Source organism: Pempheris klunzingeri, chromosome 22, assembly GCF_042242105.1.
Source record: "Pempheris klunzingeri isolate RE-2024b chromosome 22, fPemKlu1.hap1, whole genome shotgun sequence".
NCBI classification, from domain to species: Eukaryota; Metazoa; Chordata; class Actinopteri; order Acropomatiformes; family Pempheridae; genus Pempheris; species Pempheris klunzingeri.
This window is the reverse complement of record NC_092033.1, coordinates 10,074,087-10,362,444: the sequence shown is the minus strand read 5'-3', so window position 1 is coordinate 10,362,444 and position 288,358 is coordinate 10,074,087. Positions and strand designations below refer to the sequence as shown.

At 41.5% G+C, this 288,358-nt stretch overlaps 4 protein-coding genes across 4 annotated transcripts in view; 2 read left to right on the top strand and 2 right to left on the bottom strand.

The window, feature by feature from the left end:
* Window positions 1–100,822: 100,822 nt before the first annotated feature.
* Window positions 100,823–267,169, bottom strand: snd1 (staphylococcal nuclease and tudor domain containing 1). The gene is made up of 24 exons (XM_070853545.1): window positions 266,980–267,169; window positions 264,362–264,511; window positions 263,605–263,725; window positions 262,524–262,605; window positions 257,988–258,148; window positions 256,336–256,427; window positions 255,518–255,676; window positions 255,306–255,412; window positions 254,657–254,747; window positions 249,292–249,396; window positions 239,593–239,694; window positions 231,958–232,058; window positions 229,474–229,584; window positions 227,520–227,592; window positions 223,825–223,966; window positions 213,597–213,706; window positions 162,105–162,293; window positions 139,443–139,584; window positions 124,928–125,051; window positions 123,142–123,211; window positions 120,780–120,893; window positions 116,941–117,144; window positions 103,740–103,784; window positions 100,823–101,811 (listed from the first exon to the last, which is right to left on the bottom strand). The coding sequence occupies exons 1-24, from the start codon at window positions 267,055–267,057 to the stop codon at window positions 101,746–101,748; spliced, it is 2,739 nt and encodes a 912-aa protein (XP_070709646.1). The 5' UTR covers window positions 267,058–267,169; the 3' UTR covers window positions 100,823–101,745.
* LOC139221622 (leucine-rich repeat-containing protein 4-like) lies at window positions 188,507–191,371 on the top strand. Its single transcript, XM_070853544.1, has 2 exons — window positions 188,507–190,405; window positions 191,219–191,371. Exons 1-2 carry the CDS (start codon window positions 188,507–188,509, stop codon window positions 191,369–191,371), a joined length of 2,052 nt encoding a protein of 683 aa, XP_070709645.1.
* Window positions 267,170–272,442: 5,273 nt separating the features above from the next.
* Window positions 272,443–275,525, top strand: pax4 (paired box 4). The gene is made up of 10 exons (XM_070854156.1): window positions 272,443–272,525; window positions 272,701–272,831; window positions 272,947–273,162; window positions 273,260–273,350; window positions 273,635–273,775; window positions 273,866–273,948; window positions 274,036–274,105; window positions 274,314–274,372; window positions 274,657–274,771; window positions 275,166–275,525. Exons 1-10 carry the CDS (start codon window positions 272,495–272,497, stop codon window positions 275,480–275,482), a joined length of 1,254 nt encoding a protein of 417 aa, XP_070710257.1. The 5' UTR covers window positions 272,443–272,494; the 3' UTR covers window positions 275,483–275,525.
* A 4,196-nt stretch (window positions 275,526–279,721) lies between these two features.
* The window catches only part of LOC139221888 (hepatocyte growth factor-like), an 18,005-nt gene continuing 9,368 nt past the window's right edge, over window positions 279,722–288,358 (bottom strand). Inside the window, exons 8-18 of the mRNA XM_070853834.1 lie at window positions 286,582–286,753; window positions 286,253–286,386; window positions 284,932–285,025; window positions 283,621–283,760; window positions 282,471–282,503; window positions 282,123–282,231; window positions 281,947–282,021; window positions 280,674–280,811; window positions 280,430–280,536; window positions 280,181–280,314; window positions 279,722–279,931 (exon numbers count right to left, since the gene is read on the bottom strand). Of these exons, the coding sequence (XP_070709935.1) occupies window positions 279,755–279,931; window positions 280,181–280,314; window positions 280,430–280,536; window positions 280,674–280,811; window positions 281,947–282,021; window positions 282,123–282,231; window positions 282,471–282,503; window positions 283,621–283,760; window positions 284,932–285,025; window positions 286,253–286,386; window positions 286,582–286,753 (1,313 nt within the window). The 3' untranslated portion in view covers window positions 279,722–279,754. The remainder of the gene's footprint in view (window positions 279,932–280,180; window positions 280,315–280,429; window positions 280,537–280,673; window positions 280,812–281,946; window positions 282,022–282,122; window positions 282,232–282,470; window positions 282,504–283,620; window positions 283,761–284,931; window positions 285,026–286,252; window positions 286,387–286,581; window positions 286,754–288,358) is intronic.

The following is a 288,358-nucleotide window of genomic DNA, read 5'->3' as shown; positions in this document are numbered from 1 at the left end:
TTCTGCGTTGCCTTACTCTTTCTCTGTCTTTACACCCACACGTATACTTACATGCACACCCTTAATGCACATACATTAATTCACTTCAGACTTTATCCCTGTAGCCCCTCATGCAGCAGTGCAGAACATTCATCTACATTGATCAAGGCAGTCTATCTGCACCACTGTTCGCCCTTCCCCTCTCATGCTGCTTAATGAACTTGCTGGGGCTTAATGCAGCTGAACAGACCCCTATTCTCATACCAATGAGCCACTGCAGGCCCCTCCGCCATCAACTTTTGATGTAGTTACCCCCAGATATGTGCAGGTAGAGTCCTTCAGGCCGAGGATTCAGGGTCTTAAGGCGGCATGATTGGCAGACGAATTTAAAGCCACTCATTAAGTCCACATCAACGTGATTGGGACAGTTTAGCTCCGCTCCATTCTGTGGGATTCAGCAGACCTCCGTGAAGGGAATACTTGATATGTGACTAAACTATTTTATCTCCACCTTTCTCTAGCTCATTGTCTTTTTTCTGAAATAGGGGTGTCCTGACAGGACATGGATGACACTGGCTCCTGCATTTGTGCTCCTATCTCAGACTAACGCATTCACCTGTGCACTTGCGAAACATTAATGCAAAATGTTAAGACCAGCAGGGGTGAGCGATGTGATGCTATATTATATATTGCGGGACTATAGCTGAAACAACTTTTGTTGCATAAGTCATTTATCGTGCAAAAACGCTCAATATCCACCTGTTACAGAAAATAAGTATCCTGAATGTGTGACCTTGGGCTCTGGGTCTTTTTGGGCTCTGGGACATTTCTTTTTCTATTTTCTGGCATTTTATGACAAAACAATGAATCTATTAATCAAAGATGAAAAAGATTTTGTTAATTACAACCTTTCCTGAGATGCTTAAGATTTGTCAACTGGTAGTAATTGTCATGCCATTTAATATCTGTGGTTTTATCAGGTCATCGCGAAAGAAATATCACAACTCATTAAGCACGGCTGCTTTATGGTAATACTTGATTTTGACCTAATGATGGGGGAAATGGAGACAAAGTGATGAGACTGCTGTTTTTGTAAGTTTTGTTTGTACTTTCCATGGAACTTCCCATGAAATTATCAGAACATTCTTGGGAAAATATTATGAATTCATGGACTCGTTACCCGAGTTACTCGATTGAGAGGAATCTTCATCACTATGATAGTTTGTTCTTACCTTTAATTCATCTAAATTAGCTGAAACAGCTGTTTTAATGTGATTACTTTATCTAAGGGCTCAGGCGAGCTTAATCAGCTGACGACCCTCAACTGTCATTCAGTTGTCTGCTGAGGTTGGCCAGGACTGCCTCCAAGATAGTGAGGGGGTGTAACACAATATACTTTATATTGCTCTTGTAATATTAAATAACATAAACAGAGACAGAATATTTTATCAGTATTACCCATCCTTAAAGCATAGCTGTCTTACCTGAATCAAATGCCAATAATCTTCACCCACATAAGTTGAAGCCAGCAGGGGGCAATGTGTCTAATTGTGGAATGTGAATGAGACCCAAAGCACCTCATCACTAAACCACTGACATAATTGCAACACTTCTCTATTGCTCCCAAGGCAGTGGCAGTGACCATTCACTTTAGTTATGCAGTTGTCAGACCTCTTTATGTGTGGCCTTACCTAAGCATTCGTTATCTCTGACATATTGCAATTAGCTGTGTCTACCGTGATGATATTGATGATGCATGCAGATGGAGAAGGCTGCGCTTCTCCGTCGCTCATCCACCTGCACACACAACCAGATTGTACACGTGCACACACATGCACCAGGACACAAATAACACACACAAACTGTGCTGTCATTCTGTGGGCAGTAACTGCACTGGATGATGGGTCTTTCTTTCTCCCACTGTCTGCCTTTCCATTTATATCTCCCTGCAAGACCACCTCATCCATCCATCTTTGACTTCTCTCCTCTCTGTCTTCTATCCTGTCACTTTCTTTTCTCAGCCAACATGCAATAAGTCCAGCAGTGGTGTCAGTGAAATGAGAAAGCAATTTATAACTTTGGCAAATTAAATTGTGTACATGTGTGTATGTGTGTGCACATGCTTCTGGTTGTGTGGCATGTGTGTGTGTTTGAGCAAATGGGGGGTAAAGTTAAAAGAGAGGGAGATTCATGCGGTTCCTTTTCCATTATCGCCTCATTACAAAACTCTGGGGTTCTCCGAGTGCACGGATGAACTGCAGCGAGTATTTCATTTGAAAATGGAACTAATACCCTGACTTAGACTACAAATTACTCTGCAGATTCCCATCACTGCTGCCTAGCAGCCAGATTTAAGCCAGTGAACTCTGGCCTGTTGGACAAGTTCGCACTCCTGTCTTGGTTCAAGATGCACATTTAACACTTTGCAGGAAAAAGTAGACAACCTCCTAACAATGTACCAGCCCTGTCAGGATACAACTCTATAGATATACTTTTGTAGATAGACCTCTGCTTCATTTTTGTAATGCAGTAGTCCCATTAAGATGATTTTTAGTGCAAGATAGTCAAGTTAAGTTATGTTTCTATCCAACTGTATCTCGAGTGATGAGCCAAAAATTGCAAATCACTCTCACTTACTCATTAAGTAAATCACAAGTTACAATAACTTACTTGTGTGGGCAAATCGTGAATTTGTATATAATATTCTTGACAGCATTGCAGGCATTACAGGCATTGCTGTCAGTATTATGGTGATTTTTATGCTTTTCATGTGTATTTATTTGATCATTTATGTTTAACCCTTTTTAAAGCTGAAATTAGGAACAACATGTTCCATTTGTTGCAGTTGGCAGCCAGATATATTATGCCTGATAAGGATCCAGTTTTCCCCACTGGGATCATTAGGGTTTAATCTCAACTAATACAGCCGTTTAGAACCAAGGAATTTAGTCCTTAACCATTTCATCGCATGTCTTTCATTTGTAGTAGACAGTGTTGAATAAACACAGTGAAGGAATGACCAACCAAAAAATACTCAACAATTTTACAATGTGCTAAAGAAAAGAGTGCAAACAGTGCTGCATATTTTCTCCTTAAACATAAGGAGAAAGTCTTCCTCCATCTCAGGTGCTCTTGCTCACACCCAAACTAATTTTACCACCTAGACTGCCTTCTTTGTTCCTTTACACGCTCCACTGGAAGCAGCAGGAGGACCAGAACGTAGGAGGTAGAGTGGGAGAAACACAAGGAATAACACTGAAGACAGTGAGTTAAAGTGCATGACTGCAAGAGAGAGCAAGAGGGAGATAACTGCAAGATGAAGACAACTGAAAGGGGTGCTAGAGACAGACAGACAGAAAGAGAAAGTGATGGAAAGGTGTATAGCTAGCAGAGTGGAGCAAAGATAAGGAGCTAGACAAGATAGTGAGGTTGTGAGGAAGAGGGAGAAAAGCAGGGAGGTATAAGGCAAAGGAAAGGCAAGGAAAAAAATGGAATGAGGAAGGGAGGGGCGAGAGGGAACAACAGTGAAATTCTGATTGGGTCAGAGACTTTTGACACGGAGGGGGGTTGGCTGTGGGGAGTTAGCAGGTGATTTATAGGTAGGTGGCCGGGCGCTCACAGTCAAGAAGCCTTATTCATTCCTCCTCTAATCTAGCTCACACCAGCCAGACGTGCTTAAGGTAATGGGCACAGCTAGGTGTCTGCAAGGCCACCGGCACCGACTCAGCCAGGCGAGACCACTGCATATCGAGGAAAGGGGAGGAGGAATGAGAGCCAGGTGAGAAAAAAAATGTAACAAATCCACATAAGAGCACATGGTTCGAGATTGTTTTCAAAAGTGGCCAAAATGCACAACATATTTTATATGATGCACATATACAAATATCTCATCACAGTTCTTTAAAGGTATTCTGATGTATGTATAAAATGTGTTTTGTGCAGTAGGGAGGTAACAGCTGGAAAGGAGATCACAGAGGTGATCAAGGAGAATGGCTCAGGAGAGAGCGAACCAATTTGAAGAATGGGGGTTGAGATAGAGGAAGAGGAGGGAGAGGGAGTGATGGCAGACAGGAGAGAGAAATTGAAGGAGGATAGATAATCAGAGTCAGAGGAGGAGTCATGGTAGGAGAAAAAGGTTGTTTCGGAGATGAATGCAGTGAGAGGGGGATTTGCAGTTAGAGATGCATGCAGAGTGTAGAAAGGATTTCAGTGGCCTAACTCTGCAGCTGAGATCTCGTAAGTGATGATTCTCTGGCTTTTTTATTTGAGCATTTCACTTCAGTTCGGCGTGTATCGGTTCACCTGATTAAAGAGGTTGGCAAAAGATGTCCCCCTGTTTTTCCTCTTTTGTTCTCATGTCTTTCCCTTTTCCATCTTGCTCTCCATTTGTCCTCTTGTTTGTTTGATTTGCTTCCTGCCAGAAGGAGAAACAATATTCTGGATGAGCCCAGTGCTGATAAATTGATGCCAGCGGTCGCCCTGTAGCGCAGACTCTTGTTCAGAGTGGCAGATCATTTTGTGCCACAGAGGGAGAGAGATATGTTGGCTGCCTGTCCGTCCTTGCTTGTGGCATCTGTGATTGCAACTGCGAACCATTTGCATCGATCCACTTCTGAGAAGGTCTGGCATCTGGCGAGTTACATTGTCCAAATACTGCTGTAGAGACATACCACACATGCTATATAGGCATGGTGTATGTACAATAGAGTACAATATACACTCTTTCACAATCCATTTTATGACAAAAACTTTCCTAAAACCAATTATTTTTTGATATTGCCATGAACCCAGCACTTTTTTTGTTTTTAACAGGCTGTGGGAGACAATAATGGATATGCAATTTAGGGCTCACAGTCAGAGATGAAGCTTGGTATTTCGATTACTTTGATTTCAAAAGGCCAGAACAATACCACTGTCTGAATATTATTTATTGCACAGCAGTGCTCATTATACAGATTCTCAAGTGAAAAATAACAGTCTTTTCACTACAATGGAGCCGACACTAAATTTGCGCCCCTATTGTCGTCTTAATTATGCTTTAACACAATTAACAACTAGAGATTTCATTATCATGTTGCCGCTGTGTAGACAAATTATTGCGCTTAATCATTTGTAACTGTGTGTGTTTCATATTTTACAGTCTACGACTTACACATTTGATGAATCATGTGTGGAAACACATTTAGGAATTTGCATTTGGACCGTGAGTCTAATTTGTGAATATCTTGCAAATTGCCATACAGACTTTTGTCTGAGCTCAGTAATACATGGAGTTCGTACATCGTTTAATCCAAATGTATTCTTTTCAAATTTTGATGACGGATAGTTGAATTCTATAATATTTCACAGTAATGTAATCTGGAGCAAATCCCCATGATGGAAATATAAGTTGATTGTTCAGAAAAGAACTAACACTTAAATTGTCAGCTGTGTAAGCTTTGCTCTCTCTAGACTGAGTGTGGTTAGGAAGACTGTAGAAAAGCGATTTTTTTCATTGTCTCTGTTGCCAAAAACCTGGCAGTATTTTGAAGGGCTTCCTGCCTTTGTTTCATGCATTATTAAAAGCACATCTCATTGAGTATTATCCCTTAGGGTCCACTTATAAGGCTCTACATCTTTAAGTATTACCAAAGAAGCAATTAGGAATTTGCTTAAAAAAGGGTAGGGTTAGGGGTTAAGGGGTTATCTTGCATGCCAATTCTTTCTAACACAGCTGTATCACTCTCCTGCCCCAAAAAGAACTGTTTAGGAAACCTAGATACACGTTACTGAGATATTACTTAACATTTTCAGTGTCAGTACTTCAGTTCAGTACAGACCATGGTAAGTCTAACTTTGGATGATCAGACTACTTGAAGCATCCCCAAAAAGTCCAGTGAATTAAACAACAAAATATGTTGTTTGTCCATGTCCTCTAGAACAACACACAGAAGTATTTTATGCTCTGACACTATCCCTATTGGCAAGATGTATGTGCCTTCCAAAACGTACAAATCAGTGTTGAAAAATTAATCAGTTTATGCCATGACGACGCTGATGGCCATTGGAAAGGGGAAATGAACCTCCATGTGCAGACTTCATCTCTTTGTAACAACATTACTTTACTCTCCCCTGTGCTCCAGTCATAAATACTACAACTGGTATATGGCTTTGTCACTTGAATGTTAACATGTGTTTTGAGGCACCTTTTGAAATTACTGATGTTGTCGGATCTTCTCGGGGGGACAGTGTCTGCGTCCCCACAGCCTCTTAGTTTTTCACCTTGTACGTACCTTGTTTTAGTTCCTGCATTTAACCATCAAGCACTTCAAGCTATGAGCATCCAGCCACTGAGCATATGCCTTCTTTAGCCTCAAAATGCTGCAAAATGAAACCCATCGCACCAAAGGACCTGAGGCAGTATTCATCAAGTCAATCACTTCAGCATGATAAATAAAAAAAAAAAAAAAGGAGGATAGGAACGTGTACTGAAGCATCACACTGTGTTTAAGGTTGATGCTGAAGTTATAGTTTTTGTCGGTCTGTCGCAGTGCTTTTGACAGTTTAAAACTCCAGCTATAGTCAAAGTCTTGAGACAATGAGACATGAGTTGTTGAGGCTACGTGGCAGTTCATGTGAGAGTCATCAGAGTCCCGTGCATTAAGGTGTGGATTGGCATGAAACCAACTGGGAAGAGAGAGCAAGACAGCAATCCCAGTTGATGATAATTGGCATTGCAGCCTCCCATCTTCTGTTCAGGAGGGGTTCTTCTACGCTGATGTAGATGGCTCCCTTTGTCTATTGCTTTGACTATTTGCTTATTAATGGAGAATATTTTTTAGGGTGGATGAAATTCGGTCTTCGTGGGTGTTCCCGCTGAGAATAGCCCTGCATTTAAAAAAAAAAGAAAGAAAAACGAATCATTGTCATGCCAGTATTTATCTAAATGGATATCCCAGGAATGCATTGACTGACAATCATTTAATGTGTGTTCAAGCTAAAGTATCGGCCTTTAATGGGAAAGCTACATGCTCACCTTATGTACACACATAGTGACAAGTGTCAAGTATGACTGACATAATTGAAGGAACACAAAAAACCTTTTATGTAGCTTATGTTTAATGCATATAGGATATGTGTCCATGTCCATCAAATGTAAGCCTAGCTCATATCTCATCTTGAGAGCGATCGCTGTTGCTCTGAAGGGATGAACTTTAATAGTCCACTTTAATAGTTGTCCATACATCTCTGAACATCTTTAATATCTTTAATCAAATGGAAGTTTGTCATTTCTGGAACGATGGTAACCGCTGTTTGCTTAACACAGTTGAGCAACTGTGCTGTTATCTAAGTGTCAGACTACTCCTTTTCCCATTAGCCTCACACGTCAATACCTCTCACCAATTGTTTCTAAATTAGCTTTTTAAATCTCATCTGTGCTCTTTGTCTGATTTATTAGTTGAAGAAAAGCTTGGTTGTGAGGAAAAAAAACTGTTGTGTAAGCCGTGCAATGAAGGTAATGAATCTGAGATATGTTTCTGTAAATGATAAACTTCAGAGGATTTGATTATTAGTGAGCAACCCGCAGAGCAAAAGCTGACAAACTAGACAAAAGCAAAGATGCATTAGGTTTATATCTCTGCTGAGAGGATTTTGTACCTATTTTCTCATTTTTCTGCTTCATTACGAGAGGCTGATTTTCTGTACTGCCGTGAAAAAAGAGAGCCTTGATGCAGGTGGGGCTTTGTTTGATAGTGAGCCATGAAGCTCAAAGAAGTAATTTCAAAACTTTTTTACTCGGCATCCTTATCATAGGAAGACAAGGGAAGCAACGGTGGGTAGGAGAACAGGGAGGAAACTATATAAGATTAGTCGTTCTTTAATACACTTGGGTGGTGGAATGGGTATCGTCGACTTCAGGGTCATGTCATTTGTTCTACACACAGAGGACAATGTCACCTCTTCAAGGAAGTGAAAAGATTAGAAATGACCCACGGGTTCCTCTAAAAATAATATATGTGTTACAGCATGTACTTTAGAAATAATTGCGGGTACTATGAAAGATATGCTGCAGAAAGAGCTTGTTATTCAGCATGTTTAGAAGTAAATTACCAACATTCAGATACCTTGAATTTACATTTATATATTGCATTTACTGGCAGGCCGGTCTCCTCGGTTTTAATCAGCAAACAATTCAACAATCTTAATTTAAATATTTATATGATTTACATCCTGGCTAGCAGGCACTGGCTTATTTTTATCCAGAGCATCTCCTCTCATCCTCTTCTCCACAATTAGATGAACAAGTAAAATGTATTTACTGTATAAGCATCTCTTTCTGGGTCACAGATAAAAAATGATGGTGGGCAATTAAACAAGACACGATTTTAGGATTACTGCTTCTTCAACATAAAACTGTTGAATATGACCATAAAAAGATTTCAACAGAGAAATGGAGCAATAGAGAGTGTTTCAGGTCTGGCTGAGCCGATGTTCCACATTTAGGAGAAATTATACAATTTAATTAATTTGATTAATCTTGTTAATTTTTACCTTAAGGCTCTTTATCTGCTGGCTGCAAAGCTGAATCTGACATCAGACTTATCAGGTATGTCATTAAAGAGATCATTTTGGAGGAAAATGATTAATCATGGAAATTACAAGAAAAGGGTATAGATGAAGATGTAGTGTGAATGAACGGGAGACTGTGTGTTATAGAAAGAGACAGAGAATCTGTCAGTATTGTGCTTTGACATTGACATGGTATGACCTCATTATTTGAGAAAAACAGGCAAATAAATGTTTTGCTCATGACAACATACCTTTGGCTATTGTGTTCGTAATAGAATGTTGCAATAGCCCAAAGAAACTATTTTATTCTCATATCAATTGTAAGGTTATTAAATGGATGGCAATCACTTCAGTGAAAGCGAAAATCATCAAAACCCTGTTTCATTGATCATCATCATTATCCATGTCACCATCAGTCTCCACCTTATCCTCAACCCCATCATCATCATTATCAGTGATGACACCAGCAGACCAACAGGTCAATGAGAGATGGAGGCAGAATTGGTCCAGAAGACCAGACAGGCGCCTTAATCCCTCCCTCTTTTCTTCTGACCCGCGTCATATGGTTAAGGCCTCCAGAAGGTCGGCTCAGCTGCCCGTGCCTCTGACAGGCCACTGTACAGTTCACCCGCTGGATGTGAGGGATGAGCGAGCCTTGGCACGGGGGCAGGTAAACAGAATCGACTTTCAACTTACTGCTCAGAGTCTTGTCTTCTCCCACAATCCTCTTGATGATCTTGCCCCTCACCAGTTTGACTGATGTGTCATGTGCCTCACCAGTTTTCTTGTTCACTTGTGCTTCAGCCACACGGGCCTTTGAGGTCTAAGTGATCATAACACACATCTGCTTGCTGTTGTTTTGTTGTTTTCAGGTACTGGGGCTGCCGATTATTTTTAACACAAAAATATCACAACATATATTCCCAGAGCCCAAAGTTATGGCTTCAAATGTCAACTTTTTCCCTCCACTTTCAAACATCCTTAACCAGGAAAATTAAAACGTAAAACAAGTGCACGGGCATGTGCTGAATATCTATTATCATTCAGGCAGTTTAAGAGTTATTTCACTGTTAGAGGCTTCTTCACAGCTGTTCCCAGGCAAGAAAAGGAATAAGTGATAACACAGTACAAACATTACAAATACTCTCTGGTCCTGTATTTGTGAGCTTGAATGCTTTAGGTGCTTATAACGGTCCATAAATAAAAATAATAGACTACACAGAATATACAATACACCATGCTGTCTTTTGTTAAGATTATATTGCAAACATGTACAATGGGGAGAGTTTGCTCAGAGAGCAAACTTCCATCAAGGCCAAACATTTCACCAACTTACTCTTACAGGGAAGACAGTATTCTTACTGCAACACGTCAGTCACTTTCAACAGTTTTCTTTACCCCGCTTACACACTGCTACATCATGGATTGTGACCTAACAGATTCTGTCACCTATAGCAGCACAGCAAAGCAGCGCATTCTTTTTTTTTTCAATAGATTAAACAATTCTGCCCCCATCTGTCATGGACATGTTGGCTGCTGTTGTCACTATTGCTGATGTTGGGTGGGAGAGGACGAGGTGGAGATTGATGATCAGATGGACGACAATGATGATTTGTGAAATGGGTTTTAATGACTTTTATTTTCAATTAGCATTGTTATCAGATTGACATCTATATCATTCAGAGTGATTGTCATCCTAATGAATAATCTTGCAGTTGATATGAGAATAAACTAGTTTCATTTGGCTCTTGCAGGAAACTATTATGGAACACAATCGCAAAAGTTGTATTATTATGAGCCTAAAAGAGGTTGCATCATATCAATGGTCTTCATTTCGTCATTTGATTCCTGGTATCAAAATTATATGAAAAAGTGGATTCATTGTCTTTGTATGTTGTTTGGTTCAGGAGTTATAATAATCACTGTTTTTGCCTCTTGTGTCGATGTCAATTCAAGATGGCCACCAAATGAACCCCATGGGCCATGAGTTGACTTTGGCAACACGAAAAATTCATAACAAGACACCATTAGGTTCTTAAAAAAACAGGTTACAAAAAAATGCCATGCAGGTACATGGGAACCTATTTCTCCTTCTAGCCTATGAGGTCTACTGGGTCTACATCTACAAGGTCTACATTGCTAAGAGTTGCATGGTGCAGTGTTGCACCATGTCCTATTTTCAGACACATAGTGAGTATTATTATTATCACAGCCATGGCATCCTTCACAACCCAAGGGGCTCTCATTTTGTCACAGGTACACAGCACATTCCATTACCTCCCTCAGCGCTGGCACAAACACACCATCCCATAGAGCACGCTGGAGGTGCGTTAGCCTGGCTGAGTGTAACCTAGCCGGCCCGCTATCGCTCGTCTCATCCGTTACACTCTGCTCCCATTCAATCAGAGCCCCATGCCTCAGAGGAGCTGCAGATAAAATTCTCATTATCTTAGCTCACAGAATTAAAGGGACCAGGACCGAGGGGGCACACACATACGCATACAAACACACACACTCAATCTCCCAAGAACGCAAATCTCACACAAAGAAGTACAGTAGACTGTTATCTCACTCGTGCACACACATACACGCACATGCTCCAAACAGGGACTTCTAACTCATGTCGAGTCTCTTATCCTAATTTGTGCACCAAGGGAGGCTTTATTGCAGGAACAGTTTGTTTCCATCTCAGTGCTCTCTTAAGGAAAGTCTGCTTCAAATAGATTGTAACAAAGATCTCTGCAGTGGTGTACTTTCAGGGCTGTTTGTGTTTCTCTCTGTGTGTGTGTTTGTGTGTAAGACCATTATCCAAATTTGTGTCCGCAGCAGTTTTCACTGTGACGCTATACTCCGCTGTGAGCAAGTAATTTTGTGCTCCCTATCACCACCCATAAAACTATGTGGTTGCCAGAGTCTGTGAGACAGCATGTGTGTGCGAATGAAATCCAGCTAACATTTTTCATTTTAGTTCATATGGGTCAGAGCATCTCTGTAAGGGAAAGTTAGTGATTTGAGATGTTGTGTTTGCACAGATATCACCAGTGTTTGAGATCAAATATCTGTATCAGTATCTGTTCCGGAGAGCCTGCGTGTGCCCCACAGAGCAAGCATGAGTTCCACACGTGTGCAAGTGTATCAGCTATAGTGTGTGTGAGTGAACATCGCCATGGGAAATTTCTTCAGCACATGGAAACCCCATTGTTTATTCATGCTTTCTAAATTGAAGTGTGCATCCCTGTATTCTCCAGGCTGTGCTCTCTTGTGTATAACAGACAGTGAAGGGGGGAGAGAGAGAGAGAGGCAAAGGAGGGGAGAGATGGAGAGCCCTCTTGAATCAGATTTCCTTTCTTAAAGGGCTACTCAAGTAACTGGTATTCAATGGAGAAGAAGATAATGAGAGTCATTTGTCCATATTAAAGGTGATTCAGAGAGGTTCTCTCAATTCCAAATAAGAATCCAATCCAGACTTGGACTCAGAGCTGCTGCTCCTTAGTTTCTTAGATGCCCTCTAAAGCTCCAGGTATTGGATTGACACATACCTCAATAGCAATCTGAGTTAGATTGTGCATCGGAGTGCTTTCTCTCATGACCCCTCTTTCCAGAATGTTACGCGATATTGACTGTTTCCATTTACAATCGTATCGATGCCTTGCCTTCCATTGTCTCTACCCCACGTCATCTCTGAATTGTCAATATTCATGCTGCGCCAAGCCCTTGATTTCAAGCCGGGCTTTTTTCCACTTGAATGTTCAATCAATTGTTGATGGCTGCACTCATCAGTGGTTCAGCAATAGAGCTTTCACAAGGTGTTAGGTGATGAAAATGTTCATCGGAATACCATAATATGATTAGGGTTATAAACATCGCTTGGTGTGACAGGGAGGCAAACTTGCCTCATTCAGTGCGTAGAATGCAAATCAGATGCTTATGATGAATGCCTTTGTTACCGTAGCCGACGTGTGAATTGAATAAATCAGCATCAGCGTAATTTAAAAGCATTGCTTTCACCCGGGGATGCCAAGGGCTCTAAAATATTTGTACCACACTATCTGCTGAAGGCACAGCAAGGACAAATGGCTCTCTTTGGCAAGGCACCCTTAAACCCTCCTCACATCCTCCCATTCCTGTATTCATTAAAACAGAAGTAGGTCACCTACAAAATGGCTGCCATTTGGCCACCCTCTCCGTCCCCTTCCTGTCAGCATATGTTTCTCTCAGGCCTCAGCCAACAAGAGGCTCCTGAATAATACACTCAAACAAAGCACTCTAAAGACAGACAGGCAGGAGATTTATTGCCCATATTTGAGGCTCTTTTCAATATGCACTCCTCAGCCAGTTTTCTTTTACGCCGCCTTTAATTACCTGTCTTAATGGGATCCTTGTAAGAGTGGCAGGATGTCTTCACTAATGTCTGCTTTAGAACGGAGGGATAATTACACAGCCCTGAAATTAGCAAAGATGCGTCTCAAATCCGGGGGAGGGGCAGGGCAAGTATTGTGTTGCTGGACAGCAAATTCGTTGCTTTTGATTAGTTAATATTGCCATTGCTCTGTTCTATGGTGTGATTGCTTGTGGATCTGTGCAATTATGTATGTATGCCTGTGTGTTGTGTTTGTGAGTGCTACTGAGGATCTGTTGTGGCACTTTCTTAGTTCCTCTCAAGCAATAACCTAAATTCAGGCTCCAAGTAACAGAATCATGGGCACCCTGCCCCTCCTGTTCATGTTTGTTTGATTATTATTTACGTTGAATTGATATTTACCATTTTGACCCTGTTACCATGTGCTTCCACCATCATATAACCACCCACACATGGACAACAAAGATATGCCTGGGAAGTATGGTGTAGTTATTTCATGCCACAATATGGACTTTTTCTCATTCCTCACATGCAGTCTATCTGATCAGTGTGAGCTCATACTCCCATACATCTCTCTTATAAACTGTCTATTTTTGATGCAATAAGAGTCAAAACCGTGGTCCACACCCCCAAAGGGAAGTCTGCAGCACAGCAGCAGGGCTCTGGCAGCACACAGGAAGACAGAATCAGCCTGTTGCACTCATCCTGACACATTTTGGTTCTGTCATGACTGTGACAAGCCCCAAATCCCCGGTGCCAGCGTGATCGGACCATGGCAGGCCTGACCTCTGTCCGACTGCTCTTCCCACTGACTGGCTGACTGACTGACTGACAGACTGCCCGCCCACCCTCTTAAACGCACTTTACCTTTCACCACATTCACCAACACAGCATGCAGAAATACAAGGTGCGTATACATAAATGCATATTGTTTTCAGCTTCCGTTCATTCCGCTGTCTTTTCTACATTAGATTAAATGCAAATAAGGCATGGCGAGTTTAGATATATTAAAAAAATCTCTATGACCCCCATGAAAATATTTACACATACAGTAATACAAAATCAGGCATAAGAATGTTGATTCGTTTCATTGCGAGTAATTTCTCTTCAAGTCTCACCCTTGGAAAAAGCATCTCATCTGCTCGTGCATAATCACCCTGTCCTCTCTGCATATGCTCTACATTAACGCAGAGATTTAACATAACCAGCCGGCCTGCAGACAGGTGCCATGTTCCTCCTGCAGCATGAATATGTATAAGAAACTGTTGTGGCACTCAAACAATTTGCATAAAAGATGATGGCCGCATAACGTAAGCATGATTTGCAATGCATAGGGAGCATATGAAGGTTGCGCGCTTCATCGCTCCTCAACACATCCTCAACCATTCTCTCACTTTCCTATATTCTGTCTTTTACATGCTTTCTTATCCCTATTGCTCCCCTTTTCTGCCTTCCTCACCAACCCGTTAATAGTGACACAATAGATTGACAGGAAATGTAGTTTTGAGTTGCATTGTTTCTTACATTGTCGATGTGTTGCATGTTGCATTCAGTTTCATGGCTCTCCTGGTGGAAGGAGGTGTGTTTTTTGTTTTTTTCCTCCAAGCTATTCTTAAAGGAAGTAGTTCATAAATAAAGAGAGGATCACTTGGAGCCTTCACTGGGGCCGCTGGTAGGACATCTGGTAATTCACAATAAATTGGAGGCTGAAGAAAGCCAGCTGCCCTGCAGGGGATGGAGATTTGTGCGTGAAAAAGAATGAATGGGAAAGCATGCGTACATCTGTATACGTGTGTGTGTGTGTGTGTGTATGGGGGGGGGGGGGGGGGGGGGGGGCTGACTAGAAGTCCTCACTGGTCCTTTGGGGAAGCGCCTGATCCGAGCCCCACCATATCAGAAGTGGATGCACACTGAGGTGGAAGTGCGTGTGAGTGTCTCAGTTTGCTGGGGTTTGATTTCTACTTTAGATGTATTGATTCTGTCAGTGCTCCAGAGGCACGTAGAGGCTTACTAGGATCACACCTCAGCTTTACAAAATAATCGCCTGTACCTGTAGCCTTTGTTTGGTGGCGTCAGCAACTGTGAAACCCCCTGTTGAATGTCTACACAAAGGTACCCATATACAAGTCAACACCAAGTCTTAGAACTTTACCTAGACTACATCTTAAGTCGACAATAAATTAGATAAATCTTACACTTCTGTTGTGCAGATAAAGGAGTGAAATGAAGGGTGAGTGTAGTATACAGTACACAACTATTAAATAATATAGCTACAAATGGATCAGTAACTTTATTTCCTTTTTTCCTATTCCGCTATTCTTTATTATCATATTGCATTTTGCATTATATATGCTCACTAATGGCTTCACTATCAATAAATAAATGCATAACTGCATTTACAATTAGTTACAATTACAATTCTGAGCGCACGTTATTGGTTGAGAGACATTCCACTGGTGCTACGATAACGGTATAGTACTGATACCTGATGACATGAGCTATCACTCCCCATTGTTTACATTTAACTCTTTAACTCTTTAGGCTTGCCACATATATATAAGATAATTTCTTCAGCATTACTACCTGCAGATAACGGGTTTATTTCCTGCACTTTTTTCCAATCCCGATAATTGTCACCTCCTTCCTGTACTGATAACTGTCAGTTGTGAGTACCAAGCAGATAATTGACAATCTGATAGTTGATGGATGATGAATGATGGATAAATCTTAACAGAGGAGAACAAGCCAAAGGCACAGGAAGAATATGAGCCTTTTAAAAGCCACTTCTAAAGTAAGCCTGTTAATAGACATGCAACAATATCAGAGTTGGACTTGAATGAACCTGAACACTTTCAGATGAATGTCAACAGTAAGCTGTAGGGCTGCAGGGACACAAAGGGATGTTGCTAAGCACCAGGGAGCTGTTTTTCTCAGCAGAGAACGTAAATTGTTAAAGGAAATCCAAACCTCTTGCCTTTCCCTGGGTAAATGCACAATTCTGGTGGAAAGTAAGTGAGTAGAAGAAAATTTACTCCAGAATTGTACAATAATACTGTAAGTATTTAGATTTTATGCTACTTCCTACTTCCAATGGAGCCATTGTACTTTTTACTCCACTACATTCAGCCACAGGACTAGACTACCTAACTGTGTATCAAGTATTTAAAATGAGCTCCAATAGCTTCATTTGGGAGACTAAAAGCCTGCTATATGATATTGGCACTGCTGGAGTATGTCTGTAAGTCATTACAGTAGGAGATCTCAAAGTATAGACTCTTTTTCTTAACATTTAAAGATGCAGCATCAGTGGATACTAATATTATAGAACAGGACTCAGATGCAGTATGTCAGCAGTCAGAACAAATGTTTTAGCTATATTAATCCATTAGCAGCAAGGGGTTCCTTCTATCCTGACACAGCAAATCATTTGTTAATAAGAAAATATGTCAAATCATTGCCTACTTCTGGACTGTGGCCAGAAGGTTTTCTGTGGTTCTCCTCAGCAGCAGATGAGCTCCCTGTGGGAAACTAATTTAGAGCTCACACAGTACGTAGACGGTCTCCCACCAGGCTGTCTATATTATTGGGTGTGTTTTCTCTCCCTCTCTTTTCGCTCTCATCCTTCAGCAGTCTCCAGTCTGTTTCATTCTTCTTTTGGTTTTTGTCTTCCTTTGCCACTGTTCTCGTCACGGTATGTTGCGTTCTCTTCATCTTTATAGAATAAGTATTTTCAAAGCTACACTTATCAACACTATTTTCTCCCCTTTGTCAAACTACAGTATTTATGTCTTACTTCACTCGTCTCTTCCCTTCTGTATGTCTCTCTTCATCTCTCTGCTTCTTATTTTTCCGTCCTGCAGTAGCTCCACCCACCATCTTTCTCCTCATTCCTCTCACTTACTCAATAAGCAGCTTGGGTTTTTAAACTCTAGGCTATGGCAATAGCACACTGCCCATCTGTCACGCCAGAGAGTTGCCATGAAATGGCCAACTCCTCAGCATCGCCGTGTGATCTTCTTATATGCTGTGAGCATGGCACTCACCCATCTCCCTCTGGGAAGGGTGGAAAAAAAAAATTCCCCTCCTCACCCTGTAAGGCAAAGAGAGACTGTCAGATTTAGACTGAGCAGTGAAGAGATGGGCTTTCTCATCCTCTCAGGCTCATACTAGAGGGCACAGCTTAAGGGGAGCAGGCAGCCCATGGCTATGGAATTATAAGAAAGACATCCAGCACATCAGGTTAAGTCTTTGGCATAGGATTATGGGTAAACAGGAAGTGTCCCTTTACCACAGCAACCAGTGTGCAGTTTCATTTCCCATCTGGCAGGCAAACTGAATAAACCCAACTCTAACCCATAAAGAACTGCACCATACATAAATAATCTCAAAGCACACCCAGATACACATTCAGACTCACAAACATCCATCTCAGTCCAAGATGTTCGCAAATCTCACTGCAGATAAACCACTAGGTTTGTCCCTATTTGAATAAATCTGACATGCTATCCTATCCTCCCTCAACTGACAATTTACGGTTTATGACTTTAAAGTTTACTTCAACTCTCTGCACAGATCGCAAACAAAACATGATTGCCTTCTCGTTGCACGAGTGGAGTAATTCTGTTGTTTTTTGTGCATGCGGGGAGAATGATTGAGAATCAAATTTGTGCACTGATTTTTTTTCAGGCGAATACAGTGCCAATACAATTCCCGGTTGGAGTTCTGCGCTATTTAGACAAGATGATTATTCGGTTCCTACTTGTCCTAGTTGCTTTCATTGAATTTCAGCAGGCACCTGGAAAAGAATGGAAACACGCTTGTATGATAGGAGAATGACACAGAAATGTTGGTGAGACATATCAGAATGATCAGCAATGTGTCAATCAATAAATACAACAAAAGGTAATTGCTTATTTGAGGCATGGAGAGTTCCCAGAGTTCAGAGTTGGCACATTTGCAAGTTCCCACTTTCCATTGTCTGCAACCATACTCAGTGGCTTATTCAGGAGCCTAATAGAGTTTAAATTGTTTGTCCAGAGAAAATAGATATAAACACATTCAGTTAGCTCTGAATCATGTTCAAATGGCATTATATGCAGTAGTTTAGGGAGCGCAGTAAAATGGAACACTGGTAATGTGGCTTCAGCAAAATTTACATTTCGCTTTAGAATACTAGCAGCACACAAATATCCATAGTGTTTAATAATTTCTTTCAAGCTGATATTTACACAAGGTCAGTAGTATCCTAGCTCCGTGCTTTGGATGCTATTGACCTTTAAATCAGTTTAAACTGTACATTGAATTCTACCATTAGGTACATTGAAAATCTGCCCTGGAGATGCAAGTCTTCATCCGGTGGCTGCTCCATAATTTATAACACTTGTCTTTCCGTGAACCGTGGCCGCATCTGATGTGTAATCTAGGGAGGATCGATGCCTGACAGTCGAAGTTGGGACAGAATACCTGTCCTGTCTAACCTCAAATGTCCAGTGGGAAATACAGAGGAGACATTTTGAAACTGCAAATAAAATTTGTTGGCACCTTAATCAAAATGTCAGCTCATTCCTCTCTGTCTCTCTGTCCTTCTATCCTTCACTCTAATTCTCTGTAATAAAATTCTCTGCAATAAAGTTGGGCATACAGTAAGTGATGCTTAGGATGCACATGTGAGAGCCAGACACAAGTATTAGTAGAAATGCCTGTGTTTTATACCACAGCCATGCTGTTAAAATTGGCATAAAAGTTGCTTGTAGGTTTTTTTATATATGTTTCGGGCAACATACTTTCAGTTTAAAGTTGAAGAGGTGAACCACTCAAGGGCAGATGTATGCATACAGTATGGTGCCAGGCTATCAGTTTTAAAGATGGTAGTTCTACTTCAGACATACAGTACAAACCTTGAGCAAGTGGTATGCCCAGAGGACACACTTCTATGTGTGTATTCACACTTGAAAAGGAAAGAAAATATAACTAGGCCATTGGAATTTCTTACCCTAGCCCTTCTGTGGCGTTTTCCCCTGTGACATAATTTGGTTCTTATGAAATACAAAGGGCTTGTGTGCCTCCACCCTTTGTTAGCATTGTTCAAAAGCAAAGTTTATCAGGTGGACCGGCAAGTTTGGGGAATTGAAGCACTGCTTCCACAGCTTCCAAACTCATGAAGAAAGCTGTACCTTGAAGCTATAGCCCATACTGTCAGCCTATTTGCTTTGTAGACACATTCATATGTTAATCCATATTTGCCTTTGTTTTTTTTTTTCTACCTGTGCAAATGTGTGCAGATGCCCAGTTTGAGTGATTTTCAAAGGAAAATTTTGGAAAGTGCCCAGAGAAGTTTTTCACTGCAATCCACTCCAATCAAACAGAGCTTTGTGTAGAAATATGCCACGAGTTGGGACAGTTAGTGTACTGTAAACCTTCCAAGCCTGGCAATGGTTGGCAAGGTAATTTGTGCTGCCTTGGAAGACTACAGGGTGCACAATTGGAGAGATAATATTGAAAAATGTACTACAAACCAAAATATGCCTGGCATCTTTTATTTACCCCTTTTTCCTGAGATACATCATCTAATTAGATGATATTTTTGACTATATTAAGCACTTACATAACAAAGACTAAACCTGTGGTGTTTTTACTGTCTGCCTAGCAGTTTTGTCTGCTTCATCAATTGAAAAAAAGAATACCGAAAGAGCTATCCAACATAATCCATACTTTAACTGCTGCTTAGTCAAGAGTAAGCCGCGCCTTTGCCATACATGCTGTCTTTTCGATACTATAACAGATGACAATGCTTTGAGAAAGATTTTCCATCTCGAAAGGCCCATAATGCTCCCTGCCATGTCTCTGTTTCAGCCATTGTTGGCAGAGGGCTTGCACTGATAGCTGCAGGCCACACCACAGTACAGCCATAATCTCCACAGTTGCCTGATCAGGCCCATGTTGAAACACACCCCGTTCTAAGAAGCCACTCACCCATTGCCAATTGTCTGCCCTGGATGCAGAGCTTCTAAAGTGATGGAAATGAGAGGAGCCTAGCCAGTACAGTGCTACATATGTCTCCTTCCTAATAGCAGAAACAGTGAATTATTATGAAATTAAGCAACTGTAACAGCCATGTGGATCAGTCAGGGTTATGTGATACCAGATCCAGGTAATAAGCTCTGTATCGCAGTTGATTCTGATCCAGCAAATTGGAGTCAGTGAATCTCATGACTGTCTTCATTTGTTTCTGGATTAATTCATTGGTTTATGTGTAGTATTCTGTAGGATTATTTTCATTTTTCTCTTCTTTTAATTGACAGTACACAGTTTAGAGTCAGACAGTAAGTCTGGAAAGAGAAAAAATGGTGACATGCATCAAAGGTCCCTGTCCGTGTGCAATACCCAGGACAGTGCGGTATGTGTGGTATGTGTCTTAGCCTCTAGGCCACAGTGATATCCTGCATTTCTTCATTAGTTTATTTAGTCTCTTCTGTTATTCAGTCACTACCGTTGTCTCCAAGCAATGCCGCCTCTTAACCTTATCTTTTACCTTCCACCTTCCACCTGTCGCACAGGGGGGTAACTGACCATCCCTTGTCTTACACATGTGCCCCTCACTCTACAGTACCTCCTCTCCCTCTAGTCTCTTTTGTTCAGCGTGCTCTCCAGTCCTGCTTCCTACTTCCTCACCTCCCTTCCCTACCTATCCCTCTCTACCTCTCTCCTGCCTGCCATGCTTGGATAGCTACTTGTGTTCCCATGGGGTGGTCCATCAGCCTGTGCTGCTGAGCCCTGACTGGGCATCAGTGCCTGGATTCCTCACTATTAGAGTTCAGGTATCATCTGTTAGCACTTCAGAGCTAGAGTCTCCCTTCTTAGTCTCACAGCCACGGTTCCAGTAAATCAATAAGGAGGCTAGTAGAGACTAGCATTTGTGCAACAAACCCATCCAACAAAGCCTTTCTTAGCTTGATTTGTAAGAGAAACTACCAACACAGTGTGTTACAATACATCAGCCACCATACCATGCTCCTGACCCTGTGCTAAAACCTTTCAGGGTTGCCAATACTTATAACCTTGCTGTATTAAAACAGCAGTGCAGGTGGAAATTCCAAATAAGCAGTGTTGTGGAAAGGTCTTAATCAAAAGCTGCCCTTCCTCAGACCTTGTCTGGTACCTTGCACTTTTCCCACAGTGCTCATACCCATCCTGCTGTGCCCAGCTCCCCTTGACCTACTAAATCCACAGAGGCAGCACTAACACAGATCTGAAGGACTCTTGGATGCCTTTCACACTATTTGGCTGGATTAAGCTGACCTGAATTGCATCAACTTTGCACTTTTTGTTTAGGAGAAAATTTTTGCTATTTCTTAACGGCTAAACGTGTGTCGTTGATTTGTCAAATTAATTATTTTATTTGGACATTTTCAAATGTATAGACACAAAATGCCTTCAGGTCTATCATATTTTGAAAACATTCTTTAACTCAGATTAACCAGAACATCCAAGACTCATCTCCGTGTGATGATTCAAGTTGTTCCCTGGTTGATTACTACATGCGTGTGTTTTCTGGAAAACATTCAAAGTTGTTCCTAAAATGTATTCAAATTTAAGTAAATGAATTAAACCTCTGTCATTTTGGTTAAACCACCACATTCCACACATTACACATTAGTCTCTTCTTATTATGGGAATATAGCAACAAAACAGATCACTTAAAAAAAAAACAAGGGAAATGATGCCAAGAAATGCCTTCTTTGCTCTGTACTCTCCTCTCGCCATTCTGAAAAATTATACTTCATGCATGATAAGATCCAGCAAATGATATTATGTTTGTATATCATCTGTTTCTAGCCTGTGCTGAGATCATAATGACAGATAGCTCCTTAGGAATGCCAAGGCGCTCTGCTCGCCTATTCTCCAGGCTAAGGGATTTTTCTAACAGATTCATCTGCGGGTGTCAGTTTGTTGGCATTGATTGGGCCTAACGGGCTTTATGTGGAGATAGAAGTTTGTTTGGTAAAATTGCAAATCCGGGCTGACAGTTTATGTTTACTGCTTGGTGAGGAAGAGTGTGAAGTAGTTTCCTAGGGGAAATGGAAACAAGAAGAAATCACGGAGAGTGTAATTTTTTTCAAAATCATTTACATCATTTTGACTGCACAAAACATTAATACGTCTCAAAAATTAGATTCTGCCCAATAATGATACTCCACATCATTCAAGAGCCTTGTAATAATGCATTTATCTATTCACATTCCAGTTTAGCCTACTGAGATGAAAATGCTTCTTCTTCAAAATTATCAGTGCATATCATCTCACCTGACCTAACGTGCAGAGCTCAGCTCAATTAAGGGTGCATCCCATTTACCACATTAACCACATAGCATACCTCCCTGCTTATGAGAGGTCATTAAAACATTCACCTTCACAGGTCAATTAAGATTTTAAAGCCCTGTAAGAATGCTGAAGGCTGGTCTCTGCAGGCTCACCACTTACTTGCCCTGGGTTCCACATGTGCAGGCATGCACGCACACACACACCACACACACCACACACACACACACACACACACACACACACACACACACTAAGACAGCAATACTGGTCTTACTGGGATCAAACCACCATTCTAGCCCCCAATGGGAGGCTGTCCATTAGGCGAACAGGTTGATCTCATTAATACGGCTGGGATCAATGAAGTGTACGATTGGTGGCTCTAATGACTTGACTTCTCATCTGCAATGCAGTAAATGATGGCAGATCTGATTTAAAGGTACAGGCTGCAGAAAATTTAGATTGACTCCCTCACACTGACAGTGTGAAAAATGTTAGCAGGGCTCCCTCGCCTTCAAACATCTCTTCCATAATTCACTCAAACACTGTGTTGCAATGTATTTTTTATTTTTATTGCATTTTTTAATAATCACTAACACTGATGAATGGCCTCCCATAAACATATTTAAGATTATGAGAAAATCATTGGATGTATTACAATTTTTTTTGGACGACTTACAGTGCCGGGTTATCTTCTCGACAGTAATGCAGGCGTGCATTTTTCATCTCCCTCCACAAAGCCAAATAATAACCATCACAGGATAATAAGCAGCTTTACAAGTCTTCTGTCTAGTGTGATATTAAAATTCTCAATATTAGCAGGATGCAGGACTCTAGGTGTATGCACATGTGGGCATAGGAACTATTGTGTGTTTATTCACATTCATGCCTCCTGTGATTGTTTTTGTGCACTTGTATCAGAACATGTCTATATAGCAGTAGATTTAAAACCAACCAGCATTATTTACTTTCTTTCTTTTGTCCGTCTGTCCTACATATGCCAAGCTGGCTTGTATAAGCCTGTGTGTGAGCATAAATGTTTTCAGTCCAGCCAAGTTGTGACACCAGAGAATCCATCATGCTTCTTTGTTTGTTTTGAGCGACTGGACACCGACTAATCAATCACCCCTACCTGTGTTGTCTAACCTTGGTGCAATTGCCATACTTCCCATGGGAGCCTTTAATTGATCTGAGGGGATCAAACCGATATTTTGACAGCGCCCCTAAAGGTCAAAAGCCATGAGCTTTGATCCCTAACAACAAATGCAGATCTTGCAGGGTGTTGGGCAAGGTTCATGATTAAACCAATGATGCAATGTTGGTCACACATGAAGAATCAAACCCTATTGGTTGATATGAACTTGATGTAGGACGATTCTACAAGACCCTAAATTCAGTGCCACTGTTTCTTTATGATATTTCTAAAATTTTCGCTTTCTGCAATATTTGTGAATGGCAACTATGGGGAATTTTAGATTAGGGAAAGGTCATCGTTATGGCAGCCCAAATATTTTGTTAAGTCTAGAAAAAGATCTGGTTGAAGAAAAAGGCACCGTTTAATTGCAGGTTTGTGATACGATGCAAACTCCATATCTTTATTTTCTTTACTTTTCATATTACTACATAGAAGGCACACTACTGCCAGGGACGGAATTGTCCTACATGGATGAAATACCGAGATACTTGGCAAGATTAATCATGTGCAGGTTGTGTCGCTTTATGTTTGACACAAATTAGACTGACTGAAAAAAATCACCTTGAACTCAGTTTTAAGTAAGTTTTTCTTTCCAATTCACTGAGCATCTTATTTTTTAATGAGTCATTTTCAAGATGAAGGTGAAATTTTTTTTTTTTTTTTGAAATGAGACATTTTTTGTTGTGTCTCCTCCTACTCTTCTTTGAGCTCTCTTTCACAATTTCGATTCCTGTCCAATGGGCCTGACAAGCCCTGAAAAGAGACCCCGCTAATCTCTCCTCTAGTGTCAACTCCCTCCTCTGTTCTCCTTCTGAAAAGATGCTGTTTATCTGACCAAAGCCCTTCGCAGTGCCATTTGCGCTGTGGGGTGCTTATCGACCATGAGATAATTCAAAAAGCCCCTCAGCCAGCTTCTTGTTCATTAAAAGTTTCCTCAGACTCGTCTTCAAAAGTGCATCCATCTGTCTGGTAGGAGAGACGATTGAGGGGAATGTGAAAAGCGATGTGTGTATGGGGAGGGGGTGTGGACATTATCTCTCTATCTGAGTCCTTGTGTTGTTCCCTTTGATTTAATTTCCTTTAACGCTCCTCCTCTCGTCCTGTTCGGATCCCTGATGGATTGGGTCTAGGCCCTTGGTTTAAGATTTGTTTGCCTCCTGCTTGACTTGGCTCGTTATTTGATCGGCTTTGTTAACTCTGATCAAATAACGATGATGGATGTTAAAAGGGTGTCTGTGACCTACATAGGCAGTTCCACCACTAATTTGCTGTGGTAGACCTGACCAGTTTTCACAGTCAAAACTTTTACTCTAAGGATGGTCTTTTGCATTAATTTCACTTTGATTCACTGTGTTACATTTGATTCCAGTGAGCCAAGACATCAAAGTGAACTAAACATTGGCTCTGAATTTAACAAGAAGTTCCAGTCCAGTGACTCAGTGAACTTTGAAAGGCTGTTTTTTTACGACCTTGTATTACTGCTGAATTCTAATCCCAAACTGATACTTGTAGACACCAGTAAAACAAACACAGATTGAGTAGCTCCCAAGCTGACAGTACTTCAGACCACCACTTCAGATTAGCTCTTAGGATTGCTCAAGAATGAAAAAAACCAAGGAGAGGAGATTTATGCTTTTCCTGTGGCCATCTGTTTAATTTATCAATAAAGCTGTCAGGCCTCCACTAACCTGGGCGGGTGTGCCCTGGCATTAATCAACACACCAGCATCAATCTGTGGGTCCAGAGCTGCCGGCCGGCACTCCATTACATTGACCGTAGCAAGGTTGTCCCTTAGCCAAAGTTTGATGACTGATGCCTATCTAGCTGAACAAGACACAATGAGGGAAACACTCAAGGGCTACCCAAGACTGTATCCATTGAAGGAGGAGGGCATAACAGAGAGTAGAAAGCATGTTTGAATGGAGGGGCATCCTCCCTTGGTCCACTGTGTTCTCTCTCCTGTTAACAAGCAGGTAATTATGGATAGTGGTTTGGGCCATCCGTCAGGGGCAGGCAGCGGGCAGATTGATACCAGCAGAGCCCCATCCTGTTTTCATCCCCCTTGCTTTTAAGATCCTCAGGACGTGATTTGGGAAATGGCAAGCTCCGGCCCACTCATCCATCAATTTCCTGTTGCTTCCCCAGTGGAGAGAACCAGCATATCCATCCCTCTGTGCCAAAAGGCTCTGGGAGAAGTGGAGGATATAGTTAAAATGTGAAAAGTGGGAAAGACAGAAATGCACAGTGATAGAATGTGCAGCACAGTCTTTGTGAAGGATTGAGGGCACAAAAGGGGACAGTTACAGTACAGAGACAGAAGAGGATGCTGCTGGTGATGATGATGAAGCTGATGATGATGCAAGGGGAGAGGGGGAGGTGAATCCTGACTTGGACTTAATTAGAAGATAATAACCAGTTGCAATTTACTTTACTTAATTACTTGAAGTACAGTAGCACGATAATGGCTTCCTCTATCTTCCATGAGTGGATTTGGCCCAAGTTGACAGCCTTCCAGTTGGTTAAGTAATTGAAATAATGTCCAAGGCTCTCCTTTTAAACAATAATTGGGCTGTCACATGGGTGTAGACAGTGAGATGTAATGCAACAGCCAGTGTCAAGTTAATGTTTGTATGACAGGATAAGCTTCTTACCTGCCAAAGCGTTCATGTGAAAAACAATTAAGTCTCAGTGAGTCAGGAAACAAACACAGCTTTGGCACAGTTTTCAATTAACAGAAAGTAAATGAAACATTGTCCATCTGCTTATTACTGCCTTAACACTTCTGCTTTGAAGCTCCACTGTCTCCAAGGCAACAGGTTGCAGTGGAGCCTCACCATGGAGCCTAGAGGGACACAAGGAAGTGCAGGCTGATGAATAAACTGCCCTTGAAAGCCGGCATGTTTGTGGATTATCAACCACAATCATTTGCAGAGTTTGATTTATTTTCTGATTCAAAGTGATTTTCACTTTTGATTAGATATTTGTTTACCTCATTTATTCAACACCTTCATTCCAGAGTATTAATTTCCTCGTCAAATAATGCAGATGTTGGGACAACATTGTTTACTGGCATGGCTTGTGAGCTCAGTGTGAGCCTTGGCATTCTCTCACATTTCACGCCTTTGTTGAATGTCCTTTTTGTCCTTGTCAGTGTTGCTCGATTGATGACCAAGACAATTATAAGCCAGTCAATCACTAGCTCGTACATGAAACCCATCTGAGAAGCTCCTGAGATCTATCTCATGAATATTGTATGTGCATTTCTGTCACCATGTTAAAGCTCCTTTGCACAAATATTACCATGGGTGAATTGTTTTGACACCGGCCTGTCATATGTCTCACTGTAATTTTTTTTTCTCTTTTTGACATCTCTTTCATTCTGGAATCTCTCCTCAAGCAAGAAAGCTGGGGGAGGAGGATGAGCAAATGAGAGACAGTAAGGAAGATGGACTCTGCTTTTCCACTCCATGAATCACCAGTGGGGAAAGGAGGTGAAATACTGATGGCATGACGAAAATTTAATTAATCGCAATATCTGGAGCTCCATAAACGAGTATTGGATTTTCAATTTAGGGCAGAAGTCCGTGGCTGATAGACAGGAATGCATTGCAGCTCAAGCCGAAGCCCAGTTTCTCTGCAAGTGCTGGCAGGTATCGATCAGTTACCATTTACATATGCCCTTAACTTTGCCAGCCATCAAAACAAGTCAACAACACAGCACTGACATTGGAGAGGGAGAAGAAGCCAAAATCTGTGGATGTCACAACAGCCTCCGCATGTCTTGTTAACATCACACTCGTTTTCACAGTTTTCTCTTTCTGTGTGGGGCCCTCCTCTGCCAAGTAGATTTAATGTACAAGCTCTATAAACTTAACTAAGCCCAAACAGAAGTGTTGGAATGCACCCAGGGGAGTCATGTCCAATTTTGTACTTCATAGCCAGTAAGCTTTGCAGATAAGGCTGTATTCAGAATATCTAATCATCTGTCAAGAAATGACTTTGTACTTCATGAAAACAACAAGCTGTAATAAGAAACGCACGCAAAATCAAGACAAATACAACATGGTGTAATCCGAAGAAATATGGCAATAGTTTGAGTGTCCATAGAAAAACACTGTCAGTGTTTTCTCAATCTGTTTGGTTTAATGAAACAGTTTTACTGTAGTCTTTTTTAATAATTGTATGTATAGCATTTTGTAGTTTAGGAAATACAGTGTAAAACCCTGTGGAAAAAATGAAAATTCCATCAATCAAGCACAGTAGACACACATATTTTCACCGTCTTCCCTCCCAAAAGTTGACCATCGATTCATATGGAGTCCTCATTGCAGTGGCCAGCTCACCTGTCAAAGAGCTAAGTGGAACTGAAGGCCTCTTGTGTTTTTATTTGATTATAGTTGAGGTTATTTCCCACTGGCTAGTCTCCTTGCACTTGTCAAACACTTCATGAAATCTGCATTTAGAGTGGAACTCAGAAGTATCTTTGCTGATGACAACAATCCTTATTCCATGAACACAGCAGTCCTCCTAATGGCCACCAAATAATTCACACTCCTCCGGGTATAGGAAGTGCTCGGTATACGAGTACATTTGCAGCAATGATGAGGCATGACAGGACAGTTCAAAGCAGGAATCGTGTCAGGGGGCTCTAGCGCACAGTGGCTATGGCCTGTGATGACGCTGCTCATGTGCACTGATTTTATTTTTACTCCTCATGGTAGGGGACTGAAGCAGAGATATTTCCGGAAATGTGACCACGACCTCAGTGTGTGGAGTCATTTTCCCAGGGGCATGTGGTGATGAGTCTTGCATTGGTACAAATGACTGGACAGTAAATGCAACATTTCCCCTAAAAATCTGAACAAATTGCTGTTGAATTGCTGTCAATTCTCTCCTGGGCTGCTTTTGTGGGGATGCCACTCACAGCTGGTGACTCACTTTTCAGATGTCAGTAGCTGGACGAAATGCCATCATGAATTTGGGTACAGTCTTTTGCTCTTTAGAAGTGTCGCCCCTCATGCTGCGGAGTCCTTCCCTGCAAACTTTTCCCCCAGTTTGTTCCTTTTATAGCATATGACTCTGATTATGCAAGAGTGCTGCAGAATCGGTCAACAAGATAGCAGAGCTGATTGGCATGCTTTATGGCTTTCATAACCTCACAAAGTTGAATGAAAAATAATGATGTGTCGCATTATAGAGTGCTTACAGTATTGCGTGTCTATCAGCTCCACTCGCCTGATTAATGAAAACCTCATGCACACTTGGGGGATGTATGCATAGCAGCCATTTTGTAGCACAGCACTTAGTGCACGGTTATGCAAATTCATCATGGTCCCTACAATGAAATTACAACTTTATGTTATTTAAGCTCTCCTAATCAATAAAGGAGACACCGTTTTCTTTTACGATGCAGCCGTACTCACCCATGCAAAACTGACTCTTAGCCACATATTTTCAGCCCTCCTGTGAACCTCCCATTGTAAAATGGCTGTCATTCATTTTCATTAACTGCTATAAATGAGGCTGACATCTGCTGTATTAAAAATGTAATTATCAGAATACATAAATATGTAATTGCTGCCACCTGCATAATTGATGTGCACTAATGCACAATGTTGAAGGTATAAACCTCCACTTAGCAGGCGCATGCCACCTGAACAATAGGTGGGCTCCTGAGTGATAATTGAACCCACAGACGATTCCCAGGCCTGGGAAAATGTTAATCACAGAAGATGGATCCTTCATTAGCCGGCTCATCCATAAAAGTACCATTCATATCTGTGAAGTGGGGAGAAACTGAGGTAAAGAGAGAGGCGGCAAGAGACATTCCAAATGTAAGAAGAGGTGAGGGATAGCCCCTAACGCTTCCCCGAGCACGCATTCCTGCTGGGGTTTGGGAGAGAGAGATGACCTCAAAAGCACACTGAGGAAGTGAAACACCAAATCAGGCATGCACCGAGGGAAAAATCTAATTATATTTGAGTCATCTTTATGGTGATTAATATGTTAGCTAATGCATGATACATGACATTGCAACCAAAGGACAGCCAGCTTGTACTGGAGAGATGTGTCTCTGTATCTAAATGCAACTAAGAAGCGGGTCACATAGTCTATCCGGTTCTCAATTAATCATGGCTTGCATTAAACTAATATCAGCCCGTGTGCTTGATGGTTGCGCTGGTAAGCATTTCTGAGGCTTTTGTAGAAATCTGCAAGGAGCCCTAGCCATGAATGTATGCATGCAGGCAGGATATTATCATTGGTTGAGGAGAAGGGCATGGAAGCCTTAGAAATTCCAGCTTATCCTAAGCCGGCCATTCCTGAAAACACGGTCGTACATAAGTGTATTCACGCAACATAAATAAACACAACACAACACAATACAAACACACACTGCCACAACCACTTAGAGGCTTTTCATTGAAGAGATAAGAGGATGTGTTCTATGTGTAAAGCTTGTAGTTAATGTCACCTATGATGATGTGACATAATGAAGGTGTTTTTTATGATAATAATAATTGTACACATATGCCCAGAACTTTGAGTGGTTTGCTGCATAGTATAAGTGTGAACCTGTTGACTTTATATTCCTGCAAAACATTTTTATATAATATGAGTTCCTAATGACGAATAGTAAGACTTTTGAGATAAAAGGTGCACTGTGTCTGTATGGAAACAAGATCTGGTTTAATTTTAGCATAGCAATTAAATTATGCTATCGCCTGCTGTTGATAAATGCTTTGTAGCTTAGTTTCAACTGCGTATCGACCTTAGTCTGAGGACAGACCTACATAGGCTGGGATCTCACAGGCTGCCTCCAGAAACACCATAGCCAATCAGGGACCTTAGTCATGACCCATCCCCCTGTGATCTCATCCGCCCAATCAGAGCAGCCAGTCAGGGGGCCACTGAGCTGTGGCATGTCGGACCGCATTACCCAAAATTCCCTGTGTATCCCCAAGGCTCTGCTGTGTTGGGAGCGTGTGGTGTCGTCTGAGGCCTGTCTGCTAGGAAGCCTCATTTTTCATCTGGTGTTCTCTCTTTCTCTCCCCCTTCCATTCTCCTCTCTCTCCCTCTCTCTCTCTTTCTTACATGACCTCTCAGCCTGCGTCTCACTTGCTAAATTTGGCATATATCCCTTTTGTGTATGCATTTGTGTCCCTGTTTATGTGTTTGTCTGTGGCCTGTTGTCCTTTTGCTTTCCCCTACAGTACCTTTCTCCTTTTCCATCTAACCCCCCACGGGAAGCCATCAGTGGGGCTTGTGCACATGTGCTGTTGCTCTGAGTAATTGAACATCACTTTGAAATAAACATAACCACACACACACATACACTGACCCCTCCCTCCATTTCCCAATTATCTCTGTGTCTTAATTAGACCCTCATACTGTGTGGAGACGCTCCCTGGTGACAGTGTGTAAGTCTGCGACAGAGTGTATGTTTGCAGGAGTAGCTTCCCTGGTCTAATTCAGCTGTAGTTGTCCTCGCTTGCCATGGGATGTTCTGTCAGGCTGACTAATTACCAAATGGTACGTGTGTGTGTATGTGTGTGCTCTTCTCTATATTTGTGCATGTGCTGTGCAATAATGCACTTCATGCACCTATTCTGTATCAGTGAGCTCTGCTCTCACTGTATCGATCACTGTCCTGTCAACACAGCCAGTCAACTTGGCCACAGTCGATGATTTCTTATTTTTTAGGAATTAATGCATGGAAGAACGTGTGTGTGTGAGGGTGTGTATGCGTCAGTGAAATACAAGCTTTGTAGTACAAATGTGTGTGTATGTCCCTTTGTAGTATTGGTCTTCAGATACAGCACTTCTCCAGGCAGCTGATTGACAGCAAGTCGCCTCTGTGGCAGAAAATCCATGGCCTTCTACCCTCACCTTTACTCTGACTGCTGTCTCTCTGCTGCTGATTTATTGTGATGCTAATTTGATTTTGCCCCCCTGGCCTCTCACTACCTCTTCTATCACCTTCAGGAGGCTTGGATAAGGCTCCTTAGGCTGTTATAATTTTACAGGGCAGCCTCGGAGCTTTTTGGAATGTTTTTGTTGTGTTGATTCTAAACTCAACTGCATTAGGTTTGAAATTGAATTATTTCTTTGAAGTTGAAGTGAATTTGAGGGGGCTAATATTACAATTGCTGGCCTTTTATACACGGTAACCCAGTTTTAAGGGACCAAAAATAATAAGAGGAATAACCATTAAGTTAAATAATGACATATTTTTGCCATTTTATGACTTTAATGGACAAACAAAAGTAGAGAGATGGCAGGATTCAAGGGGAAAGATACAAGGACAGTTTCAGTCCATGATGTGTACTTTAACCCCAAGGCCAGCAGGGTGCCCCAAAGTCACCATATTTAATTTTGGTGGCTAATCCTTAGCTGAGGTCTGCGACTCCTAGACGACGGCAGATAATTGGCATCTTGCTTGGCTGCTGCAGGGCCAGCATTGTTGCCATTTTCTCTTATTGTGTTAAATTTAGACTTAAGCAAATGAAACACATGCCCAGCTGGTCTAAGGTCAGGAGAATTACTTGGCTAGCCTACACTCTGCTGGCTATTCTTCTGATTCACCCTAAATACTTGTTTTGGCATTTACTTAGGATCATTTATCTGCTTGTTGTCCCTGCAATGGGAGACATATATAAAAATGTCACTTGTCCCACGCTCTTAATCCAATATGGATGTGAACACCCTCAAAGCTGAAATCAGCAGTTTAAGCTCATAGTCACTGTTTCATTTCAAATCCAGTGTGCTGGAGTAAAGCCAAAGTAATGAAAAGAAGAAAAATGCTTCAGTGTCCAAATACTTTCAGACTACAGTGTATATCTGAGGAACACATCAGGAAATAACAAGAAATGGATTGTATTGTTGGTGGGCTGCAAAATCACTTTGCAGTGGTTGCTCTTGTGTTTGGAGGGGTTCTGTTTTTGAGGTCACATGCAACAAATAATATATAAAACTCCCAGCGTTAGAAATTTCCTCTTTGCCCTCCATGCACCACCAGTTTGTTACATCATGTAGCTCAAATGAAAAATCCCACTGGGTGATATACCTGCCTGATGTTCCTATATGATATTATTCATATCTGTCCACATTTGTATTCTGTGCCATCTGAGCCATGCTAGCATTGCCGTCTTCAGATAAGGGCATCTATGATGGGGGGCGGGCATTTAAGAGGCAACTACAGGGTTCCTCCTCTTCCTCTCCATCACCCAGTATCTCTCTCAATCTTTCTCCAACTCTCTTTGTCAGTCTTCCAGTGGTTTGATGGGTGTAGCTGACAGATGACAATCTCATTTCCATTCAGGCGTGGTTCCCTGCTATCTGGGGGCTAAGCCATGCAATAGCTATAAGTGTCACATTAAATCCCAGCCAGGGAGATGGGAATGGCAGAGTGACAGAGAAGCCATTCACAACCGCCATTATCTATGTCTCTGTGGGTGACACCCACAGATAGAAATGTGCAGCTGTAGTGTGCCTGTGCGGAAGCTAAGACATGTTTAGGTAGCCATGATCTTTACAATGTCCCAGAGCAGTCTCTTGCCCGACACTGACCGGGATTCACAACTTTTAAGTGATGTGAGTCTTACACTTGACAGCAGCGGTGATGGTGACAGCTGTGATGATGGCAATGATAACGATGGTCATACCAATAGTGATCAATGATGATGATGATTACAGTCAAAATAATTATGATGATTAATGTGATAACGATGGCAATGAGAGTAACGGTGAAACGGTGATGATCAATGTTGGTGGCCATGCTGGGAAAGATGATGATAATGCATGCACATGTTAATTATGATAGATTTGTAAAAATTGCCCAAACTATCAAGGGAATGAAAATTAATTTGAATGTGTGCAATGTTAGTCCATTATATTAACAGCTTGGTGAAATTCAGACAAAGAGGAGCCTCCAAGAACAATCAACTTTGGGGTAGACTATGATTAAACCCACCAACTCCTAGAAGTCAGTGTTGGGCTCCTTACTCAAAATATGTAGTATAATACTCATTACTTCTTAATAATAGTAATAATGGTGCTTTTGAAAAGAGCTATTTTTTGCTGTCTGGCTATGCAAGACTAACGTCAGGGCCAATCAATGCGCTGCAGCATTAAACCAGCTGTTTTTTTCAGCTTATGAATCCCTAAAAGTTTGGTTACAGGCTAGATAAAAAGCACAGCTGTGGGGGGACGTGGCTGGGATGGTGTCTGCGGGGTCAGGAGCATTGTGAGTCACTCGGACATCGGCAGCTCTTTAGTGCACTCTCTCCTCACCTTCACTCTCATCATTTCCAGCCGCTGAATGTAAGCGTTTGCATTTTCAAAGCAAGTTTGCTAAATTGCTGCTCGTTGGTGTGCACTGTGCATGTGTAACCATGATGTAAATGAATAAAAGATTTCCTTCTATGCTTCTTCTTCCTTTTCTGGTTTACTGGCAGATTAGGTGCCAACAAATGAAAGGTTGTAATAGGTTCTTTTTTTTGGAAGCTAAGTGTAATATTATTACTAATTAAACTACTTGTTTAATATTATTTCCGTAACGCTTTACTAATAAGGCATTACTGCCCAAAACTGCAGGTAGTACGTATGGAAATTAGGGTCCCATTGCTCATCCACTTATAGACGGCAAACATTACGTTTCAGACCTCTAATAGACTCCATTATAGCCAAAGGGATAAATAGCACGACACTTTCGTTGTCTGGCACCCATACAGTCAAAGACCAAAAGCTCCTTCTTCTCCCCAAATTAGCCAGCCCAAAAGAACAATACCGGCACCTGGAAAAGGGCAGCAAAAACTTCACATGCCAGTCGAAGACAATTACCCCAAGAAGAATGCTCTCCTCTGCATCTAGCTGATGAGATTTTGGTGAGGTGCAAAAAGAAGAAGTGGAGGGGAAAGAAAAAAATCCCAGTCCAATTACTGTGAACCTGAGGAGATTTGGAAGCCCTCTCAATAGTGTGTGAGGGGTCGTTTGAATGGAACGGTGGCAGAAAAGGGGAAAATGAATTATCGATTCTAATTACACAGGCCTGCGATTCTCTGCTCTCTGTGTGACAGGCCTCTTTTCAGTTCTGTCATTGTATACCCTGTTTATGGGAAAGGCTGAGACATTAACATTGTGCACTGATTGTAGTTGTTAAGTGACTGAAGTTGTTAACATTGATTATTTGGTTAGTGTTTGAGTTGCATGATGGTTCATGGTTTTAGGGTTAAGTTACAAAGCAGTCCTTAAATTTTTTTGTGCCACATTATCAAATACTATCACTTTTCACAGTTAAACACCACTGTCATAGTGCATTCGGCACTTCATCCTTGTTAAGAGCACAGCATTTCTGCAAATAACTGGTTAAAGCTGTAATGCCAGTTTGAGTATCACTGTTGCGAGTTTTACAGCTGAGCTCAGCTGTGTCTGCCTTGCGTAGGTTATTAGCATATGTATAGAACATATTTGCATGCAGTGCCTTTCAAAAAGTTCACCAACAAAGTGCAGGGAACTCTACCTGGGTTTGTGTTATATAATCCTCAGGCTGAATGTGAAAGCAAGAGATTTAAACAGTCATCAACAGGTTTCACTTCCATGGTATTTTTTTTTAGACGTATGAAAACTTACAAAGTTTTCTTTTGTTTTTTAAAAGCAGAAAACAAATGCAAAATATCAACTTTCCTAAATGGCTTAGTTTGAATTACTTTTTGGGTACAAATTATAGCTGTAATTTGTGCTCGCCGGCTTTATTACTGCCTTCATAATATTGTACTTTTCCCACTGGTCTCGAAACTGGATTTAAAACATGCACACACACGTGTGTGTCCATGTGCATGGACACACGTGCTTTGCATCATGGATACTTGAGGTTGGGGTGGGCATGAGGCGTCTGATGGAAACAGGACACACTTGTTCAGAATACTGATGAGATGCAGTGCGGATTCCTTAGATGTGCAAGTCAGACACACATAAATGGTCAGCTGCACATATACACAACTTCCACTTTTGTGAGCCTGTCATGACTTGCTGTGTCTTGCATTTATCACTAATGCACTTTGACACAAGTTCATTGTGTCATATGAATGCCAACTAAACTCAGAATTCCTGGAGCAGTAGTCTCCTCTACTGAGATAGCAGACAAAAAGGCAGTTTTACTTCCTCTCTTCACCGTGGTGTGATAGGGCTTTCACTGCTGAAGTCTTCTCAGATGTCTTTTGAATGGGGGTGGTAATATTTTACAAGCCAATAGAAGTTATCCTCACCAGATATATTATTTCTAAATGCTGATAATATTTTCAGCTACAGAGAGCAGTGTTTTAGACCAGATGAATAATGTAAAGCCGTTAATAATATCTTGTGGTGATGTATACGTGTTTTCACGAGTTCAGTAAATCACAGGCCTCTTTTTCTTCCTTACAAATGGAAAAGATGTAGCTATGTTTCTGTGTTTGCTACATGACCACACTTCACATCCCCATGTGACACTATTTGGAAGAAACAACTGTAAAAGATACATTGAGATAAATGAAGGCATTGCTTAGTATGCATCCATAAGTGATTTATATTCCTCTTGCCACATTCAGTGTCTTTGATATAGTCTTTGTTGGTATTTATTAAACCACACAGGAACTTTTTCAAGAAGCCAGATACATTTTTAGGAATTCAGGAACTTGCTCTTGTATCTTTTGGAGAAACCCAGCAGTAAAAAAAAGTCCCTGCTCTGGCGTATGTGCCGTCTGATGGTCCCAGAACTATTGAAGTGTAATTTGCTGTCCTGAATAACACCAAATGGTCAAACACAGATATTGGTGCTACAATTTCTACAGCACTCATTCCCACAGTACACAAGTGCCAATACTATTGATATGAATAGGAGGCCTACAATTTCCTTATAGATGTGTTTCTAGGTGATTTACTGCTCTGCTCATTCTTGCTGTCCTGACAATAGATGTAATGATTTTGTCACAGGTGCACAATTGTGAGCATGTGTTCCTGTGTACTGTGTGTGTGTTTGTATGAGCGTTCGTTTCTGTGTCTGCTCTTTGACTGTGTGTGATTCTAGTCGGTGCATGTAGGGAATCATAAAACATGTGCAGCTGTAAGCAACTAAAACAAAGAGCCATAATGGAGGCCACCCTGCAATGATAAGGGACAAAATTGTGTGTGTGTGTGTGTGTGTGTGTGTGTGTGTGTGTGTGTTTGGGGGTGCATGATGGGATAGTGTGGATAAGATCTAATTTCTATTTCTTGGCAGAGCATTGGTGGAGATTGAGCAGAGCGAGCAGTGTGGGGATGTTGCAAGGGGGTGGTCAGGATGCAAGCACACTCCCAAACGTACATTTACTGTACCCACTGATTCATTACATCAAATACAGTACAGTGTAATCCTAGTGTGAGGAAGAGGAGCGAGGAACAGAAGAAGGAGGTAAGAGGAGATATGACTGAGGAAAGCAGCCGCCTCTGTGTCTCTGTGATGCCCCTTTGAAATGGGAAAAGAAGATGATACTCTAAAAGCATTTAAGAAATATTGAATATCAGCAGTATGGGCTTCATATTGTCAGATTGAATGTTCCTGTATTATTGCATTTTCCGTCTCTCTTCCATCCGTCCATCTGTCCTCACATATCAATTCCCTTAAGAAATGTGCAGAAGGGGGGCATATGAAAAGAAATCAAACATCCCCTGTGCCAGTACACTTACATGAACAGATTTACTAGTTTCATGACCCCCACCCCCCACCCCTCACCACCTACTGCCTGCTCTCTCTCTCTGTCTCTCTCAATCTTTCCATCTATCTCTCACCCCCTTCCCCTTCTCTCCCCCAAAATTCAATCTTGTATTTGCTAGTGATGGAGGGGAGCTCGGCAGTTTTATGCCAGACGCAGTAGAATATATTAAACTGCAGGAAAAATATAAATAAATAAAGTGGGGGATCTATCTGTCCCAGTTTCTCTTCATTGAATGAGGATGATTTGGTCGAGTATGCTGTTTCATTTACTTATTTATTTTTTTCTTTCCACTGAATGCATTCTAGTGTTCAGTACAGTTTGTAGCTCAATATTGATATTGACTGCCCGAGGCTTGTGTGGAAGGTGATGACGGGGAAAAAAGAGAGGATTCACTATGTTGTCAAGTAAGACAGAAACTTTAAGTTATGTAACCTAATCTGTGCTTCTTTGGAAACAGAATAAGGCGTCTTGATATAGGAGTTGTTTTGGGTGTGGCAGACTAAGTAAGTTCCCACAACATCAGGTCAGTCAGTGGCAGACTGCAGTCAACCGCTATGACCTGGTCATTTTTAGACAGATATCTTCCAATGCCTTTTGTAAAAGGGGAAATGTTGGTGAAGCATCTCAGAATTCCTGGAGTTGCATTAAATTTAATAGACATAAACATCCTCTGACTTGCTGTAACTAGGGCTGTAACTAATGCTTATTTTTATTATTTGTCCAGATTAATCAATCAAATGTTTATAAAATGGTAGAACAGTGCCCATTACAATTTCCTAGAGCGTAAATAGCATGTTTTTGTTTGTCAGACCAGCAGCTGAAGCCCCCAAAATATCGAGTTTATAATTAAATAAAACAGAGAAGAGCAGCAAGAAACTGAAACCAGTCAATGTTTTCCTGTCTCTTAATACTGGATTTTTTTTCTTTCTGCCACAAATCCCATGAAAAAAACGAAACCAACAATGAATCGATCTTACTAACAAGTGATTTCCTGTGAAGCCAAAGCCCGATAAGGCACACTCCTCTAGTTTTTCTGAAAAACTATTAAAAAGACATCAGTGATCATCACTGATTCTGTGGCAGACATATCTCTTTTTTTATGGTGAACGTGGAGAATGTAGTTTATTGTGAGTCAGTCCCATACACGCCATCCTGCTGCCCTAAATACTCTTTAAAGCTTCAAATCCTCGACTGAAAATAATCTCCAACAAAGGCACTGTTTACTCTACTGTTTAAGTAACATTTGCTTAATGTTACGTAAACAGTCGCATTAATGAAAATATATATTTGTGACCTGATTCTTAAGATTTATGTCCTCAGTAGGAAATAATGGGCTTTTGACTGAGTGCCACCGATGGGGTAATGAAGTTGGACAGTAATGAGAAATCAACTAAGACATTGTTGGCTTTGATCTGTTGATTGGATTTGTTGACAGTAAAGAAAATAGAATATTGCCAGCCTTGAAGTGATTGATTATCAGAATCGAAGTATGGTACTCTAACGCACAGCCATATCAATGTGTGTGGTGTTAACCTATCTTGCCAAAGCACACAGTCTCAACTAGCTAAACTAGCCCATGACATGGCCAAACCTCTGATGAGAGGGCTTTCAACCCTGACTGTTGCAGTGAAGTTAGGAAAAGATCACCTTGACTCGAGAGCATAGCAGGAAGCTTGTGTGCATGTGTGTGTGTCTGTATGTGTTTGAGGCTTTCAGAGAATTTTGTTGGCACAATACGATGCTCCTCTCACTCGTTATTTGAATAGCGGGAAGTAAGGCATGAATGAACAGGTCACTTTTGCGTGGGCTGCTGTCTCTCTGGCAACAAAATACTGAGCTTTAACGAATCTCTTGCTGCGGATTGGACCAGCGGATGCAGTGATGAAGAGATGAAAAGAGGAGGAGGGAGAGCAGAGGAGGAAGAGATTGAATAAGGGTGTGAAAGGCAGGCAGCAAGAGGAGATGAAAAGAAGCTTGTGAAGCAAGAGAAGCCTCTGAAAATCAGGTACAGGTGTCTGAAATGTGTTACAGAGGATAGAGAGAGCATGTGAAAGAAAGAAAGAAAGGAAGAAAGCAAGGAAAGCAAGATGGAAAGCCCAAACAAACAAACACTGAAAACCACAAACTTGGCTGACAGAGTTGATTGATGGAGACGAGCTAGAGGGAGGTGGGCAGTGGTTATTGAGGGAGAGTGCTGCCAATAACCACCCGTGGGTCCGTTGTGTCAAGTCCATATCCACAGCCAGCAAGGCAGCAACTGTAATAGGAATTCCCTATTGACCGGTAGATGGTAGACAGGTGGGAGGCCAGAGATCTATTCTCCTAGCCCTGGTGGGAGGAGAACACCAGCTGACAGCGGCTGCATTTATCAGATTTTCCCATCTTGCTTTCCCCATTTCCTCTTTTCTTATGCTCTTCCTCCTTGTCATCCCCTTTCCTTGTGTCCCTTCCTTTCTCACCCGACATTCCATTCCTTCTCTCCATTTCACCACAGAGATGCAGCTATGCTGAGAGTCTGTGATCAAAAGCTCATGTGTCTTTTGCTGCTGCCTTGACATCGCTGCAAAATGGATGAAGCAGCAAGACGTCAGACTATAGCTGGCGGTTGTTTTGATTCTGGTGAAGAGTTGAGAGTGTCATGGGTATCTACAAAGGGTGTCACAGCTCTGAAAAATGCTTCAGAGTTTGATTTACCTCCTTTCCTGGAATCCAAACCTTTTTTTGCACTGCATCCACCTAAATGTTTCCTGATTTCCTCAAATCAATTGTCAGTCAAATGTCGATGTATGCCCACTCACTCGCTTCCTCTCTGCTTCACACAAAAACACACCTTTCTGTGTGTGTACACACACACACACACACACACACGCAACTTCTTGTCATCCATCTTTCACTTTTGGAGGATGCTTAAAAGTCCACCCAATTTCTGACACCCTGAACAGGGAAATACGTTACCTCCAGTGTCAACTCTCCCTGTTGCCGTGGCACCCAGATGCAGCCTAGCGATCGCTGATGGACGCCCTGGCAGTATCATGGCTGACATGACAAGACAAGAGACAAGTGACGGGTGACACTCTGACACCCAAGTCTCACGCCAGCGATGACAGCGCCTCATGGATGATAACATACTCTCATAGACTTCCTTTACACACCATGACACATACACAAATATACATTTTTAAAAAAGATTTTACATCATATGTGTCACTCACATACTACCCACACCAATACAGAGCCCATTTCTGTCAGTGGAGTAGTCTCTGATGCTCATATGCACAAGTTATCTCCCTCTCATACACTCAGACACACACGCACATAGACACACACACACACACACACTCACGCAAACACCATCCCATCTCCCAAATCCGTCTTTTCCACGGCTCATTTCCTCGCTCCTCTCCTCTAAAAATGACAGTGGCAGATATTTCCACTCACTCGGAAGGAAAAAGAGCAGATATATCTAGTTGAGTCACAAAATTGGGTTCAAATTATATTGCTCTGTCAAGGCAGCCTTGACTTCTTCTTACCAGACCTGACATTTGGAGTGTATCCGCAGGATACCAATTTTGCTCTCATCCTCCCATTCAACATTGGGTTGAGTCACTTTGTTATGTATTTTGGATGCACTCATGGCCTATTAGATATTGTTTTATTGGCAGGATGTTTTGTTTGAGCAAATACTAGTCTGGTTCACACCTTTCCTCAGGTCATAGGTAGTACATTTGATAGACAGGACATTTCTGCATTTCCGCTTTTAAGATTTTAAAATTGATTCTCTTTTTTTTCAGAAATGCTGAAAGGCTAAAACATGATCGGAAGACGAGATTTTAAACCGTCAGGTAAGCAAGAGTAACAAAATACCACCACACAGCTATGGACTGTCAGCGCCACATGCTCCAGCTGTTTGTAGTGTAGTGAAGATACTCAGCTAATATAATACTCAGCTTTGTCTTGGCTGACACTTTTGGAACATTTTGATTACAAAGGAATCAGAATATAAAAATTCATAAAAGTTTAAAATATATACATTTTAGAATATGCAGCATGTGTTTAAGGAAGTAATATATGCCAATCACCAATATCATAGAGTACTTTTGGCTGTTTCTGCAATGAAGAGGAGAGCAAGAATGAGTATCGCTGACACAGACGACTGAATAGAAATATCCCAAAATATCAGACTCTCTCTGGTGGGTTAACAGTTGTGGTTTATTGCTGTCTGCAGTTGTTCACAGACATTTAACTCTAAAGCCATTGTAAAATATTCTGCCTGCCAACCTGCAGGGCTGCACCCTACCAACTTTTTACCAACTTCCTTCCAGTTTAAACTGCTAAAAGCTCTTTTCCTAAGCTAAGATTAGCGGCAGTGACACTCCTGAGCCGAGGTGACAACACCTAAAGGAAGGAGCCTTAGAGAGACAGGCTAGCTGAGAAATAGCAGATCCCCTCCTCAGGATAGGTAGGCCAATGATATTTTTTGCAGTTTGAGTTCAAGGAGGAATAGGTGACATTACAGCACGGATTCCTGATTTACCCTAACTACTAATAACTTGCTGTTATTATTTTCATATGGTGGTGCTCCACCTGGTTTAAATTATAAAGATTGTTTTTTAATGTCAACTGCACATGGCAAATTTGATTCCTGAACTTAATTGATAAACCTTGAAAGACAAAATGGACAAACACACGGCTACACATACACACAGAAAAAAGCTTAAATTTTCCAAGGACAAAAAAGAAAAAGCTGCTGAAGTGGTGAAAACCACCTTATATAAAATCCCCTGGCTTTCACTTGGTATTGAGAGGATGCAGGGACTGACTGTACAACACCGCAGCTGTAGGTTAAACCATACAAGCTTCTCTTTTGATCGTGGATCTGCTCCACATAAAAACAAACGTAGAGTTAAGAAGGTAAAGGGTTTAAACCATTCTTCACACTATTAGTTTCAAATACAGATAGAGAGACAGTGTCTAAGAGGCACAGAACAGAATACTGCTTGTGACTTGTGTAGCACTTCTCAAAAATCTCAACCATGTAAAGTGTTTTGTGGCTCAGCGAACCTCTCTGTTGCACTGCCTTTCGTGACCTTTTCACATTCTTGAGGTTAAAGCATCAAACACATGATGTAAAATTTAAACAGCTCTATTTGCCTTTGAACATTATTCTATTTTTGCATCCCGTCGAGATGACAATGTTTCGCCTGTCCGACACAGTTGTGCCTTTGAACTCTCTCTGGGACTGACTCCAGCTGAGGAGAAACTGCTGAGTGGTCGAGACCAGTAAACACTGTGTGTGTTTGTGTGTGATGTGTGACAGCAGAGGAGGCTGTTGGACAGCAAGGACGTGGCATAATGACAGCTCCATTAGTAGCCCTCCTGGGGCTCTATAGGGGCCCTCTGATCAATCTGGCCCCTGCTTGGCCCTTGGCCTTGCTGCATCTGTGGCCCTCAACTCACCGCTGTGCACATGCACCGTATTGGCAAGCGTTATTGATACAAGGGCAAAGACATGCACGCACAAGGATACAGAAGCATTATGCATGCATAGACACACACTTCAAGGCACCTGTGTGTGCAGATGTAGTGGGTGTAATGAATATCACTATATACATTTTCATGGTAATTATCATGTGCAAATACAGACCTTTAACTGCACACACACACTCCTATGCAAACATCTGCACACATAGAAATATTCACAACCATATACAGCAAAGCATTCCCAGCTGGCTGAACTTGTATGCCAGGTTATTCACTCTGTTGCACACCGCACATTCACACCTTTTACAGCTGTCAGTATAAGGAATTGTAGATGATTCATTTGCGTTGTAGATGACTCACTTGCAGGGCTGTTGTTGAAGGGAGCTTGCGTGGGATTCACTTTTTAATATATTTTTTGTTGTATGAATTGTAGTAACCAATCATCAGGTGCTGTTGCCTTTGTGAGTGATTTTATTACTCTATTAATCTATCCTATGTGTCTGTCTTTGTTTGAATTACATTATGTAACAAGTAATGTATCATAAATTAGGCTGATAATTACCAGTAGTGGAGTATTAGTACTATTACTGTTGGGCAGTTTAAGCTGTAATAATGCATAACTACTAAGCTGTCAAATAAGTGGAGTGGATTACTTCATCTATTCATTTTCTGGTGCTTATCTGGGGCCTGGTCATAGTGACATCAGGCTAAACGAGGTAGTCTACGCGTCCCTCTCTCCAACAGCATATTCTAACTCCTCATCCCAAAGCCTTCCCAAGCCAGATGAGATGCATAATCTCTGCAGCATATCCTGAGTCTGCCCCGGCTTCTCTTACCCGTTGGATGTGTTCAGAAAACCTCCAAAAGAAATTTCTAAAGATTCTAGAAAGCAACAAGAGATGATCTACTGGCTTGTTTTGACCCCAGATTTGCCAAGCTACACTGCACGATGATAACAAGGTCAATATGTACAGGTCAGAGGTCAGCTGGATCAATAATCATGTGGTTTTCTTTCCCTGTCTGGTTGTCACCCTTTCTCTGTGTTTGGCAGATTGATCTCCAGCAAATGTGAAGTTGTTGTCAACTACTGTGCCCATCAAATTGCCTGTTAGAGCTATTTGTCTTGTTTATACAAGTCAACAGGGGACACTTGCTTGAATTGCTTGAGTTCTAACATCTCCTGCGGTGGACAGTTGTTTGCCGATGTCTTTGTATTGATCATTCCTGCACTAGGAATGGTCAGTGCATGTGAATGATACTACTGAGTCAATGAATAAACAGAAATCCTGCAGTGTACTAGCTGGAAAGGTATAATGCTCTCAGCAGGTATATGCATGATGAATTTACCACACACCCAAAACCTGGCTGCAGAGCTGTTTGCGCACTGTGGGCTTACTCCCTCATCACATTTGCTTCCGCCATTGCCACGTCTGTCCCAGGTTATGGGGCTAATTCCTCACGTCTCCTCCTATATCTCCAATCTCCTTCCCTGGGTGTTAAATTATGGATGAAACTTACCTGACAAGGCGCAGAGTTACATAAGCCTCCCTCCGTCCTCTCACCTGGATCCCAGCGGCTTCATTATTCTGTGTGAGGATCATTTGGCTATGAGTAAGCCCAGCCCCGCCACATGGGACATGACATTAATATTTATTAGAAAGGCTTTTTGGATAGAGGAGGTACTGGGGAAAAGAGAAGAATAGATGGGCATGAAAAGAGAGAAAGAGAAAGAACATGTGTGCTACAGAGAAAGAGAAATTCTGTGTGTGTGTGTGTGTGTGTGTGTGTGTGTGTCTGTGTGTGTGTGTGTGTGTGTGTGTGTGTGTGTGTGTGTGTGTACGTGTACGTTCGTGCGCCGCATGTGCAGGCAATTGTGAAAGGTTCAGGCCACAGCCAAAGGTTGTGAGAGCTGGACAGACCTGACGTATAGAGGACGATGCAGCCATCTGTTTCAGGCAATGGCGAATAACAGTTTTTTTTTTTTTTTATTCTTAATTTTTTTTATTTTTTAGGGAGAAAGCTAATAGTGTGTGTTTTATCCCCAGGCTAACAGCATGTTGGGTTATTTATTCATAATTTAATACACTGGGCCAAGAGTGTACCCTATTTTTTTTCTGCAGAGGCTGGCACTCTGTTGGCTTTTCTCCTTGAACTGAGCATATGGAATAATGAAATTTGGTGTCACAAGATTTAAAAATAAAGTTTTGTTAAATGAGAATAAAATCAAATGAAATATGAGAGAAAATCCAGCTGACTTTCCCTCTTATATGACTCCCTTGTAGAATGAGCATTATAATACTATAAATCTTCTTTTGGCTATAAATTATTTAACCTAGCTCGTAATGACTGCCTCCATCTCCTTTATATATTATCTTAAAGATGTATGAGTCCCATTACTTGAAATGTATATTTGTGTGATTTTCATTTTAAGATCATGGAAGCTCTGCCCAGGGATTTCGTCTTCTTCCTCATGTCTGAGCAGGGGTTTTCAGTGAGGTCTTGGATGACAAGTTGTCATTGACAATCACTTTTGTATCTCTCACCCCTGCTTCTTAGTGATTCATAATCACCTCATGTTGGGAGGCATAATCATATGTTTAACCGCAATGGCATTGAGTCTTGCCAGTGTGTTTGCAGTGTCTCCAGACCGTGTAATCCCATTTGTTGTTTGGGCCTATTGGCTCTCCAGCCAGCACATGTTCAAAGCAGGCCTCCTTTTTGGCCTGTTGGGCTCTCCCTTTGCACTAACAAGATTCAATTACACTGCACAGAGAGCATGATGACATTTGAGTATGTTGGTTAGGAGCTCCTGCTGTGACTGCATTACAACCAGGTGCATGTGTAATGTGATGTATTTGCTACCGTAACCTTCAAACCTACAGAGAATTATCACCCAACTCTCTGCAGTGCCCCTCAGCAGAGTTTAGCATCTTTCAGCTCTCTGTTTTCTCTTTTTATTTCATGCTCATTATTCTCATAGCTTCATTTTCAGCCAGAGCAGACAGCTGTTTTCAGCAAAAAAAATTCTAAAACATCTGCATGCTATCTGTCCACCCTCAAAAAGCAAAGTTTGCGAGGTTGCTAGTGAACATAGTGGTTTAAGTTTAATTTTTTTTAGTTTTAATCTTGTTAACTAAATTGATTTTTTTTGCTTGACTTCAGTTCTCATCAATTATAATCTTGCTTAGCAAATTTTAAAACACCACATTTCCCGTCTTGGATCACAAAGCCTCTGAACACACTATAAATGCAAGTGATGATTCATTGGACAGCCAAAGGAGAGCACGGCAGGACAGCTTTTAAATTAAGTCTCTGAACTGAACTCTGGCAGCAGTATTGAACCGAATCTAGGGTTCACCTAAAATTTATACGACACATCTGACCCCACTGGTGTAATATTTATATCAAAACAACATTAATTATTCAAGACATAAACTACTGGATGTGAGTTTTACCAGCATCATGGAATAATTCTGTTGAAAATGTATATGTATTGTATGTAAACAGACAGAAGCTAATTTGTAAAAGCAACGTGGATTGAAAAAGACAATTTTTAAAGTGTTTACAAAAAGAGAGAATTGGTCATTAGGATTTATTTTGTCATACACAGAAGCATTCATCCTCACTCACAGATGCTGAGGCATATGGCCGACCCAAGCAACAGCCATCTTTTCTCAAGAGTGATGTGTTTCCTCTCTCCCAGCTGCTTGGCATAGCACTCTCCCTAAAACTGCGCTCAGAGATGACAACAAATCAACACTGAATCGGCTCTTACGGAGCGACCCTTGTCGCGCAGCCTTCAAGGAGAGTGCTGAAAAGTCATTTTACCACTTTGCCTGTAATCTCAGGTCCATTTAGGCTCACCTTTTAGATTCTGACACTCAAAACAGTTGATTACATTTCAAAAGTTTATTTTTTTCTCTATTTATGTTTTTAGCCCTTATGAGTCACAGAATGTAGCAAACAGTAAGCACTCAGTTTTGTGTATACTGATGCGTGACCTAGAGTTTTGCAGGGTGATTTGCTTGATAATTAGTCGAATATCTACCTGTCAGATCTGTCTTCCAGCACACAGACTTGGCCTTCTACAGAAATATCATTAGTATCCACCTTGCAGCTGTTCTTTCTTTTTTGAGCGACACTTGTAGATGTGATTAAGTCTGTTAACTAATAATGTTCTACAACGTGTTCTGCATTAACAAGGGAGAAATAGTGAAGACTCATAGGCACAGCACTGTATATATCTCCTGTCTGTAGCCGAGAACTTCACACATTTATTTTTTAACATTACATTTAGTTTATTTTTTATATAGTAAAGAAAGTTTACTGTTGACTATTCAGACTATGCAATTATCAAATAATGTTTCTAAGGGAGAGAGAAAAAATTAAATATTTCATTTTTAAGCATCAAAACACAACCTGGCTTTTCTCAGAAGTTTGCTGCTACAGTCTTACTTGGTCTGGTACGACCAGTAGTTTATGGGGCTTAATCTAACCATAAAGGATGAAATCTCTGACTGATCTGCTTCACACTTGGCTGTTGTATGTTTGGGGACCCAAGGAGGTGCAGTGTCGCGTGTGAAGTTGTTTGAATGTGAAATGTTAAAAATATCATTACAAGAAAACATTTAGCTGATCTTGATCTCTCCATGATGGCGGCCTCTCGACCTCAGATGCGTGAGCATATCTTGAGAACTGTTCATCCGATCAACGTCACGTGTTGCTGAGGACTCGAGGGAGTGCAGTGTCGAGTGTGAAGTCAATTGGATGAGCAGGTCTCAACAACACTGCAAGTATCAGTACCAGGAGCCAAAACAGGCACTGCACTAGTGAAAGTAAACTGAGTAATTTTACTTAGATTTCATACCTGAGTTACCGCTATGTTACAATATATTTCAATATGTCGCACATTTCAATGGTTTAATCACAAGAAGTAAACATATATTTTTTACTTAAATGTTCGTCTGCCACACTGTTATATGTAGTAACATTAGCATAAGTAAAGTAAAGAAGAGCAATTAAGTCAGCAAAGTTTTTGATATCAGTGACAGAAATATCTGCCTTAACTTTGCCAATATTGGCACAATAAGCCACTGATCATACCAACCCAAGTGAGACTTTAGCAGCAAAACCTGTGGGTGTATTGACTTGAGAAATTGTGTGATTTAAAGCTCCTGAGCTCACCATTAATTTGTGAGGAGAGGCATGTGTTGTGTCTTATTTTGAAAGTTACATAGCCTTGCTTTAAAATACATTTTAGCATAATTTCACACAATGTTTTCAACCCATAGAGTTGCATATGAAAGTTGGTAAATAATTCATATGCTCAATGCTTTAATAGTTCTATAATATGTAAAAGAGCTGTACCACCTTGGGGTCTAACCCATATGTATGCAATATGATAAAGAGAAATGAATATGAATTTAACACGTACCTGACAGATTGAGGTTAGACCTTAAGCTATGGCTGAACTAAACTGTTGTGCAAAACTTGCAGTTCAATTACTTATATAGAATGACACTGTCACAGATGAAAATAGGATTGCCGAGACATGTTTACATTGCCAAATAGACACTGCTGTGCAACATGTTCATATTATCTGCTGCCTATTGAACGAAATCCCCGGAGCAAGTGGGGAGTAAATGCAATATGCAACACCTTTGCCAGGTTGAGACGAATGCAAATGCAACACAGTGCGTTGGTTCAAAGGTTCTGAGCTGATACTTGGTGGCTTGTGTCAGTGCACCTTCCAAGGCCTTTGTTGCACGTATGTCAAGCTAGTCTCTGGAAAACTCCATCCCCTGCAGCCACCAGCCTGGAGGCCTGTAACACTCAGAGTCTCATTAAAAAGATATAGTAGATTCATGCCAAAGGGGTTAAGGGAGCACTCTCTCCACTTTAGGACTATAAACCTCCAGCTCTTCCCTGTGACCGCTCTGCCGATACATGAAGGTAGCCTTGGGACATTTGTGCCAAGGTTTGACTATGGTTACCTCCTAAAACACTGGCAAAGACTGACTAAGGGATTGTGAGGAACCTCAAGTTCAAAAGAACTACAGTTATATGAAGGGATGCAAAAGAAATAAATGTGTTTGTGATCAAGTCGGCCTCTGGTGAGTGTGAGCAGAGCTTAAAAGGAAACGTTATTTCTCCAAAGGGACTCCAACAATCCTCTGAAATAAAATTAAAGTGCACACACACACACACACACACACACACACACACAAAGTGAAACAGAGTGACACAACCCATGACCAGATATGCACTGTGCTCAAACACAAACACACAGCCTTTGTTCATACTCATTCATTCTCACTAAGTGGTAATTTATGGCTTTTTATTCAAGCTACTCATCATAACACCTGTAGGTTTATTATGCAGGTTCTTTCCTGTGTAACTATAGACTATATCCTGTGCAGAAGTGTGTACCTATTTATACTGAGGATAAATTAACTGGTAATTACTGTCATTTTCCTGCAGCAGCATTTGGCAAAAATGTATAGAAACTGACTGCCACTTTGGAGGCAATAGTCTAATGAACAATTTTACTTAGGAGAAAGAGCAACAGTAAAAGGATTACCTGAATGGACATGATGTAAATCTGTCTGCCTTCTATCTTTTTTTCTATTAAGGTTGTTTTCATTTCAAACAACTGACCATGAAAGCTTTATGAAAGCATTATATACTCCACTGTGCCAAAGCCAAAAAAAGCACTTTATTGTTGTTCATCAGCATGTAGATGAGAGGTAAATGTATTCATCTCCTACCGAGGAGAAGCCTGATCTGTATTCATATCCTCATTTGCATATTTCCCAATGATCTCTCTTCATCTACGCTCTCTCTCGCTCTCGCTCTGTTTGTTTTATCATAGAGAACTGACAGTGAATTTACTTTTTCCTCATTTTTTCCTATTTAAAATGTAAGTTTGATATCCCCGGGGCACGGAGTTCCTTTGATAAAATACATGTTAATTAAAGTGGTAACATTTGTTAATATGGAGAGTTGTCACAGTTCTAACCTATAATTTCAGTATGCATCCCATATGTGCACAAGTTCAATCAGGTGCTTGTCAAATTGAAAATGTAGCACAAAAGCCAACTGATTGATTTGCATCTTTAGGTCTGATTTACATCTTATCAGTGATATATTTCCTTTATGTTTTCATTTTAAATATTGAAGGAGAGTAAACCATTTCTGCTCAATAGATACATTTACTGACCACCTTTTCTCCAGTTCCACAACAGCCCTCCTCTTTTCACTTGGAGGTACAGCAGAGCCTTTTTATACATTAATCTGGGCTTCTTATCTCCATTATTTTACTTTTAGTAAATGTATGCACTTTGGTGACACTACAAAACTCCGACAGCTCCCACATCTGTGAATTTTTTTAACATATCTGAGCCATTGCATCCACATCAAAGATTTCCACTGTGCCTGATAATGGGAACTTTACTATACATTATTCAAGACTTGCTCCTATATATATTCACCAATCTAGAGTCAATTGAGCTGCAAGCCTGTACAATTGCAGTGATGTTCCCAGTCGGCCAAATGAAAGAAATACATGCAATCGGAGACAAACTGCAGAGAAAAATGATACAATTTGATGAGAATCTATTGCATGAAATTTTATTCAGAAGAATTTTTTTTAAAATGGCTTTTCTTAAACTAAAGGCCATGAAATGTTTTACTTTCCAAAGCCGTTGAAGTTTCAGTGATGAAGTCAAGAATGGCTTTCATTATTTGTCCTTGAAGACATTTATCAACTGTAAATGTATTTCTTTGGAGGAACATTCACTTCAGTGTATAATGCAAGTTACATTTCATGTATCATATTTATATTTAATATTGCGGAGCAGAGGCCTTCACACACAGCATCTATTCCTTTTGGGAAGATGAATTTAATATTCTAATACCTTGGAAAATCAACAAAACACAATTCATTCCTATTCAATTTGAAGATATTCTATAAAATTAGTGCCAATAAAAACAACTTAATAGGTTTAACATTGACCAATCGTGTTTTTGTACAATTTGTAGCAAGGAAGAGGAAGACCAGTTCCATTTGCTTTTCTTCTGTCCAAATGTTGCAAGTTTGTGGACCAATATTCTAAATTGGGTATGGCCACTTGACATTTATTTTAAACTTAGTTTTAAACACCGTATGATTGGGATTTTGGGTGAAAACTGTCCCCATTAAATAAATATGATCACTCTATTACGTGAAATGTTCATATTCAAAGCTTGAGCTAACTTGAATCTATATTTTCCTGAAAAATCCACTGCTAAGCCAATTTCTTTCGGAACAAATAATTGCTTCAAACTATTACTGAGTCGCACAACACAATACGAAATGGGGAAAAAATGTTCTAGTGAAGAGTGGGATTAGATTGAGCTATCATATGTATATTTCAGTTTCTAAATGTATTGGTGTTGTCAATCAGTTACTGAAGGGATCTCCTATATCATTTTATTTTGTCTTTAATTATTCAATAATAAAAAAGAAGAAAAAGGTACAACATGGTCTGGATGAAATTGTCGCTCATGGTTCTGTTTTTCATGACTGATGAGACTCTACTGCACTTTAAATGAAAAGTCCCAACCTTAAAAAGATCCACTGATCGTAGTTTGTTCCCATTTTGCACCCTCTGCCTCACACTTGAAGTTGTTGTGTATGTGCGCTCCACTTCCCAGCATAAATCAATATACTTTGAGCCAAATGTCAACATTGGTTAGAGAGAAAGCAACGCGCTCAGGAGACAAAAATACAGAGAAGGCGCATTGATTCATTATATAAGGTGGTTTGTGACATTATACAGTGTATCTCTGGTCAAAAGTGTAAGCCTCTAAAAGGGCATTCCAATTCATTTACCAGCGCGACAAGAAAAGTTTGGGGCATTTTGTTTTGTGTGTTTCATAGATCATATATCCCATCCATGTATTCATTACTAAGCGGGTCTTTTTAACCTATAAGCTTCAGACTTAACAGATATGAGGGGCTGGGTTATCGATTGCTTAGTATTCAGCAGTCTTCATTAGAGCAGTGCTTACTAGTGGCAGCGTGTTTTGTTTGATCAGTCATTAACAAGTAATCATTAATGTGTCTGAACATTTCCCTTTTATCTTTTGGGCACACTTATCCGGGGAGGCTTTTAATAATTTGAAGCCGGCAAGGTTGAAGAATATGCGCTTTTTGTGATCAAAACGTTTTATCTTCCACCCTTGTCCACTGAGTGCGTTCTTGCTGTACAGATCTTGAGCAGATTGAGATAGAGCAAGTCACTGAAAAGGTGTTGAGAATCAAACATTACTTAAGTTCGGAGTGGAAAAGATGGATGGTCTTTGTGTCTCTTATCAGCAGAGAATGAAATCTTTGTAATACGCCATCAGATTTTTTTAAATGTTACTTCTAAGCCAGAGAATTGATTTGTATCATAACCCTTTTCTTCTTTGTTGTACACAGGGTATAACAGATCAGTTATGCATGGTTTCAGCTCCATATGTGTTGAACGCTCTTCTGAATTAATCAGTTTGCATACGTATGAGGTGAGGCAGACAGAGAGAAAGACGTGGGGATAATTAATTGGATCTCAGTTGTAGTTGACATTGACACACAGTAACGCTCAGCATTAGTAATGTGATGTTTTACATCTGTTGTAGGATCATGTATGCATTATTGCATGTTGACTACATCTACCCCACCTTAATTGGCTTGTGTCTCAAAATGACAGCATCTGGAGCATCGTGTTACATTAAATGAATTCACAAATGGCTTCTTTTAATGATTTTTCTCTCAGGCATTTTCTGTCTTCTTTCCCCTGTTTCATTCTTCTCTCCAAACATTTTCTTTCCTCTGCAATCCCTCTTTCTCTCTTGCAGCTCTTCACCCCCCCCCCCCCCCCCCCCCCACACACACCGAATTTCATCATCCTTCTTCTTCCTATCTCCAGATATTTACATCCCACTTACATCCCCATTTACTTTCCTGCTTTCTTCATCACATCTTTCTCCAATTTTAGAAAAGCACGGGCAGTCTAAGGGAGCAAAAGCTGCAGCCAGAGCCTCTGTGATTGATAAATCCTTCCTTGCCAGTGACAGGGGGCTCCTCAGCTCCAATCACAGTACAAATTGGCTAAAATGCTTGCTGGAGTTTATGCACAGCCACAGTTAGTTGGCTGCTCTCTGGTTTGATAAAAACCAGAAATAGTCAGAAGTTAAGAATAGAATGAAAACACTGCAAACCTGAGCCAGTAATGACAAAGGTTTTATACTTGTCAACTTAAAAACTGTGACACAGAACCCCATTCAATAAAAGCTAACTTGTGACTGCATGGTTAAGTAGGGTTAGGTTTGAATGTTGAGAAGTGTTTGTAATGTAGTGGTTGATAGAGCATCATTAATAAGGCTGCAGCAACGCAAAAACCCCACGCTTTCCATAGTGAGTGAGCATGTACCAGAACAATTGCTACGCATCCATAAACTGGCATGTTAACAGAAAGCCCTCTGCTTTGCCACACAATGACAGGCTTTATGGGAAATTTAATAAGCCCCTATCTGTGTATTGCCCACATGACTTATTGTTGCCAATAGAAAAATATCCATTTGGCCTCTGACATCTTCAGAATTATGAGCCCTCACTATTTATGAGCCCATCCCTAATCTTTACCCCACATCCTGCATTGCCACCCACCCAACTCACATCCTGACTTACTGCATCTGTGTTCCCGAACCCTTTTTTTCCTTCCTCATCTCCTCCCATATGCTGTAAAGGCCAAACATAAGCATCAGCCATTGTGTCAGTTAAGCCGAGGGCCTCAAAGTGGGGTGCCTCTGATCTGGATCTGCTTTAGAGAGGTGGTTAATAATATCTTTGACAATAGTCTCTAGCAACAGGGCCTGGCATGACCTCCTCTACTGATCGGTGTTGTAGGAGGGCAGGGTTGGGGCGGGGTGAAGCAGGCACAAGCATGGGCAGGAAAGCAGCATTTACATACATGTTTGCCAAGAGCTGATATTTAATTATCAGCCTGCCAAGATGGTGGGATCAGTTTGCATGTTGTTCCATTTCTGATCATTGCCATCTCATGAGACTGCTGCCTTGCAGGAAGGGCCAAGGATATTGGCAACAGACTACTGCAGCAGGCAAGAGTTAATGGTGTGCACATGTGTACCAACAGTGAATTTGTAGCAGTTATATAATTATGAATCATACCAGACTTTCAGTTCTATTCCATTATTGGAGCATGGTCTTTATTTTCCTCCTCCTATGTGTCATCACCCATTTTGTCCCTCAGTCCTGAAGAAGTAACAAAAATGGTCTTTGGTGTTCTGAAAACACTTTCGCAAGCTCTATATAATTGTCTGGTTATCAAATCAGGTCTCATTGTTTAAATGTGACAGCAGCAGGTTTGAGCTGCTGCCTTCAGGGCGGAGTCTCTTTGGATGAAAATATACACGCTCATACACACGCTCCTCACTCTTCCCTCCGTCTCACTCTGCTTCTTTTCTTGTGCAATGACGCACGGAGCAAAGTGCCAAGAATAGAACAGATCAGTTGCATTCTCGCACAGTTTTTTCCAGGATTAATGGACTCAATTGGGCAAAAACAAATAGTTATTTATTTTAGGTTAGTAAACTAGCTTGGTTTTTGTACATCTCACACTACAATTGGGCACAGGCTCACAAAAGACCATGAACTCACTGACTTCAGTGGCAGTCATTGAAAAAGCAATCTGATTCATGGTTGGAAAGCAAAATGATGATAAACAACTCAAGGTCTCGTGTCATTTAGTGCTAAATGCTCCCTTAACTACAAGCTAAACTGTTTTCTGAATTAGTGGTATTCATTACCAAGATATACGTAATCAAGCTAGGCCTTGTACTCTTTAAACAGGCTACTTTACATGTTTATTTTCTCTATAAATTCCCACAAAGACATCTGAATTGATGCCCAACCGCTGAACAGCCGGGGTTGTAGCTTGGATTAGATCGATGCAGCTGTATGTTACACTGGGCCATGGGGAAAGCTGAGCATAGAATAAAAATGACTCCCCTCTTTCCCCACTCCCAAAGATGACCACTGACACATCAGATGGAGTCCAAACAGAACTGATTTATTTGTCAATCAGGTAGATTATGCATCAGGGTGAGAATGGCCAAAACAATAAAACAATCTGTGGTAATGCCACTTAACTTACTTGTCCTTTACAAAATAAAACAAAAGAAAATGCAGGGATCTCCCTAGCATTACCAGAACACCAGGCCTTTGACCACTATCACTACCAAGACTAGTTTTTAGTCTGCATTCACAACATCAGCGTCATTTTAAAGTGGCCACCATCACCATCAAAGTATCCAGGCCAATCAGGAGCCACTACCTGCAGGTCAGCACACTAAAATACCATAGAGTAGAGTGAACAGCACCGCCCCCAGGCAGGGAGAGAACACAGCGTAGAAATAAGCCACATTCAAAATATACATTATAACCAAGAGTCATAACACTGTATAACATGTAGAGCCTATAATTCAACTTCTATTAATTAACAGCTCGTAAATTGGTATATTTCTTTGATGGAATAAAACACTTACCAATGATTGACTAGAGCAAACAAACTTCACGTCTTTCTTTTATCTTCCCATCCAAGGGCATAATTTCTACTGGGTATTGGGGTGTCTCCCTCACTTTTTAAAATCTGATATTACCCAGCATGGTTTATTCACTACAACTTTTTTTTTTACTTTCTTGCTGTCAAAATGCAGATGATAAGAGAGGGGAGTTATTAGGAATGGTGGTGTGTTTATCTATGTTGCCATCAGCTCATAAGCAATAAGCTTTATGAGAAGCGTGCATTGTGGTGCTTGGATTTTGCCTCTCAGGCCTCTCCCAGGACTTGGCTGTCTCCTCTGGTTAGTGGAGGTTATTTGGGCCATATGCAGCCTGAGAGAAGGACTGCAGGTACCATGCAGGGCTGGACAAGCATACTGCAACATCCTCTGCACATTGTTTATTTGATTTCCAAGATCATAAAGGACAGTGTTGCTTTCGGTAACTACGCAAATACAAAACCTCTTATGTGTCCTCACTTTGTCATTTAGCTGTTCAGCAATGTCCAAATGTTTTTAAAGCATAAGCTAATGCATTTTGGAAACACATAGAGTCAGGCTCCATAATCAAGTAATAAAATACCTCCAACATGATAAAATGGAAGAGCACTGAAAATAGTTGTTGGATTAGAAGGGTCAGGAGGATAAGGGGGTGGATTTCATTACACCAAGGGGAGTATTGGGAGAGTTTTTTTCTTCATCCAGTCACATTAGTGATTCCCCAAAGTCAAAGTGAGAAATTCAATTAAAGTCATTTTAATTTAGCAATTAAATGGAAGCAGAACTGGATGTAATTTGACAGACAAGTAAAAGTTCAGCCTAGAGCCGAGTGCATGACATTCAGGACTAGCAGACTCAAACTCGATGGGGTGCAAATGTAGTTTGACATGAAAATGCGAGGTGGCTGGGGAGTTGTCCATATTAAACACCATTTATCTAGACTGATCATGAAGCGGAATCTGTTTCATAAATTTCCCATGACCTCTAATTTATTTTTTGTGACTGAAATGTAGTATCTTTCAGTGGAAAGATACATGTAACATGCAATGTCTTTTACATAGACACATGATTTGCTTTTAATTATGTTGGATAATTCAAAAACGGTACTGTTTTCCTCCATTTCATTTTCCTACTTTACCAGTAACTTCCTCCTTTTTTAGTTTTTAAAGTCGGCAGAACTAAATGTGTTCATCCAGACACAACATCACACCTGTGCTTTTCACAGAGTAATGAGATGTCTTTCATGCTTGGCACGAACATCTAAAAATTGCAGTTTTTGAAATGGAGTGTGGTATTGCACCATCTCTGTTAATAACGGTAGCTTTCTCGATCAAAGTACATGAAAACACACAGCATAAAGAAATGGATTAAATGTCGACATGTTTTGTTTGGGCCATCTCTACACTGGCAGCATATATTATTTGCCTTTGAACTTGTGAAGAACACCCGATGCTTCTTTTTAAAAGGGTAATTCAACAATAAATCACATGGAGTAGATTACTGCAGCTAGACTGCTTTCTGTGAATTTGATTTTTCGAGCAAGTGACATTTGTGGCTGCACCCCACTGAGTTATGTCATAGCGAATGTTTTACCTTTGACATTACTAATTGGGGTGTGGACAGAAGCATAACATACTTGAAAGTTTTCAAACCTTAGAGAGCAGAGCATGAGCTGTAGTTTTCCTGAAGTAATTAATTTATACAATTTATACATATCTTTATTCATGGTTAGCATCACACTCTAACAATCACATTTCTCTTGGTGTGGAATAATGCATACTCATGTTGTCAGTGTGATGGCGGTAGAAACAATTAGAAACTTCTGTTTAAATCCATTGGTATCGATTTGAATCGAATTCTACTGCTTATTATAATTATTATATATATACAAAACCTCTTTGTTTTTTGTGTTGCAATGTGTGTCTGTTTCTTTGCACTCATGCCTCATGATGTTTGTCCATCTCCACATCTCCTGTATATGTGTCATCTGCTGTCTTGTGATGTTTCTGTTATTTCTCCTGCACAAGCGTGAGTAGGCAGATCTGACGAGGCCGGACAGAGCTGGCAGCTAGCCCGTGTATCTTAGTTAAAGGGCAGTGTGTGCATAATGCTGGCGCGGCGGAGTATCAGGGTCTATAATCTCTTCTGGAGCAGTGTCATCATGGCGGGGTCAGAGTCCCCTCTCCCCGGAATGGAGGGAGAGGGAGAGTGGAGTGAAGCTGACAGTCTGGACACCGTAGGCCATGCTCAGTGGAGCTGCTGGCCAGCTAGGCACAAGGACAAATGACATATTGCAGCACACATTAGCATTTTTAGTCTGGCATAGTATTCAGTGTTAGAGTTAGGAAATTATGCAAATTTGCCATATGCATGTGATTGGTGCAATAGAATTAACATATTAGCTTTACATTAGGGTAGACTTTCTCAAAGTCCGCGCTGACAAACCCTTTTCACAGTGACAGACAATGAATCAATGAATTTCTGCTATTTGCAAAGTCTTACGTGGGCCTATTGTGAAAACTAAACCGTCGCACTGCATAGGGTTGCATTGAACAGGCTACTGTTACACAGCTTACTCTAGCAGCTTGCTCTCTCACTTAGCTCAGCGCAACCAAGAAAGTGTTCTGGAAATAGAACTACAACAACTGCAGATGTTCTAACAGTGTCGAGAAACCAGCCCCAGGTTGCCATATTTGTGTTTTCTCCTCTTCAGATGATTGCCCCAATAAGCTGATGGTGCACTCTACCAGGCAGGGGGAAATGTACACATAGGCAGGCATCAACAGACGCTGCCTGCTCATGTACTCCGAAAAACTCCCCTTTTTGCAAGTCAACAATTTAATCCGTTGCTACTAGAGCTGCTTGTTTTTATTCTTACTCATACTCATCTCTCTCCTCCTTGAGAGAGCTTGCTTCTTAAAATATTCATCCCTTTTTCCCTCTTACTTCTCAACTAACTTTTTGTCAGGAGAACAATTTTTAGAGCTTTTTTCTCTGTCTTTACAGCTCTCTCTTTCGCTCTCTCCCTTTCTCCCTCTCTTCCATGTGGACTGTTTTGTTTGCCCCTCCAGACTTCAGCTTTCTGTTGTTCTTATCTGGGTCAGTCTGCGAGTGGAGTTTCTCCTTAGCTTTTTCTTTATTTATTTTTTCCCCCAAAACAAAAGAGGGCTACATCTATTCTTAGCACTACACCAGTTACAGGGGTTGTCCTCCTTTCATTGTGCTAGGTGACATGAATATTGCAAACAAGAGGACTTACTGTGTGGGAAATGAATTAGTGCTATTTTTCCACATGAAAAGGGCTTGTCAGTCTCTGTTACACATGTGCACCTGATTTTCTCGCTCTCCTTTTTGTCTCCTGTTCTCTCTTTCCCTTTTTCTTCAACCTCAGCATTACAAAATGAATGATGAATGTTTTATTACATTATTTTCCTGTTCCCATAGTTGCCAGGAGGTATACGCATTTCGACAGTGCCTTTGTGACATTCCCCCGGGGTTCTACAGAGGATTGAAGCATAGCAGAGAAGATTAACGCTTGCATGTTTTGTATTATTCCTCTAAATCCTGGAAGGTGAATGTGGAAGGTCACCATTGTATACTGTATAATATAAAGTATGCCTGCCATTGTCAAGGATTAAAGCCTGACCAATGGAATTATATTGGCTGCTATAGTGTAACATGCTATGTGGTGTCTTAAACACAGAGACCAAAGCTATGAGGTTATGTCACAACATGATATGCAAGTCAGTTTTTTTAGTGGTGCTATTTTTCATACATTCAAAGCTATAACTGCTTCACTGAAGTGTTAATTTCGTAGAGTTAAGGCGTAATGGAATTTCAATCATGGAAATTGGAAACTGATTTAAAAACTGTCCTATAATCATGCCTCGTAATAACCTAAACCATTGCAGATGTCTGATTGCCTTAATGAAAGGTCAAACTTCAAGGTCAAACAATTTTAGATTAATTCCACTCTATTTCAGTGTTTCACCTGTACTGTAGTTGATCAAAAGCAACTTTCATCCAACGCCTCAGCACAGCACCTAAACCTGAGGTGACGTTGTCCGATTGATTGTGCTTATCTGGGGTTTTTTTTTTTTTTTTTTTTTTACTCGAACATCTCCTCCCTTATTGCCTGATTGCTTCGCCTCAGTTGATAGGTTCTGCGTACGTCAATATTTTAGTCAGAGATTAATTTCACTGCCGAATCTAGGCATTGGAAAGCTCTCAGCAATCAGATAACATTTATAAAGCCATGCTTGACCCTGAACGTGGAGGATGAAGGGGGAGAGACAGAGGGCAGCAGAGTTAGGGGGGAACGTTATTGAGTCTCGAAGCTCATCACATTCACCTCAGACTTTTTCAAGCTAATGGGATCCTCATCCTCCAGTTTGACAGAATGACCCGCATGTCCATGTTAACTTATTACAGCCACATTTCCAACCTGTCTGGCTCTAAAGTTCTTGTCGAGCACCTACCCCCAATGGTTCCTATTTTTTACCTCTGTTTCCTACCTATAAGCACGATGTTGACTTCCCTCGTTTTCAGGGAACATACGGACAACATCACGTTAATCCTTTGCTAAGACTGCACGGTCAATCATATTAAATCCTAATGCTTTCAAGGTGACCCTGGGCATGGATTCACTGGGCATATGGTCCTGTTTTAAGCCTTGAAACAGCAACGTGCTGCAGAAGAGGGGGAAGGACTTTTATCTTTTCATTAATTTTACATGCAACATAATTTATGAACAGAGAGCCGAAGATCATTGTGAACAACTTTTTCCATTCTCTTTATCCCTCCAACTGATTGTGAAAACAGTACTTCTAGTCCAGGGCCTCGACTCCCTGTGATTTTGCCTTGTACACTTCTTTTGTTAATTGTTTTTCCCAAATGAAGTAGCAGTTGGATTAACTACAAGATCACACAATGTGTTTGGTTTGCCAAAAAAAATAGTCAGCCAGTAAATGAACTCACCCTTCCAGCCACCATCAGCCTCAATTAGTTTGCATTGAAATTGACATTTTCCTCAATTATGGCTGTATTTCTCAACCTGGAGTTGAGTAAATGGGATTTGAAAGAGGCCTATTATGGCAAGAGAGTGCATATCCAAACAGGCAAGCAAAATATACCCCTATGACTGCTCTTTGACTCATTTATTGTGGCTACGAAGTGACGCTGGTGCACTTAACCCAACAAAAATGCTATATGGCACTGCTATGAAATATTGATTGCGGGGGCACCTATACATCATCTAGTTTCATTATTGACAATTTTGTTCAAGGAGAGTTGTCCATATTTGTGGATTGTAATGCCCAGTATGGGGTCTTTATTCCGTCGTGGTGTGGATGATTGAGGTGTTTTTCTGTACACAGTGTAGCTGAAGCCCAGGGTGTCTCTATTGGCTGTGACTAAAATGATATGGTGTTGCAGAACGCACTGTACCGTTGCTGTATTTATTGATTACCAAACGTGATTTATACTCATTCTGCCTTATATAATCGTTAGGAGACACTTGAACATTCACAGCCTTTCAGGTCAGTAAATTAGCTCTCCCGGCAGGAGCCAGCAAGCTGCAAAACGAGCTTGGTGTGATTCTCCTTTCACAATAGATCAATGTTAGTGTTGGTGAAAAAGAATTGTGTTCGAAGGGCACATTGTATATGTTACAATTCTTCCATTGCGTACAAAAATGAACATTGTTGTAATTCACACAGGCTTTGCCCTTATACAAGGGTTATAGCCTTAGCCATTTGATGTCATCTGTGCACCTAAGATTTGCATCTAATAGACATGCTTAACCAACTGGAGAGTGCTTATTTAACACTATGGGCGCTGCGCCTATAAAAAAGCACTCTACAGATCCAGATAGAGATAAAGAAATGCTTCTTAGTAACCACATTTCTGTCAAACAGAGAAATTAGCTCTGTCTCTGTTGTGCAGCAGGCAGCACTGCAGGCACACTGTGACATCTCCAACAACATGAGCAGATATGGACAGTGGCGAATCAATAGTCAGTTGAACACATCAGAATGCTGTCCCACTTATAAATCAATCGATGGCCTACAAAAGGCCATCACAGAGAGCTTCGACTGTATAACAATTCCCAGGCAACTCTCAGTAGACTGGCTAATCAATCAGATTCCAGCAGATGAGACTATTGAGATGACGGCATTTTTTTGTCCCAACAAATCACATTCTAGGGATTGAGTTGAGAGTCTCAAAAATGCATTATTCCAAACTATTGATGCACAGCTGACAACGAGGCCAGAGGTTACGATTTCAAACCATCTGCCGTCATACAGGACCGTCGCTGGTGTATTGATCTGTTTTGGTGGGCTGCCGGTTGTTAAATGTGAAATCCTACTGATGATAATGGAATGGACTTGACATAGCTGGAAAAATAATGCTTACTTACTGTCAGATTGTACTCCAGAAAAACTCTTTTATTATATTTAGTCTGAAGCATAATCCTGTTTATCTGATTTTCTCAACTCACTTTCCCTAAATGTCAATCACTCTTTACCCAACTGATTTGCACGATGAAATCAGTTCTTGCTGAGCACAAAGCTCTTGATGATTTATTTCTTCAAAATCATTATCTCCTCTTCCTTATCTGAAGATAAGGCAAAGTAAAATTATCCAATTTCACTACAGTATGGTCGGGTGGGGAGAAAGAATTTCTTCACATTTCGACACTTTATGTGTCAATGAACTTTTAGTCCAAGAATGTTGATAATGTAGTGGGCCCGTTGTTGGTACCAAAAAGTAAATCTGTTGAGGATGAATGGTTGACTGACACTACTCTGATAACTAGGAAATTAAACAGCACTTATTAAATGTTAAATGTCATTAATTAGTTTCAGCTGTGAGCTGTAAGAGCTGTCTCCAGAACTAGTGCAGGGGGATACAACATAAATGCATGATAGAGGACAATTAAAATGGCTTCATCCACACATTGCCTGGTAATTCTTCAAAAATGGATCAGGAATTATTGCATCGGTGTACTGAAGTTCAGTCTGAAGGATTCTCATGAGACCTTTTAATCATGTCCACACACACAGACTAATAGAATAATCTACACTGGCAAGTAGATGACTGATTGGGCTTCCAATCTCTCCATCAGTCTTTAACAGCAGCACATAACTCTCAATCTCATACACACTGCCTAAATTGAGGATATGCATGTCCATGATGCATTAGACAACCATTAATGATTACTGACCCACAGTGATTTAGATCACTGAAGGAGTGATGACTCATCACACTGTGATATGATTGATTCACTATAGTTGCATTTAGATCAGTGTATTGTTTAGCACTTAGCCTATACACACCAGTTGATATATTTAAATGCAATGTAATTAACTTAAGAAATGTGAAGTAAGTAGGTTAGTGGCAGCAGAGTAAGGAAGTCTTTTTAAAATGTACTTAAGGATTTATCATCCATGTGTGACTGTAAACTCAGAACTGATCATGGATTGAAACTGGTGCCATTAGTCGTTTCTTACTGATATTATCATTGTATAGTTTTGCACTCCACGGTGTTATTTATGCTCCTGGAGTTTAGTCAAAATTGCCATCACACTGAGAAGCCAATAATGCCCTGTGGTTGTAGCAAACTACAGCAATAGAAAACAGAATGCTTTAGAATCACACAGTTGGCAGGGAACCCACTACCACTATGACTGGGCCACCGCTGCTCGCCTCTCACTCTGAAACGTCTAAGATTGATGTGTTCATTTAACATTAGCCTCCAGCACCACAAAGAGGATAAGCACCTGGGCTCTAAAAATACCTCCTTTTCAGATTATGTGAGGAAGAGAAAATCAGATGAGTGAAATTACACTCTAAATGGAACCCCATTCATATTACACTGTGCTCCTTGCCAGCGATCCACTGTGTTCACAGTAACGCCTCGCTTGCTACTGAAATATTGATATTCATATGGAAATGCTACCCTTTATTAACATAATAACATAAACAAATTGGGGATTTGATTTGGGTCCAAGGAGAGAGGCGGTGGGGCACTTTTGGCAAGCTTACTAGTCAACAGCTGTGCGTCTCAACCCAGTATGATGTGTGCTTATACAGCTTCAGTTGGGAAGCTTTTCTGTACTTTTGTCTATAAGAGAATATGGATGTGTGTGTGTGTGTGTTGGTGGTTTCTCGTGGGGATGAGTGGAGTGTAATTATATAGCTATAAGCTTGTTGTCATAGTAACAGTGCCAGGCAGGGCTTACTCTATTTTTTCTTTTATAGTCTAAGAAAAACAGCTTCTGGGAATCAAAAGCCAACAATTAACTGAGCTGCGTCAGCCATTTAAGGCTTTTCAAAATTGCATATTAATGAAAATAGTATCACGGGGGTAAAAAATGGCCACTGTTCAAGATGGTCCCTTTTTCTGCAAAGGATTTGCATTTATGCAGATAATCCTTCTCTAACAACAGTTTATTTACATTAAAAACGTGTGCGTGTGTCTACACAGATGCATGTGATTTTGGAACATACATCAGTTTCACTGCTATTCAAAGTGTACAAGTGGCTACTATTTTGCTCAATAACCCTCAATTCCACTCACTCCACTAGAGATGAGGCAGCTGGTAAAGGTCACACACTTAAAATAGATCCTACCTAGTATAGGCAAATGGCAGTACAAGGGGAAAAAATGGTATAACAAGTCTAGTGTCGGTCCTTCAAGCAGCATGTTTTTATCTTTTTATGGAGATATTATTCAGCAGCCATGTCCCCTCTCATCACTCAGTGCTGCTCTCCATGTAAGTGAGATGGAAAGAATGGGGATGTGGTCAGTCAGTCATGTCTAAGAAGACCTTGGAGTACCAGAGAGCTTTTCCGCCAGGACTTTACAGCACAAAGCTGACAGATTGGTTCGCCCAGCAGTCAAGTTCAGGCAAAAAAAGCAAGACACCATGACCACACCTGGGACATTAAATCACATTGGAATATCATTAGGTTGATTCCTCTTGGGGACGGGCACTAATAGGTCCATTTCACAGTAAAACAACTTTGAGGAAAAGTATATCACATCATGGTAAAATCAGAGTGAACTGCAAGAACATACCATGTGGATCCCTGGGAAAAAAAAAAAAACATTGAAATGTAATCCCACTGAAGATGCACTCCAGGAGCACCATATGTAGAGGATGTGACTGCATGTCTGTATATGGAAATTGCATGATGAATGTGTAGTCCCAGTGAAACTGGGAATACATTAGAATAGAGCAGTTAGGTTTCAGAGTAGTAGTCCTTACAATATTTTTCATTAATGGTTTATCTGTCAATTATTTTCTTGATAAATAATGGTTTTCTGTAAAAATTTGAAATTCAGAAATATGTTTATAATGTATCAGAGCCCTTTGTGATGTCTTCACATTGCTTGTTTTCTCCGACCAACAGTCCAAAACCCAAGGATACTAAGTTTGTTTGATTAAAAAGCCAACAAATTGATTGTCTGATATTCGACTGAATAGTGATTGTGTGTCCTAGTGCAAGTTACCAGTTTGTTATATCAGGAAATATCTGTAAAATTTTAATCACCAAAAAATAGCAGACTAGTTTTGAGTTTTCAAAGGGAGACGATTTCTTTGTTGTTCATGTGAAATGACACCATTGACTTTGTAGTCAAGCCACCCTGCAGCTTCCTGTGTGTTCCCATCACTCTTGCATATGATCATTCGGCAGCCATCAAACAGGCAGCAACAGACGCAATTCCATCTGCCTGAAGTGAAGGACAAATCACAGGGGTGTGTTTGATTCATGTGCCCTCTGGTGAGAGAAGCCCCTGCCGTTCCACCGTTTATCCTGAAATCTTTTCTGTGTCGTGAGCTCCTGGGGTACTACTGCTGTTTCTGCACTCAGCGGTCCCAGTGGCATCTAATGGAAGGAAGACAAGCAAGTGATCAGATTTGTTAATTAGGCTGATTTTAGCATGTTCGTTCTAATCCTTGAGAACGCCATGCTGCACGCTCCAACCAACAGCTAAATGACCTGTGCGGAGGTATTAATTGAAATCTCTAAGTTATACATCTTAATTAACCCCCACCTCACCGTGCACCACCACCAAATAGAACCTTCTTCCTGATAAGATTGAATTTATAACTGAAAACTCATCTTTTATACTGTGAGTGTGCATGTTTTCCAATTAATTGAGAAATGTTTTAGAGAGAAGCCGCACCAAAAGTAATAAATGGAACAGCAAGGAAGGGTTTACTCTATCCTCCTGGATTATAATGAAATGACTACAATACAGGTACAAAAAAAGTAATTTGGCTAATACAATGATGTAGCTTTTAATCTGTCTGATTACTTTCTAATAAAGCATAAAACAGACTCCCTCTATCACAAAATGCAAAACGTACTTTGTATTCAGTGCCTTGTCTAAACCAAATAAAGGTGTGGTTGCCAAAAAAGAAGTTCCTCAGCATGAATATACACTACTCACAAAAAGTTAGGGATATTCGACTTTCAGGTGAAATTTATGGAAAATGGAAAAAGTGAATGCTACAGTGATATTATATCATGAAAGTAGGGCATTTAAGTAGAAGCATGCAATGGTCATTTCTTCATTTTAAACAATTTATTGAAAGAAAATCTAACAACAGTGGTAGGTATACCACAACAAAAAATTTTCGGTGTCTCAATAAATTGGGATGTGGCCAAAGGACGTCCACTCCTCTCCTTTCTGTGATTCTTCCAGTCTCTGTATCACTGTTACAACCTCCTGATGACACTCTGTGACCCTCTAAGCTCAGTGAACACCTCCGTCTGAGGACTTCCTGTTTGAAGCCTCGCAATGGCCAGGTGCTGCTGATCAATTGTTAGGTGTCGTCTTGGTCTCATGATGTCAGAATGTGAACAGCAGGATGAGGAGGACTGTTTAAAATACCAATTCTAACTGAAGCAGGAAATGTATTGGTGGATTCATGGATCAAACCTGTTGTGAATTATGCTGTTAAGCTTCTTGTTAGAGAACAGCAACTGGTGCAAAAAGTACTGAGACACTGAACAGTTGGACATGTGCATTCAAAGGTTTAGAGAAGGTCACATTAAGTTCACCTGGAAAGGTTAGAATGCATTTTAGGTTCATCCTGAAATTTCACCTGAAAGCCGACTATCCCTAACTTTTTGTGAGTAGTGTATGTTGAAGACATCACTTATGCACATAAATCACTTCATATATTCCTGTTGTCTACACATAATCATTGTAGTAGTGCACTGAATAGTGGAACACCTTCAAAAGTGACTGAGTTGGAGACATTTACCAAAACTGAATTAATTACTGTAGTTAGGAATTAGCAAAGCAGGAGCCAGATCGTTGCAGATTTGGATGATAATCAAAGGATCGAAGAGATTAAGAACTCTCTAACCTAACCTAATTATTCCTGACACAAACAAGCTAGAGGAGGACATAAATTTTGCGAAAAGAACAACAGAATTATGCTGTGCGATTGCAAATGAGATGTTTCCTCATGCAGCTGTGTGGACAGGTCAAGGCCCCTGTCAAAACAGAATGCAAGGACTGGTATTCAAGCTGACAATATGAGGTCCTCTTGACATTTGTGATGGATCTGTGTTGTTCCCTGAATGTTTAATCACTCACCCTCAGTGTGGCACAAAGTATGTGGATAATGGTCTTCCATATTATTGAAGCCTCTGTAGTTACATATCAAAAGATTAATTCAGGTGTTGTGCTTGAAAACGATTACAGTTGAAAGGAAATGGCATTGTGGGGCTGAATGAGAAGCATCACATGAGTCTTTTGTTTTTTTGTACTGGTCACAAGTATACCACTGCAGGTTATTTCTTTATATTAGGCACACAATAACAAAGCATCCGTACGGCAACATACAATATGAAGAACAACAATTACTTATGTGGGTGACAAAAAAGTTGTGAGGTAAAAGTAAATGTGTTTTGCAGAATGGACTAAGCCTCTAGACACACACAGTAAAAAAAAAAAGAAATACTACTGCGGGCAAAGCACGGAAGCATAAACAAAATATTTCCGTATTAAAACTCTTTTACCCACAATACAAATAAATGTTAAGTAACAACAACAACAACAACAGAGTGAATGTCTTACGCTCCTTGAGTTTGGCTTTAGTTTCCTTGATTCTCCATTTACTTAGTGGAGGAGATACTGGTTCTTTATTCACCTCATTATAAGCAAAAGTAAAAGTATTGTCAGCATAATGTAGTTTAAGTATGAAAAAATGAAAGCCTAAGCAAGTGTGATACTATTACTATGTATGCTATATGTAATTAGTAACTCAGATGTCAAAGACATGTAGTGAAGCAATGAGTAAAATATCTTTCTCTACATTGTATTGAAGGGCAGCATGGTGGTTCACTGCTGCCTCACAACAAGGTTAGTGGTTGAGCCTGGGGCCTGTCTGTGTGGAGTTTCCCCGTGCTTGCGTGGGCTTTCTCTCTGCATTCCAGCTTCCTCCCACAGTCCAAAGACATGCAGGTCAGGTTAACTGGTGCCCATAGGTGAGATTGTGGTGCTCCCGGAGGTTTCTCTTTTCCCACTGGGTTTTTTGAGTTTTTCCTTCCCGAAGAAGGAGGGTCATAAAGGGCAGGTGATGCCTCGGACAGATCCATCGGACTGATCCACTGGCCTCATCGACTGCTGGACTCTTTATTAGATTGTTTGTTCGCTTACACTTGTTTATTTCAGTGAACTTTGTAAAGCACTATGAGACACTCTGTTGTGATATTGGGCTATACAAATAAAATTGAATTGAATTGAATTGAATTGAATTGAATAGATTGTGAACGTGAATGGTTGTCTGTCTCTATGTGTTGGCCCTGCAATTGACTGGCGACCAGTCCAGGGTGTCCGCCGCCTCTCGTCAGCTGGAATTGGCTCCAGCCGCCCCGCGACCCTGAAGGATAAGTGGTATAGACGATGGATGGATGGATGGGCATTGTATTGAAGTAGAAAGATGGAGTGGCATGAAATTGACATACTCAAATGAAGTACAAGTACCTCAAATGTGTACTTAAGGACTGTAGTTGAGTAAATGCACTCAGTTACATTCAACTACTGACCTTACTACATGTGCCAGATTTAGACAGACAGCCATTCATCTTTGGGCAAAAACAAAGCAAAGCAATAACATCAAATCACATTTAACAAGATACAGCAACCTTTTAAAAACATATGTAAAACGGGGACTTTTTCATATGGGGCAATAATGTTACAGATGACAAATGGCAGTGATGGTGAACCACTTCTGTAATGTGGGTGCAAACTTAGAAAAGGTGTAGCAGGGTTTTTGCTGGAGTGCATCATTCCTGCTCATGTGTCCTTGAGCAAGACACTGAATCTCTACCAGGGTTGGTTTTGTATAGCTGAGGCTACTCTCTAGAATCCCTGTGCAGGGACAAAGTGGAAAGAGACTTTCAGTGTAGGATCAATAAACTATCACTTTATTTTTATGAAAGTTGCCCTGGGCTTTAACACAGGCAACTTGTTTTCAGCGTCACTTGTAATGGAATGTTTGCTTGGTCGCTCACATTTCTCTCTTGTGTAATAGTAGTATGCATGGTAAACGCCCCAAATGCTTTAATCAATTTCCTCCCTATTGTTGTAGACCTTTTGCTTAAGGACTGCAACACACTCTTGTCAGTCAGAGTTTAAGAAGTACATAATTGTGAAAGATGTAGAAAGGTGGAGTGAAGTTTTAGAGGACATATAAGACTGTATCTTTAAAAAGAAATCTCTTCTTGGGTATGGTAACAGATTTCCAAAGGTAAAGTATGAAACAACAGCCATGACAAGACTCTTTGATGTCAGGCCACTTTCAGCCCACAGAGAACAGTATAGGAATTGATTTTCTGACTGTACAACCATAAATGCAGGACAGGATAACTTTTTTTTGTTTATTTTGCATTAGCTTACAATGAACAGTCAAATCTATAAGTAAACTGTTATGTTAAACAATACTACTTGCTGCTTCTAGGTACAGTTTCAATTAATAGTCATTATACATTTTATGTATTTTGACATAGAAATGTGCCCCAATTAATGCATGAACAAGCTAAATTGTGTGAAATGACCTTATTAGCTTAAGGCAGTAAGGTTTAAAGGAGACATACTATGCTCATTTTCAAGTTCAAGTTCATTTTCTTAAACAGCAAAACAACATAAAACACAACAAAACTTACAGCTTCAAAGTCTGAGGTGAGGTTATGGACAGTCGGTATAAATTCATCTTTGAGCTTACACCATAAAGAGGTGAAATCATGCTCCTTCTGGTGGACCACCATGGGACCTTATTTCAGAAACAATCTGTACGGTTGTCAACAGCGAAAGACAAAGAATTTGTTGATCCTCTTTGAATTACACCATGAATCACACATATGGTGTTTGTCAGTTTAAAAGACAATTTTACAAGATGCTGGATAAAACACATTGGGTAAAATAAGATCAAATTTGTTCATGGGAGCTCAGTTAGCTAGCTAGCAAGCAGGAGACGTATATAGTCCAAGACGAGACATTGTAGCTCATTGAGGGACTGGACTGCGCACAAAGTGCCCTTGTTTCATTTTTGTGAGTCATACCTCTAAGATTCTGCCTGGTAGAAAGCTTTTATTATTCTGGATAGGTCTAATTATCGCTTAGTCACACCTGAAGTCGAAATAGATGGCGGTCGTGACCAACATATTTCAAAGAAAAAGAATAATTATGTTTGCTGAAGATACAAAGCAGAGAATAATAGGTATCTCTATTTATCTTTGGGCTGCTTTGCCTTGTGTATTTGGGCAACAGTGTGTACAAACTGAGGTAGATGTGTGATAGTGTGTCAGTGTCCCTGACTTTTATGCTTGTTTTCAAATCTCTACGATTTTTTTGTGTGAGTCCTTTTATCAGCCTGCAACTTAAGTTCAATAAATTGGCCGACTTCCTTGTGTAGGGATAGGCTTTGATCACAGGCGTTATTCTACACGTATGGAGGGGTACACATATGCGCATGGTTGAGTGTGTTGATTTGTGTGTGTTGAAACGAGGACTCCTTGTCCCCTCAGCGGATTGTCGCTCCTGCTTAGACTCCATTTGAGCTCAATCCAATGCGAGCAGTGCTGGCCCATTCTGCAGCCTCAGTTCCTCTGGTAAATGGCTGGCTGAGTGGCGGTAATTGCCTCCCGCCCTGCCAGTTCACGCTTGGAGCAGCCACACAGAATGTATCGCTGAGATTCGAACCATAGCTCCCGTTGGATTACATTGAGCAAGGTGGGGTGTCCTGACTGCCACCCCATACCTTGCCCTAGCCTCTGAGGCTTAGTACCCTAATATGTGGAGACACAGGGCTGCAGACATCAGGCAAGGTCATTTTCCAATGAGACGCAGAGTTAGGAGAGAGATGTTTACATATTTAAACAGAAAGGTCATTAGCAGGAGACATAAAGAAGCTCCGACAAATGAAGTCAAGCCCAGTTAATGTTCCATTCTTGGAAAGAGGAGGAGGTAGCTAAAAGAAGATGAAAAAATAAATGGAAAATTGCTCTTACTGTATATCTCAATTCCCTCAGTAAGAATGGAGCTTCTGAACCAGAGTAGGCATCTTGAGAATGAAGCAAATAAACAGAAGTATATAGCATATATACACAGCATTTTTCTTTCATATGCCTCAAACTGCCAGCATATCTCAAACAGCCCTCAGGCAACAACTCATTTGATTTTCAACCAATTTTCCACTCACAATATATGATGGTGTGATGGTTCTTTCTTGCAATTCTAGCTTAGACATCTGTTTGTATGGATGAACAGATGGGGGAGAATACTCAGGAGGGTCTTGGCTATTGAGAAATATGCTTGCGTGACTTCCTATCCCCCCAACACTTTTGCTTTCTCAGTACATCTTGCCCTGGAGGACACAAGTGCTTAACTGGCACATGCGACTATCTCACCTACAGTGTTACATGGTAACACACACACACACACTCTCATATATGCATATGCATACGTGGTTATACGCATGGACACACATACAAAGGCTGCAGGCTAAACTCACATGCTAGCTGGTGGCACACGGTCACGTGTGGGTCAAAGATGTGTGAAAGCACACGTGCATATGTCACTGTGATTTCTTAATTCATGCAAAGAGTCCAAATTATGTGTGTTTGTGTGGGTGTGAGACAGAGGGGAAGGACAAGATTGGGTGACCATGTGTCCCATTTTGTGCAGGACTGCACACCATTTTTATCTCTTATCCCACGTCTCTTGCTGCATTTTTATTGGCTCTAGTTTTCAAAAGTCAAATCACTGCTGGACAGATGCTTTTATCCAGTGGGTGTGAATAAAGCTTGGAGGGCTTTCATCAACAACTTTACTGTAATTCTCATAGGCCCTGTTCAGACCTGGCATTAACATGCATCTTTTGTGATCCAGTCACAAGTGGACAGCTAAGTACAAGTGTGAATGTCCCCAGAATGCACTGAGGGTGCATTGAGAGCCAGTCAGATTCAGAGGTGGTGGGGGCCAGCCATGAGCACATTATTTTAGTAGTGAGTATGTGTATGTGACCTGGGCCACAGTGAAGGGATGCTTTTTGGAGGATTTTTCACATACTGTTTTCTCATTGTTTATCATATCATCATAATGTTCATCATCATTATTATTGTATCTTGATACAAGTTACATACAATACACTAAGTTTTAGACCACCTCTTAGCATTGGTAACTCATTGTCCTAGACAAACACACTCTTTGTCCCACTTTTGGTTTGCTGCTATCTGGTCACCATATGACTAGAAGGTGTGACCAGAGAGAGGAACAACCTCAGTGCACCAATAGGAGGCATGCGTGATCCTGTTAATGTGCACATCTGCAGAATAGAAGTGGTTACTAACCACATGTCTTAGTATATAATAGAGCAGAGTGGAGATGGTTTCTGTGTGTGTGTGTGTGTGTGTGTAGTCTCAGGAGACCCCACCCCCCACCATCACCAGCTCATCAAAGTACTGTAGCATATTAAAATGAGATGAGTCAGACTGATGATGACGCTATGAGACCCGCTGCGCCAGCACTGTAGCAAAGGATAACATGTTTGTCTCATTCTTGTCTCCTTCTACCCAGATCTCATTTTTTGGCCAAAATGAGGTGAAGACATTGGTGCAAGCTGGACTTGCACACTCACACACCGACACACTCACACAAACACACACACACAGAGGATATTCTGACTGTATGTAACACAGACCTGGCCTTTTGCTGTTTTTACAATCAGATCTGTATTGTTGTCAAAACTAATATTAAGTCAGCAGCTTGTGAAATGAGGCTGAACCGTGTCTTTATTGTTGTTTTCGGTGAAAATACAACCAAAGTTAAGATTGTATATTTCTGCCATGCTCAGAGAGGTCAGGGAAGTGTACAGAAGAACTGCCTGTATTCACAGATGTAATGGTGTCATGGAATGGGCTGAGTTAGGCTGAATATGTCTAGGACCAATCTGTACTGAACACACAGTATAAAATTGGGATGTTCTCATCCAATTTCTGTTAAGAGAGCAAGCAAGCAAATGCCCAAATGTCAGGTTGTCCTTTCACAGTGTCTCTCAGCTCATATTTGAATCTGTGCGGAACACAGAAAGTAATCCCTGATTACGTAACCGCAGCTGCATGGCAGATTCACTTTAGTGTCACATTGGTGACTGGTATAGTTTTAGAGAGATTATTCAATATTCAATCAGATTTGCATATGTGATCACAGACAGGTGTGAAAGACAAATTGTCTGCTGAGAGTGACCCTGAAGTTGTTGAATGAGTTCTGGGTCATGACGCATGATGGAGTTTCTCTCAGAATGAGTCACCTTTTGAACAGAATTGTCATCACATAACACTGTTTTTATATTGTTCGACAGATGCTTGTTAAACTTTTGATGACACTTGGAAACCTCTAGCCATCACCAGCCTCTCACGCCATCAATTTCTCTTGTTAAATCAGTATGCCTGATTATGATTATGGCTTGGCAGAATGTTAATCTTGCACAAAAAGAAAGCTCTTCTGATATACGGTGAAAAACATGCTGTCCTTAGGTCAATTTATGCTGTCTTGTGGTTTAAAAAGAAATTGATCTCCTTATTTGAGTGTGAAATATTGTAAAATAATTGTGCAAAAAAATTATTTTGGAAAAAGACAGGAAGTGAGATCATATGTTTCTAAAGTAACCATGGTTGATCAGTGTTGAGATTGAATTTATTTCTTTTTTTTGCATTTTTAACTCATCTACCCCCCCTAAAAGATCTTCAAAAATCAACTTTGACAGCTTTATTTTTGCCTGTTTTTCTGCATGACTTCTGAGGTTTGCCACCAGCATTGGGAATCTCTAGCAAAGCTGTCGCTGAAATAAATCATTAATGACCTTTAGTGCCTAAGAGGGCTCCTAACCACGGCTGGGGACCCAGGGTGATGGGCACTGAGCACCAGAGTGAGTACAGCCGTTCCACACTGATAGTGCTGAATATATATGCCCTTGACATGACAAAGAGAGGTGGAGGGCTGAAAGTGGTCACAATGCATTAGCATCGAGCAGGCTTGACTGGCTGACAGGGCAGTCTGACTGGAGCCCAGTGGTGGTAAAGGCAGTGCCGAGGAGGTGAGGGGCAGTGGGTCTGCCATCCTGGGGGCATTACACAGGACAGTCGGATGGGGTCAGTCGGCAAAACCAAGCAGCCACCCATCAATAATTAAATCAGTCACAGTCAATATATTTTGGCATGAGCGCCTGAGCACTTTGATCACAACAGAGGACCCCACAACTGGCATCAAAGCAGAGAGTTAAGCTGCTTGTTTGACAGAGCCTGATTTAGCTGCTACATGGATCCAGTGATCTGTATACCTGCTTTAAGAAATGTGTGTGCATGTGTACACACAAGCAAGAAACCTGACTCTAGCGATCTGCATTTTCTTCTTTCAAAGTGAGTGCGTGCACAGCCAGCAGTCCATTGCTCTTTATGGAGAGGATGGCTTTTCACCAGAGCTGTGGCCCCTCTGTCAAATTAGATTAAGGGCTGCTTACTCATTATTGACAGGAGCCGCTTGCAGTAATGACCCATAGTGAGAGAGTCATTTACTTTGATGGTAAGAACACAGGCTACACTGGACATTTCCCACAGCACATCTCTTTAGGGGGAAAAGGGCCCTTTGATGGCCATTAGATTTTTGTGAATTATTCCACATCGCAATACTTGTTCTGCGTCTGGCCAACTTTGATCTAAAAAGCATCTGTCTGATGTGTTTTTTTCCCACTCCCCTTCTTTGGCCCACCCTAAAGTCAGTTGACAGGGAGGTTAGACTTTATAAAGGCCCCTTGGAGTGTGTGTTGGCATTTCATTTGTTTGAGTTTGAAAGATGACAGAAGTCACATTTAATTATGGGGTTCTTGTGTCAACTGAATAGATAAGGGGGTATGTTGTGAATGCATGATGCATACAAAATGAGCATAGTCTGTTCTCTTCCATATTTGAAAAGATATCTGACCATTAGGCTGTATCGTACAGCACAGTGTAAGTTTCTGTGCTTCACAGTTAATTTCCATTCCCTACACTGCCTGCAGCTACGTTTGTGCATCCAAGCATTGTGTGCCATCATGTGTGTGTTTACATTATCTGTTTGCATACCTGCTTCAATGTGTGCTGCGCATTTCTGATTGGAGACCATTCCAGAGCCCCAGAGCTGGGGCAGGGTGCCCAATCAGATGCTAAAAAGGAAACCTGCTTGTGTGCAGCACTATGTGATTAACACTAGCCAGACTGCCAGAGGATTGCTGTCTCTGATTAGCCATTCCACATTGAGAGTGCACTCTTAAAACATACCAGCCCACTTTTCCATTAGAAGCCAGGCTAAATCTGTGATTGTTAAACTCTTATTCAGATTAGATCTACAGAGAAAATAGTGCAATATTGGTCCTGGCAGTCTGGCAGAAGAGGAATCTGCTAATCAAGGTCCAGCATCTAGAGCTGACAACATGCTTTACTCCCAGTGACAGAGACTGATCTGTTGTACTGCCTTGGTACCGTACACTGCAGCTGTAGATTTAAATGTAAGATTTGAGATGTCCTCCCTGTAAGTCCTTGGCCTGCTCAACCTGTCACGATAACTTCAACTGTGAGACTTGAGTCATGTGCCATCTCTCCTCATCTTAGTGCATATGTTACCACTGACCTTTATAGGGCAGGCGTGATGGTAACATTTCTCATGACAGCATGATAACATTTTGCATGATTTATTTGCTCACCAATAATGTCCATCTTTTTCCCCCAAAGGTGTATTGATAGAAATGAAGCATGCACACTACAAGAATTTCCACCATAGGATTTTGAATTTGGGGAAGGCACTATTTGTGTTCAGCAAAGCATAATTAACAACTGACAAATGGAAAATAATAGACTTGTTCAGGATTATGCAATCATCTGCTCTACTGACTGCTGCTGGGTGTGGCCTGTGTGGTTGCTGTAATCACTGACCCACTTGCATATATTATCATGATAGTTTCAGGTGCTTATCCCATATTCAGTGGCTTGTTCCTACTATAGAAGTAAATATAGAAGCAAATGAGGATTTAGATGTTTGAAGTCTACAAAAACTATACACAATTCTTATCGCACTTAGTGCAAACGTGACTATTGGCAGTGTTACACTGAGCAAACTTCTTGTGTGAAGTCTGACGCAGAAACAGATTCTGCAGGAACAGAGAAAAAACAGTCGATTGCAGCTACAGAACAAGTGACCTCGCACTGTTTTTTGCCCCCAGCGTCTATAGCTGTATCCGGCTCTACGCACCCAGTTCAAAGCAATCTGGCAGGTGGAGTTAGAAAAGAGCACAATGTTGTCAAACAGAAATCAGATTTGCTCCACTCTCCATTAGCCTTAGCCCCTTCACTCTCCCCCCTGGAGATCACATTAAATGACATCTGCTATCATCAGGATAACCTGTGTCAGCTCCGTGATAAGACTGCAGATGCCGGACCGCAGATTGTGTGGAGACGAAGGAAAGAGAATAGAGATAAAGGAGATACAGCTAGCTTAGGAGTGCTCACACTTACATTAGAGCTTGTTAAATCTGTCTCAGGATATAATTAACATATAAATCGATGGTGGTTCATAAAGCAGCCATGGTACATTTGAGAGCAGCCTTATACCACTGGGATGATAGAAAGGAAGGATGTATTCAGGGTGTATAGCTTTGGCTCATATTATCACTCTAATAACGTACCGTAGGACACGGAAAATGTGATCGGAAATCATGCATGTTTCACCGGAGCATCTCTGGGAAATGTGGTGGGTTTTCAGAGCAAGGCTTTGTCCGATAAGGTAGTCCACTGAGTGACAGCAGTTGTCAAAAGTAGCGATGCATGACCCGGCTCTGGAGCATCAGCCACAACCAAATAGCTCTCCTTATCTTCTGACAGTACCATTTGGAGAGCTCGCACTGTTCTATCTGTCTCTCTTTCTCGCTCTCTCATTGCCGTTGCCCCTCCCCTTTCCTCTTGGCAGTGCAAACGGGCCACTTCTGTTGACTCGGTAATGAGAAGATGGGTCTCTTTGTCACACCACTTCTGTAGCTTCCACTTCATTTTAAGCAGCTCCCTTTTGTTGCCTTTTTGAACATCTGTTTCTATCTTTTTATGCCTTTCAAAGGACTGTTTATCTCATGTCACCTCTTTAACATCAATAGCTATCTTAGTCAAGCAGATTCTGCCTTTGAAACACGTATGCATTGTGTTTCTCGTGGAATCATCCTAGCTGCTAACCTCTTGGAGCCCTCTTTGAGCAGTCGTTCTTGCAAACACTCTCTAATTGTATTTATCGTGCAGTATAGAATGCATGCTTTGTGGCTCTCCACTGGATATAACATTACCTCCAGGCTTTTGTCCAAGATGCTCCCATTGAGCACTAATCATCTGGCAGAATGTGAATTCTGCTTTTCTGGAGGAAATCATTACAGAGCCTCACAAAAAAGCAGCCTGTAGCCTCAGATATTGTTGGACTGAGGCGTCTGCACAGGCGTCTGATTAAAAAAGAAGCATGGACATTAATTGGCCAGCTGATGTTAGGTTGTCAGCAGTAGCTGATGGCTCATTATGCTTCTTGAGCAGAATAGGAGGAGGATGCGAGTTGAGCGCGCCCCCTCACACACTCCATTTTGGCCATCCTTAAGCCGAGCACACCCTGTAATTTCAGCATCAGCACATCACTCAAAGGGTCTGGGGTATTAGATAAATAAAATCTGTCATTCTCATGGATACATGCTCAGTGAGAGCTGCGATGAAGTGATCAGTATGATTTTGCATGTGTGGCTGTTTGTTTGTGAAGTAGGGATTCACGGGGACAGTTTGCTTGGCTAATGGGGTTGGCGGGCAGCACAGTGCTCTCTCAGGCGAACAGCTAATTAGCAGGAGCAGATGAGAACATGGTAAGTGTGTGTCCAGGATCCAGAGACGGACTGCTCAACCAACCAGGAACACGCTGTTTCCCCTCTGCCCAATCAGAAGCTCTGAGCTGATATCCCCCTTCCTAGTTTAGTGTCCACCCAGCCAATCGCTGACATCTTAACCTTTAACGGACTCTACCGTCTCTCCAGTAAAGCTTCCATTTACCATGGCAACGACATGTGTCAAATGGCTACTTAGCCCTGAGGGAATCTCACAAAAACAGAATCCATCAAGTTCAGGGTCATTTAACGTTCACGTTCCCCATTTCCACTGCTGGAAAGGAACAATTGGAGGGCGAGGAGGACTGTCCTTGAGATGGAATTGAGATTTTGTGCAATAAGAGAGGATGTAGAAGCACAAAGGCTAAATCTCTGTGGCAGCACATGGCTATGATGTATACCTTTCCTATACATCTGAGATAAGCATGACCTTGTAGCTGCAGGCAGAAATATTCTTCCAGTTTTGCAATATGCTTGTGCTTTTAAACAAAGCGAATTATAAAATCTCTGGATCTCTGTGTCTCTGTGAACGCCACTCACCAAATTACTATTTGAGGAAATACAGTATTTTCTTCAGACTTCAAATACTGGCACTGTGCTGAGATGGCGGGTCATGTCTCAGCATCAGACAGTGATTATACTGACACAAGAGCAAAAAGGTGGAATGATCTTATATTTCTGGGGTTACCATGGCAATGACTGCTGTTTCTATGAAGGACTGAACAGTTTGTACAGACCAGCGTCTGCTGCAGACGTACATCATCACTTTTTGGAAATGAAGAGTTCTTTAACATTAGCTACATACAGCTTCTCTTTGTGCAGGGTGAAAATCACTGCTGTGAGTTTTATTGTTCTTTTCCCTTTTCAGTCGCAGGAATTTTGTGACAGTGACCACAGTGGCAGTCATGATATGGGCAGGGATTGCACACATGACCTTGGCTTTAACAGCTCATTTATCATTCATCCGAGGTTGGGCCAAACCTGCCAGAAAAAATAAGGGAATGAGATTTCCTTGGCCTCCTGGCATGCTATCTCACCACATGCACAAGTCCCAGCCAGCCTTGCAGCGTTAGCAACACAATTTTTATCCCCTTGCAGATATGAACAGAACTCATCACTACACCTTTTATTGTAGAGCTCACCTGGGCATTGAGCTTGCGTCCTCCAGTTTTAGTGTATTTTTAGGAAAGCACACATGAAGTAATCTGAAACAGGAAGCTGACAATTTTCTATCCATTTTAAAGATAATGGATGATGGAGGGCTAGTGCATGCTATGACTCACCTTGTGTTGAGGGGTTCTACAGTTAAAAATAAGTTTGATGTGCTATCTTACCTTGAAAAAATGTCGTATTCAACTTCACCCATCCTCTGCACATCACACTCCTCTGGTCCAGGATTAAAATCCCATCATTATATTCCCTCCTATGTCTAGTTGTGCTCTTTTTCTGTATCCCTCTCATCTTGCCTACCAACTCAGTAAAGAGAGCATATTTGAGAACATTCGACTACCCACTGTCCTGTGGAAACCAAATCTAAAAAAAGTGTACATATATATATGTGTGTGTGTGTGTGTGTAAATGTATATGTAAATAAATATTTCTTACCTCTTACGTTGCATGTGAGGAAGTCCCAGTTTAGTTGGAAACTAGATAAAAGATATATTGGCTATCGCTGGCCTACTCATGCATCTCGGAGGTGACAGATACTTGCTATAAAAGATGAGACAGCCTCATTTCAAGCCTGGTAAACAAAGCAGAGTACATGTCAGACATCCCCCAACAGGGTACAGTGACACTTATGGGGAAACACACAGCTGCAGTCAATGTAACACACACAAACTGAACTATACTGCCCTGACACAGCATGCATACTGTACATCTATATTTAACTGGCTGAGATCCTGATGTATATTTCAGCAGTGAGAGGTTCTTGATGGTAACTTTCGCAGCACAGCGGTCAAAACAGTTCAACAATGTATCACCCAGCATGTCATCCAATCATGAAGCCGGGTTTTCACTCCCCTCCTGCTCCCACACTATGGGGTGAAAATCAGAGCTTCTTCATCCGCCCTGAAGACAGATAGAGAGATGCACATCTATTATACATGGTATATGTGGCTGTGTGGAATGAACCGGCCGCAGCAAATTGGGCACATTTTGCTCCAACGCTAGCAAGTCTCCGAGGGGAGCCAATTATTACGTTTCTCCTTCAGAGCGGGGCCAAAATAACCGAAATTCCCCCATCTTCCCCTGAGCACTGACAAGGAGCAGTGAGGAAAATGTCCGCTCTCTAGTTCCCCATTCGCTTAGCCCTACAGACACTCACTGAAATCACACATCCCCTGCATTCATTACCTGCTAATGACTCTCTATTCCTCAGAGGCCGCGTAGAGAGAGGAAAGTGAGGGGGGAGAGGAGAGTTTAGAGGTAAAAGAAGTGTAGATGGAGGGATGGTGGGGAGGCCCATCATCACGGAAGATGGATGTGTCCTAGGAGTTGGTGATTTCCAGACTGGAACACTGAACATTGAAGACATGGAAATATCCGTTATGGCTGGTTACTCCATGTCGGCTGGTGGCTGGGGACTGTCCAGAGAGCCCAGCACTGAAACCTGAACTGCCCACACGCCTGTGCTGACCTTCACCTTGAGTGGGAAGCACAGCGAGCAGGTGCTTAGCCTAATGTTTTGAATCAGAGAACATTTTTATGTATAATTAGAGAGAGCATGTGCTGAATTTACCAATTTTACCAATTAACCAACAACAGGCTTCTGCGATATGGAGAGAATCAATCCATTAATAGGTGATTTTTGTTTTAGCTGGGCCTACAGCCTTTAATTCACACTCACAGTGACATATTTTGTCCTCCTCTCAAAATAATGGTCACCTAAAGTTCCTCACAGTTTGACTGAAGCAAATGGGACCTGTAACACACTGATATCCCCTAAAGATAAGCCATGCTTGTACATAATGGTGTGGTTAATCTAATGGTGTGATCTAACTGTGATCACACTATGACAGCTGTGCTGAAAGAGAATAACTTAACAGAAAGTTTTGAAGATGTACTGTATAATTAGGCATCATGTCTGGCCTCTTGTCAGAAAGATTCCACTTTTTTTTCTATGTACAAGATATTAATTCTGAGTGCGTCCAGGTCTGTGACTTATTTTTCAAGCCATGGTGGCCAACACTCCCCATACTAATTATCCGGTCTCTCTAACAAAAGAGCACGCCGTGAGAAGATGTGTACCTCCAGGCATGCTTTTCAGCACATGTACATGGAATTTAATGAGTTTTCTTAGCTGATGTATGATACTGAAATATGGCGATGAGAGGGGTATGGATAATGTCAAATAAAGTGAGAATTCATGTGTTTTATTTGAAGTAGGCGACGAGAAGTGCCATCAGAGACTCAGACACTATTATATATGCGCAATGGGCTTCTCTCTACAGAAATGAACTTATTCTTGCATTAAGATTTACAAATTATCACCCAAATCATGCAGCAATGTGGAAATGACAACAACTCACATCGAGTTATACATTTGTAGCACTTATGTGCCATCAATAGGCTATTATAGCTTCCAACATAATGTAGGACATGATGGCTGCACAGAACATCACCATGGCTGCTTCCAAGACAAAAATTCCCTGGTTTATGACCAATTAAGCTTAAACACGGGTGTGCATTGAAAAAACATTATTGTGAAAATGGGCATCAGGCTTGTGGTACGTTATATGAATGTGCATTACTTTCATTTGGCGCATTTCTCCGAAGCAGCATACGATAAGTGAACTCCAACTATGTAGGAGCAAGAGCAAGATATCACCCATTTGTTTTAGAGAAACAACGAGAAGTGAATGCTAAAAGGGTTTTAAAAGTGACATTTATGAGGGTTTGGAAAGTTTGTTTTTGGGCTCTTTTAGGTCCATCAAGTTTTAACTTGAGATAAATCTCAGAAAGAAAATACTTTAAACTCACCAATGTGAATGTATTTTTGTATTTTCAGAGTTAATTAAGAGGTAATTATGATCTGTTTTGTCTGGAGGCTGATTGATTTGAAAACTTTAGTTGAGCTAAAGTTCTTGAAGGTTCATGATGTCAGTAGCTTTTATGGCTGTTACTCAGATAAGCCACACAGGTTATTGCTTTTAATTAGCCCAAACTCTTTCATTCTATTCGTGCCAGCTTTACTGATAACCACCACTGCTGTGGGTCAACTGTTTACACTGCCCAAAACATTTGACAGTGTTGTCTTCAGACAAGAAAATAATAAAGAAAATATTGTAATTTCCATGGTAGCATTCTTCAAAAAAACTGAAACTAAGAGTACTTGGCATTTTTGCTTGAAAAATTACAATTTACCAACATAATTGGCAATTATCTGTTGATCAACTAATTTATTAATGGATGGATTTTCAGCTCTACCTCATGTAGTGGCTCATGGATTAATTTTATGCAGCCCACCCTTCCATTGGGGCATCTTAAATGTTCACTCACTTACATGTAATAAAAAAAAATAGTGCTAAATGTGCTCACATTTATACATTTCCCTGCCTGTAAAAAAACAACATAATTTTAGAATAATTACACCAGTGTTTGTCAGTGTATGGAGAAACCATTGTTTTCTCCATTGTCTTTTTAGTAGTAAACTAAAAGGAACTCAGTGAGAATTCATTGTTGACAAAGTGAAACAGACTCCATCATGAACTAAAATCCTGCCAGCTGTGTGTTTTTTTACAGAAATGAAACATGCAGATTCTAATTACTCTCCACTCCACAAAAAGTATGAGCCACTTGCTCACGATTATTGCCCCCTCAGAGGGCTGAATTATCGCCATGAATTTTCTGTATCATCAAATGAGTGTGTTTAGAGAGCAAAATGGTCTTTTTTGGAGGGGTTGACTCACATTCTGTTCCCTACAGCAAGAGATAAGGTGGGTGTTTACTGCGACATGATGAAATGATTGTATCTTTTCTGTAAGAGGTCCGCAGGGTGAATCAGAGAGACATACGAGCATTTATTGTCTCTTTGTCTGACTACCTTTCTTTCTTTGAGTTTCCTGCACACACACAGCCTCAGAAAATGTGTGACTGTGTGAGCATGCGTGAAACAGAGAGAGAGAAAGTGTATCTCTAAATCACCCTGTGGACATTGTACAAAAAAAGATACTGTGCGTGCGTGGCCATCTCCAGACTGGAAAGTTTACCTCTGGGCTACTCTCTGTCCACTGTCATTCACAGAGCTCTAACCTCTGAGGACAGAGACTTCTCTGCCACAGGGTGCCCTCCACTACAAAATCCTCAACAGATAAACTATGACTTCTTTGTTTGGGAACAGTTTCTCTGAAAATTACAAACCAAGTCAGAGAACAACAGCGTTCTCACGTTCGCATTTCTACGCCATATGTGTGAGTCTGTAACATCTTCTGTTGCTGTTCATTGCATCACAATATGTCCACTTTCTGAAGCCCTGACATGAAATGCAGAACATTGCTGGCTTCATCTTTCTGTCAAAGTGGTGCCATTGTGTCATTCAGACAGAGGTCATCCTTACCTAAGTGTTGGTTATGGATTTATTCAGAAATGACCACAATGTATCAGTGTATCGCCTCAAACATGTTCTCATCAGATTTGGAATTCATTTGAAAAATAATTCTGCTACTATCTCATAATATTTGACAGTGCAAAAGTATAGAATGATAACACTAGTGCTAAAACCATTAGTTGATTAATCAGTAAGTTGATCTGCAACAATTATGATAATCGGTCATTGAAGTGCAAAAAACGAAGTTGCTGTTTTTGCCACACCTGATTGGTTAAGTTTAGGCATGACTTGCCTCCGATTGCTTAGTCGCAAGTTAGTCCTGCCCTCAAGCCTCCACTGCTTTATCATCTATTTTACTCTAAATGGGACTTCGAGTGACTACTGACGGACTACAACCTCATTAGGACACTGTTTACTGAGATAATAAATCAAGTGAGAAGTAGGCTTCATAGACTTCAATACAGTCGAACTTATTACAACCTGCAGAAAAGAATACAGTTTTAAGGCGCTTCCGCATTGGCTTTACTTGTCAGGCTCCACTTGTTTTATCCAGCGTATGATTATGTAATTGAAAATTGGAAAAAATGGAAATATCCCTCCATATCAGAAAATGTGACAAGTGCATTGGTAAATAACACAACTCGAATAAAAATGAAAGGAACTCCCACACAATGTCTCACTTCCTGCTGGTATATTTATTCGTTTAGGCAGTCAGACAAGACAGTGAGCGAGACTGTGTGGAAGTTCCTAATTTTATCCTCGCAGTTGGCATGGATGAAACTAGATTAATGCCATTTCTGAAATGGTACATAACTGTTACATATGTACATCAGACCTGGTAAGATTGCCACAGTGACTTTTACATCAAAGTGACTCTGCTTAATCAGATTTCAGGCCTACATGTTAAGCAGCCTTCACATTTACGACACGAGTTGTATGTCTAAGAATTTCATCCAAACAGTGGAAGTGCCATTTGTGTGATTTGCGGTGTTGCTATCTCTGTGTCAAACTGAGCTCAGACTGCAGGAGTTTATTCTCAATTTGTCCCCATGAGATGTGCCGTGATGTGCCATTATTTTCAAATCTTGTTGTGTGTGCATGTTTGAAAGGAAGAACATCTGTGAAGGTCTATGGTAGATGCAACCTGATTTCAAAATAAGTTAGAATTTTAAAATTCCTGTAAAGTGAGCCCAGTATTAGGATACGTATCTACGCATCAACACATCTGGCCTCACCATTTCCAAATTCCTTATTCCTCAAAGCTGTCATGATGTTTGCAGTGCGCTTTGCTATGAGGTGCAGTTACATAAAAGTAATCTAACTTTCCTGACACAACTTTAACAGCTAAAACCACTATCTCACACTGAAGGCAGAGCACATCTTTTATTCCCTTTTCATTCTTGTCATCAAAAGAATTGCAGTACCAAGTGCTATTGCCAAGGTGAAAGACAGAGTGGACTCAATGGAGGAATATCTTGCATTCCTGTTCCTACCTTGATTTCAGTGAATCAAGCCCATCTGTTTAAACAATATGCAATTACCAGCATTTAAACAGCTAAACTCGTTAAAGTGATTAGCCAGTGTTTACTATAAGCAACATTTTGTACACAAGATAACAGCTCTCATTTGCATATGCTAATGCTGGGTAATTAGCTATGCTCCGCCGGGTAATTTCTATTCAGCCTCTACCTACAGGCAGTTTTTTTTGAGCAGATTAAAAACAGCAAAATAATGAATTAATTCAATCAATCATGTAAAGGCTAATATATGCGTAACAAATGGCAAGGGGACAGTTTTAATGTCAGAAATCAAGAGGCAAAGATCCAAGGATACTCTAAGGCATGAAAGTTGGAGCAGCCGCAAAGGTACATTCAATTGTGTTACTCTGACAATTTACAATAACACAAACACCTTGTTTTCCGGATTGTGGGATGTTGGTTGTAATCCTTAGTGTTCAGCAGGGAACAACAAGACAGGCACTTCCTTCCCTGTAATCGCTTGCCCACACAAACCTGTTGACGGTGCTGTTACAATAGAGGAAGAACAAAATGGCTTTGGTGTGCTTTTGGAATTAAGGTAAACCTCATTTGCCCTCCAGGCAGACATGGCTTAGAAGTGGTGACAAGAGAGAGACGCTGATCTAATTTAAGTTTAATGTGTGTTTGCACTCCTAATTTTCTCTCTTCTCAGACATTGAAAGGGATGATAAACTCTGAGTCTGTTAGCTGTGAGGCAAGCAGCAACCGCTGCTCATCTTTCTTGTCCCATTACCTCAGACTGCGCAGGGATATTAGGACACCCAGCAATATATCCATTCCCATCAACGCTGAGGCCAGAAAGAGGGCAGGGAATATTTTACCCTCGCAAACAATCGGCAATAATATCGTTATGACAACTGAAGGGAAGCAAGCTGTATGCATGCATGGCTTGAATTTAGTTCTGAGTTTTGGGTTTACCACTGCTTTACCTGTTTTGTGATTTAAAAAAAACAAAAAAAACTCAACGTCAGTTGAAAGTGTTCTTTTTCTTGCCAGCAGTGGTTTACCATCTCTTCTTTCTGCAGAGATGTAGACGTGTACTCCAGGTTATGTCAGTAGTCTGTGACATCACGCCTCCTTTAGGCCTGGTGTTAAGTTGCTCTTTAAAGACAACAGCATTAACAGGGCAAGCAATAGATCAGAGTGACAGTACAGCTTGGGAACGCTCCCTGCTGGAACACAAGGCATGGCCTGTAGCACTCCATGTGCACTCTATACACACAAGAAGTTTTTCTGAACAAAAGTTCAAACTGTGAATAGAAAGTGACAGCCTCACAGTACACTATGGTAGAGCTCATCATGTCATATCAAGTTAGATCCACATGGACCTTCATTCATCTTCGGGAGCAATGAATAAGCAAATATATCACATAAAACATAAAAAGGACAAACATGGTTGTCAAGGCAATGGACAAACTGAAAAAAGCTTTTTATTTTTCAAAAATCAATGCTTTTGTAGCGTCCCTGGTTACTGTACCACTTAATAATACACAATTATTATTCATTTTTTAAATGCTTTTTAATTTCCTGGTATTGATTCTCCCCACTCTCAACATCATCTCTCTGTTCAACAAATGTTCGGTCGTTCAGTCATGACTGAGAAGTACTTTGCACAGTACATCTATCACACAAGAGTTTCTGTTTGCTTATCATGTCAGCCAGATAGCCTTTGGCAAAAATGAGACTTTATTTAGTCATTAATTTGACATCAAACCCTTCAAGTTTAAATTCACTTTCACTTATCTCAGGTCTCTTGTGTCCCCAAATAAAGTCCTGTGTGTGTGTGTGTGTGTGTGTGTGTGTGTGTGTGCGTGTGTGCGTGTGCGTGCATGTGTTAAATATAATTCAGATGAGGAAAAGGGGAATGCAGCAGACCTGCTCTGTGGGCAGAGGTTGCCTTGGAGAATCACCTGGTGTTACTGGGGAAACAGACAAGCTGATGGAATGGCTATTTATGTAAATTGGTGATAGCCATGGGTGGGCTGTGCATGTCAACACACACCTGACAACAGAGCCTGTTGCTATGGTGACCAGGATTTATCAAGAAGGGGATTATTGCAGCCACGCTGCAGCTGTGGTCGGTTACATCTTGTGAAATTCTTGATCGTTCTTTTTTTATCATTTTGAACTGGCTGAATGTATGAAGGAAATTAACAAGTACCATTTTAGTATACATCACCAGTTGGTACCTGGCTTTCAGTCTTTCAGTCATAATAGCCCTCGATATTCCATCATACACTGTGACGGCGTAGCTGGTAGCATTAGCAGACGGAGAAATTACAAGAAGCCACCGTGACAGGATAAATACAATAAATCTAAAACGCTCTTTGTCAAATTCATGGCTGGCTAATGAGTTCTGGAGGCTTTAACAGTAAGCAGCAACTTCTTATTTCAAACAAATGGAGTGGTATGTCCTCACATTACTGCCAAGGCACAGTGAGTGATGGCTCAGAGGGAAAACAGTAGAGAGGAAAATTGCAGGTTTGTTTGCAAGTCTGGAAATTAGAACATGGCCATATGGATATTGGCATTTGCTGGTGAGGTATTAATACCAGATTTGGAAAAAGATACAGGCTTCAAGTTTTAAAAGCTCAGATAACAAACTGAAAAAAATAACTTGAAGCTAAAAATCTGCTGTGTTCAGGTCACACTTGGAGTGGAGCACCACAGAAGAACAGTGTGAATCAGAGCGTTTCTGCTGACAAGTGTTGTGTAGAACCTGTTATATAATTGTACCATGTCGGCGCGCAACATTTCAACATGCAGACTTCCAACTAACAGGCTCACTTGAAGGCCTGTGATGTCCCCAGCTGCCACCTGCTGCGGCAAGAGCCATCTCCAGAGTTGCGGGGCATTAGCATGGCATGAAGCTGGCACAGCACTACAACTCGCACACAACCCTCTAGGGGGAGAGAGGCGGGTGTTTTTTCTTCTTTTTTGTAAGGGACTGGGTGTGTTCCTGGGCAGCGGGCACCCCCCAGAGCAGTAGGACGTACAACAGAAAACTTGCAAACCACAGCAGGCACCAAGGAGAACCGGCATGCCACATGATAATGCTGTATCCCTTGGGACGCCTGCGGGATTGGCAAGCACATGCAAGCTCGAAGGGATGTAGAGACACAAGTGTCGGCTGTGTACTTTTTTTTTTTTGAAGATGCTCCACAGTGAGATGAGCCATGCATGCATGTACACATGGTACAGTGCATGCCAGTGGATGCATGTGCAAGCTACAGGGCAAAGAGAGAGGGTGTACATGTCCTTGTGCTGCAGTGTCATTGAGCGATGTGCTTTTCTGCGTGTGTGTCATCTAAGTGTGTGAGTTCGCCCTGTACTTGCATTGGGCTCACTTGGCTTGCCAGTGTACCGGAAGTACTGTGCGGCTCGGGGAAATAGGCGGGCGGCGTGCTCTGGCGACGAGGCTGGTGTAAGCTGTCACTTCAGTGGAGGGGTTCCTCCAACAAGGTGCAAAAGGAGAAGACAGCAGTAGACAACAGGCACTGTTTGTTTTCAGTGTGTGTGTGTGTGTGTGTGTGCTGGGAACAGCCTCCTTTGTGCTTCAACCATGTCTGCTCCCTCCTAGCCCTGCCTCCTTTCTCATGTTTGTTTTAGTATTCAACACAGGGCGCATACAGCTCTCTAATCAAACACACGTTAATTTGTGTTCTCAAGCCCAAATGTCTGCACAGGTGCAGCCATTTAAATTACTGAAGGTATATTGTTTTAAATTATACACGAGGCAGATAATTACATCTTCCTCATGAGGTGTCATGGGAACCTCTATAATCAGATGGGCTGCGTATTGACCACGAAGCTGCTGTTTGGCCACCTTTCAGTACTGCAAATGTATTGAGCAAAGAACATGCTTGATTCTTAATGGATTAAGTGAAATATGAGTGTAGATAATTTATTAGTTCTTTTACAGGCCTCTTGAGTTGTTCACAGGCCTGTACATCCATAATATTCTGCCAAAACAGATTTCAGATATGATCAAACCCCACCCAAACATTCCTGATAACGCAGATTAGCTTCTTTTTTTCCAGCATGTTTGAAAACAAACACATAATAAATGATGACATTTTCTCCCCCTTACACCCTTAAACTTAAAGTTTAACTGATTCTTTTAGTCATGAATATTTACTGGTATAAATAAATACTATAAACCTAAAATAGCATTTTTAGGTCCTTTAAATTTTTGAATTGAATTTGTACTTTAGCTTTCATTTACACAATGATTTAAAAAGGAAATGCATGATTTCATTAGTTTCAGTTGTGCGTTTGCTTAAATCTCTGTTGGTTCTCCTCACACCACAACTCAGTTTTCCATTATTTCTCCTCATTATTGCCCTTTTTCAGTCCTTTGGACACTGAGGCTGCAGCCTGTCATATGTGTATAAATATGTATTTTCCCTCCTAAGTGCCAAAACTAGCATCCATATTTAGTATTGTTGAAATGGACCACGTCCCATTCCAGTTTGAGAAGGACAAACAGCTTTAAAGCAATGAGTCTGGATGTCGCTGCATTTTTGTGTGTATATAGTATCTGTGTGTATATAGAAATATAAATCCAGTTTCTCAGTTGTTTTCTCACACATGTATTCACTGCGGACTAAGTAAAGCTGAAATTAGTTTTTTGTAATGTGCTGTGAAAACATAAATCTATCTGTGTATAGAGTATTTTGTAAAATAAAAGCCCAGACTATCTGTCCATATCCTTTCCCTCAGCAAAAGCAAAATCAGCAGAAGAGACGTCATTTGAATCCAAAACCAATTACCTTTTTTTTTTTAAAAAACATGATTCTGTTCAAAATGTTCTCTTCAACAGACAATGGCTCTTTTCTTTCAAGTGTATATTAAAAGTGATTGCTGCAGCATTTATTTAAATGAATTCCATTAAGACCTTTTAACTTCTCCTCCAATCAGCCTGGAGGTAAAGACTAATTATCTATCAGACAGACGGGGCGCGAAAGAAAGGTTTTTTGGATTTATGTGGATTATTTGAAGCAATGTCTCAAAGGAAGATGGACAGATGAAAACATTGTACCGCTGCAGGTAGAAACACAAACACAGTAGTCTGCTTTAGAGTGCAGATGAACTGCGTCATATAGCAACAAAAAAAACATTCTTTTGCTTCTCTGATTGAGGGGAAGTTTGAATGAGTATTAAAAACCACCTTTCATCTAGGTTACCTGTGTTGGGGTAGTAATATTGTGCTGTTCGTTCAAGAGATGTTGCTTGAAGCCTTACACCCTCAGGCTTCATTTTGTTATTTCATTTATTTGTTTATTTTCCTTGTAACCTCCTTTATATTGGCATTGGGCAGTACAAGTTGTGGCGTCACTTGTTTTACTACATTTCTCTGTGGCTTTTGCTTTTGTGATCAAATAGCTTTTCAGTAGCTTGTATCTTTTATACATCACGTAGTGCAGTAGCGTCCACACAAGCTGCATTTTTCTAAGAATATCTGGTGCTCAAGCACGTTGACACTGTTGAGGTCTGAAATAAAACTGCTCAGAATCAATAAGTGGCACCACCGTCATACAATGACGTGTATGTGTAGCAGACTAAAGCACTTCCGTATGACGGCGACATCGTGCACCAATCCTTGCCTGCGATGTCTCTGCAGCAGGGGAATACAGACCACATGCGAGCTAGTTAGTTGAATAAATTGAGTATAACCATGTAAACACACACAGATGAACATACACACCCTCCACCTGCTTCATGTTATTATGTGGAGCACAACTTTTTGTTTTGTTTTCGTTTTTTTTTTTTTTACCGCAAATTGGTTTTGGAGGAGTAAAGCAGAGAGCACAGCTTGTACAACAATCGCATGTAACATTTTTTGTTCTGTTTTGACTGTTTTCTTCATCACTAAATGGCATTGACATGGAGTACACTGGTGCAATACAAAAAACAAAAAAAAGCTTTAATGTTGTACATTCTGTTACCATCTTGCTGCAGCTTATCGTGCTATGTTAGGCGTAGATTAAGTACAGTGACGCTCCATTTGATGTAGAGCTTGCCCGACTGCTTCATGCACTTTTCCTTATCAACTGAGAGGCATTTGTTCATCATTAGTAATGAGGCATCTTGTCATTGTAAGGGAACTCGTGAGATTTGTTCTGAGGAGTCGGTACCACCACGAGCATGACTCACGTTCAAAGAAAAGAGCTGCTGGTGAAACATCACTGGGAAATGACAAAGATGTCCTGACACACAGGTATGCGCATACATTAAGTACATACTGTACACACACATCTACACACTGTAAACACATGAAGGAGTTCAACAAAAGCGTCTGCAGAAAAGCAGATAATTATCATCAGGATTATTATCGCTTCTCAGGCCCTCAGAGGAATCTTTGCCCTATTGGATACATGATTAATCTGTGAGCAAATTATTGCTCAACATCCATGGAGGCTTCTTTTTTAAATTGCAGTGCAGCGTTCCTCACCGAATGCCAAACCTGGAGTATACATATCATTTATATGAATAAGGCTTCCTGATTCACCAGATCTTTTCAGAATGGAGTTATTCACTCACCCACTGAGGACCTTCAGTGCATTCACAATATAAAAGAACCCACACCTGTCTCAGTCATGCTGCACTGACAGCTGATGGTACATAAGTGGATTACATAATGTCCAACCAGCCAATGCATTAGTGTCACATTCATGCAGTGATAGACTACTGCATTGTACATCCAAGTGGATCAGTGTGTCTACATGGATCAACATTTAATTGCTTGGTGAAGACTCTGGAGTTTCTCTCACTTTAAATTCACATCTAAATGATTCAGGGTGGGTGGGAATCACAATGACAGCATGGCTTTTTGAGTTTGTTTTTTCCTCTCCACTCAGCCATTCTGCAAGTCGTGGTGTGTTGTGTCGGACAATTAATGTGTGTGCAAGGTAGAAAATCATTTGTGTCATGTAATGTTGAGCTGTCTTTACTCTTTACCTTGCTGTCAATCGAGATATAAAGCTAGTTTTCTAAGCTAGAGCAAAAAAAGGTTCCCGATGCACCTGAACTGGGGACCATGGACGAGGGCCAAGGCCTCGAGCCATACGGGCGCCACTTGACGTTCAGCATTTGGTTTTTGTTAAAAGCAATAAACTCTGCAAGTAAGGTAACAAAAGAGGAATTGTTTTGGGTCAGGGTTAAGTATTGTTTCTGTGCTAATTTGGAAAAATGTCTGCTCCAGCTGTGATTGATTCTTGCATCACATGCGTCACATCACTCGCTGATTTTTTTCTGCTGTTTGGCTCCCAGCTGGTTATGTCCAGTCATATTTAGCATGGCCATTACAACCTGACACTATTTCTCTCATGATCTGCTCATGCCAACACTTATTGCTGCTCCAGCTCCTTCCACCGCTGCAGCCTCCTCCAAATATGCTATATGTTTGGTATTACTGACCCAACTTTTAATGTTCACGTATGGTTTTAATAAGATGGGATTAGATCTCCCAACAGATTTCTTTGAGAGCTTCATCAAAGAGCGGCACCTTTTCAGGCAAATCTAACTGCAGAACCATGTGCTATAAACGGTCAACTCCTTGACGTGAGTGTCTCTGACAGAACAGCGTATTTGCGTCTGCCTTCAAACTGGATTTCTTGTCTGATCAAACGCACGCCCACATCAGTGCTCACACCAACGCAGCGCCTTGAAATAGTTTTGATTCTGCGCCGCTGTTGGTCTGGATATGGCCTTTGGTGGTGAAGGGCATCCAGATGGGTCAGTTTACTGACTTCATGAGTTGAAATATCAGCATCATAGTGTGCAGCGCTGATCTGAACCTCCTCTCTGTCAGTTTTACTTGAAGAAATATTAGTTTGATTAGTATTTTACTGGTTGCCTTGAGTTTTGATAATTCTAGGTACAAAATATTCATTTCCTCTGTGATCACATTTGAATATAATGCGCAAAAGCAAGTCTCAGACAGCCTTAATTTAATTAGACTGCAGGATCAAATCCTCATTTCTGTGTCCACTAACAATAACTTCATCACTATCTTGGACCTACAATGGACCCGCGGTTTTAATAGGAGCTTACAGAAAAAAATACTCTGGGGTGTGGAAATGTTAAGAAGCAGGATTACACTGAAAACTGAAAAGGAATTACATGTAAACCTATATATTCTGGACAATGTCTACCTAATTAAACTTGAATTCGGGCTCTCGGGGGGTGTCTTCGACAAACCAGTAATTCTTCAAGTGAGTTGTTATTAAGCAGTATTTTTAAGGATTATTTTAAGACTTAACCTGATTCTTCACTCCCTCCTTTGTGTATTCAAAACAGTAAATTCACTATAGAATAGAATAATGAGAGAGTAGAGTAGAGTTAGCCAGCAAGAGAAAGGCGTGATATTAATAAATCCACCTCTATGCAGAAGTTAAGGCTGCAGTGGGTGTGAGTGTATTTAAATATGATGAATGATAAGGCCTGAGATGAGCTGTAGAGCTCTATGGCTGAACGTGGACAGTGCCAGCCCAGTGGGAACATTAATAGTGGACTCAGATCCCAGGGGCTAAGTCTAATACCTCATACTTTATTAACATTATGGGTGTGAGGATGTTCAAATATAATAGCTGGGATAGAAGAGTTCACAGATGGTTCACTGGAATAATACTGATGAGATTGAAAAGGCAAACACCTCTCGTGATTATTATGGATTTGAATCTCCTGCGTGCATTATTTAAGCCAGCTTAATTAAAATATATAATTGATAAAGATTAGCAACAACCATGCAAACCTGCATGCTTGAAGCATTAAGAACTGGTATTAGTACTTTCGGGAAAATCATTTTTATCCAATTAATATGCAAATGTATGCAACAAAGTGACCCAATATAATACATGACAAACAACAACGTGGACAAATTCCTGAGGACTTTGGCTTAGTGGGTAGCTCAGTGGATTAAAGCAGAAGAGCACTGCGACAAAGACCCCTTTAAAACAAAAAGTCCCTTCACTGAAACCTCCCAGCACCCAAATCCTCCCCATAACATCCAGGGCAAAGCTATCGACATTTATTGTGCGATGCAGCCAAACTCAAAATGCAAAGTGTTTGCTACAAACATACATTTCAAACCAGAGTCTTTCTGTTTTTAGGAAATGAAATAACGCTATGTGTCGTTTGGATATTGAAAAAGTTAACGAACAGTATTTTTTCTTCTTGAAGACCAACAGAGTGATGAGCTTTAGCAGCAGCACTTTTTAATGCAATGCAATGTAAAGAATATGATATGAATCAAAATTATGATGGATTGCATTTATATCACAAAATGAAGAATAATAAAGCCACTATCTCTTTCCTTCTGCAATCTGCCAGCAATAATTCTTGCATGCAAAACAGTTAAATCTAACTGAATGACATGTAAATTATTTCATCAAAAATGTAATGAATTTAATATGAAAAAGTTTTAGATCTTTATACATTAAAAACATGGTGACAGTAAGATCTTCAACACGTCCAGATTTTTATATATTTTTATATATATATGTGTGTGTATATTCATACTCCAAACTCTCCACTGCACCTCTAACATGCCAATCTATAATGTACGATTATTGTGGAACATGCTCTTTCTGATCCCACCTCATACTACAAATTCGCCCGGTGTGTCTGGCTACACACTCACCAGAAGTGCATTAGACACGCCCCCACTGGGCAGAAGGCACTTCACTTTTAAGGCTCTTTTTAAGTGCAGCAGGGTGCAGATCGCAGTAAACTACAGTTAATTGGTCCGGTTTTCTAGAAATATTTGTCAATGCAGAGATGAAACTAGTTGTATGTCTAGTTGTTGTTTTTATTTTCTACAGCTTTAATAGGACTGTTTATTGCTCCCCTTGGATGGTGTAGAAAAGTGCTCCCGGGCCCATTTGACCTCCTCCCAGACAATCGCTCACACTCATGCATTCATTTAGCAACACATTTCCCTGGGTTCATCCCTACATTAGACATTCTTCTCAGTGTATTTTTGTCATTAAGAGTGAAACTACATAGCTCGTTGTTGCTGGTACTTACAGTCAGGGCCTAAGATGACAAATACATGGCACGATGGAGCTCGACGTATACAGTAGGTGTGCTGCACAGCGAGATGCCGGTTTACCATCTAAAGTGTCAGAATAATGGAATATATGGGATGACGAATAGTATAAATGGTGTTTTAAATAACCGAACTCAGTGGGAAGGATAGAATTTGCACTTAACATTTGAACTCTGCGGTCGTTCACTGTCGGTAACCAACTTTAAATCAAACAGCAATTTGATCTAAAGATGCTGTGCTTTTTATGCATTTAGGGGAAAAGAAACATGAGAAAAATACAAAGAGGCACCTGAAGGTAGCTCAGTGACATGCTGAACTGCTTCAAATACACAAGGGAAGTAGTCTGAATCTCCTCCAATTTGTAGAGTTGTGTGTTATCGTTGTCTGTGGTGTAATATGATGATGTGCAGTCTAAGTCTAATGCTCTTGAAATTGCTCAGGGATGAAGCAGCTGCCATCCCCCATAAAAAAGCTTTTTCAGGGTAGATTTCATCCCTGATGGTGGAAAAGTTATGTTGATAAAAACATTGCATACTTCCAGTCAACAATATGGCACATAATGTTTTACTGCGCTGCACACATACACACTCAATACACTCCAAATATAGTAGATGTACAGAAGCATAATGTCAGAAGTAAAACCTGCCACATCAGACCGACGCTCTACAGAAGCTCATTAGAAAAAAACATGTTTTTAGGCTAATGGCTTCTCCTCTTGACTTTCTTGATTGTAAAGCATGGGAAATTACACAACCATTTTCAAAGCAATGTTGTTTATTGTCAGCAAGCTTTCGCTGCCTTTTTTCAGCCACTATAACCTGGAGAGCTCCAGAGTCCATTCAGTCAGTCGTACATGAAGATTCTCTCTGTAAAACAAAATCTTCTGTAAAACTCCACAAATTTCAGCTTAACATGACAAGTTGATGGTGAGTTTGAGCTTCTTTTTTCCTCTTGCTGTCTCAGATAAGTACTAATCCCATCATCATCATTATTATTAAATTATTACTTGGATGAGATTAACACACAGGTGAGCCCCCATGAGCCCCAAATCCTAAACCATGATTTTCTATAATGACAATGTTTGTTGATTAAGCTACAGTACTTTACTGTAGGTACGAGACACTAAATTACTGATCCTCAATGTATTTTAAACCATATCAAATGCCAAAATTCATTGTCAGCTTTATCCACATCTTCTAATGAAAACAAAGAGGTTGCACCAAAAAGTGGATGTGAAGCTGAGTATATCTGAATGAATTTCATAACAGCTTGTAATGAAGGTCAGTTATAAAACTAAGTGAATTACTCAGATGAACTGGAGTGAAAAATGGCCATTTTTAACTCTTGATTAGCAGCAAAGTTATGACACATAGTTTCACCCATAGTAATTTTATTGTAATGTAATGTAATGAATAGTATTTTTTTTTTTCATTAACATTTTTAAACTTAACAGTAAAATGTCCGAATGCTGACTCATTTTACAGCACCATCTGTTCGTGCACATTTACAGTCAGCTTTCTGAGGCCACAGTGACCGAAGGAAGGCAGGTTTGTCTCTCCAGCACATAAGTTCTGCACTCCTTGTCCTTTTGACAACCTATCGTCACATCCCTTGACAATATTACGTTCGCTTAACTAACATAAGTTTGCTTAGCATGCTGGCCTTGCTTTTTTCGTGGTTTGACCCCACTTATTTACTTTTTAGTGGGATTAAGGCAACATTTTGCTGCTGGCTAAATCTGTTACTATATTCCAAGTAACATTAGCTAACATTACTGGCAGAGATTCAGTGTTACAAAATGCAAAATGATGCTAAGTAGAGCAACAAGTCAAGCAGCCAAATCAACTTCTGAGGAAGAGAAACGGTGTTCAGACTGAGTCTAAGCAGGTTTTGAGTATGTCGTGTTCACTCTGTTTACAATTAGTGTAGTATGAAACTGTCATGTTTTACATTTATGATAGTTGAATGCAACACTGCATTAGAACAAGAATTAGTTCATTTGTCCACTGGTGGTCGATGGTAATTCCAATCCATTTCATTCTAGATACTTTTTATTTAGTTTATTCGTGTTTCAGTCGTGAAATACTGTTGTCGACAAATATTTTCTGTCATAGTTTTGAACTTGAATGAAGTTGCTTGTCCTGCAAGTATAAATGCAGGAATGGATAATGCTGTGTAACTACATGCACTCCATGATGTCTGTGTCTGTGAAGCACTTTCCGACCGGGTTCCATCCTTAGATTAGCAACTGGATCCAGGAGGAGCTGACTGCATGTGCACTGGCTCGTGTGACAGCGGTTGGGATCCTGTATGAGTGGGAATAGGTAAATTTTGGACACCAGCTGCTCTACTGGAGGACAGAGGGCAGGACGTGAGCGGGTGTTACTGAGAGATAAGGAAAGACAGGGGAGCCATGCAGTATTTTTTTGTGGGGGAAAGCATGAAATGAAGTGGCATGAACAATAGATTAACAATTCAGAAGAGCAGATTGACATTATAAATGGAATAAAATTAACTTTGTATGCCAACACCGCATATTTTAACCCCTGATCTCAGACTGTTAAAATTGTGTGAATCAGTTTATTTAGTTGCTTGTAAGGAATACCAACATTTAACTATATCAAATAATCTCAGAATGAGCCGTAATTTTTTTTTTATACAAGATTGCTTACGCCTAATCTTAAAAAACACAATAAAGTCCAAGAGTGATTAAAAGCAGAGACAATGAAGTTTGACAATCCTGATTCCTGTGTCCAGTGGTGCGTTCACTGATACAACACACAGACTCGATACACACAAACCATGTCACTGAAATCTGTGTTGTGTTCATATCAACACTCAAATGCAAAATGTGGTTAAAAGCTTTTTTTTTTTCCTTCGCAGGTTAAGATGGGTTTCATTTCCTCCCCAGACCCCTCAGAGCAGAAACATGCCTTAGATTCATTTTCTCTATTGCTGATAATTTTTCCTTTTTTCCCCCCTTGTAGCTACACTGGCAACATATGTACTCGTGTGGATAGATCACAACCATTTGCCTAATTTAAAAAAAAGGACCTCCGTGATGGGTGCTTTTCTCCTACAAATCCTTCACAACAAGGCAACATTTCATGGTTTAATTGCTGTTGACACAGTTTTGATTTGGCTGCCTCCGATGCTGCGGAAGGCACCGAATAATCGACATTTCTAAGCAAACATTTTGCTGACAACGGCTCTCTGTAATCTGTGTGTCACGTCTGCTGGGCGTTGTTTCAACTATGACAGTTTTACAAACGGAGAGGAGATGAAACCAGAAGGCTTAGCGCTCAACTCAAACAGACAACCACTTTCCATATCTCCCATGATCGCTTTCTTTTCCGTCCCTTTCTTTTCCTCAGTAAGTAGGCCCAGTGGTTATCTCATCAGCTCAGGGAGGGAAAGCAATGAGGCAAATAGGGAGAGATGCTGAAGGAGAGTGGAGACACGATGGATAGTTTGTGACAAAAAAAGACAGAGAAAGGACATGGATCTATAAGACAAAGTCGTCTCTCCCAGTCCACGAGTCAACTGACAGGACAGACAGGATTCTTAATTGCCCTTAGAGCATATTTCTCATCCCAACCTCTAGTAATTGGACATGAACACCAGTGATAAATTGCTCGGGCCATGTTTGATTTGGTAGCTCCTGACTGCTGTGTGGCACCTGGAATTAAGACTGGCATCCGGTGGGGAGGGATGTTTTTTTTTTTTTTTTTTTGTGCGACTTTAAATTCCACACACAAATTTGAATCATTAAATGACACCTGGTATCGTAACACCAGAGTATGAGCTTCATAACATACAATACGAATCTCAGTCATGAATAGTAATTTATGCCTTTGGTTCTTGCTGTGATCATGTGAAATCTACTCTGTGTCATCTCTCAACCACGAAGGAAAGTCATTCAAAATAAAAGTACTCCTGCCATGTCTAATTGAAAAACATGTCCTCGAGGCTGAGGCTGTTGTTTAAAATCACAATTTGAATTTTAGTGGGTACATTTCATCTGGCTCCCCCTCTTTCAGGGCAGTTTGCAATAACAACCTCTGGTAACTCCTCCAGAGTGTATAATTTCAAGAGAAAAACAACCGCACGCTCCTTTGTTCCCACTGCAGTTGTTTTTCATGTTTACGTCAAACCGAAACTCTGAGAAAATAAATTACATGTTTGTTTGTTTTTCTGCTACACTACATATCTGCTGTGCAAATCACATCTTGTGTTCTTTGTTAAGTAAAAATCAGGACCCAAAAGGGAGACTTGTTTTGAATTTTAAAGTTACCTGATTATGTCCCCTAATGTTGCACTGACCAGCCAGAAAGCCGTTCTATGTTCATGTAGCATGTTTTAAATGATTTTGGCTGCAAAAGACAAGTGATTTCTTTTGGGCTTTAAATGAAGCACCATCATCACAGCATTTTGTTTCGCAATGATGAGTCTTAATTGTGCTGCATCAGCAGCTGATGGTTGTCCATATGGTGGATAATGTGGTGATTTGTTGTGTAACGTGTGTTTAAATTGTAAATCTTGTCTGGAAGTTTTCCTCATGGGACAAATATCGTTAAAATTGTGTAAGGGAGTGAACTAGTCTGCTGCGTTTTTGGATCACTATTTTTGGGGATAGTCACTGTGGGGGCTTCACACGCTGAGCTGTCATTCAACACACTTTGAACAGATAGATGTCCACTGTGGCTTAAAACATCTGCCATATGCCCCAAATGTAAATGAAGCATTTGAGCCCTTTATGGCAAAAATAACTCAAGTCATAGAATCTGTATGTTGTTTTTCTTTTTCACAACTTTCTTTGCTGTTGATTTCAGTGTGAATAGAGGCGTTCGCTCCATCACGCTGACCTTGATGATGTAACAATCCTATGAATTCTGCAGAATACAACAATGTTGTTGTGGTCGCTTCCTCTTTAGCTTCAACTAAACATATACGGTTTCATGAATTAAGCTTTAAACCACGTTAGTGATGATACAAGGAGGCAATACTGTGCTTTATGTCCGATTTGGCGAAGCACAGTTGCTCTATGCGGAAGTCATTTAATGTGGAAAGGAGAATTTATATGGCAGCCAATATTAAATGTTTATGAACACTTCCTTACAGCCCTGTTTTTTTTTATAAAACATAACGTGGTGGATATGGCTACAGACATCGTTTAAGACTGTGACCCAGAAAATAATCAACACTAGCGCTGCAGTATGTTTAAATGCTTGCCAGCTGAACGAATATGAAAAAAAGAAAAATCACCTCGGAAATACCTCGCTCCAACTTTAATGTAAAGCTCCACTTAGCAAACCCACTAAATGAATGTTAAAGTGCATCTTCTACTGAGGGCTGAACCTACTTTCAGCAAAGAAGTCCTGCCAATAAAACACACGTTGGGTATCCACCCCCATAATCTCCATTTTAACTCTTCCACAACGAAGCCTTGGCAAGCATTTGCATGTTGATACCCAGACGTCATGCTGTGTAAACGAGTTAGTTTCTTTTCACCTTTGGTCCATCCTGTTGGAAAGTCACGTTTTATTTTGTTTCCTGGCATTGAGATCACACAAACACATTTCTGATACGTGCTCTTCAAAACAACCCCCTGAAAAAAAAAAGTGGCATCACCTCATGTAAATTCAGCAGTTGCCATTCAGCATAATTTTCATCAACTAGTGAGAGTCTATTTTACTCTATTGTTTGGTTGGAGTAGATAAGCAGACTTGTGGGCTTCGACATTCTCTTCATTGCTAATTTCAAATTCATTGAAAAAACAAAAAACTGCCACACTTTCAGTCAAAGACCTTCCTCAGAGTGTTTTGTTTTACAGGTGACAAAACCTTTTCATTGGTGTAGAAGTGCTCTTCTATTTTGGCACAAATGTTTCATTAAAGTCAAGTAGTAGAACTAATGTAGACCAGACTGTTGTCTTGGACCAAGGATTGTCTATTCATTTGAGTACTCTTCAGATTGTTACAAAAAAAATTACAACACTTTTACTTTGCTTATTTTTATGCAGCAGATTTTTAATAGAATGCAAAGGTCCAATATGTGGAAACAAATTCAAACACTGTTTCTGCTGTGGCATACAGAGACAGAAAGAGAAGAGAGACTGCCCAAGACAGGATCATAACCATTATTAGAATGTAAACTTTACAGAAGGAGAGAGATGATAAAATGCCACATGATGGCATCTATTTTTACTGGTCATAAAAGTGTGACATAGTGAATAAACGACAAAACACTCCCCACAAAAGCATCCGCAAATGTTATCATCACACAGATATACATTGAAGACAAAAATAAACTCATCCTTTTTTTTTTTTTTTGTCTGTGTGGCTCCACCTACAGTATTTCTCTACAATAAATCCATTTATACTTTTCAACATATCCTCACATTTACATGAAATTTATTAGGAAGCATTTGTTTGCAAAAAATCAAGCGTCTCCCCCAAACACCCAGTCCCTTCCTGTACAGGGTAAAAGCAGGGACTGGGTTAGAGCGTCAGAGAGCAAAGAACATGATTGGCTGAAACACAAACGTGAGTATCATAATTATTATCATTCACACAGGAAGTCTGCTGAAAAGGTAACATGGCAAATAACACAGATTGGCAATAGTGCAGGCTGCTTGAGCTGGCAGTGGCCCATCAGGAAAATAAAGAATGAAGATGATTATTTTCTTGTTTTAGCACTGCTAGCATGCTCTAATTGGAGCTACCGGGGCTAGCTGGAGAAAAAAGGTACGAGCAGTATAAAGTCAAGACTGGAGGGCTGAAATGTCAAATAAAAAGGAAGAGTGAGTCAATGCTTGTTAAGTTTTTCATCATTTATTTACTTTGTCTTCTGTCCAATATATCACTCGTCGTCCATGTTGGTCTTTGGAATGGTGTTGACTGGATGGTCGGTTTTGTGTGTGTTCTGTGTTTTTAACGGCGGTAACCAAACTCATCGGCATCGTCCGCACGGAAGTCCCCGTAGCGCCAAATGTTGAGCTGATGGGAAGACAGAGACCGATTGTATTGACCACAGTGAAACAAATAACCATAAATGTGGTAATGTTCCCAATTGCTTTGAATGGTACTTCAATAACCTCTCTAGCACATTATATGTTAAATGGTCAAGAGAAAAAGAGCGTGGGAGCAAGCGAGGAAGCCACTATGTAATGGAGAGAGAGAGAGAGAGAGAGAGAGAGAGAGAGAGAGCGAGAGAGAGAGAGAGAGCGAGAGAGAGAGAGAGAGAGCGATCACTGCTTTTACAGCCCAGTGTGAAGGTGCCTGCTGCATCATCATCATCATCATCATCACCACCATTTAATCCAACTCTTTGTGCTTGCCCATCCAAGCTGGCGGCCCACAATGCCTCAAATACCACCAAGTCTATTACTTTTGCTATTCCATTACATCCACATTCCCGCATCGCCTCATAAACCATCACATGCGTTTCCCAGCTAAATGTCGCCTTTATTACAGTGCTATTGGCAAAGTGTGTGTGGAGTTTGGAGCAGCACCCGGTACGATATTGGTTATTTAAATGTGATAGAAACTGTGCAGTATGTGGGGTGGTGTGTGTGTGTGTGTGTGTGTGTCTCCTTTTTGGCTCTCAGAGGCATGCACGCTCAGCTGTTAATGCTGTGATTCATAGCTAATTAGCGACTGTGCTAATTAGAACTAGTTATTAGGACGAATGAATGAATGAAGCCATTTGCCATGTCCCGTCTCTCACTCAGCTGCCTTTTTTCTCCTCCTCCGCAACACATGAAAACATGGTAGTAACCCCAATTGTGATTGGAGTCAATTCCACCTCTGACTGGTTCTTTGGCAGAGCATGCTGTAGAACTAAAAAAACACAGAAGGGATGGCTTCCTCCTGGATTTTGAGCTATTGTACTTTGACATTTACATGAGTAAAAACAAAATAGGGCCTATGCAGACTTGGCAGAGTTCTTGTGAAAGGCACCTCGGATTTGAGCAAATGCTTTCCTGGCAAAGTCTAAAGTCTGAAGTTAAAAAACCAAAATGATCTGTTGCCCACAGGGCTCTTACACTTTGCAGTACCTGAGGAACTCAGATTATTATTTCCTAAAAAGATGAGGCTGCTGATATTCTACGTTTTTGTTATTAAAATATCCCGAATGAAACGACCAAAAACATCAATAGGTCAGTCTGTGTTTCAGTCATTTCCTTCCCCAGCCCATCTACTGAACATGTACATCTTTAACAGGTCACTGATGCAAAGTTTGACTTAAAAAAGCCAAATAATGTCCTATAACAACTGAATACTGTAGTTTATAGAAACACAGGTGTTATTACAGCATAGACTTGCTTTAGCATGCCCTCCATTACTAGATTCTTTCATGTACTTGTATGTTTTAAATTCCTTGAGCTCCTCTCCATTATTTTGCTGACAGTTTCACTCTGACTGTCCCGACACTTCCCTCGGCTTAATTAAGTCACTTCCAGTGGACAGTGTTGTGTAAAAGCTCTGACTTTCACTGGATTGTGTGCTTTGTGTCCTTTATTCATTCTCCATTTTTTCCCTCCTCTCTCTTTCTGTCCTCACTGTACACTTTGCTCACATCCCCACCCCCATTTTCACAGTATGGACCTGCACAGACTGTGGGCAGCAATCCATATGGGACAGTGATGACTGCCAATGTAATGTGTCGCATTTTGAGAGAGGCCGAGAACGAGCGAGCGAGCGAGCGAGTGAGCAGCAGCAAAGACAAAAAAACACTTTCTCTCTGGTAGTTGATGTCGAAAAGTAATTAGTGTTGTAATGTATTCTTGTTTTGGCAATATTAGATTTCTCACTGATAGGCAGACATACCGCAATTATAAGGAGGAGGAGGCGACAGAGAAGCTGATGAAAAGAGAGGCAAAGACAATGAGATGAGACCGCTGGCTTTGGATAAAGTAGCTTACCCTGGCACTCTTGGCGGATTCTTGACTGTTCAGGTACTCCGTCACCTAGGGCAGAGAGAGAGGAGTCATTAGCATATCACATCACTGCGTCACACACAGGGTTTTAAAGGATTAAGGTGAATCAGTAAATCTTTTCAACCTGCTCTGCCCCTGGAGACATTTCTTTTACCTGCTTACATGGGAATTCTCAAGTTTTTGCACAAAGTTCACATTTTTTCTGAGGGGCACTTGCGCACCCCCTCAGCAAAACTGAGATGTAAGAAACAGTGTTCTCTGAAGATCAACAGGATCAAGATAACACACATAGACGCAGAGTGTTTATGTCACTGCAGGGGATGCGGAACGCACCAACATGTGAAAGAAGCATACGGAGCGCAGAATGCCACATCATGGCTCCCTGTTTGGGGTCACTGCTTTCTCCGCCGTGCGCATGGCATCACTTCGTGCTTCATGCTACGACTCATACTGGCAAAGCCACTCGAGATGAGAGGCTCTCATACCCCATCGTGCCTGCTAGCCTGAGGCCAACACCTCACTGGTTTGTAGCAGCAATTCATAATCAAGCGCATTCACAGGACGCCTTAAGGGAGCTACTAGCTGAAAGGGGGTGAGCCCCAAGTTTTAACTTGGTTTCATGTAGAGCTCTATTGCACAGTAGTGAACAGGCACCTTAGACAGTTTATCAGAGTTTTCCATAAAAAAGTGCAGTTATTCATAGTTACAAGACAGTGGAACTTTTGAGAGAACAATTAATACATGAAAAGTTGATTTTATGGGCAATAAACACACAACCTTATCAGATTCAGTACGCTCAGAACTTCTGCTGCTACAAACTCAGTTGGTCTGGTACTGGACACACACCGTCTCATGTAAAGCAGTTGTATTAAACATTTCAGCCTAAACTTTCCAGAGACACCTGTATGTATACAGATTTACTATGTATTTTTTCCTTTATGCTGCTGTAACGATAGGCTTACATCAATAAAGTACATCTATTCATCCATCCATCATAAATGCATTTATCTGTTTTGCTTTAGTTCTGGACTCAAAGAACTGGACCTACGTAATACTGGCACAGTGAGAGTACAGACGGGATATAAATGAGTTGGAGGAAGCCAATGTGCAGTGTTGAGCATATTGACTGCTTCTGCTAGAACAGCCATTTAGCCTCATTGAATGAACCAGTGATGAGTCATAGGGCAAGGAGTGGAGGGGGGGCAGAGAGAGAGAGAGAGAGAGAGACACACACAGTGCTTGGTAAGATGGGAATAGTGTGAGTGGATGTATGGACCTTGGAAAGCTCGAGCGGCAGACCCTCTGAGTGGAGCTGTCCTCCACCATTACAGTGTCAGTGTGGATACAGTGTGATGGAGCTCTAACTCAAGGTCCTCACACACAGTTCACTTCACCTCTAACATGTTTAACCTTGGCCACCCACACCACTCAAATTCTGCCTGTGAGCGGTTGAAGTATAGCGCTATAAGTAAGAGTTGTGCTGCAAATACCTGAATGATTTTGAGTTTGTCCCACTGATCTGGTAAACTAAACTGACATTAAAAAAAAAAAAAGAGAAAGCAAAAGTCACTTAAAAAGCAGAGACAGCATAGAAGAGTATTTGTGTTCTTGTAATAGATTCACTTGTGCACCATGTTTTGTAGCTCATTATAGTAGCAGATGAGCTGGCTTTCACACTCAGACGCACACACACACCAGAACAAGGATGCCAGATGTTAAAACCGTTGAGTGTGGATGGGGCTCTGGAGTTTAATTGCTTAGCTAGCTCGTGCACATAGGTTGATTTGATAGCTATGCTGCACATGGCACCGCCAAGATAACAGACCTGCAGCTGGATGGTGCAGCCTCTCTCAGGGAGTGCACATGTGAGTGTGTGGCTGGGGAAAGTGCAGTGGTCATCCATCAAAGCCAAGTGAAGGAGAGATTTTTGGGAAGGCGTTGGAATATGGCATCTTGGTCCCATCAGGCAGATGTCACCATATGGAAGACCCATTTCACAGACACAAAAGGGCCAGTGAGGCCGTTTGGGCTTTGCAGGGGAGCTATCCATGCCTGTAGCATTTTTAGCTGGCTTTGCTAGTGCTGCACTTGGAAAGTTATGGGGAGACTAAACTGATGTGGAGGAGGGTTTCATATCTACCAGAGTGAGTCTAGCAATATTTGAGCCGAAAAGAGAAAAATGACATTTGTGAGCAAAATGACAAAGTAGGAATTATAAACTCCAGCTCAACTTTGAGTCTTTACTTTTGGCAAACTCTTCAGAGATGAGAGTCTGCATCCAAATGCAAAGTATTCTGTGAAAGATACCAAGTCAAGAGCACTACAGCACAATATGCACAGATGATGTGCTGCCATACTGGAACTATCATGTTGAGCCTCTTTGTACTCTGGTTGGGAGGGTGCCTTTCCTGGCTCGCCCTCATCTTTCACTGTTCTGCTCACTTCAGCTCGGTGTGACACAACAGCCAATCAGTGTACAGCTGAACACCGATGATGACTGCCTTCGGAGTCTGAACAGCTCCACGTATCCTGTCCCGGATCCTCCTTTCACAGCTTTTCTATCGGCTCCAGTAGGGAGGCATAATGGCTCATTTACAACACAAACAGAAGCTAAACTCATCTGGAGATGACTTAAAGCAGCAAAGGAGAGGAATGTTTCTCGTCATGGGAAACAAGCGAGGCATTAAATACAGAGGAGAGGGTGGAAAGGAGGGGAGGTGTGATGCAGGATTGTCAGGGGAAAAAAAAGATGTGCCAGCAAAGGAAAGAGGCCAACAATCAAGAAGCTTAAGGTTAATTATGTGGAGGAGGAAGAAGAGAATGAATGAGGGGACAAGGAGAAGCAATCCCTGTGTTTGGAGGAGGTTTGGGTGGCAGAAGGAAGCGGGTGACGGTGTGCTCGTCTGGATGACCCTACAGAGCTCCCATATGCCAGACAGATGCCATGTTTGGTGAGCAGTGGCCATGGACGCTGGCAGGGGCAGAAGATATGCTGTTTGGCTATGGAGGATGCTGTGTGTGTGGGGGAGTGTCCCTGAATGTGTGTGATTAATTGCCAACATCCATTTGACTCAGATACTGAAACATGCAACAACTGAAAGTTTAACTGATTACAGAAGTCAGTTTAATATAATTTCACTCCAACAGTTCAGATTTGAGTAAATTTACGAGCATTGTGAGACTAGAAAACAACTTTTTAATACTGGCATGTCCACTCAGGGTAAAAGTTTACAGTCTGAGTCAGTTTTAAGGCAAGCAGGTAACTGTGTAGCCACAGACTTGGTGGGAGACTTTGTGTAAGTGTGATGCTTTTCGTAAGATGAACGACAGGTGGTGTGGGTCTGGTGTTTTGGCACTAGTCAGTGTGTCTGTCTGGCTGTGAATCTGTCTGGGAATGAGAGAGTGAGAGAGATAACGTGCACTTCCCCGTGCTCGCCGGCATGCCATGCCCAGGTGGTGTTGTGGTAAGCACGGTGTGAAAGTGATGGATCTGAGCGAGTTCTAACATGGCAGCTTTCTGACAGGTTGTGCGCGTCTGGTGCGTAGGTGAGCTGCCTCTTTTTTGGATTTCACAGTATGCAAAAATGCTAAGTGAAACCAGATTTTGGACAGAGTGCGTATGAAAAGCAAGTGACTAATCAAAGTTTCAGGGCTGTGTGTGCTCTCTTAGTCCTCGCTGCCGACAAGGGAAGTCAGGAGACGTAAAAACCACTCGAGTGCGAATGGAACATTGAGGCTTGTTGTCCACGCATGTCGAGCTTTTCTCATTAACAACAATAACGATCAGACACACAGCCTCCCAGACACGAGCAATCAAACTCCAACCCCAAAACAATGCCACTAACTCCCTTTGGTCATCGTTTGTTTCAGCTTTGTTCTTTGCAATTGTGCTTTTGATTTGTTACTCTTTTTTTACTTCCTCAATCCTCATTACATCCCGTTTCATTCTTCCTCCACCTGCCGTCTCTGTCTCCTTTTGACTCCACTGAGCGCAGAAAGCTCTGCAAAAGATAGGTCATCGTCAGAGCGTTCTCCGGAACAGAACTGCTTTTATGTCTGTAACTCACACTGTTTCAAGTTGAGTGTACTTGGCTGCGCTGTGGATTGTAGTCCTAAGAGATGTCTCTCATTCAACATACCAGTGCATTAATACTGCATGGCACGCAGAGAGGAAGCCAGGAGGAGAGGTTTTGGGAAAGTCTCTTCAGACATTGCATTGTACAAGTGGTTTGATAGGAAAATGCTTGTCACATAAGCACCATAACTAACTAGGGTGAGAATCCTCAAAGGCTTCAGTGAGTGTGAGTGTGTGTGTGTGTGATAAAGAGAAAGAGGGACAGTCAATGCAAAAGAACCTTGCTTACTATAAACTACAGGGCCACCCCCTGTTGACCAAGCATTAGTTGATGAGAAAAGTCTCTGGTGATCAAGTTTTCATTGGTCGCAGGAAAAAAAACAAGACAACTCAAAACTGTATTCAGGAGCGAAAATTAGGTCACACCTATATGGCTGTTCTGTGTATGAAATGCTGGAGGGCATTTTAGTTGAAACAGCATACAAAGGAAATGCACTGTGACACTGAGTCACTCTCACAGTCAGTCACCTACAGACATTAACATTTACATGCCGACTGCCTGCAGTTATTAGGTTATTTAGCCGTTTACAGTTATTTATGTTGACAAGAAATCCAAAGTGCGGGATGACTTCGACAGAGTAAAGCCATGTTGTACTATATTGAAATAAATTAACAAAATATTCAGAGAAATGTTCCTTTCTGGTTTCTCCAACACATTCAGAATCGCCTGCTCAAATCCCAGTGGGCCGGTGGACCATCAAATTCATAAAGTTTTTACTGGATTTCAGCCCTGGCCGTCTCTTTACCAGCCCTCTTTTTCTGTCTGTCCCTCGGGATGTGCATGAGAGCGTGCTGCGTGTGTTGTTGTGGATCTGGGCTCACCAGCCATTTATACTGTACTACTACACCCCTGATTATAAGTTATTGTGTTGGTGGTTGAAATAAATTAATAACAAACATCATTACCGCTTTCTTGCCGGTGTCGTTAACAAGCAGCTCGCTTCGTGCGTGCACTTGTAAAATCTATCTTTCAAAGGCTCATTATTACAGTCTGAATTTCTCTCTAACATTCTGTGTCAGCCCTGGACCTCACACCATTGTCTGAAGCCCCCAAAAAGTATGTGTTTAAAATATTGAATTAATATCATAAATATGGGTCGACTAGTCAACTAATGGCTTGAACTAATGACAACTAGTTGTCTAAGAACATCGTGGCAGCCCTAGTAAACTGCAGCAATCGGCATCTTTTTTTGCAGAAAATTTTGGATGCACTCAATCAGAGTTCAAATCTGTTGATACCAGTCTGCTGCTTCATAAAAAATCTGGGGGTATTTTTTTTTGTAAAAAAGAGGAGCCTTACATGTACTTAAAGTGTATGAGTGTCATTGTCCCTCTCTGCGGTAAACTGGGATTACGGCGTGTTGCACGCTGGTCCCCACAGCATTGCTGTCGGAGGGGATCAGGCACTTTGGTGGGAACGTGGCATGACAAGCCCACCAGCATGGGTTCATAGAGTTAAAGAGGACACACACATATGAAACACAAGCACGCACTCACAACAAACGCAAGGACTAACAACAGATATCACAGAACATTGTTCAGTGCTCTCCCAGGGGCCCTGGAAAGAAAACAAGCCTTACGTAAACACTAATGTATCATAGAAATACGTCACACACAACACAACACATGCACAAACTCTTTCATAAAGGCTGAGTAAAGACTTTTTCTCCTTTTCTCCAATATCTATTTCCTCATTCCCACGAGGTCACACAACTCAAAATAATCAAAGTTTGAACATGAATTCTAAACTCAAATGTTTCCTCAAATTCCTTATCGTTCCAGGGTGTGTGGGAGGGAGGATACAGTGTGCGAGTGTGTACACACACACACATCTGCAGAAGATGGAATGGCATTTGGGAAGTGGCGCGTGTCAGCTAGGACATGTCAAAAGGCCCGTCGGAGCCACGGCAGCAGGGGAGGCGACTGCCTGTGCAAGCGAGTGTGTATGTGAGTGTGTGTGCAGTCAATAATAGGGGAGCAGAAATGTCCATTAAAAGGCCCCATCTCTAACTCTACTTGTAAATTAGGTATTGAGCCATTGGTGGGGAGCGGTCATGCTGTCACACACGCACGAGGCTCAGTGTGTGTGTGTGTGTGGGTTTATATGTGCCCTGTGGCGTTTTTTAGGGATGAGGTAGGGGGTTCTCGATGGGGTGTGACAGGCATTGGGGTTGAACAGGGAGGGCAGCGACCTGAAAATCAGTCAATTGGTGGTCTGGATACAGCTAAAAGCCATTTACAGATGACATGGTGAAGAATTTCTAGGTTGCGCTGAAGACAATGGGTCCCTGATCCACCGTGGTAGGAACCACGGGGTGCTCACTGCCTCTACTCGGAAACAATCCAACCCTGTTTTCTCCCCTTATTTCATTGTTGTAATTTTTGTTGACCATTGTTTTTCTTGGATGTGGTCTTTCAGGTATTTTATTTCTGTGCTTTTCTTGTTTCCCCCCCTTTTCTATATTTCATATAAATAGTTAAATAGGAGTGTGTGTTGGATCTCATGAGAGACCCCAACACACGTAACAATGTTCGTCCTCTCTGCTTGGGGACAGCTCATCAGTGACAGCAGCGGTGCTACTACATGAAACGCTGTTCGCCCATGAGGCCTAATTTTGTTACAGCGAATCTGCAGTATAGGAACCCCAACATTCCCATGAGGCATATCATCAGTGTCCAAACTAGTGCCACAACAGTACGACAGCAGCAGACTACAACACACGAGCCACCTTGCTTTAGTGTATGTGCACCAAACAGCACAATTGCACTTTGATAAATGGAACAACCCATCCCTGGAGGCATCCTGTGTATGTGTGAGCCTCCTTCCTGATTTCCTGTATGGATTTCCCACATGTAGCTGTAGGTGTGACTACACTTCTAAGCACGCCATTTCATCTTCATCTACAGTTTCAACCCCCATTAACACTACTACTGGGCAACGCAACCAATGCGCTATTAACTACACAAGGGATTCTGACTGTAAGCTGTGAGAAAACTACACTAGCTGTGAGGCATGTAAAAAAGACACGTATAAATAAAGAAATAAAAAAATACCCACATCTCATGTGAACCACCACTTAAAAGGCTGCCCTCAAAGCTACTTAAAAGTCCTCTTCTCAACATTCATACATGAAAAGCAAGGCCTCACTGTGAATACAGAAACAATACAGGGAGAGAAGATAAAAGGAAAAAAAAATAAAACTCAATTCCCCACTGGGCTGCTGGATAATTAAGGATTCCAGGACTCTCATCTACAGCTTTCACTCTCAGCGAGCCACCTCAATGTTGTTTTCCCCACAGCCTCACTTCTGCTGACACACTCACTCTCACGCAAACACACCATTGTAACGTTTCAATAAAGATCTTAAGCATATCTTTACAAACATTTATCCAAGGTGTGTGAATGCTACCTCTATATCTTTATCTTCAGTGGGAACATAATGGAAACTGGGCCTAGGTCGATACTGCTGGCTTCCTCGCTGCTGGTGATTGATAATAATTGCACTGGCAAGGGAGTGACAGACACTTCTGCTTTTGTAATTGACTAGCAATTAGCAAGCAGGAGATTATTAGCTTGTAATGCTAATGCACTTTGGGGGCTAGCACCGATGTCTGTTAGCTGAGGTGACTGGACGAGACGCCTAGCACCCGATGGCCTGACAGAGTTAAAATCAGTCATGTGGTTGGCGGCTGCTGACAGGAAACACTGGTGAAAAGCAGCAGAGCACAAAAGACAGTGCTTCAGCCGCGCAGCCATCTTCCAATTGAGCTGTCATGACAGACTCATTTCAGCTACATCTGCGACAAAAAATATCATGTCTGGGTTCTGAGTCTCTGTGTGTTGATCAAGGATTGCTGCTGCAGGCACTTATTACTTGTGTGACCAATCAGGTGGAAAGAAAAAAATCAAGTGTATCTAGTTATCTGTTGAGCCCACTACCTTTTTCACTTTATCTTTTAAATATTGGCCTACAGACACACATTTTTTGTTTCTCTACTGTATGCCTTCAGTTGAAATTAAAAACCGGAGGCATTACTATCAACCTAGTGTGGGTACTCGGGGCAGAATTGCTTGATGCAAGTTGCAAATAATTGCAGATAACAGCATTTTAAATCAAAGCTCATAATGAGGCCAGCACCAGGTCTGATGTGAGTGCCTCTCCACTTTAATTCCTGGGGATTATTGTTCATCATGACATAGCACTGAAAGTCAAAATGCAAATTAGCACATGCAAAAACCCAAATGAGTTGCGTACCCCATCGCCGGCTAAATGAAGTGCCTGAACTCAGTTTGGATAACATGAATAGCAAAGGTTAAAAAACAACTCAGGGAGATGAGTGGAGAAAAAAGTAATCATGGCAAGTACGGTGAACTGAGGGAGTGATGTGCGGAAGGCGGAGAAATGGAGGAGTAAGAGGAATGGAGTACAACGGCGAGTAAACAACAAAGAAGTGATGAAGAAGAGCAGTGGAGAGATAAAAGGTGTTAGGAAGAGGAGGAGGAAAAACTGACTGATGTGATAGGTCCGGGAGAGACGGAGGAAGAAAAAAATGGAGGAAATCAAACTCTGAACAGTGAGTGGAGAGAGACATTCAGAGTGATGAAGGAAGAGAGAGAGAAGTCTTTTAGTGAGTGAGTGTGTGCCAGTGTGGCAGCTTGCCATTCTAGCAGTGGATAGTTGATGGTGCCAGGACAATTTAAGGATGGTTTAGTATATCTACTGTGCCTGAGGTGGAGAGGGCACCAAGTTAGTGTGTGAGTTTTAGCTCGGAGCATGAGAGAAGAACTCTACATGTGGTGTAAAAAAAAAGACACAACACACACACACATACACACTAACTCAACAAAAAGTTTTACATTCCAAGTTTGACAACGATCATTACTTTTTTGTTGTCATAGTTTAATTGTTTATAGCTTGAGTTAAATTAAGTTATACAGATTTATCCTTCAAGTTTTGATTAAGTTTCTCCTCTGTTTGGGTTCTATGGGGCCTTTCATGTGCTTGCTGATGCCCTATTGATTAAACTTTACACTCATGTTTATTCTTGCTATTTGTGATGGAGAAAATCAATGTGCTCTTATTCACGCTTTTGCCCAGTTTTATACTGAAGACATACAGCTTTTCTTTCCCCAACTCAAAAATAGCACTTTCAAACAGGGGCAATCAGACCAAATGATATGGTTGACACGCTTCAATATCTGGTTGCCTAAGGCAACCGCTATTGTTGAACTTTGCTAACAGCTCGTTTATGATACTAACGTGATGTTGGCAGGTACAATAGGATGCCATGTAAAATGGCAGCCAACTGTACTCGACACTGTACAGAGTACAGCAGTGGTGTGGGAGCAAAGAAAACACCCCTGCATGTTCATACACTCTTCTTTGTTGCAAGTTGATTTCCACAGAAATCTCAAGCTCTATATCTGACTTTAAAATGCCTGAGTGGTGACAAATAAAGAGGAAGAGCAGACAGAGACACAGAGATGGGTAATGTAATGCCGTAAGACAGCAGAGATTTATTGTTTGAGAGAAAATATAGTAGCGTATGAAAAAAAAAAGAAAGTTCCGGTCTAGATTTGTAACAAACATGACATTATTACTGGCCAGTGATCCCTGAAATACTGTAGCTACTGTGTGTAATGCAAACTACATAATGTCCCTTCTGTTTCCAATGCTGAACTGGTGATAAAGCGATGATATTGCACACTGACAATAATATGCGTATCAAAGCCTAATAAATAACACATGTGGGCCTGCACATGCTGTATGACAGCCTGCCAGATGTATGACAGATTAAACTTTTAACTATGACATTAAATCTGCTTGATTGTCAGTGTAGATTTGTGTGCACACTAAGCACGTGTAATGGGCACAAACAGTATGGGTGCTCTGATTCAGGCTCTAATCTTAGTCTGTATTTTTGGGTCAATGTCAGTTGTACTTTAATCCCATGCTTTATCGTCCATCTGCACCTCTCGGTCACTGTCCGTCTCCCCTCACTAATTTGGTTTACTGTTTTTCCACCTGCCCCCCCACTGTCCCTGTTCCTGCCTTCCTTTTAATATCCCACTTCCCTCCTATCAGATACCAGCAGCTGGCATGCATATGATCATCTTTTCGCCTACACTCTCACAATTACTGTTTATCCTTTGCCATGGTACTGCTGTATAGCTGCAACAATAGCCATCCATATGGAGTGCATAGTGGCCATCAGTGAATGTATGGCTTAAGGCAGGAATGCACTTGAAAAAATGATAAAATCCCAAATGGATGCATATCCATCTCTGCTCTCCCTCTCTGGGGACAAAGCCATCCTCAAAGACTGGTGTTAACCTTCAGTGCACTTATGACGACTATTGAAGTGAAAGTGAACATTATAGCCCATCTGTTACGAAATGCTTAACACTAGAGTGCAGATTACAATGACCATGTTCCAATCCCCTCGAATGGATAATGAATAAAGAATAGAGCTAAAATGGACCAGATAGGAAGGACAAAAGTCACTTTTTACAAGGCGGCTGATAGTCTGGATGAGTGAGGGGAGAGAAAGGAGCAGAGAATGAGCTCAGGGTGAGCCGGCTTGGATACTAAACTATCAAAAGCTTGAGGGGAACTTTCTGTCAAAGAGGGGAAGAACAGGGGCATGGATCCAGAGGTCAACAAAAGGTTGTACACTTTTTGGCTCTACTGCTCCTGCAAGATAACATTTTTCACTGTTGTTGCAGCAGCTGCAGTGCTGCTCATGAATCTTTGAGCCGCAAATGCGCCCGGCAAACAAATGACTCTAGGTGAACGCCGGTAGATTGCAAGAAAAGATAGTATACAGCAAATTAACAGACTAGCTTTAAAATGCCTTCATCTAAAGCAGCATACAAGTCCAAAAGCACATATCACATAGGGTTAGGTAGACCTGAAAGAATCACATAATCACAATAATATGTATTTGTAAGTGAAAGACTTTACCTGTTCATTTTAGGGCTGTAATTCAATGCACTTAATATTATTTCCTAAATTAACCATTTTGTCTTGAAAGGGTCTCATATAGTTTGATGCCCACTGTAATTTCCCAGAGATATTAATTACCCAATCATGCTAAATTCAATAGACAAAGACCAGCAGCAAATCCTCAAATGAGAGGATTTTGAGAATTTTAACAAAAAAAAAAATGACAATCAATAGTGGAAATAATGGTAATCATTTCAGCTCTGGCACATTATGTCCAATAAGTTTTACTAACCCCTACTGTAAGACCACAAAATGAACCATTGAAGCAACATCACTGTTGCAATTCACAAATTAACATTAGATACTGAGCCTGATATAACAGACATTACACTGTTACATCCCACAGCTCCTGTAATGAACTTCTTGCTGAACACTGCAGCTATACAGCGAAACGCACACATTCTATAAATCAGAAGCACATTTACTCCGTTTTCAAACGCGGCCTAATCACACTTCAGCTTGTTCGGCTTTGAGCTTGGAAGCAGAGTTGATGGGTGGAATTATCAACAAGAAATGCTGTAGAGCTTACTTTAACACTCACTTGTAAGCACATTGGCAACACTGCTGCTTGTTAAGCGTTCTGCAGATCAAAATATCTGTCTGTAGCCAGCAAGGAAGAAGCAAATTCTGGGGACGCAGCTGTTGAATACTAAAGAGAAGCCATTTGATGCAACAAAACCTAAATCTGTGCAGTCTATAAGCCTATTAGGCGTATGTCTTAATCAATGTCCTTTGTCTATAGGGTCCATTACCTAGAGACTACATTTTGGTTCCTGGCTACTCTTCAGAGGTCAGAGGTCAGAATACTCTTACAATGAAGCTCAGTGCTTTATTGAGTGACTGTGAGGCTGAAAGTGCTTTTATCTGTGCTGTTTAGTGGCTTACATCTGTGCTCTTTATGTGTTCAAAAACGAGTCTCCATGTGAGTGAATAAATTGCGTGAAAGAATGTCTTTACAAATGTTTAAATAAAAACCAGACTGACTAATAATGGGGTTGTGTGGAAGCGATAATTACAGCAGGAATAAATATCCTCAATTTTTCTTTATCTTTCATGTACAGAGTGGCTTTGAGTCTGCTGGGCGAATTAGCATACAGAGGGGAGGGTAAATGAGCGACGCATCATGGTTTGACAAAATGGCCGCCATTTGAGGCAAATTGTAGAGGTGTATAAGTGTATGTTGTGTGGCTGTGGATTGACAAGTGAGGAGAAGTATTACGTCCGTTGTGCCACCGCGTTCACATTACAAAACCTGCAGGCATTTAGTGAAACACTAGCTTTCATTTATCAAAAAAAAATCTATACATGACAATCTGAGATGGAAATGAGTGGGTAGATGCATGCTAGCATGGAAATATGGTCATTATTGAACTGTCAGACAACCTTTGACTGCATATGGATCTTTTCACATTAAACAATACGCAAGGGGCCTGTTTGCCCCTGAGAATGATAAACATTTACTTTGTGCTTGAAGTTAAGTAGCACCTGCTACAATTTGATCAACTGATGGCATTGTCTGTCTAGAGCAGCCGAGGCACATATATTGATCCAAACTGTGCATTTCAACGGCACAACAAGCCACTGAATAACAAGTAAGTAAGTCATGAAAAACGTTATATTTTGAAAGAGGGATACTCTGATGATGTTTGGCATAGACACAAACAACAGACGGGCTGGTAAATCAAACAAAAATTTGCCTAAACTGCCATTATGACTCACTAAGTGACCAGTTAAATAAATTCATTCTTTTACACAAGCAGCCCTCGATAATACACCTGAAACTACACAGCAATTCACAGGAAGTACAGACAACAGATAACTATCTGTCAACATTGTTTTCTAAGTGAGAAGTCACCAAACAAATTCAAATCTACATTGTACCACAGCTTTAGGTCATATAGTTAACCATGTCTGCCCAGTCTACAGCCCAGAAAGCCTCAGTGACTTGGACAGAGAAATGCCTCAAAATCAGTGTTACATTTAGTATCAGGCCATCTAAGGCTGCCCTCCCATCACCAACTGTACATCCCATTTCTTCACTCACCATCTTCTGCAGGTACTTCTCCTTGCGGACGTCCACCATGACCAAGCCCTCCTTGACCAGGCCCAGGCCCACATCTTCCTTGGTGTCCCCAAACTGTATTGTGACAAGTGGGCAGGTGGCACCTGAGTACTCCACGTTCAGCAGGCACTGACTGTTCTGGATGTCGCGCACAATGCAGTCCACCACATCTGCACGGGCATCCTCCTGAAGACATAGGGGGTTTATGAGGTGAGGAGAGGAGGTGAGAGAAGGACAGGAAAGGGGGGAGTGATGCATGGTAGGATCGAGGCAGGGAAAAACAAGGAATGGGGAGATATAGTGGAAGATAAAGGGAAGGGGGAAGTGAGGGGAAAAAAAGGTTAAAGGGATAATTAGTATGTTGTTACTGACTGCTCCTAAACAGACACAAACACACACACAGCAATACATGCTATACAGGGACTGTGAAGGAGGTGGGGGAAAAAAAAAAAAACTGCAGTCAGTAAGAACACATCATTCAGTTCCATGATCAACCACACAGTAATCTCAGTGGTGTAAGCACAGCAATTATTTAGTCGACCAGTTCAAGAGATTTTAGTTTGCTTGAACTACCTAATGGTCTGACTCTCACCCACCTCCCCCCTCTGCCTCATCCTGTCCCTTTCTTCTCGTTTCTTCTCATTCTTCAGATAGTTACCTCACTCTCTTATTCCTAACCTTCTTGAATGTGAAAGGCCAGCATTTGATTGAACACATGGTAGAGAAGGAGGTGGAACAGCTGTATTGCAATCCTGACCTCCCGTCCTCCAGCGGTCAGGGTGAAAACAAGAAAAAACACAGGAGCTGCATCTTCAAAAGCAGGAAGACACTTAAAAACAAAAAACAGTCCCTGGCCATCATCCATCCCTCCTCTACACGATCCATTTCTTCGCTTCCCTTCTTTCTCGCCCTGGTCTTGTCTCCATGGCAACCCCCTTCGAGCTAGCCGCCCTTGGGTATGTGCGTGTCTGGTGTATGTGTGTGCGAACGTGTGTGGGCAGGCAAGCTTGTTCAAGGCACAAAACTAAGGGCCTTTTTTGTTTCCGCTCTCCCCCTGGTCAACTTGTCACAGGGGCTGCAGGGGAGCTCAGGGCGAGAGAGAGAGAGAGAGAGAGAGAGAGAGAGAGAGTTGGTGACAGAGAGAGAGGGAGGGGGAAAACGGGAGAAAGAGACAGCCGACACAGGAGAAGAGATAAGACGGAAGGAGAGAGTATTACAGAACAAGAATACTTTGACACTCGTGAGGGGGCAATACAAAATTAATGAGAGCCTTCTAGTGACCCGCTCTTGTCTGCCATATGTGCAGAACAGACCTAGTTCACTGTGTTAGGAACAGGCTGAAATATTTGCATTTTATTAGCTATAAATCAGTATAACAGGATGTTCAACTGGTTATTGTTTTTTTTTATTTATTTATTTGTTTTTTTAATGGAGCTAGTCCAAAAGCTCATTTCCAGTGCTCATGCTTGAATATAAACATTTTAGTACAAACATCTTTTTATTTAATAATATGAGGCAATCTTCTCAAATGCACCAGTGTAAACCTTAAAGATTTTTTTCCTGTGTAAAATATTGTCTAATATTAGAAAAAAAATGATTTAAATAGTTGTGTAGTGACAAATGGTATTTTTGTGGCTGGAGTTCTTTTGTGTGACAGTTCTTTGAATTTATTTTGTTCTTCATCTTTTTTACAAGTGCACTCTTGGCAACTTCTTTCTTTAATTAGCTGACCAGGCACAATAAAAAGGTGGTGGTGTCCTGACTGAAGGCAGCTGAGAGCTCACAACATCTGTAATAAAATTGGACTAAACACTGCTAAAAAATGTGTCGGCTGCAGACGACATGGTGCATTGTGCCTCCTGCTTTGTCAAGTTATCAGTACACATTTCAGATTTCCTACAAAACAGCGGAATAGTGCACCTCAATACTGGCATTTTTTGAAGATATTGTCATTTTTGAGCATTTTAGGAAACTGCTCTGGAAAGCAGCAAGATGATAATGTCCTATTGGCAGGATCTTGGTGTTAAGAAAAGAAAGGTTTTAAGACTATGAAGCCATGTAACTTGAAGAATACAGACATTTTGTGCAGGGCATCAAATGGCAGGTTGTGAGACAAAGGCAACAACCTTTCTTATGTGCAGCAGCAAAAGCGCAGCACAAGTAGGGCAACGTGCTGTCAGCGTGAGTGACACAGTAAAAAGCTTCAGATAAAGCAGAGGGAAAACACATGAAAGGGAAACCAAGAGAAAATAGAAAGAACAGGGAAAAGGGTTAGACAGATCCAGAGTGACAGAGAGAGAGTGAGGAGAGGAGGTGTAGGGTATGTGTCAGCTTCCAACATGTGGTAAAGCTTTGTGGTAAAGCTGTGTGTGTGTGTGTGTGTGTGTGTGTGTGTGTGTGCGTGCGTGTGTGTGTCTGGGGGCTGCAAAGTGTAGGTGATGCCTTTGTCCCCCGGGCTGAACCAACAGATGGGCCACTTCATCCTTCAGGATACACTGACTCAGGAGACAGGTGACAGCATGCAGGCACTACCAACACACTCACACACACACACAGCTTTAACTGTGTGAAGCTTCAGTACACATCACCAACAATAAAAATTATCAAGTACAATAAAATTCTTTAAAAATATTATATAATAGTAATACATATATATATATATAAAAGTAATATACTAATACACTAAAACAATACTCAATATTAAATCAATAAGGATAGACTGAATATCAGAGAAACTTTTAAAGATAGTCAACAGTTCAGCAGTACCAGAGTACTGCCTCTGAACTAACCACAGTTCAGTCAATGTCTTTGCAGAAAAAATCTGAAGATTACAACCTTCATGAAGGAAGCATTCATTACAGCACTGTGGTATTAGCTTGTATGTAGCTTTTAGCTTTAGCTGGATGCATCTATTAAACTAGCAATTGAGACTAGATAATTAATCCAAAATAGCAGCAAACAATGTGCATTGTGAAAAATGAAGTAAAGAGTAAAATATGACATTACAAACATGCAAATGTTCAGAACCTTATCTAGGCTAAGTAGACAAGTACCCTTTAAATAAACACACTCCAGTGCCCGCAGTCATGCACGCACACACCCAACTGAATAAAGGGCTTAGTACTGTGCAAATCAGGCACATACCAAAAGAAGCACATGTTTGTATCTGCACAAAATTATTCAGGATGCTGCCGGCTCAGGAGGTTACCAAGGAGTTGACCCCCTGACACACAAAAGGCAGTCACTCTCACACACACACACACAAACACGCACGCAAGTGGTCAATGGAGGTTGAGTAAACACACTAGTATGTAAACAAGAAGATTAGCGCTACAGAAAAAACAGTGATGATGATCTGATGGACATTTATATGCACAGACACAAACACAGAGTGCCTGGATGCTTTATATCCATCTATAGGATGTGTGGGAGCCTGGGTAGTTGAGGAAATATAATATACATTATCAAATTGCTCATAAAACATTAATCCGTCTCTGCTACTATGTCAATTATTCTCTATATTTTGCAACAAAGTAAATCAAAGGCTTGATGTTGATGTTTGACGTTTGTCATCGCTCTGTCTGCTTTATTCAGCATGCATTATGTATGAACATAATTTTCACCAACTCTTGCTTGGAATGAAAACTCAGTTACAGACTAAGGTGATAAGAAAACTCAAACAGTTTTATGTCTTCCCTGAGAAGTCAACTTTCAAAAGCTGGCAGAAAATGAGACTGAAGTTGATATCTCAAAGTTAATTTTGAGGCTTTCAGCTGCGACACATATCTCTGCTCTGCATGCGTGCTCATCTGTGCACTTACGTCCAGTGGGATCTGGATGAAGGCGAAGGCATACTCGGTGGCCTGTGCTGGCAGGGTCCTGGTGCTGAAGGCAGGGGGGATGGCAGCCAGACGAGTGGACGACACAACTTCTCTCTGAGGGAGGATGAGCAGAGGACAGATCAGACCTGATATAGAACATTTTTCAAGGCAATCTTCATAGTATTGGTCTATGCAATGACACATGGTGGCATTTGTTTTTCAGTATCAACAACAACCAAATAAAGCACCTATAAAGTTAGTAGGTCTGGGTTTAGCGTTAAATAACATCCTCTCAGGACATGATTTCGTTCATGGGTTTGAGGTTTTGAGACTGTAAAATGGAGATAAAAAAAACGGAGTGCATATTTGTGATGATGACTATGTCTAAGCTAACATGACAGAAACCTCCTGCTACAACACTAAAGGAAGCCAACTGAGATTAAGGCAGAATGCCTGGCTGTCAGTTATGATACAGATACAAATATGTAAGGTTGTTGAAAGCCTGTGATGAAAGTTTGCTTTCTGAATATTTGACATTACAGAGTGCATCTCTCAAATCAAATGCAGGACACCCTCAAACAAAACACAGTATGCACTCGGGCTGTACATTCAGCTTGTAGCCTGTAATGCCTTCCTATTTTTCCTTGACTCTGAATCAATTCTGAAATCTGAATGCCACTTTAACAATGATAGTTTACAACTGCGAAAGGACAGATGCCGTTTTGTGGCTTAAGGGCTGCGTGCTTGTATATGTCACCTTACCAATCATTTCACAGCTGTTTCTACAGCAGTACTGAAGCCCCTTTCACTAAGCTCCATCTGCTCGCTAGCTCAGCTACAAGCTACGAGTAAAAGACGAAGATAGACGTCAAGTTGATAGTCGCCAGACTCAAGTCAGACTAGAAAGTTGATACAATATAAAAAAGGCAACACTTATGATCGTAGGGCCCTAGTGCTACATATCTACTTCAGAAAAACAAAGTAGCATTTTCTAAAAAGTGCTTAGGAGAGACAATAACTCAGGTTTAATTATGCCATGATTATAGGCATCACATTTTATGAATTCATGATCTTTGCATTTAGATGAATGCGTTTACAACCTCATAAAAAACCCTCTGTGGATCTACAGTAAGTACACTAGTCAACATGGTCTCATCTTTATGCACCAAACTCAGACAAAATGCACATTGCTGTATATGAAATGTACTACATTTTGCTGGTATGAAGCAATGAAGTTGATAGATTCTGACGAGAATAAGCCAATGTGAGCAATGACCAATCACTGTTCACTTCAGACTGCCCAAAGGGAGAAGGTGCTGATGGAAAGTCAGACAAATACAGCCGTTAGAAGTGGGGAGTTAATTTAATGGTCCTCATATCTTAGGTTAATGTGTTCATTGGCCTGTACAGTCTAGACAGAGGATACCTTGAACATTTATTATGGATTAAAACGTTAAGATTTACCAATGCCATATTAGATTTTGACAGCGCTATAAACGTGGACTTAAAAAATGAAAGACAAAGTGCCCTGCTGTGTTTGCTAATGATCACATAATAATTCAGGTAGTGACCTGTACCTGAGACAGGTGACAGTACTGCCAACCAATAGCTCATGACACAAAGGCACGAATTCAAAGCAAAAAACGACTCAAGCTGAAATGACGCAAAAACTACAAAGAATGAGGTGGATATCAGCTCGAATTTTTTGTGTGTGCCAGGTCGGCCTCGGAGAATCACACTTTCAGCAACATGCCAGAGCGCATCGCGTCTGCCAGCCAAACCTCAAGCTGTCCCCCACTCTGAGGTCAGTCACACACTGTGCCGCTCCACTGCATCATGGGAAATCTCCCGCAGGCCAGGGGTTGGCTGCATGAGCCACTTGGTGATGCAAGCATGTGTATGCACGTGGGTAGGAACACACACAATAACGCACTCAAGGATGTAGTGCCTTCGTCATCACAGGGAAAAAAAAACAAAAAAACTCCACAGAGAGAAGGGGAGTTCTGCTTTTGTCATTGTTATGAAAAGGAATAAAAATGATACACTCAGTTGCACTCTTTGCTTCAACAATAAAGGGAAAACAAGCAAGCTTGCATCATATTTGTCCTAAAAATTCCTGCTGAAAGGATACATAAAGGCTGTTAGGCTGCTTTGAATGTAGAAAATAAGCAAACAACTGGTGTCTGAATAGGTGCAAGAAATAGAAAAGAAATCCCTTTTCAGATACTATATTCCCTCTGGCTGTGGGTTTGGCCATAACAAAAACTTGGCTAACACTGGCTTGCTGAAACTGTGTTTTAATGATGGTGATGCAACACTCAATGCTTCACACAGTCAAATTCATGGACTCAAAGTTACTCACATTGCCATAGTCAATGTAGAAGACATGAACCTTTGCCGGAGACTCGATTTTCTCCACTCTGGCTCTGTACCTGCAGCAGGAAAAGAATAATTGAGAGAGAGAAGGGGGAAACAGAGATGGAGACAGGGGCACAAGAGGAAAAGGAGATGAGTAAATGATTCCGTGCTTATTTCCCTGGGGAGAAGGTGTTGGAGGATCTGTCTGTTGTGATCGTAGGAAAGGAGCAGGAAAGTATGAGCAGGCCGGGAGAGTGGGGGACAGAGGGGATCTATCGGGACACAGCAGGGTGGTGAAAATTGCACAGAGCACAGAGGCCTCTTTGCAATAAACGACAGAAATTTGAACGCATCTTTGCCTTGTAGAAAATAACTTTAGTGCATTAGTGCTAATCACACAGACCCTGCGGTTTTACTTTGGAAGGTTTGAGTTTTCAACACACTTGGCAAGCTGGATTTGAATGAAAATAAGCTTGCCAAGGACATGCAGATAAATGACAAATCAGTCAGAGGAAGAGCAATCCTACTCATGAATTCATATAGAAGCTAAAGAAGAGTATGTTTCGCCGCAGACTAAGTTCAAGAAACAATCCCTTCATCCGAACATCACTTGTCTGACTCTCTACTCTGACAAACAAATGGGAGCGGGGAAGATGAATTGGCTGAGAACCAAGGACAGCAGGAGAAAGCCAAATAATTATGTCCACATGGGTAAAGAGAGAGACAAGGGAGCAAAGTTAAAACCAAGTAAGTGATTAGCAGGCAGGCACAAAGAACAGCAAAGAGTGTGGAGGGAAGGAGTGAGAGACGTGTGAGTGACTGATGAACAGACGTTTTTCCTTTCTATTTGCTCCAACTGTGGTGTCCCAAGAGGCCAGAAAGGGCGACGAATTCCTAATTAGCCCTCCTATGAAATAAACCGACATTCCACAGATATGGACACAGAACAATGTGAACATGAGCATGATTAGCTCGCTGAATAATATGTAATTGGTAAAAAAAATTAAATAAATAAAAGATCAAAATCTCAGACATCTGGCATTTGGAGCAGGATTAGAGTTTTGATGTTACAAGTAACAAGACGACAGACTTTTCTGTGCAATAAAAGGCTGAAGAAAGTGAAGGTTAACGACAGATGGCCTGTTTAAAATGCTCATTGACTTGCATTGGCGGCTGGGTTTTGCCCCTTAAAAACATGAAGACGAAGATAGAGGGAAGGATAGAGGGAAGAAAGAAGAACACCTGTGTCGGGGGAACATTTGGTTTTTTAATCAGTTTTGTGATCTTTTTTTTGCCGTCACCTTGTTGACAGACACCCTCTCTCCCTCCCTCGATCACTGTGACTTTTATCTGTCCCCATGACCATCTGTAAACTTCCAACATCCAGTGTGGAGACTACAAGAAGAGGGCTGTGTGTGAGTGTGTGTGTGTGTGTGTGTGTGTGTGTGTATGTGTGTTACTGTCAAGCAACTGCTGATTCTAAAAGGGCCAAAGCAGTGGCAGTGAGCTAATTACACCCTGTGGGTGTCTGCAGTTAATGCATCACAGGCTTAAATAGAGACAAGGTAAAAATGCAACGTCAGCGGGAGAAAAAACCCCAAAATAAATGTCTCATGTAAAAGTAGCTCATGTACCTGGTGTAAAAAGTCTCAATTGCAGTGGATTTAGTTTCAGGTGGTCATAAATCAGCTAAATTAAGTAACTTCTACTGGTTATAATAGAAGCGATTTGACATCAGCATATTGCTAGTGGTTTAAGATTTTAAATATCATCACTAAATGTTTGCTTACCATTCACCATCAGCAAATTTGGCTATGCAGTTGTCCCCTCGGCGTGCAGAGTAGGATCCTTCCACTGGCGGCTGAGCAGCAATCTCTGCTCTCATGGTCTCCATCAGACTCTCCAACTGGCCTCCTGGCAAAGACACAGGCATGAGTGAGAAGGAGACTAAATCTTCCATTTTCGTTAATTTAAAAAAAAAAATTGCATTTCATCAGATCACTAGGGGCCATTTTCGTCTTATTTTGACATTGATGTATTTTTTTTGTGCTGCCTCTATTACTAAAACAATAAGCTCCCACTCCCCATGGAGAAGAAGCTGAAAATGTTGAGCTGTTAGTGTAAAATGGGTCTAACCTTCCATTTAATTTTCTCTGCTACAGAGGTGCAAGCGTTTTGCTGTGGTTTGGATTTTGGCTCGACTGGGTGTGATAGACAGAGGGCGGGTCTTACGGCTGCAGCAGAAAGTGAACACAATGCATCTCACCACTGCAAAGCTCCTAAATAAATGTATCAGTATAAATAAAGTCTGATGCAACTTTGCAAAGTATGGATGACTGAGGATTTTTCTAAGTATTGTTTATGCTTCTCAAAACTAAATGGAAGTGCTTCTCATAATCATTTTTCTTCTCTTTATCATGAATAAATTTGATTCATTACTTTTTAGCTGGCTGTAGCATGGTTTATTACCATCACTGCCGTAGAGAAGCTACTTCAAACCTTGATTCATATGAACAAACAATTAATACCAATCATTCTTTGCAGACCACACAGCTCCTTATGCAAACTGAAGAGGTACATTTATAAAATAAACTTTATCTTGGGAAAAGGAGAAAAGTAAATGTTATTTAAGGCTGTTTTTTTTCCTCGTAAATACTTCAACGCTAATGGTAAGGTGCAACCTGTCAGCTCAAAACCCTTGTTGACCCCAAAGGCCCTTTGAGGCTGAGACTGAAAATACACAAAAGAAAATAATATGTGTTTTTTGGAGCTGCTACCCCTTAAAACCACACAGCTAATGCTGGTTTGACCCTGTTGGAGAAATACAGCTTTGAGTAAAGCGAGCCAGCTTCTCCAATGGGTTGTTATGGCCTATCAAGCCATTATACGATGTGCAGCAGACCTCTCATGGTGGATTCATGGCGGGAATGTGGCTGTCGATGGGGTGGAAGTTGGAGACATAAAATAGTGAGTCGGTGCTCCATGAATTCAATGAGTAAGTGGTAGCCTGATTTGCACCCATCAGTTGAAATTGGGGAGCTGATTGTGAGTGCGTTAAAGAATTTGCATCTTCAAGAGAGCCACTTCCTGGTGTTTGTGTAATATGTATATTTGTTTGTGCATGGCAAAGTATGTTTACACGTGCATGACAGTGTTCACCAAAAGAAACCGACAGAAACAGTAACAGTGTCTAGTGTCAACTTTCTCCAGTAGCCAGATTTCTTAAATCTAAAGAATCGAGGTTTTCTGAATCAGACTGAGGACTAAACAAAAGCACAGATCGACTACTCTTGAAAAAATCCAAATTATTGGCTGTGTTTTTAAATGTTGCAAATATATTTGGCATGTTTTGGGTGACAAAGACATGAGAGAGGGAAATCGTCAGTGTTGCAGTGACGACAGATGAAAAGACGTAGCAGTGCGCCCTTGATTTGAAAACAATTGAAGTCAAAGCTGCCTTCAAAGAGACAATAACTAAGAACTGGTATAAAATGGAAACTACCAGATCTAAACAACGGATGGATGTAGAAAAGGAAAATATTTGTAATGGAAATTCAGACTTTTTCCTCGGAGGAATGTGAGGGAGACCTACTCTACAAATGGATCGCTTTAACTGCAAGCAGTATGTATATACATAAATTGACAGCAAGATGAATAAGTCTAAATAAGTTGGCTTCCACTGCTGAACAGTAGACTATTTCTAAACTTTATGTGAAAATAGTATTGAAACACTGTGTGCTCTCACACAGTAGAGTCTGTTCTCTCACTGCGCCATCAGTCCAAATGCTCTGACCAGAAAAAAAAAAAACTCTTCAAGCTTGAGTTGCAGCTTGATGTATCACTGAAACACCTCAGATATGCCGGCCATGGGTAAAAATGAACCAGAGGAGAAGAAACTAGATTACTGACCATCTGCATCATCTAAAAGTAACCAAGTTATACAGCTCAGGTAAACACAGTCTCCTGATTTCCTGTGTTACCATGATTTCTCCCGCTTACCTGGTTTGTTGCATTCATGTAAATGCAGTGAGTGTGTGTGTGTGTGTGTCAAATGAGTAAATTCTGCTTACTATGCATCTTACTGGACGATCAAACAAACAGCTTGGAGGCAGGCAGTGCAGCACTACAGCCTCACCTCTAAATATACACCTTTCTTTGTTGCTTTAGAGCTGTGGTGAGCTGTCATTAACACCTAATATTATTTATGCAAATGGAGAACAAGAAAATATAAATAATGATGCTGTTTTTCAAGGGTTATCTGTGCCGAGACAGCCAAGCAGCTGCCAACACACAGCAGACATCATTAGCAGGATGTCAAACTTAAAGAAAAACACCAGTGAGGGGTACGAAGGGATTTAGAGTGTGAAGGAAAAGCTAGGAGCTCGGTTTGATTATGGAGGCGGGGTCGCGGTGGTGGTGGTGGTGGTGGTGGTGGGGAGGGGGTGTCCAAACACCTCATTGGCCACCCACTGCTGCACCAACTGCTGATGAATGCAGTGAGGGGAATAGGAGTATAAATACACACACACACAAACACAACGAAACAGGCTCATCCTCAACGTATTGTAGAGAAAGCAGTTTTTGGAACACATGTCAGATGAATTGCTTCGCGAAGCCCTTGTCTCATACACACAAACACACACGTAGATGTGGTGGGGTTACATCATTAGGCTCCAGTTTTGCCACAGCAGCTTGGTGCAGACTTACTGGAATGGTGTTGGGCTACAGCCGTCACAGCCAGCCACCTCCTTGATTTATTAATCTAATTAAAAAAGTTAGTGCGCCCCTTCCTTCCTACTCAGTGTACCAGTGTGTATTTATCTGTGCATGTGTGTGTATATTTACACACTGACTTACATGTGTATTTCCATTCCTGGCCCATGTTCCACTTTGGGTCCAGAGAGAAACGAATAAATGACACATGAGCTTTAAGAGGGTCCTACCTGCTATGTACAGTATATTCACTCATTCGAAGCTTTAATGGATGGAGTCTCTTAGGCCGACCTAATTGCAAATGCTTTATTCATGTAAATGGTAAAGCAGGATTGATGGGCAGTATGGAGGTGCAGCTCTAATGTGTGATACATTAAATGGGGGAAAAATTCGAACACGCCACATCATGAGCAATGCCCTGATAAGCTGGCACGGATGACATGACCACCAAATCTGGTCGGGCAATTCCTTGCAAGCAAATCAGATGGTCTGCTAAAATGCTCTACTGCTCCAGCATGCTGCTAGCTTGGAAGTACACTCACAATGCAGTCTCGCTGCTGCTTCTAATCATGAGTCTGTCTCCTACTTGCACCATGGCAAGATTTTCATTTGATTTTCTCATGCTTAGATGTCACGCTTTGAACCAGTTCAAGAATCTTTGAAGACATTTCTACCTACACCTTATGAACAAGATTTATCAATCTTTTAAACAAACTTTTTCCTGAAAAATGCTCAAGATTCTTAAAACAAAGATAACAAGGATTGTACTGTGTGTTGCTAAGCACCAGAAATGAGTGTTTCCTCTTGCAAGAAGCCACTGATCACTGCAGTTTCATGGTGTTTGAATGTGCCCTTAAATAGACCAGCTAAAAACATTCTAGCAATGCACATCTGGCATGTATAGACACATACCATGGTTATGCAAGACAAATATGGTTAGCCCAAATCTGTATCTGTGGCACTGATGGACTGATGCCTTTATTTCGTCTGGTGCATTAATGTTTAGTACAGCACGTTTTACAAATGTTGACAGTTTCTTTTATTCTTTGTGATTCTAATTATGTTTCTGATGTTGTTCCCATGTCTCACTGCAGGCTGATAAAAAATAAGTTGGATGTTCTTGTGTAACTTTTCTATAGGTTCACTTTTTAGGTCTGGAAATACACACTAGACTCTGTGCAGGCCCTGGTTGGGGCCAGGCAGTCAAAGGGCACTGACAGTGTTATGGATCACCAATTTTAACAAGCTGATTTATGATCTGCGGTGACCCATAGATTCACTCCAATTACTTCCAAGTCAAGTCCAGTCACACTTTAACAATAAATCTATGTCCTTCCACATACTGGCATGAGTTCTGGTGTGTTAGTTATTTTCTTTAAAGACAGAAACGTATGTCTCCTGTCTCTTCTGTGCTGTCTTATATAATCTGATTCATGATTACAACAATTTACAATTTCTCTCTTACATTTATGTTGACAAATCAACTCATCAACTCCTGATGCTTTTACTGTGGACAAATCAATGTGTAGACCTCTGGAAGATCATGAATATGAGGAGTAAAATATAATACATCTTATTTACTGGATACTGTTCTTTCAATACATCGACAGCTTTAGCCATTCCTTGTCTCAGGCAGTATCAGAGTAGTAAAATGACAAATTTCAATTCATACACCTTTCTTCTCTATGTGGTCCTGAGCATTTTATAATGCACATGTCCATATTTGTAAGGTGTGTTTGATTTAGTATGCATCTAATACATTGTCATTATTTACAGACTTGCTTTGCAGGTTTCTTTGACAAAAATGAACTGGCTTTGGGGTTATAAACTTATAATTCACATGTGCAGGTTTAAGTCTGAGTGACTGCTTGTCTACGGAGTCATGGTCAGAAAATTACTGATGTAAATATGCATCACAACACAAAGAAATATTAAAAAAGGAAGCATGTGGATTCACACAGATGACAAGCATAACAGACTCTACTTGGACTGTAGTCAGCACCGCATGCTGCAGGGGCTCAGAGAGAAAATCTAGGCCTTCTGGGGTCAATTGAGCCAAGTCTTATGGAAGTGCGGTATCCCAGTGAAATACTGATTAAATGTGAACATTTGGAAGGAGGTGCAGCTAGGACACTCTGTATTACAGAGGCAGATTCCTGTTTAATGTTGGCAGAAAGACAACTAAATATGTGCGTGCAGAAGGGGTAAACCATGTCGAGCGTGAGTGCTCATGTTGTGTTGAAGGCAGAGCCAAAGCGATGATCCAAAAAACAGCCAAACCACTGACTACGTCTGATGCTGGCCAATTTCTCTCTGTCTTCATCTCTTTATTCCTCTGTTGTTTTTTTCTCCATCGTTCTGTAATTTGTTTATACACCATTATGGCTGCAGCTGTTTGTAAATCATATATAATTACATTGTGAATGCCCAGTGCAGAGTGAGGGAGCGATTAGGGTTAAAAACAAGAAAACAATGGAGAAGGGAAGAGAGAGAAAGAGGAGGTAGAGAGACTGAGAATGGTTTTACAGGTTAGTTATGATCACATTTGATTATATTGTGACACACGGTGTGTGAGCAGAGACAAGGGAGGAACAAAAAGCCAATGAAAACAGTGGATCGTGCCCTTTCGCTACGCATCCCAAGGCCATACTGAATTCTATTAAGCTGTTTATGAAAGCCATTAAACCACAGAAGGGTAAATAATCACAAAATGACAGATGCAGAGGCCAGGAGAGCAATGGTTGCTTATGAAGGTGTTCTAATTTCCTGGCTTATAAGAATGAAGGAATTAAGAGTCAAAGTGGAGCGCTTCTATGAAAAGGACACCTGGAGGAAGGAAACGAGACTGGAGAGGATCCAGAAACACAAACCTGGCTATAATTGACTATAATTTATTAAGGGAAAATGAAGGCAACACGTAGAGGGTTAAGACACAGTCCAACTCAAGCTGAAATTTTTTTGCATCAACATTCCTCCTCAGAAATACTGAAATACTTCGAAATACTGAAGAGCATTTGCTCTGTGAACTGGCTGACTGGTCAAAGAGTCTGTGGACACACGGATGGGGCATCATCTACCATCTGAGAGATTCACAGCCGCTGAACAGAGCTTTGTGCTTTTGCTCACCTGTTAGTTTGGAGTGTTAAATATGCATGAGGTTTGGACGGGCTTTATCCTCTGGGGTAGAGGAATGGCTGCGTTTCAGGACATGCAAGCAACACTTCAAAAGGTAAAAGGCCGCACTGACAAACAACAAAACACAGGCTCTGTACAGTATGTACTGGCTTGGGAGGCCGGCATTGGTGTGTGTAAGTAAACATACAGCTGTTATGAGTCTAATGCCCCCTGTGGTTGGTCAACAAAGAACCAGTGCTCACCCGGGGATATTTCTACACTTTCTGAAGACACACTGTGACAAGGAAGGAGCCAAGACAAGAGAAAGGCTATTTACTCCCCTTCCTGAGTGATGTTTAAAGTGGTGTCAGCATCTGCCAGGCGTTGAGGGAGGCCACTATAAAAAACAAATGATCCCCCTGCTTGACTAATGCTGCTCCACTCCCACTGGAGAGTGATATGGATTATATCTCATGCGATGCCCCCACCACCACCACCAATTACCCTGTTCTATTCTACCCTTCCCGGCAGGCTGGAGCCTTTTTACAGCAAATTACTGTTTCTGTAATTGGAAAAGCCATCACTGCAAAATCTAAACAGAGACAGCATCTGTGGCTCTCTTTTTGCATCAGTCTCTCCTGCTCCTCTCTCTGCCACCTGTCGAGCCTCACTGACTGCAGCTAATGCCCTGTTTTGATTGTGAGGACTCCAAACATATTCATAAGACGGCCCCTGTGCACATTTGGGAAAGAGGACACAGTGGGATGAGCCTGGCCAATTTTGAACAGAACCCCATTTGGACATGTAAGTGGCTCACCACTGTGAAAAGTATCATGCAGCCATTAAGCTTTAGGTAAAAGACCCAGAAGTTGACATTAGTGAAGATCATGCTGGCTAGGATATGTGATGAATTTGAATGAAGACACTTATTTTCCGCCTGAAAATCAAAAGCACCCCACCTCAAACCGACAGGTGAGCTGACCTTTTAGAAGCTAAGTTGCGTATCTGATTTAATAATGAATGCCTTGGGAGGGGGGAGATCATTCAGGCATGGTCTGACCTCTAAATATTGTATCCGCTGCAGTGGCAGGTGAAGCTGGGAAAGCAAAAAAAAAAAAAAAAACAGCAACATCGGCTGCTGAGTCTACTGCAACTTTCATTCATTTGCTTGGTTACTTTATTCACAGTAGGTATATGGTCGAAAGCCACCACAACAAGGCCTTGTACACACTTCAGCTGAATAAAACATGAGACATAAAAGACAGATGGACAAAGATACATGGGCCACGATCTGGATAAAGTCTTCACAAAAAGAAGTACTTTTTTTTTTTTTTTTAAGCTATTGAGACAAGATGTGCTCTATTTTAGGCTGAATTTTAAAATTAAAACTAATATGGAGTTACAGATGAGCAGCTTTAGCTTTGAGATGATTGCATCCACATTTTGCGAGCAGAATAGCAATTAAAGCCATCCACCCCTAATTTGATTGGGCCATTAAACTATTCAACAAAATCATTCATACAATTGTCACATTTAGCACTTTGTTGCATTTCTTTAGTCTTTTTCCTAAAACTGGAGCTGATTTTTTCATTTTACAATCAGTTCCTTTACTTCATTGCTTTAATTATACTGTTAAACAAAGAACTGACACAATTAACAAAAAAATTACTTTCTCAAATGCTTTTGAAAAAAGTGGTTTCATAACGCACTGGTGTAGGACTTAATTATCTCAACCCCTGACTGACTTTGGCTTGATGCCCACAGTGCCCCAGAGAGATATTTCATCAAAAATGAAAAAAATAAAGGGAGCAGGGCAGGCAGCGTTGCAACTACCATTTCTAAACGCACCCCCTTGTTTTTTTTGTAAGCTCTATTGTATAAAGCAGTCATCACTTGGCTGCCTTGACATGACATCCAATTAGCGGGCCACTCACCCTGATCAATATGAAATGCTACAGTAATTTTCATGTCCTCTTACTGAAATCATCAACATTAATACCAGTGTTACTGGGGCTATTTGCCTTTATGTAATATTGAGTTGGACTTGAAAGGAAAGATACTGATGCCGTGATACTTTGCGATCACTGGGGGGCTGAAGATGTCATTGTGTGTGAAAGCATAGACAACATTTAAGAGGAGGTAGATAAGCCAGTATGAAAATTCTCAATTGGCAGTTAAGAAAATGAGCCCATGAGAAAACAAGATTGAAAGATAACATTTCAAAGTAATTCAATTTCAAAAGACTGAAAGGCTTGGTTTGAAGTGAGGCCAGAGAGAGAACAGCTCCCTGCCCGCCTTGCTCCATCAGTGGCTGGGTCCAGCATCATTAGGTGATGAACAGCTGCTGTGTGTAAAAGGTAGAAGTGTGAATAATGTGGACGGAGTGGCACCTGGTTGGGGGGAACGACTCCACTCATTATGAGTCTGTATGGATGCCAGCAAACAAGCACTAGACAGGATGTACCGCCAACTGCACTGCAGCTGAGGCTTGCTGGGGGGCAGAAAAAGTGTGTCGGTCAGTCAGGGCTGGGTCTAACAATCCAGCCCCGCGGAGGTGACAACTGAGTGAGGTACAATTCAAGGGGAGGCTGCTAGAAAGGCGAAGAAGGCCCTGTAGGAATGTTGCCCAGTGATACAGCCAGGGAGCCAGGGCAGCCCATGCAGGCTGGATCCAGCATGAGTGTTGTAACTAATTCATACACAGGAATCCGGTGTGGATGCGACAGCAAAGAAAAACAGGTGATAAGAACTATGGTTACATAAATGGAACAAACGTCATGCTGGGAATGTGACATGGCCCAAAGGTAAATGAGTTTGTACTGTGTTTGTGTCGCCAATTCCATTCCACATACTAAAAGTGTGCACTACATACTAATTGTTTCTGCAGTTTAGTATAAAATACAGAAAATATTCCATTATGTGTGCCAACGGACATCAATCAAAAACTACCTATTATACTTTACAAAGAAAGAAAAACCTTTTTTATATTATTTTCATTTTTGTAATATTTCTCAAGTTTAAAATTTTAGTGGCTTCTCTTCCTCGCTGCACTACACTGTGGAACAAAAATGCAAATCAATAGAACACTATTCATAATCAAGCAGATTGTGCAGAAACCTCAAAGAAAATCTAGTGGGTGTCACTATAATGAGGAAACTTAATTCTGCCTCTTGTGTAGTATAAACACAGTATATATTTATAACAACATTTCTGGCCAGTACCAAAATTGCACATTTTCCTTTATAAACCCACGACAAACAAACATTTTTGATAAGGAGCCCTTAAACTCATTTGACAGGGTAGATACTCAGCACTAAATACATACAATTGAATAATAAAACTACGTAAGCCGCCCACATTTGAGCCTGGGTCTGTTCGAGGTTTCTTCCCGTTAAAGGGGAGTTTTTCCTGCCACTGTTGCTCAATATAATATCTGATGCTTGCTCATATATAATTTCGAATTCCTGAATCGTTGGGTCTCTCTCTTAAGTAAAGAGTTTGGTTTAGACCTGCTCTTTATGTAAAGCGTCTTGAGATAACGGTGTTATGAATTGGCGCTATATAAATAAAGACTGATTGATTGATAATGGTTTCTGAATGATCTCAAATGCATCTATGGCATTTCTGTACCAGAATTATGTGTTGAATTGGGGCAAAGCCTAGGTCTCTTTATGGAAACCAACAATCCTGTACATTTTGTATTTGATTACAACTAAATTGAAAAGTGGCAGAGCATCCAGCCTTCAGGATGAAGCCATTACAGCTACGCACCCATAAAGACTTTAGGGCTAATTTTAGAAAGTTTTTAATTATGTCGACTCTCCAGCATAGTGGCAAAGCAACAACAGTGTACAGCAGAGTTACTTCCTCCCTCTGTGCCTAGAGTGGCCTCTGTCTTTTAGTGTCCAAGGTCACACAGATCTATGCAGGTCCCCCTCTGACAGTAATTACATATAGCCTCCGGAGAGAGAGCAACACACACAAGAAAAAAAAAAAGGGGGAGAGAGAAAAGAAAGACGAGACAATGTGTGTGGGGAAAAAAATTGAGACAATGAGAGATAAACGCATACAGCAACAGATAAAGACCCTTAAAATAAACTGATTAAAGAGCACAATCCCTCAAGCTTCTCACTGACTTAGAGAAACCGTTGCTAACATGAAATTAATCACTTATCGAGCTCGTGTAAAGATATCCATATATGAAAAAACCCACACTTAAGAGTAATTAAACGTGAATAATTAAAATGGGAAAAGGGGTAAAATACAGAGCGCTTAGGACCCCCCGAGAATAAAAGATATTACAAACTGCATTTTCTCCACAAAATTTAAGAATCACTTAGAAGATAACAGCATACGGATTATTTCTTGGACCTACGGAAGTGCAACAATAGCTGTGCAGACTTTTCAATCACTGCAGCTGTCAGGAGACCAAAATAAATACATACATGCTTGGCCTAGCAGATAGCCACAACACCCACAAGGTTAATGGTTCGAAAACTGCATCTAAATATTAATGGCTGTAATTTTTAGTGTTCCTCTTCTCATTTCTACTGAAACAGATGCACTGTCCACTCACCCATGTACCATTTACTCATTAATGCTGCAATATCTGCTGCTATCTGCCTCAAACTATACTATTAATTTTAGGGTCATCTTGTATCATTCGTTCGTTGTTTTTGTAAGTTGTACCCACAGACCCAATCTACCATAACACATTCTTACTGAGGTACAGCTTTTATATTATAAACCACTGGTGTTTTAAAACCACTCGTCTTTTCTGCCTGATGCTCCTCATTGTTGGTGTTATTCCACCACCTGGAATATTTCACTGCTTTTTGTTCTCCTCTTGTTGCTGTGACACTTTCATTTTCCTACATCGAATCAATTAAGTTCATCTTATCTTACTGAAGCAACGGTTGAAACAAATGGGTTCTTAACAGCAGACAGAAAAATGACTCTCCCTGGCAGTCCCAGTTGTATTTTAATCATTTTTGTTTCTATAAACACCTACCTTTCATGATTCATTTTAAAACCCACAATAAAAGCTGTGGATTATTGAAGTTAAGTAAATGGGCTCGCACCTATCATCATTATGATGTCAAGAGCAAAGCCACGCGGTATAGTTTTAATCTCTCATTACTTTCAGCGAGGCTTGTTCCTGGCTTCCAAAATGAACATCAGACAGGAGCCGGACCAGGGAGGAGCTAGTTAGGCTTGCACTCCGTGTTGTAAGTCTGCTGTACCTCAAGGATGGTCAAGAAGTACTCAATGAAAGTGTTTGCTCCATCTGGCAAATGCAGCGCTTGAAGTGGCTGCCAAAAAACACTGGCTGAATTTTAACTCTGATCTTTGCCAGTAAAATTGTCACAAGAGAGGAGAAAATGGCTAGGTGTTGTGGTAGAGAGCAATCCAACTTGCAGAATAATGTGGGTCTTAGAGGGTTGGTTGTTGATAAGTTGGATCAAGTAGGTACTGATTCAAATTTGTCGTGATTAAAAATTAGCTGAGTTACGGTTGCATTTGTAGGCTAATATATACAGGGCAAGTGCTCATGCAACTTTGTCAAGCTTCATAAATACTACAAAATTTGAACATTATATCCCGGTTTTAAAAAGGTCACAGAGGTCATACAGTGCGATTGCATCCATCTGCTTTGTGTGAAGTGTTTACGCATTCGTTTTGGTTCCGAGTCAATTACTTGACAGAGATGATTTGTAGGGGTTAATTGGAATGGCCAAAGTGCTGCACACATGGGATGAGAACAATCATAACATATACATAAAAATCTATTTCACATGAACTGTGGCACACATTACAACCACTCAATCGTTTGTGAAGTGTTATGTTGTCATCAGTTGTAATCACAAGCGCATTTATGAAATTCAGCCTCTGCTTCCAAGCTCATCTGAGAATAAATTCCTTCACTTCACAAATTGAGGGAAAAGGAAGGGGGATGGGGGTTGGAACATGTAATGATATTGCAAAGCACTCAGCTTGTATGATTTTACAGGCCCTAACACTTTGATGTGCTCTTCAAGGGGCTGGTATGACTTAATGTAGCTTTGAGGAAGCGTCAGCGAAAATGAAAGAGACCAAGGGAGAAAAAGGCATGGAGGAAGGCAGGGAGGGGCAAACAACGTGATAGAGAGGGAGATGAGGAGGGGGAGGCAGGAGGTGAGAACTGGTCAGGTTTTACCTCCCTGCTGAGAATAACATTTTTTTTTTTTTAACTTGCACATAAGCCTCTCGGTGGGAGAACACGAGCCAATTAAGGAGAAGGCCCCAGCAATGCTGGATCATCTAAAATCAAGCCTTTATATGAGAAAAGATTAAATAACTCACAGCTCTCCTGTCAAAATACACTGAGAGCAGCAATATAAAAAATGCAGTTTGTGTACTATTTCTTTAAATACAACACTTAAGTTGCTAGTGAGAAAAAGTTGTAAATGCTTTGCATCTTGCTGTTTCTCTGGGTTTCTTCTAGATATGAAGAATATATGAGAAATATGCTAAAAATCAATAAAAACACTTTGATTTGCCCTTTCATGTGTAGCTTGTGCACGGCGTGTTTCCCAAAAGCCCCTGCAACTCCAGCTCCCTTAGATATTTATAACATAGGAAAAAATTTCACTCCCTATTTTGCTTGTACATTTTCCCTGCTGACAGTAAGTGATGCTGAAGGCATTAACCTTAGCTTCAGGTTAACATGTGCCATGTACTGTACATTTCAGCCTCTTCCCAGTGACACGTGATTTTTTCAGTGATAAAACCTCGCACATAACCTCAACCTCACTCCCAACTGGCAGGAGAGTGAAACTGAGGTAGCCAGAGGAGGTGTAAGGGCTTTAGATTATAATCTGCAGCTCATGGCAAGAAGATGAATAGCATATTGTTTGTGCACATTTCACAACATTGAGAGGTTTCAAGGAACAGTGGAAGAAAGAAAGGTACGTGAGGGCTCATAAGAACAATTGAGGACCAAATACTTTCCACACCCATATGTGATTGGATTATTATGGTGTGAGTGATGCTCCGTCTCAGACTGGCAGTAAATGGAGGCAAATTAATTAATTACTGCAGTGAGGCAAATTAAGAGGTGGCCAAAGTCAATTTCATGGCCTCTGACAGTTGACTGCCAGTAAAGCCCGATGGGGGGTGGGGATAGGGTGGGGTGATGGTGGGGGGCGGCTGTCAGAGGAAGGCCTCCGCATCCTATAAATTGGCAGACAATGAAAAAAAACAATTGGCATGAAGTCTTCAGATCTGGTCGGGCTAGTTTGTGGATGCAGGTTTCCGTGTATGTCTGCGTTTCTAAATGTGAGATTGTTTAAGACAATGATTAAGTCACAAAATCCAAAATGTCAAGGACAGATTGGGTCAAATTCATAATAAAGGCTCATAATATAATCATGATGATTCAGAAAAGCCAAAAACACATGCTTTTCAGCTATACCACGCTTTTCTAAATATCAGTCTAAATTGTTTCTGAAAGGAGAATTCTACTCTCTCATTAAGTGGACCCTTAAAATATTGACTGTGCTGACAAAAATGTCAAAAGTGTTGCTTAGTGAATTGTTTCCTAATCATAAGATCCGTCTCCCCTTAGTTACTGTTGCTACCTAGGACAACTTACTAAGAACAAACTGCTGTGTGCATGCATTTGTAATCAAACACAGATACTTATGTATACATGAACACACACCTTGATTTTGATATCGCAGAGGATGGCCCATTAAGTATACCACCTAAAAGATGGACCGTTACCCAGAGCACAAACAGAACAAGGAGAGATATTACGTGTGCATTCATTCACTAATACACACACATCCACCCACACACAGAGCTTGTCAGAGGGAGCAGCCATGCGGGAATACCAGGGATTGTTAGTTTTCCCATTTCCGAACTTTTCTCTCCTTTCCTCCCCGTCACTGCTGACAAGTGGGGATGGTATGATTTATTCCTGTCATTCAGTAGTAATAACAAGTAGGACGTCCTTTGTTTTGTCTCTGCTGGTGGGAGGGATGCTGCAGCAAGGGATGAGGTGAATGTCAGAGTGGTAGAGATAATAGACATTCATAAAGTCAGTGTGGTGTTAAAAGGGAATAAAAAGAGAGAGAGCCCTTGCTTGCACCTCTGTGTGTAGGTTGTTGATGGTGGTAGTTTGTGTAGGATTGCATAGGATGATGAAATAGTCACTGTAGCGTGAAGTAACATAATATGATTACACAGCATTTTCAACTTTCTCTAACTCACATTTGGTTTACCCATGTATTCTGTGTCACATTTTGTGTCCATCTGACAAATACATGCAGTGTTCGAGCTGCTTGCTCTGGATGTGCAAGCTGCTTTTACAGAACGATTCCTAAAGTATATAAATGGAAAACGTCATTTAATGATTAAATGTTTCCTTCATCAAGCAGTTGTCATTCACACATTCTTGGTCATGCACACACACAAAAAAAAACATTTTCGAGGTACCTGTCTCTACGTCCTGGGTGTAGAAGTGCAGGCTGTCGCTGATTTCGGTGACGTATACTGCTCTGTAGTTGGGCACTCGCTCCTTCTCCTCTGTTACATGCACAACTTCCTCAACTGGTTTCTCCTCATAATTGGCCCAGATCTACAACACACACACAGATCACAGAGATAGGTTAATGAATAATGAAAGAGATCATAATATCCTGCTGATGTACCAGGCGTGGTGGCACATTACTTCAGAATTGTCAAATCAACATTCTTTTTACTCATTATTCTGGGCAAACTCAGACCCGTGATGCTACCAGCATGTGACAGATTCTGCCGTTTCTACCGCAGCTTACTGAACTACCTGATCCTCCAAAGATGTTTCAATTCAGAGCAGCTCACATGTGACAGTTTTATCAAGAGAGGATATGAGGAATAATACAAAAAGTAATATACCGATCCCATGGCCTAACATTCCCCACTAATGACTTGAATGTAATAATGGCTGACTAGACAGCCTGTCTCATATTTTTCACTTGCGTGTTCCTGTACTTCTTTCTATTCTTGAAAACCAATTTTAGTATGTAGACTTTAAGAGCTATGGTAGTTTTTTTTAAAGTGGCTACTTTTCACCTCTCCAAAGGGGCTACTTCAGAGTTCAGTTTTGGGCTAAGGGTTAAAGTGGTGAAGATTAAAGCTGAGATTAGCCATGTAAGTTTGGTCGTAACATCACAGGCTGCGGAAATACTTCAACGCAGTCAATACAGAGCCTCACAAGTATAGCAATTTGAGTGTGCTTGTGTGTGAGTGTGTAAGCAGGTTACATCCTTTCTATGCTGCATCAAGGTTAGTCCTCTTTCGGCTCCCCAGGAGAAACAGAGGGCAGGAGGCTCATTAGGGAGAAGTGCTTTGCCTTGGGCCACATATCAGACTGCATGGATGTCAGTAGGTAGGTGTGTGTGTGTGTGTGTGTGTGTGTGTGTGTGTGTTTTTAAAGAAAGCAAGGGATGCGGAAGAAAGAGTGGGTGGCTTTCAAGACTGAATGCAGCATGTTTGTATACAGCTTCAAATACAGCGAGTAGTAGGCACGTGCACCAACACAGGATGGTCAGGATGAAAGCGCGTTAATCAACTCCCTGCAGATGAAACGCTGCAGAAGAGAAGTGAAGGAGATGTGCAGGAAGGAGGCGCAGAGTGACGATGGGCAGGGAACTCTAAAGTCAGAAAGTGCAACCAAGCTTCATGGTGCTCCAACTTCTTGTGCAGCAGCGCCGGCACAGCTTGTTACCATTCATGTCCACAGGCTATTTGGGAAGTGTTTACTTTTAAAGGTTACAGAAAGAGAAGGAAAAGAGGCAGACTGATTTTTTAACAGCGCAGTGAAATTACCCAATTAGGTTCTGGCTAATTATTTAACCGCATGGTATCATGGAGCTAATTAGATTAGGTAGTTTTAATGTTGTCATTTTTTCAGTCTGCCTTGGCTCATCTGCAGAGCTATGCTAGTGTTAAGGCTTAGTTAATCATACCCGAGGCTCTTTTTTTAATATGCTGGCTCTTCAGCATGCTAAGATTATCCTTTTACCTCACTGATGTGGTGATGTACAGTGGCTCACAGGAGTGCGTGTGTGTGTGTGTGTGTGTGTGTGTGTGTGTGTGTGTGTGTGTGTGTGTGTGTGTGTGTGTAAATGGAGAAATTGGTGAATGAGATTTGTAGAAAAAATTATAGCCGAAAGTAGAAATACTTCAAACTCTTACCCAAGAAATAAGTGACCAAAGATCTGCTACATTGCCTACAAAAGACAGGGTCATACTACCCAATTACATTCAATTATTCATCCTGTAAACACTGAAAAAAAAAAAGGTGAGGTTGGAGGGGGGACTGAAGAGGAGAAGGGGGGAAGAAAGGAGGGAAGCGAGGATGAATAAAGGAGGTAGAATTCTGGGGTGACCAAGGTTAATGAAGATGGAAAATGCATCCACGCTTTGTAAATCTTGAGATCACCCAGGATTTTTTTGAAGGCATTAGATAGGCATGTTCACTATTAGCACATTCATATACAGCCCTATGCACACATTACATGCAGTCCCCAACGCTGGAATATGCAGTGTCTGGTAATAAACAAGCTTTCCACATTGCAATTGAGCTGACATGGCTTGGCTTTTAATCAAACCTGCAGCACCAATTAGGGATTACAAAGATTAGAATGTCACCATTCATTAGCCTGGTTGCCGTCACTGTGGAACCTTTAAGGTGTTAGCACGAGGGTGGGCTTACGGTGGGATTGGACACCAAACGCAGCCACCAAGCATCCTTTTGACCCGACTTTGTGTTCAGTGGCTGTCACAGTGGCAAGACACAGGTACAAACACAGCTAGAAAAACACATTTCTTGGCATTAGTAGTTTTGTTTGATGTTTGGAAACAAACATATTTCTCCTTCAAACAACTGTAGTTTGAAAAAAGTGATTTTACAAGATTATATTTGAGCACATCATCATAGCAATATAATTCACCTTTACCCAGTGCAACCTAACGATAACAAGGAGGCTGCAGCAACTCAGTGAGCCCCCGGTCTCGGAAAACTGTGACCCTGTTCAGACTCAGTTATTATCCTCGTACCTGTTCTGCACGTGGACTTGAACTACGGTGGCAACTAGAGTTGCCTTAGCCCCCCTACAATCAGAAAAGCACCTACACAACATTTAGGAACTAGTCTTTGCTCAGTGGGAGGAATGTACAGCTACATTCTTTGTCTTTATACTGCTCTGCCCCGATCAGCAGACCTCTGTCAGCCCTGATGGCAGCCACACCACCGTTCCCTCGGTCTTGATCACCCGCTCATTCACTGCGTCAGCTTGCTGTTAGCCAATTAGCCTGCAAACTACAGCTAAAACACATCCGGTGCGCACAACTGCAAAGAAAACTTTCCCCCACAGTAAGTGTCGTGTTTTCTTTTACTTGGGCACTTTTTCCAAGAACCATGTTTAAAATGAATAAATAAAATGGACTTAAAGCACCTTGTGCGAACCCTAGTATAAGCAGTCACTCACACCATTGGCTATTTGTGGCCAAGACAGCTGAAAGAATCCAGTGGTGAGTGTGACAACACTTGTTCTGCATTGTCTCTGAGTGCACTATTGAAAAAAACACTGTAGAGCTTCATCTCTTTTTAAAGCACAAATAAATGCACAGATCCGTGCGCACGCTCATGTGCACGCGGATGCAGTGCCCAGGGCTGATGACCTTCCGTGAGCAGCCAACCATCCTGTTTGTTCCACTTGAATGCAGGTATGTGACTGCTGCTTCTGCTGCTGCTCTGCAACTGCAGCCAGACGCTCGAGCCACCAAGCTGCCAGATACAATGAGAGAGAGAGAGAAAGAGAGAGAGCGAGAGAGGGGACGAAAAGCGAGCAATAGAAAGATGGGAAAAAGGAAAAAGTGGCAGCCATTAAGCTTGAGCTAAAAGGACAACAAGTCCTAATAATGGAGGCCAAGCTGAGAGGGATGGCGGGTTCGGCTGACCTTCACAACTCCTGAATGACAAAACACACTTACACCCAAGTCCAGCGGGGTAATGTGATGGGGCAACACTGCTCTATTGCTGCACATGGTGCAAGCAGTGTTCAAGCATGCGTGATTAGGATTAGGCCTGTTGCCATTTACATTTTACAAACATGTTTTCTATTCCTCTTCTCTTCCTTTCACTCTCTTAATCTTCTATTCCCCTGCTATCTTTCTATTGCTAAACCTCAACTATCTTACTGCTTCAGTCCATCTCATTATTATCTGATTCCTTTTTTAACATTACCACCAAAAAAGAAAGAAAAACAAAAAGACAGGTAATCAATTTACAAAAATTACAGAAATCATGAAAAACATTCTATGATTTTTAAGACATCAGCCACTGTACCTGCTAGTAGCCTAATTGGTTTCTTAAACAAGTGGGACCTGGATGGAAAAAGCCCAGCAGTGAAAAAAACCAGCCAAGTTGTTGCGATAATTCGCTGGTGGCGAGTCTGGTTGGTAAGTGCAGCACTGCTTTGGAGAGTTAAGTGGGTTGCTGATTAGCTTAGTGCTGATTTGTCTGAATATTTCTAATTTGATGAAGAGTGTAGCAGCCTAGAATGACTCTACATTCTACAAGACGCTAATTCATAGATTTGCACATACAAGCGCAGGTGGATGAAGGCAGATGGATGTCGGAACACACATGTAGTGCCAGAATGAGGGGGTGATGGCTGGTTGAACACTGATTAAAGGTGGCAGTGTGACAATTCTAGTAGAGTGTGTGAGTAGTCTGTTGATACAAAAATTCCCAATCTCTGTGAGAAAGTTTTCTGATTTGAGAAAATGTGTTTAATTTATCTTTACTTTCCGGTGAAATGAAGAACAGGTTACACCCCTTCTCTGATTAAGCTGACACACTCAGAAAAGAGTGCCCCTTGAAAAGAACATTATGAGTGCTATTCTAAACAGTCCGTCTTCACTGTCCCTCATTAACTTGCCTTCACATACTGCACTCGCACATATAAAGCACTTGACAGCTGCAGTATGCACATGTCAGTGCTCTCTGATTCAAACACACCTCACTGGACAAGGTTGCTCAGCCCTCACAGACCGTGACAAACTTGTATAGTTGTGAAACAATGCAGCTGTCACAAACTAGCTGAAGTATGGAGTAATAATATACTCGCATCATATTATCTTAGTCTCTCTTCTTACATAAGAACTTGCATAGTTCCATTGTTAATTCATTAGTCAGTCACACTTGGAGAACAATTGAAATCGATAGGAGCATGTTATTCATAAGAGTGCACTTTGTAAATCAATTTAGCCCCTATTATATCCCTGATGAATCCCCTTTAGAGAGAATGGTTAATTAATTCAATCGAGGGCACGTTTTCTCTTTCGGTCTCTCCGTGTTCACTTGTAGCCTTTCTTTAGAAGCTCACATCAAACGGCTTAAAGCTACACATAAGAACAGAAAGGGACCACTTTTACTTCTGATTACATTTATCCTGTTTAGATTTTATGCTGGTGAGCAACACTCAGGCAACAAAACAACAAGAGATTGTATTAAAGGGAAACATTAGAAAGTCAGTTATGCATGCATATTTGAATGAAGAGTTAAACGGTGCCTGGTCTCTTGTTGCTGTAAATCTACTTGTTCTGAGTGTACCAGAGTTATGCCTGTAAATTACAACCTCTGGAAAAATATTTGACTGGCATACAAAGTGAGCTCATTGGAAATCTACATTGGAGTCACGTTAATGAGTGGGACAGGTTGGTGTGGCACAAAGGTGGATGACCCTGGATTTCCTGGTGCCCGATGATTCTGTCTGTATTGACTAAACCATTAGAGGTGAAGAACAATCAACAAGACAGACAACAGCTTAAATGAGGACAATCTGCCATATTGCAGCTTCTATGGTTACTCTGCCTGCTCTTAGAGTCATAGGAACTTAATTCCTAAAATCATTTTTCAAGTGTACATACATATACGTATCTACTTCTACTCTACTCTCCTTTAGGATGCATAGGTGCCATAAAACGTTCCTGTCCATACCCACAACATCGAGGGTTCAATTTCTGGAAGCTGTACCTTTGAATTTGGTTGTGCGTTCCAAGAAACAAAACAGGCCATGTTTGCGGGTCACAAGAAGTGAGACCTCTACTTTAAGGGCAGTTAATTAGGCCTGTTATTTAAGCCAAACCAAAGGAAAAACTCTAATGAATAAATATTTTCTCATTAAATGCCTAAATATTGGAGTGTTCAGTGGCATTGTGTTCTCAAGCATTAAACCAACACCCACATAAACAAAACCCAACAAATGGATCTTACATACAGAAAATGACAAAACAAAAGATTATGACCAGTTCGTTAGAGCTGCTTGTTGTTTTTGTTGTGATCAATGATTAATATTAAAACTCTTTGATAACAGGTACAGGTAAAAGGTTAATAACTGATGAATGGTTGTATTTAAAAACACAGGCCAAATTATTGTTTACTACTTGTGATATGAGGGGCTTTTAGTGAAAAAAAAAAACTCTTTACAAAATATAAAAGCAAAGGAATATTCTCTATGCAGCCAGTACATTAAAAACAACCTTTAAGTGGTGAAAAAGAACCAGCCTTTTTTCCTCTTTGCTGTTAAGTGCATATGGTCTTTTTTCAGCTCTGGCTTTTCAAACCAATGAGAGTCCCTGCCAATAACTGATATGGGGAGAGGCTGGTGTCAGGTAAATCCTCGACGCCGATACAAGGTACTACTCACCTTGCCTGACTGACAGTCGTGCTACCAGGGTTCCACACTTTGGTTTATCAACTGTATGTGACACAAGAGACCAGAGGCCACTTCAGTTTTCTTGACAACCCCCAAAAGTGAGAAACCTCCATATGTAAAAATTATTGATCTTGATTGGACAGTGAGTTGGGTGAGAGGTGTCAGAGTGGCCCGATCGCTCTTGCGCTGCAAAGAGAAAAGACATTAACCCAATGCAGCCGCCTGGCCCTAAAAGGCCCACCCTCAAGGTTAACAGCATTGTTGATGGTACATTAACCCCGATCGCTCGCCTTGTCGGCGTGGATAAGTAAGAAGCGTGGCTGTGGTAGTGGAAGAAGAACTGATTTACAGGAAAGGATTATTTTTCTGTGGACAAGTGTCCTCGTCATTCCTTCCCCACTGTCCTCATATTTAGATATAATGCATGGCAGCCTTGCATCATAAAGCATATTGACTGGACTGTGGACACACAAACATATACATACACAGAGGCACAGTCGTGGCCTTGGGAAGAATTGGCCCAGGTTGAGCTACGATGTGGTAGCAACATCTTTCCAGCCACAGTGGGCTAATACAGCATGACTGCTTATGAGCCTGCAGGGCCACACATGAGGACTAGGTAACAAAACATGTCAGCTTCACACGGCTTATTTGACAAGCTGTAAAAACTGAAATCACACACCACCAGTATATCATGTTTGGGGAAGCAACTGGTTTAACGCATCAAAAACTGGTTAGAAATCTAAAAATTCTAGAGGCAATCAACAACTATATATCTTTATATACTTTACCGTGCAATTTAGCAATCAACTGTATGAAACACCAAGAAAAAAATACGACGACAATATAAAGTTCCATATTGGGATTTTTCGCAAGGAAAACAAAACTAAAAACACTGGACTCCATGTGATGTGTCCGGATTTGGAATTTTTCTAATGACAGATTTAATAAAAGATCTAGGTTCAGGCTGAGGCTACACTGACTAGATTTCAACATATGGACACGCTGCCCACCACTGGAACCCAATCAATCCTAATCCTCTTAAATAAGAATATTAGAAAATAGGTGTCCACTTTCACGTCCCCAGCCAAACACGGAGGGGAAAAAGGGAAAGCAGGAGAGGGATGGAGGGATGAGTCTCTCGGATGTGGTTACTTAGCAGATAAATTATGCATTAAAACTGCACAGGTGGCGCGGGACAGGGTTTTTAGGTGAAGGGAGGGAGCCGAGCAGCTGGGGAATTCATAACAGAAACGGGAGAGCGAGCGAAGGAGAGAGGGAGAAGAAGAGAGAAAGAGATACTCCCTAGCTTCATATCACAGCCAACAGATGTTCTCCCATCACAGAGGCGGCAGGCAGGCAGCGGGGCTACTCAACCCCGGCTTACACGGCTAATATGACCCCCCTTATGCTGCCACACATACACATACACGGACACACACACAACATTCGAGAGCTTGCAAACGACCTAAGGCTATCGTGGTGGCAACTTGTTACACTTTTTAAATTGGCACAAATTGATCCACTTAGACATGTGTATGTTGGGGTGGGAGAAGGTCTGTCAGCCAAGCTGACAGAGTACTATTAGCAGCAAGTAAGTCAGTAAGTTTATCTATCTAGCACCCTTCAAAAAAAACTGTCAAAACGTGCCTCACAATAAAAGATGTGAAATGCAGACATAAAAGCGCTAAAAACATAAAAGGCTTACAATTAAACAAGTAGAGTGTGGTGGTATGTGTGCGTGAAGTGGAAGGGGCGGCGGCATAGTGTTACCATGGAAACATGACATGTAGGTGCATATGTAATGAGGGCGATACATGCACACACAAACTTACACCTGTGCCACCATCCTCCACCACCATCGCCACCCTACTCAGCTGGTATGGGAAAACCAGACAGCTGAGAGTATGAACCAGGCATTGCTAACAGATCTCACACACACATACACACACACACAACCACACACATCGTCCCTGGAGGCAGTCACTCCAGCATATGGAGCCTTATGTCAAGTGGGTCGTTTTTTTAACCAGAGCAGTGAGTGTGTCTATCCGTGGTCATTAAAAGATGATCAAGCCGAGCAAGATGTCGTCAGAGCAAAACAAAAGCAACGCTGGGGAATAAGCATGCAATTAAAGCCGACCAGCTGCAAGTGCGAGGGCACATGATGCAGACAGTCAGTCTTCAAATGGTGTAGACAGACAGGCAGTAAAAAAAGACATTAAAGAGAGGAAACAAAATAATTAAGCTTTAGCCATGTAAAACAATGATTATCAAGGTTATCATAATCCACAATTAGACAAAGAATTAGGTGCTGTCAATAGGAGATGGAGGGTTGTACAGACGGACCAAAGAAGTTTTGAGGTTTGCTTGTTTTGTGTTTTTACTATTACTATGCTTGCTTGGACTGCACTGATTTTGCATTTGCATGTGTGATCTGCCAGATGACCTCCCCACTCTCATTGTCCTTGTCCTTCACATTTTGTCTGTTGATTCCCTCTTCCACAGCTATTCTTATGACCTTGAGGCAAAGTGGTGGAACTTCTGTCTCTTTATATAAATATACCAACCTGGCTAAACAGTATGCAGGATAAACACAGGCTGAAATTAACAATGCATGCACTGCTTTTAGGCAACCCCTTGTCCCTTCTGCCCTCTGTTGATCCTTTCTCTACTGTATAATATATGTTTATCAACCAAAGCGGATTATTGTCCATGAGCACGCTCTCTCTGATCACAAGAAATTATAGAGGAGCTTAAAATAACAAAGAGAGGAAGAGAAAGGGGAAAAAAGAGTGGGTATAAAGTAGAGTGATTAAGAAATAGGACTACCTCAATGTTACAACGTATAAGTATGCAATTAAAAGGCAATTTATCAACTTTTTAATTAACAGACTAGTCTGTCCTGGGTTGCCACAGTGTTGCCATGGCAACTGGTTTTCCAGGATGGCGTTATCTCTTCTCTTTTCTTCAGCTTTTGCAGTGGAGGGCTCCTGATCATTTTTCTCTCTGATTACACCTTCCACTCAACTGTTCTTCCACTCCCTATCTCTCAATTTACGAAAACGCAAAAATAATAGAGGTATGAAAAGGAGGGAGCGACAGAGGGAATGAAGCAGAACTGGTGGGGATTAAGGGAATGGGAAAGAATGCGAGAGCACAGAGTCACAAAGAGGTTAATATGGATCTGGAAAAGGCGAGGAGCAGCGATGGAAAGCAGGGAGGAAAACTAGAAGGATGAGAGGGAGGGGGGAGGGGCAGAGGAGTAAGGGGATGAAAAGATGGCAATATTATCACTGAGGTAAATACCCTTGAAGTCTCTGAATCGCTTCCCATATCTCACAAATTTGTAAAATATTTCAAAGGTGTGGTGTTGGTGTCAATTGCTTCTTTCCCAGTTTGAGATACAACTGAGCTAATCAGCATCCTTGTTGGTAGGACTAAGGTTGGAGCATGAAATCAAACTAATATGGTGAAAAAGGCATGAAACAGACACTGCTCTCACAGCGCCCCGTCTCCAGAATATGTTTGTCAGATTTGATTGACCAGGTGGGTCAGAAGGATTCATGAGCACATGACTTGCAGTGTACTGGAGCAGTAAAATAGTCAGTGGATACAGCGGGGACATTGCTCAGCATGTTAACATCTGGAACTTTAAAACATTTTCCATTTCCATGTTTGGAGTATCATTGTATTATTATACGAGACTGTCTCAACCACTGTATAGTCGTATGATGTTCCCCAAGTAACATATTGGAACCGCACAAAATGTTTTGGCATGACCTATACTGACACACAGAGGTAACAGCAGAAATAAGCGGGGAGAGAAAATAATGTGGAAAATGTAGAAAAAAAAGACAGAAACTAAGAGAAAAAGGGGCTGACAGAGACCGGTTACAACAGCGGGAATCGAAAGCGCAGTGATGACGAGAGCATGTTTATGTAACTGTCTGTCTCTCCCTAAGGCATGAGAGAGAGGGAAAGAGAGCGACTCTGTAAAATGCACAAAAACACACTCGCAAAACTAGCAGAGTGGTCCCATTCTCTAGATTTAGAGTGTTTTCTGCAGGCTAGCCAACCAGGAGACTGAACACAGTAAAAGTGGACTGACCTAAATTAGCAGAGGAATGCTTAAGAGTTCATCACATATTCTCTCAAACCTGGGTCGTAAAAAAAAAAAAAAAGTGTCATGTTGGTGAAGAAGAGGCAACAGAGTTATTTCAGCTACCCTGTCCCGCCCTGTTAATAAACCCCTCTACTTCCTCTTAGTTAGTACTTATGAGATGGAATAGGCCAGCCACACCTCTAATGGACAGTCAAAGACAAACACACAAGGTAGAGAATACAGAAATGAACACACAAACAGCAGCATGCATGGTCTCACCAACTATTTGTTGTCCTACATCTCTCCTTGCCTCCTTGCGTTCATCCATCTATTGCTCCTTTCCACATGTCACCGTACTCCAAGGTTGACAGCCCATGAAAAAGGACTCGTTCATTTTCTATACAGGGCTAGCATTTTTTGAAGGTTTAACAAATATGTTGAATGCCTTTCCGCAAACCAGCAATGGCAATCTGCAGTGCACTAGCATTTTATAACTTTACTAGGGTCACCAGAACATGTTTTATTTTGTTATTGACAGTGCGACGATTCCTGAGAGGCCACTAAAGACAATAAAATATGAGTCTCAAAGATAAATTTGAGCTGACAGGTATGGCCCTCTGCGGTTGGCAGAAATGTGGCTCATATCATCCCTGTGCTGGTGGAGCATGACGTAAGAACAATACAGGAGGAATGGAGAAATGTAGGGTAACATACAGTAGCGAGCCATTGTTAACCAGTGAGCAGTTCCAGTGGCTACTTTGTTGAACATCCACTATACGTAAAATGAGCAGGAGATTTTTTCTCAAGTGTCTCATTCAATGGCAGGCATCCCAACTTTTTTGGGTTGGAAACGGGCACCTTTATAAAAATCAGAGTAGAGAAGAGGAAAAACAAAATTGCATCAATGAAGCAGTGCATTCTCCTCAGAGAGAGAAAGCATTAGAAAGCATATGAGGTGAGGGCAGAACAATACATAGGATGCTTAATTCAGGGATTGGATTGAGAAAATGTACAAAGGAGGAGGGGAACAAGGGAGCCAGAAAGAAAAAGAGGTTGAATTAAAGATGAGATGAGAGAAAAGAAAGGTGTAGATGATGCTGTGTAGGTACTGAAGCAAGAGCAAATGGATGAGAGGAAGAAACAGTGGAGGAATTGAATAGGGGAAAAAAGTAAGAAAAGCAGAAGAATGAGAGAGCCGTGGGTAAGCCATCAAGAGGTGAATGGAGTTGAGAATAAGCAAATGCTTTTAGGAGTGGAATTGGCTGCTCAGCCAAGACTGGCCTGCCAGCGTGGAGGACTGTGTCTCTGAGCAGGTTATAAAGAGAACTGATGAGGTGTTAGCATCCATACTGCCTATAAGCTTCCTCTCCCCTGTGTTTACGACTAGACTGGCCTGATCTAGATGAGGCTGGAAAACAAAAGCAAAATCATAAATAACAAGGCATATTTTGCAAGGTCAGAGGCAACTAGTACATGTCGTAGCCTTTTAGGTGACAGCAGGCCAGTGGGGCAATGTCAACTAGGTCTGATCTAAATGGAACTAATAAAACCGGATCTCATTAAATGGGGCAAGGTTTGAACCACCAACCAGCAGAGAGAGCATTTAAATGGTGCCCTCAAGAAACAAATATTTAGCATTTCATTAGACAGCAGAGAAAAGCCAGGGAAGCGGGGAAGCAGGGAGGGAAAAAGTAAGGGAGGGGTATTTCACTGCCGACCCATAATAAATGGAGTTAAGTGTGGCTCCGAGCAGGGGCCCTAAAAAATGTCAAAGTGTGTGTAAATGACTATAACTTGCGTGTCTTATTTTTAGTGCAAATGCGGGTAAGCACACTGTTTTCTTCCTCCCCCCGATTAAACAAGGACGATTAGAGAGGACACCTGAAGCAGGGTGAAAATGTGTGGACTTGATGTTTTCACAGCATCTGCCTGATGACTCCAAAAATAAATAAATGTCAGTTATCTGCGGGGGAAAATGTCATCACTGCTTCTACCCGTAATGGATGTTCACATGAATGGTGTGGCCAATACATCATGGCAGGGCTGCCTGTACAAACTGCTGCAAGGTTACAGCAATGTCACCAATACAAACTGATTCGAGTTGTTGTCTAATTGATCCCATCCTTGAGACCTTTAACTGTATTTAAGGATAATGTTAACCAAATGCCTTTTTATGAGGATGAACTGGAAAACACACATCTAAAAAGGTAAGGATTTCACTGTTAAAGAGTTTCAGATACATTTACAGCACTGAAGTAAACAACCAGAGTACCACATCAATTAATGGCTGCTGCACTAGGGAATAACCTCCGCAGCAACTGACTAATCAAAGCTCTCCAGTCTGAGGTCAAATATGCTTCTGTTAAAATTCAAGGCTTGCTGCCTGTATTCTATGCACTCATTCAAGTGGAGGTAGGAAGCAGTCAGCCACAACCAGTCTTCAGCAAACCAAGTGGAAAAGTGTCTCCTTACAGTGTCCCAGGAGGGACAAACCGGGAAAAAAAGGGGGAACAAATAATCCGCTAGCGGAACTCGTGCATGTCCTTCACACTCACTTTCATCAGAAGAGATAGAGTAGAAATTGGGGCAGAGGAGGAGAGAAAAAAAAAAAACAGGGAAGCCCTAAGATAGGCGGGGGGACGGAGAAAGGCAGGCGGGCAGACCTGGGGGTTTGTGTTTTCTATTGCGGGTGGCAGAGCCAAGCATGTGTTAATCAGCCATAATGCAACGCACTATGTCATGTCACATTATGCTCTCTTGCAGTGTGTTTCACCTCCTTCCACTCTTTTCAGCCCTGTATCTCGTTGCCTCAGCCCCTCATCCTGAGAGCAGGGTGGAGGGGTGGGGGGGGGGTGTAGGGGGGCGGGGTGAAGGGGATAGGGGGGACTGCCTGAGTTTTTCTGCACTGATGAACCAGAGGCAGCCGCAAACCTACCCCTGAGGACCTCTGCTAAGAGCCCACAAGAATCCTGTGCATGACTGGAGAAGGGAAGCACAAGGCCAAGGACATACAGACAAATGCATATTAACAAATGTGCAGGATCATATACATAACAATGAACATGCACACAAATTAAAGTTCAATGAAGTATGCAAACACAACAATGAAACATGGACAGTAAGGACCATATGCACACTGCTACAACAGCAAAGCAGAACAGGTACACAAAGCACACATAGACAAACTGTTGTGCTAAACAAAAAGGTCTACTTCCTGTTTTTATGCTTCATCAAGTAGAATATTTCATCTGAGAGCGTGTTTCCTCAGAATTGTCCTGATGTCCTTGTGGCTGGATGCATTTTTCAGATGACATTTTTAAAGTCAGCGTGTAATCCTGCAACTCGTGTGAATGTATAATTCAGCACGCAGAAGGTGAGATTGCTGAGATGGACTCGCTTCATTGAGTGTGTCTAGTTTTTAGTTTCTTGCTCATCAAAACGTGTATGCGTCACTTTGCAGGTGACCAGCATGTGCACGAATGCACAGCCTGCGTGTCAGATGGAGAACGAAGCAGATGAAGATGGAAAGAGTGTTTGCATGTGTATTCACAGGACTGCGAGTGGAGCTGACAGACTGCTGAATTTGCAGCTTGGAACTGGGGAAAAGGAGGATGAAGACAGAGAGAGAGAGAGAGAGAGAGAGAGGGAGAGAGAGAGAGAACTGGGGGTTGGGGTGTAAATAACACACACATCACTGGGTTCACTGATCTCTTTCTCCGTCTTTCTGTCTCCCTGCCTCAGGGCACTGAGGGTCCAGCTTGCCGTCTACAGTGGGAGGGGGGTATCACCAGAGAGTGTGTGCATGTGTATGTCTCTGTTTGTACTGTCGGTCTGCACATGCTCAGAGTGTGTCTGAGTAAGCAGGAGAGAGACAGTGAGAGTATGGTGTGTGCACGTGTGGCACCTCCCTCCATCTGCAACAAAGTTTGTGTGTGTGTGTGTACGGATGTGTACACAGCACACTGAGAATCATATTATGTAATCTTTTAGCCATATGAAAAAGCTTCCGTCAGCTCTTTGCTTTTGTGTGGTGGATGGTTCATTTTGTGCACACAGTGCTGAGAAGAAAGATAAAGGCAGGAGTAGACACACACGCAAACAGGAACACAAACATTATGGAATAGTAAAGAAACAGAAAGGAAATGGCATGCAGTCACACACAAATACACACATCGTGCAGATATAAACATGATGACACAAAGCAGACACACAGACTGAAGCCCAGGAATTTGTGCTATATAAAAGAGCATACAGTCCTCTTCATCTTTTCCAGAGATATGGGGTCTAACACGGGTCACCTCTTCCATTGTGGTCTCCCGCAGGCAATAATGTCCTCTTGCTGCGATCCCGCTGTCCTTTCACACTTGCCAACAAACCCTGCAACCTTCACCTTACTTGTGTATTGACACACTGGCAATGGGGCCAAACGTTCTCTTACTGAATAGGTTGATGACTTCCAGCATGGGACAGGGTCCCCTGTGCTACTGTATACAAAGAATTTGCCAATCATATGACATCTACAGTATATAGATTCATAAAAATGTAAGATATTACACCGAGGCAAAGTAATAACCTTGTGTGGTATCACAGTGTAGCAAAAAAGTTCTTGAGGCACATTCATTAGATTGCAAGTTATTTTCTGACAGGCTGTTAGTTGCTGCAGGGGCACTGTGCTGTGGTTTTCAATGCTGTCTCAGAGGATTGATATAATTATCTTTACAATCATCATCTGTAATAGTGGTAGTATCAGTACTAGTAGTTAAATGCTTAAAAAATACACAGTAGGACTGCTGCACCATGAGTCATCAAACTGTACCAACCTGTTCACTGCTACTCTCAGCTACAACACTGTGTTCTAGTGAACCCAAGAGATGATCTTGGCTCAAAGAAAAGCCAAGACCTCAGAGGTCAGTGGTTATTTGACTGGTGGCTGCTGTTCTGTTACTCTATGCAAGACTGTGGGCAGTATATTTAAAACACAAGCAAGCCCAACAAAAATACATTGCTCATGGGTGAGGTGATGTACTGTGACTTTGGCACAGTTTTAGCCACTCATCTCCTAAAGGGCAAAAAAATGCAAATCACCAGTGACATAGTGATTCTCCTGGCCCTCCATCTTTGAAAATGCTGGGAAAAATGCTGCCACTGAAGCCATTTCATTCTCCTATTAGTCTGCTGGTATTTGGAGGGGCCTCTGCAAATTGATGACACTTTAAAATGGAAGCCTATAGGTGACACTATGAAAATGATAATGTGAACTTGAAAATGTGGAAAAAGTGTAATTTTCCACGTGTGTTATTTGAGTGAAATTTTTTTTGTTTTTAATACTGTGCATTATAAAGTGGGGTACAACCTATAATGCCAATGTGAATCACATTTTCGTTTTAACATAGTCCCCTATGTCCCATATATGCCATGCTTTAATATACATCCTCTTAAAACTATCGAGTAAACAAACCATGTCACTACAGAAACAATATTCACAAGGAGTTATGACAATGAGTTATAAAACAGAGCTGTAACTTTTGATCTACAGGCATTTTAATATATGTAGAAAATGTATGATTCAACCCTGCATTTTGCAGTGTAATTGTACACAACATGTTTGAATAACTGTTGGGTGTTGAATCAGGACTTTTGAATACAACACCTGCATTATGCATGGTCGGCAAGATGCATGCAATATGTGTTTGCTGAGTATTACATAAAGATGAGGGAGTTTGCTGGGGTTGGCACTATATCACTGGACAATGTGCCTTTTTTTATCCAAAGTTCAAGCATTTAAAGCTTCACAACAGTCTGTTCTGAAACTGTTCCAAAAAGCAACTGAGGAAATGCAAACTAGCTGTGCACGCTTGTGACCCAGAGAATATCACCAACGTGGCAAAGATATATTATTAAGTAAAGCTTTCCTATTATCTCATTATCCCATTCCAGCCTGCAGGGGAAATTGTGTTGCTTTCACAGAATTACGAGAAGCAAATAACTATTTCAGACAAATGGAAATCCATGTATTAAGAAATTTAGTTTTTAGTTACAATTTGCAATCAAAAAAACCTCTCTGGCATTACCTGACACATTCGAATATATAATGCAGCTTTCACTTAGCCTTAGGCTTTCTCATCTCTATTTTAAAAGTGACCAAAATTGAAGTTACAAGGATTTTAACATAAAATTGACATGGCAGGGTGTTGAAGTAGACATTTCAGCGATGACTGGAATGGGGGTGGGGTAGGGTGGGGGTGCAGTGGCCAAGAAACCAGTGGGTGCTAAATCTTAAAACATCAGCACTTTGCTCCTCAAGAATAATTTCCTCCTCAATTCTTTCAAACACAGCTGGGGCATTTCATTTTCATTCAGGCATGAGAAGCAGTTTCCTCAGCCGTCATCCGTGTCACCCATCAAATGGACTGGACAGGTATCTAGCTCGGTCATTAATTGAATATCACTTTCTGCGATTGGCCATGTCATGGACACTGCCCCCGTCTTAACACCAAAGAGCCTCCATTTGTGAAATCACGAGGCGACACTGACAGCAGTAAGCAATGGATGAGAGAGATAGAAGAGACGGATGACCTAACTTGGTTATACAGGTGCAATCATAATGTTTGGTGCAGAATGCCATTATGGCTCAATCCTTCACAATGGCTATAGCAATTAGTGTGAGAAAAGTAATGATAATGCTTTCTTGTTTGACAACAATCTTTCTGCGAACTGAGCACAGCCAGGGACTAACACCAAAATGGCTAAAGTTAAAAGGAGAAACAATGGGTGGAGTTAGCCACAGAATGAGTAAATTTTCTTTGTTATTTCACATGAAGCCTCCACAGATGAGCTACTTTAATATTAATCCCTAGCGTTTTTCCTTGATATTGCCTGGTGACTGCCACAGGTTATTTCACTATGAGAAAAAGATTGCAACCTTGAAAGCATTTCAATAGCCTTAGGGCCCAGGAGAGCACGGAGAATGGTATTAATAGAAAAGGGACTGTCATCCATGAAAACCAAACAAGGCTGCTTGTATGAACAGTGGAAGCTGCTTAAAGTGATCACTGTTAGAGAGATCAACTACTTATAGGGCTCAAAAGCTTGGGACAGGATCATTCTTATACAAATGTTGTTTAAATAGGTTGTTTATAGTAATGGGCTCCAGGTTCAGTTGTTAAATTCTATCTGTGTTCTGCCACTGGAGACCCATCTGAAAACATAGGTTTGGTGTGCACAAGTTTTGGTAGTGCATAATGTGTCAAACTGCAATGCTCTCTATTTAATTACTGTATATTCATGTAGTAAATACGCATATGCCAATGAGATCATAATCTATATGAGAAATAAAGAAAGAGGAAAAAAACAATTGGTTATAAAAATCATTCTACGTTGGCACAGATAGACATGATCACTATGAGTGGTTTCCACTCTATTTCTAAATAGACTATTTAGAGAAGACTGAGAATTAGTATGCCGCATACATAACAGAAAATTCTCCACTGTTCCAATCATGTGTTTCCTCAAAATTTACTTTGCTCCAGGTAAAACATACAATATTATGTAGATTTTAAAAGAAGCGCTATTATTAGAACATTACAGAATTCAAACAATAACTAATCCTTGAGAGTGAATCCAGTCCCATAGAGGTAAACTACCTCCAGTCTGAACTCAGAGACACATTCCTTTTAGCTTTGCTAAAAGCCCAATTATCTTGATTCATCCACAGCGTGTTCCTGTTTAGCCAGGTGTGTGATGTGCTGACTGCTGAGAAGACACAGCTAAGATGGGAGGACAGGGAGATGTTGCTTTTTGCACACTCTTTGACAACAATAAAAAAATCATAGATTGAAGTGGCTATGTTAGGGGGTTTGATTTTTTGGTGGATGTCAAGATATTTGGCTTGCGATGCAAGCAGCTTGACCCTTGAGAGAAGGAGCCAGGGGCAACTGAAGTAAAATAAAGGGACAAAAATTGCAACGTACCAACATAATCAGACATGCTTACAGTGCTAGTCAGCCAATCACGGCAAATCCAAGTGCTGTGATTTGCTTGGCAGTACAAAAACGCTTGGTCTGAGCTATGTATTAATGTATACTTGAAAAGAGGCCCTTGGGCAAAGTGACAGTCAAGTCGGCTGGAGTTGCAACTCTGGATTCCACCCAAAATAGAGAAAGCTGAAACAAGATTATGTACTTCAATCAGGCCTCGCCAAGGACACGTCACCAAGCTCAATGTCAAAACGATGCTGCTTCAAGTGCTCTGACGAGTGTCGTTGATGGACGGGTGAAGTATACGGAACAGCAGCACCGGCTACTTGGTTTATGCTTCAGAGGGGATTTTTGGTTTTTTTTCTGAAAAAGGGTACAAGAGCTGCAGCTGCCTGACTCACTCTGACCACAGTCCAGGCTAAGGAAAGACCCGTCCTGCACAATCCAAAACCTGTAAAGCAGCCAAGGGGAACAAAGGCATGACACAGGGCATCTGAGAAGACATTAATCCGTTTAATAAGAAGGGATTCAAAGGTGATTAGTTGAGGGAGGAGAGGAAAAAAGAGAAGGAACAAGTGAAGAGGGTGAGCATAAGGATGTGAGAACACTGAGGAGGTTAAAAGAAAGACAGTGGTCTGTCTGTATTGAGCAGGATTGAAGAAAAGGGGTGAGCAGTGATGAAAAGAGGAGTGTCCCATGACATGAAATATCTTTACCAGAGGTTGTCATATCCTCTGTCTGTCTCCACTCCCTCCCTTTTTCAGCTTCTTCTCTCCCACTCCAAGACTCATCTGAGTGTGTTAATCTCCTTCAAGGTTGGGTAATTACAGCATAAAACCCCTTGCTCAACAAAAAGCACACCCTGGTTATTATTGAGGGCCAATCATTGATTCACCTCTTCATGATTGGGTTACTCCAATTACTAGCATGTTACTTTCGCCTGCCCGTTTACAGCCATTAGGTTGGTTTTCCTCCAAGTAGATGTATGCGTAAATATTGACAGAGAAGATGCTACAACAAAATCATTCAACACTGGTGTGTGGTTAGAACCTCTGATTTGCACAGAAGAAACAATAGCTTCTAGAAGTGTTAATTGATTTCTCTCTCATTAGTCCAACTCTTAATTTCAAGAGTATTTCATTTCATTTTTGGTGTATGAATTTTCAAAAAAAGAAAGGGAAAAAAAGCCACAGCTCCTTGAGGCTTAAACAAATATTGACAAACTACACCTGTTCAGTCTTATGGGAATTTAAATGGAAGCTACAGCCAATGTCTCTGCAGTCAAAGTCTCTGCTTTCAATCCACTCTCAACCAAACAGCTGCTCTCGTGTCAATTTTTTTCTCTCAGCTGCAGCATGGGAATAGTGGATCATAGGAATAGCTGCAATAAGCCGTCTTACATTGCAGTGACAAAATGCAGTGTTTCTGCAGCACGTCTTGTTTACAGAGATGCCTGGTAAGCAAGAATTTGTTTTTCTACCCCAAGGAGGATCCAAATATACACAAGACTGCTTTGCAAAACCAGGTAAGACGTTTAAGAAAAGGACAACTGACTCACTGTTAAAAAAAAAACATGAAATAAGCTTATGTAGTGTCCCAGGTCTGTCTAGTAGCTGAATCATGTAAATGTTAGCACTGAAAGCATGACAATAGGTTCTGACAGGGCGACACGCTATAAAGAGATTTATGTAAACAATAGCTTAGCCATAAATAAACGTAATTGGGAACAGAATTAGAAATGTGCCCGGGCCCACAACTCGAGCCTTCTGCATGTGTGGAGAAATACTTGCTTTGAGGACTGTTCCAAATATTGCTCCAAGAGATGCTGATACGCAAGATCAAAACATGCTGAGCTCTAGAAAAGGCTCTTCAAACCCTTTGGAACGCTTCATTTAGAACACAATCACTTTGTCCCACTGGTCTCATTGTAGCAAAAACTCATATTCACTTAAGTCACTCGAACTAAGCAGTTTTGGTTCAGGATGCAACTGCAGAAAGCCTCAATCCCCCTTGTTGTCCTGGTTCCCCGCTGAACCACCGACGCAAAGTTTTCTTTAATGAGTGTGTGTGCGTGTGTGTACACAACCTCTAACTCCACTTCATTACGACAACCTTGTTTTCTTGTAGGGACGCCTGACACAGCAGTACCACTGATGTATCCATATCCACAGCCATAGGGACAATAAAGAGAGGGCAATGAGAAAAGAGGAAGGGGGGGGGATGCAATCTACCCTACCTAGCCTCGGACCACACACAGACAAAGACCAGCTACGACTTCAAAAGAGAAAGACAGAAAAAAAATTGCAAAGCTCTCAGCTTTTCTTGAGATGGTCTCTGCGGGTTAATTAGAACTCCAAGTCCCACCTCATCTGCCTTCATGTTGCACACTATGCATTCACACACACATACAACTGCCCTGTGCTCCATTAAACACAACACAATCTCCACTACACACCCAACCACACACAAACAAATAAGGCTGCGGTTGATCTGCTCACCGGTGCCTGTGGCAAACTAACATCAAACATAATCACTGTCTGTCTGGTCTACTCAGGCCCCATTCTGTCGTCTTTCCTCTCGGCCCTGTCCGCACTCAGGTTAGCTCAAGTCAAAACCTTGTGGTGAAAGTCAATCTGTCTCAACGCTGCAAAGGGGGTCGGAAACCGGTAGTGAAATTGTCATCAGAGGTGTCAGGAATGTGCCTTCTTGCTGCAGTTAGATTTAACATGGCATGGTGGGTGTGCTCACATCACTGGCAAGACTTTCCTTTTTTTTTTGAAAATCAAAACAAAGGTTCACCTGCGCACAACTTTCCACGTCGTTAGCTCTCTCTTTCACCATTTTGAGAAACAGAAGCCACAGATGGAGGGTATCTGGGAGAAAAAGAGGGAGGCCAAGAGCAAGAAAGATGACTAGGAACACATCGACTATGATCATGACAGATTCAGAGAAGGAAAAAAGAATGTAGCCCCTTCTCTGTTCTAGCAATACATCACATTTATAGTGGGAGAAGAGACTTTTGTGTTTCCTAAAGGACCCAAATAGGTAGAAGTGAGTGGAAGAGAGAGAATGGAAGAGGGGGGAGGAGAGGGAGAAAGGCTAAAAGAAATAAGTTACAGAGATAGAGAGAAAGAGGACAAGGATGACAGCTGGCTGAGCATTTCATGCATCTGGCAAGGGTTACTCGTAGAGCCATAATGAAAATGCAGGGCGAGATCAAGATCAGTGTGAGAGAGGCCTCCATCCATCAAAGGACTTCCATTGAGGAAAGAAAGCTTCAATGATAACGACAAATTTGTCGCTACTCTCAACCCCAGATGGAGCAGTTCCACATTATTGCAGGTGCTGCCCGTGTGCCATCAATACAGGAGGAAACAACTTGCTTATTTCTCATGATTGAATGGTGTGTCATGCTAGATATATTGATGTGTCCCTCCTCCTCTACCTTCATAAGGTACCTGCATAAGACTTTCTGGTGTGGTCAAAAAACTCCTTAATTTTGTATTAATGGAAGCCAGAGGTCATGGCACCACCTGCCCTAATTGGCTGTGGGCTGGTAAGAGGAATGGGCTTTGCCTTTGACAAGAGTAGTGTGTGGACGTTTACAAGACAGAATAGTAGAGTTGCTGTTGAGAGAAGAGGTGGGTGTTGCCAAAGGAAGCATCTGGTTGCCAATGCCTAGAAGAATGTGTTTGTGTGTTCCCGTATTGGAACAAACAGCTTTTTATGCGTTTGCCCCTCACTTCTAAAGGGTCGTCATTCCTGTTGACTGCATCTTTACCTCTTAATGAACTGCAAACAAGTACTGATATAGAAAATGGAAGAAAGCTGGAGAGTAGTGTAGTTTGCAAAGAATGGACCATATCCTGACCAGAGCCCGAAAACAAAGTGAGACCCCTTACAGTTTTATGCAGCACAAACTAAAATATATCCACAGGAAGACTTAAGGCAACATAGAACTGGGATATGAAAGGCAGCAAAAATTCTGATCTGGCATAATTCAGTTTTTCTATAAAGTGCTTAAAAAGACAGCATGGCCTATGATAAATGATAATGCTAAAAGAGAAATGTATCTTGAGCCTTGGTTTTTTCGAAATAATAAAATACATGATATCATGCTGGACATCCAAGTCTTTGTTTAGTTAATGTGAATGTGAGATGAATGTGATATATAAATTCAGGTTTTTCTCTCAGCGCTTGGAAGCTTTATAGACAGTACAGACAGTTTTATGTCAGTTGGGAGTGTAGTCATCACTCTGATGAAGATGTACAGTAGTCGCAGTTCTCGTAGCATCTAAATGAGACCCACCTTCTCTTTCCTCTGTCGGCATGCCTCCTCTGCTGAGACCAACGTCTTGTAGTAGGCGCTGCGCTCTGCTGTAAAGTGGACCTTGGACAGAGCATTTTCTACCAGCGCCACTGACAGATTCACACCCTCAATGTGCAGCCAGCCAATGAAGTTCCCTGCTTTGTCCATGCTTTCCACTTCAACTTCCACCTGGAACAGAAAAACAGAGGGGAGGGAGGAAGAAAAGAAGCCCAGTTAATGTTCTGTGTCCGAGATTAGGTCTGAGATTCCATTACAGCAATGAAGCGAAAGGGTGGGGGGTGGGAAGACACCACTTTACACATCAACAGAGGCCTGTGAGCTCTGTATTGATTTGGGAGTGCAGACACACAGATCCCGTTTCATTCTTCTGTTGTGGATTTGTCAATCAGTGGTCCCAGTGGTCTTGGTCATCATGACACTTTTTTGGGGGAAAATAAACCCAAAAATGGCCTCTTGTCTTGGTGCACATTGAGGCAAACTATACTATGACATTCTCAATTAGGCACTACTGTCAGCTTTCAATAGAAGCGACTTCTGTGCCTATTTGCAAACAATAAGACTGTAGAAATCCTAGGGCCTGTACAAAAAGTATGAGTGGCTTTAAATTAGTGTTGCATATGCACTTCATCCTTAATTAAGCGTCTAAATATTGTCATCCTGCTTTTTTGTAATGTAAATCATTTGCAATTAGTGACATCCAGGTTGCAATTCCCATAAGTTAACAAATGAGGGCACTGAAATAGCTAACCCTGCTGACAGAGTAGGAAAGACCTCACAACATTTCCCATGATGGACTATAACCAAATTCTGCCTATTCAGGCTAATTATCTATTCATTACATTTTGTTTCATAAGTGATGGACGACCGGGGAAAGACGGGGAAAAAAAAGAAAAGAAAAAAAATCAATCGATTTTTTTTCCCTACTCTAAAGCCTCAGTCAGCGAGAAAGTGAGAGGGCAGGTGTGCTGAAGAGATAGGGAAAAGTCAAGCGATTAAGACTCATGCTGCTTAGCCGTGCAACCACAAGGGAAATCTGAGGGGAATTAAGTTTGTAAACTGCTCTGCCTCGTTCTCAACTAAAGTAAAAAGCTTTTATTAACGAATGCATAATCTCTTCTATTATTAAGCGCAAAATTGACATCCTAGGCGTACAGCAGCGACATACATATATTTCAACTTTCTGGATGCTGTTACCATTTGGATTAAGCCATCGGCAGTATAGAAAGTGACCAAAATGTGTAGAACATTCTGTTGTGACAACAGCTTTTGTAGTGGCACATCAATGCAACAATGGCTCAAAGAAAAACACTGTTTTTTGTGCCACAATTTATGTCATGTTCAAAAGTAGCTGTTTTCTATTAAATAATAACTATAATAATAATAATAATAACTAGTGTACATGTAAAAAGGAAGTGTTGAGGCTCCATAAAGGACAAAAGAGCAGCTAGGACATTTATTTCCCCTCCCAGGTCCTGACTGTGATACAATCTAAGTTCACTCATACCTCATCTGCTTTCTCTCACTCTCTCTCTCTCTCTCTTCCTCTCCGCTATCTCATATACTCACCCCATTTTATCTCTCTTTGTCTCTAAGTGCCGAAGCAGTTACATAACTAGGCTATTAGAGCACCACTGGTCCTCCGAGCACCCAAATGTCAAATGGGGAAGTGGGCGAGTGCTGGAAAAAGGCTAGATTGGCTAGAACTAACTTAACTGTCACAACTACCACTAGCGCAGCAAATGCAAAGCAAAAATAAAACAACACTGACAACCAAAAACAACACTCTTGGCTGGGGAAAAAAAACAATCATTCATTTGCTGAACAATACAACAGTCTAAGTCACAAAGTCAAAGACAAGAACAAAAGTATCTCCACACATCTCAGCCAGAGATTTCAGTTTGGGTGCAGAAAGCCATGTTGAGGTCAAGGAGATATTCGCCTTCTACCCCTGTTCCTGTATATTAGTACATTTGCTTGAGGAAAACTCTCCAGTGCATGTGGCAACTAGATAAATGTGATGAATATCACAACCATGTGGAGAAATCACACAGCAGGACAAGCCACATCAATCCTGCTTTTATGACTTCAGATGTAAATATATGACATCTAGAGGCAATAAGACAGAGGGATAAAGAAATGCTGAGGGAAGGGAGTTATTAAATTTAAATTATTGGCAACATAGACAGGTGGCCTTATACTCTTTTGATCTTAATAGAACAAATGAGTCTGTGTTTTTCCAAGACTACTTATAGGGGGAACTTCATTTACCACATACGGCCAACATTACGGAAAGAAAATTAACATGCTACTGAAAATGGCAAAATATGACTAAATGGGCTTACAGAGGAATGTCAGTAACATACGCAATACGCTTGATTGACAAGCAGCAGCAAAAATCAACAGGCTACATACACACAGAATAAACACACACAGAATACACACTGAAAGGACTTTTGTGCTCCCCAAGCAGAAGTGATAATTGTCCATTGATGAGCACAAACATCCACAACATCTGCACACTTTTTGAATACTAATTGATGACTTTTAGGTTCATTACGCTGACTCAAATATTAATGAACTGCAATTAGCTTTAATGTTAAATAGATATTACACAAATCAGATGTCAAACTACAAGTGGACAATTCAACTTAACCCATTAGTCATTCAATAGAAAACATATATTTGTCGTTATATGTATCTTTACGCGAGAGAGTGATACTCAGACTGAAGTCAAAAGTACAACTAAATTACACATCTTGGGTGATCAAAACCTTGAAAGCATCATTAAATAAAAGGAAACCGGCAATTCACCGGCCAGTTTGGAAGAGATAAAAGAGGCTAATGGAGAGGTCAAATGTGAAATTAAGAAGGACAAATTAATTCATGAAAAGAGAATTGAGGCCCAATTTTCCACTGACAGAACAAAAATCATCATAGAGGCTTTAAATCCATGGCTGGACTGCAGAGTAATACTGGCGTTTGTACAATATGCCACACTTAATATGAAAAATGGACTGATAACAGCTTATCTATCCAGTGAACTTGTCACCTTCTCCGTCTTGGTGATTCCTGTTCTGCTTTTAGGTTGTTTTTAATTATTTGTTAGATATTCTATTACATGTTTCTAATAAATTAATTTATAAGCTATTGTGTTGTTGAGCTGTGTCTGTAATTAAGTTGTAGCCTCTCTGACTTTAACATATAGGATAATATATTTCAGGGCATTGCTGAGATCAGTCCAGTTCATAATTTGTCATATTTTTGATATTACATAGAATAAATGGCTACTCAGTGAAATAATGAAGAGATTAATCTATTGCTAAAATATTCAAGGAATATTGCAACCTGTACGGCTGCAACATCATTTCCCTGTCCGTTTCCCTACTTTGCATGAAGAAACTGTGCCAGCCCAAAGCTCAGGAGCTTGGACTGAATTTCAGAGTTTTACAAATACACACATGAAATTTGAGTTCCTCCTCCCTTTAAAGTAAATAGCTCCGGTCACAATGTGGAGAGGACAGGGGAGGCGGAGTGGAAACTGCTTTGAGTAGAGCCCAGATGGTTCCCAGCGGAGGCCTCCTCCGAGCCAAGATGGCTCCCGCCGGAACACAAATGGGCTCTGGTAATCTCATAAACGCTGGGATTGTGTCGACACAGTGGACGGAAAAGAGAAAAAAGGCAAAATACACATACAGGCAAAGCCATGCAAGTGTGTGTGTGCTAGCACATACACATGCGCAGTCATTCACAAGTACAAAAGACAAAGCCATTTGGTACCATTGAAGTGAAACCTGGCCCGAGGGCATGTTTTAAAACTGCAGCAGATTTAATTCACTTAACTGTTTGAAAGTGAGCAAAAAAAAAAAAAAGGAAGAAAGAAAGAAAAAAAAAAGAAAAAATCAAAAAAATACTGCGGTAGGTGACACGTCACATCGGAGCCAAACACTGCACTAAAAGAAAATGAAAGAACACAGTGGACCGGCAATTTAAAAATTGGCAAGCAATGGTATTTTCCTTTCATCATCACATTCAAACAAAACACATTTTGAATACCTGGAGGTATATGGATAAATAACCAAAGGTTACAGAAGATGGGGTGTGTCCACTACTGTATTCAATTCTGTATTGTTCCGTTCAGGAACCCATGAGGCCCGACCTGGTATGCAGGTTGGGAGCTCAATTCAAGTATTGCGTTGTGCGTGCATTCTGTCATCTGGAAAAGAGAGCAAGCTATATACATAATGCAAGGCACAGAGGAGATTAATCTGTCATTCAGTGCTTTCAATCACCACTGACGGCATCTCAGTCACTATTTAAATCTGAGTTTTACTGCATTTCCCAATGACTGAGATCACAGTTATCGCCATAGAGATTTAAGTTTGCATGAGTCCAATTACCAGTTCTGGTCGTAAAACTTAAAAGGCAGAGGCTTTCACGCTGGCAAGGGAAAGAGACGGAGAGAGAGCGAGAACATACTGGCAGGTGGAGATGCTCTGGCATGTCTTCATTCATTCTCATTAAGCCACAAGGAGGTGACTGCTTTTATGGCTGCTGTACTCTGCCACTTAGCCGGGCTCTTTGTCTGTGTGTATAAAATAAAGTCACAGTGAAAATATCAATATAGTTTAAGTAGTAAGGCAAATAATGTGGGGGATGATATTAATGTAGGTGTGTTTGTGACTGCCTCTGTGCACAACCCTCTGTGTATTTGAGAGTTAAGGGATTAAGTGTTCATGACTTTAATGAATCTGGGTGCATTCGTGTAATTGTATCATATGTCAGCACACACGGCTGATCTGGCAAGGTAAGGTACTGTAACAGACAGCAACAGCATCAGTTTATTTATTTTCCACCCATCTATGTCTTTCTATCTGGTCATCTCCCTCATCAACCTGACTCAGAGACAACAAATGAGACAGATAGACAGACAAAAAAGAAGGGCTGAAAGAGAAAAAAATAAAGAAAAAGACTCGAGTCATTCCCACCTACAGCCCTTTGCTCATCCAGCAGAATAAGCCATTTATCAAACTGAGCCTTGGAGAAGATTGAAGGAGAGATGTGGAGGTGTGTAGTGTGTGTGTGCTCCTTTGTGTGATGTGGAAAAGAGATCAAACCTCTTCTAGGCAATGAGTGATCCTAAGCCCCCGGTTGAGGTGCAAAGTGGGGAAAAAGGATAAAATGGGGAGGGCAATCAGATGATCTCTATACCTTAATTCATATTTCTACCCTTCCCTATTCACTTAAAAAAAATCAATGGCTCTGGATACTTAATTCACAGCCATGAATGTCACATGAAAAGGACAGTTTGTCCCATATGAAAAGGACCATTTGTCCACATCAGGATTTAGGCAGAAAGAGCAGAGCACTGAACGGTCAGCCTCACCGCTCTAAACCCAGTCTTGTGTGAAAACCCCATTTGGGGGTATGAACGGCCTCGTCCAACAAAAGTCCATCATCTCTCGATATTGGCCCTCATGCTGGCTTAAATGGATCGTTTTTCCAAGTGGACACGCAAAGTTCCTTTAAATGACACATTTGTACCCCCAAGCAAGACGTACATCCACAACTTTGATCAGATTTCAACCAAAAAATCAATCTCTTGCGAAGGTGTTCCTGTTGGGCAGAGATAATTAATCAAGTCTAAATTGAAAACTGAATCATACTGTCCAGGATGACAGATAGGCAGGGAGAAAATAAACAAACGGACACTAGGTAATAAAAACATCATTGGAGTTGCTAAAAACCATGACAGCTACACTATGTGCTTGGCGCTACATGCTTGGCTCGATGGAGACCCTGTAATGTGGGTGCGTGTGTGTACGAGGGAGTGCTCAAAATTTGTGTTTTAGTGTGGATACAGTTTACATGTAGACTTAAGTGTGATACTCACTGTGAGTGAGCCGACTGGTGTGCAATTGTTTGCATGCCAGACAGCAGGAATAACAACACAGTAGTGCTGTCACTGTTATGTGAGGGCACTGCTGCTGTGTGGACAGCGCAACCAGCAAAAAATGAGGCTACATCCTGTTGGATACCATTGTTGGGTAACCTTTGCTCACACAATAAGAAAAACAGGAAAAATGGCAAGTTGCAGAGAGAAAATGTTCAAACACCCTGAATCTGTTTATATAAAAGTGAAGAGTGCTGTCATTTGGTTGAAAAATGCACTCAGGCCACATGGATGATGACTGCTTTACCCAGATCTTCATATAACACATTATCAATAATGCACCCATTACTAAGGTCCATAAAGTGTGGCTAATGGAATACAGCAGCACAGCATGGCCAGGAAACAGGGTCATAAACTAAATCCCTCAAAATAAACATTTGTAGTTTCATTAAGGTAATAGACACTTTTACAGGTATGGTTATGTCATACAGGTGAAGAGACCAAACTCGAACAAAAGAGCCCTCTTTCTTGAGTGCTACCTGTATTGGTTGTTCTCTCTCACTCCCTCACAACATGGATGCCTGGATATAAAGTAGCTACAGTGTGAGCATGTCACTGTGGTCGAATCGAGAGAGGAAAAGGCCAGTCGTTTCCAAGAGGAATCTATAAGTATAGATCACCTTAAATGAAAAAAAAAAAAACAGAGAGAGCGAGAGCGAGAGCAAGAGCGAGAGCAAGAGCGAGAGAGAGACGGACAGTGAAGAATAAATTAATGAATTAAACAAACTGCTATTGATCCCTTAATGGCATAGATCAGGCAGGGATGTAAATAGCGTGATAATGGGGCCAATAATTAAAAAAAAAAATTCACATTGGAAGAAAAGCTGCAGCCAGTGTTAAAGAGAGGTGAGCCAGCAAACTGGCAAAAGGGCCAGAGGGTACCAATCATCAAACAGTGGGCAATGAGACTGATCCTGTTTTTGTTAGAATCAGCTGAAGTGATTGACCTGTTTCTTTCCACAAAGACATCTGACAAAATAAATTGTTAATTGGTGAGACATTTTCAAAATAAGACTGATTACTGAAAGACACTGAGTGACCTCAAATGTAAAAGACAATAGTAGGTGATACGTTGTGTCAGAGGCAAAAGCATTCTCTTGATCAGATAAAAACAAGAGGAAAATAATCTGCTGGCATTTTCATTTTTGGCCAGCATCTGGATTTCTGTTGGTCACCTTGTCCACAAAACATATTTTAAAAGCCTGGAGGAAAGAGACTACAATACTACAGTATCAGCAACACCAGAACAGTGCGACTTTTAAAATGAAAAAAAGGTTGGATGAGGTGAATCTTCCCTGTTGGCTATTCTAAGCCAGAAGGATACCTGTGTCTGCGGGTTATTGACAGTCTATGCCTTGGCGAGCAAGCAATATAATGAAGGCCCAAACCACTGGCCCCAAACAATTCCAAACTGGGTTGGTTCATTAACTATCGGATCACGGGGTCAGGAGAGACAGCTATTTGTTAGATGTTGATCGAGTTAAGAACCAGAGCTTTACACAAGTGGTAAAACGTGAACCTCAAGCCCCCCTATATTGCATTTATAAACACTATACATGTAATAAATGGTTAATAACAATATAATGTATTAATGTACTATATGCTTATACAGCAGGGTCCACTGAAGGAGTTATACTTCAAATACACGTCAAATACATAAACACATAAACACCTTCTTACAACAGCATTCTAGTGTTTTCTAACCCCCAACAACCCTCAACTTTGTAAAAGAACAAACAGGTGGAAATGGAGGACAGAGCTCATGTTAGCAGAACAAAGCTCTCAATTTACAGCGTGGTGTAAGATGAGGATTGGCCACACCACGATGGGATACTGCTGTCCACAGTGCTCACGGCAGAGCTGGAGTGTTTCTCAATCTGGCTGGCTAAACAATTTGATAGCAGAGGGACAGTTTTGGGACCAACAACACTTCTCCCTCACATGCCCAGAGTCTACAGTTAAAGCAGCAGTTGCAATGAAGAAACCAAATCCTTTACTGGCCCTACAGCACACTATCGACAGTACCTTCCACCCTTGCACATTTCAGTGCTTTATCCCAGCCTGTACCTCTGCTTCTGGTACAAAAGCCCATCTCTTAAATTTGAGGAAAACCAGTTAAATTTGGATAGCAAAGACTAAAAATATTTTTTATAATATCTCTACCAGTGTACATGAATGCTTAATTAGCTTGGCTGCTAAATAAGAGTTAAGATTCTTTCTGGGAAAGAATTTAACATTCATTTGTTTTTCAAGAGTTCTGACCAAATTCAGAAAGGCTGGTGTTGCTAGCAATGGAACAATAACACGCACAGTGGACAGGAATGTGTTTGTGTGAGTGCCTATGTGTGTATAGACTCTCCCAGGGTGATCAATGTGACTCAGGGGGTCCCATGCATCACTGTCAGTGGCAGGCTGCTGTCTGTCGGTGGAAGGGTGGGGAAAAGTCAAACAGCTTCTCTAATGGTCAGGGCCATTAACGGTCAGGCAAACAAGCATGATCCCCACCATTAAACCTGCCTGATGCCCACTAATGAGTTTTTCTTTTATCAATAGAAAATTGATGTTTGCCCTGCATCACTGTTCTGACAAAACAGGTGAATAAAGGGACTTTGGTGAGGAAACTGAAGGAGAAGCAGGCTGAATAAGTCAGATACGCTTCCAGTTAATCCAGGTGGGAGACAAAATTATTTGGCATTGTTGCCTGGTAGTCTTTTTGAATCCTTTATCATATCCTGGCATCACTTGCCTTTCAAGCGGAGATCAAACTATGTTCACTCCATGTGTCACTGGGGACTTGTTGAGAAAATGGAGAAACATCACCAACAGCAGAAATTAATAGGAAAACTTAGCTGTTTTCCCCTGTGGTCCTCCTTAATAAGAGTTGAGATGTTGACACTGGGTACATTAGGCCATCTCCAACGAAAGTAAAAAGACAAACTGTTACTGTCGCCGCCAAACGCATTGATGTTTGCCAAAAGGATCACTTTGTTGTTGATTGAAAGACTTTCATGCCATTTTGCTTTCATTACAGAGGAAGCCAAAAAAGTCTTTGGCCAAATTTGAAGTGTTTTAACATAGCAGGAGAAGTTCTGGGGCTTTTAAGGACAATTTCTACATGACTTCAATGTTTTATTAACAGATAAAATATAAACTGCCAAACCTTGCATGCATTTCACAAACAATATACATTTTGTCCTACTGCCATAGGGAGAACTATTAAATTCTGGTCGTAATGCGTGCAAGGTCGAAGAATCTACATGTTCTGCATTCCAATTCAAACTATACAGGATTTCTTCTTGTCGGAGCAAACTCAAAAGTCAAACAATGCTCAATGGTCTCTGCAATTGCTGTGCACCATCTTAGTTTTTTTCAGGCTATAATCATTCAAGTCTATAGTCTAAACTACTGCCAGTATTGCGGAAGTATAAGCAAAAGAGAACAGACTTTCAAAGACGGGCTTTGAAAGACTTATGAAGCCTTCACAGAAAATGAGTTAGAGCAAAGATGGAGAGAGAGAAAAAAGCCAGGGTCAATAGTGAGTCGATCACAGCAGAAGCTGGTGCTGTCCTCTGCAAATGACCTACAGTTGACTACCAAACTAAAGCAATAAATTATGTTGAGATCTCTTGCTGAGGCGTTTCCAAGAGTGAGGCAGGCATTTTAAGTAGACTATTGTCATAACATACATTTCCCTTTTCCAGTGACATTCAGTCTGAAAAAAGTGAATGTCTTTGCATCCTTTTATTATCTAGTAGTGGTTTGCTGAGAGGTATGGAGGACAGAGGAATTGCTATCCATTTAGGTCAATGAGTTAGTGAAATTAGCTATTATACCTGAGTTAAAGTGTGCGTTATTTGCAGCATTGATCAGACACAGTTGCCCATTAAAAACAACACACGAACGAGGTCATGCTGAATCGTGTGAAAGGAAATGGACTCTGGTTGGAACCTGCAAGCCTTTGTGATGCTCACTGACCTTAGTCATCTTACTTTTCTGTCATTTCCCCACCACAGCCACAACACTTACAACAATTGCACACCATGGGGGTTTGACAAGTCCCAACACAGTGAAAGGGTCAGTGACATCAAGTATTGCAGGACCTGTGGCGATGTAATGACCAGCTAGATTTAGTATCAGTCACTCTCTTTCAATCTGCCCTTGCGGATCAATAGTGTTGTGAGGAAGCTTGAACTCCAAGGCCTCAGCTAGCACACTGTGTCATGCTAAGGCATCCCATTAGTCCTGTGATCTTCCATTAAATCTACACTATTTGTATGCGGGTCCATGGTTAAGGATTAAAGTTTGATGGCAGAAGTGGTACAAAGCATATCATATCATAAAACTGTGTCTGGGAAGGTGTGAAGACAAAAAAGAAAAAGTGCAAGAGTCAGCAAACCTAATCATGCTAAACCTGTAGTTGAATTAGTTTATAGATCCTTTCTTATCCAGATGAAAGATTAACACAGTCCTCACACAGCACAAGAGGGAGCTGAGCAAAGGGCAAAGCTCCGCATTGGGTCTTAACAGCCTGGTTATTAAAATCAATAACCGCAATAACTACAATCCATCTCATTTTTAAGAGAGGGGCAACATGGCATGCCGATCGATGAATATTGAGCTACATTTGTGATATTACTAATATCATATAATTCCCCTTAACTGGGTGGTGTGAGAGTGCAGGTGGGAAAACACAAATTGAACTTGGCGGTAAGTTATTGAATGGCTGTTAAAAACAAATATCACACAACTCTGTGAAAGTTATTACTTTGGAACAGTTTTCATTTTTTGTCAACAAATGCACACGAGCTTGCTACTACAGATCTAAATAGAAACGAAAAGGGTGGCAAAACTAAATTAATTGCAGCTCTAGACATGTTGGAATGGACACTGTAATTTGATTTTTACATTTTTCACTTTGCTCCCAGAGGTACATTGTGCTCTGGGTTGAGACACCCAGCCTCTCAAGACTCTAGGGTATTGGAAAGCAATGAGAGCTACGAGTCCAAATCTTCAAATCGTGGCCTGAAGCAGTGAATGCTTGGTGGGAGCAGTCAAGCCACATTGAGCACATTTAGGGGTGGTCAAAATGATTGGAGAGGGCATTAAGCCACATTACCTCTCAAAATGACAGCGCTGCTTTCCCGTAGATCCATTTACACATATACCTTGGAGTACATAACCAATGAAGCCTGGCCATTACTTTGCAATCACTGAACAACACAGCAGCAACAAGGACATGGAGAAAGAGGACAATGAACATGAATAACATTGTATGAATAACAATGGCATGTTTTTACTACCAACTTTGAGTACTGCTTTAATTTAAGAGCAGATATTCTCCTGTGATAGAGAAAATGCAAGTTAAATGCAATTTGTTCAAATATTCAGAATTCTTATAACGGTGTGGAGGTTTTCTAAGTGCAGTGGTTACCCTGCATTCATACATAAAGCATTCAAATAAAATAATAACGAAAATTGATGTTAAATTCAGTAAACGAGTCACAGAGGGATAGAAATATTCTTCCTTTACTACTGGACAAAAAGTTTATAATCCCTTTTCAATGTGGTTACCACAGGCAGACATATTGGTGGGGTAAGAAAACTACACAAAGAATGCACCTACTATAATACTGTCTTATTCCTACATTAGTATGATGTAGTTTACGAGGTGAATGACTCATTAACAACATCTTCATAATTATTCTGTTTTCTATTCCCAAGTACTCCCATCCACATGGGGTTTAATCAGAATTCCTTTTAAACTGTTTGGGTGGCAACACATGTAAAACTAGAGAGCGGGAGTCTGTAGCTTTCTACAGTGATACCCACCACATGAGCAGCTGTTTCTTCGCTCATGCTCCACTTGCTACAGCTTTATGAATCAATTTAACATTTCATAATGGAATTTTAAATATTTATGATGCTGTGGCTGCAATGACCAAACTATGGTGGAGCGCCATAGATAGCCCTATGTGGGGAAAACAGTGGGGAAACATGACTCCTTACTGGACATTTTAGTACACTGTAAGCTCTAGCTGATGCGGGCATTAAAGAACCCTTGGGGAGGACCGAGCTGGATTCTGGTCAAAGACAAAGAGAATGAAGAGTAAGGACTGACTGACAACATCAAAAACTGTATCACCCTAAAATAATTTTGATTTTTTTTCATCCATTCAAAGGAAAATGTTCCCAAGGGAGGAATTGGGCACAGCACTCTAAATCAGATATAGACAGACAGGAATTATAATGTGTCTCAGTTTATTATCCGCAAGTGGCTTATACTATCTACTTGAATTTCCACTTACTCAAAGGGAGATTGCATTGACAAGTAATACCAAAAATCAAAGATGTTGTCTATGGAGAAATAATTGTGTAAAAAAAAAAAAAAATACTGAGAGAAAACAAAATAAGACAAAGTTGTATTGCAGACAAAGAAAAAAAGCCTCCCATACGACAGACAAAAACATTTCTACACCCTCTGGCATAGTGGCAATGTTATTTGGACTTCAGTGACCTCAGGGGGAAAGATGGCGGGACAATCATGGCCAGGCCATCATCATTTGTCTCCACCTCCTTTTCTATCCTTTTTCACCAGTTGACACGGCAAATGGCATAGCCAGCCTGTGTCACTCAAAAAGCCATTTCTGTCCTCCCAGACCCTGCCTGTGCTGACAGAGTGAGAGAATGAGGGAGAGAAAAAAGGGGAGGAAAAGAGCCGACAGTGGCATTTTTCAACATGGCTTTTTGTCAATTTCTGTGTGCTTGTCAAAATGAGAGGCAGTGCCCGGTTGCTAGGCTGGTTGGAGAGTAGTTAGGCAGGGGTGAAGTTTGAGTGTGGGAAAAGTGGTAGAGATGAGCTACTGAAGAGGTACTCCTTGTTGCTATAAACTAGCTGTATAAAGAGTCGACATTGCTGGCTGGAGGCTGGCAGTAGTCCCACAGACAGAAAGAAATTCCAACTCCATCTTGGCCTAACGGCACTTATTCTGTTGACATATGGTTACATATATTTCCAAAGGGGTGGTATAATAGAATGTATCTAAGTGTCTAGAAGGATATGCCTCCTGGTTTTAAGTGGAAAATGATGTACAAGACACTTGTGTGACAACTATGAGAGACAGCAGCACAGCATAATATAGCCAGCTGAAATGAATCTTTCATGCCAACAGGTAGTCAGAGATCATTTAATAGGAAATGATGATATGACCCAAACCAGCAGCATACAAGATAAAAACCTTGACACAAATCATCTTATAATCATTCTTCAATTTCGGCAATCCAATTCAACCTCTCTGCACGTTCAATCACATAAATGGCAACTGACGATCAACAAATGAGATTGGGGATTGAGGTGGGTGGTGTGCGGTTGTGTGTGAGAGAAAGATGGGAGAGGGGACACTGATTGAATCAAGTCATGCCTACTTAGGAGCCATGCAGTTTGCCGGTCGTTGGACTGCAAATGACGATTGATTGGAAAATATGATTTGCTCTGTATTTTCTTTCCTCAACTGCAATGGATTTTGACCAGTCTGACAATACTAATACCTGCCCATGGTAGTTAATCTAATCAGTGTGGCGTCAAATAATTGGGATTTCGTCCACCTTGCACACGTGTTTGGTTAACAGGCCCACATTTAGGAGCTACTATGAAAATATTACAGATCTGAGGAATGGAATATTAGGTAGGTGTGTGTTATATCGCTAGTTAGTAAGTTCCCTCAGCTTTGCCAAGTATGATTAACCACAGTGACTATTTGGGTTGTAGTGAGAGAGCTACAATACTTATACTAATATATTGCTGTGCTACATCAAAATAACTACAGAATAATTTAAGGCAAGCCTGAAACTCACAAGTTTCAAATATGACACCTTCAGGTTGTTATCACTTTTCTCTCTGACTTTGTTCCAAACGGGGCTTTTCCTTTTTTCTCTTGCCATTTGGGGAAAAAGGAAAATAAAATTTTAAAAAATCAGTGTCAAAAACAAGACTGGGCCTCCAAACACCTCAATAATGAGGAGACAAGGGAGCAAAATGGGGCTAACATTTGTGGAATGAGATTGAGAGCAAGTGAGAGAGGGAAAAAGATGTGGAAAGTGGAAAAGCAAGGGATGGGAGGAGGAAGACAGAAAACGTAGGAGGCCACAAATAACGAAAAAAAAGAGTGTTGAGGGCGCAAGATTTTCTTCCTGATTCCTCCTCCTCTTTCTGTCTCACTAGATTACAGAAATGCAGATGCTGCTGATCAGCACTACCTGGACATGCTCTGACTAGAGAATCAGCAAGGACAAAAATGGAAGGACAAGCAATGAAAGAAGCTTTATTCGCCAAACAATAGGGGTGTGTTGTATGACTTAAAATTCATGAAGGTATAATTTCAATTTCACACAGTAACAATATACAGTACATTATGGAACTTAAGTTTTCCAAATGTCGACCTGATTTAAATGCATTACAAAATGTCAGCACAGAAACTGCAATAAAGACAACAAACTTCTGAACAGAATTCAAAATACTTCAAGTAAAAGCTTTTAAATTACATCAATTGCGTTCCTTCCATGGCCATGTTGTCTTAGAATAAGGAAAGCCATGACTCACTCATGAATTAGCCAATGATGTTTGTGTTGCGTTATTTCTTTTTACAGCATCCTTAGGTCTAGGGTTTGCATCAGAGCTGCAGCACATTCGTAACTGTTCTTTTTTACTCATGGACAGCTAGCAGGGTTGTCAAACGTGTGCGCAAAAGACCATGGCTCATTCACAGCTCAATTCATTATAAAAGAACCCAGCACAATATGCAGCAAGGTTGAATCACCCAAGAGAACACATGAACAAAAGGGCATCAACCACATTCTTGAGCCAAGTGATGTCACTCAATGTCACATTGGCAATGTAGCTTTACAGCTTGGTGGATACATTTCTTATATTTTGTTGTTCAAAATTCAGCTAAAAACTGTAAGGCTATTGCGGTCACCACCCCTGGAAAGAACTGTCACTATGGTTACAATGTTCTCGTGTCTCACAACATCAGCTATCAACTGATTTTTTTTATCAGATGTATGATCTGATAGCTTAGCGTTCATGCCAGCATGATCGTACAGGCCAACGTACAGGATAACGCAATGAAAAAGCCAGTGTGGCAATGATTGTCAAGATCTTGTAAACACGAGTGTAAATGAATATGACTGAACACGAATATGTATGTGAAAAAATTTGGCCCACATACTGTATAAGATAGAATCTCTTATCTCACAGACAGACACAGTCACCACAGAATACAAGCAGCATGTGATCATGTACTTGATATATTTGTCTTAGTACTCACTGTGTCCTGCAGGAGCACTTTTAACACCACCAGGTGTGTGATATGACAATTGTGCTTCCAAATAGGATGGATAACACTCACTTCAAAAACAGGCAGCAACACACACACTCTTCAAATTCAATTTCTACAATGTGGCCACAGGCAAAGGCAGACACCCCACTACTGTATCATGAAGTAACAAGCTACAACAATCTTGAGGCCAGCTGAACACTCCTGCTGCCCAGACTAACTGCTTGAATGCCCAATGGGGCACACCTTTTAAGTAAAACTATGCCCACAGGCTGATGTCTCATAGTATTTCCACTGAATGAATAAGTGCATAGCTCAATTGTTTCCTTAAAAACAAAATTCAAACCAATGTGTCTCAGTGGTTTCATCAATTTTCTGTCATTTATTGCTGTGCACAGCTGAGCTGCTAACAAAATGGATGGCAGAACAGTGCTAGGCAACAAGAAAAAACAAATGGCAGCCCTTGAAGAAGAGTGTCTAGACAGTTAAGTCAGCAAAGCCATCTCCAGACAAAACCTGCATATTAAAATGTATACACAGGCACTCAACGTTTTGCTAGTGCTGTGTTTGAATACAAAACAACCAGAATGAACTCAAAGGATACCTGAATCAACACTTTAGGGACAAATGAGAGTGGAGCGATATTTCTATCTATTGGAGCATGGAATCACTACATGTATTCACCAATAGACAGTTAACACATGGGCAGTACTGAGGCAGAACACTTAATATGGTCTTTCATAATAATTCAGTTGCTATAACCTGTGAAACATTCTAATTTCATTGAGCAAAATTACAATTCATGTAGTTATTAAAAGCCAGAAATTACATGAATTACAAGCATTATGACTGCTAAAGATGTGTTATAGAGGCCCTTACTTAGGCATGTTACATGCTGCATATCTAAATACCGTTTTTATTTGAGCACTATTGCAGCAAGTACAATCCATATTTGTCATTTATCCAAATCCTCTCAACACCACCCCTAAATATAGTTCCCTCATTGTTTAATGTCGGTCACTTGAAATGAAAAATGGCAAAATGAGCCATTGAAATACAGCAATACAGTAGGTTCCAAGTCAAAATTATAATCTTCAGCAGCATGTCAAACAATGAGTGGCAGGAAAATGAAAGTGAAATCAATGTCTGCCTTGGGAAATTACCACTGTTCATCCATGTGTCAAGCCAGTCCTGTGAGTGAGGTGAGGGGTTATTATGGAAAAAAAAAACAAAAAAAAAACTGGGCCACACACCAATAAACACAACTAGGGTGCAAGCGACCTAGACTGATGCCATCAGTGAGAGAACTGAGAGGCTAGTGAAAGGGCACCAGTAGGAGGACTGGAATGCATTGACCTGTGTGCAAAATGGATCTATAAAATATCTACCAGCAAACAATGACAGAATAACAAGAAAGAAAAGCACAAGGGAGGTAATGCGGTGATGCACTTAGCCACTAAATGTTGTGGAAATGCAATGGAATTTGTATGTTTAATGAGCTCTATGGATAAAGATTAGGCTTCACACTTCATTCTGCTCATTCCTTTAATATCATGTAAAATTTAAAACATTCAACTGCATTATAAAACTAAAAACGTGCATTTGAGTAAGAACGTATGTGACTATGTGTGCAGCTCTTTTGTCCAGATAATGGGGTGAGAGCAGAAACATTTTGGAAATAGTGCATGACAGTTATGAAACCATCTAATGGACTTATTCTCTTGTATAAATATAAAAAAAAGGGGGGCATTTATATACAGGAGGTTAAAATCCTACTATGTTGAGAATTGTAATATAAATGAGCATGTCAGCACACTGCTGGGAACACAGTATCAAAACTGCAGCACAATGACTTTTTTAAGCATTTGGCTCAGCAAAAGTAAGACAAACCCTGCCTGTTCCATGCTGCGCAGATGTACCAGTAAACATTACATGGTCATCAGATTCAAATATAAAGCATGTAAGCTTACTACACATGCATAAATACACAAGCAAACTCATGTCAGCTGGATGTCTACCCTCTACCAGTCACTAATTTCCTTTCCTACCCGCGCTCAGGGCAGGCCAGCCATACCCGTTTTAATCCCCAAAGCTACGTAGAAGTGCTAACATGTGAAAAAGGATTAAAGGCAAAATAAGGCTGTGTGTGCATGTGTGTCTCAGATATGTCTGCATTAGCAAGATTTCATTCATCAGCTTGATGTAGAATAAAAGCACTTCCATGTAGCTGGCTCAGGGCATTTGGTCATGTTTGTTTAATGCACATCATTCCCAGTGTTTCCAGGTTGTGTGTATTTTTCATTTTAGATCACTTCCACTACTTAATATTCAATCCTTGTCCTTGAATTGCCAACCAGATACACTCGTAGCTCAGAGAATAACAATTACTGTCAGTTTCTTTAAACAAGTACAAGCTTATGGAGGTGTACAGCGCTGGTGTCATGCCTCCCGTCACTGACATCACTATTTCCCCTCATGTGCGTTCACCCACACAAACACATGTTGCCATGCATAGTGGTACTTTGGAGAACTCAATCGACATCCTACCCTCAGCTCTCCTTAGTGACTGTAAGCGAACTGTGTGGGAGGACTGGCTCTGATAGAATGGACTGCTGTGTTATTGACTTCAATTTAGAAAGTGCTGCATGCTGCTTTCCCCCCCCACCCTCCTTCCTTTCATAGATGGGACCCTGCTGGCCCCCAGCCGCAACCTACAGCCAGGGGATATCCCTGATTGCGCTGCTATAGAAAACACATTTAAGCAAGATCACAGGGTCCAGAGTTAGGGGTGGGGGGTAGCATTGGAGTAGTACGTGTTGGGGGTACTTTGTCCTTCGGCCCACATTCTATTTTAATTTTGCTTTGCTCTTTCTTTTATCTCAAACGTACACTTTATAATCACATTACTTCCTTCCTTGAGTCTTTCCAAAGTCATGTAGAAATAATGTCAGCATCCACTCAGGTGTCTGTTTCTCACCCTTCAGCCCTCCCTACACTGCATTGTCTTCTGGCTGCTTGGCTGGACAGCTGCTGAGGTGTTGTATTGTTGGAAGCTGCAGGTACGTCGACACCAAACATTTGACACTGTGCTGGCTGCGCTCATAGATTAGACACACTTAGCTTGGCTTCTCAAATCCCCAGTATGGGGGGGGGAAAGGAGGCAGAGAGAGAGCGGATATTACACAGGAAAAATAGCGGGCTGGGAGGTGAGTAGTCGCATTAGAGAGAAGACACACAAAATGCATTCCCTGTACACATACACACAAGGTTCATGTTACAACAATGACCCTTCATACCTCCTTTAAGTAAACTTGACTAATGTGCATTTCTCATTATTTTGATGACACTAAGGATAGTCCATTTGAACACAGATAAGGCAGACAGGCAACTTTCAGTAATGAAATCCAAATTAGAAAAACGTTCTATTCACTAACTACCTCCTGTCAGCTTTCTAACATTGGCATGTCTATGGAAAGCATTTTCCAAAATTGTGCCGTTTCTGTACCAAGATATCTGGTACAAGGCAAATTACACTGTGTGATAGACTAGCATACAAACATGGAACTGGATTATTGGCATGCACTCACACTGTCCATATCTGCTTGGATATCATATCTGCTGTCGCAATCTGGGTGTGGCCAGGTGGATTCGAAAAGCTGTTTCTTTTTTTTTTCCCATCCCTGGGTCTATGCAGTGACAGCCCTCAGTAGGACTAATCCTCCCTTACACAAAGCTTGATCGAGATTCTGGGATTAACGGTTTCATAGAAATAACACTGTATAGAGAGTAACTATCGGTGGGAAATTAGGGAGACGAGGGTATTTGAAGGTCATGCACATCACAGTGGAAGAGGAAAGAAAGGTGGCCAGTTTAAGTAACAAAAAATCTGGGAGGAAGTTCAGCCAATTCCCCACCCCAGAGACAGCATGGTGGTTTAAAATGGCCTACAAGTAGCAATTTTATGTCAATATCTAGGGATATATGCAGTTTTAAAGGCAAACTAAGAGCTTTTTGTAGTGCTACATGTTTGATCCAATTACCTCTTGCAGCAGAGTTTTCATACTTGTCACTGTATTAAAGGCTACACAAAAAGCCAGACAATGGTATCAGTATAAAGGCAAGACGAGACAAAGCATGTGTTAGTATGCACAATAAATCACTGTTTTGACCATAATTTCATCCTATAAAAACAATTAAGTTAAGTGAGACAAGCAGAAGTAATGCTAAAGCCAACATGGGACTAAAGTCACATTTAATGTTGCAGAATAAACAACTCAGCGGTTAGGAATTTTGTTTTGACCAAACCAAGGACATAAAAGCAAAAGGAGGAGAGGGTGGAGTGGATCTCAATGAAGACGGCATCTTTGCTCCCAAAGAGCTAAAAGTCTAGAAGATTTAGCTGCTCTCTCAGCGGTGAATTACTATGTTTTTACCTTCACATTGCTCAGAGAATGAGACATCCATTTCCTACGGCCTGGCAGTTGGCAAGGCAACATTGTGATGAACGCACATACAGCGATGCTCTATGAATCCAAATGAGGCCAGCTGACCAATGACGTGGCCAGGGCAAGACATGGGAATTATTAGCATATGGTGAAAAAAATAAAAACAGAAAACATGCAAAGGGCACATCACATACTCAGCATAACAGTATTTTTAATTTGCGTTTCTCATTCTTTAAAATTAATGTGGCAGTAATTGGTGAAAACAAACATATAAAAAATTGAAGAGGCCAAAGTAAAAGCACTCCTATTTCTTAATATGCATGAAGCATCTCCTCCTATCTAGATATCTTGGCTCACGCTGATTGGGTTAACAGTGCTAACCTACTTGTATCTTTCTTCTGCTTCCAGCTAACACAGCGCTAGGGCTAATCCCTGCTCTGGCAGCCAGTTTGAAAACAGCTCAACATAATGAAGCCCATTAGTCTGGAGACAATGGCTGCTAGCGATGCTCAAACAGTGAATAACACAGGATGAGAGGAAAAAACATGAAAATGCTCATCTTTTACTGTGTACTTTCAGTTGCCATGACCTGATAATGCCCCCAAATTTTGAGCGCACACAACCTGTCACACATACACAAAAACATATGCTGAAAGAGCAAACACAATTAACTTAAGACTGGCCTGCAAACAGTAGACCTGAGGAACACTGTAGGATGTAGCAATTTAAAGGAGGAGGAGCAGAACAGAGGAAGAAAAGGCAAAAGAAAAAGGAAAGACAGAGGGAAACAGCACAGCAACAGCAAAAGTGAAAGAAGATGAGAAAGAAGAAAATGAAGGCCAAGAACAAAGGCTATTTAAGAAGACTACGAAAAATGCAAAAAGATCAAGGAAAAGGAGAAAGGAGGTGAAGGAGAAAAGAAATGAGGCAAAGGATAAATCGAGAGAAGGAAGAGATGGAGAAGACAAAAAAGGAAAAAGATAACTGCATGACAAACATATGGAAAGAGAGAACGACTTAAAGGAGTAATGACAGTGCAATTCATTACCAGAGACTCTAGATTAGAAGCAAAATAGTTCATTAATATTAAACCCCCAGATGTTTATTGTTTCATTGTTTGACTAGAGTCACATGCACGCCCAAGTTGCTCTAAATAAAAGTGCCACCCAAATTCATGAATGCAAATGTCCTAGGATGTTCAATGTAGCATAATGCAATAATGAAATTGGTATCTATATTAGTATGCTGTATTGAGTGGATGCCACACAAGGTCAGTGAAAGCAGACTAGCAAGACTGAGCAGGTATTGGGATGAAACACAACAACTCATCCAACCTGGACATACTGAAGCCACTAATACACCCTATTGCCTATTATAATCTCTTGATACGCTGGCATATGATTGGTGTGTGTGTTTGTGTGCAAGTGTGGGTCTCTGTGTGTGTGATGAGAAAAATGATAAACAGAAAAAATCCCTACCAAGCAGTTTAAGCCTTTACTGGGACACTGATAGCAGCGTGCCTGTCTGTGTGTGTGTGTGTGTGTGGATGTGTGTTACACGTAATCTCTTGCAGAATTAATTCCTGGAAATTGAAATGAAAATGGGAAAGGAAGTGTCTAGTAGCAGGTCCTTTAACTCAAGGTCAGCATCATAGAGTTTGGGGTGTCTGTGAGTGTTGCTGTGTGTATACATCTAAGTGCGGTGGCCTGCAAACATAGGCTTAAGATGACATTGCGCCAGGGTGGGCAGTGGTATGCAACCGGCCCCGAGACATTATTGGATACTTAGAGGACATGCTCACTCACATACACACACACAAACCCACCCACACGCGCATAACATTTGTAATAGCTCTCAAAGCACAAGGCAAGCCCTAAAAACGTGTGCCTCTTGTCTCCTTGAGAAAATCTCTCTGTCTCGCACATACACACACAAAAAAACCATATGTGAATTGCCCAAGGGCCTATACTGTAAATCATTGATCCTGGCAATGGCACTCTGATTGTCACTGCTGCTATACCATACTGCAAGCCATCCACCCAAGTGGAACTACTGACACGCACACACATGCAAACACACACAGGCTGCTGACCTACATGTGACTGGCCACAGCCCAGATTCGCTAGCATTCACCCTCGGGGATGGGTTCTGTAACGTTTGCCTATACCCCTCGAACATGCTGACTGACTGGTGGACAAGCTACACCAAAGTAGGTCGTGCGGTGCCCCCAAACTACACCCAGTGCCCTCCTGGCCTGGTGCAGGGGTAGCTCCATAGAGCCCTGGGTGAAGCAGGGAGGGCAGGGGTCGCACAGCAGGGGCATGGGGCTGGCATGACAGCATGAAGGTCCCACAAATCTGACAGCTCGTCAAGCCATCATCGGTTAACAAGTCCCGGGGGTAAGGCCTGACAACACTCCTCTTGTCAAGATAGTGCATGGATATACTGGCATAACCTACAGCTCAGAAGACACTGCAAATTACAAAACAACAGTTTAGCCAGGTTGGCAAATCTAGTATTGGTCTGAACCACCAGATCAATACACGCACACACACCACACAGACAGGACCTTGAGAAAACCTTACAGTGATCAGAGTTTGGCTGACAGTCAAGCCATGTTGGCCATGCCGGGCCAGGATCAAACTATAATGCAAGGGCTTGACCACATTTGGTCAGTGGAAGATTACAGAGTTTGGCAGGCCATGACCCAGGCTCCATCAGTAGTGAGAAAGAAAAGTGTTCACTGACAGGTAAAAATACAGTAGGAATAGAATAGACAGGAAAGAGGGAAATAGACAGGGTGAGGTCTGGGAGGAGAGAGCTGCCCTGGCAGCACCGGCCATGTCATGGGTCAATGGATGATTTTGGTTAGATAGTTGTCTGGAATTTACTGTGCTGGGTGGGTAAAACACAACCTGAACTCATTCTGGGTCACTTGCTCATCAAATGGTGGCACACCACACCTACAGAACAGTGCTCAGGCACAAACTCACATGCAAATAACGGCAGCACTGTGTATGAAAACTGTACATCTGAGAACCACAGGCCTTCACTTGCAGTTGGCTTAAATGGCAGATCAATGAAATGTTTTAAGCAGCACATCTGCATTTACATTATAACCTTCCTCTGCATGCCTGTTTAAACATATGTATACATCATCTCGTGTTTTTACTTGCTTAGAGAATGCAGTGAGGAGGGGTGCAGTAGTGCAGCACACCTTTGATATCAACCTCCACATGGCTGCAGTGTTAGGGAATCCCTGTGGAAAGGAAAGGAAATAGCCTCTTTTTCTTAACAAAGGAAAATCCCCCCCTATACTCCTGTGGCTGCCACCTCACTGCAACATGTGCTTCATTGAAGCCTATTCGTATTCAACTGCAGTGAAGTCAAGGAGAAAGTCTGTGTGTGTATGTGTGTATAGGAGTTGGCTCTATACTCCTGTGCCGGTGGGAATAACGTACTGCGCTACAGGCAGTGTGACCTTTTCTAGTTGGCGTGCTTTCTCTCCTCCCTCTTTTTCTCTCTCTTTCACACGCTTACTCTCTAGCTCAGACATAAACACACACACCTATGAGCACTGACACGGCTAACTTTACCAGCCATTAATTACCCACGCTACCTCTAAGTTTAATGTACATGGGGCTTGTACAAATCATTGAAGATAGAGGGGTGATGGCATAGTATAGAGCGTTTGTTCTGCCTGTTCTCCTGCGGCATGAGGTAAAGCATATCTTGTTTTCTCCCATTCGCCTTCCTCAACATGACCTTTATGGCTGTGCTTCTTGAAGCGACAGTTTGTGCTCAAATTGGGGGTTAAGGCCTGCCTGTTTAGAGTGCTCTAAATACCTGCAGAGGCACACATGATGGAGGGCAGATGGAGAATGGAAAAAAGGCTAAAGGTGCAGACAGAGGAGAAAATATTCTCTTTTGATTTTATGTCATATACTGCACTTTATTGTATATTTTAAGGGTCGAACAAATAACAAAAGTCCTTAAATATAATGCTCTACTATCCATTTAATATATGGCATTGAGAAAATAACCTAATCAACTTCTCACAACTGAAACTTTTAGTTCAGTTGCAGTGGGATTGTAAGAGGGTGTATATGTAGAGATGGCCAGCCAGAGATGAAGTAGAGTGACAAAGTGACGGACCAAGAGTGAGCAGAGAAGGGAAGACAGGAGGAGGGTGAGGGTGGAGTGGGTGGGGGGAGTTAATGCACAAAACACACTGCATCAAACCAAAGCAGTGCTCCGAGCAGGATGCGTCAGCAGTCCATTCATGTTCCTTTATTTTCCACTAAAGGACAAAACGAAAACAGTGAGAGCAAAGGGAGATGTAGTGCAAGAAAATCAAAGATAAAGAGAGAGAGAGAGGGAGAGGGAGAGAGCAGAGAGAGAAGGATAAGAGAGTGAGGGAGCATCATGAGAGAGGGAAGGGAAGCGAGAGAGTGAGAGAAACAGTGTCCCATCTGCCTGCCTATGCCACCACAGCAATGCTGGGAAGCTTTGCCAGACTTGTTGGAATGGCTGTATCATTTCCAAAGAGGAGGGGGTTAAAATCTGGTTGCTGTAGGGATGCCACTGTCCATCTCTGCCTTTTGCTTGGACAGCCTGTCTATTCCCCTAAGCCACACAAAGCCCCAGAAAGCCACAGAACAAGAGACTGTGAGCATTAAAAAAGAGAGTGGAGGACAGCAGGAGCAAACTGGTTTTTGAAGAGGTAGATCTCTAAAAAGGTCTGAGTGCTTTGAGCTCACCCAACTACCTTAGGACACTGCAGAGAGAGCAGGAGGGAGGCAGAGAGAGAGAGAGGGAGAGAGAGAGCGCGAGGGAGAGAGCGCGCGAGAGAGAGAGAGAGAGGGAGAGAGAGAGAGAGAGAGATCCAAGCCGGCGCACGCTCTCTCTTTTGCTGCTACAACGGATCCTTTCCACATCGACGCTACTGTTAACGTCACGCCTGTAAGCCGCGCGCTCGCCCAGCGCTTGCCTTCCCTGTCCTGCTCCTCTCCCCAGTCGGACGCTGCATTAGCAAGGGGGTGCTGATCACCACGAGGAGAGGAGGAAAAAAATAGAACTAGAAAACAAGAAGAAAAGAAACAAGCCAGAGAGAGGAAGGAGAAACTGCGCACCACCCCTCCTCCCTATAACCCACCTCGATCAACCCAGCTACAACACCCCCACTCCTCCCAGCACCCCCTTCCATCCCCCACCCCACTCCCTCTCTGAAGAAATTGACGGATTATTGGGAAGTGCAAGGGAGGCAGGCTGCAGCTGCTGCTGTGTGTGCTCGCTACTGCTGCTGTGTGCTTCGCGGGGATGGTGTGTGTGCGTCTGCAATTGCTGCTGTCGCAACCGCGGCTGCCGAGGCTGGAGCGTGTGGCTAGTTAAGAAAAGGAAGAAGCTAATGAAGGCAGTGCGTGTCACCTAGTCTTTTCAACCCCCGCTGAGTATTCCTGGAGCATAAAAAAAAGAAAAATCAAGTGGACACGACGCCACATTGAGAGAGGAAGCAAGGGGAAGAGAGTGAGAGAAGGAGAAGGGCTGTCAGACTGACCAACCGACCAACTGATTGACCACTAAAAAGTGAACAGAGGAATACAGAGAGGAGGGGGACTGTTTTTTTTTTTTTTATCCCAACTTGTCAAGCTCCCCTCCTAACCATCGCAAACAAAAGGCAAAGAACATTGGAGAGGACTGTGGAATTTTCATTCAACCATCTCCAATCCCACCCCCACCTACCTCCCTCTTTTTGTCCTTTCTGTCTTGGCTTTTGGTGCACAAAAAAAAAAAAATTGTGCATGTGTGTTTGTGTGGTCGCCTGTGCTATGGAGACCTGGGTAAGGTGTCTAGCGGGGGGATCAACTGTCGGATTCCAAGGACAAGCAAGAGAAGAGGAGCCGACAGCGAGAAGTGAGCAAGGGAGCACTGCTGCTTTGGGAGCCTGACTGGATTCCTATCTGCAATCTTTCCTTTTTTCTTTTTTTTCCTGATCGACAAGGAAAGGGAGACAAAAACATTCACAAAGGGCCTTCGAACCTTTCTCTTTGGATGTGTGGATTTACAAAATAGCTCTGGTTAAGCTCTTTGGCACTGATACCTATTTTGACAGAGCAAATATAAAAAGGCTTTCTTTGCTGCTCTTGGAATATACATACATCTGATGTGAATACCACAGCTCTTTCTGGTTGCAAACAGGAGGGAAGCTATATATCTCAGTTCAAGGACCTGTAATAATAACTTGAGGTAGGTGTCTAGTGTTTCAACCCCTCTTTGCATCAATTTGTAACACCCTACTCCCCCTTCTGTCTTGTACTACGGTTTTGGTTCCTTAATTTACCATCATGTCCTTCTCATACATACCTTTCAGAAAAGACAGCCCTCTCTACCTTCCCCTCTCTTTCTGACCCTGAGCACAGTTCATGGAAATAAAAGCACTGCTTAATTGAGGATAGGTCAAGCCCTCTTGCCCCTTAGTAAACACCCAAAACCCACATTCTCACCTTTAACTCTCCAGTTTCCTTTACCTTTTTACACTGGTCCCCTTAACATTTCTACCAGCAAACCAGAACCAGCTACTTTCCCTATCCCCAAAGCCCCCAAACACCCCCAACCTCCCCCCCAGATGATGCTGAATTATGAACGTGCCACATCATGAGTCTCCTGGGGCGGGTAGCTGTGCATCGTGCCAGGAAAGCCGCCCTGCTCTGTGTAGTCTTCCTGATGGCGCGAGCGTGGAGCAGCGCCTCCCTGGCCTTGGCGGGGGCGGCGGTGTCTCAGGGACCCCAGGGCTGTCCACCGCAGTGTTCCTGCAGTAATCAGCAAGGGAAGGTGGTGTGCACCCGACGTGGCCTCACCCGTGTGCCCCCTGGCATTCCTGCCAACACGCGACACCTCAATCTAATGGAAAACGCCATCGAGGCGGTGCAGGCTGACTCCTTCCGCCACCTGCACCACCTTGAGGTGCTCCAGCTTGGGCGAAATGCCATACGGCAGATTGAGGTGGGCGCGTTTAATGGACTTACAAGCCTCAACACACTGGAGCTGTTTGACAACCGGTTGACAGTGGTGCCCAGTGGGGCCTTCGAGTACCTGTCTAAACTAAGAGAACTGTGGCTGAGGAACAACCCCATTGAAAGTATCCCCTCCTACGCCTTCAACCGGGTACCCTCCCTCATGCGACTGGATCTGGGAGAGTTACGGAAACTGGAGTACATCTCAGAGGGAGCTTTTGAGGGCCTACAAAACCTCAAGTACCTCAACCTGGGCATGTGCAACATTAAGGGTGATATGCCAAACCTGAGTCCCCTGAAGGGCCTGGAGGAGCTGGAGATCTCTGAAAATCTCTTCCCGGAGATAAAGCCAGGCTCCTTCAAAGGCCTGCGCTCACTGAAAAAGCTATGGGTTATGAACTCACAAATCACAGTGATTGAGCGCAATGCTTTTGACGACCTAACTTCATTAGTGGAGCTTAATCTCGCCCATAATAATTTGAGCGCTGTGCCACACGATTTGTTCTCCCCGCTCAGGTACCTGGTGGAGCTCCACCTCCACCATAACCCTTGGAACTGTGGCTGTGACGCTGTATGGTTAGCACGCTGGCTAAGGGAATACATCCCTACAAACTCAACTTGCTGTGGACGCTGTCACTCACCTGCCAGCATGAGAGGTCGACAGCTGGTTGAGGTGGACCGAGGTGAGGGCGCTGCAGTCCAGTGTTCTGCACCATTCATTGCTGATGCACCAAGGGACTTGAACATCTCAGCAGGGCGAGTGGCTGAGCTTCGTTGCCGCACAGCCCCAATGTCTTCAGTGCGCTGGCTCCTACCCAATGGAACTATACTGACACATGCTTCTGGTCACCCAAGAATATCAGTCCTCAACGATGGTACCCTTAATTTCTCAAATGTCCTGGCGGCAGACACAGGCACTTACACCTGCATGGTGTCCAATGCAGCAGGGAACTCTAATGCCTCGGCCTACCTCAATGTGAGTGCAGCTGAGCTTAATACATCCAACTTGAGTTACTTTACCACAGTGACTGTAGAGGTCTTGGGGCCAACCACTGAGATGCCCAAACCTAAAACCACCACGACCACAGCTGCTGCTGCAGGGGCTGGGGTAGCTGGAGGAGGAGGGGTAGGCCTAGGGACAACAACTACAACTGCCTCTCCTTCCGTCTTTCAGCCAGTCTTCATCTCCACACCAACTGTGCTGCTGCAAAGCACTGAAAACCCACCAGGCACAGCTAAGCCATCTGTGGCACCAGGACTTCAAGGTGCCACTGGCAAACCAGGCAAGTCTGGCCCTAGCCTGGATGAAGTGATGAAGACCACTAAGATCATAATAGGTTGCTTTGTGGCAGTGACACTGCTGGCTGCTGTCATGCTCATCGCCTTCTACAAATTAAGAAAGCGCCACCAGCAGAGGAGCACAGTGGCAGCTGCCCGCACTGTGGAGATTATCCAGGTGGATGAGGAGGACCTTCCACCACCAGCATCTGCAGCTCAAGAGACGGCTCTCACGTTGCCTGAAATCCGGGACCATAACAGCATACACAAACTGGACTTTATCAGCCACAAGACTGATTACAGCTTTCACAAACCCAAGGCCGAATACAAACCCCAGCCCGATTTCACTCTTCACAAGCCGAAAGCTGAGTATACCACATATAAGCCAAATATGGACTTCAGTAGCCACAAATTCATCCCAGATTACAGCACTCACAAATCTACACCAGATTTTAGCCTTCATAGACCAAAGCCTGACTATAGCCCATTTAGACAGGACTACAGCACTCACAAACCTAAAGCAGAATACAGCCCATTCAAACCAGACTTTGGGACTCACCCAAAAACTAAATCAGACTACAGCCCCTTCAAACCAGATTACAGTACTCATCCTAGGCAGAAAACTGACTTCAGCCCATTCAAACGGGATTATAGTACCCAACCAAAACCTAAACACGACTACAGCCCATTAAAATCGGACTACAACACACAGCATAAACCTAAGGCTGAATATAGCCCATTCAAGCCCGACTTTGGCACTCACCCAAGACAAAAACCTGATTATAGCCCATTTAAACCAGACTATAGCACTCAGCCTAAACTCAAAACAGACTACAGTGCACAGAGATCTAAAACTGACAGTACCTACAAACCCAAGGACCCTTATGCCCACCATAAGACTGCAACTGATTACAGCGCCTTCAAGACTGACTTCAGCCCCCACAAAGCGGACTTCAGCGCCTTTAAGTCTGACTTTAGTCCACACACACATAGACCTAAACTTGATTACAGTCCACACAAAATGGACTACAGCCCCCATAAAGTGGACTACAGCACTCTAAAGCCCAAATACAACACCTATAAACCAACTGGCCATGGGGCTAAATGGACAGACAACAATGTTGGGAACTCTTTGCCTCGAACCTTGCCCAGCACCATCACAGCAATGGCTGAGCCCTTTGTCATAAAAACTCACACCAAGGAGAAGGTACAGGAGACTCAGATTTAAAAAAGTCCTCCCTGCCCCCAAAACACTCCGACCCTTTCCCTAGATCCCTAGCTCCCACCCACCCCTGCCCCACGACCCCCTTTGTTGTTTCCTCATAAAAATCATGCAATAGAATGCACAACGAAAAAAGGACAGGAACTACTTTTTTGTACAGAGTGCAAACTTAAAGACTGATGATTTCTTGTTGTACATGCTTATAAATAAATATATATATGGAGAAATTGAAACTACCATGGGCTGGTGATAGAGAAACATATATTAAAAAGAAATTGAAACTATTTTCTAACTTGTAACTTCTATTTAAAACAATGAGTTGTTTAAGATGCTGTCTTGACTTTGACAAATGAGGGTAGTCTTGTTTTAAAAGGGGGCATTCTGTGTGATTTTTACACCATGCTACAGAGAATGCAGTGATAAGAAAAAATATTTATACTGAGAAGACTTTCTTTAACAAAAACCGAAAAAAGGTCAGTGTCGATCTTTACAGGTTTATCTTGTAAAAGCACCAAGAATTTGTACTGTGCCAAATGTTATAAAATGCAATAAAAAGGATTTTTGGAAGAAAAAAGGAAGTATTAGAGAGAAATGTTTTTTCCCCATTTGCTTCTTCTCCTGGCGTATACTGTAACGATCAGCCAAATGCTTTAGACACTGCAGTAAGACGCTGCAGCTATACTTTAACCCTATGTGTGCTGAATGACTCAGGGAGAATGAATCACAGTGCAGAAGTGGATGGTGCTTTTTTAAAATCTCGCAACACCTATTATTATATTCTTTATACATAACAGGGGTTTGTTAAGGTTTTTATTTTTCATCACCAGTGAGTGTCATGGTGCTTCATCAAGGTGTGGCTGATGAAAAGCATGTATTTGATCTAAGTTTTTATGGTCTACAAATACGTTAAAAGGTGAAGCAATGCAATGTCAGACAATTATAGCAGTGCTATCATCAAATGTTAATTAATATGCTCATTACATAATACTTTTCAACGATGCAAGCTGATTGTGTTACCTAGCTCATTTTCCACATTATAAACTGGTATTATTAATCATGTATCTAATGAGTGAAAAAAGGTGATAAATTAAGGTGAAATACTGTTTGGGTGTTAGGACTGTCTTGCACTTTGCCAAAAAATATAGATCCTCATTTCACTTTTCATCGCATTGCCAGCTGTTGTGCCTTCATCAATCAGTATGGGGGCTTTTTATGGTGACAAATGCATTCGGGTCTCGCTGTTAACTGTGCATTTTTCATCTTTGACAATATCACCCCTTTCAATCATATTATAGCCTCACAGGTCTCTGCCTAACAAAGAAAGATAACATACAACATACACAGGGGTCAGTAGGCATGTCTTAAGACAGGTGAGCCACTTTGTTTTTGGGAAGACCAAGTAGTACTGTTGCCCTCCTTTCTACTGTATCTCTCTCTCTCTCTCTCTCTCTCTCTCTCTCTCTCTCTCTCTGTCTCTCTCTCTGTCTCTCTCTCTGTCTCTCTCTCTGTCTCTCTCTCTCTCTCTCTCTCTCTCTCTCTCTCTCTCTCTCTCTCTCTCTCTCTCTCTCTCTCTCTCTCTCTCTCTCTCTCTCTCTCTCTCTCTCTCTCTCTCTCTCTCTCTCTCTCTCTCTCTCTCTCCTCTTAATGACAAAACTGGGGAGAGTATCTCAAGCAATGAGTTAATTTTAAATGGTAAAAGAGAAAAAAGGTGGTGTGAACATGCCTGGGAGCACATATCAGCAAAGAACAGAGTAACATGTTTGTAGTGGGGAACATGTGGGTGAGAGATAACAAAGAGAATACTAAAGAATAATTCCAGGGGTGTGACTGAAAGCTGTGCGGACCATAACCATCACAGCTAACACAGACAATCCATTATCATTAACCTCTATAAAGCTGTGCAATTTTAAAGTAAACTGACATTAAATCAAAAAACACAATAACTAGCTTCTGGAGATGCATGTTGTTATCAGATCCACAGTCACAGAACTGTGCAGGGAGGCGAAGCTTTGGCCTAGTAACGCAGTTGACGAGACCAGTTTACATAACCAGTAAGAAGTTGGCAAATAGAGACCTGGTCCTGAGGTAGATGCTGTCAGAAGAGGAGAATGATGCGTTTTGGAGGGGTGACAATCCAGTCCAGCTCTCAGACTTAGGAAGTGACAAAAAGAGGAAGATATTTATTTTTATTTTTACATCAGCTGTTTTAGCTGATATCTTGCACTTGGAAACGTCACATGGTGTAGATTAAGACTGCTTTTGTTGTGAATGTATAATTTAAATGTACTACATTGTGCTACATTATAAGGCAGGGATAGATATGGTGATCACAATGATGCGAGACTACATTTGGAGTAATAACATGAATCGCAAAATTGTGCGGTACAGCACTAAAAGATATATCAAAGAAAAATCATTTAATTAAATCTAGCGAAAAACATAACATTTTTTTTCCCGGAAAAAAAACATATAGAGGAAGCCGACGATGTTGGGAATCAAGGGCATCTGGCATGTGAAAACAGCATGGGCCAGAATGGCGTATTGAGAAGTTAAACTATATCATCCATCCCTAAACCGCACACAACTGGTCACTTTGGCAAAAATCAGACATGATCAAATCAGCTACAGTTCTCGCTGTCCTCCCCTTCTTGCAATGTTTGTTGATGACTCAGCCTGCATTTTAAATATTGAACATATTCTGCAGGTGCAAAAACGAGCTAGATAGATCAGACATGCAAGTCTCTCTGTTAGTCCATATGTGTGTTATCTGCACTGGCTATGTTGTCCGTTGTATGTTGGGCTACATCCAACAATAAGAGCTGCACAGCGCAGGAGAGGTAAAATGTGAAAAGGGGAATAGTGGCAGCGTACGGAAAAATGAGAGAGCAGGATAATCAAGCTAAACTTCACATTTCACATGCCCATTTCAATAGCCAAATGGTTGAGGCATATATCACATAACTGCAACGCCCACAGTTCGATTCCCCCTGTGGACCTTTGTTACATGCCATGCCTCTCTCTCTCCCCTTGTTCTCTGTCTGACTTTCTACTATCAGCTTTCCTAATAAAGGCAAAATTCAATGATGATGATTCAAAAAAAGGAAAGAAAACATGCCCATTTCATAACCATTTGTCACTACGTTGACTCATACCCCAGACAGCATGCCTTTGTCTCCCATTCCTGTTCCTTACTTGTCACCGTTTTGATAACGTAGCTATGTAAACCCAGACAGCAGTTTTCCAATTGTCTCTAATGTGGAGCAGGTAATAGGATGATCAAACAGGTGAGAACAAGTGGATATCAGTATGTTGCATCTAAACAGATCGTGTAAATGGCTTAGATGGATTGTGAGCAGTTGTATGAACAGATGTAAGCACTATATTGAGCATTAGGCATTGTTAAAGCCTCCTATCATAAGCTTGGCCTTACTGTATGGCACTTCCTATGCCTCAGTATGTTACAGCAGAATAGAGCTCATGCTGCATGTATGTTGTGCTATGTGGTCCCATATTAAGTTGCGCTGTGCTATAAAAGGCTCTGTCATACTAATCAGAGAACATGGCTACAGGGTCATCAATCAGCCAATCAGCTAGCCAGCCACTGAAGGGCCCGTCTCCATGGGAAACACTCCTTCCCTTCATCCCTTCCTCCTCCGCACCATGTTTTTTTTCTGTGTCTGTGAGCTTCATTAGCAATCATGAAGCCATTTGAAAGAGGAAGCAAGGCAAGACGCACCTACTTACCCACAGCTCACAGAGCCTGGGGAGGGAGGAAAAAGGAATGGATGGGAGATTAGAATAGAGGAGGAAGATGATAAAGTGATATAGAAATTGAGATGTAGGAAAAAAGCATTTAAGTGGGATGAAAAGCATGACAGATTGCTAGGAAGAAGTTATTAGGGAGCAAGCAAAAGTGAGAAAATTAGCTCAAACAACAAACAGTTAGGCGGCTGATCTAAGACAGAGCAGACAGGAATGGGAAAAGAACAAGATACATAGAAATGTAGCAGGGCTAGGTGTTTCTGGGAGACTAAAATAAAAAGCTATGAGACTGAAAAGTGAGAGGTGAAGGAGAAAGAGAAGGGAATTAAGGAAGAATTAGGCCAAAACCAAAAATAAACAGGGAGGGAGAAAGAAGCAAAAACAAGGGGAAAAAAGACAGAAGTTAAAATAAAATGAAAACAAGAAAAAACAAGAAGAGCTGGAGCTACTAAAAGAGGGGAAAGCAAAGCAGTGAGAATGAGAGATAGAGAGAGAGCAAAGGCGCTTAGGAAAGGAGTAAGCTGAGCAAATGTGATGCAAGAGTGCCAGCTACAGATGGAATGGGGGATATATAGCCCGGCCATCATAGCTCCTGCATGATTGGTGAATGGCCTACTGCACCACAAGGGGTGTGGTGGTGATGCTGGTGGTGGGGGTGGGGGGTAATAGTGTGATGTTGCCATAGTACAGTGCAGCAGATAAGAAGTGCTGATACCAGTGATGGACTGGACCACTGGGGGTACTTGAGGGAGGGAGACCGGTGAATATGAGGCAGAGAGGATGGGCGGATCAAGAGGTCAGTGCAAATGGAACTGTGGGGACGATAACTGCCACAGTGCAACCATGTGCATGCGTATGTGTTTTCAGCGTGATCAAGAGGACATTGAATTTAACAGGTCAAAGCCTTAAACTAGCAGCAAACACAAACAATATACTTTCCCCCCCATTCAATTTTGGAAAGGAGCTCATTCTCAACCTGAAAAGAGTTTGTAGGACATTTTGGAACCCTAATTTTTTGATGCAATCTCTTAATTAGATTGTTTTTTTCTACTGTAAATTACTATGCACTGAGGCTCAGAAGATGGCTGTAATAAAATGTTATTCCATTAAAATGACCTCAGCAATAGCCATTATAATGTCAATTGCATCTGCCATTTATCAACTAAAGCCCCTCAGTCAGTCACATGAGTAGAGCTGAAGGAATATTTCCCTTTTGAAATACTTCCTGCCTTCTGTTCTAATCAGCGTCTGCTAAAATATATATAAAAGGATTCGTGCTAGAATTTCTAATGCTTAATTGGCAAGTAATCAATCTCTGTTAAAAAGGTGATCAAGACTACATTACCAGATTATAGAAGAATGTTCGTGCAACTTTATAGATTCCTCAGACCTTGGTTCCACTAATTCATGTGTTTCATGGAGCTGAACTCGATGCCGAATTTCCATTTGTTTAGGATTACTACACAATCTTTGATCAGAGCATGTGATGGGGGTTTGGCATGATAAAAGGTGCTTCATAGCCCATTTGCTTTTTCTGCTTGATATAAACACTTTTTAGGATACTTCCTCAGTTGATAGAAAGAAGTGCCAGACATGTTGAGTTGTCATGTGATTAAGAAGGTCAGCAATTTGTGCATAATCTGTGTTTAATGTAGGAACTTTGCTTAATTATTTGCTGAATATCAATGGGAGGTGAGCCAGCAGGTGCAACAACTTTTATTGGAAGCACTGTCACATGATTCATACACCAGCTACTTGCATTAATTGTCTTGTTAAGCATTTGTAAGCTTTTACTGATTAATTGATTACTGATAATTAGCATACTGTAGCCAATGATCAATTACGGAACCCGCCTGAAATCTGAATCCCCCAGTTTAAGTTAGGGAAGTGTGCTACACAGTTCATGTGGTATAAATCTTGTGTGAGCACTAGCCAGTCTGCTAGTAGAGCAGACAGGAGGCTATTCTAAGCAGGCCTGGGAGCATGCTGCCTTGTGAGTCAACATGAGTCAGGGCCACAGAGTTGTTTGGTTCTAATGTCAAATAGAGGGACTGGACAAGATGCGGAGTCAAAGGTGAAAATAGCACATCATCTGTGCAGAGAGCAAACCATTCTCATTATGACAAAAGAGAAATTGAGGAGAACAGGAATGCCAACTCACCCTACCATTCATACTTGGCTTCATTCTCCTTCTCTTTTCTAATCAAAAGATTAAATATCTTTTCTCTGCTGACAATACATTTCATATGCAGTGCATCACTCACATTCATTTCCTTTGGAGTGTCGAGTCTGGAGGTAAAGGTGAAGAAGGTGTTAGTGGACTGGAGGAAATGGCGAAGGCAAGCTGATGTTTGCTGGAGCATCTGACGTTGACCGTGTGAAAACTGATGCAAACAGCCATATTCAGTGACCAGCTGGTGATATGATTTGTTGTTACCAAGGTCAACAGAGGCAGAAGAAAAATTTTCATCACAGTATTTTGTTGGCAATGAGCCCAGTGCCGTCCAGGCTGTAGTGTTGAATAGGTGCACGCAAATAGATTTTATTGGATATATACCGTGGTCAGATTAACACAGGTTTTGTGGCTACAACAGACTGATGGTAGGTGGGTTGTGTGAGCCATGTTTGCCATGAACAGGACCACTCAAGTGTGTTACTCCCTGTGAGACAGACTTTATTGCCCTTTTGGTGGGTGAAAAACATCCCTGTGTTTTCTTAGCAGCCAGCAACGATGAAGCCTTACTTTTATGATCGTGTCCAGTAGCTGAGGCCGAGGTGTGTGCAGTAAATCATGTCCACTGAGAACAGCAAACTGGGGACTGAGAGATATGTAAGGGGGGGTCTGTGTATTGCGGCTTTTGTGTGCGCACAAACAAATAAAGTCACAAACACACACTCGAAGAGCAAAAAAATGAAGCCATTGACCATTAATTTTACTGCTTTTGTTGAGATTTACAGCGTGGAGAGAAATCATGATCACAGGCACGGCGTCACCAAGGATACTGTGTGCTCAGGATCAGCCCTCATTCACTCGCACACTCACACAGACATGCATAAACAGGACAAGACGACGGAATAAACATCCAAAGCCACAAAGTTTAAAAACCATCTTTTTAGATTTCTACTATATTAACATGTTGGCTTTTATCATTCATAATTGAGCCTCTGTTTAATGAAAGCTTATTAGTGGGCTTATGGGCAATAAGACCACTGTGCTTCCCATGACATACTGTCACAGATGTCTGTATTTGTTCCTCTGAAAATATGAATTTGTAAAGCTTTCATTTAGTACATCTTCCTGCCTTGGGTAAGGGCGGTGTTTAAGAGGCTACTTTAGCTGAAGCCAGGTTTTGTTATGTACAATTATAAATATTAAAAAAAGAGAATATGTCAACCGGGTCAGGAGTGGAAAAACAACGGACTAATCTCGACAATGTCACCATTTCAAAATTCTTTGCTAATCAAGAGTTTATTATCACTTAGCCGCATAAACAGCAGTACATGTATAGTGTTGTATATGCAGTTTACACAAGCGTGAAGAATCTTCCTCCCTTCCTATCGTTTCATCAGCCAATCAGACGTTTACATCCAGGCTCTAATGTACTGACGTCATGCACTAAAAAGGTATTCAAATGTGAATTTCCAGACCATTTTTTAGTTTCCATGACAGTCCAAGAAAGACAAGAAAAGGCACATACAGTATACTGATGAGAAAATCTTCGTTTCTACACTGAATGTACAGCGAGGACAAGGAAAGGGAAAGCTTCTAAACCAGGAGACTGACATAACATGAACAAAGCATGGATACAGGGAGTGCGCTTTGGGATTCCATCTTTTCAGGAATGAGAATGAGTGTATCTGGGTGTGATTGGGGTGACAAAATGGCCTCCTGCGTTGCTCAAGACATTAAAGAAAAGAGGCAGTGAGAAAAACAGACAAGGGAAAGACAATTAACTGAGGTGCATAGTGAGGGCGACACATTATCTATGACACCCTGATTTAGTATGTCAGGGGACAGCAGCGCTAGATGGGAAAAGGACACAGAGAGAGAAGTGGGCAGAAAAGGAGAGTGAAAAAAGGAGACAAGGGGCAAGGATGAGGAACAAAGAGCAATACAGATGGAAAGAAAGAGCAGAATTGAAAAGGTGATGGCCATAGATAAGAAGCTCTTACCTGACGCATTATGGGGAGCTCAGTATTCGTTCTGTAGTAACTGTAGGATCATGAATTTACACTGATGTGGACTTCAAGGTGCCAAGCAGTGCGCTAATGTCAAAGACTTGCTGGGAAAACGTGCACTGCTGAGCACAGAATGGCACATGAAAGTAAGATGAAAGCTCTTACAAGCTGCGTAGAGCATCCGCGGGTTGTTTTCATGTGGTGGCAGAATTATTCAGCCGCTGCAGCAAACTGCTGTGTGTGTTTAAATGTGTGTGCAGTTGGGTCAGCAGTGATCTTTAAAGATCAAACAAATCAATAGCCAACCTCTGTTTGCTGTGGACAAGTAAAGCCTCACTACACTGTATGTAGTGAAGTCTCTTTGTCCCCACTTGAGTTTTTATCTTTTAGGGGGCTTTTGGAATTTGTCTGGCTTTGCTTAATTACTTATTATGAGTGGAATAAAATGCAGATGCATCTCCAGTATACTCTAAACAGATCCCAGCCACAAGTTTTAATGGATCTCAAATAAAGAGTGTCACGAAAAGTGCTCGTTTAAAATACAGTCCATACTTAATAGAAGAGGCTGTGGGTTTGCTTGGAGATCCAAGGCAGCAGTAAAACAATAAGACTGTTTGTAAACATTTAGCTCATTCCTTTTCCACTTTAGTTCTGACTTTAAATAAAAATGGCTGGGTTTCAGCATGAAAAGGAACAGAAGAGTGCTGTGAAGTGTTCTGAAGAGCTGATTTTGTGAATTTGTGAGTGGCATAGGGGACATGTGTGAATTTGTACTGCACAAGACGGAAAAACAATTCTATTAATTTTCATACACATAGCAGTTATGGTTGTTGAACCGCTGCGCAGTGTCCAGTGGTATTTGGCCATGCCTTTAGGTGTGATTCAGCCCTTTAAAAGCACAGATGTGTGCCTGCATGCCATCTATGTGAAAGAGTTTGTGTAGGAGTCACTGCAGGTGAGCCTGTGCCAGTTAACTATGCCACCTACGCATAAAAACTGATCAAAGCATACGCCATCCCAGAAAACAGACAGCAAAGAGCATTTAAATCCAGCAGCTGCATATTTATGTCAGACAGCGAGACAACACTGAAAATCCTCTGGAGCTGCACATGGACAACCTAAACAATGAGTCATTGCAAGCAGAGGAAGAAATTGTAAATATGAAGATGCGCTTAATTAAATGGATGTTGGAACTTTTAAACCTTCCAGATTTATCTATAAAAAGGAAGGACCTTCAGGCCCTGTGGCAATAAAAGAATTTGGCCTGAATTTTCTGACAACGCAATTACAATAAACAGATGGTTCAGGGAAAGGACAGATCCTTGATCACCATATGTTAAGTATACCTACAGCCTCGTATCATGTGTGGTGATGTAAGCATCAGGAAGGATTTAGTGGAGAGGTGCTCCTTGAACAATAATTGTTTTCATGGCCGTGGTAGGAATTTCAGATCCGAGAAGTTTTCGACAAGAGGTGAATCAGAGACACTGTGTGGCCCCAAGCTGAGTGCGACCTCGTCGGCCTGGCTGATATAAGCGTACCTGCCCAACGGGAGAGCCAGTAATTAACAAGCTAGTTATACTGCTCCTCTACCCTCACCACTCTCTTGTCCCTCACTCCAGCTAATTAAACACGACCAGACACATCAAAGACGTGCATGTGTTTGTCCATCAATTACAGTTTTGTTGTTGTTGTGCAGTAAAATTACTTCAAACCAACTTGTGAGCCATAGTTGGGGATGTAGAGTGTAAACATGAGGGATTAGTGGAAGTTACTACTCTAATAGAAGTTCTATACTATGAGGAGGAGAGGACGGGGTTGTGGTTCAGCAAAAGAAAATACAGAAAAGGGGGAAAACAAAAGGTGACTCAAGTTTGATGATGGAGAGGAGAGGAGAGGAGAGGAGAGGAAAGGAAAGGAAAGGAGAGGAGAGGAGAGACTTGGCAAGCATTCACCCTCCCACTCTGTTGGCAGCAGATGCACAAACTGTTTGCTCACAGCAGTACATGCATCTATTAGTATTGTTCCAGGAGATAATAACTCTGTGTGTGAGATTGTGTGTGTGTGTGTGTGTGTGTGGATGTACGTGTGTTTCAGTGTCAATTCTCAGCCAAAAGTGGCAAACGAGTTGCTATGAGGTGGCAGACGAACAATATGGAGCAGCAATATAAAATGCAAGAGGAGGCAAGCTTTCGTCTGCCTGTGGGTGTGTCAGACTTTGGTGCTAAATGGCAGCACTATGGAAGCACCAGAGGCCGTGGTGCTAACAACAACACAGCTCTTGACAACTGCAGCTTCAATGAGTCCTGGCAACAAACAACAGGCTATCAAAACCTTAACTGGAGCTGTTAATTGCCAATTTATTCTTTTTAATCTTGGTTAGGCTTTCAAGGTGTACACAATCAGGACAGTAAGAGTTAGTATCACATTTTGGCTGTTTGGAAAAAGCAACAAACAAAACTCACATTAAGGGGAGGGTTAACCTCCAGCTCAAATGTACATTTTCACCAAAACTAATTTTCTCTAATTAGCAATTACATTTCAGATGGTTCTTTATGAATGCATGGACATAGTGATCGTCTTAGCACACCGACACATCAAAGATGACAAAATCTACTGCAGGCATCGGACGTATTGATCATTTTTCGGACAAGCCTTAGTGAACACACTCATACAGCAGCGAACACTCGCACTTTAAGAGAGATTCAGCTGGCAACGAAAGCATTTTAAGAAACTGCAGTGCCCCGGCCAGCCTTTCTTGGAACTTCCCCTGCATACACCCCTGCACATTCAGAGTGAGATTCAGCCAGCAAAGGGGTTTAAAGAAACTACATTTCTATAGCTGGCCTCAATTGAAGCTATGCTCGCACACATATGCACACAGCTCTTTGCCTGTCGCCCACTTCTGCCATTAGCTTTATCTGTCTGAATTCAAAGCTGAGAGCCCAATCCCTGTTGGTTTTTTTGAAAAGATTTTGCCAGGCTTGTTCTTCCCTTTATGCCCCCAACTTTCCTCTGGGAAAACATTAAATAAAAAAAGAGGAAGAGGGAGAGAGAGGGGAGGGGGAGGAGATGCCGATCGCTGACACAGCCGCTGAGATAGCCTCTCTCTTGTTGGTAAGGGATATAAAGAAATGGAATAAGAGAAGAGGTAGATGGAGGGAGATGCTGAGATGGGGATAAGCGTGCAGGCGTGAGGAACTTATGCTGGGGTAAGCTGGCAAAGGATTACCGCTTCAAATCTCTCCTCTTTTTCGGCCTTTACTTGGCACTTATTTATTCAAATCTTTAAGGCTGTATTCCTGCTCACGCCAGGTACATACGCACGCCCGCAGATAAAGGAGTGCCTTGTGAAAGCAGAGGTAAAGGTGAGAGGAAGGAGAAAAGGACAAGACAAGAGGAGATTGGAGGTCTACGTGGGTGTGACCTCAACGCAGCAGGGGCCAGACATTGACATCTCAATGAGCGAACAAGTGACGGAGGACTGACATGATAGATGGAGACACACACAGAAGTTGCGGATAAGGGGACAGGTGAGGATGCGCTGTGTGAACAGCAGGGTGTGTGTGTGTGTGTGTGTGTGTGTGTGTGTGTGTGTGTGTGTGTTTGTCTGCATGAGCCATATGTAAATTCTGCCATCACAGAAAAAAAGTAGAGAGAGGGGGGGAAGAGACCAACTGGCTTTTTTCAGATGACTCCAGTGTGTGCATGTGCAAGCCTGATTGTGTGTGTGTGTGTGTGTGTGTGTGTGTGTGTGTGTGTGTGTGTGTGTGTGTGTGTGTGTGTGTCTTGTGTGTGAAGTATGCGTTTTAACCCCACAGCCAAGCCAATGTCGATGTGTAGCAACTGCTGTGTTGTCAAGGGAACCATTAGCACAACTGAAAGGCTGGTATCTGTTCTGTGCTTGCCTGCATGCTCACACACACACACACACACACACACACACACACACACACACACACACACACGTCAACCCTCTAGCACGTATGTTTGTGATGACAGAAAATAATTGCTCTACACAGGCCCTACATAAAGATCCGAGGGTGGAAGACGCTCCAAGTAGAGCGACACAGCAATGTAGACAACATCAGTACATTTTTAATTGATCAATCTAAGCATCAATACACACGGATGCAAACAGATTAGGAGAGAAAAAAGCATTACGCACCTTGCCCACCCCCACCGAGAAGAAAATGTTGCCTATTTTAACGATTAAATGAATTAATCTGGCCTACTCTGAGGAGAAAATTGAAAGGTTTGTTTAACAGTCTATACCCATTAACATATACTAATATCTATTATCGTTACAGTCACGCTTTTCTTTCCCCAATGTTATTCTCTTGCTCTCCTCATCACTTCTGTTCACGCAAGTACAGCAACACGATCATAAAGCAAAGCAAGCACGAGCTGTAGCCTGAGCGTTGAGGCTCGCGGGTGCTATCGTATGAAGAGTAGGCAGAGCCCTTCTGTTTGGGTACACTTATCCCCAAGACAACCACAAAGCTCTAGCTTCGAAGCTGTAGCTGAACACGTCCGTATGTGACACTGTCACGTCTTCAGACACACATTTAGCAACAAAGTTTTCTTTTCTTTTTTTTCTTCCTTCTTTGCCGCAAGCACAGCGGTACTCACTGCTACACAGATGCCATGTTTCTTTACTACTGTGCTCATGGAAATGCAGTGATTAGCTTCATATTGCCCCCTTTGGGACTGATTTTTACCTCCACTGGTGTGTAACAGCAGTAGGCTCACATATTTGCATGGACCCCGTTTTTGCCCTAATTCTGTATTCTTATGAACCCAGATTGCATTGATTGAACCACAGAATTAGAATTCATTGAACACACGCCCCTGATCTGAGCCTCCCCTCTGTAAAGGTTCTCTTGCATCTACACAAACCTCGCAGGTGACCTATTTTTAACTCAAGACAGTGAATTTTGACGAAAGGTGAGGAGTTTGCATCTCTGATAAAGCATAGAGGCCTAGAGCTATTCCCTTAGGCAGACTTATCAGAGATTCGACTAACATATGGTGGAAGACAGACTATATACTGTTTCTAGTGCTGCGTGCTATCTAGGTCAATCTGCAAAAGTGAGAACTCTAGTATTATTCTAGCATCACATGCCAAACATTTATTTTTCTTTCATACACAAGTAGCTTCAAAGTTCTAACAGTTAAGGACAGTGTCCATCAACTGCCTGATGAATTTAAACAGACTGTTGATTTTGCCTCTGATGCCAATCGCAAGACATTTTTGTTACTGTGTCAAACAGCGTTCATGTTTAGATAACAAACACCTAGCGGCCAGCAGCTCAGAAGGCGACGCAGCAGGGGAATTTGGGTATGTGTGCTCATGTGTGTGTTAGAATGTGTGCGTGCGACTGTGTGTATTTTCCTTGTGGGTCAGACTCAAAGAAGGCAGCCGGAAAGGAGGTTACTGAAAGTAACAAATGTACATGAAATTGCAAAGAGGGTGCAAGTAGGGGCAATGACAGACAACTGTGACAACACAAAATGGAGAATGGGAGCGCTTGTGCAAACACTAACGTTAATTCAGCGAGGGAAATAAAGTGCCAGTCGAGTGAAAAGTGAGGCAAGACAATTGTAGCAAACAAAGAAAAAGCAATAAAAGTGAAGCCGTCTCATGGGGCAGAACAAGAAATGGGAGGAGAATCAGAAGACCGAAGGAGAAGACAACAAGACGACACTGGAGAAAAAACTCCTTTGGACCTTACCTTCGATGCCTTATTATTCTTATACTTAAAGCATGATTATTGTACCATGTTTGAAATTTCACTTAATCATCAATGTTTTTCCTACATGTTTTAATCTCATATTTAACTACCAAGACTTTAAAGTAGTTTCTGCAACCACCTTTGTTGTGAAGCCAGGATAAGATTGACATTAGTCAAATTCAGCTATTGAGCCCAACAAGAGTGTCCTTATTCAATAACACATTTGGTATTCCACAGTAATTCCCAACACTCAAGTTTAAGATATTCATTATTTGTCTCGACTTTCTCTATGTCATCTCTGTCAATCAGAGGCTGAACTGCGACGATTGATGGAATAAAGTGCGAAACTGAAACAAACACGGGTCTTTATTAGAACAACTGACTGGCGGAGAAGAGAGAAGAACAGCAGCTAAATAATAAGACATGTAATGACATGTCTATTGACAAATCCACTGGTTAGCTGCCTCCAAAATTCAATATGTAGTTTGGTTATTTTCTTTTTAAGTAAGAGGAACCAGAGTATAACTGGGGGAAAGGCGAACAAAAAGGCAAACAAAGAGACAGCAGAGACAGTAGAAGCCTTTTCTCCTTTTCCTGCTGCTTCAATCATTTATGAATCATATTCAGTATTCTGGCCTCAGGTTCAACAATAATTTAAGAAATGTGTTTGTCTAGGAACGTGTGCACACATAGTGGAGCCCCATGTTCTAAACCTTCATTCTGCTCTCTCCCTCTGACAGCGAAATTTACCCCTAAAAACTATTAGAAAAGCAGTAAAAATGTGTACAAATGTGGGGGAAAAAAAAAAAAAGTGGAAAAAAAACGGCGAAAGAAAGAATAAAAAATGAGATGAATTAAGTGAGTGATATACTGTGAGGACGTACAGTGCAAGTGCATGAGAGCATTATACTATTGCCCTCATTGATGTGGAAGAGTACTGCAGTGCCCTTCATGAAGAGGAAAAGGCTAAGAGGATTCAGCTGGTCTCCAAGCACAGTGTGTGCCTGTGTCTTTTCACTGTTTCCAGGGTATGCTTATCAGGGTGGACATTGAAGTTGCAATTCCATCACACACACACACACACACACACACACACACACTAAGCACAAGGTCGCCCTCGTAAACGAGTTGGGGCGATAAAGCACTGAGCAGGTTTCTCCCTTCCTCTCATCTCTCCATCTCTATTCAGGCCCATCTATCTCTCCGTCACTGCGATGTGTGAATGCGTTTATGTGGGTCGCTCTGTTCACCTTCAGGCTATAATTCACAATTTTCAAGGAACAAAGCCGCCCAACTGTGACACTGATACACACAAACAGGCTAAGCAGTACTTTATTTGCAAACTACTGCAAAACCAAAAGCTGAACTCTAACTGTGACGCCAATTAGTTGAACGTAGTGTAGGATCAGAATTTATGCTCATGATTCAATAGAAATTACTATTAATGGCATTATGTTTAAAAGGTGGATTTCAAGGTCAAACTTTAAATCACAAATTGAATCTCTATTTAAATTGCTAACGAGAATGGTCTGCCAGTTATCTCGGGGCTACTGGTCTATTTCAGGAGGCGAGACACATCCACCAGCAACACACAGCTATTGCTCAATTGTGACACAAGGCTGAGATAACAAGACTTCAGGCTGGGCAGATAATGATAAATAGATCGAATAGCAGAGAAATTGAAGATTTTGCTTTTTTCTTTGACCTCCGCTCACATTTGTATCAACATCAGAATCAATTCACAGATTGGGGCACATCTGTGACTGTTTGGGGGGACGTCAGCTGACGACTGGGCAGCCAGATTTACGATTTCAAATATATTTATCTGCCAGTGACAATATATTTTACAGTTGTTGCTCAATTGAAATCATTAGAACTCCCATCTGGGTCATATTACTCAGATATAAAAACATGCTTATAACTGTTGGTAACAGATCAGAAGAATTAGCAACCGCATGATGGTAAAAAGTATTGAATATTTCTAATATGGATGTAGTCCAAACTGGTCATGCGTTCAGCTGGTGCCGCAATTATGACTGGTTGGGGACAGATCCTGTCTGTGGCTATAAAGCAGCAGTAATCTGGATATGGGGCTGCCTGCCACACTTGTGGTTTGTTTAACTACAGTATGTGGTGGGGAAAAAAAGGACCCAAGGGGTAGTTCACCGTCCCCACCGTCTGTCTGTCTCGCTGACCAGGAAACCACTTCATGCATTATTCATAATGTGTATTTATTCTCTCGTTCTCTCTCTTCCTCACATACACATTTTTCATGCGTACGCCAAAGTATGAGAAAGAAAAACAAGTCAAAAATAGAAGGAAAAGAAAAAAAAAAAACATAAATGTGTTTTGACAAAACAGACCAATATGAACTGAGTGTGTGAGAAACGGAGGGAGAGGGGAAGAGATGAAGAGACATGGTCAAAGACTGAGATCCACTACTTGTGTAATCGGCCTTGTGCCAAAAAAATTCAAGCGTGATCGGAAATCAATTGGAGAGCGTGGAAGCTGTGAAGAAATCTGATGCTGTCCTGCGGCCCTGAACGGCAAAATAAGACATATAAAAGAGGCTCAAATTCATGAAGGCTTAATCCTGCGTGCCTCTTTGTGTGCGTGAAGAATGCTAAATGAACTGATCAGAGTTACACTGACCACCGGTTTGCAGAGACAGGTGGAAGAAAAGGCAGACGACTAGACAACAGCTCAATTATCCAGTTGCCGTACTGTGCCTATAAAATTCTTGTGGTAGTGGTACAATAAGAATTACCACACAGAGAACAGCAAGCAAAATCCTCTTGATATTTCAAAGGTGTTGAATGTATTAGCATTTAATTAAAATGCTCACCAAGAACGGTTATTAAAGCAGAGAGCGGGGCATCTGTGATGCCACGCCGGCACAGTGACTCATCAGTGCTCCACAACACAACCTCCTGCAGGTCTGAAGGCAGCCTGTGCCAACCCCCACCTATGGCAGCCTGGTGCACACGGTGTTCGCATCGCAAGGTGGAGTAGGTGGGAGCGGCAGACCTGTTTTAAGCAGGTCTATGCAGGGTTTATGACACCATGTGAAGCCAGGCAACATGCAAGACACACGACACTGAATACTGACACTCTGCACAGGGACAGAGGTAAGAGCCTGTGTGTGTTGTGACTGTGGCAATTATGTTAGAATGCTCATCCAATTTTGTTTTGTTTTTTTCCTGATTACAACAATTATCATTCTTTGTTGCCATTCGTTGATGTTTCTTTTCACCTACAGCTGGTATTTAAGGTGAAATGAGGCGCTTCTTAATTGTTTTTCCAAGGATGACAGAGACTTGAAACTGTCCATCAAACTTTAAATTAGTCAATCGACCAAGGCTGCTCTTGCATTGTTTGAAAATATTGTTTTCTTCTAAAAAAAAAAAAAACCTGAAAAAACATCGATGTGCATCTTGTGGGGAGCTTGAAGCTTGAATGCACACCCAAATGCACTGGGGACACGTTGAGATCCGATCGCTCAGACCACATTCGGAGGTTGTCTGGGCCGCATAAAGCTACACTCCTTAAACAGTGCCCCAGGCTACACCTTCTCAACTGACGTCCTCTACATACACGGTAGTGTATACAGCACACAACATACATGTACAATATTGATTCTCATGGATGAAGTACACATGATGCGATTTCCATTTGGCCATAGAGATTAGGCATGTGCCAACTGGCGATCAGCTTGCATATTAACTACTGAAGGGATGATCGATTGTTTTTTCCTACACCAACAATAAGGTGATCTTACTATCAGAACCAAGATGTCATAAAAAATAATCTCTAGAATCTGCGTCCTGCTGTGCATCTAGCGATGTTTCTGGTGGAACAGCATGTCCGCCTGCTGATAGTGAGCCGATATGCCAGCTCACCAAAACCTTTCTCTACACTAAATAAGATTAGTTAACATTAGCAATATGATTAGAATTGTGATATTAAAGATAATAATGTTAAACGGAACAAGTTGCTGTGATATTGTCGGACCAACCACAGACTGTTAAAAGGGAGCAGCTGTTGGAAAAGGGGACACGTTCCTAGTAAAGAGATGTTTTTATATGTTCACTCTTTTACAGATGTTCGTACAAATGATGTATAGGTTTATTTGCATATAGTGCAGGGATGTGACATCCGATCATAAGCGGCCACTTGACGTGCATGTGGAGACGCATTTTACTGCCAGGTGTGAACTGACGTACTTAGAGATGTCAACTCAAGAACAGCTCATCGCCCGAGACGCATGTTAACGCCGGGTATGCACAAAGCTGAAAACTTGGAAGGATGATGACTGGTCACCCTTTTTTTCTCAGTCAAATGTAAAATAATCCATCAACTGCAGAAGTTTAGCTTCTTAAAACAAGGTGTAGTTTCTGAGGATAAAATGTAAATATGTTGTTGCAAATCATCTTTACCAGCTTTATGAACGTTATATTTAAATATAGAAATATAAAAGACACGAAAATGGAAAGAAAAAAAAAAGCACCTGGACCTGACAGAGACCCCGTTCATTTATATGCATGTTTGTCATTGAGTGAGAAAATGTAAGCTAAGAGCATCTCTGAGTGTGAGATAAAGAAATTGTTAGTGAGTAGGCAGTCAGCAGTACAGTAGATGAGAGACCACCCAGACTGAATGAGGTCAATAGGACTGACAGTATACGTAGGTGGATCAGTACACCGCATATTACTGTCCACTTAGCCTGCTCTCGTCCCTGCTCAATCAAACACTCCATCTCTGCTTCACCCTCTTTCCCTCTTTCTTCTTGCTTTCTCTCCCGCCTGGTGATCAGTTACTCAACTGGAAATACACTCAGTAGTGGTTCCAATCAGCGAGCTGTTCTGTGCTGATTAATGTAAAATAAAAAGAAGGCTCATAACCGATTAGTCCAAACCAAACCACAAGTAGGTGCAACTGGTAACTGTGTTTGCAAAATGTGAAATTATGTAAAAGTATTTCAATAGAAGCTGAAAATGACTATTAAAAACATACATAGTATTCCATTCTGAGAGCATGGGCTGCTTTTTTAAGAACAGGTCTTCAGTAGCTTGTAACTTGGAAGTATGATGCACCTTACTTTGAGCTGTAGGCACCACATCTTTCACATTGCAGACATCTCAGTTTGGAATGACGCCAATTAGACATACATCTCAATGAGGCTTTGGGAATAGTTTAAATATTGTTTTACTGACTTGTTTCTTTTATTAACTAACACTACACCACTAATTATGTCCCGTCTCCAGCTGACTCATCCTAGATAAACACGTCAATGCGGTAAAATTCTTCCATCCTCCCTCCCTCCTGGTTAGGCTCATCTTTTGAAGTTGCCACCCAAAAGCATAAAGAAAGATCAACAGAGAGTCTCAGTGACTGGAATGGATGTTTTTGTCAATGGAAAGTGGGAGGTGAGAGAAATTAAATGGAAGACATCAAAAAAGAAAAAGAGAAAATGTCTGGGGAGTGGTGTTTACCAATGTGTTTTCTTTTTTCCTCAGAATTTTGTGCTGCTGTTTCGGTTCCACGCTGGGAACGGGAGCAGTGTCTGTCAGAGATTAACACTACACAGAGAGAGCGGGGGGAGAGAGAGGCAGAGAGACAGTAAGGGAGAGAGAGAGAGGAAGAAGTAAGGGAGGAAGAGATGAAGGAAGACAGAGCAGATAAACACAAAAGTGATTTTTGAAAAGAGGGAGCCTGAAAGTGAAATCTTGAAAAAAAAGCAGCAGAGAATCACCAGAGAGACACAGAGGGAATGATGGTGGCAGGCGGTGTTGGGGGTTATAAATAGAGGAGACAGAAACCAGGGCCTCTCCTCTCACTGGATGCCACATTAATTATGCGTGTCTGCATCAGTAGAAATTAAGACATGGCTGTGTGTCAGTTTAGAAAAAGAAGGAGGGGATAGGGAGAAATGGCAGGCGAGGGGGGAGAGAGCTGAAATGTCAGTCAGAGATTTAAAACTGGACACAAAGACATTGAGGGAGGCGAGGGTGAGGCACAAATGAGTGGAAAAAGGGAAAGCGGAGAGAGAAAAGGCTATTAGGCAAAGACCAAAACAGCGGCGCAGAAGCAAGAGAAGAGAAAAGTGCGCTCATGCCTGCACCCAAACTCAATTTCAGAGACAAAAGAGACAGAACAGCTAATTACAGAGTACTGAAATACGATCAAAAGAAAAACGAAAAAAAAGAGAGGCACACGGACCATTAAGTCAACATGTCATCAGATCAACAAAGAACTATAAAACTCAATATGGCTGTCAAGCAGAGCGAGCAAGAAAAATATTTTATGAATGCAAATATATACACGCCACCAAAACCCAAATCAAATGTTATTCGAGTGAGGCCACCTTCTGAACATCTTAAAAAGCGTCTGCAATCAGACGCTATTCAGAGAAGAATTATCAACAGAATCTGATGCTAATGAAATCAGATGATCCATATTCATGTTTGAGTGCGACACACCTTAATAACCTGTTTCGGTTCCACTCACTATGCTGCACAGGGGCAGGAGAGATGGAGGGAAAGCTGAATCAAGGGCAGAGTAGCTCTGCCTCTCTTTCCTGCATCACGTCTTATTCTGCTGCTACCAACTCGTCTCTCATTAGAGCCTCTACACTTTCCTCTCGCCTTTTTACTCTAGCTTTCTACCATGCACCTCTATCCTGTTTCCGTGTTAGGCATTGTACAACGTTACACTATCATTTCGCTATTTATCATGTTCCAATTTGTTCTAATAAAGCCGGCGAACCAGGAGAATGATGCCCAAACTGATTTTCTGCACGAGGATTTTCAACCAATAACTTTCTTTTGGATAATGATTTAGCCTTTTTTTGGAAACGTGACAGCTCTTATGTGTGAATGCTCAACTGTGTTGTTATCTACTTGAATGTGTCTGCTTGAGAGTGAGTGTGTGTGTGTGTGTTTGTGTTCATATTAGCCCATAACAGCAGGTCAGTGCAGCCAGCCAACCAGCCCCCGCACTGGGCTCAGGACTCATTATATGGCTCGGTCCTGCTTGCTAACTCCCACCTACCTGTGAAAAACTTGCTGACACCGCCAATGACTGGCAAGGGAGAAAATGTGTGAGAACGTGTGTGCGTCAGAGTGTGTATGGATGGAAGATTTTATGTGCATGATAGCAAATGCTTAATTTAATCTGTGCGCGTATTGAGTAGGGACAGTGTCTTATAAATCTGATTAATTATGCATGTGTGTGTATATACATATATATATGCATCTGTAGAAATAAGAAAAACTGACATCACCATGTACCTGCAAGAGAACCTCTGCACTGACTCATGGAGCGAGGTTTGCATCCCTGCCAATCAAAATCCCCTGTTGCTTACATTCATTATTTTACAGCCAAGGCTTTCTTGATCCAACCTATATTACTGGCTCCACACACACACACACACACACACATACACACACACACCACACTAACACTAGTCCACCTCCAAAGCTGGCCATGGCTACATTTCCATGACAATTAAACACCGGAGGACAGTGGAGTCAGCCACCCTACGCAAAAAAAAGCCCTTTAAAACGGAGATAGGAATGGAGAGGGGGAGTAAAAGCGAGCAAAAGAGAGGGAGTGTGTGGCCTGGATAAGTGGTGGCAGGATTATAGCTAGTTCCATCATGGCTTTGGTCCGTTCACTGCTTCTTATAAAAACCTATTAGCATGTGAATGAACAAGCACACAGTGGATGGAGTTTTCTAAAGCCCAGGAGCACTGATCCACTATCAGGTGAGCTTTCCATAAACTGGGAGTAAACGAGGGAGGGTGTGTGTGTGTGTGTGTGTGTGTGTGTGTGTGTTCTGGGGCTGGCCTTCTTGATTGTGGCCATTTTTGTCTAGATTTTGTTGACATTTCACAGCACTCAGGGTACGAGTACAGTGCTTTGAATACTGTAATAAACCTCATTTGGGAGTAAACAATTTAATCAGCTTAAAGTCAGTTGTCCAATCTTTACACAAACTGTTTTGACAACAGTTAAAGACAAACTGTCAAAGGAAAAACATTAATTAATTTGGGATTGGGTTCCTCTGGTGGAAAAAAATGTCTATAAAACATCCAGAACAAACAAGATCTGCCTTGTCTTGTAGCTTGCTTAAAGGCAAATTGCTGGTCATTGGTGTGTCATTAAACATATGAAGGGTTAAATTATTTCTCTACTACTAAATCAACAAATCATTAAATAAATGAGCCGCTCAAAAAAAAAAAAAGGGTTTGGATCTTCGTGATGTGAAAGTCACCCAAAAACAAAGCCAGACTGCATGTAAGAAATAAGTTTTCATGCAAATGTAGCTTTTGTCGTCATCAGTAACTGTTAGAAAAAGTATAACAGACATTCCTCTTCTCACATCTCTGAACCAAAATGATCTTGTGTTCAAAGTAGACTAAACTTAAACTGTGAGTGTGAAAGTAAAATGCAGCAATGTAGGTGCCAAAGTAGCAGTTACCAACTTCGAAATGGGCATTGAAACAGTAACAAATGATGAAACCAGAGCCAGAATGTCCTGCTGGACCCCTTACCTCTCTTTGCAGCACCAGCTCTTTGGTGAACAGCATGGCCTCGTCACTGAAGGGTTCAGCCACCTGCATCCCTCCAGGCATATTTCTGGAACTGCGTGGACATTCAATACCTAGCCAGAGACAACAAGATTGCAAAAGTTAGAGCACAGCAGCTAATCAAAAGAACAGCAAGATGTCCTCAGTGGTATGAACATTACTGGGCTCGATATGTCCAAAAAGACCAGGGGAGATAACTGGGTCTGTCTCTCAAAAAAAAATAAAAAAACAGAAATACTTCAGGGATCAACACATCGACAAGTCATTGAATAGACAGGTATCCAAAATTTGCAGGACCTCTGATGCGCTGAACAACTACAGCTACAAAGAGTGTCATACTCATCCCTCTTAACAGGTCAAGGTCAAAATCAGCACGTTATTTCACAAAGGTGCGTGTGTGGCACAGCACAAATAAACTAAGTACACCATCAGCACTCAGGATGGACTCCTTGATGACCAATTATCCACTGAGTGCATAAAGTGCTTCTATATAACCTGCTCCCACTGAAGAAAAAAAAAAGCCTTATTGGAATTTGCGTCTTTGGAGCCTTCAACGTCAACTTTGACAGATTTTCCCCCACCTCTGCTTCAGGGCAGAGGAGGAATGAGCGGGGTGTAAAGGCACCGTCATTTCTCCATGTTCACCCTGTTTAAAAAAATATATACTGCGATAAAAGGGGGTATATGCAAGAAAGGTATGCATAAAAGAGAATTTCTGCATTTGAAGGTGAGTGTGACTGGGCTATAAGGTAGTGGGAGTACGTGTGTTGATTTTAACCTTACAGAAAGTTTAAGCTTTGTGCAAACTCCTCACACACAGTATGAATTTTACATGCACAGTGGAGACTCTCTTCTTTTTTCTCTTCTACACCCTGGGATTGAATGTACTGTATATTCACGCAACACGTGCTAAGGTGCACAAAAAGGCCTGGCCTGTAGAAAATGTTGAATATATGTATTAAAAAGAACACCTTAATAGAAGCTATACTGTTCAGTCCTTGTTCTCTTCAAATGTTTGTATTAATTAGCACAACAGCAAGCAGGTTGGTGCGGCATTGATTTCTGCAGAGTGAGTAAATGGCGTTAAACCCCCCAGCATTGTACTAATAAAGCAACAGCTCTCTCCTCGGGTCTTCCTTTTCTCTCCGAGTCCGTGTTGAATTTAATGAGCTTCACTGGCATGACAGATACGTGCGTACACTGCCTTAGGATGGACTCGCGACATGGAAGTAAAATCAGATGCGTTCGGGCATCCAGTTGACTCAATGGTTAGCGTGGTCACCTCACAGTCAGATGATCCAGGCTTGTTTGGCGTGTTCCCCTAGGTTTCCTCTGACTGGTGATGCATTCATATAAAGAGTGTTTCCCAGGCTTTTTGCTCAAGGAAATGCCGCTGAGTCTTGCTCCAATGTGACATAGTGCCAGAAAAAATAAAGTGCTTGGAATAGATGTGTGTACTTAAGTATTAGTTGATGCGCTTCTTAGATTAAGGGATGACATTACAACATGTACACAAAAGCCTTTGTTTTTTCATGTTCTTATTTTTTCAAATAACAGCACACGTCACATGCATCTTAAACCTTGTCAGTACAACAATGTTTACAGTGACGTTAATGTGTCTAAACACTGGCTGTTTTCTCTGTGAGAGGAAATTGCTTAAGATCAGTTCTACAAGCAACATTTGTATTATTCTTGTTTTTACTGAATTCCAAATGCATAATTCTTGTAGGGGATTTTTATTTCAGACCCTTAAACTTAACTACTTACATCTGACAGCTAAAAGGAATTAAGTAAAAACATTCAGATTAAATGACAGTCAGTCCTAGATCATCATAATTGGCTACAAGACTGGCACTACTGCAGTCAGCTCACCTGCTGGCAAACATTAGTTTCCTTGCATGGTTTTATACCTTTATAGAAGAACCTGGATTTTTTTTCCACTTTTTTGTTGTTTAGCACTTTCCGTTCCCTACAGACGTGTCTGCCCATGTCTGTCCCCATTTACGAGAACAAGAACAGGAGACATCAGCGTATTCACACGCGCAGAGAAGGGAAAATGACCAAGGAAAGGCAAAATGAGTTCACAGGACAGTCAGAGCCAAAAGAGTTATGAAGAACTGTTGAGTCAACCGTCTGCAAGACATAAAAGGTCTTCAGTATACAGCGGGGAGCATTAAACCCAATTAGGCATGCAAAGTTCTGTTTTGTACTGAACAAGTTGCATCTTTTCACTCTCGCTGTAATATTTAGCAAAGCTGTGATAAACTATGTTTTTGTGCTTAAAATGCCATGGAGCTATGGTATAAAAAAAAGATTTGTACATAGAGCAAACAAGACACACAAGCCTCACAGTATCAAACTGATTTAATAAAGAACTGGTTTGGAAATGTACTTAATCCACAAAAAGAATATCATAAACATTAGTCTGTGCTCTACTGTTGCTCATCATTAAATTATTCTTTTAATGTAGGTATTCTATTTTGTATCCTACTACAGTATATTCTAACATAGGATAAAATACAATAAAAACACAAGCTTCCTGGAGAGCAGAGAGGAGGAGGAGGAGGAGAAGAAGAAGACACTGATGGCCAAGATCATCTGAAAGTATTTATAGAAGTGGACCAGGACAGGGCTTCCACGTGGGACACTGTGGCTACAACAGTGCCAGAATAAAGGGAAGAGGAGGAGGGTGAGAGATGCAGAATAAAGGAAGAGCAGAAGACAAGAGAGGAAAGACTAGAGGAGGAGTAAACGCCGCACACAGCAGAAATTGGTCTATGAAGTAATTGCGGGGCAGAGTTGGTTGGAGCGGCGATAAGAGCTGGAACTGTGTTTTTCTAACATACTCCACAGAGAAGACTACACGGGAAAGTAATACACAGAGGAGTCAGGTTTAATAATTGTACAGCGCGCACACACATTGCAGTGTTTCAAAGGGCTTTTCAGGCTCACATCAGCAGGAATTCATAAGTCAAATGCACACAGACATGCTCTCCTCAAACGACCCACAGCTTTCCCAAGTGCACTCAGTAGCCTGCGACTTGTTCACGCTTGTACACACTGTACTGTGGTCTCCTCTGTGTAGCATTTAAAGTAAGCCAAGGAGTCAATTAGCACAGCCAATTTTAACCTGCACCATGATACATAACTCACGGCTGACACCAAGATAAACATCTGGGTCAAACTAGTGATTATCCATCTTATCTGATCTCAAACACGACATACACTGATCACTACGGACATCACCCCACACACACACCCACCCACAGGATGCTGGTGCACAGCATCTTGCACGTGCTGGTTCTCACACTGGCCTGAAGAACATGTCCACATGTCCATCCACCACACATGACACCAAATGTCATATTTGTTGTGTAAGACACATATTAGATTTCTCTTTTTAAAATGCGAGCCAGGCTTTGGAGATAGGACCGAGAAAAGAGTTACCAAGAATGTGTTTTTAACAAATGCACAACTGAATGAACAGATTAAAGAATCAATTTATGTTTATTCCAATTTCGGCAAACCCAGCTGCTAAAAGACGACAAGCTATCAACCGTTTCACTTGATAATGCCGTGAATTCATAGCACCCCCCCGTCCCACCATCACTTCTTTCCCATTCCCCTTGGTGGAGCTCAGCCTCAGAGAAGGGTGGGGAGGCCCTGTGGAGAAGATGTAACATTTTAATCTGTGATTCAGGGTGAGCCACGCGCCTGATGAAATACTGGCTGCCTACTTAGCTCAAACACACGACTTTCTTGCTCCGTCACACACACACACACACCAGTTCCTGCTCCTCACCCCCAAAACTGTCACTTCCTCTATCTACATAGACTCCTCAGCAATTGTCCTCTTCATCAATCCCTCAGTTCTTCCACAATCATTTTCAATGTCAAACAGAAGAGAAGTGTTGGATACATTTCTAAATTTATACGTTTCACCGGAACAGATTCAATCTCTTCACCTCCTGACAGAAACACACACAAGCTACTTTTTTTTTTTTTTTTTTTTTAAAACCTTCTCAGCTCTCTTCTTGCCATCTTTTCTTGCTCTTACAACCACAGACAGAAAATCACAAACATGTTGGTTGCATTAAATCAAAAGCATTAAAACCCTTATCTGTCGCCATTACATTTCAGTTTATCCATATCGTTTAAACAAATGAGATATAAACAGGCCCCAGGGTTAAATCATTAAAGACTGTAGTAGTAACATACTCCGACATTACCAGGTCTGCTCTCGCTATTTGAGAAATAACATTATCGACATTTGTTGATGATACATTTGAGCTTAGTGTGTGTGTGTTCATTAAATAATATATACAAATGTGTCAAACTATTCCTTTAAATTTTCTAATTAATAATAATATAATAATTATCTAACTGCCATACTATTTAACTGGAGTGTTTTAAAGAGTACTCAAAGCCATCAAAATCGCAATATCAATACTAGTAAGTGCGATAAATATACAAGTGATCTTTTCCACAAGGAATGATCTTCATTCTAGTTGTAATTCTTCTCAGAGACCAAAACTTCTAATACAATGGATAATGAATAATTTCATATGCATTCAATTCTGGCAAAGCATGCTATTTGCTATATATATTTTTCCATACTTTCTGAGTGTGTTAGGTTGACCCACCATATATCAGGAAAAGGACTGAGTCTCTTCCTTTACTAACCAAACCAAGAAAATGAGCTTCATCTTGTAGAAATGGTTCTGGAGGCACAAATGTGGTGATGTGCAGCTGCTGTGCGTTAATGTCGTCACCTCAATTTATACAAACATACATCATGCTCCTCTACTAATAATGTGCATATTGATTAGCCTCTGACATTTTGGTCGTAACCTGCCAGTCGTCTTGTGCTCTCACTTAAGCATGTATGCAGGTATAAATGGATGTTTGCAGGATACCGTCAGCTTATTAAGAATGCCATTAGTGTCGACCTTTTTTTATCTTATTAAGTTACTAATTCTTGAATTTGGCAAGCTGTTGACAGGGCATAATTAGCACCGCGACAAGCAAACAAACAAAGACCTAAGAGCAAGGGAGATGTGTGTTCAAAATTGTGGGTTATTTCAGCTCCAATACTCCTACTCTTTCCTTGCATATCCTCCATTTAAACTTGAATGTCATCTTATTAATCTCCCCTGTCCTTCCCTATATGTAACAGGTGTCTCGAGTTCCAAGCAGGAAGTGGGTGAAAGATGCAGTTGGGCAATATGTAGAGGTTAAGGAAGGGCAATGGAGGTACTGTAGAGCAGTGAATGAGAAGCAGACAAAAGAAGCATGCTATTAAGAGAAATCCTAGGATTGTTTGACTATCTCTCTCTTTTATCCTCTCGATCCATCCCTCCGTCTCACCATTATCTCACCACGGCTCTCTAATGTAAGGCCTCATTACCTCAGACGAGGGTTCGGCAACGCTACATCCATTCCTCCAAAGCACACAACAGCGGCAGGGAGATTTTTTTTTCATATTTCTATGATTTGATTTGAAAAAAATAAAACCTGAGAAAGGAATGTTAAATTTCAGCATGTCTTCCGTTTTCAAGGACATGGTCTTTGAGATTAAAAACTACCCCATGGACTACGGTCTGTTGTACCATAGCTGGTTGGATACTGCGACCCAAATAATGAGGTGCAGACTTAAAGAGGGCCTGTAACTAATGCTAAGAAAAACTACAGTTTCTTGCTAGCCCCAATTTACAGAAGCACATATCTGATGCCACCTTCACTACAGAGCGGCATAATAATCTGTAATGAAATTCACACTTGATTATTTCTCAGGCACTATCTATTAACGTTATGTGTTAGTTGAAGGTTGAATGTGAGCATATTTCCAGGAATCCTGAGAACTTTTTCCCTCCAGTAGCAGCAGCTATGGTGCATCTTATTGCCCATATTCAGGTTCAAGGTTATAGCTTGTAATGCTAATAAAGCGTTAAGTTATTACTTCGTTACCAGCAACTTTATTATGTGGTGGACCTTAAAGTGTGTCAAGAAAACATCCTGGTCTCAGATTTCTAATAAATGTGTGAATCTCAATGAGATGCAGCGCTGCAGCCACTCACAAGGACACCAATATGTAGAGGTCATAGCAGAGCACAACAGTATATTCTCAGACTTTCCTAGACTGACTTGATACTATGTTAAACTTTTTTTTTTTGCATACAGACATATTTTTAGAGAACAAGTCCACAAATTTTCTGCTCCACTTCACCAGCTTTCCCTCTCCTCCGCTCACACACTGCAGGAAGTGTACCAGCACACAGGTACACACACACACACACACACACACACACAGATATCAAAAATCAGACAAATGGCACTAAGTCACACACTGCGATGGCTAATGCCTCTTGCTGACACTGTAAATCTTTGTGTCCGAGTGATGGGTGTTTCATCTTTTTGACAGACTGCTGCTCAACGTACCTTTCTGAGTAACTTCGAAAGTACACTTCACCTGCTATGGCCTCCATCTGAAACTCTGTGGAAGCTAGTAAACTTTTACAGCCCTTTCACTGCTTGGTCTCCCTTCATACCCCCGTACTTCACATCAATTGTACTTTTTTTTTGTCTTCTCTTTACCACATCCTCTTCTCTTTACCCTTCCATGTCCTTTCTACCTCCCCTGCTCTTACTTCACCTCCTCCTCCTTTCATCATCCCTCCACACCCCCCTGCACCACATTCTCAAATCCCTTTCCTGCCTCGAAGTCCCCCTTTCCCTTTCAGAAACAGGATGACTCCTTTACCCTTTATCAAACTTGCATACAGAAGTGACACCACGCAGGCGAGCAAGTGAGAGGAGAAGAAAGCAATGGTGATGTGGGAGGAGAGGAAAGGGAACTTCCCGTCAACTCCAAAAGCACACCTCCGGCCCTCTTTGAAGAGTGGGCTTCTCGTGCTACACTTTGTTTCCTCACACTGAGTTTTTTTCTCTTATAACACTGTCTTTATCCATCAAGGAAACTCTGGAAAAGGAAGGAGGCTGTGTGCGAGGAAGATACTGAGGCTTTGAGGTGCCTCACTAGAAAAACAAATCTCTGCAATGAGGGGGTTCAGTATTAAATCAGGCCAAATAATGCGGCTAAAACAAGGGGAAGAAGGCTGCTGGCTGAGCGAGCTAGTAGTTCAGTTTCTGAGCTGCCTGTGCTGCGTTTTTGGCATTAGAATGTTGACTTGCTGTGTTACATCTCTTACTGCCTTGGGATCATTTCACTTGCAGCTCTACTGTAAACAGTTTGTTCATCAATGGCCTCCCACGACATTGTTAAAGAATGAAAATGTGGCCGTGATGACTACAGTATGAAAAGAACACATCTGATGAAACAGATGACTAATCCAAGACTTGTTTTAAGACCAGCAGCCTTTGTATGTATTTTCTATTTGTCTGCACGTAATCAATATTTACTCAGAGCAACTTACAATTACAGAGCATGAAGGAGCTCAGCTTATACAAAACAGCTTTTGACATTTAGCACAAAATGAATCAAGCAATGGTAAACAATTGTGACACTTAAACGTGTAACAATAAATGAAAGCAAGATCATACCTATGGTTGTAAGACATTATGAATATATACTGTATTTTTATCATTATTATAAATTTGAGTTTAAACTGCTTCTTCTATGACGAGAGGTTTACTTTTATCTTAACTTTAAAAGCACTGAGCATATCAGCAACATGCATAACTAAGATCTCTGCTCTCAACATATCGCATTATTTGTCACCGATGTGTGATAGTTTAAAGAGAAATGGTCTAAAGGCTTTCTGCTGTTCCACACACAGATAAACACAAGAGGCTTGGGGCAGCCATTTTATCATGTATGTGTCATTTCAAAACACAACCCGGGGTGAAGATGGGTGAATTAAACATGGAAAGATAACTTTGACAGGAGAGAGAAAGTGGAAGGAGATAGGAAGCGCTTGGAGATTAGAGGTAGAGCGATAATAAGGGGCTGTTTGCGCCAAAGGGCTTCATTTCATGTATGGTCAAAGGTTTAACATCAGTTATCACATCAAGAAAACCATTCATACAACAACATACATGCATGGAAACACAGAGGCCGTGACCCACCAGATAATATAATAATAATCGTTTATCTTCTAAGCATCCTATCTCTGAAGGAAAAACACATGAGGAAGGGAAAAAAAAAAGGTGATGACAATGAGATGACAAGGAAAAGCACTCACAGACCTGTGGGGAGATGCACACAAGAGAGTGCTCCAAGTATTACGAGGACTCTGATTGGAGTACAAGTTAAAAATACACAAAATAGGAAAGGGGATCATTTGTATCCATCAGGGCTAATCCAGCCTAATGTGTATATTAAAGACAGTAAGTGTCGTCTCATTTCCAGCAGATGAATCTTTTCTTCTGGGGACGAGCTTAATCAAATACGCCTAGGGGCTATCAGCTCTAATGTGCTCCTCACGATTTGCTAATAATCTTTGATTGAATAAAATCATTCCAAAACTAGACAGACTATGTAAACACCATGTCACGCACACCTGAAATCTTCCTGAACACAAGGTCATGGGTGCTTAAACTATGTACTCTCATTTAAGGAGAACTGTCCAACACAAGCCGCTGTTAAAAAAAAAAAACAATCTCCATGGCCCCCATATGCAGATTGCTTATCGGCAGGGGTCATGTCAATAAATCTTGTCGAAGGCAGTGGACAAAAAATGTAATTAAGAGAACCATCAGTGGATAGCAAAGACAATCAGAAGCAAATTACAAAATTAATTAATGCATCGACGATTTAGCCACGCATAATTAAACTGACTCTGAGTGTTTGTCAGAAATATATGGCGTTTGTCCGACTGGAAATGGAGAGGAACTGTACGGCTGGGAAATGTCTGATTGTTTCAATCCATCTCTATTTCAGAGTTTTATTGCAACTATAACAAAGAGCATCATCTGTCGTGGAGGGGATAAGCATTCTCACCATTCCCAAGTTCTGGTAGGATGTGCAAATCATTGTTGGCTGCCAAAGATACAGTCTCAGTGTTTTTATTACTAGCGCAAACTGTCAAGACAGCCGAGGAGCTGAGATAAATGCCTAGGCCGGCTATCAAACAGTCTGTATTTCATCCCATCTGCATCTTGCCCGAAAACTACTGGTAGTTTCTGTCGCTGAAACTGGGTAGAAAAGCTAAATGAATGGACCCATTCTTGAATGGATCACTGTGATTATCTATTAATCTGTTGATTTTTTAATTGAATAATCGGTTTGTCTACCCAAGTGTCCCTTTAAATAAAACAAGTGAGCTGAATACGTCACCCGGGGGTGTGGAATATTTTAACTATCAATCCAAAAACAAAGATATTAAAGTTCCCAATCATATATGACAAAGAAAGCATAAAAATCCTCACATTTGAGAGGGAGGAATGTTTGTGAATGTGAATGTTTGGCATTTTTGCTTTGAAAATAACACAAAACAATTAACTGTTAAAATAGTTGCCAATTTCTGTAGATCAATGAATCAACTAATTACAGCTCTATTTCTCTCCAATTCATTATCTGTCCTCTGCTCCCCTACAGTGCTCATTAGGTCGGAGACAAAAGGAGGCAAAATCCTAAACATTAAACAGAATAAGGGCATGTTGCTTTTTCACAATATGACCTTCTCAGATACTTTGAGTGGGAGAGGGATAAATAAAGAAATACATATGCACACATTCTTTTCTGTGTTCATACAGTCTTAAAAACCCTGGCTGACAAAGCCTGCCCATCCTGTGGAGTCTAAACTTCCCTTTGCCTCAACACGGTGGCCAGTTTCTAATGAAGATGACCACACCGGTGAAACAGAAAAGACAGGGAGAGCAGAGCGTCAGCCCATTTCAAACTTGGCAGAGAGCCAGAGAGGTCAAAGGAGACAAATGCTTCACGCCAACCTTGGTGTATTGAAATATAGAGAGCTGCGGTTGGTGCAACACATGGACCTGCCCCCTTGCCCTGTCAGGGTTGCCAGCAGAGATGTGGGGAGGGCTTAAAGTCTGATTTCTGAGCTGCCAGGAGCCTCAATTTGCCTTTTTTTTTTTTTTTTAACTAAAAGGCCATATGCCAATGGATTTCTACATGGTTGCAATTAATGCCTATATAGACACAGAAGTCTGCTTGTTAGAGGACACTGAGGGGAGTGACCTTTGCACCAGAAAGAGAAGGAGCTCTACCCACCGGCAAGGAGGAATGTGATGAGGCAGGTTTCTTTGGGCATGTACAGCTTGAGGCGGGAGCCACTGAAGACGTATTCTACCACAGCTTCTGACCGGCCAGCCCTCTGCAGGAAGGGCAAGAACTGCTTGGCTTTCTGTGTCTCCTAATGGACGTAAAGAAAGAGAAAAGAGGTTAGATGGCGCTCTTAAGTGTGCACTACAGTTCAGGAGAAACAGAGGATTTTCACATATCTGATTAAGTTTCAAAGACCAAAATTGTGGACTTTTCATATAGTGTTATTTCACATTATTGGCCTCAGTGTAACATTAAAGATATCTGTTACAAAAATCTACCTGGATACCGTGTCAAAAAAAATAAAAATCAGCCAATTGAAAAGTAACAAAAATAGACAAGACAGACCAAAAAGGTTTAGACGACAGAATGCGTGGGCTTTTTCCAGACATCTTTAAATCTTGGTCTGGTCTAATGAAGTCCGCTCTGCCTCTCTGTGACACGTCCAGAACCTCATGCAATCAAAAAACAATTCTCCTCCTCCTGCCTCCATCTCTGTCTACAAGGGTGAGTCACTGGCTTATTGTTGTGTCCAGGCCGAAATTACAAGCAGAGCTAAATCATGTGTATTCAAGCAGGGCTGGTGATGCAGCGGCAGAGGGAGACTCATAAACGATAAAAAATAATGTAATTTGTGCCTACTCCAGGCGGGAAGATGTAGGCACAACAGACCAGTCATGGACCTGTGTGTGTGTGGGTGGGTGTGCGTGTGTATACAAGTGTAGTCATGGGAGCAGAGGCAAAGGCAAAGGCCTCTTCTCAGTTTTGGGGATTGGTACACAACACGAAGGGCAAAAACAGAAAAGATGCACTAGAGACAATGACACAACATGCGTCACCAGCTGGAATCAAACACATGATGTTGTGAGTAAAGGGTATGTGCTTTAGCCATAAGATGCACCACCTGAACTCCACCCACTGCAGTCCAAAATAGCCCCTTGAGTGGGAGTCTATGGAACCAAACATTCCGTCGTTCACACAAACACATTTACAGCACCTGCAGTGAGTGGGCAGTGTAGTCGAACTTGGTTCAGAAAAAAAAAAAGGGATAGATGAGAGTGGAGAGGACCTCATTATGCAACCTTAGAGGTATGAGGTGAGTCAAGTGCTTTATCCACTCTCCTCCCACCACCTCTGTTTATCTCCTACACTATACATTTATAAACCTATCTCTGGTCTATTTGTGACTGCGGCCCACTCAATGTACATAATCCCTTTCAGCAAACCTTTACCGCCGAGCTAAAGGATGCTGACGTATAGGAGTGTGTATTTCCGTGTGTGTGTGGGGGTGCGCCTGTGCACGTGTTCAGCTGTATGTGGGCGTGTATCACAGAGGAGAAAAGGAAACGAAAGGAGGGAAGGGAGGGCAAGGATGTGGAGGGGGCGGGGGGCAATGATGCTATTTTTGTCCTTTAGAATGCTCATTACATTAGCCTAGCCAAACAACTGGTGCATGCGCGTGCACACACACGCCTACCGGCACTGACTGGCAACAATCCTGGACTGTGCTGCAAATCCTGTGTGTCCTATTGGAAACTGACAGAAATGCTAAGAGGGGGAAGGAGCAGCAGCTGCATATAACGGCACTGATCTAAACCACTGACAGGGTGTCGCTAATAAGGGAGAGTTTGGGGGGGCTGTGCAGTGCTGATGTCACACACAAATGCGTGACACAGCACAATCATGTCAGAATGTAAAGATCACCACAGCCTTTGCTGGGTTACTGGGACAGTTTGTGATGAGAAAGATGTGTGAAATCTCCAGATGAAAGTAGGGAGTGGCATAAACTGCTTTTCCTCAATGTTATTTCTGTAAATGAATATTGAGAGCCTCCCCCTAAAACAGCTTCCAAGTCATTGCTGCACATGGAATGTGGTCAGTTAAGCCAGTTAAGGTCAGGGAGTTTATACAGTAGGTATAAACTGCACTAAAACCGCTGATGAAATCAGACAGTGCTGCTCAGTCAGCACAACAATTCCCAGTCATAATTACTTTTACAGGGTCCAATAATTTATCTTGTCCTGCTGACGCAATAAGACACAGGGAGGTTACGAGGATGACAATGTGGCGCAGCATAACATCTGAGAGTAGTTATGCAGAGCGGTGTCAGACTTATTAGCCACACTCTAATGTCCAGTTAGTGTTAAAGAGCTTTAATAACTTGGCTGAATGCCTCTATTCAAATGCAAGGTGATGGCACTTAAACAGCAGCTTACGGAGCTTGTAAATGACCACCAACTCCTCTGGACCACTCTGAGCTAAAGTTAATAAATAAAAGACTACTACAGGAATAGAGGGCCTGAGTAATTGAGCCACATGCCTCTCTCGAGCCTACAAGTACTACCAGAGAGCTCAAGCGAGAGAGACAATGAGGCGCTAATGTTTCTGAAGTTCAATTCTGAGCCCTTCACAGTAAGCCATGTAGTGGCCAAAAATGTATGAGAGATGGCTAGTTGGCAAGTACAGAAATAAATATCTAGTAAAAAAATGAACAGAAAGTTTTACAGGACATTATCACATCTTATAATCACCCAGGTAGAAATAGTTGACTTCCACCACTGACTTCAATTTCCCTCTTGGGTGGTGCCAGTATAATACAATGTTAAAAATAATCTAACAGCAAAAGCGCTGCCTAGCAAGTGTCAAAACGAGAATAGTGCCAGTATTTAATCTTCATATCAGTGCAATCAGCACACATTTCAGTTGTTCGCACTTTCCACTGCTCTGCACTCCACGTGAGCTCATCTAACTCAGCCGCTCAGTTTGACAGCTTTGGACAGCTACAACTCTGCAGCGTGCAGTCGGTTAATGAAGACCGCTCTTGGGTGTAGAAGTGCACTGTGACAGCCTGCAGTCATATAGGACTACATCTCTTGTGGTATGTAGGGAAAACCTTGAGAAATGGATATGTAGTGGAAACAGGGAGAAAAAATAATGGCATAGATGGAAAGGGGAAATGCCCCTTTAGAAATAAACGGTCTCCACAATTAAAAATACAAGAAAAGCATGCCCGACTCCCACAGAATTACAGAATGAAGAGAGAGAGAGCATGGGGTGAAGAGAAGAGAGGCAACACATCACGGGGATCAAATTTAAAAACCAGCTTCCAGGGCTGTCAACAAATACATGCTTAAAAAGAATGTGCACCAATCGCCCATTACTCGTTACTGAGAGATTTTATGGGTTCCCCACGCTAATGTTCACTCGGTGAGCACTCCCAATCAGGCTTCATTAGCCAAATGATGCCTCTATCAAGCCCCTGGGCACACGTAAACAAGCTAGGACCAAGCATCACTGATGGTTTTATTAATGGCACCGATTATTTTTAGAGGCCGCTTAGTTTTTGTTTTTTTTTGTTGTTGTTTTTTTTAGATGAGGAAGCTGGCTGTGAGGATGGGGGTGGGAGTGGGGGGGTCCAGGATTACAGATTGTCTTCTGAGAATTACCACGTGTGATAGAAGTCCGTAGCTCTTGGGCACTGATGGCATCTTTATCAAGGGGGTTGTGTGTAAATGAGTTCACAGTTGAAAATGTTTGACTAATTACATCAGTGCATTTAGAGAGATGCTTGTCCTCTTGCACATCATGGAAAAAGCTTTCAATCCCTTGTGCAGAATAGCCTGCGTGCATAAAAAGATACTTACCCCAGAGATATCAGCCACTCTGTGGATGGGAACCTCCTTCTTGCTGTGCAGCCCTTTGCCGTTCTTGATGGCCCTACGGTCAGTCAAACCACAAACATGTCACCAACATAGCTTGAGCACCATTAGAATACGTCGAGAAAGCATAAGGCCGGAGGGCTTAACGGACCTGGAGAAATGGGACCTCTGTGAGTAATTACTATGGATACAAAGAGGGAGCCATTGTGGCTTTGTGAAGTGGGATGCAAATTGATACCGGTTTCTCCTCCCTGAACTGCCATTATGGTTCAACTGGAAATGCTAGAGGGAGGATTCTTATAATCTAGAGGTTTGAGATGAAAAGTGGAAATGTTCGTAGAGAAATAATAATGGAGGAGAAATTATTGTTAGAGTTGAGGAATGAGGAGAAATGGATTGCTTCCTGAGAGCCAGCAAGGGGTTTAGCAATGATGACTGGTTATGGTGATCACTGCTTTACAAAAGCCTCGAGGGCTGAAGCCGACGAAGATGACCGCCGAGTTTGCGGCTGTGGAATGGAATCATGCCACCTATGGGTCACTGGGACACCCACCCACTAAGATGGAGCGTGTACATTTATGCACGCATGTATATATATGTGCATTTAACAGCCAGGAGGAGGTTTCTTGAAGGCTGTGGGCCATTGGCCTTGTGCACTGGGGACTAAAAATAAAACCAAGGCTATAGAAAGAAACCTCTCATCAACTCTAATAAGACCCCACCAGGGACACTGTGAGAGAGAGAGCAAGAAGGAGAGAAGGGGGAGAGAGAAGAGAAATGGGAGGAGAAGAGAGGAGAAGACACCGAGGAGCAGGGCCAAAGAAGGACAAAACTGAAAACAGCTAAGGTGGAGAAATAAGGACAAAATGTGCAAAAGAAGGAGGAAAGCAGGAGGAGGGAGAGAGCAGAAAAAGAGGGCGGGTGGGCAGTGACACCGCATGCGAGAAAGACGAGTGAAAGAGTTAGTCCTATAAAAAGAGGCTGTGGCTGCATCTGCTCTACCTATAGCCAGCAGATCTTAATCTACGGCAGAGTAATAAAGCTTGTACTAAATCTCTCCACTGCACCTCCATATAATTATATTCATAGGGCCTGTGTAAAGAGAGCCTCTGATTTAGCATCCAGCGCTTGGGAAGGTGCATGTGTGTCCAGACGTGTATGTTAAAAAAGGAGGGTGGTGAGGGAGGGCAATACATGTACTGTATGAGTGAGTGTGTCCTCAAAATGAGAAGAGATGATTTATGCCACATTTAGCCATTAGCTGCTCTCCATCTGCACACTCTGGGCAGGAACACACAAGAAAATCAGACACTGAAAAACATTCATTTACATTCAACACCATTACATAGTTCTCTATCACACTAACAATTAGACAAACTGAACAAGCACACATCAAAATATAAACACCACCTCAGTCAGTAAAATTACAATTCACTAAATCAAAACTCTAAATCACAGTCATTAATGTCAACAGGATGGGTGCTAAACATCTATTTTTGCCACATGGGAAAGAGAATGAGAGTCTGTGCAAGTTTTAAGCTCAGCTGAAAGCATATTCTGATGTTTCCTGGGGAAAATGCGGCACCTGAAATAGGCTGTGACTTACGAAAAACAACAAGTGAGTTGCTACACCTGAACCATGTTGGAAGCAACAGAAAATGTGAAAGCAATAAAAAAAATTTTTTTTAAAAATTCAAGGTCATGTACAATTCTCTTGCACTTCCCAAGAGCATCATTTGCCAAGGTCATGCACAACTCACAGATGGCAGTGTGTGTGTGTGTGTCTGTAGTGCTTTCACATGCGTGTGTTTTTATTTGAAGTAACAAAAAAAGAAGGCCCATTGTGCCAACTGTGTAGCTGCGTAGGTTCATGTGAAAGGGAGACGGAAGGAGTGAAAGTGTTTTTGTGTGAAAGAGAGTGTGTATGCGTGATCCTCACCGTGCCTCTGCGGCAAGCAGCTCATCGTAGTGGGAGGAGCGCTGGTCGTCATCCTGTCTGTATCTAATGACTGTGGCCAGGCCTTTACTGACCAGAGCCTCCGCTATGTTACTGGAGGAAGAGGGCAGAGAGAAGGAGAGAGATTACTTTAAATAAAAACAACAAGCGAAACCCCGTGGCTTCACACAGAATTCTACGTGAGCTGGATCAACAAAAAGAAAAATAAGGACATGACAGATCCCAAAGGAGGCTTTGCTAAGGAACAAAGGTCACCTAAATGTTGACATTGCACACTTGACTAACCACTTCCTCGCTGCGTTAGTGATGTACAGGAGAGAGGATGAAGGGCAGAAAGAGCAGAGTATTGTTGTACTTAATGCAGCACTTAGTGGCTAGCCCTCGGACATCAGTGTTCTGGGTGAATTGTGGAAAAAAGAAGCGAAGGGACAGGGAGGAAACTCTTTGGAGCTGAGCTTGTGTCACGGAGTGCATTAGTCTGTCTCCATGTTACAGGCATGGTACCTGACACAATATTACAGCCCTTGTTGTCACAAATAACTTTTTTTTTTTTTTATCTTTCTCTACATGTACGCTCAACACTTGTTAACTGGATAAAAACTGAGGGCAAAATAAGAAAGGAAAATATATGGCACAGGTGACAGCAGATTAGACTGTACTGAATGTTGTATTCAAGCCTCTATTGGAGGTATAAGAATAAAGCTTTGACTGTCTGCCTATAATGTCATAACAAAAAAAATTCCTCTGAAAAAACATTGGCAGCGATGTAGGAGGAAGCTGATGGCACTGAATAGGCATGTCACAGGAGGCTGAGTTAATAGAAGATGCTAACTGGTTCAAAACTAACAGAGACCTCTTCCCAGACTTTTCAAAAAACTGAAACGAAGAGTGTGACAGCAGAGAAAAGTCTAACATCCTAGTAGCATTCAGTGGGCTATCTTATGAATATGATGAGACTTTGTTTTACCCTAGACTTTTATATATAGCACAGATTTTCTGCAGTCAACTTCAGAACAAACAGAGGAGCTAACATCGGCTTACTTTGGATGATAATCAGAGAGAGAAAAAAACAACACATTTATTTTGGTCTGAGACGCTGATATCTCATATAGAGAAACTTTATCAAACTAAGTGAAAATTATTTGTGGGCATTCTGTGTTTTCTAATCTTCACAGGAACTGTAAGAGGCTATTCCAGGAGCTATAAGCACGAACATGAGAATATTGAAAAAAAAAGTTGACTTTAAAGTTTGCATGTCAAAGATGTGAAGGAAGTTCAAACTATTTGGTATAGCCTTGCAAAATATATATATTCTTTTTAAAGTTTTTTCTTTTTTATATGCATAAATTGATCTAAATTTTGACACATTTGGTGTTGGATATAATCTAAGGGAGACTTCCTGTCTTCTTGACCTAATCACCCCAATACAGCTTTACGAGTAGCATGGCTTCATGACTTAAACTGCCTCCTACAAAGGCTCCAGCAGAGCCTGCTTCTTCCCTTTCACCACAAGCAGGGAAACTGTGAATAATACATCACGCCATAAGACAAGGTCACACAAGGTGAACCTTCCCCCCCCACTGACCGCCTCGCCACCTGACCTCCGCATTCATGAGAGGCCATGCCAACTGTTATCTGTGGAGCAGAGCGGCTGGTGCAGTTGACCAACGCTGGGTTGTAATTGGCTGGTCATGGGGTCGGGTCCTGACCTGTGTGTATGCATGTAACATTACATATGAGACTGTTGGTTTGATGACGAAGAGGGATCCATGTTTCCATGTGTGCCACAGAGAGTTATACAGACGGAGAACACCAGGAGATAAGTGTGGCTTTCAACTGTTTACGTTCAGTGTGAACAAACTTAATTTCAAGTCATGTGGCATTAAAGCTCCTCTATCCAGTTTTGATTAAATTTGAACCTCTGAGTAGTTTAATGTTTATATCTGAGCTGCTTTATAAAAAAAACATGTTTCAAACAGATAACCAGATTTCTTCAAAGCAGTGTTTGTAGATAGAAAGTAATTGCTTGCACTGAGGCGACCCTTCTCATGAAAATTAAAATACAAAGAAGCACTTTCAGGTTACTTTGTGATTCATGGTGAGATTACAAGTTCTAAGCATTTACAAATGATTCTTCTGTGTCATCTTACATCAGATGAGGTTCATTTCTAAAGTTTTACACAGGGAGACAGATAATGTAATAAAATTAATGTGTTGGTGTGTAATTTGTCAGCATGTCATTTGTCTGTGTGAGACATCACTAAGGGCTGCTTATTTGTAACAAAGTCCTACTGGAAGCTTAAAGTAACGCCTACTGCAAATACAGGAATAAAAGGAATGTTTTAATGATGCAGAAAGCTCCTGTTAACTGAAATATCATTAACAGGAGAATAAGACTGAATAGGACAGAATAGACTAAAAGGAAAGTAGAGCATTTCGGATGACATAATGCGGGCCATTACTTACATGCCGCCAATTGTGACTGTAGCACAGGTGCGTTCTGCGAAGGCAGGGGTGCCTTCTCCTGGACCAGTAGCTGCTCTGATGTAGTCAACTGTCACATTGACCTAAAGGGGCAAGTAAGCAGGAGAAGAGGTAAAAAAAAAAAGAAAATGCATATCAAGAATACTGAGACAAACTGAAAGCAACACCAGTTACAGTAATAATTAGTGTAGGGAGTGTTCTGATAAGTGTGTGTGTTTGTGTGTCCCAGTTCTCAAGGTCACCCCCAGTCAGTGTGAATCACATCAGGCGGCACTGTAGATCTCCCCAGAGGAGCAGTATTAACACACACTGTGGGTGTTTGGGACAAACACACACACACATAGAGAGGGAACAGTGATGGAACCCAAATGACCCTAGACTGTGTGTTCTCAAAAGAGCTCCCTAGGGACTGACTCCAATCCACCCACCCTGAAGATACAATTTTGTCACTCAGCTGTGTGTGCGCACATATCCACGGGCATGTGGCGGGGAAAGCCTGCTTGGTGGGCCAGACACAGGCAGACAGCGCCAACAGCAGGGATGCAGCCCTACCGGTACACACAATCGGTGGTTTAAGAACTATCCGTCAACCATGTCAGACAAGTGTGATGGGAGGAGGAGAAAATGTGGGAATCTGGCTCTGCATCACAGAGTCATAACATAGACACAAGTCAAATAGAGACAATGCAGACAGGCCTATTAGAGGGACATAAAAGAGACGCCAACCAGGACATGGAACAATGTCAGCTTGTCATTAGATAGACGGGATGAGGATGCAGTGATGTGAAGAAGAGGAGCTCCTGTCAAAGCAGCATGGATGTGTTGTAGTGTTACGTTCAGCAGGAAGTACTGTCTGCATTTCAAAAGCACACAGAAAATAAAAGAATACCAGGGGAGGGATTATGGTTTTTTGGAGGCCGCGGTTGGTTATACCGTTAAATACAGAGAATTAATCTAAAACTGCAGGTGTTGGTGAGTAACAAATGTAACTAACAATTAATACAAATAAGGCGTTATGTGCTGGGGATCATCTGAAAGAAGAAAATAGAGGTGGGAAAGAGAAAATCTAAATCTAAAATTAAAAGGAAATTATACTAGGAGTAGTTGGTCAGCAGTAGCATCTGCACAACAACGCCCACGCAACACATTTTATCTGTCCTTTAAGAGAAAACATTTTCATCCCGTATGCATCATCAGTTAAAAAGTAAACATCCTCTGGTGTCCATATCCTGACTAGTTATATTACCAGCAATAGAAGTGGTTTGTGATCCTCTCAGCCGTAGGATATTGTGCAATATCCTCAGTTTTAAAACATCCCCAATTTCATCAGTTTTTGTAACCATGCAAATAAGCAATTTGTATCGTCTTGAAGAAATGATTTATCCTCACTCCCACATCCCACATCAAAGTTCTTCGTTTCCTCATGGCCCAAACAGAGTTTCATGACTAGGGCCTAATTGAGAAGTGAAGCCATTCCAATGCCTAATGCGTTGTTCTTCATAACATTTGCGTTTAATGGCTATGTATTGCTAGACCTGGGTAATTCTTTGTCCCCTATTTTTCAAAGTAATGAAAAACAGGAAGAATTCAAGTTGGATAGAGGACAAGGTGAGAACACATTAAACAGGAAAACGATTTGAGGAGGCGGCTGAAACACACAAAGAAAACATAATGCTGGATGCCATAAGCTGTGAAATCTGAGCACCAGTAGTTCTCCATTAAGCAAGGTGATGACAGATTATAAACTTGACCAAGTGATGTTAGATTAGAGAAGTTCCAGGCCCATTCTCCATGGGCCATCTCACTGATCCCCTGATAACGCAATGCTATCTGTAAGAACCCCCCCAGAGGAGAGGGAGACGCAGGGGGAGACGCAGTGGAGGGATTAGAAGGTGGGGGAGAGATAAGGAAAAGGACAGCAGGAGAAGTGTGAGACAAAATGTTTTTGCTCTGCTGAGGTGACAAGCAGCGTTGGGAGATTTGGATTACTCTGCTAAATAAATCATGTTTGTGACACGTTTCTACGTGTGATCGGAGCTTGTGTGTGTTTGAAGAATACCAGAAAGTTGTAAAGTGATATCAAACAGATGTTTTTACTAAAGCAAGACAAGCCCCCCTCCTTGCAAAAATGAGTTTCATTTAAGGTGGTGCTTACTGACAAGACGCTCACAGATAACTTGTGCTGAAGTATCATATAGTGAGGATACCGGTGTCGCGCAGCGTCGTGAGCAACAGTAATGACAGCCCAGCATGGGCTCAGCACGAGTGGTTTTCTAGACAGGAACACAGTAAGAGAAGGCTTGCTCTGATAAAGTGTGGGGGGGGTCTTAGGTTTGAAATAAGCAACTGTTAGCAGCAGCTTTTCTTCTACCTCAGCTTCTTTTTTGCAATATTCTAAATCTCCATCAACAAATAAACAGAAAAATAATCATATATTGGTGCAGAGTCTTTTAAAAAGCACAGAAATGCATAGGATGCGTTGGAGCAGCTAAAGAGGGCTATACTGAACTGGTGAAAACTGAAATTACACATGCTGGCATACACACAGGTGTTGAAGCAGCCTCACGCTGCACAATGCATATTAGCCAATCACAGGAGATTCGAGCTGGGTGGCGGTTAAGAAAGCATGTGCAAGAGGGAGAGCAAGATAAAAAAAAGGTATGATATGAAAAGAAAGAGGGTGTGAGTGAGTGTGTGTGTGTAAAAGAGACGCCCAAGTCGTTGTTTTTTGCAGGCCGTAATCGCAGCTGGCCATCAATTAATGAAGTGAGCTGTGCTGGAGGGGGAAAACCCTCGGCTGGGACCGCACAACGTGGAGAGGAGAACGGGGGAAGTGAAGGAAGAAGAGGAGGAAGCCCCATCTGGATTTTCAACCGTGGGACCTGGTGATGCTTTGCATCTGCTTGAACACACACATACCCCAAGCTAATCAAGTCTCACTCTCACAAATACATACCACATTGCACATACAGCATTCTCAGTGCATGCACGCACTCACATGCACACAAATAAGAGGGGAAAACTCTGGCGCTAACAGTACTACACAAGCAGCTGCATAACAGGAGCCACTTTGAGCACGCAGGATTATCCAAATGTGCTCAACCCTGATAAGTGGCTTAATGCAACATTTCCACTGGACTTTTTTTCTGCTGAGGCTGAGACCCAGGCGCACAAGAAGCACTACTTATAAAGTTAGCCAAATCGAGCTTTTTGGGATTATGTCACCATGCAAGCTCTGCCATTTCAATGGGGGTGGGGATATACTGTATATGTGAGAGAGCGGGAGGCAGACAGACAGACGTAGAGTGACACAGAGAAAGGAGAAAAAGGAAAATGCCTCGGTGCACATTTAGCCAACCTTAAACGGATGTTTGGGAGAGGTTTTTTTGACATGAGGTAAAATGAGCTATTCATTGAGACACAGGTCCTCTAAATGCTAACTTCTGTCAAACCAGGCACACATGCTATATTTATCACTTTAAAAACACCCTAAGTGATGAGTAACTTTAAGTTATCGTGCCTTACTTAGCTCTTGGTTGGCAAAAAAAAAGTTAAATTAATTTTTTTAAAAATCATGTCAATATGAAATACATGTTTGACGTTGTTGGATTTGATGTGAACAAGACAAGTTTTCATCGCCACCTGTAGCTGTGAAGTCCTTTCACAGACCAGACCAGGTATTCCAATTCTTTTCTGCCTCTGAGACCCATCAAATATAGACGCTGCTCGGCCAAAAGAAGAAAAAAAGGGCAGTCCCTTTGAATATGGATATTAGATATGCTTTATAAAAGATCAAAAGCACCATGCTCTCCTTATAGAGATGAGGAATAGGGGGTTTAATATAAAAAAAGCATTTAATGTAGCTTTATTCTCCTAAAGCGGAGCGGTAGCATTAGGGCTTTGAGCTTTTGCTCAGCACACTGAGAGTCATAGTTAATGCTTAGTCACGTCCTAGAAGGTTTAGTCAGGGGGAAAAAAATCTGCTTGTTTCCCAATTCATACAATGTATTGCCGACTTAGACAGTCTCTGAGCTTTGAAACGGAATGTCGTCAAGGGGAATACCTGTAGGTCAGTCTGATGATTCAACCTTGTGACTGAATGGGATGATTAGTTTTGGTCAAGTCCAGTTGGGCTAGATGATGCAGAGATACACCTTTTGTGATCTACCAATAGATCTGCAGGCACACCACTGTAGGTGATTCAAATTCTCTTGCCCTTCTACTTTTCACAGAAGACCCAGACCAGACAGAGTATTCCCTTTTAAATCCACCAGGTCAAGGCCCAATTACCCCCCTGTTGAGGTAAAATCTTTGTCTCGGTTTGCATTGAGGAGGGAAAAGAAAAGAAAAAAGATAAAAGCCAAGCTCTCTGGAGCAGAATTTCAGGGAAAGCAGTGGTCTTAGAGTCTTCTACTAATGCTTACTGCCCCAAATCTGTCTCTATAGAGCTTAGTGTTCAGAGACAGGATGACAGTAAGTGGGTCGACTAAACTCCTCTCCTTGTTGGAGTGCAACATGCATCTGTACACTTGTGCACCTACCTGCATCTAACTTGACAACTCAAGTAGGCCAAGGTAGCACAGATTAACATTAAAGCCTTGAGGGTTAAGTATTATGCTCACGACTAAGCATTCACCGGCAGAAAGCCTGTGATCATTTCAGCCAAACCAATTCTTTCTTGTTGTTGGCTGATGATGCTTGTACCTTCAAAAGATTGCAGTTTTAAGGCGGCTGGGGTTTTTTTTTTCTTTTCTTTTTTAAAGTGACATATGGTTTAATTCAGCACATTTCCCTTGTGTCTTAGCAATAATGAAGGAATGTGAGTAAGGCAACGTTCCAGAGCTTTTCAGTTATTGATTTTGCAGACTGAGGAGGGAGGAGGCTGTACTGCTGGCAAATGGTAAAGAGCTCTCCACTTAAACCTAACTCACTTCTAAGGGACTATGAGCACACACTTGGGAGAACTTCACACACACACACTTGAGAGAATTTCAATACTGATCATGTGTAGGGGAATGGAGTGGCATATAATTAATGTATACATATATATATATACACACACATACAGTCAGGGTCTGGACCAATACCTGCCAAACACCAAAATGTGGGTAGACTTTCTGTTTGGTGAATAAATCTCAGAAAACTACTAAAAATGGCCATGTAATAAAAACTATGTACAGTCTCTACCGTGTTTTGGTGTCATTTACGGGTGAGCTGCTTCCGTCCTCACTGTCTGTGTCGGAGTTTGACACACACTACCATGCGTGTTTTTATGCTCGTCTAAACAATGCCACAAAACTGACCGTCTTGAGCACCTCTAGTTTCTCAGCACTATTTACCATGTGGGACATCAGTTACTCCAAACAACAGAAAACAATATGATTTATTTGAGGAAAACTCTTCACGGGATTCTCTGTCATCAAGGCAGCAGGAGCCCTGTGTTTGCCATGATTTTGAAAGCATCTAATGCACCTATAAGATCGTGTTTTATACCATCCAATGTTTCGACGATGCGCCACAGGAGCCTGGCCACGACCCGACTAAAAGAGAGTTTGACTGCGTGTCTTCTTGCACACACAGAGTGGTGACTAACGTCTGGAGGAAAGGAGGTAAAACCAAACGCTGTGGACAGACAGGAGGATGGACATCTGTGCTACATGAATCCTGACACATGATTAACGACGAGTTGAGCGAAACGGCACAAAGTTGGAGTTAGCCTATAGGCCTACATGTTAAGCCAGTTTTTTTTACCAGCAGCTGAGCTTGTTGCAGGTTTGTATGTGTGACACAAAAAGGAAATTTATTATCTTGGCCAGTAAAAAGAGATGCCTGGCCACGGGATTTTTTTCACCTAACTGGCCTCTTTAGCTGGAGAGTCAAAAATCAATTTCCAACACTGCGTAAAGTACATATAAATTATTCATGACTATTATGGATTATTTATTATTTTTTTCCATTTAAATTGTTGCCGTCTTTGGGTTTCATTCCACTGGTGCTGAGTAAACAGGTAATGGCCACAATAGACAGATGTGGATTTGCGTGTGTGTATACATGTATGTTTCTGATTCCAATACACGTATAATGACTTCATCTAGATGCATGTAAACACACACAAACACACACTGACAATCCACTTTAAGTCAGTTAAGTGTTTACCGTGTTTTAAGCCATTCTTCAATCAAGCCAATACTGGTACTTTACATTCATTATATGGCCTGATATGGGGCTTAGCGTTACAAACCTCAGCTACACACGCATTTTATCATCATGCTAATGGCATATTTTGTACAGTATTTACACCATTCACACCAAAGCTATAGTTAACTCATTCCCATCACACACAATCATTATCCCAAAACACAAACACCACGACTTAACAGCAGAATCATTATTCTTGCTTCACTCGTCTAAAGCCAGCTTAAGGCTGAATTTTCTGTCATTAAAAAAACATTAATGAGGATGATTAAAATGACTGTGATGAGAGACTGGGACAGGGATATGAATCTCACTCCTGTAGTGAATGCCAAAAGGAACTCCCTTGGCTTTTGGCTTTGAGTCAGTGCGTGTTTTTTATGTTTATCAGACTGTACTGCAAATGTATCTTTAATTGTGTACACTTATGAAAGTGTGTGAGAACAAGAACACTCCCAGAGATCTTAAAGAGCACACTGAGAATTGATTTGTGGGGATCCAAACCCCACAATCTCATGCTTTGAAGTTAGATGCAAAACAGCATTGAGTTTATGTGATAACTTCAGACAAGGGAAGCAATTTTTGTTGGCATCGTTGTGCATCAATGTGCCATTTTGGCAGTTTTCCATCATTTTACCCCCATCAACTCCATTTCCATGTAGATTTTAGCAAGAAAGATTCCAATCTTTTTCAGCATGTTTCCCATTAGAACGTGGCCCCTCTACATCTATCAAGTGTTAGCTATTTGGAAAACATAAACCATCATTCAGCTCAGGCAGTGGACAATAGCCCTGGGTGTGCCTGTGAGCAACAGTCGCTTTCTCTCCCCGCACCATTACTGCCACTGGGAATAGTAAAATTGCTATTGTACAGACAATATCAATGAGGGCATCATTTTACTGATTTACTGAGGGGACACTGGTGGAAAAACAATCCACAGTGCACACTGAAAACTTTATCCAATATGCAAGGAAAAGTTTACTCTGTTTAGTAATAGTAATAATAATGATAATAGTTTACCTATTTAGCACTAAAAAGATGGATGTTCAAGTGGTGGCGTGTGTCTTCAGTGCTCCTTTGCTAAGTGCTGGGTTCTGCTGGGTCAGATGTGTGTAAATCATAGCAGCCCCCAAGGTGTACAGACCCAGTAGATCAATAGACACAAGAGGGGGAAATCAACACAGCTTGTTTAAAGGGTGCGCCCGGGCCAATACCAAGCCCCAGGGCATCTACTTGGAGTACTTTGTATTCAACTGAGAGGGGGAGAGAAATAGATAGCTAGCTTAAGGCTTTGGAAATGTGTGTTTGGCTACTGCTGAGGGAGGAAAGGGTGTTGGAGCGAATGCACGGCCACTGGGGGAATGGAGTTATTGTTTAATTCATTAAAAGCTGATCAGACAGAATCAAGTTGTCACTGGTTCTTACCTTTTTACCAATGAGCTTCTTCCTCAGGAACTCACGGGCCTCGAACATGTAGGGGATGTCATAGAGTGGACGGAAACGTTTGTCTTTGTCCTTGTTCTTCTCCTGAATAGAGATGGAGGGAGGATGGAGGGAGAAGGGTGAGGGAGAGGATGTGGAGAGGGGGAAGACGAGATGGAAAGAGAACAGAGGGGGGGGGAGAAAGTTATTCACATTGCACTTTCAAAGCTCCGTGGCTTAACATATCTGCTGCAGATGCAGACCTGTGAGAAACGCACACCAACCCCCCACCTCATGCATACAGGCAAACACAGATTCACACACAGTCAGCTTGTTTGTTCCCTCTTTCCCCTCTACTTCAGTCCTGCGACAGGGAAGATCTGGACTCTGAACTCACTGTGAAATATTTTAGTGTGAACAGCAGCATTTCACGCATGCAGGGTCGTACACACACCTTCCTCAAACACAGATATCTCTATTGCTGTCAATACTGACACACAGCACCAAAAGAAAAAATCAAAGTACATGGTTCCCAAGGACATGCGTGCAAAGAGCCAAGGCTACGACACTGTGTAAAATAGATGCACAAAGGCAAGTTGACACTATATGCATACACAGATGTAGTCACACATACACTCACATAGTTGCACACAAAAACTTCCCTCAATACGCTCACCCACTCTCTGACAGGAGCAGGCCACAAATAGAACCTATTTGCATTTTCAAAGGAGGCTGAGGCTTTGTGTTGCTCCTGGTGTGAGGACACACACACACACACACACACACACACACACACACACACACACACACACAGTGACAGGTGCCGTTTTTGTAGGGGCGGAATAAAAAAAAATAATACAGCAAATGACAATGACGCAGTGGGAAAATAAACGACAGGCACTAACAGGAGGAATAAGGCTATGAATGACAATTCCAGTGTGCTTGCCACCCTTGCCCCTCCCACACTCGTCTATGAGCGCCATCATTATCTGTCATACAAACAGAAGTAACATTCATTCAAACCAACACACGGGAACGGATTAATTCCTCATTTCCTCTTCTCTTCAATGGTTTTCATTCATTTTTAATGTCTCTCCAGTTGGTAGTAGCTGCCAGGTGTGGCATACAGCTGGGCAGATGGATGTGGAGAGAACACATGGGGAGCAAAGGGTGTGTTGAGTATGTGTGTGCATGTTCAAGCATGTGCTCATGGCTCCATTGAGATCTCCAAGATAAATCTTATGGAGGCAAACACCACTGCTGTCTAACAGAAAAATCATACACCACACAATGTTTCAGCATCAATAATTTTTCCATCCAAAATACTGTTAATATTTTTAGAAGTTGGAACATGACTGTGCAGGATGCCTGTTGGATTGGCCCTGGTAAAGGAACTCTGGAAACTGCCAAATCTACCAGCCGGTAGAGTTCCTTTAACCTTGGCATGAATGTAACAACCTTTGATTTAATAGCTTCCTATCTTTCCTTTCTTACTCCCTCACTGCCATCTCTTTCCACTTTTGCTAGCAGAGTCAGCCCAGCATGGAACCTCGGAGGTGAGTTAATCTCACACATGGCCGGTGGAAATCCCCCACCACTCAGCCGAGAGCCAATGTCCTCCATTTTGTGTCAGACGGGGCTTATTGTCAGGGTCTTTTATTCCTACCATGTCTGTTGCAGTGGGATGATGGGGCCTTTTAGGAGCACTGCCAGTTAGGAATCCTCCATTTTGTACCCGAGCTTTGGACTTAGCTGTCCACTGCTGGGGATGAGGATAACTTACCAAGCCAGCATCGCTTGGGTGAAATCCTTCTTTTGGAGCGTATTTTCTTAATGTTATACATTAAGACAATTCCCTGAGATCGAATAATGGTGTATTCGCATTCTGATGGGCCGTTTCACACGGCCCATTCATAGTAGTACTCCATTTTGGAGGCTATTAGGATTCTGATAAGAGACAGGTCAAAACCACAGGATAACTCCAGCAGGGAAAAGTAAAGAATGAACCTAAGAGGAGAAGGAAAGACAAAAAAAAAAAAAAAGGAAAAATCATTTCTAACTAATAAGCTGTTTCACAGTGGAAAGAGAGCCATGTCACTGAGGGCGGAGAGTGTAAATGTCAGCACTCTATGCCAATTAGGCACAAGGAGTGGAGGAGCAGACAACGAGGACAAAAGGTAGTACTCCTCCATCTTTTAGCGGGTCTGTGGGGAATGGAGCGAGACTGAGTAAAACACGGCAAGGTGAAAGAGTCAGAAAACAAGAAAATGAGACAATGAGAAGAAATGTTACAACTAAAAACATAGGCAGTCGTAGGAATCAGTGATGCCGATTAATTGCAACAACTGCTCAATATTTCACAATGGGCCTGGTCCTCCACAGAAGGAGTCAGTTGCAGTGCTTTACAAGGGGGCATTAAGCATTTCCTGAAAGTTAAGTACAATTCAAATAGTTTGCCAATCAAGCAAAACATACACAAGGCTGTTCCACACTGATGAGCTTGTGAAAAAGCAGACTGTGAAAAGTAATTATTAGACCATGGAGACTATTTCAACTTCAGTCCCCAGACAGAAAAACTGACAACATTAGCATTGTTAAATTACTCAGACAAGACCAACTCTGTGCACACCACCCTTAAAATGCTATTATTCAGCAGAAGGAAGGTTACAGAATGAGGAGAGAGTCACTGTTATGTCTCAACCATGACCCAATAACAACAGTTTGCTCTCACTACCCTCAGGGGGAGTTCTGTTCTATTTGGGGTAAATTCCCTTCATCCCAAATTACCGGCTGAAGCTCAGGAATCATCTTTGACTATTGCAGAGGCATGATGCTTGCTGGATTGTACAGTGTCGCAGGGCTGCAGGGGCTGGGCTGCAAATGTGTGGATGCTACTGCTGGAAGCGTGTGCGAGCTTCTGGAACTTCAAGGGTGAAATCATGACTCAGGAGTGCGTCGTGCTTTCTGATGTGAGCCTTTGTGTTTTGGGGAGTGTACAGTATTGGGCCTTAGTTTTGTAATTAACTGTTTGTGAAGAGTGTGTCAGTTTGTGTGTAACCTATATTTTGAGAGAAAATGCACAGCAGCGAGCGTGTGGCCAAGACAAAGTGGACTTTGTTTTTTGATTAAGCAGTGAGCTGGTAGTCTTAAACGAACACTCAACATTTACTATTGTATGCCCAACAGCATGACGCAATCGTTCAGGCATAAACATTAAAAGGGCTGCAGCGGGCTGGGGGGGAGAAAGTCAGACAATACCAGAGAGAAAGAAATACGACAGACAGAAGGCATACACTTCCTGAAGCAAGAACATAAAGGATCTGACTTTTTATGGTACTACATACAATTCAAAATCTAATTTGTCTAACCTAATAATATTACATTCACAGCATTATTGCCCATAAACCAGAAAACAACTAAATCATTACTAAACTGACTTGAACTGATCCCACAATAGACTCAAGGGAACCTGGATTTCAGAATGAAATTACCTGTAGCACACAGCCACTCAGTTTATGAGTGGCTGTGTGCTACCAGGCTGGTGCAGGTAAATCTACTGGCACAGCTGTGCCTGGTTGCAGACAGTGTTCTGCTTATGCGCTCATTAATAAGGATGTCGGGCGGAAAACGTGACCCAAGCATGTGAACCGTTTCTAATTTTTGGACCAGACAGACAGTCAGACTGGCCCTGCAGACAGATACAGTGATGCAATGTTAGACTAACTGCAGTACTGCCTGCTATATATATATTTAACTGAATATATTTAACTACTCAAAGCACAGAGCAAAATTGCACAGCTTACACTAGATTAAACTAAATATGTTGTATTCATCCTGCACACAATGCCCCCATTTATGTGTCCTGTATCAGAACAAATTCTGTTTAAATGGGATTTCAGGTGGGGTGTACTTTATTTTTGAGAGATGTGGGTGTCTGTATCGTCAAGAGCACACTCGCATTATCTTGTAATGCAGCCCTTCCGCCACAAACACAAGCAAGCCAAGTCCTTGCTTTTTCAACAGTGTCAGCCAAATAGTGCAATGAGGCCAAAAATATTCACCCAGTAGTGAGAAAGGATACTGGCTACCAAATTGCCTCGCCCAGCCAATAGTGCACAAGTGAATCCCGAGGTGGGCGACCCTCCTCCCTTGTCATAATCCTCCCAAACTTGAGGTTACAGCATGTCATGCCAGGCTAGGGGCCGTGCTGAGGGCACACACATGGCCAGACATAAGATTTGGAGGATGGGGACAGCAGTGAGGAGGAGGGAAGGGAGCGACAAAAACAGAGGGGGGCGTCTGAGAAGAGGAGCAAATGGAAAGTAGGGACCAGATGGGTCCGCCTGCTCCCTACTAGCTATCATAAAACTGCATCCCATCAAAACTGAGTGAAAATAAATAAGGATTATCAAACTTCAAGAATTATATTCCAACCGTGACATTTGCATAATGAAAGTGGCCTGATTCTCTTTTGAAAAGCCACTGAAACTCAACATACATATTACCATACTGTAGTACACAAACTTGAGAACCAAAATCCCTTCCAATTTATGTCTTTCACATTGCCAGTTTGTTACTTGTTTGTAAGCTGTCATCTTCTTACCCATCTGTTTGTCTTTTGGTCCCACATGCTATTGTTTTTTTTTTTCGCCTAGTATGGTGTCAATTTTCTGTTTGACAGCATTTGGAGGATGTCAATGTCTTTATCTTTTTTTTAATGCATTTGAGCATCCTGTCTTACACAACAGTTGATAATCAAATGACTAGCTGTAACAGTATTACAACACATTTTCGATTTCCATATTCTTTTAAGACCTTGATGTCTTGACTGCATTGTAGATGTAGAATAGAATTCATTATCATGTGCACACACACTTGCTATATAGTAGTATGGTTCCGTTGCTATTGTTCAAAATAAGAATGTTCAACAATGACAGCTGTGCAACAGCAAAAAACGTGTAGTCATTTGTTTTGAGACAAGCCCTTGCAGACTGATCTACATATTCTGATGTACTTCATAGGTATGGGAACGTAGGAATTGTCAAATTCTGCCCACATACTTTGCCAGACTTTTCAGACCTGTGCTGAAACTGCCGTATTTACAGAAATGCTAATCAATGTGCAGTGTTCCAGTGTAAAAATAAACCCAATAACGTGAAAGTTAAAATAAGGAGATGGAAGAAAAGAGAGAAGAGGAGAGAAGTAGAGGGGTAGACAGATCATTTAAAGGAGGTAGCTGCAGACAAGAGAAATGTATTGTGGGACTACATCATTTACAAAGTCAGCTCCCACAGAGGTGGACTGTAGAAAGGTTAGACGAGTGGGCAGGGCTGTATGGAGTAGCGTGGGGATGAGCCATAGTCATTGTGTTGCCTTATATAAGGACAGTGAGTTAACCTCTGTGCTCCATCAGCGCTGTCCTTAACCCTACTTAAACCACATAAGTGCACAAATACATTACAATGCATGAAGAGACACATACACACAAACACTCAAGACTCGATGCATGTGCATCGTCGAAGCAGATACACACAAACACACCGAGTGTGCGTGAGTGAGTGGGTGTAACAGTGAGTCACTGAATAGCACAGACAACAGTTCCCACTCGTGTTTACGCTGGGCTTGTCCTGCTGCAAACGAGAGAGAAAAGAAGGAGAGCAAAAAAAAGGGGGGGAAAGGAGAAAACAGGGGAGGAGGAGAGTGAGAGAGAGAAGAAAAAGCTGACTCCAACTCCCAGGCTCAAAATAACTCACATATGAAGATGATGCCACAGCAGCAACACTGGGGAGGAGTGGGACCAAAACGAGAGAGAAAGGAGGGAAGAGCAAGTGAGGAAATTAGTGTTCTATGTTTTTCTGCAGCCAGACACCATTGGTCCTCTAATCTGTCAGTCTGGGCGCAATTAGGAAAGTCATGGGGGGGACTAGAGGACATGAGAGGAGGAGGAGAGGGGCTTGGCAGGAACAGTCACAGTGCATCAGTACACTGGTACATCTTATCTGGCCTCTGTACCCCCCAACAGTACAACACACACACAAACAAATGGCCTTACTTGCAGAATGCACGGCCGAACAGTGCAGACACATGCTGACAGATATAATAATGACAACTGGCACAAGAGAATCTCCACAGACCTCTACAGAATGCAACACACACATATACATTAGATTCATGTACAGACACAATTGTCACAATACCAACTTTCTGACTTCAATCTTCAAAGTGTTTATTATCATATGCACAGTAAGGAAACGGGTTTGCATGTACAATGAAATTGCTGTCCGCAATAAATGCCCACATTTAAATATAACAGTTAAAAGATAAAAATAAATACAAATAAATAGAAAGGCAGAACTTTACGTTCTTTCTGGAGATTTTCTACGAGGTTCATAGATGGGCTACAGCGCTAACATGCACACATGGAAAGAGTCTATACATGCATACAGCACATGTCTGTGTAATCCTTGTTTGTGTGCATGCTGACGCCAATTTCCAAGATGTTTCCTGACATAGGCTAATGCAGCTTAACCAAGCATGTCTCTGTGTGCGTGTGCATGTGTGTGTAAGCTGCGCTACAAACCATGACGATGTCTTTCTGTCCGTCTGCAGCACTGTAAGCAAGAAGCCAGCTCACTCCTGACAAGCGTTAGCCAACATGATGTCAGTGTGTGAAGAGCTTCTGGCTGAGAGATACCTGCTGTGACCTCTCGCTCGCTTGACCTAAAGGTAGGAATCCCCCCCCTTCTGCTTTCAACCTCACAAAAATCAGGCTTTTTCAGCATGTATGCTTCTTACATGTGTACTAACACGGCTCTATTTAAGCAAGGTCGACGTAAGAAATTCTACCCACAGCCGCTCTTTACAAATAATCTGGCAGGTGGGTGCCAATATGTGCTAAATGATGAATTTGACTGCCTTTCAAAATACTTGATGCAACAGTAATGAAAGACTACAATTTCCAGATTGGCTTCCAATAACATAATGTGATCTACTATATCTGCATCTGTGAAGGAGTGTAGACAGGGCATGAAATTAAGTTCCCCTGCTCACCTAAGGTAACAGCTCACTTACCTAATTTAGTGATCAGACACAAGCCTGGCTGGCAAATGAGACTGGACATAAAACTCTCAATACTATGCATGAGTGTAAAAAAACATTTAGTTAAGATATCAGACAAATTTCGGTGCTTTTCTGTCAGTTGCCTTTATTCTACCTCACAGTCCAAGGGCTCATCACAGTCTCATCACAGCTCTGTATTGCTGCCATAGCGACAACACTCAAAGCCGAGCCAACAGCATTACAGACAGGAAGGCAGCTCTTTAGCTCACAGACAGAAATAACTAGCTAACATACGTAAGCAGCAGCAGCACCATTAAAAACCCATCCAAAAGAGAAAATGAAGCAATAGTTTTTACGTCACGTCACTGTTGTTACAATATATATAGGAAGCAATGGCTATGACGTAACTCTAAGCGTCTTACATGTTTTAATTGAAATAACAAAAGACACCTTCATGGTTTCTGTTGTCATCATTCCTCTCCAGTCATAGATAGAATATATTTTTGGCCTTAAAAGTTGAAAATGGATAATACACTATTTTTGCAGGGCTCGTAATATTTCATCCAGGCTAGCACGTTTCACTCTACTTACACAGTGAGCTGGTACCCAGACAGATCTTTATAAATAAGCTGAGTATTTATATGAACAATCAGACACAACCACGCAAGAGCAATTAAATATGCATGAAGTGAAAGAAACAGCAATGACACTGTGCCAATATAACACCAACAGAATACACACAAACCTTCACATCTGGGCTCACTCTCCCAGGCTCGCTCCAACATACGACAGTGTAATGAAGCACAAAACACATACTGTTGAAGCATCTGGTGCAGTCAACGACAGAGCAACAGACAGAACACAGAAGGGGACTGAAAGACAGGCAGAGATAGGAAGATGGAGGGGGGGGGGGCAAAGACAAGAGTGGACATTTAAGAGAAACATAATGAAGGAAAAAAAGCAGAAAAGTGGCAGAGTGATCCAAGAACAGTAATGTGGAAGATAGAGAGAATCTCCAAAAGCGGGAAAGACCAGGCCGGAAAATAGTTGGGAGCTCAGGCAATGTAATACAAGGAGGAAGAGAAAGGGCAGCAACAAAATGGAAAGATGCTTTTGCCCACGAGCTTGTTACAACCACAGAGAGCTAAGGAGAATAAACACACACGAAGGGCAACAGTGCAGGTCAACAATCTGACCACGGCGTGTACACCCGGAGGGAAAGGACGGCGGGAGAGAGTGACTGTGGAGGAGAACGGAGAGGAGGAGAGAGGGAGGCAGGCGGAGAGAAATAAAAAGCATCCTCTTAATGATGCGAGACACTAACGACACGAGGGGAGACGGAGGGGGTGAAGATGTGGATGGAGGGAGAGGCTGGAGAGTAAAAACTAGACAACAATAAAAACGGCAAAAGATAGCAAAGTGTAAACCATAAAATGAAAAACAAGCAGGTACAAGGGAGTCAATATAAACAAAAACAATCGAAACTGAAAACGTAAAAGCACCATTGCAGACATTCTACAATCTGACTTTTACAACTGCTTCCTAGACAGAAGCACAGCACCGTCTCTACCTCATACCTCTTTGAACAGGGAAATGTGAGACACGGCTTACTCATAAATGGATATTGCAGTAAACAGCTTGCCGACTTGAGGAATGGTTGTCAAACAGCCTCAGACATGTTAAACAAAGGGAAGAAGGTCTTCAAGGCAAATATGGAACTCTCCCTCTGACAAAAAGAAAAATCACTTCTGTGTTGTGACACTGACACTTTCTAATTAATGGGAGTGACATTTTCAGACATCATGAGCCCGTTATTTACAAAATGATAGCATTTCAGATGACTCAGACACTAAGGGTGATTGAGAAATAAAAATCCTTCTCTATAAATAAATACATGGTGTTGAAATGAAATCTTTTGGAGGACTAAGCAATTCAAGTTTCATATGTACAGTGATGAAATGGGCTTCATTTTAACCTCTAAATTCCTTGACGAGCAGAGTTGGGGTTGAGGACTTCTGTGTCTCAGTTTTTTTGTTCAATCTGACGCTGTCTATTGTGTGGATAGATATATGTCTTCCCAGTGGCGTCTATGTGTAAAGCATGTGTAGGTTTGTTTGCACAGTCCTGAAGTGATTCTGAGGAAAGAGAGTGTGTGGAGGGGAAAGACAAAAAAAAAAAAAAAAAAAAAAAATCGATCTGCCTCTCTGCAGTGCTGCAACCACTGGGTGTGTGCAAGTGTCTCACTGTGTTTGCATGTGCCCCAGCTGCAGGGGCGCCACCATGTGGTCATAATTATTCCCGCACTCATTTAGAGAGAGACAAGAGAGCTATGCTGTGAAAGGGAAGAGAGGAGGCCATGAAAGAGAGAGAGAGATGGATAGATATTCGGGAATTTGTGGAGGGAGATGTAAACAGCTTGTGTTTGACTTATAATGAAGATAAACCAACTCTGTCAAGACATCAGAGGCACAAGTCATCTCTGCGGAGCTTCTTCTCACGACCATGAGTTGTCCCACACATAATCACATTCAATCACTTATTTACACGCAAGGAGCCACACACTCTGTGCAAAGCTGTGTACACACACACACACACACACACACACACACAAGCAGGCAGACAGTCAACGGGGTTTGTCTGTACCTCTCCCTCAATTCTGGGGGGCCGAATGCTGGACAAGTGGATGGTCTTGTACTCTCCAGAGTTGAGCTTAACCACCATGGCATCCGCGTTGACCACCTGCATCACCTAGAGGGCCAGACGAAGAAGAGAGGAATTGAGTAAAATAAATACAGGACGAAAATTGCTGGGCGAACATAAAGCACCACAAAGAGGACAAGAAACCAATTTAAGGGTCCAAAAAACACGTAAATCTCTAAGGAAAAATAATAATAAATCACACCCCTGTAGGATGGAGGAGCACTGGAGCAAAAAGACTGCCATTGCATTTTGGTGAGTGAGTGAGCAGATAGACGGAAAGAGAGATGGGAAGTGAAGGAGCAGGTAAAGGATAAATGGAGAGGAAGAGATCTATTCAAAGGTGGAAGGAGAGTGACAGTGCAGATCGTGCGCTGTCACGAGCAGAAGGCACTGAGAGCGAGGTAAGAAAGAGTGATCCTTGAGTGACTGAGTAAGTAAGCGAGCTAAGTTGTCCCAGCAGGCCGGCGAGGTTTGGAGGACAGAGCGAGGACATTTTGCTATCTGGGGGATTGGCACCAGGAGGGAGGGAGGCAGGGAGAGGGGGGAAGGGGAGACAAAGTACAAGGGAAAGAGCTTTAAAACAAACATCCTGTTAAAGATAGACTGGCAGAGCATTACACAGCCCTCTGCCCACCAACTGGCTAGCAGCATTTTGTTCTGGAGACCTTTACAAGTGTAACTAAAAGACACAGACTAATTTATGTTTGGCATTTAAATGTTATTTCTGTGTACCAGAGGTGGCAACCACAATTTATAGCAGGTACAGCTCAGAAAAATCCGTGTGAATGTTCAAAGCTACTGCTGTTAAATTACATCATGGGTTCCCGATGACAAAAAAAAAATAAATAAAAAGCACACAGAACTGTATATGGAGAATCTAAAAACTACTGTCCTCAAAGTTTACAAATCTCAAAGGGATTTAGGCTCATCTCAAGTCATGAATAATGATAAATATTTGTAATTAACTCAACCCAGTCTATGTATGTGTCGTTCTATGTGTCTGCGCCCTCCCAAGTTAGAAGACAGATTGGGGGTATAATGTGACTGAGATGGAGGAGGCATCCAAAGCCAGAGCCTTTAAGTAGGCCGCTTGCAAGGGACTGAGAAATCAATCGCCCTACACATGTTGCCACCCACACGTGCATTAAATGGCCCGATCATCACTCAAACTGTGGTTCATATGTAGGCTGTGCTCAAGCAGAGGCCCTAAAAGTGAGGGATGCAGGACTGAGCCATGTTTGAAGCACAATTTGGACCGTGTGGGTGTCTGTGTGGCTGACTGTGCGGGAGAGAAAAACAAACCAAAAATCCTTTCGAGTTATTCAGATTGAGCTGAACCGTTTTGAGCGCGTGTGGCAGATGCAAATCCAGGTGTATCCCAGGATCTTTGGGAGATTCATTATTCCATGAAAACAACTCAGCCATTGCATTTGCCACCAGAGAGCAGAAATCAGACCAGCCCACATGCTAAATAGGCTGCCCACAACAGCAGCCAAAATACATCATATACTAATCACCGAGCTGAGTGGGAGAGATATGGAGACATAGGGAGCAAGAGGAAGAGAGACAGAGAGGGGGAGAGGTGTAATGAGTAAGTGCGAGGGGGAGCGTGCATGCACACGGTGACATACACACATGCGCGCACACCAGCCTACACGGATTCACGCTGTAACAAGGTCATTTTGTGGTCTGCCCAAGTAAATAAAGTGCAACAGAGAGAATGTGGCAGGAGCAGAGGAAAATAGCTCAGCATTTACTGGCTAATTATCAGCCGGAGGAGGCGAGACGAGAGAGGCGAAGGAGGACAGATCAACACAGAACGAGACAGAGGAACAGAAAGATGGAGCGAGCCAGAGAGACAGAGTGTAATCTCTCAGCAAATATCACAAGAGAAGAGACAGCAGAAAAGATGGAGAATAGATAGAAAAATAGAGCAAAAAGTCTTTGCAAAGTAGCTGCCATAAGGGTCGAGTGAGCAGGCAGGGAAGACAAATAGGCTGGCAGCATGACTCACTGGTCTAATCTGAGAGGTGGGGATCTGCTGCCACCCACTGTCCATGGCTGACATGGCATCTGCAGTGGCCGAGATCAGTCGTAGCGAAAAGAGGATCTTGGCTACTGTCAGGGACTGTGTTGGTTGTCAGTCGAATCCATTACGTTGGTTTTAACCACAGGGCCAAGCAGGGGCTCAGCCAGGATAGCTCGTTACTCATGTCAGATTGTCTCTCTCAAAAGCAACACCTATGGCAGTGTTTCAGTCCTGCTGCCAGCGGAGACGATTTGTCACCCAAATTACATGGTTTCAGACAAACTAGTGGTGTTTTTGATACTATGATAAACACCTTACGCTGGCATGTAGCCCCTGGGTGCTGCTGAAAAAAGGTTGCTGATGAGTATGTAATGCTTTGTGAGGACATTATCTTGGGACAGGAACAAATAATCTAGACAGATTTTTTGACCTAATCGCTTGGCTGATTTTAACTGGGGCACAAACCAACATACCCTTTACTGATCAATCAAAAGTGACTTTTTAATTTCTTAAAGATGTCGTCTGACCATGTACCCATTCTGTCTGATTTAGTCTGACTGGGACATGCAGTGCCTTAACAGCCAAAAGAGGCCGTCACATCATCTCTTTCCCTCTTAAACGTTGTTAAGGTGGACAGTTCCTTCAACTGATTCCCTGCACCAGGACATTATTACTTGGAACACAGGCCACAAAGTAGATTGTTGAATTAAATCATGAGTAACACTGAATAACTTCACATATGGAATTTCATCCAAACAAAGCAGAGCAGAATATCACACATACATCAGTAATAATGTTTGTATTTGCCACCATCACCTTAAAAATGGTGCGACAGTTTTTGTCCGATGTTATGTTTCGTGTCATTATCTGGCTGAGTAAGTGACAACAGGATAAAACTATCAAGGTGTCAGAAAACACATCCATCTTTATGTTAGGACATAATGAATACATGCTAATTTTGCATTATAATCACCACCCTCTCATGGATTTGGTCGACCTAAGAGCAACAGTGGCTGTGTTTCTGACAAGCTAGTGATGAGAGGCTGGTAAAGAGGTTTACACCACGTCACCTTTTATCCATCACCTCGCAGGTCGGTGGTTACCCGAGGGAGAGGAGGGGAAGGGAAAGGAAAGGAGGGGAGAGGAAGACTATTGGGACATGGCCTACATCCACTTCCCCGGTCCCAGTAGAGGTTGGAGGAGAGAGGCGAGACAGTCAAAAAGGAAGATGCGTCAGCAGGATTGACTTGGGGGGATTGGACCTGCTCTGCCTCTCCACTCTATCCATCACTCAGATAATAAGAAGTGAAAAGTAGAGTGGCCGAGATGAGGGGAGGAGTGTACGATGATGGGATTGATGGATAGATGTGTCCCTGGGAGAGTCGGTGCATTGCAGGATTAGGTGCCGACAAATGTCACACGAACAAGTACGGAGGGGCAATGACAGGCCTGAGTAACCTTAGCCTGTCCAATATGTACTTAGCTTTATAACGGCTCAAGCAGTTGCAGGGTCAGCATGACGCATCCCATCTCAACTGTCTGCCACTTTTAACGAAAAGTTTTTGGAGTCAGGTGGCTATTTTAGACGCCTTTGACCCCAGCATGAACAACTTTTCAAGCTATCTTAGATCATGTTTATGTTATAGAAAATTGTCTGTTTTGATCAGATAAAAACTTTTGCAGGAGGCGTGAGTCGGAGGAGCTGCTGATGGCTTTTTATCCCCTAAAATAAACTGAGTAACACAGCAGCAGCTGACATGGCACAAGCCTCCTCTGCGGCTCTTTTGGGGGAGAGCAGATGCAGGGGAAAGAGGAGTCCTACAGAGATTAAAAGTGCATCAAGGTTTAACCGGGGTCAACAGCCAGCAGAAGCATAGCAGTAAAAAAAAAAAAAGTTGTTTTTTTTTTTTTTTAAATGAAAACTTGCAAGGATGCCAGACAGAGATGTCCAGAGAGAGGACATGCACAGTCCCAGAGATCTTGATTAGGCGTTTTCCTTTCATCCTTCTTCCCCCGGGTCTCCCTACACCTCTCCACACAAACCCACTTTCAATTTCATCTTCAACCTTCCGCTTCTCTTTTTCTGCCATCTTTCTGCCTCCTTTTCAAACTCCCTGAGCTCACCACCTCACTTGCCCACTGCCCACATTCAGCCCTCTTTTATTGAGGAGGTTCAGAGAGATCTGAGAGCAGCTCACATTGATACTATAAATGTTTTATCCTCTCTCTAGCCTCTTCCCTCTGACTCAGGAAAAATATACATACATAGTTTCTTTTTGCCCCCTTCTTTTTGTGTGTGCAGTTTATCAAATTCATTCTGTAAGCAAGTTGCCAAAGCAACACCTTTTATGTAACCCTCAGGCCAGCCATGAATTTTTCAGGGTCTTAAAAGTTCAGGGTCTGGAGGGAGCAAACGCAGACAAAAGACAAACTTCAGAGTTATTTAACTTTTTTTTCTTATTCTTAGGGAAAAAAAAGTATAAACTGAAGGGAAGGGTGGGGTGCAACTCATCATCGAAATCCACACAGAGGGGACCAGATTTAAACCTGCCATTTTAAGGCTAGAGTTGCTTTACTAAGTTAACGCTACGATTTGAGACACTATAATATGTTGTCTGATAGTAAGACTGTATTACTAAAATGTATCGAGGAGTCCATCTCACTTGATTTGAACTAATGTGAGCTGACAACCAGAAAGGAGTGAACTCCCTCGTACTTGATATTAAGGACGCTTATTCCCCCCTGAGGCCCAGGGCAATAACCTCCAAAGCTAATATCTCTAGTTCTTGGCTTTTGGGGGTCGTTGCATGCTGCTGCTACAGCATACGCAAGCGATTTGGCCCTAATTTGACTGGGGAGTGCTTCAAGGTTGCTGTTAAGCATTCCTAGTACCTTCAGAGAGGATTTTTATTTATTTTTTTTATTCAGCGGGGGAGCAAATGTGAAAATAAGAGGTGTCAAGAGGATAAAATTCAGTAGAAGCCTCAAAGTGGCTTTGCTTTTGCTGCAGTGCTGGGAGAAAATTGGAGATGCCGCAGCAGACATCAAGTGGTAGAAGCAAGGGAAACAGGCGGCCTCCCCTTAGCGCTGAAGCCAAGTCTTACTCATGCTGGAGATTTTAGATCTTACTCCTGTCTTTTCTCTGTAGTTTTAAGATAAGTGAGCACTTTCAATAGAAGGAGGATGATCCAAATTGAAAGGCATTATGTTAGGGGGCCAATTAGAGATAACACCTTCACCCACAGGACACAGATTATAAAAGACACTTAAGAACCTCACCTTGGCTACAAACTGCCTGTCCTTCTGGTCCAAGTTGGCTGTGGGTGCCACGTAGTCCTTCCAGATACGGACCTTGCGCTCTTTAGCAGACCTGGCCAAGAAAAAAAATTCACATCAGTGGCAGTCATCAACAGCCAGATATTAGGGCATAAAGGGGCTTAATCATGTGACTAACAAATGTCCATTTGGCTGGAAAAAGCTACAAAAGCTCATTAAAGAGAGAAAATTCCAACATGATGATCAGCTCATGGTCATTGTTGCAATGATTATAGAGGATGAATATCACTAACCCTTACCCAGAATAGCATGAGATTGTTCATCTCAAGTGGTGGTGCCATAAATTTGTCTACAATTTAATTTGCACACTTATTTTCAGTACCTCAAGTACCTCTTGCATGTACTTTCTTCATTCATGATGTCTTGTATCAAATCAGTGATTTCCAGAACCAAATCCATTTATACTGGACTCCTAAACTTTTCATAAACTGCATAAAACGCTCAATTATACGTTTATTAGGAATCAACTAGACTTTTTCATAAATGTCCTAAATTGTCCTGTATACGTGTCCATTATGCGGCTGTGTTCAAAAACATTTAACATTGGAAATTCCATTCAACAAATGCCTTTTATGCCTCTTCAGTTGCTCACCGTTCAGCAGCTCTAAGTTTCTCGGCTCCCTGGGTGTAGACGGCCATGGACCAGTCCACACAGCGGGCAAAGCCTTCCTTCAGCAGGAGTTCTGTTATGTTACCATTCTGACACAAAAGGAAACAGGGAAGGTCAAAACAGCAATTAATGAGATAAAAAGCCCAAATTTTAATGATACTCGCACCACCAAGTGGCCGCCTCCTGTGTCTCACCGGGTGAAGGATGGTGCCCAGTATGATCTGGTTGGGGCAGCTCTCCAGGATGATCTGAACGTCTCTCTGCAGCAAGCGGGATTCAGTGAAGAATTTGGCCTCTGCTGCGAACGACTCTGGTGTCTCCACACCATCCGCTTCCCGCTTGAATGTGGGACACTGGAGAGAATGTAAACACACATTAACACAATAATGCTCACTAGATATTTTTCAAGCATTGCAAAATGTTTTTAAATGTGCCCAATTAGATCTCTTCCATCACTACTGCAAGAGGACAAACATTTTGCACCGGCAACTCCCAGTAGTCAACCAGTGCCTCTAAGAGGTATTTGTGGTCTTTTGATATAATCTGTTTTGTCTGTGTACTACTGTTATCCACTGTTAACCAATGTCCCCTTGCTGCACATGCATCAGTATTCTCCTTTGAGTGAGGCAAAACACCAGACAGATATAAACACAACCGGCGCAACGGGCTGACAAGCCTTTGAATGAAGAGACAAAGAACACCTTGAAATGGATGTAATATCTTCAAGTGTGAGATGAAAAAGATTAGTTATCTTGAGTGGTCCATTGCTAAAGCTGGGCTCGGTGAAGGAGACTGATGGGGAAATTTAGCGGAGCGGACATGACACGGGTAGAACAACACACAGAGCCAGAAGAGTGACACAAATGTGCTGTTGCTCTTTTAATAGATTTATTTGATCGCTACTTATTGTTACTGCACAGTGCCCCTGACTACAAAAATACACTTTGTCAAAGAAATAAATTAGCTCAGCAGTTCACATTTCAGCACATGTGTAAGTGCAGCAAGTGGTTACCTTAATTCCAGACAGCATGACAGTGACTAGGTAGTAATCAGGGAGCAGCAAGGCACGTACAACACTGCCGTCACGCACATGCTCGATGATGGCTGGAGGGAGGGAGGAGAACAGAATGTATGAGCATTTGAGGGAGGAGAGTGTGTTGAATTACTATGTCCAGAGACAGCAAGCTTTCTGATTAGATGTGCTTATTATATGTGGGCCAGACAAAGCTTACAGTTACTACATAAGTATTATATTTCATACTGGGAACATGTAGGCTGAGGATTGAATGTTTAGGCTTCCTGATTCTCTCTGGAAAGCTGCCCCCAGGTTAGCCGGCCTAGACCGGTGAATATCTGAATTTAATTCATTTATTTTCATCTTCCTCAAACCCGGCAACATTACATCATGCATTACCTCTTTCAGCAATGCCCTGCATGACACTCATCGAATTCAAAACAACACCACCTGTGATCTGCCGAAAACAACCGGTGCTTTACTCAGAATTAGAACTGAAAAGTCTCACTAAAGAACTGCTCTCTGGTACTTAAAGTGGTCCTCAAACAAAACTCTTTAAACACTTACTACTGTAAGCTTAAAAGGTGGCAGGGAAAGGCTCCTTACAGCATGAAAAGACTGATCAGCCTAAATTCATTTTGGGTTCAGTGTTTTTGTTCGCATTTGAGAGAATTCACTGAATGTTTTGATACTCGTCTTTATTGAACACTACTGTAAACAGCGTAATTGTAACTACAGCCATTGTTCTGTGGGGGAAAAGGAAGCTACATATTTCTAGCGTTTGTAGGCTTGAAAGGCGGCTGTAAAAACCGAGGGAAGTACTAGACACTCAAAAAATAGACATTTGAGTATCACTTCACATTTTTGATTATGTTATATCTAACATATGGAGGCTGAAGACAAGGTTAGTTATTTGGACAGCTTTTGAGGTATTACATTTTACTTTTCACCAAAATCATATCAGCTGCTGACCTCTTAAGTACTTCAAGAAATTGGACAGGATGTGAGTCACCTGTGTGAAAGAGATTTTAAGCCTAAATTACATTTTGATGATGGGTTCTCTCAAGTCTTTTCTTTCTGTATATAACACGTGCGCATGTATTACTGGTTGTGTGTGTGTGTGTGTGTGTGCGCGCGTGTGTCAGCATCAGCAAATGAAAGAGGAATTGGTACTCAACTGCAGCAACTCAGTGCACATTTTAAGGTCTTTGGCTGGACTGCTGCCTTCAATTTTAAAAACAATCCCAGCTGCCTCTCATGAATGGTAAGAACAAGAAATAAGATTGAAAAAGCCTTCCCCTGTTCATTTTCTCATTTAATTAAAGGGTAGTGAAATGAGCTGAGCCACTGTTAAAGGCAGCCGCCTGGAAAAGAATTGAGTGGCACATTACAGCTCAGGCAGGGTCAGAGATGAGAGACTGGAGGAATGAGCCAGTGAAGGGTGATATAGTGCATGCCATTACATGCCCTGAAGTGGATATTTAGAGCAAAATACCTTTAACCAAAACAGCTGATTTCTGGCACAGCCTGCAAATGTCGCGTTTATGGGAAACTTGTTTTTAAAAGCCATGTGTTGTAGTTTCTTGAGCCGAGCGGTCTCTGTGCGAGTGTCAGCGTGGATGTTTTCATCCCCCTCCCAAACTCATTACCGTTGATAGGTTTCTGGTGCAAGGAGTCCACGAAGTTGCGGGGACTATCTATGGTGTACTTGAGGTCGCGGATGGTGTGTGTGCCGCCACCCTCACTCCACTGTCCCTTCTTGGAAGCCTTAGACTGGTCCTCCAATTCACAGAGCCTGGCCTGCTCTGGACTGGTCACACACGCAAAAAGAGAAAAACACAATTAAGTGAACAACCATGAAATGCAAATCAACTGTTAAAGTGATATAATCAATATGTTGCTCTCCGCATATGAGCCTAATAGAAGTTAGCTGTGCAGCCTTCTTACAACACGATTGTTTGACTTCGATCCATTTGAGGTTTTTTTTTTGCTTCTGACTTTCAACACAGTAGTGAATATGGTACAGATGTTGTCCCTCCACGCCATCTCTGTTATGAGAGCTTGTATGCACCCACAGTGTGAAGGCTGAACATTGTAAAACCAGTTATCTGATTACATTTTAATAGACTGGGAAAATTTTACTGCGTAAAATAAGACACCCAAATGTAATCTCGACAGCAACTTTATTAAATTTACTTCAATGATTTAGTTAAGTACCATGAAACCTGGCCTACTACTGAAACCTGTAGCTGAGTGAAGCCGATATTGAAACTTTCACAGATGGTTTCTTACCAGCTTTGAAAAAGGAAAATGCTGATAAAGAACACTGCTGCACTAAAGCTGTGACAGCTCAAGTTAAAATATTGCCATTAACTAGGTTACAAACACAAACATAAAGAGCAGGAGGTCTTAAATGCCATAAAACTCCTTTGACAAGCTGCTAGATATATAATATATAATAACACTGCTAGCTCCACCTGTTAACAAGTTGCAGTTAATTTCACAGCAGTCAGAAAGGTGGTCACCGTGCCTAATGAGCAGAAAAGGTTTTTATTCTAGAGTCGTACCCCTTGTTAAATTTAACATACTCTAATTGCCCTTATCCGGGCTACCCAAAGCCTTGTCCCAAAAAGCAAATATTAGCATTACAAGAACCACAACTTGTGTCTGATACAAAAGGTCTTTTAACTTCTGTCATGTCGGGTTCGTTACAATTCATCAAATTACAGCAACAGTTTTAGCTTTTTGGCGCGACAAAACTGTCATTGGTTGTTAACTTCAACCCGTACTACAAGAGCTCATTAAAAGTATAAGACTGCAGAAGTGGAGTAAGGCTTCAGCTTTGTTAAATTAAGTGCTGCATAAAGTGCTGTTCAAACTGCTGTTCCTGACAAACTGTACTGTTGTTTTAGTGGCAACCAGCTGATGACCAGCTTACAACTGCTTAAAAAAATATATCCAAGCGTTTTGTGAGGAGACAATAACAGTGTTTGACAGCTCCTTCAAAAGCAACCACGCAGCTGGCTACAAACGCCACAATTAATTCCATGCTGGCTCTCCAAATTGCGCAGCCTAATGCTTTTTGAGGGCCCGTGCACAACTTTAATAATTCATTACTTCAAATGGCCAACAGGCTTTTGTTTTTCCAAGAAAAACTGCCCCATTGATATGGGAGTCGTGATGGTGACTAGAGCTTGAAGAGGCAACAAAGTGGGTCTCAATTAAAATCCCTCACACATAAACACACATGTAGCCTGTTCTCCAGCTGTGTGTTCCTAATTGGGCTTTTGGTCCCACGCCCAAAAGACGTCAACTTCTTTCCCCTCTACACTGATTTAGCTACCGACTTCAAATTGAATTGAAACAGTTTCTTGCTTACTGAGCAACAACAGTGAAACTTTCTGTAAGAAGTCAATTGTGTTTAAGCTACTTAGAATTTAAGCACTAAACAGGAACAGAAAGCTACAAAGATTGACTGAGAGAAACTAACAATGCAATCAAGGAGAGCAGACATTGTAAAGCCGCAGAAATAAATGGAAAACAACTCCCAAGCAGAGATTGGTAAAGATATAGAAGTAGCGTCATGTGTGGAGGCAGATGATAGTGAGCTTATCCATGTCTCTAAATAGACAAGTTTCTTTTTAGGTCAGCAACTCCTTCCAACCAACACATTGCTTCAAATCAAAACAGATATTGATGGATAAGAAAGTGCAATACTGAGTGAGACTACTGGAGAAACAAAAGAAAAGGAAACTTTCCAATTCCCTTATATTTGAACACGCTGTGGGCTACGTCTTTTATCTCGATATGGCTCCCTTGTGCAACCAGAAATACTTTAAATAGATACAAAATGTTGAACCTTAGCAAGACGTTTTACAGCTCCCTGTTGTCTTTGTACAGTTTGAAGAGGGTGTGGGATGTCATGTTCCCCAGTGTACTTGACTGGAAGGGTTCAACTCCTAGTGAGCAGTGAGGGCCAAATGAGCACAGTTCATATCTCCCAGGCGTTTACACCCCTCGACCAGCACTCCACTGGGGCTCCAGTTAAAAAGGAGCAATGGGGGGTTATAAAGAAGAGTTAGTAGCCATGTTATTATAGCTCCCTTCTGCTCTAAGGGGTGGGCATTATATAAACCAATTAGTCAAACCCCCTGCCTTGGATTTAAATTTTTCAAAAGGAAAATGTAATGCTGTGGAATCTGACCAATGTTTAAGGTCTAGTCACCTCAGTGAATGGATAAAGCATAGAACCAAAAAAATTACTTGTTTTTTAAAGAAAAGCAGTCTGGCTGACTGAGTGACCATGACTGAGATGTAAGGCTGAGAAGAGGAGATTGATGAATGTGTCTATCCCAATCGCTGTATGGCTCAGCACCAAGGACAGCATTTTTTATGCCTGATCAATTTACAGTGAAACTTAACCAAATGATGGCACCTCCAACAGGAAAGAAAATAAGTCATCTGTGTGATTTAAATAAACACAGACAGCTGAAATATGTAGAGAGGAGCCATAGCTATAACAAAAAAATATACATCACAAAATTCATCTTTGACTGAAATTGAGGCAAGTGCATCATTTAAAGAAATTGATATACCAACCAGGCACAATTACTATTTAAATACTAGAAATAGAAACAAATGTTTGTTTTTTTATATTCTGTATCTGTGCAACTGTCACATGTTCCTGATTGTAGATCTGAAAATCCAATGAGAAAGTACTAAACAAAACTACAATTCCCAATGTGGCACTACAAGGTGAATAATTTGCTCAAAATGGAGTCTATAAAAAATGTCATTTATGTGCAAAAAGAACAATTCATGGAAGTACTATGGTCCAATCACCTAATATTATAAATATGAATAGACACACACATCAGCACATTTGGATGTAAAATGTTGTCTTGATTATACTAGATTTAAAAGCAAACATATTCTAAAGTTGAATACATAAATAGATGGGAATCCGCAACTCCGTTTGTTGTGTGTGGGGAAGAGCGACTGTCGTGCTCTAATAAACCGATAAAAGCGAGCCGCAAACGACTTTTCCCCTGCCTGCTCTGGAGCACTGCTGAGCACTGGCCCCAGCCTTTACATTTGCGAATTGGCCGACCGCTTTCCAAAGCCGCAGTCAGCTTCTGAACATGTTTAACTGCACTGTCCAAAGCCATCATCATTATAATCACCCCCATAATTATGATAACATCATTGTTAGTGTGATCAACGTAGCCAATCGCGAGGGGTAATGATATTGGAGGCTAGTGCACTGAGGGACAAACTAAAGTCCTCACTGAGTAATGGGGCTCCCCTTTGGCCAAATGATGCCCGCTTACACTTAAAGCATCATTTACATTAGTGCTTGTTCTGGGCAATTGCACAGAATGCTTGAAATGGGTCATTAGTGGCAGAATTTTCACATCATCTCTGTTCATGTTGTAAGATACAAATGTAGCAGCATGAGTCAAATTGCCTGTAATGTGTGTAATGTGCAAACACTACCACTGGGGGGGATATACAGTACTTTGTCATATAGCGCTGGATGTAAGAGTGTATTTAGGGGATTACTGCGTAAGAGCAATATGGCAGAATAGAGTTTCAGAGGGACATTGTTGTAGCAGCAGGGCAATACTGCCACCATCTGGGACACCATGGCTCCATCTCAATTCTCTACAGTCAATCAGTTGAGGACTTGTGTACATCTCCCAGCAGATTTACCCCGCAGTGTTGTACTGCTTTAAGCTTTAGCAAGCAGATGATTACATTATGTTGCCAAAGGCAATTTTCTTTTCATTCTAAGACATAAAGTGTAGAGTTGCAAACTCACGTTTGATATCTCAAATTACTTCAATCACACCGACTGAGCAAACAGTTTTGGAGGGAAGGCATTTATGAACTCACTCAAGGTCAGTCTTGCCAACCTAGCCACCATAACAAATATAATACATACCACAGAATCTGATGTGACAGTTGGATATTCCAAGGAGAAACTATGGCACTATATGGTACTGTCACATATTACCTGGGATATTGGATTAAAAACGTGCTTCTTGAGTCAGAATGACAGAAAGAAAAACCTAACCTTCTTCTAGATAAGTAGTAGTTTCCATGCCATTCAGCCTGCATATAAACAATTCCCATCAACAGAGAAACAGTAATGCATTACAGGCAGCATAGAACCAAAGACTTACTTGTTCCCTCTGATTCCTTCTCTGCGGACTGTGGCAAGGCCCTCACTCACCAAAGACTCAGCAATGTTCTCGCCTGTTGTGTCTAAAATGGGACAACAAAGAAAAACAAACAATCAAACACCTAAAAAAAGAACTCTACTTTTTTTAGTGTTTTTTTAAATAAGCATTAATAATCAGTTAGTCCTGGTGATGTAATTTGTCTGGACAAGAGGGACATATATATATACACTATATGAAATCATTGATTCAACGGATGACTACAATCAATTCTCGGTCAAACTGTACGTGCAGCGGTTTGCAGCAGTTCTCTGAAAAACACTCTACAGCATATGTGTCAAACTCAAGGCCCGCGGGCCAAAACGCGAGAGCTTAAAAGGTCTGATTGTCTTAAAATAAAAAAATCAAAAGGGTGCATTGACCATAAACTACATTTCCCATAATGCATGCCGATTATGTTACCCGTGAAGTGACGGCATCCCGCCACTAGCTTGCAGTGTATATGGAATTTAGAAATACAAACAATGACCCAAAATGTCCAGGAAGAGAAAAATTGATGCAGATGGAAGGCTGTTTCAAGAAAGATGGGAAGGCGAATACATGTTTGTGCTTCAAGGAGAAAAACCGGCATGTCTTTTGTGTTATGAGGCGGTGGCGGTTGTCAAAGAGTACAATCTACATCGGCATTTTGACACCAAAGTGTATGCCAAAGTGTCGACGTTTGATCGTTGATTGATGGAGTAATGTGGGTTTCATAACCTGACAAACTAAAAGGATTTATGTTATAATAACAAACATATTTTTTTTACATCTATGCAAATATATGTAATATTTGTAAGTTGAATAAGTAAAAAAATCAGAGTTATTTAACATTAAGTAGTAGTTGCATTTATTTTACATTACATTTAGTTACATTTATACTGTCTTCCAGTTACATCTGGCCCTTTGAGGGATACCATTATGCTGATGTGGCCCTCGGAGAAAATGAGTTTGACAGCCCTGCTCTACAGTATAGTACCACCACCAGACTATTAGGAAAAAAAAGGTGACTTTAGAAGTCACAAAACAGTGATGGTCCACTCACCTCTCCCCAGGTAGACCATGCCGTACTCCCTGCCCAAAGCAGTCTTGATTTCCACAGTGAAGCACACTTCTTTGCCAATTAGCTTCTTTCGCAGGAACTCTCTGGCTTGAAAGGCCCATGGCTGCAACAGACAGAAATGTTAATATACACAAATCAAAAGTTAATCACAGACAACTCATCAAGGTGCATATTGACTCACAGGTGTAACTGACTGCAAACTATCTCTGTTGGCTGATTTAAATGGATTTTCTCTCCTCTTTTTTCATTTGATAAAAGAAAGGCATGACCGTCTGTCAAGGCCAAATTGGAAATATTTTCAAAATAAAAAGCACACATTTCAGCCTTGCAAATTTCAGACACTATAGATTTTTGTAAAAACAGGCAGCAGAACAGACAGTAGCAGCGTCTGGCTGTGATAAATAAATTAAAAAGACTCAAAGGCATGATGGGAAAATGCGAAATTACAGTTGTAGTATCTTAAAGCCTTGAGTTCAATTGAGAATTGACATGTTTATCTCTAAGCTGTTTCATCATTTATACAATCAAGCATGGTCTGAATACCAATTCATATGTTACAACTAACTGATGGAGAAGGGGATAACAGAGCCATCTGACAAGAACTCCAAAGCAAAATCTTCTCTGTATAATAAAAACAAAGATGCCGATATCAGCATTTGCTGAGACCATGATGTATACTAAAGGGCTGTTTTGCAGGAACCTATTCTGCCTTTGCCAAACACACACTGCTGCTGCTCACCTCATCGGGGGTGTCCTTAGTGTCGGGCTGGGCCTGTGCGGCTCGGCGCGCCATGGCCCCGGCTCGGATGTTACTAAGATTGATCTGACGCTCCGGGGGTGGGCCACCTCGAGGCTGGCCTCGGACAATGATGGCACAGCCTGACAACACCTGAGGGGGTGAAAATAAAGATTGTGAATTGAAGAAGATAGAAATCAACATTAAAAGCAATGTCTGCCATCATTCAGCAAATGCATTTGATTTCTTCAAAATATTCTCTTTTCTTGCTTCCTAAAATCTATTTATCACAAAAAAAAGTACTACACCACAACACCAATGTGGAAAGAAAAAGGAAATACTGGTATCTTCCAGTTTCTATTTTCTCTCAGACAATACATGTGCCCTAAAGGGGGGTTCTGCAGGATTCATTTGAACCTGGTATAACAAAAACTACAGTAGGTAGACAAATAAGGAAATTATTAATTTAGTGAGATAAATCAGAGCTCATGAATCATGCCTGTTGCGTGGATGTAAATCAGTTGCAAATTCTCAAAGTTACAGTAGGCAGAAATAAGCTACTAAAAAGTTACAGGAGCTTGGAAAACTATTAAAGAGCTGGAAAGCATCTTCACACTGTCTGTTGCCATGGCGACAGTCTGTCATTCAAATGCAAGGTGAGATCAAGCCATCTGATAACTTGGCTAAATACAAAAAAAAAAAAAAAGATAACCTACTCTTGGGTTTGACAACCATGGCATTTACACGAATCTGAGCAAACACCTTTTATCTGCAGACTCTCCCGTGTGTCTGCGGGGAGCATCACTGGAGGCTGTTGATCTAAGATGTGAGCCAGATAAAGTCTTTCATCAAATCACTGCTGTTCCCCACTATCTGAATCAGTCCCTCTAAGTATAGGCTAAGCAGAAGGGTAATTTTTTATACACTGACCAGGCATGGAAAAAAGAGGCAACAAGGCGCTACCCCCCTTCCCTGTTTACAAAAGGGCCAAGTTCCACTTGGAGTGAACTGCATGGCTTTGGTCAACTCCCTGATCACCTTTCTCAAGGCACAGAGTTGACTGTATTAGATAAGAGCCATTACTTTAGGCTCTACTATATGCAGATGTATACTGTGTGCGCAATAAATTGAAGACAATTCTAATACAGATCTGGTAAAAAAAGATAGGAGTTCATTCGAAATTCTTTTCTAACCAAAAGCGCATTAATCTAACTGCTGAGACTAGTAGGTGCACTATGAGATACTATGTTTATTCCTTCACAAAACCCTCAATTCCTCCGGTAATAAATCCACAAGAGTGTAACCCTCTTAAGGGAGGACACCAATGCTAAGCTGTTTACAGTAGTTACCACAGAAAAACAGCCCTTCCTCAAGCACATGGAGACAAGTGTAATTATGTGTTGAGCATGCTCTCTGTGGAAAAGTATATATTGATTAGTGACATGTAGCTTTTCTAGCTAAACCCAACTTGTAAAACAACCTAACACATACAGAATAGCACTAAATGTCTGTTTGTCTCAGGATGGCATGGAGAAAAATCATGGATCTACTAGGCACCTTCTACAGGTCAAACTATGCAAAGCATACTCTGACAAAATCGGTTAACTTTATCTAGATGAGTAAAGGTTAACTTTGCGTTTGAGCAAAGCAGGCCTAATCAAAAACAAAGAGGGTTAAAGTAACGTCGAAGACAGGCTGCAGACAACCAACATGAATGGGAGATTATAGGGCAAGAAAGCTGTAGTTAGCTACGTGTCATTTCCCCGTGGTTGGTTTTAACCAGCACACTGAGGAAATGATGTCTGTGACTTGAAGGGTCACAAAACATTAACCAGCCCGAATGATAGAGTCTGAAATAGTACATGTCCCAACATTATTAATGACTACTTAACCCGCTGAAATGTGGGACTTGGGGGACACAAATGAAACGATATTTGAGGACGCTTTTGATGTTAGCTTTCACGGTTGTTGGACTATTTACATGTGGCTACTAGCATAAATAAATTGGCTCAGACGCTGCCAGGTCTGATCAGAAGCACTGAAGACCACGAACTGTCTTCGTGTAACATTAGTGGAGTCAGTACTTGCTGGACACTTAACGCTAGTTAGCCGCTAGCTGGGAAACTAAACATCTGTTAACGTTACAGCTAAGTTACTACATGACACCAGTATCCAGTCTGCTGGGCTAGCCGTACGTGTAAATCAAATGTGTCTCATCACAGTGCACTTTAGACAGCCTAACAGTTGTCAATACACTTTACATGCCCGCTGAAATTTTTGGTTTGAGTTGCTTATAGCTAACTAGCAAGATAGCAAACATGCGCTAACATCAATTGGCTTCAGCTTATTAGCAGGCTAGCAAATTTAGCAGCTAAGCAGCTAACGTTAGCTGGCATGCAGGCGCAGCCAGGTGAGCTTCATGTTAGTGACAGCAGATAGTGAATAATGCCAACGCTGGCATTCAGCAGTGAATCGTGTTTATATCGTCAAATAAGCTCAGCTGAAGTTGTATGACAGCCGGCTGTTAGTTTAGCCTTAATTAGCCCCTTGCTTACTAAGCTAACTAGCTGTATCCCTGCTCTCTACGTAGAGGACTCACACACATATGTTAAGATTCCTACCATTTTCACAATTCCTCTTTGCAGAGGAGCAGCCGGAGCTGTCTGGGCTGTCTGAGCTGGTGCCGAAACAGATGCCATGTCCACAAGTTTAAGATATAACGCCGTTGGGGGGTGACCAGGTTAGGGAGCTGGGACTCAGAAGTGAGTGGCTGCTCTACTGAAAGCCAAGAGAAAAAGGCTGAACACCGATCAACACACACGTTATACCGGAAACACACTCTGCCATGCATACACACACGTCGAAATCTTTCCGGGTCTGAGGAGCAGAATGAATGGGGCTGAATGGAGCAGCTACTAGACCGCATAAGCAACTTGAAATAAAGTCTTCCGGAGCAAGAGGTGCGACACGTCAGCATAGCGTTAACCCAGCTAATGCCGCCTTCAGGCCTGTCGGAAAACTTCGACCTGAGCTTCACACCAATGATGTATAGACAATGTTTCTGCCAGAAAGAAATAAAATCATCTTTAAGGGTTTAAGAGCACAGAGATTTCTAATACTAACTATTGAATTAAAAAAGTGCTGTGTTTTGTATTTTAATGGTATTGTTCATTATATATTTTAACTAATTATAAGTAGGCAGCTGCGTTGACTAGTTTTCAGTAAATATTACTTCTGCATATCTTGTCCTCCACGTTTCAGATCTCAAGACTGAAAAGATATAAACTGAAAATTATACTCTTTTAGTTATGTGAATTTGTATTTAATGTTATTTCTGACTAAATTCAACAGGATGTCACACACGCAAACACCAAGCACACACATTGAAAGCTGGTATGCATTCAGTTTACAGGCAATATATACTGATATCTTCAGTGTTTTCTTTTCCACAAGACAACCATACCTTAACCTATAGACCATTTTCACAGCAGGCATTTGGACTTGTCAAAACAGGAGAAACACAGGTGCAATTAATAACATTAAAAATGGTTGTATTCCATTTAGGAAAGCCAGTGCCAGTGCCCTGGTAATAAGCATACTCACCTACTGTTATGGTTAACTGGGAGACTTAATGGAATGGAGTTATTGTTTATGTAACCAGACAGATATTTTGGTTATGTCATATAACATGTAAATGAATGATATATAGAAAAGGTGAAAATGCATTCATTCAAAGTGACATGAAAGGTGGTTCAACTTCACACCTGATTCACAGACAAGCAGACTGGCTGATTATGCAACGAAAGAATATGTTTTAAACTCATGATGACGATTAATAACAACCGATGGATATGGATGCTGCTCAGTTGTACTTGGCAGCTCGTAGATGTTATTCTGAGTAACCGTCTAAGTGGGAAGCAGGGCACTGCTGGAAAAGGAACGTTAAAGCTCGGGGGACCTACTCTAAATATTTGCAGGCTAAATACCTTGAGATGCTTTTATGATGACTCTCTTACTGCTCTGATATCAATTCCCAAAAGCAGCAGCTCGTAATGACTAATGTGACAGAGAGAGACAGGGGAGAGGGGAGGAGATTGGGCCCCCACTATCAACAGAAAGAAATATGTACTGTATAGAAACAACATGCCAATAGAATCCAACTGACTTCACACACTGTTGAATTGACCCATGTGATAGCACATGTGAACATCATTCGACTTGGGGCGTAGAATATAATATAACTGATCACATCATGGTTGACAAATTACAAGAAAAAACATTACAAAATGTTTTAGCAAAGTTTTGGGCCATCACTAGCTGCAAGAAGACCTTCATTGCTCCTTGGCATAGATTCCAACTCTCTCGTGGCCACAGCATATGACTCACCTCATTTTTATAGCCTTCAAACCATTCAGTGATCTCTTGGGCCTCGTATGGATTACTTTGAATTGTCAGCTGTCTGTAAATCTGTCTGAGCTGTTGATGAGATGCATTCACAAGGCATAAACTAGATGTACTAGTCTGTCAACAACTAAACATAATCCAAGTGATATATTTTGGTATTATCATACACTCTGTAGTCATTATATTATGCTTTGGCAATTCAAGCAAGCTGCCCAATACCAAAACATCTTAAGTTTAAGTAAGTTTCCAGTTCACTAATTTTTATTAGATGTTTTTATCCTTGTAAATATAAAACACAGTGCTCATTGGTGTTTATCAACTACTCACTTATTTCAGCACTTTCAGGAAGGATGGATATCACCTGAGGAAAAAGAAAAAGAAAAGGGGAAAAAAGATGATTTAAATAATTAATTAGGAATACATAATCACATGTAGGGAAATAAGGGCAAAATGTTTAAACAATGATATGATTTAACAGCTTTGTTTGGAAATGATTGGGTACTGGAGCTAATTTTTGCAAGAATGAAAATAAAAATCTAGGAACACTTTTCATAGTCTTAATGAAAACAAACCCATGACAGATAATCAGGAACTTGACACCAAAAGGCATGCACCCTGACACTGACCTTCAGTAAGTTAAAAAGTAAGTTAGAATTGCCCTCTGTGTTCCTGATTGGGTAAATCTATGGACTGCAAGCCTCCCTACCTGAGCAGCAGATAAAGATTAACTTGGAGTTGCTACACAATCTTGGGTGTACATTACTTATTACAACTTCACACGCTCTCCAGCAAGTGTGTGGAAAGGCGCACTGGATGTTTTCTATTCCAATGGGACGTTATAGAGAAGACTGTTACAGGCAACTGTCAGCGAGGGTTAGGTTGTTTTGTCAAAGCGTGCTGCGTAAAGTTTGAGGAATAAACACCTAATAACATCGTCTTGTCATCGACTAAATCTTCTTCACCGACAAAACTAAAGATTAAGCAGGAATATCGCTGGCCTGTTTGGCATTTCATGTGATTTAGCTTGGTTAACGCCACTTCTCTGCGAGTCTGAGTTTTAGTACACAACAAGTAGTATCAATAGAATTGCGTAAATTTTCTCTCCACCCCGGGGACGATATTCCACCGGTGTTATGAGAAGATATGATGAATTTGAGGAACATGTCAAAATAAAAGAAACGTGGCATATTAAAAGGGGTTTATCTTCAATTAGTTCAAGACGATAGTAATTTGGAAGATAAAAAATTTGGTAAGGTGGAATATTGAGTATTAAGTGTAAAGACAGGTATTTTAACCTCGGCTGCATCATATCTGCAGTCTAATTTACATGTCAGTTATACCATTTTGAGAATTTAAATCTTTTTTGAGAAAAATAAAACAAATGTGGAATTACACCAAAAACCACAAGGGCACGTTCTTTTACTTGTTAGAAATAAAGCATTTGATACTCTTGAAATTGAATGACGTTAGTTTTGTGCTGAAGCCTACTGCTAAAGTCGACACATTTGGCTACGGACCTGAAAATGGTGAGACAGAAGATCTATTCATAATAAAGAACAGAAACGAGCGTCTGTGCGCACAGAATTGTAAAAAAAAAAACATTCAGTAAAATTGTCAATAGGAATCAAAAAGGTAGACAATACATACATCGTATAACAAGGTGGAGAAAGCTGCCTGACAAGCGAACATGGATTCAGCTCCGTTGCGCACACGGCACCTGGATGCGCTTTGGAGAGGTTTTGGTAACCTTTTTACGCGGATAATTTACCTACATTAAAAACGTCTTAGGACACAATAAACCGCCGGCATAAGTGTTTTATGCACAAGACAAACACCTAGGATGTGCTAATAAAACGTATTTCTATTTTGTGGCACGATTTAGCCTCTTAAACTTCCGCTCCGTCATTTGACGAGCCCATGTTAAAATTTACGCACCACGAATATGTGGTACTGTCTTCACAACACAACCTATGTACTTTAATCAACCTCGTTTGGCACACACTGTACGTGCAATAAAGCAATATAAATCAATGACTACATCAATTCCCCGGTAATAAATAAAAAGGCTTGCTTTATTTATCCTTTGTCTCGGTTGGCAAGGAGATGATGGTGTCCAAAATGACTGTCCTCTATCTCACCTGGTTGATTGTACACAGAGAGTATTATTGTCCTCTAACTCATGGTTAATGTATAATTTGGGCCATATGGCATTTTAAAATCTGAGCCTTTATTTCGGTGGCACTTCGATCTGTGTGGACCCAACTAATGATATTCAATTAGTCATTAAACAGGCCAAAAGACGAGCCTTGTGTGGGTTTTCACATAGGCTAATATTTGCTCGTCAAATATTTCCCTTTGAAACGTTTACAACGCATTTTTATCTGCTGGCTGCCCAAGGAACATCTGTGAGGGTTATTTTAGCCTCCCTCTTCTGGATAAACGAGGTCCCCCAATTGGCCCTTTCCTTGCGCCCATATACCCGTCTATTTGTTCACGTTTTGAAAGAAAATGTAATAAAGAGAGACCGGGTGATGGATTTATGATTTATCAAAAGCACTTTACCATATGGCAGTCGTCATTGGCGCAGATTTCCAAATGTTTGTTTTATGAAAGGAGAACACAGATCCTTTTAATCTGAGCCACTTAACCTGGGAAAGGATGCTCAAGTCACGTGACCCCTAAAGGATGGGGGAAACGTACCAGAGTTGATCATTTAGTTTCGTTGAAAGGCGGAATTAGTAGCTTCACGTCAGTGGGATCACATGCAAAGAAGCAGAGAGTTTAAGGGACGAACTGTGTTGCAGTGAAAAACTGGTGAGTCTCATTGAGACGGCAGCCACTGCGCAAAAGGAGACCAGTCTGAGTTCCCAAACCTGAATATTACTATGCTGAATCTTTGACAGAGCAGCACTCAGACATTTTTAAAATAAAAAACACAATATGTAGGACTCCAGAGGTGGATATGTGTGTTTATGGAGCAGTGGAAATAAGAAAGACAAAGAAGTCTAGTAAACTCTCCCCAGGTGAAGCCAATTCACTTCTCTGGTCCTGCAAAGCTCCAATTGAATGTAACATCCCACCAAAACAAGACGGTGCAAAGATGATGCATGATATAGGCTATGACATATCAAATGGTTATTTCTTTAGTTGACCAAGCACATGCAGCTCAGAGAGCACATTTTTGTGATTTGTGTTTTATTATTATCATCATTTTCATTCTCAAACTAAATATTTGATGCACATAATAACGACATCTAGCTCAAATTTGAACTTCATTGGGTTAAATAACATTTCAGGTTTCTTGCTGCAGGAATCTTTGAGGGAATCTTTCTGGTTTTCCAATTTCCATGACTCAGTCAAACTATCTTCCTCCGCGTGATGATTGAATCCAAACGTGACAATCCCTGAAACACACGTGAATACAAGATGGATGAAAACCAGAAAATTGTCCCAGCTATGTCTCATGTAAAGACATTTTGGCAGCACAGACCTTCTAATCTGAGGCCTATTTTAAGTGTCTAATGCCCACATTCACTTCCAGGCAATATTGACATTTCAGGAATCAGACCTCCACGTCATGTTCAGGTCTGCAGGCCTATAAATGTCTGCTGAAGGGCGTGACTCTCATTGTCAGTCACCAGAGACACGCGGAGTTACCTGGATACTTTATCAGGTTTTTGGAAACGTTATTTTGTTTTTGTGTGTCATCATCGGGGCTGGGAGCGAGCAGAGATGTGCGGAACAAACGATCTGCCAAATAAAGGTTCAATTTACATTTTTATCACACTGAATTTTGCAGTGAAATAAGAACAGTACAGATGTGAACTATAGTAAATGTGAATGAAGTCAGCTGCTTTTTCATTGTGAATAAGTCATTTAAACCACTTTTTTAAAACTTAAAATGCAGTTTTAAAGAGCATAGGCTGTGTTATGATAAGGTGGTGGAAGTGTCAACCAGCTAGGAGGGATGTTTCTCAACGGCAGACCTCTCCCGGAGTCCAAGAGGAGGAAGATGATTGAACTGGCCTCGGAGGGAGTCCGTCCAAGCCAGATCTCCAGGATACTCCGGGTACGCAAAACTTCTCTGGCTCAAACTGTGGTGAGACACCATTGAAGGTCAGACTAATATATGAAGACATCACTTTATAATTAAAAAAAATAGTGGAACCAACTGTGCATTTCAGGTATCCAACGGGTGCGTCAGTAAGATCCTGAGCCGGTATCGCCGCACTGGACTCCTGGAGCCCAAGACAGTCGGAGGGAGCCGACCTCGGCTTCTCACCCCCGGGGTCATTTCCTCGATAATTCAATGCAAAAAGGAAAATCCGACCATTTTTGCTTGGGAAATTCGAAAACTGCTTGCAGCAGCACGAATATGCAAGGCATCCAAAGTTCCCAGCGTAAGTAAGACTGAAGTACTGAAGACTGAATACAAAAATTAAAAAAAAAAAAGCTCCAGGATTTGATGATGTGTTTTTGCACACTGTGTCCTGCAAGGTGTCATCTATAAATCGTATTTTAAGAAAGATCCACTTGGACCACGGACCGATGCGCACGGAGATCAGTGCGCACAGCAGGAGTGAGCATGGTAAGTCACCTGTGAAGGTCACTGCATTACTGAAAATAAGTGAAAGAATGGAGAACCAGACACCTCCAACAGTCCCTGATGTGGAAGAACCAAATGCATAATTTCCCGAAGAACCCAATTTCATATGTTTTTTCTTTTTTTTAAACCATTTTACATAATGAAACCTGTTGATTTCCTACATAATTTTACTGTGCATCAGAATTTAGGGGAACTTACAAATAGAAAGATGAGTCTAAGTCTAACTGGCATGCAAGCTGATGTAATGGTGTGTATGTTATGTGCAGATTTTGAGTTTCTGATTCAAGAAGAAGTCAGTGAGAGAAAGATGTCTGTGACAGTATGCAGTAAGGACCAGAAACTTAGAGGTGTCCAACACAGAAACCGCACCACCTTCACGCCGGAGCAGAGCACAGCACTCGAGCAAGGTGACTTAAAATTCTTCACAAGTCCAAACTAACACCATACTGCATTTTTCGCTCAAATAAAATAGTAAATGTTTCCATCTCCTGAATCAGAATTCTCCCACAGCCGGTATGCAGATATGTACACGAGAGAGAAGCTGTCAGCTGAGATCAAACTTCCTGAGGAAACCATCAAGGTAGACCCACCGTTTTGAATCAAAATGCTAATACAGAGTCGCCCATTTAATCTTCCTGCTCTTGAGATGACTGTCTGTCTCTCAAAGGTCTGGTTTTCAAACAGACGGGCTAAATGGAGGAGGGAAGCCAAACACAGGAGTAGCATACAAAGTAAGCGTGTGTGTGTGTGTGTGTGTGCATGTATGTAGGCGGCTACTTGGATTTTAGTGTTCAAGGCAAAGCCTAGAGAGATTAGGCATAATAGAATGATTCAACAGCAGCAACAACACTAACTGAACTGAGTAGCAATGGGAAGCCCTTGGGCACACTTCCATTCACACCTCACAGCTACTTGACAAAATGTATTTCTCTCTGACACCTGCAGGCCTTCAAAAGCAAAGGGATTTTGATCCAGCGATGCCACACAGCTTCACATTTCAGCAGGTACAGTATGAATTAGTGCTTTGTGAGACAAGCTTTTGATTGCTTTTTGAGTGTTAAACCCCTAAAGAACTCCTAAAGATGTCTTTTTAACTTTACTTTTTGCTTATTTGAATATTTAATGTTGTACTGTGTGCTGTGTAGGGGTTGTGCTGTTATACTGTCTAAGTAATAATATGACCAGTGCGATTTAAAACCTGTGAAATACAAAATGGCGTTTGGTTTCTCACAGATGACAGAAACATACTGTGTAGTCATGCTGGGACTATGTTTGTGTTGATTTGAAGGCATCAGGAGTGTCGAGAGCCTACTGTGAAAACTCAGATGTCTCTCCTACGTACAACACAGCCAGCACAGCTGCCAGGAAGCTGCAACACGGCTACTTCTTCTCAACAGACACAGGTAAGATCCTGCAAAGATATCTAGCTCATCCATCACTGTGAATGTTATATAGGTATAAATCTAAGTGCAGCTGCAATGGTAGTTTGGCTAAATTTTAAGGTGTGGTTTCCAATCAAAGACCTGGGCCTGTTTCCATTTCAGCCCATTTTCTGTAATGTCATCACTACTTATGTAATTATATATGAGAAGATACAACTATTAGATTGTTGTTGATTCAACATGTTTATTGCCATTGTAGATTTAACACAAATAAAATTAACATGGAAATCAACCTGAATCATAGCATTCAGACAAACACTGCTCCTAAATGTTATTTCTACACTTAGCTGTAAGGGTAATCTTAAATGTTTGAGAAAGTAAACTAAAGATTTCCTTCTTTCACTCTAATGTACAGGTATGGGAACTTCTGAACACGTGACATCCATCTCAGCCCCACCCTCATTCCTCCATCAGTCTAATAACATGACCGTGACAGACAAGACGCAGCCAGATCTCCGCAGGGAAACATTCACTTTCCCGTTGGTTCACCATCGCTCAGACACTAGGACTTCCCTTCCTTTGGCAACCGAGACGTTAAGAACTGATCACCCTGCGGCTCAGTGCTGGGGCCAGCAGGGAATCCCTTTTACTTGGAGCCAGTATCAAACAGATGAGAGGTTTCTATTTGCCCACCAGCCCTGGGACTGGATTCCAAATCGCCACCTGAACTGAATGTGCGACACATTTCTAACGTTAATGAGCATGTTTGATGTACAGGCTTGAAAATGAACCTCTCACTGGATCGATACTATGCTATATTTTGAGTGCAACTCTAGACTGGAGGGACACATTTTAATCAGCAGAGGGCGACAGAGGACTGGATTTTACATTTTTGTCCCTTGACACTCTTTTTAATTTCAAATGCACTGCAGCTTCACTCATCACTTTCCCTTGAAACAGTCATCTTGAATAGCCATTAACAAGGAGTAACATAAATATGAACAACTTTGGTATTTTTCTAAACTCAGAGTTCTTTGATTGGTTACATCAGACATTCCCAGCGGATATTAAATGAATCCACTAAACTGACCTGTAATGAAAGCAAAATAAATGCAGCTATATAGGACACGAAGTGCTGGACGATTGAGACGATGATACGTTTATTTTCTTAAGTGACGATCGGTTTTATTTATGTGAGTATCCAGGAAATAAGGTGTTGTATGCCAAAGCGTGTTTAAGCTAATAAACACAAGATCATATTGAAAGGGTGAAGATTTTAGGGGGTATTTAGAGAATATTAACAGAGAAAATGTATTTTGATGTATGAGCATAGCTTTAATTGGATTCTCTACAGTATATCTGGTCAGTAGCATGCTGTGATTGTACCATAAGTTATAGCTCCATGGATCATTTAAGGTTACCACTGGATAATATGGATGTTGTCTATTTTACAGTCTTGAGCTTGCTGTGTGCTTAAGTGCTGAGGGAGGTTAAGGCGGTCCTCCAAGATTTCTTTCCAGGGGAGGCCAGTGGGAAAATCTATAAAAGTATAGCTTCAAAAAGTCTAAACATGACCCGATATCTGCTCTGCTCGGTATCAGTTTTTATGACTGCAACAGGCCAGAGGCATTGAGTTCCTTTATATCCCTTTACTACAGTGAAGAGACGGTAAGACTCGGAGTTTCTCGATAATTGGTCAGCGGGGGAAAGGTTGGGATCAGAAGGCAAACAGCTTGGCCAGCAGCAGCATGGAGGTGGCCTACTGGCAGGGTGACCTATCGGAACTTAACGCTATGAAGCCAGATAGGTAGATGACATCTCCACATGACGGTGTCCGTTTGTCTTGTGATTGCTACAGCAAATGTAAATCATGTGTGAGCATTTTAAATAGCTTTAGTTCACTTTTGACTAAGACATGGTTTTCTCCTGCACACCTTAAGATCGGAGGGGTTATCAACTGTAGTGGAAAGCAGTTGAGTTTACTCAAGTACAATTTTCCTGTACTTGTATTTGCGTTTCAGAGGCAAACAATGTACTTTTTACTTCTACATTTATTTAACAGCAATACTTGCTAGTTACTTTAAAGATTAAGATTTTACATTAAAGAAATCATATGATAAGCTTGTAAAATGATATACATTGTGATGGATTAAAGCAGTGGCTCCCAACCTTTTTGGCTTGGGACCCTTTACAAAAAGTGTCTAACTGGGGCCTTTTATCACAGCTCACATGGTTTCACAACTATATGAAGCTCCAAGTTATAGAAATGTCCAATAGTTCACAAAAAAACCCAGATTAGAAAAAAAGTGTAAAAAAAAAAATAAATACAATTTCATGAAGCAGAATGCTCATAAATCATCTGAAATGCATGTTATGACCCTTTGGACAGCAGGAACCACTGGACTGAAGTACCTAACTCTGTATAAAGCAGTCAAAAGCTGCTCCAACTCGACCAGCTGCAACAATAAAACTCTGCTGAAGCATGAAAGCATTATTAACAGTTTTCACCGCAATATGATAATGTGACACAAAAATTCATCTTCCATTCAGAGCATTAAGCATATCTTATCTCATATTGAGCAACCAAAAGTTTCAGGGTTGCTGAGAAGCTTATTCGAGTTCCATTGGATCTCATTTAAGGATGGGATGTCCAAATTTGTTGTCCAAATGTTTCTGAAAACATGCTATTACTTATCTCCTTAAGTGGTTGTACTGATGACCCCCCACTGCATTCAGCCACTTAGGATAGTTATCGCGCACTAGAAAATTGCTTCTTTGAGTGAAATGAGGAATAAACTGCCAAAAACAGAGTAAACAGCTTCTAAGTGTGTTGTACTGGAATATTCAAAAGCTCAGAGACAGAAACAGAGGTGCAGAGTACAGCTAAGTCTAATGTCAAGTTGTTTATTAAGATAGGAATAATACAAAGGCTACAAAATTCAGAAAAGGTCATAGATATAAAACAACTCACTAACACAAAATAGCAGCTGTTATATTTAAAGTTTACAGTATACAAACATATAAACAGAGTGATCATGAAGCAAAAATACTTAAGTATGATATTTACAAAAATTTTACAAATTGTAATTTACAGAATGCGCTGGGCTATTTACATAAAAGTCAATTAAATAACAGTCACAACACCACGAGAGCACAGAAAACTGATCAATAATCAAGAATATGGGATATTGGTTTCCACCTATCACCTATAGCGTTTGTCAGTTGCCTTTGCTGAAGCTTTCTTTACTTAAATTGCTGCTTCGTAGACTTTCACCTTGGTTTTCACCTGTCAGGCTATTAGAGGATCACAATTAAGGCCACAATTATAATTTAATTGTAATCAGGTCTTTGACACAATGACTGATGGACACACCTAATATTAAAGTTAGTTCATTTTTCCTATTTACCATTTTCAATGTGATATTCAGAAGAGTCATCTTCTACAACACGTGGTTTAATGCTCGCCTAGGAGCCACACAAACATGAGTTATTATGATATACATTATCATTAAACCATATAAGGCATACTGTAAGCTTTTATGTTTGTGTGGCTTCTACTTGTGGGTCAAACATGTGGCCCAGTCATTCTGCACTCTCAGAACAAAGGAACAAATTCTAAATATCACATCAAAATCTGGAGTCTTTTCTTTTTAATGTCTTCTGCTGATCTAAAAAAATAAATATACCTACTACTTACAGGCTACTCTCTTTAAATATTTAACATAATCAGAGGCACGAAGAAACCAATCCGATATCACTCAGTGAAACCAAAAATAAACCGGATCTATAAGACCCATAAAATCTCACAGCACTGCAGAAACATACTCAATACATCTGCATCTGTATGTACATAAGGAGCCACTTTCCATGACACAAAAAAAAGTATAAAATATCCTACTGACCACACACAGCCCACCAGGGGCCAAAGTTCCCTCCAAACTGGAGACCAAATAGCCATGTTTTATTTGGCATGGCTCTTCTCTCTCTCATGCTACGAATATTAGCATAAGATTTGGAGCAGTTTGCTCAGACCCTCTCACGGGGAAACTAACAGTTACAGCTAACTGGGGAAAAGGTAATCCAGCTACTGCACACAATTAGCACTGCATGGTTTGCCAAAGCTTTTCGAGCAGCAAGAGTATATTTCATATACTCAACTACTAGTATATCTGAGGCCAAATGTCAACCTTTGCTGGACTTACAGGCTTCGCTTAATCACTATTTTCTCATTGGGACTTTGAATGTCTGTGCTACCTAATACTGAGTTTTTACCTTTTAATGCTTGTATTTTCCTCCTTTTTGATGTAGGCTAATTCTAGTTGTTTTTGCTGGATTCTTTTAAGGGCCGAATAACATTTATCACTTTTGCAATGGTATTTGTAAGGTATCCTAAAATTCATCACCAGATTAATATAGTTGTGAACATTAAGACTACCATTATTATCCATCCATGTCACTTGTGCTGGAGGTATAAAGATATATTTTGCAGTCCAGCTCAACACATAAAATACAAGGGATCCCAGTCACAGGAGGCAACCACATCTGGTAACCACCAGAGAACTGGATTCTGTCCATATTCAAGTATATTCCAGGAGATAATACTGAGTTATTCTCACTTGTATTATTGAGATAATACAAGCGTCATTCTCATTGTCTTTGCTTGCATGGCTTCAGAACTTCTGAACATGTCAAAGTACAATTAGTATGCTGTGCATGTGCCCGAGACTTTGGCTGCAAAAATGATATTAAGGCTAACAACCTGGACGTCTTCTTTTGCAAGGTGGAAGAATGGATGAGATTCCGTTTGGTTTATCCAGTCTTCAATCACTAATCTCCATAAAATGACAAATTCAGCCATAAAATCCCCAAACGGCCACTTTCGGTAAGGTGATTTTCCTCATTTCTCCCCTGTGGTCCATGCTTGGAATTTGCTGGCCCAGATCTGCCCCTCCTCTGGCAGCCTGTGTTTAAGTCATGTATGGAGTTGATTTTCACATCACACCATCAGTTCCTCTCCAAACTGGGGTAAAGTCTGAACACTTTGTATATCCACTCAGAGTAGAAAGCAACGTTAACAAAGAGCGCGGGCTGCGATGAGGCACATTTTGTCCTTTGGATGCTCACACCGATGATGACTTTACGTTCATGTTCCTGACAAACCAATGGGCCGCCATTGTCTTTCTGAAAGGAAAGGGTGGAGAACGATTTATCAGAGAGGCAGAACGCTAATAAGGCCACCCCGATTTAATGAAATGCATTTGAAAAAAAAGAAAAGTCACGGTAAGTCAAGATATTTCACAAACTTCGATGACAACCATTTTCATTGGGTGATAAGATGTTGCCATTTCTGTTCCTTTTTTAAGTAATTTAAGTGATGTACATTCATGTTGCATTCATGTTTCCTCTGTTTCAGTCATCTCTGATCCTTACATCACACACGCCTTCTCCTCTCTTGCCGCCGGCACATATTCTGCTTTCTCCAGCATCTCCTTTGATTTGCAAGCACATGTCATTATCGACCATGGGCATGGTCACAACGTTCAGTGCCTCATCATGTCCTGTATCTGAACAAAGAAGCATATGCAGTGTAATTGTTAAATGTTTCAGATATTCTATTGGTTTGAATAATGGTTAAAATGTGAAGAAGTGGTGTGGCATATTGGTGAAAGAAGGCAGTACTTTTGGTTTCCCCCCATCCATACATGGTGCAGTTGGTGCCTTCGGTGATGTGACACTCTTTCACTGGAAGATGAATAGTGGAGGCACCTTCTGACACGGGGGCAGGACTAGAACAAGCAGAATAATAAATCACGGAATCACACTGACGGTGGTCAGCACGATTACATAGGTTTTCATATTGCTGATTAGACTCTCACGTTCGGATTTTAAATGAATAAATAAGTGTGAGTAGTTGTGAACTTACTCTGCTAGTTTCAGCATAACCAGGTTGGATCCTTCTGGGCCACAGATCAGACGAGAGATGCGTAGTCTGGGGTGGCTCGATGATTCATTGAGGTGGCGCAGACCAACCTGCACACTGTAATCCCTGAGGTCTGGAACACTGATGACCACAAGGACCAATACGTAAATTGTAAACTCGCAGTATTATCCCTTACAGAGTGGGCCACTGCGCTATGCTAAGAGAGGCCAGTAATCAATGCTATAACATGCAAAATCTAGTTTTTAGTTAAAATACCAGTGTGTAGGATTTAGTGGCATCTAGCGGTGAGATTGCAGATAACAACCAACTGAATACACCTCGGCTCACTCGGATTCACGGTCCGTTACTTTCTCTTGTGCTAAATAATAAGTATGATACTCCATATGTAACTACACAAAATGGTATTCCTCTTCTTTCTTCTTCTACATCACCCAACTGGTGCACTTCTGCCTTCAAATTCAAGCTTCCACTTCAATGTGAAACTGTACTGTAGAAACATGGCAATGCAACATGGGAGACTCAGTGAAAGAGGACCCGCTCCCTATGTAGATATAGAGAGCTCATTCTAATTTGCTAATAGATCCCCCTGAATCCTACACACTGAACTTATTACATGTGGTCAGTTGAACTATTTATAGAAAGTAATCATAAGAAAAGTGTAAAAAGTAACAAAATCCTTGGTGCATTTCTGAATTCATTGTTGCACAAGTTCTTTAAATTTAAATTTAAAAGTAACATATCATTTATAGTGAGCTTTTTTGTAAAAATGTTACATGTGAGGACAAGACAGACAAACAGGACAAAAAGAAAAGTCACAAAGCACAACTGTGGTTTTCTGCAACATATACTGGGCTTGAAAATTTCAGCTAAAAGCTGCTGATGTACACCATATGCAGGGCATACAGTACTGTACCTCTCTACAGAGATAGGGACATTTTCTTTAAAGCCACTACTTCAGATGTAGAGATACTATATGTACAATACTGGCTCTGACATAGGCAACTGAAGAAGTTAAACAGATCTGCAGACAAAACAATTCTGTGCCATATCTCAGGTCAGGCCTGTCTGGGAATGAGTAACTGTCAGCATACATCCCGCATCTTCACTTTAAACAATATCATAAAGAGGGCAGAGACAAGGAAAAAAACATGTTTAAGAGATGGAGTAAATGGAAGAGGTCAATTGGAGAAGGAATTTGGTTTAAGTTTGTCAAATGGAGCATAAAAGCTGTAAGTATCATAAAGTGGATTATTACCAGGAGGTGAAGCATTGTTGGTCTGTCAAAACCCAATCTTCTCTGATTAATGAGCCCCCACACAAATGGACCTTCCTAAGAAAATGTAAGAAGCCATTTTTAGCATTACGGTCGGCATTACAGCATTAAAAGTGATAAAGGACATTTAGTAAGAAGACAGATGTGAAATGACTTACTCTCTTTGGATGCTTACAACCCAGCTGCCATCTGTACCTCGCATTTCATGTCCTCCAACAATCCGGGTGTTTATATGCACAAAGCATGATATCTTGGGCCTAGTTTGAGCTAAACAAGGAGACATTTTTCATGCTTTATGTTAGATGGATGTATGATTTACATTTCAATGGGAAAATATTGATTAAAACTTCAAAAGGGAACCATAAAATATGATTTGTTCTGTCAGGTACATGACAACAGAAGGATTTGATATAAAGGGTTAAAAGGAAAAGGGATGAGATAAGCAAGAAGAGGATGAAGAAGAGGGCTAGACTGGTAAAAGCCAGATAATCAAAAACGATACTCACTGATAGGTTGAGGAACCACTCTGGCTGATTCACCTGATAGAGGAAAAGAAAAGCATAAAAGTAAGAAAAGACCCCACAGCAGCAGAGAATAATTCAGACCACTGACCATACATACACCGACTGAGAAAGCATGAACTATCATAGAAAAAACACCCTTCTTTACTTTATAAAGACTTATCTCTGAATCTGAATCATTGTTGGAGGCTATAACAGTCAGAAACCGCAGCTAATAAATTTGCTCAAGATCGCAAAACCTTCATGCAAGATATGCTTTACATTATGGAAATTATTGTGCAGCCATTTGAAAGAGGCTCTTCAATGCGGCCAGATTAAAACCAGCCAAAGATGTTGGGTCTTGAGTGTGTGTTTTCTCAAATAAAAGGGATGGCAGCAAAGACCTGCATCTGTTTGCTGTTTGAACATAATGTATTCTCTGCCAATTGGACAAAACCACTGCTAACAGATTACGTAAGCCATCAGCCAAGAAGTATGAAAAAATGGTTATGACATTTTAGTTGTAGTCAACAAAGGTTGCAAAGCTATTAAAAGTTATTTCATTGTACTGTACCCTCATACTAACACTGTCTTCTTCTGCATACTTGCAAATCAAGTGTGAAAGCTTAATTGCATGTTGACAACTAGGCTTAATTTCTGAGGACACACTCAAGATGCACTCTGACAGCATGCACTAATTATTATGAGCAAAGTGATGAAAAACTGCTTTCAAATGTCAAGACAGTGCCAGTGTTTTTCTTGAAACCACACCTGCTTTTCTGCAAATTAGGCATTCTCTCCACAATCCTTTACTTTTCACTATTGCTTGTGTGTACTGTCTGTATATGTACTGTGCCTCAGAAATCATGTTCTAAACTACAATGCTGATGGAGAGAAACCCATTCTGTGGTTTTGAATTACACTTTCACTGCTGGCATTAAACGCATGGGGCAACCTGTTTGCTACTTGTAACAGCAACATTTTATCTTCTGTAGTTTTCTCATTTGTCACTTATACCAAAAAATGCTTCCACTTTATCAGTAACCCCCTCCTTCACTTTGACCACAAGCTTCTAGTTAAGTACAAGGAAAACACACATGTATCTACTATTACAGACGCAGACATTAGAACAAACAAGGTTATCCAAGCCACTTACAGTGCTTCAGTTTACAGTAGTCCCAGACCAAACGGTTATTTGGATTGGTGTAACACCAGGGGCCATGTTTGTCCCGGTCTGGATTCCGGCAGTAGTTCTTTTCCAGCCCTTCATGGGATTCTGTAGAGTGAGAGTCCCCACTGTAAAACACACAAATACAGATTCTCATATTCCATTTGTTATTTTGCACACAGTGTATCAGAACTTACACTGGGACGTGTCTCATAAAGTTTCATACACAGTCAAACACTGCCTGTGCATACATGGAATTGCGCACATGCTGCCACGCACATACAGTACATACATACTATAAGTAAATCATGGTATGCCTGGAAAGTCTGACTCTGGCTTTCCTATAGTGCAATGAACCCTCTGCATTTGCTATGCAGAGCCCGTAGAAGGAAACACAGATTTTTGTGAACAGTGCTCATGGGAGTATGAAAGTATGCACTCTAAGCATTCAACAGGGCTCAGACCAGCGGGAGCCACATCCTCTACAGAACGACTTGGTTGTGCCTCTGATTTGTAGGAATTCACATCTAATTGTGTGTCTTCTTGCAACGTTTCACTTGGCTCTAAGAGAATTGAATGTTATCTTCTCAGATATCCAAAAAATTTACTGAAAAGCATTTACAAGGTGGGAGTTCTGACACACACACAAATAATGCTAAGCGATGGGTAACAATTTGTTAGGGGTGAAGATGATTCTGCTTCCCAGGAGAATGTTAAACAAGCTGTAGCTCTCAGCAGTTTTTCCTGGAATGACATTTGACCTTGAGCAGGGTAGACTCACTGGCTGCAGTCTATGTGAGGGAGCTGATTGGCTTTGATCTACTTTCCCCGGAAAGCACTTCCTGGGGTCAGAGATCGGCTCTGGAACATGTCCATCTGTCTGTGCCATTTTGGCTTTTAAAATTCCTGTAAATTAAGTAATTCCAACAGCCTGACTTAAGAATGAAGCAACAGCTCCAGAGTGGGCAACCTTTCCGTCAGGATGGGTCACTTGGAGAGCACCCCGGGGTTTCCTCTCGTCAGTTAGATGAATAATAATTGGGCCTGGTATTGACCCCTGAGGAACCCCTGATTTCCTCTCACTGTTTGTTTTCACTGCTTAGCTTCATTCATATGAAAGGGATTTTCACAAGGCAATGGGAGCTAAGTTGTCAACAAACACTCATCAACTGAGCTGAAAAGAATGTCAGTCTCTCTAGGAAATATCTCCAGGGTATCTCAGTGCAGCTTAAGCTTGACTGGAAATTAATAGAAATAGCAAAACAACAAATTTATATTCAGAATTAATTACTTTGTTACCTGTTAATGTGATTTGACCAGTCTGCACAGGGAATCCCTGACCGAGTTATGGATAAAGTACCTCGGTATGTCTCTCCATTGCCCTCATAACACTCTGAGGAAGAACAGGATAGAGTTACTTTAGACCAGCTTGTTGGTCCGAGGAGCACATAGAATTATTAAGCTGAGCAGTTTATCAAATACCTAAATGTGATCAGTAAGTGGGCACACTCAAAGAACTACAAACATGATTTTGGTGGTGGCTGTCTTTCTCACTGATATAATGTAATGAAATCATTTATGTCATTGTGGATTGGATCACTTTAATGTCAAGGACCCCTATGTAACTGGTGGTTCTCAAAGATACCAGAAAAATGTAATCTTTCTATGTCTGCTCTTAAACAGAATCAGGTGAGGGGCTGTAATAGCCTACAGGCTGACCTGTGTGGCCGTCTTAGTGTAAATGTAAAGCAAAGAAACATGGGAAATGACAGTGAGCACTACTGCCAAAGTCTGGTGTCTTTGTTCTTCCAGGGAAATGGAATTCATTGGGCAGCTTGCTGCCAAGTGGTTCAGTCCTACGGGAGCAATATAGAAAGTGTCTGCGTGACACCACTTACATGATAAGGCTTTTGAAGCATTTGTGGGTCTGTATCTCAATCACATTACACAAAAACCAACATGGGAATTTCTTAGTAATTTACAGGATATTTGGCATTCTTTTGAAGTTTTATGCCTAGAAAACACTCTAGTCTTAAAGGAATAGTCTGACATTTTGTGACACGATTCGCTGTCTTGCTGAGAATTAGATGAGAAAATCTCTACCACTCTCATATCTGTATGCTAAATATGCAGCTAAAGCCACCAGCTGGTTAACTTGGCTTAGCACAAAGACTGGAAATAGGGAAACAGCTAGCACTGATTCTAAAGATAACAGAATTAAAGGTAAATGTATTTAAACCATACAAAAATCTAAATGTAAAAACAGCATGGTGTGGTTTTTACAAAGGGTTATTTCGCAAGCCATTTCTTGGCCAGGCAAAGTGACTTCCTGGAGTTTTTTTGCTGGTCTGCCCCTTGTCACTGTTTGCCAAGAAATAGTTAGAGCACGCAACTTCCTCTAAATCCACAACTTGTAGTTTTTACATTTCTGTTGCTGTGGAGATTAAACAAACAAGAAACAAGCTTTAGGGACAAGTAGGAAGAGTTTCCACCTTTAGACAGAGCCAGGCTTTGGTCTAAGCTGAGATAACCAGGTGCTGCCTCTACATATTTACCCTGCAGACATGAGAGTGAAAATGTAAAACTGTTCCTTTAAAATTGAAGTTGCACAGTAATTTACCTATTTTTTGTGTGGCCTCAGTATCACACCTGGGGATGTGGGTGCAGTTGGCTATCCTCTGATTAGGGTCCATAGTGAAGCACCATGGGTAATCTGCACCATCAGGGTTACGGCAATAGTTCTCTCTGAGGTCTCTATAACACACACACAAACTACGATTTAAATGATGGTGATGATGACCGTCATTTTTACAGCAAACCTACGATCTTGAATTTATACATTCATCATGTTTCAAAAGTCAAATGCACAATATGTACAAATCACCTCCTTGACACTGCACAGAGAATTGAAACCAAGCTGTCAGCGACCATGAAACAAACATTACTCACTTGCATTTGAAGTTTTGAGGAAGAAAGGAGTGGTTATGGGGAAACTGGGAGTCCCAGCGCTGACATGTCACACCCTCTGGAGTGACATTCATTGTGCCTCGGTAATCTGTGCCTTTTCCCTGGACGCAGGATGTTGTTACATTGACATCTGTGTCCTCACTTGAGTCAGAATCTAGCAGAGAAACAAAACGACACCAAAATTATTACTGTGAGTGTAAGCTTGAGAAAGAAGGCACAGGAGAAATTTGCTAAAGAGAGTGAAATGTAGAAACCCAAGGCAGGAAGAAGGGAGGGAGAGAAGGAGGGAGATATTAATCCCCTGAAGAATGTGTCATGTTTAACCTAGAGACAGATGATCAAAAACAGTAGCACTCCCCCCTTGTCTCAACTCTGATAGGAAACTTTCTGTGTATTCATAACACTGGTGCCTCACATTCTTGCACGTAGGGACATCCACAACAATATGCAGTTATTTAACTTGCTGACAGCACACAATGTCACAGGTTGCTGTAAGAAATGTCTGGAGCCTGATCATATTCATGAATCCATTTTTGCCCCTACATTAAACATTGAAATTCTATTTCTGGTGAATATATTTATTGCAGCCCAAACAAAGTTATCACATCCAACCCGGTCTGGCTCGGGCAACTTTATCCACTGGAAAACTATTCCAAACATCTTCAGATGGAATTCTGCTTCTCAGCAGTGCAGGGATAGCGGTGCATAGGAAGCGGCTTCTCCCCTCTGGATTTCTCTCTGTTTCTTTAGCCTTTGACAAATGAGATGGGAGAAGATGGAGGAGGAAAGGGAATGTTTTGAAGCAGAAATGAGAAGGCGGATGGAAAAGAGGGATTCTTTGGCTTGATGTAATGCATGCCAGTGTGTCTGTGTGCACTGTGTTGTATAGGTCAGTGGTTTTTATCTTCCTAAGGGCAGGCATTGAGGGATGCACACATCTGGACAAATGCAGATCCTCCGCCCTCGCTGTAAATCATAAGATGTACTGTAGAGTGCAAGTGTGTATGTGTCTGACAGAGACAGAGAGAGATGCTTTGTGTATTTGTCGGTGCGCATGTGGGAATATTTCATTGTGCCTTCAAAAGAAATAAATAAATAAAAAGGATAAATTCTCGAATGGTGTCACCACGTCTTGGTGTCCATTCCTTTTCTTTTCCTACTATCTTTTGTATTATAAGTGAGGGCAAAAGTTATCCAAACTACAACTCTGCTAGAGTCTGCTAGATGTGATATGACTCAAGTGAGGATATATTGTTTATCAAACATTCGTATTTACATACAGTACCATATCAAATACATTAGGACTACAACTAGTGATTATTTTCATTATTGATTAATCTGAAGATGGTTTTTATGACTAAAACACTTCTTCATATAGCTTGTCTTTTTAGTCCAAGATCCAAAGATATTCAAGTTATAAAATAGAGGAACGCCTTAACTCAACAAATTTGAGAGGCTAGAACCATAGGCTTTCAACTGGATTGAGATCTGGTGCCTCTGGGGGCCACAGCATCTGATTCACATTATTTTCATACTCATCAAAACATTCATTGACCCTTGTGCCTGACTTGGCAGCATCTGCATTCATTATTTTCCCCCACTTCACTTGTCCTTTAATTTGTCACTTGTTTGTATGTATAATGATTTTCATACCCCTAAATCAACTATTGGCCATGGTGCATCTCATGTGATGCATCTCTGTATAGTAGCCTCCATTGTGACACTCCATTTCATCTGTGAGTGATCTCAGTAAAACACT

What these genes read in the sequence shown, in the direction of transcription:
- LOC139221622 (XM_070853544.1), top strand. Translation starts at nt 188,507, where the DNA reads ATGAGTCTCCTGGGGCGGGTAGCTGTGCATCGTGCCAGGAAAGCCGCC. An exon ending in AAATCCGGGACCATAACAGC is followed by an intron (nt 190,406 to 191,218) that starts ATACACAAACTG and finishes CCCAAATACAAC; the next exon opens with ACCTATAAACCAACTGGCCA.
- snd1 (XM_070853545.1), bottom strand. Translation starts at nt 267,057, where the DNA reads ATGGCATCTGTTTCGGCACCAGCTCAGACAGCCCAGACAGCTCCGGCT. An exon ending in GAGTGGCTGATATCTCTGGG is followed by an intron (nt 223,967 to 227,519) that starts GTAAGTATCTTT and finishes TACGTCCATTAG; the next exon opens with GAGACACAGAAAGCCAAGCA. An exon ending in AGAAGTACCTGCAGAAGATG is followed by an intron (nt 103,785 to 116,940) that starts GTGAGTGAAGAA and finishes TCTCTGCCCTAG; the next exon opens with GTGACGGAGTACCTGAACAG.
- pax4 (XM_070854156.1), top strand. Translation starts at nt 272,495, where the DNA reads ATGTGCGGAACAAACGATCTGCCAAATAAAG. An exon ending in GCACAGCAGGAGTGAGCATG is followed by an intron (nt 273,351 to 273,634) that starts GTAAGTCACCTG and finishes TGTTATGTGCAG; the next exon opens with ATTTTGAGTTTCTGATTCAA. An exon ending in TTCCTGAGGAAACCATCAAG is followed by an intron (nt 273,949 to 274,035) that starts GTAGACCCACCG and finishes TGTCTCTCAAAG; the next exon opens with GTCTGGTTTTCAAACAGACG.